This window comes from Lemur catta, chromosome 22 (assembly GCF_020740605.2).
Source record: "Lemur catta isolate mLemCat1 chromosome 22, mLemCat1.pri, whole genome shotgun sequence".
Taxonomy (NCBI): domain Eukaryota; kingdom Metazoa; phylum Chordata; class Mammalia; order Primates; family Lemuridae; genus Lemur; species Lemur catta.
Window position 1 is genome coordinate 5,151,476 of NC_059149.1, and position 286,939 is coordinate 5,438,414.

General features: G+C 47.0%; 6 protein-coding genes and 2 pseudogenes across 14 annotated transcripts; 4 read left to right on the forward strand and 4 right to left on the reverse strand.

Annotated features, from left to right (window-relative positions):
- The first annotated feature begins 13,076 nt into the window (after nucleotides 1–13,076).
- Nucleotides 13,077–24,001, forward strand: LOC123626340 (annotated as a pseudogene).
- Nucleotides 24,002–24,540: 539 nt separating this feature from the next.
- On the forward strand, nucleotides 24,541–26,224 carry LOC123626605 (annotated as a pseudogene).
- An 18,290-nt stretch (nucleotides 26,225–44,514) lies between these two features.
- CHRNB3 (cholinergic receptor nicotinic beta 3 subunit) lies at nucleotides 44,515–70,068 on the forward strand. The gene is made up of 6 exons (XM_045535240.1): nucleotides 44,515–44,560; nucleotides 44,655–44,806; nucleotides 45,796–45,840; nucleotides 66,201–66,310; nucleotides 66,549–66,729; nucleotides 69,934–70,068. The coding sequence occupies exons 1-6, from the start codon at nucleotides 44,515–44,517 to the stop codon at nucleotides 70,066–70,068; spliced, it is 669 nt and encodes a 222-aa protein (XP_045391196.1).
- An 11,385-nt stretch (nucleotides 70,069–81,453) lies between these two features.
- Nucleotides 81,454–91,726, reverse strand: CHRNA6 (cholinergic receptor nicotinic alpha 6 subunit). The gene is made up of 6 exons (XM_045535242.1): nucleotides 91,669–91,726; nucleotides 90,018–90,157; nucleotides 85,444–85,488; nucleotides 84,587–84,696; nucleotides 83,526–84,504; nucleotides 81,454–82,399 (listed from the first exon to the last, which is right to left on the reverse strand). Exons 1-6 carry the CDS (start codon nucleotides 91,724–91,726, stop codon nucleotides 82,268–82,270), a joined length of 1,464 nt encoding a protein of 487 aa, XP_045391198.1. The 3' UTR covers nucleotides 81,454–82,267.
- A 27,435-nt stretch (nucleotides 91,727–119,161) lies between these two features.
- Nucleotides 119,162–131,672, reverse strand: VDAC3 (voltage dependent anion channel 3). 2 transcript variants are annotated; one of them, XM_045535715.1, is made up of 10 exons: nucleotides 131,564–131,672; nucleotides 129,222–129,290; nucleotides 128,351–128,400; nucleotides 126,753–126,755; nucleotides 124,924–125,076; nucleotides 124,052–124,104; nucleotides 122,455–122,682; nucleotides 121,017–121,167; nucleotides 120,116–120,173; nucleotides 119,162–119,691 (listed from the first exon to the last, which is right to left on the reverse strand). In XM_045535715.1, exons 2-10 carry the CDS (start codon nucleotides 129,286–129,288, stop codon nucleotides 119,600–119,602), a joined length of 855 nt encoding a protein of 284 aa, XP_045391671.1. In that variant the 5' UTR covers nucleotides 129,289–129,290; nucleotides 131,564–131,672; the 3' UTR covers nucleotides 119,162–119,599. The 2 variants fall into 2 exon arrangements, with proteins under 2 accessions (XP_045391671.1, XP_045391672.1); XM_045535716.1 differs by lacking the exon at nucleotides 126,753–126,755.
- A 228-nt stretch (nucleotides 131,673–131,900) lies between these two features.
- Nucleotides 131,901–145,094, forward strand: DKK4 (dickkopf WNT signaling pathway inhibitor 4). 4 transcript variants are annotated; one of them, XM_045535717.1, is made up of 7 exons: nucleotides 131,901–132,057; nucleotides 133,611–133,648; nucleotides 136,069–138,905; nucleotides 140,287–142,107; nucleotides 143,255–143,405; nucleotides 143,858–144,010; nucleotides 144,419–145,094. In XM_045535717.1, exons 4-7 carry the CDS (start codon nucleotides 141,997–141,999, stop codon nucleotides 144,667–144,669), a joined length of 666 nt encoding a protein of 221 aa, XP_045391673.1. In that variant the 5' UTR covers nucleotides 131,901–132,057; nucleotides 133,611–133,648; nucleotides 136,069–138,905; nucleotides 140,287–141,996; the 3' UTR covers nucleotides 144,670–145,094. The 4 variants fall into 4 exon arrangements, with proteins under 4 accessions (XP_045391673.1, XP_045391675.1, XP_045391676.1 ...); XM_045535719.1 differs by lacking the exon at nucleotides 136,069–138,905; XM_045535720.1 differs by lacking the exons at nucleotides 131,901–132,057; nucleotides 133,611–133,648 and adding an exon at nucleotides 135,809–135,823.
- A 1,125-nt stretch (nucleotides 145,095–146,219) lies between these two features.
- On the reverse strand, nucleotides 146,220–172,324 carry POLB (DNA polymerase beta). Its single transcript, XM_045535721.1, has 14 exons — nucleotides 172,084–172,324; nucleotides 171,719–171,776; nucleotides 168,898–168,964; nucleotides 165,456–165,530; nucleotides 164,802–164,860; nucleotides 162,194–162,243; nucleotides 159,565–159,616; nucleotides 157,605–157,659; nucleotides 157,435–157,507; nucleotides 156,107–156,177; nucleotides 154,335–154,421; nucleotides 148,390–148,454; nucleotides 147,748–147,887; nucleotides 146,220–146,460 (listed from the first exon to the last, which is right to left on the reverse strand). Exons 1-14 carry the CDS (start codon nucleotides 172,142–172,144, stop codon nucleotides 146,366–146,368), a joined length of 1,008 nt encoding a protein of 335 aa, XP_045391677.1. The 5' UTR covers nucleotides 172,145–172,324; the 3' UTR covers nucleotides 146,220–146,365.
- Nucleotides 172,325–183,538: 11,214 nt separating this feature from the next.
- IKBKB (inhibitor of nuclear factor kappa B kinase subunit beta) lies at nucleotides 183,539–238,293 on the reverse strand. Of its 5 annotated transcripts, XM_045535726.1 has the most exons (22): nucleotides 237,902–238,029; nucleotides 237,164–237,286; nucleotides 222,961–223,055; nucleotides 221,825–221,942; nucleotides 219,162–219,231; nucleotides 208,843–208,931; nucleotides 207,724–207,813; nucleotides 205,477–205,601; nucleotides 200,617–200,724; nucleotides 198,923–199,052; nucleotides 198,380–198,574; nucleotides 197,558–197,672; nucleotides 195,624–195,747; nucleotides 194,916–195,067; nucleotides 194,720–194,781; nucleotides 193,520–193,629; nucleotides 192,459–192,508; nucleotides 192,262–192,361; nucleotides 191,929–192,076; nucleotides 188,556–188,683; nucleotides 185,865–185,955; nucleotides 183,539–184,844 (listed from the first exon to the last, which is right to left on the reverse strand). In XM_045535726.1, the coding sequence occupies exons 2-22, from the start codon at nucleotides 237,266–237,268 to the stop codon at nucleotides 184,770–184,772; spliced, it is 2,280 nt and encodes a 759-aa protein (XP_045391682.1). In that variant the 5' UTR covers nucleotides 237,269–237,286; nucleotides 237,902–238,029; the 3' UTR covers nucleotides 183,539–184,769. The 5 variants fall into 5 exon arrangements, with proteins under 5 accessions (XP_045391682.1, XP_045391680.1, XP_045391681.1 ...); XM_045535724.1 differs by lacking the exons at nucleotides 183,539–184,844; nucleotides 237,902–238,029 and adding an exon at nucleotides 238,202–238,293 and having other exon boundaries at nucleotides 184,853–185,955; XM_045535725.1 differs by lacking the exon at nucleotides 183,539–184,844 and having other exon boundaries at nucleotides 184,853–185,955; nucleotides 194,940–195,067.
- Nucleotides 238,294–286,939: the final 48,646 nt, after the last annotated feature.

The following is a 286,939-nucleotide window of genomic DNA, read 5'->3' on the forward strand; positions in this document are numbered from 1 at the left end:
AATGGCACTTGGGCCCAGCATCCTTCTTGGTGTAGACTGAGCTGTTGTTGTACCTCCATGTGTCTGGGCTGCCTGATACTCACCTGAGAAGGAAGAAAAATGATCAGGAACCCTGGAATCAATCCCCACGGTGGAGGAACGCACCCCCCGTCCCATGCTGTGGTAGCAGCTCCCACCAGGCCCCCTGGCCCCACGCTGACTCCACGCTAACAGAATTACTCCCATTTTAAAAAACACCTGACGCTTTCCTCTTGCACACAGAAAAGTGAGTCCAAACTCCTCGGCCTGTTCTCCAGCGCTGCGGTTCCTCTCTCACCTCCACAACACCCTCCACCTAAAAAACATTCCAGCAACGTCTACATATTCACAATTTCCTACATTTTCCCTCCTTGAATCTTGGCTTTAGCTTGAAGACCCCTCCTGCTCCTGTGGTCACTTGCTGAGATCCTACTTTCCTTCAAGGGCAGCCCAAGCCCAGCCTGTGTCAAGCTCCCTCTCTGGATTCTCCCAGGAGGAAAAAGAATCCCTTTTTGTCTTTCATGTTCTAATATGACTGTTGCCTGCCTGATGCTTGTAATTTATGTACGTGTTTGTCTCCTTTACAGATCACAGCCATCACCAAAATAATTTTCATTTCTGAATCTTTTTCATGGTGCTTTTTCATTTCTGAATCTTTAGTGTGGCGTTTTGCATGCAGTAGATACTTACTATATATTTGTGTGATTGGAGAAAATCCATTTTGAATCTTTTTGAAAAGTATGCTAACAAAAAAGACCCAAGATCTGTTAAATAATTTAAAGAGGTTTATTCTGAGCTGAATGCGAGTGACCAATGGCCTGGGGAATCCACAAACCCAAAGGCCTTGAATAAGTAAAGTGGTCCCAAGGCTGCTGGGTTACAGTCTGGTTTTACACATTTTAGGGAGACAGGAATTACAGGTAAAAATCATAAATCAATGTATAGAAGGCATACATTGGTTTGCTCCCCAAACGTGGGACATCTCAAAGTGGGGGTGGGGGTGGTTACAGGTGATAGGTGGGTCCAAAGATCCTTTGGTTTGTAACTGATTAAAGAAATAAAGCTTTGTCTAAGGGCTTGGAATGTCTTAAGACACAGAAGTCTGTCAGAGACAAGCCACAGTGCACAGACTCACTCAAGTCATGTGTTAAGCACACTGATGGCCTGCAGGTGTGACTGAAGCTTTGCCCTGCACGGCCTTAGGTCCTGTTGATAATTTGGTATCTTATTGCCACGAGGAGTCTGTTCTTGTGATTTCTGTTTTAACATTTAACGCTGGTCAATTGTTGTCTGAACTCCGAAAGGGTGGGAGTATAATGAGTTGTGTCATGGCTGGGAACTTAGTTTTAAGGTTTTTCTGGGGTCCCCTTGGCCAAGGTGGGGGGTGAATTTAGTCATTAGGGGACCTAGAATTTTATTTTTAGTTTACAAATACCTCTCATAAAACTTGGGAAAAGGGAAGGCTCCATTGCTCAGTTTTTTATTTAGAGAAATCAATATATGGAAGGTATAATTGGTATACCTCTGTTTTTAAATCTCCAAACTTCAAACTTCTCCCAGTAGAGGGATATGGAGCCCCAGGGGACATCACCTGGGATTCAGGGTTTGGCACGGGAGGCAGGTGGGCTTTCTCCCTGCTCTGCATGAGTCGTGGTTCAAGGGAGGCGAAGCGGGCGGGCTGGGCCTGCAGCGGGGGCCGGGCTCCCAGAGGCGGCCCTGCCTTTTGCGTTGCACAGCAAAGCCAACAGACTCCGGGGCTTGCTGAAGGCTCCGTGACCTCCCATGTCAAAGTCAGCATGGGGTGTGGAGACTGAGGGTCTGGCCCTCGCTAAGGTGCCTGTCGAGAGGGACAGGAAGAGATTCTCCCCAGGACGTTCGCGTACACAGAACTCCCAGCAGGAGAAGGGGAGATGCCAGGATCCCCGCTCCCCTCCCGTGAGCCTTCTAGTCAAAAATTTATTTGCAAAAATGTCTTCATCTTTGTTACTGAATTACTTAGGAGGCTTTGCTTCCCTCCAGCCTAATCTGGAAAATGTGGGCCACCGCCTTCCCCGGGCTCGGCTTCAAAGCCTCGGCCCCCCACCGCACTGCTCTCTCAAGTGCTCTGGGAGATTCGGGCTATTTCCTGCTCCTCTGACCCGCTCCCTGCTGCTGCCCCAGAGCACTGGGAGACCGCTCCTCCTCGTCTCTCCCTTCTCTAGGCAGCAGCTCAGAAACAATATCCTGTGTTTGTGTAGCGTGTTCCAGCAAGACTTCCAAACGCCCTTTGCAAACGTCAGCCCCTCATTTCTGCACGCTCCCTTCTCTCACCGTGTCGTGGCAAGGAGGTGGTAGAGAGAGTGCAATGTTTGGAGGAGTGGGGGAAATTGCATTTGGAATATAAAATGGTTGAAGCATGGGAAAGGTCAGAAAGCCTAAGCTCTTCGTTTCAGAATCAAGTTCCCTCTGGGATTTTCCCATCATTTAGGTTCTGGCCACCTGGCTGCTTTCTCGGCAGCGTTCGAGATGGGGCGACTGCTTCGGAACAGTGTGGGGAGGGCAGGCTCACTGTGTTTTGCCAGCCTAGTGAAGGCCCAACCTTCAGTCTCCCTAATCTGAAAATCCAAACTCCAAAATGCTCCAAAATCCAAAATGTTTTGAGCGCCACCAAGATGCCACAAGTAGAAAATTCCACACCTGACCTCACGCGAGGGACCACAGTCAGAACGCAGGCACACAACACACAGCTCATTCAGCGCCCCCAAGGGCAAAGAGAGGCTTACAGCCCCCTTCAGCTGTCATGTGTCTTTCCCGCACATGCCCAGATTCCCTCGAGGGTAACAGATGGCCTTAGTGCAGGCCGGACGTGCCAACAGCAGGGTCCCCACAACGCCCCACATAGGGCAGAGACCTGTGTGCATTAGTCACTGTGGTTTTTTGCTTATTCTGTGCTCTGTGGTGCAAAGATATTGTTTAAAATGTCGAAAAGGTCAGGTACCCCATGGGTGGTAGTGATAAGAAAAGAGGGCGCATGTATGTTTCTCTACAGCACAGAAAGTCAAGCTGCCGGAGAAACTGCACAGCAGTGTGAGTGTGAAGGGTCTTACAGAAGAGCACATGGTGTTGGAATGACCACTCCACATGACGGCAAGACACAGAAGTATGAGCTGTTCAAGATCTGTGCTAAAGGTTATGAACAGAAGTTAATGAAAAATAGAAAACACTGCAGAAGGGTAAAAATGAAGATTTTTTTTTTTTTTTTTTTTTTGACAGAGTCTCTCTGTGTTGCCCGGGCTAGAGTGAGTGCCGTGGCGTCAGCCTAGCTCACAGCAACCTCAGACTCCTGGGCTTAAGCAATCCTCCTGCCTCAGCCTCCCCAGTAGCTGGGACTACAGGCATGCGCCACCATGCCCGGCTAATTTTTTCTATATATATTTTTAGTTGTCCAGATAATTTATTTCTATTTTTAGTAGAGACAGGGTCTCGCTCTTGCTCAGGCTGGATGAAGATCTTGATCGTGTGTTGAAAGAGTGGATCCTTCACTGTCTCAGTGAACACGTGCCACTTTATAGTACGCTGACCGTGAAACAAGGAAAGATCCATCACCATGAACTGAAAATGAAAGGGAACTGTGAATATTCAACAGACTGGTTGGAGCAGTTTAAGGAAAGACAGAACATTCAATTTTTAAAGATTCGTGGTGAAGAATCATCACAGAGCAGCAGAGAAATTCATTGACAAGTTTCCCAAGGTAATTGCTGATGAAAATCTGATTCCAGAACAACCTAAAATGCTGCGAAAAAATCACCATGTTGGAGTTACTGCCCCAGAAAGACACCGAGCACAGCCGATGAGACAGCTTCCATGGGAACTGAGGATGCCAAGGACGGAATGGCTGTGCCGGGACGTGCCGCCGCCGCGGGCGCGCCAGAGCCGCTGTGCCGGGCACAGCCTGCCGTCCTCACTGCTTCCAAGGAGCGAGCTTCTCGCCAGCCCGTTACTGCGTTGACAAAAAGGCGCGTATCACCACGGACACCTTTTCTGATTGGTTTCACAGATGTTTCGTGCCAGCAGCTCATGCTCTCTGCAGGACAGCAAGACTGGATGACATCAGAAAAGATGTCCCTGTCTCAGTCCAGAGGTTGTCCAGTCAGCACAACTGTGTGTCTGGTCACTGTGTTCCGAGTGTTGGCAACAGCACACGTGGCATCCCTCATGCCAACTCCTTTTGAAACCTTCCACACCCAAGCCTCTGTTTGCTGCTGTCAGCTTGCTGTTCAACAAAGTGTACATGAACGTTTAAATAAATAAAAGCAAATATAAATATTTACTCTTCATTGATCTAAGGATATCCTGGTCACATGGCTGAATTAATGAAGTCACATTTAAGGGAAAGTACGTGACATAAATACTATTTTTGATGAGAATTTTAGCTGCAGAATGAACGGAACAATTGTCAAGGAATAAGAAAAGCCATTGCTACTGCGCTACTTAGTAGCCCTGAACACATTATTCTTTCACTATGTTAATGGTTTGTCGTATTTTTTATAGTTAAGTACTTATCAGTAGCGTAAAAATTCAGAGTCAGGAAGGATGGTGATGTCAAATAAAATTGTCCACATTGGTGGCTGAAATAGTGACACTTTTGCTTTCTCATGGTTCAATGTATACAAACTCTGTTTCACACACAAAATTGTTAAAAATATTGTATAAAATTACTTTTAGGCTATGTTTATATATTTTATATAATATGTACATTTCTAATATATTTATATATCATATATTTTATATAAATTTTATGTTATAATATATATTTTTTGTTATATTTTGTTATATGTAACATATATTTTATGTTATATATTTTATATATATTTTATGTTATAATATAATATATTAATATTTTATATAATATTATGTAAAATTATCTTTATTTATGTTTCATATGCACATATGAAACATAAACTTTGTGTTTAGACTTGGGTCCTATTCCCAAGATGTCTCATTATGTATATGCAAATATTTCAAAATCTGAAATGCTTCCGGTCCCAAGCAGCTTGGATAACGCATACTCAACCTGTATCATTGAAAATACGACTTTAGTTTATGTAGAACAGACTGCATGCATTTAGGAAGCCTGCTATAATTCCGACTTCGCTCGAGGAAGTAAGCACCTGCTAGCTTAAACACATTAACTCATGGATCTTCCTTATAAACTCCCCATTTTGTAGATGGAAAACTGAGGTCTCAGAGATGAACCAGACGCCCAAGTCCACAGCTCTTTCCACTGGACTGTGGCTACATGTTCTGCTGCATTTGACAGGACAGGTGAGGTTTAGGCTTGAAGACACAAAGCTGCCTGTGTGCCCTCTACCCCGACTGCTTGTTCCTGGGCCTGGGAATAGCTACGTGGATGTGTCCAGCTTCCAGCTGCTTGGCCTTCTGCCTTGGCCCTGCCACTCTGAGCGTCTCTAAAGATCAATCCTGGACCTTCGTGCTCTCCCCTCGGCCTTCACCCCTCTAGGCTTAAATCTTAGAACTTAGACCTAGCAGGTCACGTGGCTCCTGTCTCAAACTGCAACCTGCTCTGTTCAGCAGAGCCAGATGAGTATCGTTAGGGCTAAGTGCAGATCACCACGCACACCTGCTCAAAGCAGCGGACTGGCGCCCTTCTAATATTGCCAAAATAAGGAGACTCTTGAGCCTTCAGCGCTGCGTAGTACAGCCTCGATCTACCCGAAGTTTAATCCCCACCCGTGCTCTACGCACGGCCTATGCTCATGTTCCAACCCGGGCTCGTGCTGGTAGTTTGGAACGCTGCAAACCTTCCCCCTCCATGTGTCCGTGTTCTCCGGCACTGCTTCCCGTCCCTGGAACGCCCCGCCCAGGCCCCATACCACCAGGTGAGCACTATTCTTGCTTCAGCACCTCCTTCAAATGCCACTTGCTTCATGAAGACTCCCTGTTGGCTCCATCCTAGACACACCCTCCAAGACCCCCAATCACAGCGTTTCTCTTGCAGAATTCACGTGATGCCATCCTGTAGCAAAACTCTTTGTCCTATCTAAATGCTACTTATAAATTCCTGAAAAACAAGCCTGTGCCTCCTTTTACAAATATGTGTTTCCACAGTGCATATTGTGGGGCCTGGTGCACAGTAGCTGCTGAATAGGTGTCAGTTACATGGAGGAACGTTTGCACTATTCGGTGCTCAGGAAATGTCCGCCGAAGCTGAGTTGTCAACCAGCCCCCAGCGCTACTGCTCCAGTGCGACTTCATCTGACCTCCAGTATTGTACCCCAGATGCCTCCAAGAACGCACACGGTGCTGCCTTACCTTCCCTGGGAAGACACCAGGTCAGAAACGGAACTAATACTCCCCAACCCTAGGCAGCGTCCTTAGGTCTGTCTGTGCCTCGCAAACCCTCCCAGCCCGTACTTCTGTAAGAATGACTTCATGTGGGGTTTGAGGGTCATCAGAAACTTGCACGGCAGCCCCGTTCCCAGCACCTGACATGCACTGATCAATCAGCACCACGAAATTACAGCCTGTCGGAGCCAGGCGCGACCGCGCCCAAGCCCTTCATTAGGGAAGCCCAGCTCCCACCGGGATTAGCTCGGAGCCCGGGGCGCAGCCATCACAGGACTCCAGTCTCCTCACTCTTGGCCGAGGCGCCTCTGTCCCCCGTAGATGTGACGTGACCTTTTTCAGCTCCCTTGTTTTTCCAGGTGCTTCAGGTGGTTACTTTGCCGGCTGCTGCGCTGCAGCGACTCCTTCCCTGCGCCTCCCTGCGGCGGCCGGAGCAGGTCCCGAGAACCGGCGGCACAGGGCTCAGGACAAGCCGTGCCTTTTCCAGAGCAGTCTGCCAGCATGTAAACCGCATTTGCCCCCATGTCTGATGAGCCTGTTTCTCTAGAAACTTCTAGCAATTTGCTGGTATGAACATTCCATTCTAACCAAGCAGCAAATTAAAATTCTCTTCATCTTCTCTAATGTGCCCCACAAAGCTAAAGACAACCTAGGATACTTTGGGGCTTTGAATAGTTAATCAATTCCTAAAGGGTCACTTAGGGCAGGATTAGAAATAAGCGAAAGTCCAGGGAACGTGGTTTGAACCACACGATACGCACTTGGGCCCGATCGTCGAGGCTCCCAGGCAGCTCCCAGAGCTGCAGGCCCGGGAGTCGCTTGCGTGCGTCTTGCCTGCTGAGCCGCACAGGGCCGGGGACCCTCCCGGCCAGCCCTTCTCTCTCCCAGGCAGGGGATGGGCGAAAAAGACCATTTTTGAGCACTTGCTATACACTTGACATATTTGAGCTCACTGGAGTTAATCCTCTCAATAACCCCGTGTGGGAGTATCCTCATTTTACAACCAGAGAACTGACACATAAAAAAGTGTTGCTGTTCATTCGGGCTGCTGGAACAAGAAGCAGAGCCAGGCTGCAAGGCCAGCTCTGTCTCTGGCTCCAAAGTCTAAGGTTTTTCTATTTCACCAGTGGTTTTCTTCCTGCCTGTGGCCTTTTCTCCTTCCTTCCTCTTTCCTTCCTTCCTTTCTTCTTCCCTTTTTGAGAAGCCAAATGCTTTAACTGAAATGATATTCCAACCTGAATATATAAGACATATAAGTGCAGAACTGCTTTGCTTATTTATAATAGACAAAAATGGGAAAGACTGATAAACAGTGGTGTGTTCGTGCAGTGGGATTCAACTCAGCAATAAGGAAGCACGCAGGGCATGGGAGGATCTAACATCAGCATGCCAGGAGAAGGAAGCCAGACACGAAAGAGTACATACTGTGTGGTTCCCTTCACATGAGAGTTCAGAAAAGACAAGCCCAAGCCGTGGTGACAGAGGTGGACCCTGGGGGCCGGGGCAAGGGTGCTTATTGCACAGAGACACAGGGGACTTGGGGAGCCGTGGACATGGCTCTCCATGTTGACTGTGATGGTGACAGCTACATTTGGCAAAACTCATTGAACTGCACACTTAAAATGAGTGCACTTTGTGTGTGTAAATTACACCTCAGTAACTTTTTTTTTAAGCACAGCTACTTTCATTGAGGAAGGGGTACCCCAACTCACCCTGACCCTGTAATGATATTTTTACCCCCAAAAGGACCCTGGGACTGCTCTGTGGAAATTTAAGCAACCTGTTTGGCCACACCAGGCTGCCTTACGCAGCCATAAATATCACCCAGGCGGTTCAGGCGTTGCAAAGGACACACGATCTGTGCAAGTCACAGCAAACTGCTGCCAGATGTGCTTTCTAGTCTCGCCCTGTGGCCCAGGCTGCAGTGCAGTGGTGTGCTCGTGCCTCACTGTGACCTCGAACTCCTGGGCTCAAGGGATCCTCCTGCCTCAGTCTCCCGAAGTGCTGGGATCACAGGTGTGCGCCACTGCCCAGCCCACATTCTCAGGGGGTGTGTACTTTCAACTAGAGCAGCCCTGCTGTGAACGAGAAGAGGCTTCCGGTCTGGTTTCATTCTCTGTGCCAAGAATGGTGAAGTAGAGTTAGGAGCTGATACGTGAAACTCAGGAATTTTGTGAGTGTGTGTGTGACAGGTACACATTTGCTTCACAACACTTGGATGCAGGAAACGTTCATGTTTTGTCTTCCTAAATCAGACAGCATCCAGCTCCCAGCCTGCACTGGCAGAGCAGTGGGACAGCCGGGTTACTGTAGCCAGGGACCTGCAGGAGTCCTGGGGACTTGAGGAAGTGCCTCCGAGCCGCCTGCTCACGGTGGGGCCTCGCGGCCCATTTCCAAGTTCTGCCGCCCTGCTCCCTGCTGGGCAGGGGCACCCTGAGCCAAGGCCCCCCCCCCCACCTAGCACGCTGCCACCTCCAGCAGCCTGAATCCGTCTCCACCCCAGCTCCCACCCAGGAGTGCTGGCTGCGGGGGCTTGGTCTCTGTCCCCCAGGGGCCCCCGACATCCTGCCTCCTCTCAGCATTGAGGAATCTCACTTCTCTACTTCCCACCCTCCCCATCGCCCTCCCTGACCAGGCTGCTTGTGTCTCCTCTGACCCTTCTCCAGGGCAACCACCTTAATCCCCTCCATGGGCCTGAAACACCAGCGCTGGCGGTGGCTGGGGCAGGGGTGGGGTGGAGTAGAGGGGTGGGGGGAGGGGACAGCGCAGCTCAGTCCTGGCCCCAGTGGGAGTGGGGAACGGAGACTTTTTTTCACCCTTCCCTGGTTAATCCACAGCAGGAACAGAAGGCCAAGCCAGGAGTTAGTTTCTCTCAAGCAATTGTGCGTGAGAGTTTGTATGTACATTTATGTAAGATCCATGAAGAACTGTGTTTTTCTCATGCACAATCATATCCCCTGCATTCAACTGGGAACAATATACGCGACTGATTAAATACTGGATGAGTGAATTGTGTTGTTTTCAGAGCTGGGGTCCCGCCGTGCTGCCCTGGCTCGGGCAGGGACTGTCCACAGCCTTGACCCTCCTGGCCTGAAGCCATCCTCCCGCCTTAGCCTCCTGAGTGGCTGGAACTACAGGTATGGGCCACCTCACCCAGCAAGAAAATGTGAAGATAAACAATATTAGGCCAAATACAGAAAGGTCAGAGTGGTTACAAGCCCCTGGATGTGTGGCGGACTGCAAGTGGGTGACTGGTTTCTCAGGATACGTCTTTCTAAGTCTAATGGGGGAATTTCCTAAACATTTCATCAGGAATAAATGATATTCCCACAAGGAGATGTGAATTACATCAAGCAAAAAAGTTCTGTCTCAGACCAGGTTGAGAACAATTTTTCTTTTACGTTTTCGAGGTTTTCCTCACCATCCAGGAGTTCAGGGAAGGAGGAAAAGAATATGCACAGATCACAGGTGCTCCCTGGAAGCTAGGGGTGCTCAGAACAGCATTTTCTTGAAAGCAATTTGTTTCCTTTTCATTCATTAAACTGTTAAAGGAAGATCTCCGGTTCCTCTGCAGGAAACAGCACCAGGGCGAGTGAAGCCGACCCGGGAAGACGCCGGTCAAAGCAGCCACGGCAGGAGCAGGCCGCCCCGCGAGTCCTCAGGGGAACGGCCTGGAGAACTTCCTAAGTGTGTGCACGCCAGGACCTGCCTCAGACCTGGGAGATCAGAGTCTCTGGGGGTGGATCCCAGCATCCTTGCATCTTTCTCTTAAGTTCTAGGTGCGTAGTTCTCAAACGTGAGTGTGCAACAGCACGATCCCCTGGGGGCTTTGCAAACACGGACTGCTGGGCCCACTCCCAGAGTTTCTGGTTCAGCAGGCCCAGAGGAGGCCCGAGAACTCCCATTTCTAACGAGTTCCTGGGTGATGGGCCTCTACTCTAGTTCGAATGCTGGAACCACTTGGGTACTTGTTAAAACTATAGACCCTGACTTATAACTATAATTTGAAATGAGAAATGCAACATTGTTTGCTCCCTGCACAGCTTTCACTGAAATTGAACGATCAAAGAACAAAACAGAAGAAAGAAAAGCTTACCCTATTGTTGCTCATGCTGGAAGATGCCACACAGGATGTTGACGGAAAGGGAAAGGGCCGGGTAGGAGAGGAGGAAGGTCCTGCAGGGACAGAATTGGCAGGGAAGTCTGGACAGGCGGATGGACGGGTGTGTGGACCACAGTGGCCATGACCGGCCCAGAGGCAAAGCTCCGGCATCTGTGAGTTCACAGCGAAATGGGCGTCTTGGTCCCCCTTATTTGAAGGCAGCGGTTAGGTAGAACACGCTGGACCTCGGCTAGTGGAGGTGAGACAGACGCGCACCTCAGGCCCAAATTTGGGACCCCCAAATTCAGTATAAAAAGAATGTATTTTTAAAATTTTAATTTTTAAGTAATTATACAGTTATAGGAAGGTGCGACATTGGTACGGCCAACTGTCCCCAGTGGTGTCACCTTATAATCCTATAGTACAATATCGAAACCAGGAAATTGACGTCAGAACATTATACTAACTGGGCTGCGGATCTCCATTTCTAAACCTGTATTCATTTGTGTACATGCATATGTATATAGGTGACTGCAGTTGAAGATGATAATATTTTAATGTGATAATTTTAAAAATTGAAATTAATGCAGAAAATCCTTGATGGAAAAAAATACCAAAATTTAAAATAAAGACAGACTCCGTAAAAGCTCTGTGTTAACCACGTTGGGGCCTGAGGCAAAAGGAAATATCAGTAACATTTTGTTCATCCTGGATTATTTTAATTTTGATTTTCGGAAATATTGCACTAAAGGCTGATTTATCTTGACAGCTGAGTTTCTGAGCCGCGTAGGTTTTGTGTGCAGATGGGCGCCTTGCCGGCTGCACCCTGGCCTTGGCCGCCCGGCCCCGCGACGAGGGCGCGGCGACTGCCAGTCTCCGTGTGGCACCTGCCCGGAGGCAGAGAGGGGGGCGCCGGCTCACTGCGAGCCACAGGGCTTCCTTCCGGACGCAGGCGGGTGACCGCAGTCAGCTTCTCCGTCGCCTGCCTCGACTGCCCGGCCCCTCCGGAGTGGAGCTCGCACGGAGCGGGACGTCACCCAGCGGATCGCCCCACCTGTGTGCCAGGGACTTGGAAATGACAGTGACTCAGCTGCGTTCTCCTTTCCTGGAGACGTGAGTTCAATACTAGGGCTTCATCCCGTCTCTCTGGGTTTGCCAGGGCTGCCGTGACAACGTGCCGCAGGCCTCAGGGAACAAGTCCCAGATCCAGGTGTCTGCGGGGCGGGTCCCTCCGAGGCCCCGTCTGGCTTGCAGGTGGCCGTCTCCTCCCCGTGTCCTCACGCGGCCTCTCCTCGGCCGTGTCGTGTCCTGCTCTCCTCTTAGGAGGACACCGGACCCGCGGGCTAGGGCCCCCCAACGACCTCGCCTTAATCAGCTCTTTAAAGGCCCTGTCGCCAAAGACAGCCACAGTCTGAGGTCCTGGGGGGTGAGGACCTCAACAGGAATTGGGGTGGGGACGCAGTGCGTGGCGGTCACTTTCTGGCACAGAAGCCCGCTGTGGGAAGCGAAATGAAGGGCGCACGCGACCGAAACGTCGTGCCGTCGCAGTGAATCGGCTGCTCACAGATTTCTTCTCTTCCGGCGGCGCCGGGATCCGAGGCGGGGCCGCCCTGCCGGTTCCTCCCGCTCCTCTCTCCACGCCCGACCCCCGCAAAGCCGCAGGGGCTCCTCCAGGACCCTCTCCCGGCGCCGCAGGGGAAGGTGGCCTCGTGCTTCCGGAGCGACAGTGCTCGAAGGGCGTGCTCTGGGGCCGTCAGGCCCCCGTCCCCAGCACATGGAAGACGTCCATCCGCAGCCCAAGGGACACCCAGAGGGGACCGAGGGCTGCGGGATCCAGCGAGCCTATCACGAGGCCCCGCATTCCCACGTCCACGTGCAAGAGTCTTGTTTTGGCTCCGGTGAACTCAGGGTATGTTTCTGTCGTTGGCAGCATGAAGAGTCTTGACTGATCTGGTTCCTAAAGTGGTGGGAACCCTTGAGCCAGAGCCTGTTGTTTCTTGTCTGCCGAGGTCCTGGAGAATTACCTCGTTTCTGAAGATTTCAGACAGCGTCTTGGCACGACAGCTTCCTTGTCTGCACTTGAGTTAAACTGCTTACGAAATTCAAACGAATATAAAACAGCAGTGCAGTATGGCCTGAGAATTGAGACAAGAAATATTCTGAAGCTAATAAAAAACCAAGCAGTACTGTCATGGTTAAGTTGATTTCATTCATTTTGTTTACTTTTTGGTAACAATGAAATCAGCATGTAGACGCGAGTCACTGTGGCCACAGACATCACCTCTGGGCCTCAGGGTCCTTTAGGGAGAACCTGGTTGTGTTCACCACATTGTACCCAGCAGAACCGACAAGAAGGAAGTCAGGACAGGTCCTCGTCTCCAGGAAGTTCATGTTCTTGTGAAGATGAAGATGTTCTGGCCGGGGCACGGTGGCATGTTCCTGTAGTCCCAAATACTTGGGAGCCTCAGGCAGGAGGATTGCCTGAGCTGAGGAGTTCCAGTCCAACATGGGCAACATAGCCAGACCCTATCCCTAATTTTTTTTTAAAGATAAAGATGCACGTAAAATTTGTACAATCTGACATAGTCTTAAGCTTTTTATCAAAATCCTAATGCAGTATATACCTGACACCAAGGTAAGCATGATGGACAGCCCCACGTACCATATTTGGGAAGGAAATGTTGAAAATTGGTTCCATGACTCTCGAAGCCCTCAGTCAGATGGGGGATATAAAATGCAGTCAGAGGATGGCAGAAGGGTGGATGGGCGTGGTGGGCAGGTGTGATCTCCTTTACCTCAAGCCTAGGGCAGGGACTTTCATGGCACCACTTAGAGGGCTCTGAATGAGTTTTGCATCTGGGTGACCCAGAGGGACGCTTACGCACACCTGAGAAGACCAGAGTGGCCTGTGACCAAGGGCTGCTGTGAGGGCACTGGGAGCTGCCCCGCATGTGGCGGTTGGTGGAGTCAGGCACACAGACGTCCCGGGGCCCCAGTGGGGACGGGGTCCTGCCAACTAGCCCAGCCAGAGGGACGGTGGAACTGAGTGGGAGGTGACACCAAGTTCCAAGCGTTGAGGAAGGAAGTACAAGAAAGCTCCGGGCGGGAGACACTTCCTCCCGGCGAGGGGACGCAGAGGAGAAGGTGACCAGCATCTCTGAAGAGCCTGACAGGGAGCCCCGAGACAGAGCGTCCCCCTCACGTCTGCCCAGGTAAGGACAGCCCTGAACTCTCTCCTCTCCTCCGTCCCTCCTCCTCTCCCCTGGGGGTGACCGAATGGCAGAAGTGGCAGGGAGGAGGTGAGAAGACACCTTCCTCCAGGCAGGCTGCCCGTCTACCTCAGCACGGGTTGGGGGTGACGGAGGGACTCTTTCCTTGCAGTGAGGGCGGGAGCGTCTGATTAGTACCTTAGACTACAGTTCCCACCTCTGAGAATGTGTGGTGCCCGCAGGGCTGCTTTAGCTAAGAGTGACAGAGAAGTCGGGGTTCTGCCCAATTTTCCATCCAAGGTGTTAGAAACGACCCGCGGTGCCGTTCAGAAAACAGCCAGACGCTGCGAACCGGGCAAGGCGAGTCCTTTACTTCTGGTCGGAAGGGCGGCCAGCGCTCCAGGGGGCCCCTCACCTTCGTCCCTGACGCAGGCCTGTGGCCGCCCCTCGTCCCACCCGCCGGGTGTCCACCCACAGCCTTGTGCTTGCCCGGCGGGCTGCGGGTGCTGTTAAGACACAAAGCGAGGCCGGGCGCGGTGGCTCACACCTGTAATCCTGGCACTCTGGGAGGCCAAGGCGGGAGGATCGCTCGAGGTCAGGAGTTCGAGACCAGTCTGAGCGAGACCCCGTCTCTACTAAAAATAGAAAGAAATTATATGGACAACTAAAAATATATATAGAAAACATTAGCCGGGCATGGTGGCACACGCCTGTAGTCCCAGCTACTCGGGAGGCTGAGGCAGGAGGATCGCTTAAGCCCAGGAGTCTGAGGTTGCTGTGAGCTAGGCTGATGCCGCAGCACTCACTCTAGCCCGGGCAACAGAGTGAGACTCTGTCTCAAATAAAAAAAAAAAAAAGACACAAAGTGAGAGGAGGTGGGGCTCTTAGTGTAGGACAGGTGTGACGTTGGGTGACGTTGGCGGCTCGCCAGGCACACTGTGCTTGCTGTATGTTGATGGCTAAATCTAGGGCTGCTCAGATTCGGGTTTGAACATTCTGGCAAAGAGATACATAGTGTTTGGGTGTCTCTCTGGCGGTGATGTTAGCAGCTCTTCGTGGCCATTACCTAGAACCACAAATTAGGCCTTGCAAAATTATGACGTTCTCATCCCTTCCTCATTAGTTAGCTGGACTATTTCTTTCAAGAGAAACTTCCTCTTATCAGCTATTTGGTTGTGGTGAGGTACAATTTGATTACAAAAACCAGGTACATGAACTCCCCCCCTGCTTCCTTTCAGTAGGAGATGATATTTAAATACCGCAGTCTGGGAGCCAGGAGTGGTCAGTCTTAGGGAATTGTCATGGCCTGTAGGGCTTGTCCGAGGATGGAAGTAAGAATTACGTTTTTCAAAAATAAGATACATGATGAATTAATTCATGTATGTACTCAAACACATTCAAATTAGGACTGCATTGTGTTTTTTAGACTTGTCAACTTTACATCTGTATGTTCTCTCTCCCCGTCGGAATCCTGGCTCTCAACGACTCCACTGTAATTACTGGTTTGCTTCATCTCGCAGTCCATGCACGACAATCTCGGAATGACAATACAAGAGTCATCAACAATGTGAGTATTGAAAACAGACTTTTTCTTTCTGGTAATTTCTTTTGTCCTTAGGATTTATCTCACTGTGCATAAACAGTCAAATCACTGTGAACTAAGATCCCTTGAAATATCTGACCTCCGCGGGTTATGCCACCAATACACAGCTCATTTGTTTCATTGCTTACCATTTTTAGGAATTGCCTTTTTTCCTTTCTAAATTTAATTTTCTTTTATTATTGTGCAAAATATTTACCTGGTTTCCAAAATCAAGTTTACTAGACAAAGTGGTGGTCGGAGAAGTCCAGCCTTCACACCTATTCTCACAACTCTATTTTTTGTTTTTTTGAGACAAAGTGTCATCCTGTTGCCCAGGCTAGAGTGCTGTGGTGTCAGCCTAGCTCACAGCACCCTCAAACTCCTGGGCTCAACCGATCCTCCTGCCTTGGCCTCCCAGAGTGCTGGGACCACAGGCGTGAGCCACTGCCCGGCCCTCACAACTCCATTCTCATTTTCTCCCTATGGGCAAACTTTTTTCCTCTTTGTGGTTTATCTTCCCATTTTAAAAAGCACAATTTTAGGTATATTTATGGAAAAACATATATGTGTGTATGTGCATATTAATAGTTCTCTTTGCAACATAAGTCACATAAATTTATCACGTAAATAGTGTATTATGCTACACCATTGACATGCTATATACATTTCTCCACTTGCTTTTTCCATTTATCAATATAACCCAGAAATAACTATGTAATAGTAATATATAGAAATGTATCTTTTTTTCAGTTGAATACCTCTCCCTTTTGTAAGTGTGCTGGTAAATAAGGTATGAACCAGACCCCTGTTGCTGGACAGTGGGGACACCATCTACCATAGCCCTCTGCCTGCATCTTGTCATATTTTGCCACAGTACCTTTGGGATAAATACCTAAAATTGAGAAAGCCAGCTCAGTGAATAAATGCATATGTAATTTTGCCAGATATTGCTAAATTCCCCTAACTAGGAATTCTACCATTCTGCAGTCCCCCCAGCAATGTGTAAGGATGCCCACTTCCCCACAGCTTGGTCAACAGAATATGTTGTCAAGCATTTTGACGTTTGCCAGTCTGCTAGGTGAGAAATGATACCTTGATGACTGTTAATTTCCATTGTTCTTATTGTAGGCAAGGTTGAGAATCTTTTCATGTGGTTAAGGGCCATTTGGATTTCATTCCAATGACTTGCTGGTTCATTTTTCTGGTCTGAGTTTCCATCGATTTCTTGGCCTTTTTTCTTCGATTTGGAATCTGTGTATTAGGGATAATAACTCTTTGTCTATAATATGTTTTCCAGTTTGCTATAATTTGCTTATGGTATTTTTTTCCAGGCAAATTTTCATGTAATCAAATGTACCAGTCTTTCCTCTCATTACTTCCAGATTTTAAGCCTTAGGAAATGTTTCTCTGTGCAAAGGTTACAAAGGAACTCACCCATGTTTTCTTCTAGTAGTTGTAGGGCTCAATTTTTCACATTTAAGTCTCTGATTTATTTGGAATTTATCCCAGTGTACCATGTGAAGAATGGACCCAATTTTATCTTTTTCAACAGGACTATCCAGGTATCCTAAAACCACTGTTTAAAATGGCTTTCTTTCCCCACTGATTTGAGATGCCTCCTTTATTATACTAAGTTTCCATAAGCACTCGCATCTTTTTCTGCATTTTCCAGTCTGGTTCTTGGTCCGTGTGTATCTGTGTGTCAGTAGCGCGCTGATTTCACAGCGGAAACTCCGTAACGCTTTCCTGTTTCCCCCACTCCTGTTACTCCTCTGTATCAGGGGCTTCCCGGCTGTCCTCGCTTTTATGTTCCTCCAAATGAACAAACCACTCTTGATAATTTATACAATTATAAACTTTATAATCAACTTTACCTCCATGAGGTCATCAAGAGCCCAGGGGACGCAGCCAGTCTAACCCCCCACAGCGGATGCCTCTTGGAGAGAGGAGGTGGCTGCGGGAGCTGGGGTGGAGACTGACCAAACATCCAAAGAGATGCCAGTCTTTGGCAAGCTGAAAGTTCAAGTTTACTTTCTTGTTACCCAGAAAATAGGGTCTCACTTGAAAGCGTGGGTTGGTTATGAAGAAGTAAAGAGATTACATTTTGTTTACATATTAGCATAGGAGAGAGAGTATGTTTGTGGTGCTGCTGCTCTTTCTATGGATTTCCTTGTTTCTCCTAATAGCTTGGCCATCGTCCTTGTCATCCAGATGAGAAATCTCAGGGCCTCTGTGCACCTTCTCCGTCACACTCCTCCCCCAGTCAGTCATCAAGGCCTGTGGGTTCCGCGTCCACAAGGTCTTCATGTTTTCCAGGGTCACACATCAGCAGGACTTCGAGGCTCTAACCGTCCTGTTTCCCTGGCAGCTGTAATTTTAAAAAGAAACTCATTCTTTCCAGAGCCAACTCCACGCATACATACACATATACTCTTCTAACCAATTAATTTTAATCAGTTAACTTTAAGGAGCAGCGTACACCAAACTCCCTGTATGGTCTCATCTGTCCGCTAGGCAGCCTACGTGTTGATGTTGCCCATTGTGTGACTTTAGAGCAAAGCAGCACGCCTTCTCCACACTGGAGCCAGTGATAATCAAAAATTCATTTTCTGTGGGTTGCAGATAGATCTCTCTTTAACGAATATCTGTAAACACATTTAGGGATAAAAACTAATGTATCTTACCTAGGAACAAAGGTGTTAAAAACTAAAAATACTATCAGATTCTACTCCTAGGTAAATAACAACAGTAATAAGCAACATGTCCACCAAAAGACATGTAGAAGAATGTTCATAGCAGCTTTAGCCATAATAGCCCCAAATTGCAAACCCAAATGTCCATCAGCAAGATAATGGATAAATAAATTGGAATTTTTCCCTTTATTGGAATGATACACAGTAATAAAAGGAACAGACAGCTGTTAAATGAATGGATACAGTGACTCACAGACATAGCAGGGGCAAAAGCAGCAGACCAGAGGGAGCGTACATACCACACAGTGCCATTTTTATGAAGTTCAAGACTGGTAAAACCAACCTACGATGATCAAGTCAGAATTATGGCTATGGGAGTGGGTATAGTCTGGGAAGTGGCATTCTGGGAGGTTGGAGATGTTCTATGACTTCATCTGGAGGGGCAGTACATGAGTATGTAGCTATGAAAATTCACTGAGTCATACATTTAAGATTTGTGCACCTTCCTCAAGGTATGTTATACTTAAATCGTAAAAAATGCAATCTCAGATAACCTACCCTCCTGAATATGCAAATATAGAGAACTTCTCTAAAATCCCTTATCCCCAAATATCTGGCCCACTAAGGGCACTGTTGCTGCATAAAGCCAAAGTCACAGACCTCAGCGTCTTCTATGTAATGGTGCCCCCTGGAGCGCAAAGAGATCCATGTTTCATGTTCCAGTTGAAACGGAATTTCTCAGCCTCTCATTTCCCACCTACTCCCATCACCACATGAGCGGGGCAAATTTGGCTCAATTTATGGATCAGGAATATGACAGAGTGAGATTGGAATTCCCATAAAAAAATAGAAATTCTCATGCAAGCACATAGCTGGCTTCACAGGCAATTGTAGATTCCTTGAGGTTGCAGAGCCATCATCCTACTCATTGTGCTATCCTTTGAGCCGTTGGCACTGTGCCTTTCCTGAACAGCGTGGAAAATCAGAATGAATGGAGGGATGGATGGGTGAGGCACGGATGGGTGGATGGGGAGGCGAGTCCTCCTCAGTGCTTCATCATTAGGACAGGCCTCCCTCATATCCTCCCCTTCAATTCTACTGTGATTTTGATGAAATCAACAATCCCCATATCTCCAGCCGATGCTCATGCAAATTCCTTAAAATCTCTAGCCCCGAACTCCTCCCACCTCCTCCTTTGGCTGTAGCTCTTGTGAGTAAACCTCTTTCTCTGCTGCAACTTGGTGTCTTGTCGGATTAATGTGCTGCACAATCCTGGTACAGTTGCACTAGGAGGGCCCTTTCAGCTGTCTCTTTCCCTGGTCCTCCCAGGAAAACTTCCTGCTGGTCTGCTGTTTCACTTCCTCTTACTCGCTCACCATCCAAATCCCTATTGTCTGTGACAATGCTCTGAGGTGCAAACCTGTGCAAGCTCTGTTCCAAGTACAGGCAGTCTCCTTAGGAAGAGCTGCATAGCTCTCTGTTATGGCCTGCCCCTCCTCCTGGGCAAAACCTGCACCAAAGCAGTAGAGCTGGGAGCAGGGACCATGGCCTGGTCTCCCAGTGTGACTCCCCTGCCCCATAAGTGGGCATTAGGTGGGGTGGTAGCCCCTGGTCAGCTTGGTTTGACTGTCATGGAACCTCTCCTCTACAAGCAAACCGGGATAGGAGTGATGGGAATACAGCGAGCTCAGCCACCACAGCTGGAGTAGAGCTTCTGCCCTATGAGTGATGTGAACTACAATAAAATCCTAAACCCCTTGCTCAGTGAGTGGATCCCTTCGTGGCCAAGGGGACCCCAGAGAAACCTTAAAACTGAGTTTCCAGCCCTGACAGATTGGAGGTCAGATGTGCCTCATTATACCCTCTCCCTTGCTAATGGCCACTGAGCTTTTTCCTAAGGGCTAAACAGAAACCAATCTCATGGTCCAGACCAGCATTCTTTCCTGACAAGGGGCCACCAACCATGCAGTGTTTTCACCAGTCTGCAGAGCATGCACAGAGAGGGGTTGTGTGTCCTTGCTTCACCTTTTTGACATAAAAGGGTGGCCGTTTCTGAACATGGACCCCATAAAAGGGGACAAAATTTGATTTGTGCAGGCACGTGTTTCTCTTTCATAAATATTCATGACTCCTCCTATAGCTTGTTGTATATGTGTATCTGGCGATCCCACTCAGCATAAATTCCTGTTCCCTTTGTCCCTGCCTCAAACGTGTTCCTGGCATCTGGCTGGGGCCCCGTTTTCCAGTCTGCTGGAATTGCCACCTGGATGCTGCAGCCCTTTCTGAGAAAGAAAGCTCTCCTTTCCAAATTATGAACCTCATTGTCTCTTCACTCAGTGCTGGGGGCCTAGTGATGAGAAGGAAGCCGGGTTTGCTCAGCCACTCCTGCCTGGAATCGTGCTTCTGCGACACAGAGCTGGGCTGGCAACAGACGCTGCTGTCCTGCCCCTCACAGGGTGAAAGCACAGCCCCAGACCAGGAGCTGTGGGAAAGCGAGCCCTGTCTTCTCGGCCCAAGCCTTGCGGAGCAGATCTTCTCTTGCACCGAGCTGGGTGAGCAGGACGGAAGCAGATCACGGCTCAAATGCCACAAACTCTCTGCTTTGAACAAGAGTTTCTTCATTTCGTGTGTGCACTTAGGAAATTTCTGGGGGCCATAACTGGTTTGTTGTCTTTTTTTTTTTAATTTCACCAATTAAATTATGGTTCCACTGGGAGGAGAAGGGTGCAGGAAGGCCTTAGGAGAGAAAGAGCTTCAGTTGAATGAGATGAAGCAAAGGGAGCATTTCAGGCAGGGGGAATAAGCCAACCACATCAGTGAGGAAGTGGGGACCTTGGAGATGACACCTGGACTGACTCGGCTACTGCACTGGGAAGTGGAGGTGCCATTGCATGGACGGCTCAGAGGCAGGTTTTGGAGGACCCTCAGCATCAGCCTAACAGAGCTGGTCTTTGGATAACAGGGAACCCCTGAAAGCTTTGAGTGAGGGAATAACATCGTGGAAACTATTTTAAGAACAAAAACCTCCACCTTATGCTGTGTTTGCTTTGATGTATCGATTTTTTGTTTTTGATAATTTATTTTATATGTATTTTCTCTAGAATATTTTGAAGAATTCAACTGAATTAAATTGCAGTAAGTTAATTTTTTGCTTTGATTAATGTTTTTAATTGATGCTTAATAATTGTACATATTGATGGGGTACAGTGAGATATTTTGACCCCTGTATACAATGTCTAATGAGCAAAGCAGTCTAATTAGCATATCCATCCCCTCTAATAGTTATCATTTCTTTGTGTTGGGACCACTTCAAAATCCAGGCTTCTAACTCTTTCAAAATATACCATAAACTATTAATCCTGGTCACCCTACCGCGCTACAGGCCGCTGCGCTCCCAGGCAGGGCCCGCCGTGGGTGGGAGCCCCGCCCCGCCCCGCCGGCGTTGCCTAGCAACCCGCACCGTGTCGGCACGTCCCGAGCGACTCAGTCTCCCGGAGACCGCGGTCAGAGGACACTTGGCGGCGTCCTCCGACGGCCACGGGCGCCTTTCTCGGAGCGACGCCGTCCCGGCCTGGGGGCCTCGGCGCCGGCCGGGCCGGACTCTGGGCCCCGCGAGGCGCAGCCCGGCCTCCCTCCCGGCCGCGTCGCAGACTCCACCCGGGACGCGCCGAGGGCGGGCGGGGGGACGCGGGGGCGGGGCGACCTCCCGCCGGGAGAAAGGACCCGGAGCCCCCGCGCCGCCTCGGGAGGGGAGCGGGGGAGACTCGGGAGACCCGCCCTGGTCTGGGAGAGCAGCAGGGGGCGCCCCGGCTTCGAGTGAAGCAGCACAAGTTGCCGACATCGGCCGGCACAGAGCGAGGGAGGGACCCGCCGCCCGTCCGCGCGCTCGGGCCGCCCCAGCCACCGCCGCGCCGGCGTCCCTGGGTCGTGGCCCGGTCGTGGGACCTCAGCCCTCCGCGACGGCGGCACGGACTCTGCTGACGTAATGTCGTCACAGCAAGAAATGAGCAGATCGTCAAGTGAAGTTTCAAGACTCGAGTCCGCAGTTGGCCACGGGGGGCATATTGCTCAGACTTCTAAAGCACAGGGAACAGTGCTGTGATCAAAATGAAATCTGTGAATGCAAAATATCATTAAGGAACTTAAAACGGAAGGCAAGACATTGATGACCATTAACACGAAATGTCAGTGTTGCAGAACGCGCACATCAACAGAAGTTGACAGACTTAAGTCGTCGGCATCAAAAGGAATTTAATGACTTTGGAGAACGAACTGAAGAACTAAAAACCTGTTACACAGCAAGGTGGCTCTGGAGTCACAGAAACTGATCACTTTAAAATCCATGAGATGCGAAAAAATATTCAAGTTCTACAAACTGAAAAAGTAGAGTCTACAAAGCAATTGAAGAACTTGAGGATGAAATAAAAGACAAATAAAAAGTTCTCTTCTGTAGCAAATGACAGACGTGTTTTGAGGAGAGAACGAGAACAGATAAGTGTGGAGAAGAGACAATTGTAGGATGTGAAAGCTGAAATTGGAATGAAGGAAATTGCAGCGCAGTGACACTGTGACACAAAAGGAAAGGATTCGTGTGCACAGAGCACATCAGTGGAGAAAGTGTTCAGACTGCGCCAAGCGCTGTCTGATGTGGAAAACAGTCTCACTGAAGACAATCTGAAACTTAAAATCCAAGTCCAAGTTTTACAAGAAGAGAAGTCATTATTAAGTCAAGAAAAGGAAGAACTTCAGGCATCACTTTTAACATGGAACAATGAGTATGATGTAATCAAAAGTACAGCTATGAGAGACATGAGTTTGGATTCAGAATTACCTGACTTAAGACTTAATTTGGAGGCAAAGGAACAAGAACGTCATCAGAGTATTAATGAAAAGGAAACACTGACAGCTGAGTTGGAGGAATTGGACAAACAGAACCAAGTAGCTGGAAAGGACATGATTTTGATGAAAGATCAGCTATCGAAACAACAAAATGAAGGAGACAGCATCATCAGTAAACTGAAACAAGATTTAGATGATGAAAGACAGTTCATCAACTGGAAGATGCTAAAATGAACATTACCAAAAAGTTAGATGTGCAGAAAGAAAAGTTAATTCAAAGGGAACTGGTCCTAAATGATTTACATTTAACCAAGCAAAGCCTGACGATAAAGTAGGAGATTTTGTAGACCAGCCAAATAAATCACAAAAAAATAATTTAAACAGCCAGAAGGAGAACTTAGAACTAAGAGAACATATGAGACAAAATGAGGAGGTTTCTAGAGTCTGAAATGAGTTAACTCAGTCCCTTAAGACTCTGGTAGTCATGTTAAGGAAAACTTACTTAAAGAGAAGCCAAAGTTAGAAACTTACAGCAAAATGCTTCAGAATTAGAACAGCTCAGTGAAAATTTGCAGAAAGTTGCTTTTGATCTCAAAAAGGAAAATGAAACATTGCTTTGAGTAAGTGAAGACATAAGACATTAGTTGGAAGAATATATTGCTGGTAACAGATTCTTCTGGAGAAAAATACTATTTTGGAGACTCTAACAATGGAAAAAGGACAGATAGCAGCAGAGTTGTGTTGGGCTGAAAAGAGACTGTTGGAAGAAGCAAACAAGTATGAAGAAATCACTGAAGAACTGTCAAATGCACATCATTTGGATACCTCTGCCTTAGAGCTAGAACATGAACGTTTAATTAAACTCAATCAAGACAGAGACTCTGAAATAGCAGAACTCACAAGGAATATTGAGAATGGAGACTGATCATAAAGGAATGAAGGAAATAATGTCACCTAGTTTAGATGAAAAGAAGCAATTGACACAGTTCATACATGAGAAAGAAATATTTATTGAAAAACTTGAAGAAAGGAGTTTAGAGCTGCAAGAGGATTTAGATAAATATTCTCACACTAGAATGTCATCAGCTTCCTATACCCAGGATGCTGTTTACCTTCAACAGTAACTGCAGGCCCCTGCTGTGGAAGGAAAACAAGTATCAGCTGTTTTGCGTGAGAAGACAAGGGAAAATAGCCATTTCCACAGAGAATATAATAAAATGATGGATATAGTTGCTGCCAAAGAAGCAGCCCTCATTGAGCTCCAAGACGAAAATAAAAAATTGTCCACTATATGTGAAAGCAGTGGCCAAGATATGTTTAGAGAAACTGTAAAGAATTTATCATGTATCATTTGAAATAGATGCCTTAAGTCAGAAATGTCAGAGTTTGTTGGCAGATTTACAATCATCTAGCTCTGGTAAGGAGGTTGGAGGTGTCAACAGTAATCAGTTCAAGGAGCTCCTACAGGAACATGATGAATTAAATCAGAAAGTAAAGAAAATGGAAGAGTGGACACAGCAGGTTATGACCACAGTACAAAATACACAGCATGAGTCGGCCCAACTTCAGGAAGAACATCAACTTCAGGCACAAGTTTTGGTTGAGAGTGATGATAATTACAGATTACAAGTGGACTATGCTGGTCTGATCCAAAATTTGCGAGCAGAATAAAACCAAACTAAAAATTTTTGTTCAGGAATTAGCACAAGTTCAACACAGGGCAGCTTTGTGATACCAAGAATCTTCTTTTAGGAAAACTGGGCTCTCTTTTGGATCATTGCTTACTCCCCAGTCAGCAGAGTGTCTTGGAGCAAGTAGGTCTGATGTCTCAATTGAGTCTTCTCAGTTTCTTCAGCAAGAGATAGAGGAACTCAGGGAATCACTCCAAGAAAAAGACGCAACAACTAGAACTCTTCAGAAAATAATGTCAGATTGTCCAACTCGATTGCTGCCACCACAGAGCTGGAATGAAAAAAATATGAGCAAACCGATGCAGACATTAAGCAACTAAAGGACAAAGAAGATATTTTACAAAGATTACTAAGGAAAAAGACCTCTTAATCAAAGCCAAAAGTGATCAGTTACTTTCTTCAAATGCAAATTTCACTAAACAATTAAATGCAAATGAACTTTTGAGGCAGGAAGTAACAAACCTCAAGGAGAGAATATTATTTTTAGGAACGGACATTAGTAAACTAGAAGTGGACAATGCAATGGAAAATTCAGGCCATCAAGCCAGTGTGCAGGTGCAGTCACTGCAAGAACAACTGAATGTAGTCTCCAAGCAAAGGGATGAAATTGCACTGCAGTTTTCTGTCTCTCAGGACCAAGCAAAGCAGCATGCTCTGTCACCAGCCAACCTGCAGATCGTATTAGAGCATTTCCAACAAGAGGAAAAAGCTATGCACAGCTGAATGGGAGAAAAAGGCAGAAAATCTGGAGGGAAAAGTGACATCATTGCAGGAACGTTTGGATGAAGCAAACGCTGCACTGGATTCAGCATCACGACTTACAGGAAAGTTAGAGCTAAAGGAAGAACTTAAACAACAAAATGAGCTCCAAGAAGAAGGGCTGGATGATCTACAAGAGAAGCTGACGAAGTGAGTAAACAGCACAGACGGCAAAGTGGACAAAGTTCTAATGAGAAACCTCCTCATCGGACATTTCCACACACCAAAAATCTGTCATGAATGCTGCGACTGATGGGAGCGTCCTGGGTGTCAGAGGGGAGGAAATGGAGCAGTTGTTTGAGGAAGATCGAGGCGGTATTACCAGATAGCTGACTGGGTGGCTTGGAGGAGTATCAAAGTGTCCCCAACATACGGTTGAGGCCAAATCAGCAATCTGTGCTTAATAGTTCTTTTTCAGAACTTTTTGCTAAATTTCTGGAAACAGAATCTCATCCAACTGTTCCACCACCAAAGCTTTCCGTCCATGACCTGAAACCACTAGATTCGCCAGGAAGGAGAAAACTAGATACAAACGTGCCAGGAACTTTTAAAGATACAACTGAATCCAGGTGTGGGAGGAAAGTGGATGTACATCCATTCTTGGCTCCCCGCTCCGCAGCTGTGTCCCTTAGTAACCTGTCTGGACTGGGACCTGGTGGCCCGGGTGTCTTCCTTTGAAAGCCATCCCAGATGTTTGGCCACGTTTACCCCCTTGCCAGTGTCACCTGACAACAGCACTGGAGTTGTGTTGAAAGACACAGGCAGTTCGCAAGCCAGAGGTGAGACAGCACTTTAACGAAACCATATGTGTATGTACTTTATCACAAAGTGTCCAGTCAAAGAGGATAATATTTGAAACATGGAAAGACTGTTCTATCATGTGCGTATGTTTTGTCTGGAGTAACTTGCTAGACCCTTATGTTAGATGGATAATAGTGTCATTTTAACACCTATATTAGTATTTAATTAACAGTTAATAAACGCGTGTATACACACAGAATTGTGTCAGTAGATGGCATTAGAAATGCAGAACTCATTCCATGCTCCTCAAATTCCTGTTATTTCAATGTTCTTTGTATCACTGATGGAGGCCAGAAGGCGGGTGTGGGGGTCTCCGTGGCCCGGCCTCCTCGTGTGCGCGGGTCTGCGGATTGGCCGCCTCTCTGATCCTTTTCCCCATGTTGTGAACTTTGCCTCCAGCCCTTCAGGGACAGAAAACTCAACATTCCCAGGTTCATTCTCCGTGGTTGATTGGGTCCTTGGAATATCTCTAAAACCCACAACCCACAAAACCCTACATTACCTCTGAGGAGGAAGGAGGACAGACTCAAATTCCTTCTTCCTGGGCCACCATGTTTGTTTTTCTGATATTTACGTCTTGCCCTGGTCTGGCTGGCCACGGAGGAGGAGCAGCTAGGCTGCCTGTGCCCCTAGCTGTCCCTCCAGCCCTGGCCTGCGGCCCCCTGTCTCCTGCGCTGCTCCCTCGGCCTCCCTTCTCTGACAGGGCCCAGGGGCCCGTCGCTGCGGTTTGCTGCGGTTGGCACCCCTGCCACGCCCTGGCATCTCAATCCATAGGACGCTGACTCCGTGCTCCTCCTTTGTCACAGCCCTGGGCTGAATCCCAGTGACCCCTGCCAGCGTCTGTCCAGTGAGCCCTTCTCCATTTGGTTGGGGATTCATGTCCAACTTCTAGGCCTGTAGTTTCTAGACTATGTCTGTTCTTCCTAGGGAGTTTGGAACCATTTGCCAGAGCCCTGCGCTCCCACAGACTGGCATTCGTTAAGGTCGCGCATTAGCTGAAAGGTTAATTACTTGCTTTTCAATAGACTTTCTGTGGCTCCAGTCACGGCCAACGAGAAATAGCAAGTCTGTCCCTATCGGATTGATTGCTCTTGTGTCATCTTCCCCGAGAAAACCCCTTTCCTCAGCCCTCGCACGCGAACATCACACTTGCCAGCTTCGTGTTGCTGCAGGTGGAGCTCGCAGATCAGAAGGAACTGGAAATACAGCTCAGCGCCAGCTGAACAGGCGGCCACTTCAGCAACAAAGAGACAGAGCGAGTTACTGTCCCGTCCGGAGTGCTGAAAACCATCTCCAGTAGGTCTGCTGAGCTGAGCAACGTACCTCACTGCAGTTCATAAGCCCTAAAAGCTACTTTCCTTAATACAGGGAGTTAACTGAAGGCCAGGAAGAAAGGCAGGAAGAAGGAAGGCCTTCAGCAATCCTCCGGGGATCTCTGTTTCCTTCCAGGATCAAATCCAACAATCCCTATTCCCCTAGTGATGTTTTATTTTATTTTATTTTTTTACTTTAGAGACAGGGTCTTGCTCTGCTAACCAGGCTGCTCACTGGCGATCTCTTTTTTTTTATTCAGGGTGTCATTCTGTCACCCAGGCTGCAGCATAGTGGCATTGTCACAGCTCACTGCAACCTCAGACTCCTGGGCTCCAGTGATCCTCCTGCCTAAGCCTCTTAAGTAGCTGGGACCATAGGTGGGCACCACCAGGCCCAGCTATTTTTTTTAATTTTTTGTAAAGAAGAGGTCTCACTATGTTGCCCAGGCTGGTCTCTAACTCCTGGGCTCAAGTGATCCTCCCACCTCGGCCTCCCAAAGTGCTGGGATTTCAGGCGTGAGCCCTAGTGCCGGCCTCCCAGTGCCGGTTTAAGGGTAGCGCAGAAAGTCTGGAGTTGGGCACGAGACCCAGCGAGCTGAAACTGAGGGGAGCTGAGGGCCAGCGAAGGCCGGTTCCCCCCTCACTTCACTCTGGTGTCCCCCCGGGCAGGGACAGGGAAACCACAGGGGCACGCTGTGTACTCTTCCCAGCTGTTAAAGAGGAAGAATGACATAAAAAGTCCGCAGTCATCTTTGTCTCAATCTACTGGACCATAAACCTGGGTAAAGGGCACTTTGTTCCTGGAACGGACTCAGGACAGGGTAGTTATTATCGTATCGGGGTATTAATTTCTTTTAGGTAACTCCTGTCAATAAAAAGATAACCACATCCCTGGGCACCTACAAAGGTGACTAACCTGGTGAGCAGATACACAGCAGGCTTGCCTCATCCTCATCCCACACAATGTTTAAGAGCTTTCCATGAGCCAGACACGCTGCTTCCGGGAGAAACACGCCGCAGCCTTCGGGGCGCTCCCAGTGTACCAGGAACGGCACGTCCGCTACAAGTCAGGGAGCAAGATGGACACAGCTCAACACAGAGTGCCCCAGCGCATTGTCACAGCTGCTCTCGCAGCCCATGGGGACCCAGAGCGCTGGCTGAGATGGGGCGCGCATGCAGGGTGCGTGTGCAGTGACAGATGGCAGCATCACACCGTTGACAGGACCATGTCGAAGGCATCGAGGGTGGGCTCAGCGCTGTTCTAACTCAAGGCTTACGGTTTGCTGCTCACAGGCCTCTGCCCATTTAGGGAAATAACCACCAAATAAAGAAACACTGGGAGTTTACGCTAGTGGCAAAAAAACACAAAAGCTAAGAAAAACTGTTACGTTACAACTGTATTCAAACAACAGCTCTGCAGGTAAAAGTAATTATTCAGATAGTTTTCTGCAGTAGCACAGAAAAAAAGTCACTCTTTAGAGCCCATGTTATCATGCCTTATTGCTCCTTAAACCAAAGGAACTTCACTCTGTCATTCTGGAAAAAGATGGGTGTGATTTAAAAAGCACCTAAGAACTCATTCAAACTTCCACTCTTCAAAACCTAGTTAAGGTTAGTTGTGGTGGCTCACATCTGTAATCCCAGCACTTTAGGAGGCTGAGGTGACAAGATCACTTGAGTTGAAGACCAGCATGGGCAACATAGTAAGACCCCATTTCTACAAAACTTAAAATAAAAATATTAGCTGGGCATGGTGGTGTGCATGCTTGTAGTACCAGCTAGTCGGGAGGCTGAGGCTGGGGGATCGCTGGAGCCCAGGATTTGGAGGTTGCAGTGAGCTGTGACAATGCCACTACACTGTAGCCTGGGTGACAGAGTAAGACCCTGAACAACAACAACAAAAAAACCTGATTGAGAATTTAGTTCATTCTGGTTCTTGGCTCAAGAAGGAACCAGCCGCCCACGTGGCTAAGGCGACTGTTCTACAGGACAAGGGGTTGAATAAGAGCTAATGAGTAATGCACCGAGCTGGGAACTAGGTAGAAGAAGGTGGAGACGGATAATGAAGGTGAAATGGGGATGAGAGAAGTCTCCGCAGAGCAGAGGTCAAACGTTTCCCCTTCAAAGTGCATTTACCTCCTCTCCACCACTGAGTTCCCATTAAGGCCTTTTAAAAACTGCAATTGCACAAATTTCCTTAATCATGTAGCTTAAGACTCCATTGCCTAGGATGGCTACTATCAAAAAAATAGCACTCTGGGAGGCCGAGGTGGGCGGATCGTCTGAGCTTAGGAGTTCAAGACCAGCCTGAGCAAGAGAAAGACCCCGTCTCTACTAAAAATAGAGAGAAATTATCTGGACAACTAAAAATATATAGAAAAGAAATTAGCCAGGCATGGTGGCGCATGCCTGTAGTCCCAGCTACTTGGGAGGCTGAGGCAGGAGGATCGCTTAAGCCCAGGAGTTGGAGGTTGCTGTGAGCTAGGCTGACGCCACGGCACTCTAACCTGGGCAACAGAGTGAGACTATGTCTCAAAAAACAAACAAACAAACAAAAAAATGGAAACTAACAGGCGTTGGTGAGGATGTGGAGAAACTGGAACCCTTGTGCACTGCTGGCAGGAACAGGAAGTGGTGCAGCCACTTGCAACATAGTACGGTGAGTCCTCACAAAATTAAAAATAGAATTGCCATATGATATGATCCAGCAATTGCCCTTCTGAATATAGAAAAGAAACAAAGGCAGAGATATTTGAACATTCATGTTCATAGCAACATTGTTCCCAATAGTCAAAATATGGAAGCAACCCAAGTGTCCATCTGCGGATGAATGGATAGACGTCATGTGGTGTAGGCATACAAGGGAATGTCATTCAGCCTTGCGAAAGAAGGACATTCTGACACATGCTACAAACTGAATGGACCTTGAGGACATTTTGCTAAGTGAAATAAGCCAATCACAAAAAGAAACGCATTGTATGGTTCCACCTCTATGAGGTCCCTAGAGTGGTCGCATTCATAGAGACAGAAAGTAGAAGGTGTTCGCCCCGGGCTGGGGAAGGGCAAAGTGGGGAATTATTGTTTAATAGTTTCAGTTTTGCAAGATGAAAGCAGTTATGGAGATGGACTGTGGTGGAGGTTGAACAGCAGTGTGACTGTATTTAACGCCCTGGAACTGTACATTTAAAAATGGTTAAGATGGTCAGTTTTATTCTATTTATTTTGCCACAATTAGAAAGCCCCATAGCCCACAGGGCAGGTCCTCTCCTGGAGTCCAGCGTTCCAGGCCACCGTACCTCTCATGCCATTGCCCTGGAATATGATGAGTGACACCCTGGAGCCTGCTGGGAACACGCATTGTCTGTCCCACCCAGACACCCTCAGTCAGAAACTCTGGCCCAGGAATTAGGATGTTAACAAGCGACTCTGAAGTCCCTCAAGTCCAAGAAGCACTGCACTAGGGTGATAGAAGTGGGACAGGGAGAAGGGGTGTGTTTTGGGGACAGAGGACGTGTGCCTTGGTGGTGGGTGGGATGTGCTTTGGCCAGCGAGGGGATCGACGGGTAGAGGCTGGATAGACACTTGTTGGATGAGTGAATGTCTTTTACAACGGTTCTGCTCTTAATTTTTCCTTGTTTTACTTTTGAGTCAGGAAAAAAACAAAACACACGCTTTCTCCAAGCATCAGGTTGGAGAATAGGACGGAGGCTGCGACGACTGATCTTCAGGAATCTGGGCGAGGTCGGCTTTACTCAAATGTGTGCTTTAAAGGCAGCCGCTGTACCGCAGTGAGCGGCGGCGTCTTGCATTTGCTGACTCCCGGGCTGGTGGTCACACGGCACCCACACGCGTAGACACACCCCAGAGAGTTCTAAGCAAACCCCTTCTTTCTTTTTGTCATGCAGGAATGATGCGGAAAGTGGCCAGAGACTGAGGGGTTTCCTGGAACAGAGGACTTTCCTTTCAAAACTGGGACAGTCCTGGGCAGCTGGGATGGTTGGTCACCCGAGGTATAACACAGACTCAGAATTCTCAAACCCACACTGGGCAGAAAGCTCACCCGCTCTGTGGTTCGCCATTCTGGCTACGATTAGAATTACCTGAGGAGCTTTAAAAACACTCCAATTCCTGGGCCTCACACTAGACGGATTAAATCAGCACGGCTGGGTGGAAACCCAGGTGTCCGGGTGTTCTAAATGCTCCCCAGCGCGTTCTAACGGGTAGTCCCTGTGAAGAGCAACGGATCCAATCCATCTGCTTTTCCCGGTAGACGAGGAATCTGATGCCACAGGAGTTAGCTGTCCTCGGTTGCACAATTATTAAGGGGCAAAATTCAGAGTTCCTGATTCTTGGGCCAGTGCTCTTTCCAAACAACATGATCCTTTCATAGACAGTGATTACCAGTGAGCTGCTGCCATCGACCCCTGCCCAGTGCCACCAATCCGGGCAATTCACGCCCGCGCCAGCTGCGTGGCCCCCGGCGAAGCAGACCTTGCTCTCCCGGGGTGTCTCTTTCCTTCCTCCTCCTGACTGTCCTCCTAACGCCCTGCTCTAAGCCCCCGCAGGCCCTGATTGCCGCCCTCATTCTTTGCCCAGGGACCCCTTTGCTCCCTTGTACGGATTTGACCCCAGGACTTTGTCGTGTCCGTCTGCCGTGGACACCTGGGGCGGCTTGCCTGGCCGAGGCCCTTGCACGGCAGCCGGGCCGACACCCGTGGGAGGAGCTGCTGTGAGCGGAGCTGTCGCCGGAAACTGCCCGCGAGCGCGGGGCCGCCGCCCTGAGCAGGTGGAGGTCCTGAGCAAGGAGGGTGGCGCCCACGCCGCCGTGTCGCCCGCACAGGACGGAGGAAAGACTCCGGAGAGAAACGGACAGAGAACCACCGAGCGAAAGGAAGACGGTGGGAAACCCTCCTCATCCTCGACCAGGGGGTCCCATGGCTGGACTCCGTGCGCCCTCCCATGTCCCGATGTCTCCCCGGCGACACTGTGGCTCCAGCGCCTTCTGGGGCACTAGCTCCCGTGGTCGCAAGGGCACCCTCGTGACCCCTGCCCCTTCGTGGCGCTCTGATGTGTTTTTGTTCCTCCGCCATCAGGCGCTTTCTCCTGGTCCTCGCGGCGGTTCCATTTGGAAGAGGTGTCAGCCGGCGGGCAGTGGCTGTGACCCTGGCTTCTCCTCAGAGGCCCGCGGGGCCCATTCCAGGGCCGAGTCAGAATTCCTGGGGAAGCACCCCGGAATGCGTGTCCCAGGCGATTGGGAAGCACAGGCAGTTTGGGAAATGCTGCTGTTTATGGCACATTAAATAGGCCGTTTCTTCCGTGCAGACCTTCTCCCCGCAGCGCCGTGGGTCCTGGGCCCTGGTGAGGTGGCGGGGTGGCCGGGTGACGGGGGTGACGGGCTGGCGGGGTGACGGGCTGGCGGGGTGGCCGGGTGGCGGGCTGGCGGGGTGCGGGGGTGGCGGGGTGGAGGAGTGGCCGGGTGGCGGGGTGGCCGGGTGGCGGGGTGGCCGGGTGGCCGGGTGACGGGGTGGCCGGGGTGGCGGGCGGGGTGGCGGGATGGCGGGATGGCCGGGGTGGCGGGCTTGCGGGGTGGCCGGGTGACGGGGGTGGCGGGGTGACCGGGGTGGCGGGGTGGCGGGCTGGCGGGGTGGCGGGGTGGCGGGGTGGCGGGGGTGGCGGGCTGGCCGGGTGGCCGGGTGGCGGGGTGGCCGGGTGGCGGGCTTGCGGGGTGACGGGGTGGCGGGGTGGCGGGCTGGCGGGGTGGCGGGGTGGCGCCGCGCTGGGCACGGGGCTCATCGCTCTTGAGAAGCGCTCCGGGCCTGGAGAGGAGCTCCCGGGTTCCCACTCCGCTCCTGTGTGCAGAAGGCAGAGCTGTTAGGTCAACAACCCATTACCTTCCGGTGCGTAGTTTCGGATTCAGGCAGGCCGTTAGTATTATTTTTTATTTAACATTTCAGGAACAAGTACCCTCTAAAGCACACGTCCCATAACAGTATGCCCTGTTCGCCACCAGAGGGCGCGCGCACCCCATCCCGCGAGGTCACCGCCGCGGGGTCACCGCCACCGGCTCCAGCGCGACTCCCTGAGACGCCAACGGGGAGGCTGAACGGCACTTCTAGGGGCCCTGGCCCCTCTGGGTCCCTCTCAGGAAGGAATTTGACCAGTATTGAAAAGCCAGGACTTTCCAGTCTGTACTGATCACGAGGAATGTGACTGTTGAGACAATGTCACACCTGTGGATCAGGCAGAGGAAGAAAAAGGGTTGGGGCTGGAATCGTTATAGTGCTACCCCAACCCAGGGTCTTTGGATTCAATAAATTTTAAACCAAAAGGATTATCTTTACAGTGAAATTTTAGGCATCACAGGATGGGAGGTTATTTTGGAGGTCGGTGAGAATTTCAGTTCAGACACTATGAACTTCTAGACCTTCTGACTCCTCTGAATACCAGCGGCCTCACTAATCCCTCCACAAAGCCATGCCACCAGGCATGAGCAGAGGGTCTGAGTATGTGAAACTCTAGTTATGTTGGGTAGCTGTATGTGGGGTAGTTGTATGTTGTTGGGTAGTTATATGTTGTTGGTTAGCTGTATGTTGTTGGGTAGCTATATGGTATTGGGTACCTGTATGATACTGGGTAGCTGTATGTTGGGTAGCTGTATGGTGTTGGGTAGCTGTATGTTAGGTAGCTGTATGTTGGGTAGCTGTATGTTGTTGGGTAGCTGTATGTTGGGTAGCTGTATGTTGTTGGGTAGCTGTATGTTGTTGGTAGCTGCATGTGGGGTAGCTGTGGAGCAGACAGACCACAGCGAGAAGGACGGAGGTTAGACAAGGGAGGTCCCAATGAGAGGAGAGTTTGTAAACCCTCAGGGAGGGCTGAGGAAGGGTGGAGTTTATGGGCCTGCAGGAGACAGGGCATGTGTTCTCTCTGCTGTAAGGTGGTACTCTTGGGTTAACGGGATTGTTACCAAGCAACGGGCTCACTTCCCAATGTGAATAGAAGCCAATTCTATGGCACTGACTTTTGAGAAAAGAAAAGGCTTTATTGAGAGTTGATTGGCAAGGAGACAGGAGCCAACACTCAAGTCTGTCTCCCCAGTCTGGGGGTGGGCTGAGGTCTTGGCTTTCCTGACTAGTCCCTGGTGATGCCCGTGTGGCCAGTGTGCCAGCCTGCGGGTGGTAGCAGTTGGGAGGTTAAAGCTTTTGCCCACTGCACGTGCCTGAGCTACGTGACTTGCGATTTTGGCTCTGTGCCAAAGTTGGGAACAACCTAAGCAATGGTTAACTGGTTTGAGCTGGTTCCAAGGTTACAGGACAACTTACTATGTGTCAGGGTACAAACCTTGTGAGAGCATGGGGCTATGGGAGATGTGGTCTAGGTTCTGCCACCATCTCACTGTGTGACACCGTATGATGACTCCACCTCTCTGGGCTTCAGAGTCCTCACTTGTAAAATGGTGTTGGTGTGGAGGGAGTAACTGTCACATCTAAGCTTTGCATAGCAACAAGACAGTTCCCTTAGACTTCTTGTTTCTAATCGAAACTCTTTGCTCTTTAATCATTTCTTGTAAGTCTTCTTTTCTAGATCCCGAGTCTCTTGATGTCCCCTGGACAAACATATTTAACTTTCTTAAACTATGTTGCCCTAGAGAAAAGTTGCAGATGGCTCCCACAAGGCCAACTTGCTGCTTGGGGGCCCCTTCATGGGGTGACCAAGGCACTCCCAGTGTCGGGTAACTGTATTCTCTACGATTAACGTCATTAAATAGATGAACACCTCAGTGTGATTTAGTTTCTTTAAGTCCGTGAGAAGTTTTTGTAGAACTAAAATCATAAATCAGAAAGATGTTTTGTCCCAGTGCACGCACATGCGGCTGCTCACTAAGCGAATGACCTTGCTATGGCAGGATGGGCCCGGCCTCCGGCCTTCGGAGCTTGTCTGGTGTCTTGATTCTGTCCGCACAGTGCAGGTGCGGTTGTCGTGCTGGAAGGGACCTTGGTGGTCAGGCGGCCCTCTTATGTTTGTGTTATTTGCAAGTCCGATAAGCGCATCTGCTGTGCCCTCAAGATGTTGACTGTGTCAGAGCTGTGCAGCCCACCACTAGAGACCCCTTTCCAGGTTAACATCATTTGCTAATCAACACCCTTGTTCGGGCTTGCTCAGCTACCACCTACTCTCACTGTGGACCAACCGCAGTTCTCCTGAGAGATCATGAGAAAGTTCTCAAAGTTTCTCCTTTTCTCAACACTGACACCAAAACAAGCTCCCCCTTAATGGTGTCAAGTTTCATATTATAGATAGTAACGGTTCGGCTGAAGGATGTAAACTTGTATGTTAACTAGAGAACCACTGTGCAAGTGTGCGTATGCGCACGCATGAATGTGTGCACTGGAAGGAAATTTTGATGGTGGTTAGATTATGAAAATGGATTATGAGTGTTCTTAAAAGTGAGTATTGGGATTACACTACTTTCACAATTTTAAAAAATACTGATCATAACTTACATCTTCAACTGAAAGTACATCTGTTTTTTCTCACCGTCAGTCTCGTTTTTGTGGCCATTCTGAGCACATGTCTTACAGAAGTAGTTGGGGACCGACCGCCCCGGGTGCGCGAGTGAGGCAGGAGCCTCTGGCCAGTGCCGACTCGGAGGTTTTGTCTCAGGGGCCTGGAATGCGAACTTGCCCTTCCTTGACAGTGGAGGAATCCTGATTATTTCTGCCTGATGGGTACAGAAACCACGCCCGGGAGCCACCCAGCTCTGCTTACTGTGGCTGCAGAACAGGGCAGGGAGGTGACACACGCCGGCCCGGAGCAGAGCAGCTGTTTGAGATGTGAATGTGTGTTCTGTTCACTGTTCTTCCCGAACGTTTGCCAAGAAGGGAGCGAGGCGAGTTGTGGCCGTGGAGCCCCCAAAGCAGAAGCTGCGTAAAGACGGCCTCTCTACTCGTGCTGCTTGACACAAAATGCACCGAAGCGATTCCCTGCGGTTTCCACAGCAGGATGGAGCACAGGCGAGTGTCTTTTCGGGGAGAAAGGTGACTGTGAACGGAGATAGAAGACAATTTCCTAAGACTTAGGACAGGGCTAGGGCCCAACAGCCGGGCCTTGCCCTCTGCCCCCTGAGGAGGTGCAGTCCCCGGAGGCTGCGGCTGTGTGGGGGTCAGGGAGGCAGGGTCGCACCACCGAGGCTTCCAGTCCTGGCCGAGTCCTGGGCGTCAGGCCAGGCCAGGCGCGGCAGAGCTGCCGATTCCACGGGACCAGGTAGGCTGGCCACGATGCACCTGCTGTGGTCAAGACAGTGGAGGCTACAGGGCCTGCCCTGTATTTGGGGGACCACAAAAGCCTTCTGGATTCTCCTGCTGCCCTAGGGAAGGGGCTGGAGCCCCTGCAAGGGCTGGGATGGAATTCCCGGCCAGCGCAGTGGAATAGTGAGCTTCATTTCATTTGATTTTTTGAAAACAAATGCAACACTTCCTGCACACCTGGGTTAGTGGTGGCTGATTTACTCCTAAGACAAAGTTCACCGCAGGCCTGGAGCAGGGTCGGGTGGGTGGGGAATCAACTCGAGATTCTTCCCCTCCTCCCCCGGGTCTAGCAAGGTGCTCGAGCACTTGCATGTGACGGCACCGGATACGGGTGCCCCAGGGGTGGAAAGACACAGCTGCCTCGGGAGCTCCTGGTGCAGAGGGAGCGGGCAGGTGGCAACAGCTGGAGTGAGGGGCCCTCCCGGGCAGAGGACCAAGCAGTGCCACACAAGGAGGGGACACGATGGCTCCTTACTGGGCACCATCTGGGTGTCTCCAGGTGGCTAAAGGCACACAGTGTAGGGTTAATGAGACTAAATCAGTGCCACTGAAATCGAATTCCTCGGTGCCCTGGACTGTGCTGCCCCGGTGCTCCGCCCCCATCCGGGTAGCGCCCCAGCCTGGCCCTCTCGCCCGTCTGCCCCGACTTTGCACTCGCCCACTCTCTGGTTTGCATTTATGAAGGGCCGTTGGGCTGCACAGCCCTGAGACGGGTGAGATCGATCAACCCTGAAGAAGGTGCGACAAGGAGAGGACAGCATCGGCCGTCTCCAAATCTCAGGACTCAGAACCGGACGAAACGGCCGCACACGTCCATGGGGGCCAGGACAAGGTGGGCCAGGGTGCTCAAGGCACCGCAGAGAAAGGCAGCTCCGGGACACAGCCATCACGCCGAGCTCCAGGCCCCAGCTGGGAAGGTAACAGGAACCAGGGCATGCGACGCTTCTCCTGACTCCACGGGGCGTGAGGAACAGCAGCTTTTCTCCCTGGCACAGGTCTCCAGCCGTGAGAGAAAAACCACGGAACATTCAGAAGTTGTCTGGCTTCGTCCCTTCTCTGCTGCCCGCGTCCCTTTGCCAGGGAGTGAATTAACAAGTCAGGAGTTAGGACCCAGAGATACGTCTTAGGCTCACAGGACCTGCCAGCGGCTGGAAAGCCAAGTGCACTTTGAGAAACAGCACAGCCGGCGGCGGTGGCTGCAGACCTCCGTCCCACCTCGGTGCTGGCTTCCCCTGGGGTCCACTGCGCACTTTGAGCCACTGTATTTTCTTTTCAAAGCCCCGTTCTCCAGTGGACTTGCTCTGCTGTTAAAGAGGAAGGAATTTTCTCTCTAAGGCTGCACCATGACGCTGACAGGTCCGATGCTGGTGCTCATCCTCCTCGGCTCCTGGCCCTCAGGTAAGCACGAGTGACACCAAATTAGTGACAGCTGCAGAATTCTGTAGGCAAGGGAGGCACAACCATGGTGTTGGTGATGTTAGAATTACAAGATGTACTACCTGGATACGTTTAGGAAAACCTTTAAAATGTGGCCGTAATGAGTAATTCTGTGAAATCTGTTTTATCCTAAAGAAATCATATCTATGAATTTTGTACTGTTTATGTTTTGTTATTTGCTGTGTTACTCCCTCTGAACCATCATGAGCTTGGTAGGAGGACGTAAAAGCAGGAAAGATGTTATGGAAGGCACTGAACGTTACTCAGAGAATTGTTTCAATATTTGGCACAGTTTACTATCATAGTTACTAATAATTACTATATCTGTGTGCAGATATTTAATTTTCTCCAATATATTCTGTAGATCTATATAAATATTTTAATAAATTTGTGTATGTAGGTAGATTTAAAATGTTTATATATCACAATTAAACAAAAAATGTATTAATGTCTACGAATATGTGTATGTTTTCTGTGAGTCTTATCCAACTGAAAATAGAGGAATTCTTGATAAGGAAAGAGGACAAATAAAAGGAGAGAGAGACAGAGACAGAGAGGCAGAGACAGAGACAGACACAGAGACAGAGACAGAGACAGAGACACAGAGAGAGAGAGAGAGAACAAAGGAAGAAAGGAACAAGGAAGAAAATGCTGCAGAGTTTAGGGGACAGTGGTCACTTGCACCTGCCAGTTTTTTGGGTTTTGGAATCATTTCACTTTTTGTGTAATTTAGGAACAGAAAGCTCTTCCCATGGAACCAGAAACCATCTGCAGCCAGGAGCCAGCGGGTGCGAAAAGTGCTGTTCCCTTAGCAATTTGTATATATTTCTTAGCAGTATTTTTTGCCACATTTGATTATTGCAATTTTCAGACCGAGAACTGGAGGCACTCGGAGAGAGCTGTGCCCAAGTCCAGAAATAAGTCCTGGATTTAAGGGTGCGAGGGCTGTGGGGCACACCTGACCATCATCATGTCTTCAAAAACAGCCTTTCCTCAGACCAGGGACTCAGACTTTTGCTGAAAGTGGGTGTTGACACGAGGGTGGGAAGAGAACAGGAAACATGACCAGGAATAAAGAGACCAGAAGGCCAAGTCTTAGGTTCCAAAGGACTCTTTGTCTCACCCTGGTACTGGTCACGGCATCCACACCTCGTGATTTCTGTCACTCCAGTCCCCTGGTAGCTGTAGTCACTCCTGCCTGGGTCCTCCCTCTCTCTGCTGAGAGGACGGGCAGCCGTGAGTGGAGGGCTGTTCCCCAATTAACGGCACATCTTATCTTTTGTGTCTTGGAACAGCAAATATCAGGCATTAACAGGGCACATTTTGTGGCTGTTTCATGAACTCAAAGATCCTAAAAGCACAGAACAGGCGAGGTGCTGGGCCTCCGCCCCTGTGCTTACGGGGACATTAAACGCTCGGAATCAGGCCCAGAACTCACGTCTCCAAATCCCAGGCTCGTGCTCCCCAGTGTTCAGTAAACACTGTGGGATTCTCCTCCGAGCTCTCCGGGCCGCTGAGCCAGCCCCGCGGGGGCCACAGCGCCGGGCGTGCGCACACACACACATGCACACACACACACGCGCGTACGCACACGTGCTCGCACACACATGCACATGCACACACGCACACACGCGTACGCACACGTGCTCGCACACACACATGCACACACATGCACATGCACACACGCGCGCACGCACACACACACGCACACGCACACCCGTCCCCGTCCGGGTCGCGCCCGCCGCACGTGGCCCCTGGCGCTCGGCCCTGCCCCGCCTGTGGCGTTACCTGTGTGGCCCCAAAGGAAATATTTTGACAAAGAAAAGTGGAATGGCGAGTAAGCAGGGGGAAGAGGGAGGGGAGAGAAAAGGGGGCGTAGTGGATTTAGGGGAACAACAAAATTCCTTTCTTTAACCAAAAGAGATGGCGGAGGCTGCCGCAGGCAACGGCGGGCTCCGAAGGCGCAGCGCTGGGCCGTGCGGGGAGCCAGACGCTGCCCTCCCGCCAGTCCCCACGTGGCCTTTCCTTGGTGCCCCCGCCTCGGAAGCTCTGCCTCCAAATACGGTCAGGTTGGGGGTCGGGGCTTCAACATGTGACTTTTGGGGCGACATGAGCATGGAGTCCCTAACAGCCGGCACGAGGCCGTGCTCGTCCATCCTTGGTGCGGCCGTAAAGCTCGCGGGAGGGCAGGGCCACTCGCTCCCCGCGGGACCCCGGTGAGGGGCAGGGCGCCCGCGTCCTCGTGCGGCACGGCCGTGTGACGGCCAACGCTGGGCCGCCAAGGTCATGGTGTTAGATTTTCCCTCCCAACATGCAGCTCCACCTCCCTTCAAAATGACTGTACGGTTTTCCTGCCAGGGAAGGAAGTTCCAGTTATGGTCCTTGTTCTTCCTCAGGAATCCTTTCTCGTGACCAAAATCCTCGGGTTGTCCAAGCTCACCTGAGTGTGCGTGTGTGTGTGCGTGTGTGTGTGCATGTGCATGCGTGCACATGTGCGTGTGTGTGGGTGTGTGTGTGCATGTGTGTGCGTGTATGTGTGCATGCACGTGTGTGTGTGCACATGCATGTGTGTGTGCATGCATGTGTGCACGTGCGTGTGTGCATGCACACGTGTGTGCGTGTGTGCATGTGTGCGTGTGTGTGCATGTGTGTGTGCATGCGTGTGTGCGTGTGTGCATGTGTGTGTGCACACGCACGTGTGTGCATGTGTGTGCGTGTACACACATGTGTGTGCATGTGTGCGTGCGCGTGTGCGTGTGTGTGCATGCCTGTGTGTGTGCATGTGTGCGTGTGCGTGTGTGTGTGTGTGTGCGTGTGTGTGTTACTCATCTGTTCTCGGCCTCCGCAGCGTGCCTGCACCCACTGGGAGACGGTGTCCTAAGTACTTTGTGCCAATTGGGCTGGACCGGAAGTCAGGCACCCTGAAGCAGGGTCTGCACTCTGCCACCCTCAGCAGCTCATCAGGTGGTGCCAGCCTCGGTCAGGACCATGTTCAGATGCGTGTCACAGTGGCTACAGTGGCTGAACCAAACCGAGGGTTGTTTTTCTCACGTACCAAGAAATTTAGAGGTGGGCAGTCCAGGGCGACAGGCACCCAGGCTCTGTCTGTGTTTCTATTCTGCCACCACATGTGTGTGGTTTTCATCAGCCTTGCAGGATGTGTGGGAGGCCTGGTCTGTGGACAGGTGTCCCACTTCCAGGCAGGAAGGAGGGGCAGGTGCACCAGGTGGAGTCCATCATCTTTAGCAACCTCTCCTGTAAACGCCACCCAGTGCCTTCCATTGGGGCCATATGTGTCATGGGCCAGCCCTTGCTGCAAGGGCGCCAGGAACAGAGCATTCAAGCTGGCACCATGCAGCCCTGAGTACAATTGGCATCTGTTACCAGGGGGAAAGGCAGAACGGCTGCGGGGCCGGGGACTGGCAGTGTCTGCCACAGTGCTATTGTGGTTTGCGGGTCCCCCAAAGTCAGGGAGGAGTTCTTATAAAAGGATGCGTTTGGCCCTCTTTGTCTCTCTGTTGCCCTCTCCTTGCCCTTCCGCCATGGGATGATGCAGCAAGAGGCCCTTGCCAGATGCCAGCTCCTCCATCTTGGACTTCTTGGCTTCCAGAACCGTGAGCCAGTGCATCCCGAGGAACCGCAAATGACCCAGGCTGTGTGTTCTGCTACAGCAGCACAAGATGGAAGGGGACAAAGGGCTTTCAAGCAATATTCTCCACCTTAGGGGAGGGGCTGCCTGCTGCAAGGGACAGCTGGAAGAGGAGGACAGCTGTGTCCTGTGTGCTCACAGTTTCCCTCTTCTGTGCAATTCAGCTCTGGCCCAAACTCTCCAAACACCACTCAGCAAAACAAGCCGAGAAGCTGACTGAATTGTCAGCTGAATTGTCAAGTGTTTGTTCACTCAACAACTATTTGCTGGGCAGCTGCTCTGTGCCAGTCACTGTTCTGGGGGCTGGGGTATAGTGGTGACGACAGGCCCCGGCTTCCTGGAGCGGCATCATGTAGGGGCAGACAGACAGCAGAAAGGGAGACGTGTGATGTGATTAAGTGCTCCCGTGGAAGACAAAGTACCCTACAGGGATTGAAAGGGGAAGGGTCTTTAAATAGCATAACCTGGAATGACTTCCTCAAGGAAATGACATTCAAACGGAGACAGGAAAAAGTGACGGAATGCCTGTGGGGCTGTTTAGGGTGGGGCCTTCCCTGAGCAGAATGTGAACTCAAATAAAATCCTGAGCCCCCCACTTACTGAGCGGACCCCCTCTTGGCCAAGAGGACCCCAGAGAAACCTTAAAACTCAGTTTCCAGCCAAGACGGGCTGGGAGGTCAGACATGCCTCATTACACCCTCTCCCTTGCTAGTGACCATCAGGCTTTTTTCCTAAGGGCCAAGCAGAAACCATTCTCATGACCCAGACCAGCGTTCTTTCCTGGTACGAGACCACAGCCATGCAGTGGTTTTAACTAGTCTACGGGACTTCATATCCTTGCTTTTAACATCACAGAGCCACAATTTCTGAACATGGACCCCATAATGGGGCACAAGGCTCCAAGGCTCAGGCGCTTATTTCTCCTTTCATAAATATTCATGACTCCTCCTACAGCTTGTTAAATATTTATATCTGGCCATCCCTGTCAACATAAATTCCTGTTCCCCTTGTCCCTTCCTCAAAGTACATTTCTGGCCCCTGCCCAGGGCTCTGCTTTCTAGCCTGCTGGGATGGCCACCCCAGGCTGCAACCGTTTATGAGAAATAAAGCTCTCCTTTCCAAATTATGAACCTTGTCATTTTCTTCAGTTAACTAGAAGCATCCTGGCAGTTCTGGGAAGAGAATTCAGGCTCAAGGGGCTGGGGGCAGGGTGGGGCAGCGTGGGAGAGGGCAGGGGGCACAGGCAGCACCATGTGGGGTCTGGGAGGCCATGGTGAGGACTTGGGGTGTCTCTTTCCACGTTTGATGGGAAACCATGTGGAGAGTTTAGCAGGGAACTGACATAACACTCTTCTGGTTTTAAAAGATCATTCTAGCTAGTGGAAAGGGGACTGTTAAAAGGGTGAGAGCGGAAACCATTAGGAAGCAGCACAGAAGTCAGAGAGAGAGAGAGACAGGGAGAGAGAGAGAGAGAGAGAACAGAGTTCGTTCGTCCTAAGGGCGGTGCCCGTGGAATGGCAGGAAGCGGTCAGGGCTGGGACGTGCTGTGAAGGGTGTTAAGGCCAGATGTGGGGTAGGAAAGAAAGAGAGGACCCAAGGATGCCTCCAGGGATCTCCGCAGGGCAAGTGGACACGTGGTCCCTTAGAAGGCATTGCCAGTAAGGTTTTAGGGCATTTTGCAGACCTCTGCCCTGGCAGCTGCCCAGCTATCTTCTCCTAATGCCGTTCTTGGTACTAATAGTAGCTGTCATGGTTCGAGATCAGTTAACTTTTTAAATAAATAAGCACAAATGTAAGGTTACACCTCTCCCTACCACTTGTTTGCATTTTAATATTCCTTCTGGAGTGGAAGAGAAGGGCGGGTCCCCCCAGAGCGCACAGCCCCTCCCTCACGCGACGCTCCTGTGCCCAGGCGGGGTGAGCCGTTTCGCTTTTCTTCCTAACAGGAATCTTTGGGTTTTGACTGCATGAACCTGGGGCTACGCCTCCCATGAGATCATTGCCACATGTGCGTCTCAGTGGGAAAAAAAGGCTATGATAGACGAACGGTTCAGGATGAGTTCCTGTGGTGCAGGTAACAGAGTGCTGAATATATAAAAAGGGGCCATACACACACACACATATATATGCGTATATACACACAGACATACACACACGCGTATATATTTATTTAAACTTGATAGCATGGCACTGAAAAGAAACAAAACATACTCCTGGGCTGCATTCCTAAGCCATTTCCCCAACTTCAAATTAGAGTGTTTTTCGGCTCTCGCACGCGGAGGGGCTGAGAGGAGTGTCACATACAAGCAAGGACAACTTCATGAGGAAGGACGTCTCAGGAGAGGGCAGGAGAACCGTGGGGCACCTGCTCGGTGCCCAGTGGCTGCGCTTACGCGTGGACATCACCAGCCGTTCATCCAGTGTGTATTAGAACGAGCCCCTGCTGTGGGCCGGGCGCTATTCTTGGTGCTGGGTGAACATGACCAGATAAAACGGACACTGTGCCACTATCACGGAGCTCAAGGGAAGGCAGACACGACAAACATAGAACAGAGTGTGATGAGGGACGTGCAGGAGAGAAATGAGATTCAGGACAGAGAACAGCTCGTGGGCAGAGGCCATGTCTGCAGGGAGGTGGGGCAGGGGGTGGCTGTACATGATCCTTTTGGTGCACATGACCCCGATGGCAGCGTCGTGAGAGATCGGAGTCCCAGGGCAGGTGGAGTCTGTCTCCAGCTGTGTTTGGAGGAAGCTGGGCGTGGGCGCAGGGAATGGGCTCCCGAGGAGCCTTGTGCTCCCGGAGCCGCCTGCGCTCAAGTGGGCTGCTTGGAAACATGACGGCTAAGGCCACAGGATGCTCACCAGGGTCGTGCCTCTCCCATCAATTCGGCCCCTCGTGATTCTTTTGCAGCCGCTGCAGGACTGAGTTCAATGGCCGAAAATGAAGACGCCCTCCTCAGACATTTATTCCAAGGCTATCAGAAATGGGTGCGCCCCGTGTTACATTCCAATGACACCATAAAAGTGCATTTTGGATTGAAAATATCTCAACTCGTAGACGTGGTGAGTAATCCTTGGCACTTAGCTAAAAAAAAAAAAAAAAAAAGCATGCATTCTTTAACCTGTTTGTGAGTCTAAGATATTTTTTCTTTCCTTGTGTCTAACTTTCAATTTTTAAAATAATTCACTGTGAGAAAAAAAATCTGCCCCCAAGAAGCCAGTGAGATGACCTGAAGGAAGAATGAGGAGTTGTCATGGTGTAAATTTTCATTGTGACACTGTTGGTGTGGGGCCTTTTTGCTGGGGGTGGGCACGGTCACTAGGATGGTTGTTGCTGAGCACCGAGGAGGGGACCGGGGAGCTGCAGAGGGGGCTGAGCCCAGGCTGACCCAGTGTGATCCTGGCTCCTCCCAAGCTGTGCCGTGGGATGGCGGGGCGCCTTCAGGGAGACAGGGCCGTGACAGCAGTGCCCAGGGCAAGGGCCATCCTTGCCGTCACCTTTCCTGAACTCACCCCTACCTTAACATTGTCTGCTGGTTTCCTGCTGGGCTTGCATTTCTGCCACGATTGTGTCCCTGGGGGAGGTCATTGACCTATAGCGCCCCAAATGCAGCACAATTGTCCTGCTCTGGTCCCCACAGCCCCAGAATAATCCTTCCACGCTGCCCAAATTCATTGTCCCACCACACACACGTCACACGCACCCACCCTGGCTGGCATGATGCCCTGGCATTCGTCTAGAAAATCACCCAACAGTCGCCTCCTGTTTAGCTGACATTTCCTTCTACCCTTAAAGTGCCCTCTGGGTCGTTGCCACAGTGGCCTGCTACTTGTTTTAGTTATTATTTTTCATTTTAAGCAAAATAGCCGTACTCTGTCAGGATCACGTGCCACTTAACTGTTAAGTTGACAATCTTTTGCACTTCGAACACCTCAAATATAAGACTCATATAGGTTTTTCTGATAAAAAGCAAAAAAAAAAAAAAAACCTCCAAAAACACAACTTTCTTTAATTTCATTTTACAACATTTTCTTAATTGTCATTTCCCTAGGATGAAAAGAACCAGCTGATGACGACCAACGTGTGGCTCAAACAGGTACATTTCCATGCAAGGGCTGTGTCTGGCGACCCAGCCACTGCAGCTCTTTGCTCCTGAGACGGGCTCCCGTCCCAAATGGCTATTTTAGGGGGCACGACGCGCGCCGCGGGGGAGGTGTGAGGGCGCTGGGAAGGAAGGGTGCGTCGTTCTTGGTTCTCTGTGAGCGTCAGGGACCAGGCCCGGCGGCCCCGGGGAGCCGGGCTCCGCGTCGGGGACCAGGACGGGGCGGCCCCGGGGAGCCGGGCTCCGCGTCGGGGACCGGGACGGGGCGGCCCCGGGGAGCCGGGCCCCGCGTCGGGGACCGGGACGGGGCGGTCCCGGGGAGCCGGGCTCCGCGTCGGGGACCGGGGCGGGGCGGCCCCGGGAGCCGGGCTCCGCGTCGGGGACCGGGGCGGGGCGGCCCCGGGGAGCCGGGCTCCGCGTCGGGGACCGGGACGGGGCGGCCCCGGGGAGCCGAGCTCCGCGTCGGGGACCGGGACGGGGCGGTCCCGGGGAGCCGGGCTCCGCGTCGGGGACCAGGCCCGGCGGCCCCGGGGAGCCGAGCTCCGCGTCGGGGACCGGGGCCCGGCGGCCCCGGGGAGCCGGGCTCCGCGTCGGGGACCGGGACGGGGCGGCCCCGGGGAGCCGGGCTCCGCGTCGGGGACCGGGACGGGGCGGCCCCGGGGAGCCGGGCTCCGCGTCGGGGACCGGGGCGGGGCGGCCCCGGGGAGCCGAGCTCCGCGTCGGGGACCGGGACGGGGCGGTCCCGGGGAGCCGGGCTCCGCGTCGGGGACCAGGCCCGGCGGCCCCGGGGAGCCGAGCTCCGCGTCGGGGACCGGGACGGGGCGGCCCCGGGGAGCCGGGCTCCGCGTCGGGGACCGGGACGGGGCGGCCCCGGGGAGCCGGGCTCCGGGTCGGGGACCAGGCCCGGCGGCCCCGGGGAGCCGGGCTCCGCGCGGCCGCTGCGGGGGCGGAAGTGCTGCGCGGGGCGGGGCCCTCGCGGGGTGGAAGTCGCCGCTCGGCGACAGTGAGGCCGGGCCGTGCTCTGGGGCACCTGAAGAGGAGAAAAAGGAGACCCCAAGAGGCAACTCTCGCCCCCATTTGGGGTTCGGGTGCGGCAGCTGGGGAAGGAGATCAGCGACGCTGAACTGCCCCTCCCCAGGCAGACCCGCTCCGAGGCGCTTGTCCCGCCTGAGGCAGAGCCGGGTCCACAGCCAGACGGGGACAGAAGCCGCCCCCCGTCACTTTCGGGACAAAGTGAAGCCCAGAACAGAATAATGAAACGCATTTTGAATGGTGTTTCCAGCTTCGCAGAGACAGCCTTGAGCCGGCAGCGCCTGCCTTCCCGCCGGGGGCGCCCGCCAGACGGGCTTGCTGTCAGGAAATAATTCCCGTGCAAACCCGATTTCACATATGCTGTGTGCCAGGAGAAAATATTTTTTAATTTTTAATTGATAAATAATAATTGAACATGTTCATGGGGTACACAGCGATGTTTCGTACATACTGAGACTAGGGTGAGAAGATACTGATGCTTGCTAATAGGTGAGAAGTTGGTTTAATTGCTTATGTTTTGTTTTTGTTTGGTCTGCAATTACTTGTTTTGTAATGAATGTCCAGCTATTGCCTAATCTGTCCATAGATTTAAAATATTCCTGCTAGGGTTATTTTAAATATCTCACTTAATTGTGACACACGCACATGACGCCTTTCATTTGTTTATGTCGGAGTACGTGCGTCATCTATTCGGGTTTTGTAGACGTTGTTCAGTCCTTTCTGCTAACGGTTTGTCAGGAACAATGAATAAAAGAAACTGAGGCGGCTCCTATGCTTTAGTTGTGTCATCGAATTTCTGCCACCCAAAAACTTTAATCAGAGTTAGAGGATTATTATAACTTTTATTACTTTCTATTGCTCTGGTTCTTTAATTGGTAGATGTGTTAGCAAGTTGTGAAGTGGATCTGCATATTGTTTACCTGCAAATAAAAATATCCAGGAGAGAATATTAATAATAAGCTGAGAATGTATATATAAAAATACAATTTAAATAAACATACCTTGTTATAGACCTGTCTATTCCTCAGTGCCTCATCCTACTCTGGCATTTAGAACGTTGAGTTGGTAGAGCCCAGTAAGAAGTCCTCCATTTGAGCTGGCAGGGAGAGAAGAACCTGCACTTTTCTCTTAAACTGTAAACAGGTTTAGGAAGTTAACAAAAATAAAACAAATAAACAAAAAAATCTCTTCCTTCCTCACACACATGTCCTTCCCCAACTGTTCCTGGAGATCAAGCTTTTATTAATCTCTGACATACAACAGTGGTCCACGGACTCTTGGTCTTAATATTGAGACAGTAGGTGCTTCTCACTTGTCTTGTGATTTTGAAAGCAAGGGGCATTTCGGCCACAGAGAACAACATTAGACATGAGGGGTAGAAGCCACTGGTTCCCTGGGCCTCAGCCACGGCTCTGGAAAGGACTTCCGGCAAAGCTGTGCCACCAGAATCCCAGTACCCTGGTTGGTGAATGCCCACGGATCAAGACTGAAACCAATCCTAAAAATCCAGTACACCCAAAACAGAGCAAAGGAAATCTGTAGGAGTGCAGCAAGGTGACATCTGCAACGGTCAGCCTGCTGACAAGTTCCTACTTAATAGAAGTGATGAGAATGATAGACTTTAATTGCACTGGATTCACAAGGGGCTGTCATGTCTCTTACCTTGTTTAAACCTCTCAACCGCCTGCATTAGGAAAGGGGACACCGTTGCCCCGTTTTACAGAGATGAGCAGTCTAGTAACTCATCTGGCTGGACTCTGGGCCTCCTGACTCCTGGCTGGGGCCTTTCCTCACTACACACTAAGCTGAGCTCTAAATCACAGGAGCAGCCGCAGCAGCTGCACGTTCCGTAGAGATGCAGAGAACATTGCCAGAGTGACTGAGTCAGGAGCAGGAGATGCTACAGGGGATGTTAGTTAGCAAGTCTGTGTAATGGTGCAAACAATTTGGGACAGAGCAAGGTGGATTCTATGGCATTGGGCGTCAAGCAGGGAAGGCTGCATGGAAGAGGAGGCATTTGAGCTTGGCCATGATGTTACTTTTATACTTTTTAAAGCTTTTTAAAGCTAAAAGGATAAAAGAAAAGGGATGGAAAAGGCAATATAAAAATGATGTTTATAAAACTTACTGGAGTTTTACACAGATCTTAGTTCCAGAACAGCTAATAATAATACTACCTAAGATTTATTGAGCATTTATTAAGTGCCCAGGCACTGTGCTGAGTGTACAATGGGAATGATTTCATTTAATTCTCACGGCCACCCTATAAGGTAAGTTCTATTATTATTCCAACTTTGCAGATGAGGAAACTGAGGACTGGAGAATTGAAGGCCTTGTCTGAGGTTCCACACTGTTAAGTGAAGTTGGGCTTATACAGCAGAGTCATTCTCTTGCCTGAGCCCAGAGGGAGCTGACAGGGGTGTCCTGGTCCCCTCTGGGTAACTGTTTCTGTATAGTCTATGTCTTCACCCCAGTCTTCTGAGGCTTTGATTCCTCAGCCTCTGGGACATTGCACGGAATTGGCATAGAAAGATAGGAGAGAATGAAGTTAGGGTTCACTTCATCTTCCCATTCAATTTCCTGAGAGCCTAAGTGCCAGGCACTTTGCTAGATCCTGGATCTATTAATATAAAGATGAGTCAGACACAGCCCTGCCTTCAGAGAGAGGACAAGAGTTAGTTATGTAAAAAGTAATTCCTGTGATAGGATAAACACCATGATGCACGTACACAAGACAGGGAGAAAGTCAGTGAAAGCTTCCAAGGGGAAGAGGTGTCTGATTCAGGTCTCACAGGACAAAGGAACACGAACAACTGAGACGCTTCTTTTCCACCTGACTCTCCTGCCTTGTCCTCTGTTTCCAGAGTTCTCTGGCATATTTAGACCTTCCTCTCTGTCTTCCCAAGCAAAGACCTTTCCAAAGCACAAATCTAGCGACACCCAGAGAAAGGCTTCTGCATGGATCTATTTTTATTTTATTGATTTTGTTTGGCAAACTCCTTTGCCTTCCTCCTTTGTACTTCCAAAGAGTAATCAAAACCCTATAAACCATAAATATATTATTAACATTGACTCACTCACTGAAACTAGGTGAGGAAGTACTCAATGCCCCAGCCCCTCGGATTCTGCAGGGTCATATCCAAGGTCAGGAAAACTGCGTCACGAGCACCTTAGAGGAAACAGAAAATGCAGCTGACCTTTTTATTAATGACACTAGGGTGGGCCCTTTACCTAGATGTTACCATATGAATAATCACTATGACAACCAATGCAAATTCACTCAGCAGGCATTTCCTGAGAGCCTGCTCTGCCCAGGGTACCACCTTAGGCCCCAGCTGGGCTCTGTGGAAACAAACTCCAGTAAGACAATGAGGCCATTAAGGGACCTGGCTTCACTGCGGCTGACACAGTCTGCCCTCCTATCCCAATGACCATCCTGAGGAAAGTAAAACTGCAGAATGTCCGCCAAGCCCGACATCTTAAACTAGTGGCATTTCTCCAACAGCTGATTTCTGTTTTAGATCAACAGAAAGTTCAGCAAACATGATGGAGGCCTCGTGGGATAGCCCCCTGGAGCTGGTCTGTGAGGAGAAGTAAGAAACAAACCGCTGTGGAAGGGTCAGGCCAGCCCTCAGGGTCTGGGAGACGGCCCCAAAGGTCTCACTCTCATCCACAACCTGGAAGGCATTTATAAATTTATGCATTGAATTTATAACGATGATGCATCTTACTCTCCTTGCTTCGCTGTAGCCTCACTCAGACCTTAGCCAGGCAGGCCAAGCTTGGAGCTTTTATTCAAGTGAACCCTGGGTAAGAATTGAATAGGGGTCAAAGGCCTACTATGTAAACATGGGCAAGTCATTTCACCTCTCTGGCCCTCAGTCTCTTTACCTATAAAATAGAGGCAATGCCTACTCAGCAGTGTCACTAGGAATGTGACAAGCTCAATAAATGTCACTCCCTCTAGCCACTTTTGTGAGCTTTTTCATCCTTAATGACAAACCATACTTCTTGGCCTTAAGAACTTATGGATTTAATGGACATGTGAGACATATAATATGTTATGTTGCTGTCTTTAAAATAAATGAATCAACACTGATTTGGCTTTAAGAATCTCACATCTGACTAGGATAATTGGAGCTCTCAGGGACGTCCTTGCAGCTGCAAATCAAGGCAATAGCAAGGCCTTACTATCTTTTATCTCATTATCTTTTGGTCTTAGTATTAAAGTAAAAATAATTCGAGGATTTTATTTACAGGAAAACAAAAAGTCTTATGATTTAGGTTTAACATTTGGCTCTGGGTTGTGGTTTAGCTAGACATTCATTAGTGATAGTTCAAGTAATATATGTAAGAAAAGATAATTTTAAGGGAATATGTATGTAAGGTTTTTGGATAGACCGGCGCCAGAGAAAGAAAGACGAGCACAATTGAAAGGGGTAAGCAATGAGGCTTTATTGGGGCACTCCCAGGTGAGGTTCATGGGCCCCAAGAGAGAGACCCGGGAAGTCGCATTGCCCAGAAGTTTTGAGTGGGCTTATATATGTTTTTAGGGTTGGGGAATGGGGGTTTCTTCGGCAGGAAGATTTTGGCGCAAAGAGTGAGGAATTTCTTTGTTGCAGTTTTAGGGTGGGTATTGAGAAATAGGAGGGGCTGGTGGTGTGTGTGGACTCCAGGAACCGAGACTCTTAGCGTAACCATCCAGGTGTGGCTATGCTTTAACTTAGCTGGGCCTTGCAGGCATTGTTTTTGGCAGGTCTCGTGGGCTTCTTTTTCCATTAGGGAGGGGAAGGGTGCCCGCCACCAGCCTTACATTCTGGCCTTTTAGTGATAATAGGGCGCCGTGGTCTTTCTGGCTACTTCCTGCTTTTGAGAGGCGTAGTGGGGGCTATGGGCCGGAGTCGGCTGGTGGAGGGGTGACTGGAAGGGGAGAGTAAGGGTGAAGAAGCATCTGATTTACTGTCACTCTGGATAATTCCTGCAGGCGGCATTGGAGAAACTGTAAAAGACGGGGCAAAGAGAAAGATTAGGCAAATGGTGACAATGGCTCCTATTAAGGGTAACAGCCAGGTGGCTAGTGGGGACTGTATCCATCTGCGGGGGGATGTATTCTGCCAGTGGCAGTGGTGCAGTTCTTTGCTCAGGGTGTCGAATATCTATGTTTTGCTCTATAAGGCCCGACTCATTGATGTAGTAGCAGCATTCCTCGAGGAAGAAAATGCAGGTTCCTCCTTTTTCAGCCGTTAATAGGTCCAGGGCCCTCCAGTTTTGGAGAGCTACCTGAGCCAGAGAAGTCAGTTGTCTCTGCAGGGAAGCTAGTGACATGGACGTGGTTTCCAGGGATAGCTGTAGGTGATCTGCAAAGTCTTGGGCAGAAATGACACTGTGGCCCAGAGTGCCTCCCGCAAGCCCTGAGGCTGCGATGGAGGAGACCAAGCTGAGACCCACCATGACAGGCAAGAAGATGGCTCGTTTTGAGCGGGGTCCCGGGAGAAGCCACCCGAATTCAGGCTCGCCGTATAGAGTTAATTGAGGGACCACCATGACAGGGAAACAAGGACCTGGGGTGGATGTATTGACGCAGCGGGTAAGTGTTCCGTTGCACCAGAAGAACTGTCCTGGAACAGAAGAGGTGGTCGTGGTTACAGTATGGTTGGTGAGGCAGCATCCATGAAGTTGTAGGTTGGGGTCAGCGTGGGAGGTATGAAAGCATATGTGATCCGCGTAAGGCTGGCCTGTGGGCTCAGGTTCCCAAAGGGGAACACAAGTGAGCGGAGTGGAGCACGAGGGAGCCAATGAGGGAGTCGTCTGGGGGTTAGAAAAGTTTAGGGGGACAGCAGCCAGTAGGGGTCGCTAAAGTGAGGCGCAGAGGAAACCATGGGAGACATCAGAGATTATTTCAGAGGAGTTTAGGAAGGCAAGGGTATGTTGAATAATATTTAGCCAGGAGGTAAGAGGGGGATGTTTAGGGCGGGAGGAAAGTTGTCCTGCTAGAGTTTGTTCCGCCTCCAGAATGTTGATAGATATTTGAACCTGTGTCTGGTGGGCCAGGACGTATTCACGGCTGACGTGAATAGTCGCTGAAGGGTAATAGTCGTGCATTTTCCAGTATACTTTGCCTGTGACTCCAATTTCCCAATGCTGGTCCCAAGGGTCAAGGATATCTAGTTGAAGTTTATTTTTGTCTGAGAAATAGAATGTGCTAGGCCCCCACCCATATGTCCTATAATTATAACCCCGCCATCCCTTTGGATTTTTAGTATTATGGAAGTGGCATGACAATTTAAGGCACCCCCCATATACGTCGGCCTCCTCCTGACAATAGTGAAAAGTTTGGTCTTATAGGTAGTATAGAGCCGGGAGTCGGGCACCGTCAATGGATGTCAGGGACAAGGGAATGGTAAGGGCCATTTGACAGCCTTTTGGAGAGCAGTCAGCAGAGCCGGCCACACGGGTGCCTCCCGGGGGAAGGGTTTCGCGTACCTGAAATCTCCAGACATATATTGGATCAGGAGCAGCTGTTGGAAGGGCCAGGAAGCCTAGATGCCCGCATAAAACGGAGTTTAGTGGGACCCACCTGGTGGCAGGAGTAGGACGGGGAAGCATCTTGAGATGAGGACCTTTTGATGCGTGAGATGTGATGTCAACAACCGGTAGGGTCGTTTTGGAGTTTTACAGCCGTAGGTGTTGTCAAAACGACTGTGTGGGGCCCCGTCCACTGGGGCTCAAGGGGCTTAGGGTGAAGGGTTTTAAGAAATACCGAGTCACCAGGCTGTATACCCGTGTGAGAGATATCAGAGTTGGTCTCTGGAGGCTGAGGTAGATATCTGTCCGGGTGGCCCCGGAGAAGTTGCCTGAAGAGAGAGAGAGATGGGAGATAGGAGGCCAAAGGAGGGGGCTGGGCTGGAAGATGGTGGTTAATGAGAAAAGGCCGGCCGTACATCAGTTCGAAAGGGCTAAGGTAGGTAGGATGCCGAGGGGCTGCCCTGATCTGGGTGAGAGCTAAGGGCAAAAGGTCAAGCCATGATTGGCAGGTCTCCACAATGAGTTTGGTGAGGTAGTCTTTGATTACTCTGTTCACCCTTTCAACCTTCCCTGAGGACTGGGGCCTGTAGGGAACATGAAGTTTCCACTCAATATCGAGAGCCTCACAGACATGGTGAACTACCTTAGAAATGAAAGCAGGGCCATTGTCAGACTGAATGGAGGAAGCAAGGCCAAAGTGAGGAATAATTTCCTCGATGAGAGTGGAGGCCACAACTCTAGCAGTTCTGTTGGCAGTGGGGAAAGCTTCAACCCAACCCCTGAATGTATCTACCAGTGTTTAAAAGATATTTAAAGTGTTTGTGAGGCGGCATATGAGTGAAATGAACCTGCCAGTCTTGTCCGGGGAGGTGACCATGCATCTGGTGGGTGGACACAGGGGGTTTGAGGCCCCCTTGAGGGTTAACAGAGACACAAATGTCACAGTCCAAGCAAACAGTTTTGATGAGAGAATACAGGGAAGGGTGTGAAAATAGAGGCTGTAAGAAGTGGGAGAGACCCTTAGTGCTGATATGAAGTGAGGAGTGAACCTGGCCAACGAGTTCCAGGGCCTGTGCCTTAGGGAGAGCCAGCTTGCTGTCCTTAAGAAGGACCCACCCTTCGGTGGTGGTTGATCTCCCTTGGGTGAGAGGGCTGTCGCGCTCCTCTGGAGTGTAGCGAGGTTGGAGGGAAGGAATGGGAAGGAAAAGAAGAGGAGCCGGACTAGGGTGTTTTGGGGATGTTAGGCTGCAGGCAACAGTGTCAGCATAGTTGTCTCCCTTAGTGACAGGGGACCAGTCCATCTGGTGTCCCTTGCAGTGTATGATAGCTAATTGGGTGGTTAACTGAAGGGCCTAAAGCAGACGGGAGATAAGGGTGGTGTTAATAACAGGGGAGCCCTTGGTGGAGAGAAAGCCCCGTTCTCCCCATATGGCAGCATGGCAGTGAGTTATCATAAACACATACTTGGAGTCTGTGTAAATATTTACAATCCTGCCTTGGGCTAGGTGTAAGGCTCTAGTGAGAGCAGTGAGTTCTGCCTTTTGCGAGGTGGTGCCCTCTGGAAGACAGGAGGCTTGTTACCTGAGAGGCAGAGACAATGGCATAGGCTGCCCGGCGTTTGCCATCTTCACCTGTGACAGAGCTGCCATCAACAAAGAAAGTTAAGTCCGCTGTAGGAAGGGGCTTGTCTGACACATCAGGTCTAGGGGTAGTGGAGGCTTCAGCCATTTCTGAGCAGGAGTGTGAGGACAGGGTTAGGGAGGGAATGGGGAGCAGAGTGGCAGAGTTTAGAGTTGGGGATTGAGATAAAGTAATGGTAGGATTTTCTATAAACAAGAGATGGAGGCCGGGCGTGGTGGCTCACGCCTGTAATCCTAGCACTCTGGGAGGCCGAGGCGGGTGGATTGCTTGAGGTCAGGAGTTTGAGACCGGCCTGAGCAAGAGCGAGACCCCATCTCTACTAAAAATAGAAAGAAATTAGCTGGACAACTAAAAATATATACAGAAAAAAATTAGCCGGGCATGGTGGCGCATGCCTGTAGTCCCAGCTACTCAGGAGGCTGAGGCAGGAGGATTGCTTGAGCCCAGGAGTTTGAGGTTGCTGTGAGCTAGGCTGGCACCATAGCACTCACTCTAGCCTGGGCAACAAAGTGAGACTCTGTCTCAAAAACAAACAAACAAACAAAAAAAGAGAGATGGAATTCCTGTAGTCCAGACGGACTGAGGAGGGCTACAGAGCGGTGAGTTAGAAGGTCCTGTAAACGGTGGGTGGAGAAGGCATGTAAGTCCTGTCCCAGGGAGAGTTTCAGGGCCTCCCTGGTGAGAGTAGTGGCCGCAGCTAAGGCGCGGAGACAGGGGGGCCAGCCATGGACCGTGGTGTCCAGCTGTTTGGATAAGTAGGCCACTGGGGTGGAAATGGGAGCAGGTCCCAGAGTTGGGCGAGGACGCCGAGGGGCAGGCCCTGGCGCTCATCCATGCAGACATAAAAGGGTTTTTCAGGATGAGGGAGTCTTAGAAGGGATATTTGTAGGAGAGAGTCGCGAAGTTTTAGGAATGTGCAGCAGACAGCCTGAGGGTTTCACAGAGGGCCAGCAGAGGCATCATGTGCTGCCTCACAGAGGGGTTTGGCCAGGAGAGAAAAGTTGGGGATCCAGTGTCGGAAGAAACTAATGAACCCGAGGAAGGATAGAATTTGTTCTGCAGTGGTGGGAGGGTGGAGGTCGCGGAGGGCCTGCTGGCGATCAACAGTGAGATGACAGGAAGTGGGGGTGAGACTAAGTCCAAGGTAAGTGACAGTAGGCTTGGACAGCTGGACTTTGGAGGGGGACACCCGGTAGCCCTTAGAGGCTAGGAAGTTGAGTACAGAGGCAGTGTGTGTGCGGCTGTCGGAGTATGAGGGGCTGCAGAGTAATAAATTGTCCACATATTGGAGGACAGTGCTTGGTTGTAAAGGGCATTGAAGAAGATCTTGGGCGACAGCCTGACCAAAGAGGTGGGGGCTGTCCCTGAACCCCTGGGGCAGGAGAGTCCAAGTGAGTTGTCGAGACGTTTGTGTCGGGACCTTCCCATGTAAAGGCAAAGCAATTGTAGCTGGCTGGGTCTAGAGGAATGGTAAAGAAAGCGTCCTTGAGGTCCAGGACAGAAAAGTGGGTGGTGGAGGGTGGAATATGAGAGAGTAAAGTGTAGGGATTAGGCACTACAGGGTGTATGGGGACAACTGCGTCATTAATGAGTCTGAGGTCCTGGACTAGCTGGTAGGAGCCATTTGGCTTTTTTATCGGGAGAATGGGTGTGTCATAGGGAGAGTCGGTCGGAATTAAGTTTTTCGCGCAGAAGACGTTCTGTGATGGGTTTTAGACCTCTGCGGTGGGTTGGTGAAGTAGGGAACTGTGGCCGGGAAGGGAAGGATGAGGGGTCTTTGAGTCGAATGAGGACGGGGGTGTGGTGTGTGGCCACCACTGGGGTGAAGGTGTCCCAAACCTGGGGGTCTATGAGTTCTGGTGGGAGGGGGTACGTAGGACTCGGTAAAGCTGGAGAGGTTGTGGGCGGGGCTGAGGAATCTGGAGAGAGAGAGAGAGAAGAAGGAGGGTGGAAGTTCCGGAGAAAAAGTGGAGGGCTGTGCCCAGCTTGGTTAGTAAGTCCCTTTCCAATAGTGGAGTGGGACAGGAGGGCATGATAAGGAAGGAATGGGTGATGGGACGGTCATCTATTAGACAGGTTAGGGGACTGGTGGTGGGGGGTTGAGAGGGATTGCCGTCAATACCCACGACCGACACCTGGGAAGGATAAGTAGGGCCTGAAAAGGAAGGCAGGACAGAGTAGGTAGCCCCCGTGTCAACCAGAAAGGACACTGCCTTACCCGCTACCTTGATTGTTACCCTGGGCTCGGCGAGGGTTATCGGGGTCACTGAGTCGGGGCCTCTTCAGTCTTCGGCAGCCAGACCCAAAGCTGCCATTGCAGGCCTAGAAGTCTCTGGACTTCTGTCCCAAGGGGCAGTCACTTTTCCAGTGTCCCTCTTAACCACATGCCGGGCAAGGCTTGGTGGGTGGACGTGGCTGTGGGCACCGCTTGGCCCAGTGACCTTCCTTACCGCACTTGAAGCAGGTGCCTGGTGGAGCACGGCTGGTCGCCTTAGACGAGGTCGATGGTTTCGCGAGTCCCGCCGGCCTCAGGGCTGCAGCCAAGGCTCGGGCCTGCAGATGTGCCTTTGGCGGACACAGGCCTCCCTTTGGGCCTCTGCCTGCTCATCTCGGGAACTGAAGACTTTAAATGCCATGTTCACCAGGTCTCGGATAGGGGTCTGAGGGCCCTCCTCTGCCTTTTTGAGTTTCTTTCTGATGTCAGGGGAGGACTGAGTAATAAAGTGAGTTGCAAGGACAGCAGTCCCCATGGGGGAGGTAGGATCTCGGCGGGTATATTGGATAAGGGCGTCTGTAAGGCAGCTGAGAAAGGCCGGGGGGGTTTCGTCTGCCCTTTGAGTGATTTCCCTGAGTTTGTCATAATTTACAGCATGGTGGGCAGGAGCCTGGAGGTGGGCAGCGGCCTGGAGGCCGGCAAGGACACACTGCAACATGCAGTCCCGCCATTTCCTGCCCTCCTGGCTGGCTGGGGAGTCGAGTTGGTATTCCCACTCCGGCTCTTTGCGAGGGAAAGCCTCGGCCCCCACTGGCATAGAGCAGTCTGTAAGATGGACTTGGTCAGCATGTCCCTGAGCCGCTGCCCAGACACGCTCCCTTTCATCAGTAGTAAGGGTAGAGGACAGTATAACAAAAATGTCATGCCAGGTAAGGTCATATGCCTGTGGCAAGTAGCGGAACTCTTTGGTGTAGGCTACAGGGTCATTAGAAAAGTAACCTAGGCTTTTTCAATCTGGGAGAGGTCAGAAAGGGAGAAGGGAACATGCACCCGTACGACCCCTCGGCGCCCGCCACCTCCCGTAACGGACAGAGGAGGGACTGGTCTGAGCGATTTGCGTGGGAGCGAGTGTGATGGCTGACGGGAGACGTCAGTTGCGAGCAGTGGGATGGTGTGGGAGGGTGAGGGGGTGCACCCGGGTATGGTGGGGGGTCAGGTGGGGGGAGGGCTGAGAGAGTCAGGTGGATCGGAGAAAGCAGAAGGGGCATCTGAGGAGACGCCTGGTGGAGAGTTAGAGGGAGAAGAGCCAGAGGGGGTTGGGGGATCCCGCACAAGGAGGACTTCTGTGGGGTGGCAGGTCAGACAGAGAGAAGGACGGGAGTGCAAACAGAAAAAGGCTTGGACATATGGGATCTCCAACCATTTGCTGTTCCTGTGACAAAAATTATCAAGGTCTTGCAGAACATTGAAATCGAAAGTCCCATTTTCAGGCCATTGGGAGCCATTGTCCAATTTATACATTGGCCAGGCAGTGTTGCAGTAAAGACTGAGGTGCTTGGGCCGGATGTCTAAATCCAGGGCCTTCAGATTGGCCAGCAGACACCCCAGGGGCATCTCACGGGGAATTTTAGAGGATTGGCTACCCATGTTGTCTCAACCCGAATGGGGAAACAGCCAGGAACAGTTTCCTGGCTATGGAGGCAGCAAAAGTCTGGGGGGACATCTCCACCCGAGACTAGTGTGCTCACACGGAAAGGGGTGAGAGGAATTCAGGCGTCCCCGAATAGCCTCTTCCCCTGGAACGGGGACGCCTCTGATGTGGGCCCATGGTTTAACAGACAGGGAACAGTTTCCTGGAGGGAACGGAGGCTCCCGGTGGGGGATCTGGGTTGGGATAACATGGGGTGACTCACGCAGGCCGAGATCATCAATCAGGGACTCGAAGGCAGTCAGTGGAGGTCCCAGTCCAGAATGCGAGAGTTTTTGGAAGGGGGTGGCGCAGCCAAACGCCCCTCCCGGGTTTCGGCACCAAATGTAAGGTTTTTGGATAGGCTGGTGCCAGAGAAAGTAAACCGAGCAGAGTTGAAAGGGGTAAGCAATGAGGCTTTATTTGGGCGCTCCCAAGCAAGATTCACGGGCCCCAAGAGTTGCATCGCCCAGAAGTTCTGAGTGGGCTTACATATGTTTTTAGGGCTGAGGAATGGGGTATCTCTGGCGGGAAGATTTTGGTGCGAAGAGTGAGGAATTTCTTTGTTGCACTTTTAGGGTGGGTATTGAGAAATAGGAGGGGCCGGTGGTATGTGTGGACTCCAGGAACCGAGACTCTTATCAGGGTAACCATCCAGGTGTGGCTATTCTTTAACTTAGCTGGGCCTTGCAGGCATTGTCCTTGGCAGGTCTCGGGGGCTTCTTCTTTTTCCATTAGAGAGGGGAGGGGTGCCTGCCACCAGCTTTACAATGTATATTTGACATGGATTTGAAATTGCACTTTTCTGAATTAAGAAACCTAGACTTGGAGTATTTTTCCATTTTTTTCTTAGTCATAGATCAACTTTGATATTTGGCTCTAACAAATCCTGTGCTGTCCTGTTTCCTGAAAAAACACGGCTCTCAAACCAGGAACTGCTGTGATATGGAGGTGATGTTTGTGGAGGGCTTTGCGAGGCTTGGCTAAAACACACTACACGAACATGAGATATCATTTCTAATCCCTTACTCTAAGATGGGAGAAACAGCAGGTTAATCTCCAGGTGCCACCAGGGTTTCAGAGAGCACAGGGAAGTGACCAGAACATCTCACAGCCCCTTAGAGAACACAGAGAATTTGAGCTTCGCATCACCAGGGGGACAGTGCCAACTGTGCCCCTTGCACATGTCGTTGAGTTTGTGCCATTCCACACCCATGGCCATCCTGGGTCACGGGGCCCAGCCAGCACTGTGGTGGGCTCACGTCCTGCTAGGAATTGGGTGAGCTCTCTGCTTGGTGCCTCAGGGAAAACAAACTCTGTGGCCCCCAGGTCTGGTAGCAGAAGGACACCAGGACTAGGGGGAGTGACTCTCTCAGCCCTGCAAGTGAATGTCAGTGGCTTGTCTAAGTGGTGCGACTAGTAAAGGACAGCCAGTGTGAGCTCAGGGCTTCTGACCCTGAGCCAGGTGCCTCCTCTCTTGGGTGCGCTGGAGTAAGCAGCCCTGGCCAAAGTCCCACCCAGCCGGGTCAGGACGCAATCTGCGTCCACTCTGGCTCCCTCATGTCCTCCTCAGGGATTCCAGGGGAAAGCATCCCTCAGTTATCCATCCTCCGGTTCCTGCCCCAATGCCTTCCCTCAGGCTGTCCCCCTGCCCACACCACCCCCGCTGCTCTGACGCCTCCCCCTGCACGTCTCAGTGTAAATGTCACCCCTTCGGAAAGCCCTCCGCTGTGTACTCTGCTGAGTGTGTCATATGTGCAAACCGGGTACTTGCTGGCTGACTTATCCGAGTCAGCCCCAGGCGAGGAGGACCGGGCAGCCGTGCCCAGGGCCAGCACGTGCCTCGCAGGTTTGTCGAGTGAATGACTGCTCAAACACTGTGGGCCGAGGAGCCACTCCCTCTGCGACCTCTCCGGCCACAGCTGCTGGTGCTGCTGTCGGAGGTCAGGTGAGCAAGACTAATCTTTCTGACGTAAAAACCCCTCCCCTGGGCTTGCCCCAGTTCCCCGAGAACAATTTGTGAAAGGGCTGACCTTCCCGGCAGCTCGCGCCACGCTCCCGGGCCGGGCTCCTCCCCGGCGCCTCCGGGCTCCCGTCCTCCCCGGGCCTCGGCGAGCGGAGGCGGGAGGCCGCGGCCGCAGGCTCGGACGCCCCCGGGGTGCCGGCTCCGGCAGGGGCGGCCTGCCCCTTTCCGGCGGTCTCGGAAGTCCCGGTCACCCTCTCGGACGCGGCTGCCCGCCGCCTGCGGCCGCCGGACGGGCGGGCCGGGGAGGCAGCGCCGCTTCCGCTTCCGGAGCAGAAGCAGCGTCCGCTGCACCCGGGGTCGCGGGTGGAGGGCAGAGTGAGGGGTTCCCCGACCGGAGGCCGCGATCCCCCACCCGGAGACGGGCGGCCAAGGTTGAGGCCGCAGACGCAGCCACGGCCAGTGTGTTGCCGCATCGAGTTTCCTCCTCTCCGGAAAGCTCTGCGCACGCGCCGCCTCCGCGCCCGGCCTGGCCCGCCGCCCCTCCCGCGCCCACGCGGGGCGGCTGCTTGTCCGACCGCCTCCTTTACACAGAGCTTTCAGCAGTCAGGCCAGCTCATTAAAACTGTATTGTTGTTTTCTTTCTTTGACAGGGAGGAAATGGAATTAGCTACAGCTTTAGCTGAGCACATAGTTGATAGGCTTTATGGCTGTGAGCCCCGTAATCCAGAGAGGGTTGAGCCACAGAGAGATGGATGGAAACTGTTGAAGCATGTTGGGCCGTGGGGACAGGTAAAAGCGGGCAGGATCTGGCTCTGGACACACCTCTAGGAGGCGCCCTCCACATCAGATCCGGTGTGCACGGCGCCTCTGCAGTTGTGACTGCACAAACCACGCTCCCCATTCAGCAGCCTTGAATCCCGTTTCCCTTCCTGACTGCCCACGCGGCCTTGCACAGGTACTAGAACTCTCTGCCTGTGGTTGCCTCATCTAATGTAGCAATAATAATAGGCAATTCAGAGGTTATTGAGAAAAGTGGCATTAATAAATATAAAGCACTTGGACCAACACCTGGCATGTCATCAACACATCATCTTTATCAATAAGTGTCACTTTAAAAATTATTATTAGCATTATTATTAGTAACAAAAATGATGTTTTTAAGTGTACCACAGTTTTATTAAATAATTACTTAAACATCTTCCCAAAGCAGAGGTAAAAAGCATTTCACAGTTGTAAAAGGGAAATATGTGGTTTGTTCTCCTCTTTGTTGTATCATTACTAGGATGTATTTTCACTCCTATAAAAAAAAAAGATTTGAAAATGCTTTATTAGGAGCAAAAGCACAAAGGTACACACCACCAATTTCATTGCCTTCATCTTTTCTCAAGGAAACCTCACCTGTATTTTGACTTTAATTCAAACAAAATCAGGAAAAACATTAGAGCAGCACTCTTCTTGCCAACACATCCTTATTGTCCATGAGGCTGAGGTCGACCTATTTTTTTCTTCCACAAAAAGAGAAAATATTATATTTTCTTATATTCATAGTTTAAAATATTAAACCGTAATACATCATGACTATGTGGGGTTGATCACAGGAAAGCAAGGCTGGTTCAACATTTTAAAAAATGCATGACATTCATCACATTAAAAGACTGAAGAAGAAAAACCATGTGATAAAAGGAAAAAAAACATATTAAAAGACTAAATAAACCTCAACAGGTGCTGAAAAGCTTTTAACAAAACCCAGGATTTGTTCATGATTTAAAAAGAAAAATCTCAACCAACTAGAAATAGAAGGATTCTTTCCTAATCTAATAAAAGGCATTTATAAAAACACAATATCTAATTTATGTTAATACTTAATGATGAGCAAGTAAATGCTCCCCCTCAAAATCAAGAGCCAGGCAAGGATATCCACTCTCACTCTTCCTGCCTACTGCCGTCTGGAGGTCCCACCCGGTGAATCAAGGCGAGGAAAAACAACAAGAGACATTCAGATTAGAAAGGAAGAAACAAAACTCTCTATCTGCAAATGACACAATTTTCTATGTCAAAAATCTACCAAAAAGCTCCTAAAAATAAATGAGCTAAGCAATATACAAAAGTTGATTGTATATTTATACACTAGCAATGAACAACTGGAAATTTTTTTTTAATTAAGCGCCGATAAACCATGAACTACTTATGATATAAATCTAACCAAGTACGTACAGGGTCAGTAAGCTGAAAACTACAAAACACTGACTAAAAAAAGAAAAAATCAAAGAAGACATAAATAAACAGAGATAAATGATATTGCTGGGTCAGAAGACTCTCAATATCATGATGCTAGTTCTCTCCAGACTTATCTATATATTCAAATCAATCATAATTAAAATCTCAACAAGATATTTTATAAGAAGCAACAAGCAGATTCAAAAAGTCATGTGAAAATGCTAAGGAACTAGAATGGCCAAAACAACTCTGAGAAAGAACACAGTTGGAAGATTCACATTACCTGATTTCAAAACTTGACATAAAGCTGTGGCAACCAGGACGTGTGATACTGGAGCAAAGACAGACACGTAGACCAGAGAAACAGAACAGAGAGCCCGGAGTAGCCCCACACACGTGGGTCATGGGTCTTTGACAGATGTACAAAGGCAATTCCACGGAGAATGTTCCGTCCTTTCTACAAAAGGCGATGGAACAATTGGACATCTATATGCAAAAGAAAATGAGCCTCACTCAACCCATACTTGTACTTTAATAAAAAAAATAACTGAAAATGGAGCTTAGATCTAAATGTAAATATTAAATCTACAGCATTTCTAGAAGAGAGCATATGAGAAAATCTTTGTGACCTTGGGTTAGGCAAAGATTTTTTAGGTAAGACACAATCCATGAAATATAAAATTGACAATGAACTTTTAGAACTTCGGTTTGTGAAAGACACTCTTAAGAGAAAAAATCTGGGAGAAAATATTTGTAAATCAAATATTTGACAAAAGACTTTTATCCAGAATGTATAAAGAACTAAAAACTCAGTAAAAAAAACGAAGAACCCATTAAAAAATATGCAAAGAGTTTAACAGACATTTCACCAAATAAGATATATGGATGGCAGATAAGCACATGAAGACAGGCATGATTAGCCATTAGGAAAATGCATGTTAAAAACCACAGTGAGATACTACTTCACATCTATTATAATATAGTTAAAATGTTAAATGTGACAATGCCAAATGCTATAGAAGATGAAAAACAGCTGGAACTCCCATACCCTGCTGAGGGGAGTGCAAAGTGATTCAGCCACGCTGGAGGACTGTCTGGAAGTTTTGTACAAAGTTAAACATATGCTTAGTATATAACCCAGCTGTCTCTCTCCTATTTACCCAAGAAAAATAAAGAATTTATTTCATGCCAAAAACTATATAAAATGTTTACAGTGGCTTCATCAAAAACTTGAAAGAATTCAAATATCCTAACTGGTGAATGGAAAAACTGTGGTACATCATACAATGTAAAACCCCCCACTAATAAAAATGAACAAACTACTGATGCAACAACACAGAAGAATTTAGATGCATTGCTAAGTCAATAAGTCACAATCTATGATTCCACCTATATGAAATTCTGGGAAAGGCAAAATTATTGGAACAGAAAAATCAGGGATTGCCAAGGGCTAGAAACTTGGAATGGGTTGATTACAAAGGGGCAGCACAGGGGGAATTTTGGGGCCAACAAACTGTTTTGGTGTCTTATTGGTGGTAGCGGTTAAACAACTGCATTTAGAACTGTACACAAAAAGAGAGAATTTTATTGTAAGTAAAGTTTTAAAAGGTGAATAAAGTGGAAGTGAAACAAACAAAAAATGCCACCATGGGTTCGTTCCCTCCAGCATCTCTGAGATTCAGACCTGGGACAATGGTAAGAGTCTCCTAGCAGGAGGCACATTATTCGTAGGGAGGAAATTATATTTGTTCTTCAAAATGGGCAGAGGGGGAAGAAAAAATGAAGCCTGTGGGTACCAAGTGAACATAGTAAATACTTTATTAGATTGGGCTCTTAAATTGGCAGTCTTCATATGCAAGATTTTATGTAAATAGTCATGTGATTTTTATACTTTAGATTCTAGCTTTTTAAAAGCCAATATTTTTTAAAATTTGCTCTTTAAAAGTCAAGTCTCAAAAATACTGTTTAAGATAATGTCTTATCTGGGGTGTATAGTTCCGTCATTTTTAGGGCATCATACATGTTTCAGTATTTTGCCATCCACTTAAGTCTTCCATCTGCTGACTCCTGATTTTTTAATGACAAAGTTGGCATCGCCGAGCTCCAGGAAGCCTCACACTGGGCATGCACACCTAACTCTCTGAAATGTCATTTAACATTATCCTGTATAATTACTCAACTATCCACTTGAAGGACAGTGGAATAGAAGAATTTAATTTTCAGGTCAGATTTCATAAGATTCTGTATCCAAAATCTTTTTAATTAAGTCCACTCATTCCTTGTTTATCTCAATGTCAGTAAATAAATCAATAAAGGCCACTGTGCTGTGATTGGGTCACCCACACATCACCTGCTTGACCTTCCTAATCCGATCGATGGATGGTCAGGTTTATCTATATGGATTCATCAGCCCCCATAAAACATGCAAAGTGACTTCATCCTTATGAAGAAAAATATGTAAGCATCTGGAGGCTAACAATATTAGGAGTATAATTTAAAATTGTAATAGAGAGCTCAAAAAATAAATTGATTAAAAATTAAGGGAAAATTCTTGGGAAATTTTTTTTATTGGATAAAAGTTATCATGTTATCAAGAACAGTCAGTGGATACTGGATGTTTCATATTAACATCCTGAGTGGATGTTTGTCTAAGACACTTGAGTGATGTTCAAAATCATCTGTAGCCATTATGATGACATTAAAAACATCACTGGACCAGCCCTCCTAGAATAAACCGGGTTAGAGTCTTCATTGCTCTTCTTTTGTTTCTTCAGAGAAAACAGGCTGAAAAGACAGATTATGAATCAGTGGCAGTTGCCGAGCCTCTTCGTTGTGAGGTAGATGTGGCGATTTTGGAAATATTAACACCAAACAGGCAAGGAGTGTGGGCCTGGGCTGGGTCAGACCCCACGTGCTGTGCGGAATCCCAGACAGGGTCACAAGGTCTAACCCGGACATGTTTCCCTTTAATTTTAAAACAATGCATTGGCAAACTAACAGAAACTTGAAGAACCCAAGGTCTAATACCTTGAATTTTCTTCATGAAATTACAGTATACTAATTTCATGCAGGAGTGGACAGACCACAAATTACGCTGGAATCCTGATGAATATGGAGGAATTAACTCAATCAAAGTTCCATCAGAGTCTCTCTGGCTTCCTGACATCGTTCTCTTTGAAAAGTAAGTATCACAGAAGAAACTATACTGGTCAGATTAACACTAGGAATAGAAAAGTCTGATTTGGGCAAAATAATTAGGAAAAACATTCAATGTTAAGCAACAAAAAACTGTTTCTTTTTAAACTATTGTTTGACCTGTAGTAGAAAAGTAATAAAATACAGGCAGTACAGTGCTGGGGAAAAAACCCAAACTAGTGAGCGCTCAGCTAAGCCTGACAGTGAAACTGCTTTGATTGCAGTGCAGACGGACGTTTTGAAGGCTCCCTCATGACCAAGGTCGTAGTGAAATCCAATGGAACTGTCATTTGGACTCCGCCTGCCAGTTATAAAAGCTCCTGCACCATGGATGTCACATTTTTCCCGTTTGACCAACAGAACTGCTCCATGAAGTTTGGATCCTGGACGTACGATGGTACCATGGTCAACCTCATTTTGATAGATGAAAATGTTGACAGAAAAGACTTTTTTGATAATGGAGAATGGGAAATACTCCATGCAAAAGGGATGAGGGGAGACAGGAGAGATGGTTTCTATTCGTATCCATTCGTCACTTACTCTTTCGTTCTCAGGCGCCTGCCTCTGTTTTACACTCTCTTCCTGATCATACCCTGCCTGGGACTGTCTTTTCTAACAGTTCTCGTGTTCTATTTACCTTCTGACGAAGGAGAAAAACTTTCATTGTCAACGTCTGTCTTAGTTTCTCTGACAGTTTTTCTGTTGGTGATTGAAGAAATAATCCCATCTTCTTCCAAAGTCATTCCTCTCATTGGAGAGTACCTGCTGTTCATTATGATTTTCGTGACCTTGTCAATCATTGTTACTGTTTTTGTAATTAACGTTCACCATAGATCTTCCTCAACATACCATCCCATGGCTCCCTGGGTGAAGAGGCTCTTTCTGCAAAAACTGCCCAAATTACTTTGCATGAAAGACCACGTGGATCACTACTCTCTCCTAGATAAAGATGAGCGTAAACCAGTAGTGAAAGGTAAAGTTCTAGAAAAAAAGAAACAGAAACAGACAAATGATGGGGAAAAAGTTCTGGTTGCTGTCTTGGAAAAGGCTGCGGACTCCATTAGATACATTTCCAGCCACGTGAGGAAAGAACATTTCATCCGCCAGGTGAGTAAACTGATATTCACAGTAACGCGCCATTGAGCTCTGCCGCAGACTAATATTTTGCCATCTATTTTCAATAAAATGCTGTCATTGTTTGAAATGTGACATTATTAGATATCCTCTTTACACAGATACAATTTAAAACAAACCCAGACATAAAATAAGAATTTTAGCATAAATTTTTAGGAATTAGTTCATAAAAACATTATGGAGCAAAAGTAAGCAACTGTACATTCAGCACTTTCCCTTATAATTAGCCCCAATTCTATTTTAAATAATTCAGTTGTACATAGTTGGTTATCCTGGTCTCCGATGATTTATCTTTCATTTTTCATGGGACGATAGATATTTTCATCCATGGTATTTGGAAATAAAAAAAACCAGAAAGAATCCTATCTTTAAATTAATATAAAATGTAGTGTTACAACAGATATTTTAGTGAGGTTAGAGAATGCGGCCATTTAGTTTACAGATTAAAACAAATGTGGGAGAGAGTGTGGATTTCAGACTTAAAACAGTTCTGGGCTCAGCTCCCACTCTGAGTCCATTCTTGAGACAAGTTACTTAACCTGAGCTTCTGTTTTCTAAAACCTATCTTGAAAGGTTACTGTGAGGAATAAAATACATGTCATAAAATATAAAACACGCACAGTGTGCCTGGCACACGTGGACTGGCCTCGTGATTATGAAAGAAGTTCATAAAGGTTGATTATCATCTTTATTCTTCTCATCTTTATCCTTCTTTTAAATGGTCCTTCTCCAATGGAATGGAAATATTATTTGACATACAAATATATTCAGTACAAAAACTGGTCTGTTGTTTAAAACAAGTTATACATTTTCACCAATTTGTAGGGTTCAATTATTCTACCTTAAAATTGATGTAAATGAGTGCCAAGAGCTTGGTCACGTAAACAAACTGATGAATTTTATTTTTAGAAATATCCTTCTACATTTTATCTTGCCTTCACAAATACTGCTAGTTTATCCTCTCTCTTAACAATTTGTCATGGTTTTTCCCCTCTCAAAAATTTTTTTTAAAGCACTAGAAAAGTAAAACTGCCGCTGTAAAACAAGCATTTCAGCTATTAAATTATAGTTCCTTTTCCATTTGTTTTTTTTTGTTTGTTTGTTTTTTGGTTTTTTTGAGACAGAGTCTCGCTCTGTTGCCTGGGCTAGAGTGAGTGCCATGGCATCAGCCTAGCTCACAGCAACCTCAGACTCCTGGGCTTAAGCGATCCTCCTGCCTCAGCCTCCCAAGTAGCTGGGACTACAGGCATGCGCCACCATGCCCGGCTCATTTTTTCTATATATATTTTTAGTTGGCCAGATAATTTCTTTCTATTTTTTAGTAGAGATGGGGTCTCACTCTTGCTCAGGCTGGTCTCGAACTCCTGACCTTGAGCGATCCACCCGCCTTGGCCTCCCAGAGTGCTAGGATTACAGGCGTGAGCCACCACGCCCGACCTCTATTTGTTTCTTTACATCTTTTAAAAATACTAATACGGAGATTGAAATAATTTTTTTAATTATAAAAGTAAAAAAATTAAAAATTATAAAAGTAACACAGGATCAGTGATCAACATAGGGAATGTAGAAAACACAGAAAAATCTAAATAAGAAGATAACAATTATCAATAATCCCACAATTTAAGGTTGACATTTTTAACATTTTAATCTATCTTCTTTGTGCCCCCCCACAAGTTTTATTTCTGACCCTCTGTGAGTACGGAATACACCCAGGTTCTGTTCCCGCAGCTTCCTGTGGCAGTGACCTCTCCTGTAACCCCCTGCCCCGGGCGGGGGGCTCCTGTGCTGTTCCATTCCTACAAAATCCCATAAAATAGAAATAGGACCTTCATTTGCCCTTGAAACATGAGGACTCACCCCTCTCCTTCAGACTTCCCCAGCCTACTCGGACCTTGCCCTCACTGGCCCATGGCCACTGTCCCCAAACTCCCCTTCCTAACAGGGGCGACTTGGGCTCTCCCAGATGACTTCCTGTCTTCTGGGCAGCTCTCCTACCAGACAGTGTCCCTCATTCTGCAGCTCCAGCAGCCGGACCTACATGTGGAGTGGAAGAAAAGAAAACCCCTGACACTTGGCCACAAAAATTCTTACGTTATAAACTTTGATTCATGTCATAGGGATAGCAGGAAGCATCCCAGTAGAGTATACTGGCTTTTTATTAGCGTAAAAATCAGGCTTTTCCCATTTGGATCAGTAAAGTTTACAAATGCTTAAATAATTCTGTTGTTTCTATTTTACCTCTTCAATGTTGATGAAAGTGTTTCTATAAACTCAATTTACAAGTGGTTTTCTTGGGGACTATTGGTGAAGTCACTGGGAAGAATGTGAGGCTGCATTGTGGGCGATGTGTTAGGTACATTTTGAAAACGTAAGTAAGTGCTGTAAATCTGAATATTGCTCTTTTTAAATGCCTTGAGAGGAATTCAGAACCGTTGCCCAGCATGTTGAATGAAAGGCGTCTTCTCTCTCTTGCAGGTGGTACAAGACTGGAAACGCGTAGCGCAAGTCCTTGACCGAATCTTCCTGGGGCTCTTTCTGGTAGTGTCGGTCACCGGCTCGGTTCTGATTTTCACCCCTGCTCTGAGGATGTGGCTACATAGTTACCCTTAGGAACAAGTCTCCAGAGCAATTTAAGAGACAAAATCACACCTTAGGGTTGATGTCTGGCTGGCACCGACACAGAATCCAACATGCACATGTTTCTCCTAAGAGCCCCGACTGTACCGTCTTCATGGAAATTGAACCTCTCTTGATAAGAGGATCCTTGGTAAACGTGGGATTGCCCGAGTTGGTCTGTGGGTGCTACTGGAGTGAGTTGTTTTTAAAGAAAGAAGAACCTCCTTGGGCCACTTCCTTGGCTCCCTGGGACCTTCAGGGCGGGGTCACAGGTCCAGGCTGGGTCCACAGGCCGGGACGCAGGAGTGGTCACCGTGCGGTGGGCCCAGGCCCCGTGTGTCCCCGTTAGGAATCAGTGTTTGCAACCCGCACTTGGCACAAAACTCTTCTCTCACCTTCGCTTCACTTTTCTCACCTTCTGCATTTTGTCTAAATCGTCCAGAATTTTAGTTCCAGATTTTTAATTCTTGTATTACATGTTCCTTTCCCTAAGAATCATTTATTGACAATACATTTTGTCCACAATTTCATTTCTTTGTTCACCACTTTTGTCCATTTTCCTCTCTCTCTGCGTCTGTTTCATCATCTCAGAGGAATGTGGAGTAGTATGTCCTCAAGTAATTCCCTTAGGAAGTTTTCCAGTGTGGTAACCTTTCTGAATCCTTGCATTTCTGAAAGTTTGATTTATTTTGCCCTCACACTTGAACAACAGATTGGCTGTGCATGGAACTCCAGTTCAAAATCATTTGCCTTCAGGACTCTGAAGACATTATTTTATAACATCCTGTGTTGTAGATAAGAAGTGTGGTGACAGCTGACTCTTACTCCTGATTCCTGTTGGTCACTGTTTGTTCCTTCCTAAAAGTCTTAGACTTTTCCTTTTCCTTTTGGACTTTAGAAATGTCGCTTGTCTTTGTCTAAGTGCAGGGCTCTCGCTCTGGCTTGGCACCTGATGACTGATGTCTTTCTTCAACTCATGCAAGTTTTCTTCTCTTATTTGTGTTATTATTTCCTTTGTTCCATTCTCTCTCCTTTCCTTTTGAAATTTCTAATAGAGGCTCTTGGTATTCCAGGATCTGTCTTTCACGATTATTAATTTATTAACTTTTTTCTCACGAGAATAGACTCTTTTTGTTGTCAGGCTGAGATTACCCCTAACAAATTTGATTTTCAGCCATTGTCTATTCTGCTGTCCAGACCCCCTACTGAGGGGAGGTTTTTGTCCATTTGTTTGTGGATCAATGATATATAGTCATGTGCCCCATAATGACATTTTGGTTAATGACAGCCCTCATATATGACAGTGGTCTCATAAGATTATAATAACATTATCTTTATGGTACATTTTCTATGTTTAGATACACAAATACTTATCACCGTGTGACAGTTGCCTGCAGTAGTCAGCACAGTAACTGCTGTGCAGGTGTGAAGCCTGGGAGCACTAGGCGACCACACAGGTGGGCTGCGCCCCCTACGGCTGTGTAGCGCACTCTGTGACGTCCACACAGCGCAGTGACAAAATCACCTATCAACGTGTTTCTCAGAATGTGTTTCCATTGTTAAGTGATGCAAACCTGTGTTTGATTTCTAAGAACTCTGATTGCTGTTTATGGACATCGTACCCTCTGGAATGTTTTGGGGAAGTATTAATCACAGTTACTTTAAAGTCTTCTGTTTTCCACGTTACAATTTTTCTTCAGGTGTTAATTCTCTTTTGGATGCTTTTTCTGGTCATTTTACTCAAATATTTGGTGATTTTTTTGATATTGTTTATTGACCTGAAAGTGACACCTGTTCCTAATGACAGGAAACCTGGCTTCATCGTGGTGTGGGGAAGGCTGTCCCTTCCTGCATGTGTCCAGACCAGCACTTCTCTAGGGTGTGTGAGTAGCTCACCTTCCACATTAGGGGACACCCTGCCTTGGTGGCAGCTCTTTGACTCCAGTGTCCTCGCTGGTTTCTCATGTGTCAGAATGACCACATTAGTGGGGACACACTGCAAAAGCCACTATGAAAATAGGGAAGTGCCGCTGCCGTTCCTTAGTCCTCCACCTGATTACAACTAATTACACTTCCTTTTCAGGACTCCCTGCCTTTACTCTTAGGATTATTGCGGGGTGGGGGGTGCTAGAAAACATAATTTCTTCGACAGCCCCACCTTTCCTACACGGGGACACAAATTCCACCGCTCTATTAGGTTTAACCGCGAATCTGATCTCCACAGCCCTGCGCATTTCAAACCTCGCCCTCCGCCCCGGACTACGCAGGTGCCCCAGCCAACGTCCCTGGCTGTTAGGCATTCCTAACAGTGTTCATCGTTCTTTTACATTTCTTCTGAAATATCAGTGGGATTTGGAGAACAACAAAAACAACAACAACAAAAGGAAACACATCTTTCCAGCCGGCCATCCTGTGCAGGAAATCTCTTCTGAGTTCATCCCCGCAGACCGGTCCAATCACACGTGCCGCTGAGCACCGGGAGATCTCCGGGGGCGTCGGTCTGACTCCGAGTAACCTGCACTTTGCAGACTGATGCATCCTGGACATAGGTGGGGACCAGAAAGATGATTGTGTCGGGAACAGAATTTATTGGCCAAAAAACCCCGAGGCGTGGCTTGAAGTCAGTGATCCACAAGTGCTGCTAGACTTTGAGGCTGATGTGCACTTGCCACCTGGCTGTTCGCAGCCTCCTGGACGTTGGCAGCGTCCTCCTGCGGACCCCTCCTGCTTCTAGTCTGCTCTTCGCCACACTAACCGGCCCTTCCCCTTTTCACACCTGAGCTCTCCTTCCCCGTGCCCTTGGGCTCCTCCTCCTGCAAATTGTCCCTTTAATTACTCTTTCTCTCCTTTGGCTCCTTTTCCTAGACCTACAAAATGCCCAGATGTGCCCTATTCTTAGAACAAACACAGAAGATAGGGAACAGAAATAATGAAATTTTTTCAAATAACCTGGACTGCTTTTTTAGAGAGATTCATGCCATTCAAGTCACCCTCAAAAGTATCAATGTATTTGTGTTCAATAGATAACAAATTCTGCACCCTAGAACTGTACTTTTATGTACTGTGTGCAAACATGATAGAACATAGGGCTCTGTGTAGGGTGCACAGATCCATTATGTTTATGCACATTTTTCTGAATTTTTTAAAGGGAGGTGATGTGATGGAGTGAAAACCAGGGCACTAGGACTCTTGGGTTCTAGACCAGCCATTAACTAGCTGTGTGAGCCGTGAGGCCATCGGCGAGTTACTCACCCTCTCTGTTTTAGTTTCCTGGTCAGTAGTACGAGGTTATGACTCATGACCTTTGAAGCTCTCTCCTGCTCTTAAATTCCAGACTTTGGAGATTTAAACTGGAGGTTTCACAGTTTTTAGACTACACAACTTCTAATTGTAACTTTGTTCCTTTAGGAAAATACAGTCTGCTTTATCACTACTTTAGGGCGGGTTGTGCAGGGTACGTTGTGCTGAAAATCAAAGGCTCCCTGCCTTACCTCCTTGATGGGATTGTGGATTCCAAGGGCAAATCACTCTTCTCTCTTTTAGTGAGAATTCTATTGACTTTAATTCATCACTTAATTTTAACTCATTTGTTTGCTAGATAAATGACAATGCTAATTTTAGAAAAATATGTTTAGATCTGAATTCTGCTTTACATTTTGAAAAATGCCAAAATGAAACACTTTCGGAAGCAAGCCTCTACCTGATCAGACGCAATACAGAGCAGATCAAGCCCTTGCACGCACGCCGGCAGCCAAGGTGGGGGATGACCCCAGCTTCACTCACAGAAAAGGTTAAATACTTACGTACCGTGAGAACCCTAAGGAAGTGACTACAAAGGTAACTTTAAAGCAAAGGAATTTTAATTTCAAATGTATTGGAAGAAAAATCTGTGGGCAAAATTTGCCAGCTAATTCCAACAAGTGGATGATGTCACAAGATCTATTCCACTCTGTATCACACGTGCGAGTGTGGGGACACACACGTGCTTGGACACACACATGGGAAGCCCACAAAGGGGTGTCCTATATTGTTCTTATCCTTCAGATTTCTGCCCACACCCCAGTCCTGCAGCCGTCACGGAACACACGGCCCCTCTGCACTGCCTGTCTGCAGCATTGTGGGTCTATGCTGCAGGGTTTAGAATGTCACTGGTCTCTATTTTATTTCATGAACTTTGTTTCCTTAGCTATACCAGCATATCTAATTATATCCCCAGCAGTATCTAATAGAGCTGAGCACATAGTCAAGGTGTAACTAATATTTGTGAATTAATTAAACCAGATGCCAGAAACTTTGGATTGGGTTGTTTGTTTAAAATGGGGCAGACTTGTGCTCTTGCTTAGCCCCTCCCAATACTTTTAGCTCTGTGTGTGTGACTGTCTGTGTATAATTTTCAATATGCATCTCAAAAAAACATTTTCTCATATTAAAAAAAATTTCTAAAATAATATTATCATACTTAGAAAAATTAATAATTTCACATTCAAGTTTTCCTAACTGTCCCAAAGTATTCTAATTTGATAATTAGACTGTCTAAAATAGGATTCAGCCCAGGACTGTATTGTTATGCCTCTTAAATTTATTTTAATCTCTTTCTTGGCACTGATTTGTTGAAAGGACTAGATCAGTTTTCCCCAAGAATGTCTCACTTTTGGATCTTGTCTGGTTGCTTGCTTCTCATGTCACGCAGCTCACTCCACTGTCTTCTGCATTTCCTATAAATTGAAAGTTACAGATGTGACCCTGTGACTCTGACTCAATATTTTTGGCAGGAACACATCATAGATGATAATGTGGAGTTCATGTTGTAGCATGATGAGGAGAGATCCTCTCTGGGTATTTTATCATTAGTGTTAAAACTAATCCCTGGATTATGGTATTGACAATCCGATCTCTCACCTGGATCCACTGGTAAATTGTGTGGTGTAGCCTGTAATCTTGATCCCTTTGGAGATGGTGTCTAACCAGCCGCAATGGCACACCGAAATTTCCAGAAAGTAATATTTTTAAGTTGGAATGGACCTTTTGGTGGTATAAAAACTCTTTCTCTGAAGCACCTACTATTTTCTATTGTGAACTAAAATAAAATTTTAAGGGTCACCCCGCCCCCCCCCCCGCAACTAGCTGACTGAATGGACCCCCTCGTGGCCAAAGGAATATTGCAAAACTAAATTGCCTTCCAGGAGGAAGCCAGTCAGACATGCCTCATAATGCCCCTCCCCTTCTTGGGGACATCCTCTGTAACCCATTAACAGGCCTAAGGGTGTGCAAGACACACCTGCAGGCCCTCCCTTTACACAACAAATGTATGTCCCTTGGCTTATCTCTGATACAAACAGCTCCTGTGTTAAAACATTCCAGGCCTTTAAACAAAGCTTCGTGTCTTTTCTTCGTGACCAATTACAAGACAAAGAATCTTTAAACCTACCTATCTATCACCTGTAAGTCCCCCTCCACCTGCCGCACTTCGAGATGGCCCACCTTTTTGGGCCAAACCAATGTATGCCTCCCACGTATTGATTTAGGACTTTACCTGTAACCCCTGCCTCCATGAAATGTATAAAACCAAACTATAACCCAGCCACAGCGAGTCCACTTACTCAAGGCCTCTTGGGCGTGGCTCTGGGTCATGATCCTCAAATTTGGCTCAAGTAAATCTTTTTTTTTTCTTTTTGAGACAGAGTCTCACTTTGTTGCCCGTGCTAGAGTGAGTGCCGTGGCATCAGCCTAGCTCACAGCAACCTCAAACTCCTAAGCTTAAGCGATCCTACTGCCTCAGCCTCCTGAGGAGCTGGGACTATAGGCATGTGCCACCCTGCCCGGCTAATTTTTTCTATATATATTTTTAGTTGACCAGATAATTTCTTTCTATTTTTAGTAGAGACGGGGGTCTCGCTCTTGCTCAGGCTGGTCCCGAACTGCTGACCTCGAGCAATCCACCCACCTCGGCCTCCCAGAGTGCTAGGATTACAGGCGTGAGCCACCACACCCAGCCTCAAGTAAATCTTTCTAAAATTACAGAGTTTGGCTTTTTTTCCGTTAACACTATTAAAGTTAATTCATGTAATTAACAGCCATGGTGACAACCATTTATGTCTAATCTGACATGTATTTCTTCTTTGTATTAAGGATTCTTGTTCAGTATGTCAATAAAATAATAGTGAAAATAAAAGCAGCATTGTGGCTTTGGCTCGTGGACATAATCTTAGGTTTGGGAAAACAAGGCGAGAGCAGCAAACTGTCCACCGATAGGTCGTAGATCGTCACACCCCAGGCAGGGTTACCCGCCGCAGCGCGGGGCAGCCTGGCCTGTGTGGGGTTAGACGTGCCCACCTGAATGCTCAGGGGCCGGCTCAACTTCGGGCCACACGAAGAGATCCAGCCTGCCCAGATCCCAAAGGGAAATAATAGAAAGAAGAGTGACATTGTGAAGATTAACTCTGGCAACCTTCTAAAAACAGCACTGTTAGCAGGAAGCACTCTTACAGCTGAAGGTCCTCTTCACCTGCAGACTTCCACCCTCAGGGGACAAAAGAGTGGGGAAAGATTCACCCTACTTCATTTGGCAGGATGGGTGCTCCGGCCCCCAAGAAGCACCCAGCGGGGTGTGGTGGCCACCCCTCAAGGTGCCCTCGCAGGCCCTGCCCTGGAGGGTTCCAATCTCTCACAGGGGATCTTACGGGCATTCTGGCAGGGAAGATTCTACATTGGCCTGTCCCACATACTGCAGGGTGCTTAGCACCCCAGCCCCCACACCCTAAGTGATAATAGCATTGTCATTGTAACATCCAAAATGCCATTTCAGACATTTTCAGACATCACTGGGAAATAGTGTGCATGCGTGTGCATGAGTGTGCAGGTGTGGACTGTGTGTAAAATGGGTGCAATAGCATCTCTGTTGGAAACAGGGCTAAGAGACATGTAAGGTTTTAGGGGTTTTGCAGGGCTTTGCTTTGAAGGAATCTGTGAGCGTGTGAGTTCACAGACCAGAAGCTGCCTAGCAACAGGGGGGCATCTCACCGGTCAGAGGTGAATGCAAGGCCACACCTGTCTTGAGACCTGCAAGCCAGTGCCTGATGCTTGTGCAAGGCAGAGCTCGGTATGGGGTCACAGGTTAAGGACTGATCAAAGAATGCCAGCCTGGCAGACACCTGCAGCTAAAACCAATTAGCCTCAAGGACAGTTTCTGCTTCACTCCTGACCACATGTCTCAGTTAATGAGAAACTAGATGAAGAAATATATAGCCTCTATATTTCTGTTTAGCTTTTCTGCTAATTGGCAGTTTTATCTTTAACTTGTATCTTAATCCATTCAGGGTGCTATAATGAAAGTACTAGAGACTGGGTGGCTTGTTAACAACAGAGGTTTATTTCTTAAGTTCTGGAGGCTGGGAAGTCCAAGAACAAGATGCCACAGCTCTGGTGTCTGCTAAGGGCTGCTTCCTGGTGTGTGGGTGGCCGCCTTCTCCCTGGGTCTTCACATGGTGGCAGGGGTGAGGGAGCTCTCTAGAGCCTCTTTCACAAGGGCACTAATCCCGTTCATGAGGGCGCCATCTTCATGACCTAATCAATTCCCAAAGGCCCCACCTCGGCTTTAACATATGCGTTTGGGGAAGACACACACGTTCAGTCCACAGCAGCTGGATGCTGTGACAGTGCTGAGATGGCAGTTCCAAAGTGGGAGGTGGGAAAGAGAAGGTTCTCAGATGTGCCCCTGTTCTTACTGCCCTGCCCCCTCCTAACACACCAGAGCCAGGGGGAGGCTTGGGCTGGGTGGGGACGTCCCAGAAAGTTTCTCTCTACCCCTTCAGGTGGAGCCTCCCTGGTTCTCATCTCCCGCCTCCTCTCCCACTTCCCATGATCTTGTTCTTTGTCTGTTCCCCAGCTGGCCCCCCTTCAGTCCGACTTGGCCCTTCTTGTGTGATCTCATCCAACAGAAGGAATCAAGCCCCCGTTTGTTTAGTGGAAGACTGTGACCTCATGCCCCTGCACATATGTTTTGTTAGGCTAACTTGGAGACCTGATTTGTTTTGGGTTTTTTTGTAGAGACAGGGTCTCACTATGCTGTCTAGGCTGGTCTCAAACTCCTGGTCTCAAGCAATCCTTCTACCTAGGCCTCCCAAAGCAGGTTACAAGCATGAACCACCACACTCAGCTTGTTTCTTAATTTAGTTGCCACATTTTAAAACCACGAGGTTTTTACACTATAAGCTCAAGCCCCTGAGCCCACATTCCAACATGATGGTGCAGGGTGGAGCTCAGAGAGGGGCAAGTGGGTCTTTCCGTGAGCACACGGCTCCTGGCTGGTTCCTGCAAGCCCCTGGGCCTCACCTCTCCGCACTTCAGCACCTGCTGATGGCAACGGTTTTTCCTCTCTGCCCACTTCCTGCTGTCTCTGCCAAGAGAAGTGTGACCAGGGGCTGGGGTGGGAGTGGGGGGAAGAAACCCAGGCTGCGTCCATTCTGGCCCATGCCTTGTCCTGCCCCAGATGTCTGTGTTCAACTCAGCTTGTTACCTCCACGACTGGCCTCATGTTGAAGACTTGTATATGCTCTTCATGAAATGTTTTTATCCTCTACCCCCATTAAAATAAACTTTGGCTTTTTTTTTTTTTTTTTTTTGCCAACTAATAGTTCTGACTTTCCTAAAATAAGAGCATTTGCTCCTGCATCTTCCTAAGGTGGTTTACATTTCGAAGCTTTCTTCCTTCTGCCGGCTACTGCCGGGGAAAGACACCCCCGAACCACTCTTGGTATTCAGGTGTTTTGCCCTGGCCTGGGGTGGGGAGTGGGGCACTGGGAGGAGAGAAGAGGGGCACCCTGATTAATTTACTGTCTTCTTCTGGTCTCATCTCATGGGAGAGAATGAATGGTCCAGGAGCTAGAGAAGTGGCTTCAGAGTCAGGAGATCTGGGCCCTGGTGTTGGATTTGCATGAAGTATGAAATCAGGGACAAGCCACTCTGCCTTTTGAAATAAAATAAAGCAGTTAGTTGGGTTAAGTAATCTATGAGTTCCATTCTGAGTCTAAGTCACTGATTCTACAGTTCAGATACACAGACACCCCCCATGCGTGTGCACATGTGTGGACACACACTCATGGATATTTATGATTCCATCATAATCAAGAGAATTTCAGGTCAATTCTAAAAGTTAAAATTGCCATTCACAGGGAGATTTATAAATTTTCAATCCATGCCTTCCTTTGTTCTTCTGAAAAAATGCAGTTACTATCTTTTCTTCAAATGCTCATTTCATTTCTGTTTATTTGTATGCTGCTAGTTTGTTTACACGTATATACAAGACCCTCTCTCTCCTAAGGGTCACGGAGGAACTCCCGGAAGACGAGGCTGGACAGTCAGAGGCGCACTCCAGTAGGAAGGAGAGTGATGAGGAATAGGATGGGGCTCCTTGTCTCGGGTGGGAGCACTCTCCTCCCAGTTCCTGTGATGCATGTCTTAAAAGTCTTATTTTTGTATCTTACGGGGATCAATATATAGAATATATAAAGAACTCCTGCAACTCAACAACTGAAAAATAAATGACCCAATTTAAAAATGAGCTCAGGACTTAAATAGACATTTCTCCAAAGAAGACATACAAATGCCGATAAGTACATGACAAGATGGTCAGCATCGCTAATAATCAGGGAAATGCAAATCACAGTCACGGGCAGATGTCACCTCCCGCCTGTGAGACGGCTGCCACCAAAACCCTGGGGAACAGCAAGTGTGGGCGAGACGTGGAGGGGACATGAAACGGTACAGCCGCTGTGGAAAATAGAATAGCAGTTTCTCAAAAAATTAAAATTAGAATAACCATATGATCCAACAATTCCACTCTGGGTATATACCCAAATTAATTGAAAGCAGGGACTCAGATATTGGTAAGCCCATGTTCATGGCAGAATTATTCACAGTAGTCACAGTGTGGAAGCAACCCGAGTTCCACTGATGGGTAATTGGACCCATAAAGTGCGGGCTGACCCAGCCGGTGTCATCAGCCTTACCAAGGAAGGACATTCTGGCACATCTGCAACAAGGATGCACCTTGAGAACATTAAGCTAAATGAAAGAAGCCAGTCGCAAAAATACAAACACTGTGCAATGCCACTTGTACGAGGTACCTAGAGTCAAATTCGTAGAGACAGAAAGTAGAACAGCCGTTGCCAGCGGCTGGGGGTCTGGGAGGAGGAGTTACTGTCCCATGGGTACAGTTTCAGCTCTGTAAGACACAGACAGTCGTGGAGATGGCTGCTGGCGAAGGTAGCACAGTAACGCGACCGGAGTGTGTTTAACACCACTGAGCTTCGTGCTTAAAAATGGTCAATTTTCTGTCATGTGCATGTTACCACAATTAAGACTTATTTTAAAAATGAAAGTAAACATTGATTGGGATTAATAGTAAAAAATAAAATACTGAGTAACAACCTACCCTCTGTAAAGAAAGGAAGATAAAATATAGGTGCCATAATCATGAATACTACAGGGAGTAAAAACACTCTAAACTAGAGCGATTCGAACCCAAGGCCTCTGCCCAGGGCACTACAGAGTGCCTTCTGCCCCACTGGCAAAGAAACAAGGAAGAGTTCACACTTTGGTAATAAAAATTACAATTTCCCCTGGAGTCTTGTGTCCTCAGAGAGCCCTGAACCCCCTGGGCAGCAGCTGAGAGGCCTGAGGCTCGGCGATGTGACCCCTCAGCCCCAGGGAGTGGCCGGCAGAGTCCCCTCCCAGCTGGGCAGCTCAGAACGGTGATGCTGCTGGCAAAGCCGCTAGGCGGGACCCCGGCCCTCCAACTGCCCGTGCCCAGCCAGTGCGCAGCACGGTGGCCCGCATCTGACAGTTCTGCCCAGGACACAGCTCACTGCCACGTCCGTGGTTTTGTTCACCAGGCCAGCAATCCTCAGAAGCAGGTAGAGTAGCTACTGCCTTAACCTCATTTTTTTAGGATCAAGAAATTCTCAGCAAGCTTCATCGATGTGCCCAGAGTTACACAAAGGTTGAAAAACAAAACGAAACTCAGAACCTGGTCTTAGGACCCTACAGATGCCAAGAGAATGGAAACCATGCCGTCGTAACAACTCTACTTAAGGCTGTCACAGGAGAAATGTCCTGACATTACCGCAGGCACAGCCGAAGCATGAGCACAGAGACAAAGACCAGAAGAGAAAAGGCACAAATGAAAGGATTTCCTTTGTGGAGATTTCTTGTTTCCTGCTTTAAAACACATCTTTGGAAGCACGGTGCTCACGCCAGTGAGAGGATCACCAGAGCGGAGTGGAACAGTTCCCAAGCCCCTCTCAGAAAAGGGATTGCTCCGGAAGGGCCAAGACTGAAATTTCTTATAGAAGAAATACAATAACTTTATTTTCAGTCTGGTACAATGAACAGGGGAACACTACTGACGAGAAAAGACTAGAAGGACGTCTTTCTTCAACAGCAAAGGACGGCTCGGGTCCCCCCGGCCGCACCCCGTCCGCTCTCCCACTTGCGTCGCTCTGGCGACAGTCCCCGCGGACGCGGGGTCCTGCAGATCTTCCCACCTATGGCCTTTCCCGGGAGGCCGCGAGCACGTGGGGAGGGAACCCGCGTCTGCTCCGCCTGCAGCGCCTCGCACAGCGCTGGGTCCCCCACGGTCCCGCGGGCTGAGTGCCACTAAACACGGGCTGCCAAGGTAGACGCTGACCGTGTGGGATTCTTTTGAACCAATTAATGCGTCAGCGCCGGGGAGGGTGAGTGACGCCACAGACACGTGCAGGAGAGAGCAAGGCCGCCGTGGTCCACGGTGCCGCCAATGCCAGCAGGGTCCGACCGGCAGAGCCCCCCCTGCGTCACTGGGCTGACAGGCAGCACACGGGCCTCGCTCAGCACAGCCTGAAGCTCGTTGCACCGTAAGGCTGCGTGACAAGCCACTCGTGTCCCAGGAAGCCAGGCATGGACAGACAAGAGGAGCCTGACCTGGCACTCGGCCTGTGGCGCCGGCTCTGGGCTCCGGCGTCCCACAACATCCTGGCGTCCTCCCCCTGCTGCGCAGGACACTGAGCCCCTCACTGCCAGTAAAGTGCTCTTCGTCCACCCAGCTGAGAGTTTGGACGGGGGCTCGGGTGGGAAGCTTTGAGCCCCTCTCCTGCGGCAGGGAACACAGAACAGACACGGTGTCCACAAATGTCTGGACAGAAAAGGGAAATTCAGCTTAAGGTCTCCCTGTGTCCCCGAGCAGCGGCTGTGCGAAGAGCCCTACGGTCCCACACACACAGACAGCCACAAACGCCCAGAGGAGCACTCTGTCCACCACCATGGCCACGTACTTCCAGTCGTCTTCCACCTGAAACACAAACAAAAAATCAAAGCTAGTTTTAAAAATCAAGGCCACAGGAAACGTTCTCTGTCTCATAAAAAGCTTCTTCTTTTTCAAAGGTTTCCCTGGCACTTTCTAAAGCAAACGCTGGCACCGCCTGGGTGGCCCTGTGTCTGGGTCTTTGCTCCGTCTGAACAGGCCGAGAGCCCGTCGCGGGCCGGGCGTCCCGGCAGGCGGGAAGGAGTCTGAGGCAGGGCTGGGTGTGACCAAGGACCTCTCCATAGGGACGGCCAGCCCTCCGGCCAGCACAGGGACGCTGGCTGGGCTGACGGCCGCGTTGCTCCGTCCTTCCAGTCCCGGAGCCCCGACCTTCTGCCACAGTCTCCATGGTTGTGTCTTGAGAGTCAACAGCAACCCTCTCTGTCCCAGTGTATGACGATGGCACCATGAAGGTCAGTTTCCCGGTCTTTCTTGTCCTGTGACGCAGCCCCGCCCCTGCGGGACGAGCACTCACAGTGTCCCCTGAGCCGACTGCCGCAGCTGCGGTCTGAGGCCAGGCCCAGACAGGTGCCCTCAGCTGTGGAAAATGGACGTGATTCTCCCGAGCTCTCTCTTTGGAGGATGAGGGAGGCGCGTGCTGCTATAGTTAGATTCTGGCAGCAGGAGCAGAGTGTGCAGATGCTAAAAATATCCCTGCGGCTCTTTCCAGAAGCACCTAAATCCCTCCCGAGTAGGACAGGTGGGACTGGAGCTGCCGGAGGGCACGAACACTCCCGCCCACGCCCCCCGCGCCCCCCACGCCCCGGCTGCAGCTTCCCTGCCTCATTTCTCCTTCCCCTCTGGGGCAGCCGCTCCTCCCCGCCCTTCTGTTTGCCACTGTTTCTCCTGCAGGGGCTCTTGGTTTCATCAACCAAGTTTGTCCTGAGTGTTTACTTTGACCAAATTTCACTTGTGTTCACGTTTCCGGAGGTGAAGATGTGCTCTGGGGCCACACTTGACCCCGCCCCACTGGTGGGCCCGTGCCTGCCCAGCACCCGGCACTGCTGGGCTCAGAGTCAGGCCGCGGACCCCCTTGTGAACAAACTCTCTGAAGATCTGACTGTGTCCCCAGAGTGGCTCTAGGCCTGCAGGTGGAGGAGACACACAAATTTACCTCCTTTGTTTCGTTGTGGCTCTTCATGTTTTCTGCTATGAACTGAACACTGTTAACCACATCTTCAACCTCAGGCCAGTGCTCTGAATTTTCAGCCACCCTCTGTAAAGGCTGATGACTTAATCTTCTCCTGCTGGTGGCCGGCTCTCTTGATTTGTGACAGTGGCAGCATTCTTTGAGGGGGTTGGGGTCTCCACGGCTGGCAAATTTGACTCTGGCAGGCCTCCTAGAAACGCCTCTGGGGACTGTGCCCGAGCCCGTCGCCCTGGTCCTGGCCAGGGGCTTCCTCATCATCAGGAGCTGCGGCAACAGCCGGAGGAAAACCTTCTGCACCCAGCCGGGCATGGCGTGCGTGGCTGGGGTGCGATAGTGTATGTTCAGCACAAACACTGTCACCACGATGGACAGGGTGACAAAGACCATGGTGAACAGCAGGTACTCTCCCACCAGCGGGACCACGAGCGATGTGGACGGGATGGTTTCTGTGATGACCAGCAGAAACACCGTCAGGGAAAGCAGGACTGAAATGCAAAGGGTCACTTTCTCGCCGCAGTCCGAAGGAAGATAAAAAACCAACACGGTTAGAAACGAAATGAATAGACAGGGGAGGATCAGGTTAACGGTGTAAAACATCGGCAGTCTTCTAAGGTAAAAAGAGTAAGTTATGTCTGTGTATATCTCTTCGCAACAGTTGTATTTTATGTCATGCTTGTAGCCAGAAGCATCAACTATTTCCCACTCGCTGTTTTCCCAAAAATCTTTCATATCCACTTTAGATCCAATGATTAGAAGATCAATTTCAGCTTTGTCATATGTCCAGGAACCAAATTTTAGGGAACAATTTTGATGGTCAAAAGGGAAAAAGGTGATATCCATAGGACAGGAACTCTTAAAAATCGCTGGTGGGGTCCAGGTTATCGTGCCATTGTATTTAAGAAGAGCTTTTGTCTTGCCTTCGACTTGGAAGTCACCAACAGCACTGCAAAGTAAACGGGACAGCGTTAGTGACGCTCCCTTTGCCACGGGTCGGCGCCCCCCAGAGGCCAGTCGGGAAGGCATACTTGTTATAGAGAACGATGTCGGGCTTCCAGATCTTCTCCGCAGGAACACGCAGCGTCTCAATGCCGTCATATTCCATTGGATCCCAGCGCAATTTATAATCATTCCAAATCTAAAAGAAATAGAGATCAGTTTTTAAAATTACTTAATAATGTTCCCCCAATGTTAAATTTCTGTTGGTTCAACAGTTTTTCTTTTTTTGAAAAAAAAATAAATTCTTATTTCAAGAATACACTGGTTTCTATCAAAATTTGGGAAATCATATCCAGGGGAATAAATAGCAGAGCTGACTTTGGCAAATACTTAATTAGGTAATTATCTATTGATTATTAGTTAGCTGGCCAAGGTTATAGGACTTCCACGTTCCAGGGACTATACTCAAACTGGAGCAGCAACCCACTTCTAATATTAACAAAATAGTTCAAGTGTATGATGGTGAGTTTGATACAAAATCTGTGTAAAAGATTAAGACTCTCTTAAGGAGGAAAGGGATGGTATAGCTGATAAAACCAGCTGGAGTGAATCTCAGCCCCGTGCTCTTGAACTCAGCTACTGCTGTCTCCAGTCCTGGTCCGGCAGGGACCCACGCCCGGCAAGTGCAGCTTGGAGCTCACGCTGCAGATAACAGCGGGAGATTTGAGTGCAGCAACCAGGAAAAGCAGAAGTCTCTACGTCAGGTGACCTGCGTCACTAGGTTTGTGCACTGTGACGCTTGCCTCGAGTCAGCTATTACCAGAGCTGAACTTCAGGCTTTGGGGGGGCGGGGCAGGTAATACTAATATTTTGTGTTCTGTCACAAGTTGGAGGTGGAAGGAGGCAGTGGATTTTATCCAGTCCACATTGTGAAGCTGACACATACGTGACGCAGCCACAAGTTGGTTTCCATGATCTGGTTTACTTCATCCTGGGAGGAAGAAACAATATTTTTAGCTTCAGTTGTGCTGCTATAGAGGTTAGTCTTACAGCAAGAATTATAACTAAAAAGAGCCAAGTCTGAGTTTTTTGTGCTCACGGAGGAAAGCAGGAGGGCTGAGAGGGCAACGTAGAAAGTGCGTTCAGGAAGCAGCCGGCAATGCAGCTTCTCCATGTCTGGTCCCAGCCCTGTGGACGTGCAAGGGAAAGGTGGCTTTAAAGTGTCTTTCAACGCTGATCTAAGCCCCACCTCTCCTCCGAAGGCTTTCTGATCACGCAGTCCAGACAGATTTCTCACTCCACGAAAGGAAAGAAGGAAGAGAAGAGAGGGGATGGGAAGGAGAGAGGGGACACTGCAGATGGCGACAGGTTTCCCAACCGGCTCGTTGCTTTTGCCCAGGCCCCATAAACCTCCCTTCCTCCGCAGCAACTCACGACTCTCCGCACAGAGTCCCAAGTCCCCCCGCCCGGGCCCTGCCCTGGACTGTCAGCCTCGGCTCAGCCTGGAGACTCCCGCTGGCATCTGCCCTCACCGGCACAAGCCCACCCCCACCCACCCACTGCTTCAGTCACTCACACACGGATCTGTATGCAGGGACCACTGTGTGCCCTGCGGACAAGGGAGGACAGCAGTAACAGGGTGGAGAAAGGTCCTGCCTCCTGTGTCTCAGCTGTCAGTTAAGGAGACACAGAGGAATAATAGATATATAATGTGAGATAGCAGTAAGGCCTATGAAGAAAACAAAGAGGGATGGCATGGCCCTCGTGCGCACGCACTCACACACATGCATCTTAGACAGGAGGGTCACAGAAGGCTTCTCCGAGGAGGTCATGTTTAAGCAGACGCTTAAATCACCGGCAGAGCTGGGGGGGCAACGTGGAGGAAGAGCGTTCCAGGCGACATCCCAAATATAACCAGTCCCTGATCCGCCAGCCAGTGAGAAGGGGACCAGACACAGCGTGGACCTTCAGCAGACTCACGGCACACAGCCTAGGGCTTTGGGCAGGTCCCCGGGGGCCAGGAGTGGGTTCCCAAAACTTACTCGCCAGTCTTGCCCCCAGGACACCTGAACACCCTGCAGAGCACACGCGCTCAGCGGCGGGTGGAGGGAGCCGGCGGTGGGACGCCGCGTGCCTTGGGACGATGGGCCCCCCTCACCCCCCGCGGCTGCCCCGCGGCACAGAGGCTGCCACGCCGCCTCCTTCACGGGTCTGCGTGGAGCCAGGGCAGCCCCGGGGCTTACAGAGGTGAGCACAAGGAGTTGCCTTCCTGACTCCCATGCATCCTGGGAAGCAAAGAAAGGGACTACACGTGTCCACTGCCCAAACAATTCCTGGCTTTGCAATTACCGAAGGGCAGGGCCCTGTGCTCATGGGACAGTCACGCTGCAATGTGCAGAGTCCCGTGGGGCCATGGCAGCAAATCAACTCTCTGGGGGTCAGGAATGACGAGCTCTGCAGTCTCGGTTCCGGGAAGGTCTCGGGGGTGACTGGCATAAGCCCCAACCACCTTCCAAAGCCTGCTTCCTCTCTGAGCTAGGAGGCTGTGTCCAGAGAGCTGAAATCAGCCGGCAATACCACTCCACGATAGGCCTGTCTCCTCAGCCACACCTGCACGGGCTGCGGAAGCTCTCTGGGGCAGGACCCAGCCCACGGAGTTGGGGACACCTGGAAGGCATCAGCGGCTTTATGGACCAGGGTCTGGTCTAGCAAGCTGTGCTCTCCGGCCGATTCCACACCACACCAACAGACGTGAGCTCAGCCATCAGCCCAGCGGAGGACGCCAGGGACCCACAGTAGTGCCCCACATGCCCGGGACCGTCAGTCTACCTCTTTCTTGGGAAAATCAATTCTTTGACATGCCAGTTACATTAAAGGCTTTGATTTCTAATTTCAGGTGGACTCGTTTCTGGAGCAATAGACCCAGAGACTCAGATCAGAAAGGCCATGAGGGCTGCATTTTACAAGGGCTTTAAGTTTGACGTTTCAGTTCTGCCAGGCCAGCAAAACCCCTGGCAGGGGCTTTGTCCTGGACCCCTGTGAGGGGCGTGGATGTGCTCCTCCACTGAAAGACACCAGCAAACTCGGAGGCCGCGTCCTCTTGCTGCAGCAGACACGGGTCCACGAAGAGCCCTTGGGAGCTGCAAGGCCACACCGGGCTCAGACAGCAGCAGAGGGGCCGGGACCTTCTCGAAGGGAGTCTCAACCAAGCATCCTGGCTGTGCTGACCACAGAGCCACCTGAGCTCACCTGAGGACACCCAGCAACCGCACTCCGGGGCATCTATCTCAGAGTCATGAAGATTTATGTTTACACAAAACCCTGTGCAAAGGTGTGCACAGACGCTTTGTTTGTACTAGACCAAAACTGGAATCAGCCCAGATGTTCTTCAGAAAGTAAATGGTAGAACAGATGTGGTCCACATGCCAGGGAATGTCACTCAGCAACAAGGAGGCAGGAACTACCGACACGCTCGGGTGCGGATGACTGAGGCTTTACACTGAGTGGAAGACCCAACTCTGCAAGTTTACACACTGATTCCATTTTTATATAACATTGTTGAAATGAGAACATTTTAGAAATGGAGGAAGCTGAATGGGAGAAGCTGGGCAAAGTGTACAGGGATCTCACCGTTACCTTTACAATGCGTGTGAGTCCCCGGTGACCTCGATTTAAACCCTTCCCAAGCCTCCCTTGCAGCTCGAGGGCGTCAGTGGGAAGGAGAGCAGCAGCCGCCAGGACTTCCTAGAAAGCTCCTTGAGAAAGTCGCAGATGTCCTACACATCCCCCTTCTGCCCCTTCCCCACTCTCTCCTGCTTCTTGCCAAGAATGGGAACATGACGAGTGGAAATGCAAGTTATCTTGGACTGCGAGGCCACACTGAGGGCAGAAACCACAAGCAGAGTATGGTGAACTAGGGAGGCAGAAGGAACCTTGGTCACTGTTGCCATGTCTGCTTTATACTTTTAGAGTCAGCCCATGGCAGTGACAGCCCCTGGAGTTGTGCAATGCACAACGTGGGCAACTGAACCTAGTGGTGCAACCACTGATACCACGAAGCCACCTGCTATTAACCTCCTGGATGGAGGTTTTAGATTTCCACCACATAAGAAAGGAATAAACTTGTTTCCTCTCCCCGCCCCACCCCCGGTCAAGTGAAGCAGTGGGAGTGGAGAAGGATAAACTTATTTTATTAAAGCTGTTTTTTAAAAATCTCCGATACTGGTAACCAAATGTAAATGTCAAAATCTGCATTTAGCAGTCCCCTACCCACCAGCTTCAGGACAAGGTCCTGAAGGGGCGGATCAAGCAGGGGTTGAAGTGATGCTGTGTGGGGAGGTGGCTTTCACAGACTTGGGAGGAAACTCAGGTCAGGGCTCGCTCCCAGCAACCCCAGCCGTGGCAAGGATGGCCTCCAGCCCGGGACGACACCAGCAACCAGTACCAAGCTACTGGGGGTGGGAAGGGGGTCAGAAGAGATAATAAATATTTATTAAAAGAGTGAGTGGGCCCCTCTAAGTGAGAGGAAACATCTAGCTTTTCTTTTTTAAATCAGTATAGACCAGTATATGCACCTTTCCACTTCTAGCCTGGGGCAGAAGCCAGAGGACCCAGCCAGGGCCAGCCTCGTCCACTGGGAAGCATGAACTGGACAACATGGGGGCCCTGACTCACCCGTAATTGGGGTCTTTCCCCAGGGACACCTAGAGGAGCCACCGCTGCCTCACCCAGAGAGCAGCCTGGCAGGAGGAGGGCTCCTTCCCACACATGGCTGGGCTGCCATGGCGGAAGGGCCCCTCCTTCTGTGCACTGTGGCCTCGGGGGCACCGTCCAGCACCCCCCTCTGGAGCTCCCTCAGGGGCCCCTGCTTGCCCGGCCCGCCTGCTCCCGCAACGCAGCCCGAGCCCGGCACCCAGCTGGGCCCTGGAGCCCAGACCTGGGTCCACCTGAGCAAACGGGCTCCCACCTCCTCCCCAGCGAGGATGAGCAAAGGGCATCCAAACAAAGAGCTCTAGTTCTAGATCTCTCCAAGATCTCCAAATTCCCATCCTTCCCCCCCCCCATGGAATCTCTTATGAAAGGCACTAAATTTTTTCTTTCTTATGTAACACAGCAGACTTAAAGCAATTCTTCAACTGTGGAGCAAAAAGGGCACAAGCCTGGGAGTTAAATCCCAGTCTTACCCTCTTGTGATCGCATGACCTTGGGACACTCAGCTGGGCTTGCACGCCCTCCGCAGTGAGAGGAAGATGACGGCCACAAAGTGTGAGCCCGGCGTCTGGTGCACGACAGGTACACGGTAGGGTTGGCCCCCGGCACCTTTCCTTCTCACCCTTCTTTCACTTCCAGAAACACCTGCCCAGCGGGAGCTCGGACAGCCCGTCGGGAAAGGGTCTCCCGCCCATGGGCCGGCCCTCGTGTAGGGGTGTGTGTATCTGTGTTACTAAAATTCCCTTGTTCTCCACGTGTGGACGGTGCGGCCACGCTGGGGAAGGGCTCTCCAGGGAGCCGGGCACTCACCACGTCGGCCAGCTGCGTGATGGCCACTTCGAAGTGCACCGTGACAGGGTCAGAGACGTTCTCCACGGGCCTGATGAGCCGGTTGTAGTGGGCGAAGAGTCTGCGAAACAGCCTCTCCTCAGCGGCGCAGCCCGAGCAGCCTGCGTGAAGCAGAGCGAGAGTCGGGGTCGGCCGGGGTGGCAGCAGGACCGTCGCGTCCGCGCTGCCTCCACCTGCGCTGCGTCTCAGCACCAGAGCGACAGCAAGGCAACAGTGTTTCCAAAGCCGGAGCCACCACAGACGTAGAGGAGTAGCCTCGAGGCTTGGAATCTTCGCCCATGTCACACTCATTGATGGAACGGGAAGCTCGCCAGTATTTTGGGAAAGTCCCGCCCTTTCTTGTCGCAATGCTGCTCCAACGGACGCCGCCGGGGTCTACACCTGCAAGGTGTTTCGCTGGGGAACCTTCACCAAGCAAAAACTGAAATAGCTAGTAATTTCATTAAGGTCTTCACAAGCCATGCTCTTTTAAAATCAACTTTGCAATTCAATTAGTTTGGAGATTTGTGAGAATGCAAGGTTTTTAAGACAAATTTACTTAAAGTATTTTGAAAAGAATTCAAAATAAGTTCTTAAAAAATAGCACTTTCAGTCATTAAAATCTAGACAATTATTAATATTTCACGCATATCTCTTTGTATTTTTCCAGGAACACATGAGAGGTAAGTTACTGGTCTTCATTTGTCATAATTCATTTCATTAATACTCCCACTACATTTTCCTTTATAGAAATTCAAATTTGACACCTGAAATATTATTCCACAAATGCCCCGAAGGGATTTATACCTTGAAAGAAAACAAGTCAGTCAGTGAGAAGCTGACCAGGTGACATGAGTGTCACCAATGGAAAAGAGTTTCCACAAATGCCTTCAGAGCCCTGAAACCGTGGGATTTTAATAAGAATGAAAAATTTTAAATGTAAAATACTATTCTTGCCATAATGATAATATTTCTTCATAAAACAGACCAAAACATCCTCCTGATTATTCATTTTCCCCTTGAGACATTTTAGAGAAGCCCTCCCAGGTCTCGACAATCGGTCCCCCGCAAGCGGAACAGCACGTGGAAATGCGATTTGTTCAGCAGAGCAGCACCTGTCCACTTCTCAGTCTTAACTTTTAAAACAAACGATCATACTCTTGGGAAACATTTCGGCATAGTACAATGACATGTTTCCAGAAACCAGAGCTGATCACCTGCACAATGGAAGGGTTTGTGGACTGTGCAATAGTGTCAGCTAACAAATAAATCACCATCTTGAAAAAATATGAAATACAACTAAAAATAAATAAGTTGAATACATCCATAGCAGAGATGAATAGAAAGCTACATCATTCTTACTTTGTATTTCAATTGGGAAAATAAAATAAATACGGTTCACAATATGTTTCATTGCCCTCCTCACCCCACCCTACCCCCAAAATCTCATCTCACGTGTCAAACGTAACTAATAAAAACCAAAGAGCTTAGTGAACAGCTGTAACAGCGGTGGGTCCTGTGCAGACACGTTATTTTCCCACAGGACCTGTCACATCTGCGCGAGCACAACTAGAACAGAGTAAACACATGCAGCTAAGAAGGGAACAGAAGATAAAGCAGAAATAAAACCTACCTTTAAAGAAAGGTACAAACACACAGAACCAGAGACACAAACGCTTGCTGGGCAGCATGGTTAAAACCCACTGTGCCTCCTATTTCCCAGGCGCTGGCAGCAGGAGACCAGGCGCTCCAGGTCAGCTGCCTGCACCCGACCTGCACAGCGCCAGAAGCCCACTGCGACCCACGTGTGTCTTCCGAGAAATCAGACAGTCACGAGACATCACATGGATGCTCCCAGGACCGGAGACTGAGGCAGACGTGAAGAGCGCATAAAAGGATTCGACCTGATATGGGATGAGTCATCACGTTTGCTGTCAGCCTAGACCTCCTTTCCTGCACGGAAGGGGAAGGAAAGCACAGAGGGAGTGTCAGGGCGACAGGGTGGGAGGCGAGACCTCCCTGCAGCACAGCCCCAGCCCCGGGGCAGCGGCGCATCCGCCGAGCTCCAGCTGCAGGCCCAGCACCTGCCGGCGTTGCCCAAACCGCGAGGGGCTTTCGGTCAAGGTCCAGTTGCTCGTCCCACAAGGACGCAATTATTGAGACAGTGAGGATACCAGGGAAGAAGGGAATGTTCAGCGTTAGGGATGTTTAGCTCTCTCTGGCTAGGAGACAACATAGGCTTTTAAAGGAGGGGCCGCGTGCCTTGGGGCAGGTCCTGGTGTGGCATAAGGGGCTGCATGCCCTGGGGGCAGGCGGTGGGGGGGTGGTGAATCTTGCTCAGCAAGTCCGCCCAGCGGCCTTCAGAATCTCAGCTCCTTTCTCTTGTAGAAAATCCACCATTTCTGGAACCTGACTCGAAGGTCAAGTAGTTAGTTAAGGGAGAGGAATTGAAATTTGTTCATTGGGCACCCCGGCTCCTTATACTCGGTGCTAATGAGTGTGCTGATTCACTGAGTTCTCCGTGAACCGGGTCTTAACCTTGCTAGGAAACGTTCTAGAATACACGCGCTGTTGCGGAGGAGTCGGAACACAAGAGGATCTCCGGGACTGCCCCGTCCAAACACTCCGTGACATCATCACTGACACAGCACACTTCCGCACGTGTGGGTTCAGACTAATAGGCGCCCTCAAGATCCTGTCCACCTCACCTCTCTTGAAGGAACAAAAGAGGAAATGACATTTATTTGGCACCAAACTTCAGCCAGGCACTGGGCTGGGTGCTTCAGGTAGGTCCCCCGAGATGTCGCTCAAGTTGTCCCCTCAGCAGTTGGCCTTTTGTCCTTTGCCGAACTGCTGCGTGGAGTTTGCTGAGAACCTAAGGTGAAGAAAAGAAGTCTAGCCAGGCACAGTGGCATGCCTGTGTCCCCGCCACTCAGGAGGCTGAGGCAGGAGGATCCCTTGAGCCCAGGAGTCTGAGGCCAGCCTGGGCAACATAGCAAGGTTCTGTCTCTAAAAAACAAAAAGAAAAGAAAAGAAAAAATCAGAGCAACATCTCACTATGCTGCGTAAAATGCCACCTGACACAAAACAGGATGCTGCTTCACTCGTTTTCAGAGTAAGACCGCAAATCAGGTGGGCTGTTTTCAAAGCTCAGGTTTTAATGGGACTACTCTTCATTCTTTCTGGTGGATACACACTGAAGTCTCAAGAAAACTTTGTTTCACATCTTTTGTTCCATCCCATGTCCAACAGTTCTCCGCAGCTTGTCACCTGTCAGCCTAAGGAGCCACTCGGGAGGAAGGGTCTTTTGGAACGTGCCAGAAGTCGGCCCTGCTGTGTTCCAGGGCAAGCTGACTCTGTCCCACTGTGCACGGTGCGGAGTGGGAGGAGGGGGACTTCACGAGTGAAGGTCACAGAGGTGAAGAACACAAGGACAAGAATACAGGCTCTGGAGTCAGACAGACCTGGATTTGGACTATGGTCCTGATGCTCACCTGGGGGACATTGGCAAGTCACTCAAGCTACCTCAGCCTTGTCCTCATCAGAAACATGGGATTAAATTCAGTAACATGAATCATTCCCTCTCTCCATACCCAATTCTGTGTGTGATTTTCTCTCACTCCCTTACCAGTACAAATAGGTAACACAATCAAGTAACTCTTGGGGCCTGAACTTGTAAGAAGGATATATTTGAAATGCTTATAAAGAAAAATGCATTCTCCACTGAAACAAAACACTTAAACTATGCCCCCGTCACCAGAAAAATGCTTGAGATTGGTGATTGAATTACGGGTTTATATCCTGCTTCAAACTCTTTTTGAAAATTGCAGAAATAGAAGTTAAAAGAAGGGGGGGCATGGGCAATATACATAATCTAAACTTTTGTACCCCATAATATGCTGAAATAAAAAAAAAGAATAATTCAGCAGCTAATACAAAAAAAAAAAAAGAAGTTAAAAGAAAATATATAGTGGAGGCCTCATGTGGTGGCTCACGTCTGCAATCTCAGAACTTTGGGAGCCCAAAACCAGAGGATTGCTTGAGGCCAAGAGTTCAAGACCAGCCTGGACAACATAAGGACACCCTGTCTCTACAAAAAGATCTTTTAAAAAGTTAGCCGGGGCCTGGCACGGTGGCTCACACCTGTAATCCTAGCAGTCTGGGATGCCGAGGCGGGTGGAGTGCTCGAGGTCAGGAGTTCAAGACCAGCCTGAGTGAGACCCCCGTCTCTACTAAAAATAGAAATAAATTATCTGGACAACTGTTGGGAGCCAGCTTAGCCTTATGCAAAACGCCATCTTATACAAAGCGCCATCTTAAGCTTACATACTTCTTCTTCCTCCCTCTTGCACAAAGAAAGCGCGCGCAAAGCCTGTAACACCCCTCCCACTCCCTCGTCTCATATCACATCACCGCCCTTCCTCCTATCAGAAGCTGCCACGTGTTCTTATTCCTGCCCTCCCCCGTTACAGTGCATATAAGCAGCCACCCAGCAATAAAATTTTGAGGCTTGATCAGAATTTTGTCTTGCCTCCATTTTGTGTGTCTCTTGTCTCTTTTCTTTCACCAGCAGCAGGTAGTCCTCCTCGCACCCCTGTGTTGTATGCCCCGCTGGTCGGGACAGACAACTAAAAATATATATGGAAAAAATTAGCCAGGCATGGTGGCACATGCCTGTAGTCCCAGCTACTCGGAAGGCTGAGGCAGTAGGATTGCTTAAGCCCAGAAGTTTGAGGTTGCTGGGAGCTAGGCTGATGCCACGGCACTCACTCTAGCCCAGGCAATAAAGTGAGACTCTGTCTCAAAAAAAAAAAAAACCAGAGGAGGTTTGCTTTCTGCCCCGCCCTTCTATTTCCCACCCGCATTACCTCTTACCTCTCATTCCTCTTCGACAGGTCTGAATGGCAACAGGAAGAAGCAGCACGTCTTAGCTCTTTCAAGGCTGTAGATCTGCTGAAAACTACAGGTCCTGTACCTCTGCCCCATGCACACATGCATATCAAACAAAATTGTGCGTATAATTTCTGGGGACTCATAGACCCATAAATGGCCAACTGCAGGCAGAGGGTAACCCCAGCTGGTTTCACAGGTGTCCCCAGTGTCTGTCCCCAATCCCTCTACACCATCCCTTTCTGAAATAATGCATTCTAAAAAGCTAATGTGTTAGGAAATCAACAGGCTTCAGAGAATAATTATTGGGTTTCTTTTTTGGCTTTATCCATAAAAGCTAATTTTAATTTGGAGTTTTTTTCATATTGTTTAATATGAAACTTTTACTTTAAAAATTATTTCATGCTTTTCTCCCTCCCTCCCCCATTTGCTAAATTAAATCCACTGCCTGAAAATAAAGGAGACTATTTGATATGGTTACATAAAATTGGTTGTGTTCGTATTTGAAGTTTGAGGGGGTTTTGTCCTAGAAACTGCACAAGTGAACATTTTGTTGACCTTTCTCCGACTGTCAGTTCTCTTTAAACTCAAAGTGAGAACACTGTCTAGTTGTCCATGAAGAAATATAAAGGAAATAACCCTTTAAACATGTATTATTTATAAATCCACTGCAGCAAAACATCATCAATAATTTATTGATCCCATATGCTAGTTTTTTAATGCCCACTATCCTTAACTCTCTCATGACCGTTATCCCTGACTGCTAGTATTGCACTTGGCATTTCCAAATCACACAGGGAAAGCAAAACAGCAGTAGGGTAAGTATTCAAATTAAATGCTGATTTTAGACCACAAAGAAATATTTAATAAATTGCTAATCATAAGAGAAGCTCAAATTGACCCTTCGGGGCTCACCTTTTGTCCAACTAAATTTTGAGAAAAAGGGAGAGCCGGGGCCAGCGTGGGGTCGAGCAGGGTGGGAGAGCCAGACTAAGACAAATGATGCCCGCAGCTCCCTCGGAGCGGGCCCCGGCGCCAGTCGCCATGCCACCGTGATTGCCATTTCGTAAGGTCGGCTATTGCCACTCGAGGAGGTTAAGGAACTCGTTCCAAGGCCCATCCCAGCTGATGAAAGTCTGAGTTAAAATTCCAGTCTAGGCCCGTCTGAATCTGAAGCCGATGCCTTAGCCTCAAAGCCACCCTGAAGTGCTCGCAGATCTGCGCAGACTTTGTAAGTTCGATGCAGTTGAAGACAGCTGCCGGGCGCGGGCGGAGGTGAGCGCCGCTCTTGCCACCCTTCACCAGGGACCCCCGTCCCCCCACAGGTGCGGAGGAAGCTGAGGCTGAGCAGTAAAAGGGCTGCGGCAGGGACATGGCGCTGGACAGACGCGGGAGCCCAGGGACGCCCGGCCCGGCAACTCCGGCTCCTCGGCCAGGCCCGGGCGTCCGTGGCTCCCGAGGGCCTTTCACTCCACCGTGTGGGCGGCGATCACCCTGGGCCTTCAAGGTGGAGGGAAATGTGCTTAAACTTTAAGTCCCTTAAAAGGAAGAATCGATTCAATCATCACTGTCCTAGAGCCCAGCAGTCACTGTAATGAAAGTCACCGGGCGGCAGCGGCCCCAGCTGCGGTTGCGCAGGAGGGTAACCCTGCCAATCATTTCCCAGGGCCAGGCGACAAATTGCCACAAACTCTGGGGGCCAATAGAGCAAAAAGTTATTCTGTGGAAGTTCTGAGGCCAGAAGTCTGAGGTCAAGGGCTGGCAAGGCCCTGCTGCCTGTGGAGGCTGGAGGCGACGCTCCCTCCCTGCCTCCTCCAGCTTCTGGGGGCTGGGGTTGTTCCTTGGCTTGTGGCAGCGTCACTGCAGTCTCTGCCTGTGTGGTCACTCGGCTCTCTCTGTGCCCCTGCCTGCTCCACTTCCGCCTCTTACCAGCAGGCTGGTCATTGGATTTAGGGCCTACTGGGTAATTCAGGATGATCTCATCTCTAGATTCTTAATTACATCTGCAAAGACCCTTTTTCCAAAGAAGGGAACACTCACAGGTACCAGGGGTTAAGACATGGACGTGTCTTTTGGGGGCACCATTCAACCCACGGCAGCATGACACGGGACTGTGTAGTGAGGATGTAACTAGAAAGGGATATAATAGCAGCTGCTGAAATACACAGGGGCAGCGTACACTAATTTTCTTCCAGACAGCAGCATTTCGATGTGTGCAACAGACATTTGGAGACAGTGGGGAGGCCCAGAAAGTATGACTGATTTTGCAGAAAATGATACTGATTTCTCAGTCTTCTGAAGGAAACAACAAGTGAAACGCTGTTTATATGATGGTTCCTGATTAGTAGTTCTGAGGTTTCAATGAGCCTCTGAGTCAAGCATGGGGGCATCTTAGACGATCAGATCCGCAGGCCCCAGGCTCAGAGATTCTGATTCAGTGGGTCTGGGTGGCACCCGGGAAACTGCGTTTTTAAAAAGCGTCAGTGTTGACCGTGTTGCCCGTGGCCAGCGCCACACAGCTGAGGAGCACTTCTCCGGGGAGTTGCAGGAAGATTTCCACTCGGTCCGTTTACAGTGTGGCTCCGTCATATTATAGAGTTAGACGTTTCGGGGACATTTGTATCCCTGTAAATTTGCATCTCAAAAGCCAAGAATGTCACAGCGCAGAAACTGTGCCGCATGCAGGACTCACGCGCCACCAGGCTGAGTCCTGCTACATTCTGGGCACCGTGATAGAGGCCAAAATACAGTTATAGAAGATGCATATTTATTTTTAAAGTGTTCAAGGAACATTTATAAAAATTGACCTCTTATTGACACACAAAAAGTCTTGACAACTAACAAAGAATCTACTCCATCCAGAACATGCTCTGTCCACAAAAAAGCAAAATTAAATAAAATGCCAAGATAATAACCCAAACTTCCCTTTCTTGGAGATATTAAAACGTTATATCAAGTCCTCTATGTTTGAAGAGGGGGCAGTTAAGTTAATAAAGCATAGAACTTACATGACTCAGGTCTCCCCAGTCAGTGAATACGAGTGAGGTAATATCGATATTAATCATGAGGTCCTAACTGCTCCAGGTCTAACCCCTACAGTCACACGGCAGCCCCCGCCCAATCCTTCCTTGTTGTGTAGGCTTCCTTGCTACTTCACTGAGCACGTTCATCTTCCCAAATGCCGAAGCCACCCTGGAGTCTGAGACAATGGGAAAGGCATGAGGAATGGGGCAGAGATAGGGTCTGAGCAGGGAGTACAATAAAGAACTCTGCCCAGCTAGAAGATGATGGGGCAATATCTGTAAAGCAATGAAAAAGAAATTACTGTCAACATAGAATTCTATTCCCAGCATAAATATACTTTACAACAAAGGTGAAATAAATATTTTTGTAGACATATAAAAATAGGAAAACTGTCATCAGCAGCAAACCTATGCTACAAGAAGTGTTGAGAAAAAAAAAGTCCCATCTACTTGGGAGACTGAGGCAGGAGGATCGCTTGAGCCCAGGAATTTGACACTGCAGTGAGCTATGATGATACCACTGCACTGCACTGCATCACTGTAGCCCAAGTGACACAGTGAGACCCTGTCTCAAAAAATAAAAAAATAGTAAGTTAGGCTAGGCACAGTGGCTCACCCCTGTAATCCCAGCACTTTGTGGAGGCTGAGGTGGGAGGACTGCTTGAGCCCAGGAGTTCAAGGTTGTGGTGAGCTATTATTACACCACTGCACTCCTGCCCAGGCAACAGAGGGAAACCCTTCCTCTAACAAAACAAAAAACAACAACAACAACAAAAAAAAAAAACAGAAAAGAAAAGAAGAAAGAAAAACATTTTTAAAAAGGAAAAAAAGTTATTCAAACAGAAGAGAAATAATATCAGATACAAATCTGGATCTACATAAATGAAATAAATAAAGAGCTTGGTAATTGGTATACACATGCATAAATAGAGAAGATATTTTTCTTAGTTTAAAAATTCTTTTAAAAGATAATCACTTTTGAAAAAAAGTTAAAAGCAGTGTATTCTGGGGATTATTAAGTATGTGAAAGTAAAATGTATGAAAACAACAAAGGAAAGAAAAATGGAAATACATTGTCATAATGTTCTTATACTATATGCAAAATGGTATAATATTATTTGAAGATAGAATGACAAGTTAAAGATGTATACTATAAAACCAAAGCAACCACTAGAATAGTATAACAAAAAAGGCATAGCTAATAAGCCAAGAAAAGAGAAAAAATGGAATAATAAAACATTTAATTAATACAAAACAAGAGTGAAAAAGATAAGAAAGTGAACAAATAAAAATAGGACAAATAGAAAACAAATAGTAGGGGTGGTAGATTTAAACACAACCATATCAAAAAACACATTAAATGTAAATGGTCAAAATACACTGATTAATAGGCAGAGATTGACCATCTAGATTAAAAAAAAAAAAAAGCAAGACCCAATTTGTACCTACAAAAATTCTGGCATTTCTGGGATAAATCCTGTTTTATCATACTGTATAATCCTTTTTGTATGTTTACATATTTTGCTGCTAGTATCTTGTTGAGGATTTTTACATCTACATTTATAAGAGATATTGGCCTTTAGTTTTCTTGTGATTTATTTATCTGGTTTTAGAATTAGGGAAATACTGATGTCAGAGAATAATTGATTAAGTGTGCCCTCTTCTATTTCTTGAAAGAATTGTTGAAGGATTGGATTACTTCTTTAAATACTTGGTAGAATTAACCAATGAGGCTATCTGATCCTAGTCTTTTCTTCATTGGAAGCTTTTTGATTATTAATGGTCTTAGTTCATTTTTTGTTGCTATAGTAGAATATCACAGACTGGGTAATTTATTCAAAAAACTTTTATTCTTACAGTTCTAGAGGCTGGTAAGTCCAAGGATGAAGGGCCTGCAACTGGCAAGGGTTTTCACGCTGTGTCTTCCCATGGTGGAAGGCAGAAGGGCTAGAGAGTCTGAAAGAGAGAGCAAGAGTAGGCCAAACTTGCTTTTACAACAAATCCACCCTTCCAACAACTAACCTACTCCTGTAATAATGATATCAATCCATTCTTGAAGCCTCTGCCCTAATGACCTAATCACCCTTTAATAACAGGCTCCATATCCCAACACTGCTGCATTGGGGATTAACTTTCCAACACATTAGGGGAACACATTCAAACCATAGCACTAACTCAATCTCTTTACTTCCTATAGGTCTCTTTGTGTCTTCCTAGGAAGTTACCATTTCATCTAAGTCGTCTAAATTTTGGCACACAGCTGTTCAAAATATTCTCTTAAAATCATTTTTATTTATGTAAGACCAGTAGAGATTGCTTTCCTCTTTCATTCCTGGTTTTAGTAATTTCATTCTTCTTTTTTTCTTAGTCTAGCTAAAAGTTAAACAATTTTGTTGTTTTCTCAAAGCCCTAACTTTGGTTCCATCAGTTTCATCCCCCTTTTTTCCTATTCTATATTTTGTTAATTTCCATCCACAGTCTTATCATTTCCTTCCTTTTGTTAGCTTTGGGTTTGGACAGTTTCTAAAGTACAAGATTAGGTTGTTAGTTTCAGGTATTTTCTCTTTTTTAAATATAGGTGCTCACAGAGCTATAAATTTCCTCTATGCACTGCTTTAACTGCATTCCATGAATTTTCATAAGTTGCAGTTTTGTTTTATTTTATCTCCCAGTATTTTCTAATTTCCCTTGTGATTTCTTCTTTGACCCATTGGTTATGTAGGAGTGTGTTGTTTAATTTACACATATTTGTGAACTTTGCAGATTATCCTCTGTTATTCATTTCTAATTTAATTCCATAGCAATCAGAGAATATACATTGTATGACTTCAACCTTTTTAAATTTATTGAGACTTTATGGTAGCCTAGTATATTGTCTGTCTTGGAGAATATTCCATGTCCACTTGAGAAAAATATGTACTCTGCTGCTTTGGGGTGGAAAGTTCTATAGATGTCTGTTAAGTCTAGTGATTTATAGTGTAGTTGAAGTTTTTATTTCCTTATCTTCCTTATCTTCTCCTGCCTGTGGTTCTAGCCATTGTTTAGTGTGGGGAATTGAAGTCTCCAACTATGAGGGCATTCAACTATTGTTGAATTGTCTATTTCTTCCTTCATTTCTGACAGCATTTGCTTCATGGAGTTTGGTGCTCTGTTATTAGTTGTATATATGTTTATAACTATTATAAAATGCCCCTCTTTATTTGTAGTAACATTTTTGTTTTGAAGGCTATTTTGTCTGATATTAGCATAGCCACTCCAGCTCTGTTTTGATTGATTGTTCCTTTCATAGTATACCTTTTCCATCCTTTCACTTTCAATTTATTTATGTCTTTAAATCTAAAGCATTTCCTGTAGAGAACATATACTTGTATCACTTTTTTATATGCAGCCTGACAATATCTGCCTTTTATTAGATTATTTAACCTATTCATGTTTACTGTTATTGTTGACATAGCTGGTTGAAAGTCTGCCATTTGCTTTTTGTTGTCTGAATGTTTTGTGTCCCTTTTGTGCCTCTCTTTCTCCTTTACTATACTTTTTTTTGTTTGGGTTTTTTTTGTTATTTTTCATTTTTTGTTTCTTTTTTTTAAATTGCTGTACTATTTTTAAGCTATGTTCTTTTACTTATATTCTTTATAGTTGATTTAGGGCTCACGATATATTTCTTAACTTGTAATCTACTTCAGATTTTTACTAATTTACTTCCCATGAGACATAGAAAATTTAGTCCTATATAACTCTGTTTTATCTATGCCTCACACACTCTTTTTAAAACAGGTTTATTGAAGTATAATTTATATTTTCAAAATGCACATCTTTGCTGTATACACTGTGATAAGTTTGACCATATACATACACCCAAGAGACCATCACCACAATCAAGGAAATAAACATGCCAGTCCCCTCCAAAAGTTCCCTTGTGTCCTTTTCTGGGGTTTTTATCTTTGTTATGTTGGGGAGAGGGATGTACAAAGAATATTTGGCACAAGATCTATCCTCCCAGTAAATTTTTAAGTGCACAATGCCGTGTTTTTAACTATCGACTGTACGGCAGATATCCACAACACCCTCCCTCCCTTTTTGTGTGCTATTACTGTTATGCATATTATGTCTGTATATGTTACAAACCATCATAATAATATTGCCTCATATAATTTTGTGTCTTTCACAGAAACGGAGAGAAGAAGGGAAAGCACGTGTTTGTAGTTTGTTACATCAACCTTATGCACCGTCTCCGCTCCTGTCCATTTGCTCCTGTGTGCTCCAGTTATCACCTGGTGTCATGTCCTGATGTCAGCACACCTTTGTACGCACGAACCTCTTTGAGCCATTGTAAAATACTTTGTATTTCTATCTGGCATAGGCCCAACAGTGCAGTTATGTATGTAAGTTTTTCAGTCGCCTTTAAAATCAGTTGAGAAAAGGAAAAAGGAGAAAGGACTGACCTCACAGTTAAGCTCTGGCTGGTCACTCAGCCAGAATCACACTCAGCTGTTGCCACCCACTAGCTGCTGGCTGGCTCCTCTGCTGGTTTGGACAGTACCCTGGGGCCGAGCTTGCTCTATGGTATCACGTAATTTCGCTAAAGCCATGCTGACGCCATCACTGGCAGCTGTTTGGACCCTGGTGAAACCATCATCACAGGGTTAACAAGAATTCCACGCCGAGCCCTGACAGAAATGTAGCTAGAACTGAGCACATTCAGGCTGCACTCGGGCCACTGCCTTGTACCTGCTCACGGCCCGAGAGCCATGTAGCACTAGGCCCCGACCACTTGCCCCCCTGCTCCTACAGGTAGGATCCCTGACTTCAGAGCCACAGGCTTTCGTTTAAGAGTCGCTTCAGTGCTTTTCAGATGCTGAAATCCAGGGGAACGGCTGAGGGAGGCCGACTACTGTGAAGGCCCCACAGAGCAAACGATTCAGCCTGAGAATGCAGTTTCCTTGTCTCCCTGCCCCAGGACGTGCCCTGCTCTCTCTGACCAATCAACAGTCTCCATACCCTGGGCCACTGCTCATCCAAATCCCTCAAAATGCCTGTCCCCAAACTCCTCAGGGAGGCAGATCTGAGTTTTCCTCCCACCTCCTCATTTGGCTGTAGGTCTTGTGAATAAGCCTCTTTCCCTGCTGCTGCTTGGGGTCTTGGCGGATTAATACACTGCACATCAGGCAACAGTCCTGGTACAGTTGCACTAGGAGGACCCTTTCAGCTGTCTCTTTCCCTGGTCCTCCCAGGAAAACTTCCTGCTGGTCTGCTGTTTCACTTCCTCTTACTCGCTCACCATCCAAATCCCTATTGTCTGTGACAATGCTCTGAGGTGCAAACCTGTGCAAGCTCTGTTCCAAGTACAGGCAGTCTCCTTAGGAAGAGCTGCATAGCTCTCTGTTATGGCCTGCCCCTCCTCCTGGGCAAAACCTGCACCAAAGCAGTAGAGCTGGGAGCAGGGACCATGGCCTGGTCTCCCAGTGTGACTCCCCTGCCCCATAAGTGGGCATTAGGTGGGGTGGTAGCCCCTGGTCAGCTTGGTTTGACTGTCATGGAACCTCTCCTCTACAAGCAAACCGGGATAGGAGTGATGGGAATACAGCGAGCTCAGCCACCACAGCTGGAGTAGAGCTTCTGCCCTATGAGTGATGTGAACTACAATAAAATCCTAAACCCCTTGCTCAGTGAGTGGATCCCTTCGTGGCCAAGGGGACCCCAGAGAAACCTTAAAACTGAGTTTCCAGCCCTGACAGATTGGAGGTCAGATGTGCCTCATTATACCCTCTCCCTTGCTAATGGCCACTGAGCTTTTTCCTAAGGGCTAAACAGAAACCAATCTCATGGTCCAGACCAGCATTCTTTCCTGACAAGGGGCCACCAACCATGCAGTGTTTTCACCAGTCTGCAGAGCATGCACAGAGAGGGGTTGTGTGTCCTTGCTTCACCTTTTTGACATAAAAGGGTGGCCGTTTCTGAACATGGACCCCATAAAAGGGGACAAAATTTGATTTGTGCAGGCACGTGTTTCTCTTTCATAAATATTCATGACTCCTCCTATAGCTTGTTGTATATGTGTATCTGGCGATCCCACTCAGCATAAATTCCTGTTCCCTTTGTCCCTGCCTCAAACGTGTTCCTGGCATCTGGCTGGGGCCCCGTTTTCCAGTCTGCTGGAATTGCCACCTGGATGCTGCAGCCCTTTCTGAGAAAGAAAGCTCTCCTTTCCAAATTATGAACCTCATTGTCTCTTCACTCAGTGCTGGGGGCCTAGTGATGAGAAGGAAGCCGGGTTTGCTCAGCCACTCCTGCCTGGAATCGTGCTTCTGCGACACAGAGCTGGGCTGGCAACAGACGCTGCTGTCCTGCCCCTCACAGGGTGAAAGCACAGCCCCAGACCAGGAGCTGTGGGAAAGCGAGCCCTGTCTTCTCGGCCCAAGCCTTGCGGAGCAGATCTTCTCTTGCACCGAGCTGGGTGAGCAGGACGGAAGCAGATCACGGCTCAAATGCCACAAACTCTCTGCTTTGAACAAGAGTTTCTTCATTTCGTGTGTGCACTTAGGAAATTTCTGGGGGCCATAACTGGTTTGTTGTCTTTTTTTTTTTAATTTCACCAATTAAATTATGGTTCCACTGGGAGGAGAAGGGTGCAGGAAGGCCTTAGGAGAGAAAGAGCTTCAGTTGAATGAGATGAAGCAAAGGGAGCATTTCAGGCAGGGGGAATAAGCCAACCACAGCAGTGAGGAAGTGGGGACCTTGGAGATGACACCTGGACTGATTCGGCTGCTGCACTGGGAAGTGGAGGTGCCACTGCATGGACGGCTCAGAGGCAGGTTTTGGAGGACCCTCAGCGTCAGCCTAACAGAGCTGGTCTTTGGATAACGGGGAACCCCTGAAGCTTTGAGTGAGGGAATAACATGGTGGAAACTATTTTAAGGACAAAAACCTCCACCTTATGCTGTGTTTGCTTAGATGTATCAATTTTTGGTTTTAAATAATTTATAAGTATTTTCTCTAGAATATTTTGAAGAATTCAGCAGAATTAAATTCCAGTTAGTTGATTCACTTCAGACCTCCCATGTTTTTTTTTTTTGCTTTCATTAATGTTTTTAATTGACACTCACTTGTACATATTGATGGGGTACAGTGTGATATTTTGACACATGTACACAATGTCTAATGAGCAAATCAGCGTAATTAGCATATCCGTCGCCTCAAACATTATTTCTTTGTGTTGGGACCATTTCAAAATCCAGACTTATAAGTCTTGCAAAATATACCATAAACTATTAATCCTGGTCACCCTACAGCGCTACAGGCCGCTGCGCTCCCAGGCAGGGCCCGCCATGGGTGGGAGCCCCGCCCCGCCGGCGTTGCCTAGCAACCCGCACTGTGTCGGCAGGTCCCGAGCGACTCAGTCTCCCGGAGACCGCGGTCAGAGGACACTTGGCGGCGTCCTCCGACAGCCACGGGCGCCTTTCTCGGAGCAACCAGGCCGCGCTCCGGCCGCGTCGCAGACTCCACCCGGGACGTGCCGAGGGCGGGCGGGGGGACGCGGGGGCGGAGCGACGTCCCGCCGGGAGAAAGGACCCGGAGCCCCCGCGCCGCCTCGGGAGGGGAGCGGGGGAGACTCGGGAGACCCGCCCTGGTCTGGGAGAGCAGCAGGGGGCGCCCCGGCTTCGAGTGAAGCAGCCGTCTGCAGGTTACCTGGCTGTGACTCCAGCTAGAGGGAAACCACAGTCTGGGTGCCCTCAGCCAGGGCCGCCTCTGCGCCGCCTTCTCTGGTTTTCTCTCTTCTAGTTGTTCGTAGCTTGGAAATGAGACATACGCTTTTATTATCTGTTGCCTATAATCCTAATAGTTCCTTACTTACACATGGTAAATTTACTGGTACTTATTGGTACTGTGAATTGCATATAATTTTTTACAAATTTGAACTGAATGTTGAAAATTTTTTCTTTGTAAAACATCTGCAAAATTTTCACTGTGTGCTCTGCAAATTAATTTATTTTCTTAATAGAAAAATAACTTTCACCTCCTCCAAACTAACATACCTGTTGTCTGTTTTTCTTCTTCCTACTTTGCCCATTTCTTCATAGCATTTCTAAGGCTGGAATAGCTGTTCTTGTCAAGGGCTGTTACAGGGAACCATTTTTACTTTTAAAGGTGACTGTGCTGCCTTCTAAAGTTGATGGAAACAACCCAACGTCCGTTGGTAGTTGAATGAGTAAGTTGTAACACAGTCCCCGGGGGGCACTGTCCCGCAGTCACGATACAGCTGCGGCCCGCAGCAAGATGGGCAATTCCTACACACAGTGCTGAAGAAGTCAGACGCAAAAGAAAACGTGCTATAGGATTCATTTTGTAAAGTTAGAAAAGTAAAACTAAAGTCAGGAGAGGTTACTTTTGGGGAAAGAGGCAATGAAAGGGGTGACGGCAGACAGTTGGAGCCGGCATTTGGCCCCAGGTGGCATCTGTCGATCACTGGTCCCAGAGTAGAGGAGACCAGAAAGTCCTCAGAAAGTTCCCACAGATAAAATTCTAAGTAATATAAAGAATTAGTTTTAAAAGTCGCAGACATTCAAGAAAATAATCCACCATAAATAAGAATCAAACAATTAGCTACAGAATAAAACTTACAAACTTCTACGTATTAGGATATTTATTAGATACAGAGTCTGAAATATATTTTACATGGTTAAAGAGAAACCAAAGACGTTCCTTATAAGTATGCTGAAGGGACAAGAGACTCTCAAAATGACCAGACACATGAAAAATGATCAAGTAGAACTTTAAAAATAATAATCAAAATTAGAAACTAAATGGATGGTTTAGACTGGAATGAGACATAATGAAAGGATGATTTGAAAAATCATTTAGCATGTAGCACAGAGAGACAAAGATATAGAAAATGTGAGAAATATTAAGAGACATGAAGGAAAGAAAAGGTTTAAAATACATCTTATTTGTATTCCAAAAGGAGAGAATAGAAAGAAGACAGTTGGCCGGGTGCAGTGCTCAAGGTCAGGAGTTCAAGTCCATCTTGAACAAGAGTGAGACCCTGTCTCTACTAAAAATAGAAAGAGATTAGCTGGACAACTAAAAATATATAGAAAACATTACCCGGGCATGGTGGTGCATACCTGTAGTCCCAGCTACCGGGGAGGCTGAGGAGGAGGATCGCCTGAGCCCAGGAGTGTGAGGTTGCTGTGAGCTAGGCTGACGCCACGGCACTCACTCTAGCCCAGGCAACAGAGCCAGACTCTGTCTCAAAAAAAAAAAAGAAGACAGTTGATGTGATGTGTGAAGAGACAGTGGCTGAGAACTTTCTAGAATTTATGAAAGACAATGGATTCAGATTACTATAAATGCCAAATTAAGAAGAAATCCATGCCACAGTGAACGTGCACAGCACCAAAGGAAAAAACAAATCTCAAAAGCAAGCAAGGAGAAAGATCACAAACAAAGAAATGACATTTAGACTGAATGCCGACTTATCTACAGCAACAATGGAAGTCAGTCGATGGTGGAATAGTGTCTTCAAAGTACTTAGAGAAAATAATAGTCAACCTAGAATTGTGAACCCAGCAAAACTGTCTTCCAAAAACAGGATAAAATAAAGACTTTTCCACAAAGAGATAACAAAACCTGAGTTCACTAACCGGCCCTCACTGCAATAACTTCTAAATGATGAACTTGAGAAAGAAAAAAGTGATCACATACGGTAGATCCGAGAAGAAAGAAGACGCACGACCAAAGAAAACAGAAAACATGCATACTGATGTAAACAAATGGTATTTGCTGGATTATTGTGTTTTAGGTGCTCCCAGAAATTTTGTGCCCATGGCAAGTACCTCACTATCTTTACCACACCCTGGGGAGGGTCTCACTGTTGTATGTGGAGAGTGTCACTTGCTGTCTCTAGTTTCAGCATGGCACCCTTCTCTTGTCCCATCCTCAGCTGGGCTGGAATCCCCTGGCTCAGTCTCTGGAGAGAACGAATGACCCTCTAGTCTTTTGCTTTGAGGAAGAAAGGAGAGCTGGGGTCCAGTGCGTGTTGTCCAGACACTCAGAGCATCCCCTCGTGTTACCCTCACATGCACCCATTCCATAACTACCCCCCCGCCTCCACGGCATCCACGGACCTCCTTTAGGGCATTCTCTGCTGCTGCCTTACGTTTCTGCTTTCTTGGGTCACTCAACTCAATCATCACTCATCCGCTTCTCCTAGCTTCTAGAATTTTGTCCTTTTCTTCCGTTTTCTTTGCCCTTGTGAACTTATACTCTTTCAAATCCCTTTTCTGGCATTTTAATGGAGTTTCAGTTCAGTGAGAGGCATTTTTCCAGCCCACCAGATTTAACTACAAGTCTCTCTCCTGCGATTGTCTCCTAGGAGAGAACTTGCCCAGAGACTCTCACAGCTGACATCCCCCTTCATCTTGACTGTCAGATCTAAGTGGAGCTCCCGATTCTAAACTGACCCGCCCAGGCCTGATCCACTGACATGCTGATCTCTAGAGCCTCATCATCGGGGGTGAAATGGACGTTTGAGAGCAATCACAATGTCATCTTCAAGAACCTTGATTAGGGTTTGGAATTTAAACTCCAAACCACTACCCAAATCAGAAGGTAATGTCTTAAAGGCAGTGCTCATATTTTATAAAGTCTTTGTGTTTTTAGCAGTGAGTATGGGTGTTTGACCGAGGGAATAATCTGTTACATAAATACAGCGTGTGGAGCCCGTATTTATGCATAAAATGGAGAGCTGGCGAAGGCTACATGATAGAGAAGGTTGAATAAGTCAGACAAGACCTGGAATCACAGGAGGAAAACTTTCAATCTTGTGGTTACGATGCCTAAGCCCTTCACGGCTAACCAGCATCAGTGACTCTCACTGTGTGAAGAGGCATTTTAAATGTCAAGGAACTAAAAGACAGGATTATGGTAGCTCTCAAGCTAAACACTGAATCAAATTACTTCCAGGGCTCTAGTCTTAAGGTCATATTTATACAGCAATGGCCCAATTGGACTGGACTGAAAAGTCGGGGCTGTTTTGTTTACTGTGGCTTATATATACATCAGAGACTCACATTTCGAAAGTCCAGTTCTATCCTGCAAGGTGTTAAGAAAGCTTCTGACAAATTTAATCAAGTGAAATTTGGGTCTGAAATTAAAATTGGTCAGAATCATAAGGCTTGGGCTTAATATGAGATATTAAAGAGAAAGTCAATTTACTAAACAGAATAAAAGACATGATCATATTGAATGCCTAAAAAATAAGCAAAGAAAAAACACAGAAGGCCATGTTTTCTCATACAGGTAGTTCTAAATTGTCCGCTACAAAAATCTTGTGTTTAAGAAAGAATTCATAAGATTAAAGGGGTACCTTTTGTTTCTCTCCTTCTGAATGCCTTCTTAAGAGCAGGGTAAGTGTGGTTTTAAAGGCATGTTTTGGCATAAATTTGGAGGGATAAACTGGAAAAGAATCTGGGTATGTGAGAGCAGTATTTATCTAAAACCGTAAGTGGAGCTTGTTGCTAGTGCCGAAATGCAGTCACTGGCCACTTTTGACATCCAAAGCTGCTGAGCTCTAATTTTTTGAAAACTGAAGATACATGAAAATTTATGGACTGCTTTGAAAGAAGAGTGAACAATGGGCTACTTTAAAATTACACAAAAATAAGTTGTACATAGTTTATGAAAGGACAGCCTTGCTAATGAAATGACAGAAAAAAATTATCTAAGCCACAGTCTCACAGTAAGGGCTAAGATCAATCACATGGGCTCGCCTGCTAATTGGCACCCTGCAGAACGGAAATATGAATCCTTCTCTTTTGCATTTTCCAGACCTCTAGATTAAACTGCTTTTTAGAGCCTGCTTAACAGCCCTGAAGAGTTCTGGAGCAGACGGGGGATGGGAGCTTCGGGCCTCAGCTCCTGCCCAAACCGCATCTCAAGGCGAGGTCCCTGACAAGGGCACATGCCTAGCGATAAGCCCATCTCCACGGTTAGGAAAAGGGGAGAGGCCGACCCTCTGACATCTCACAGCTGCTCCTGTCGCCAGGCGGCGGCTGAGAGCAGGGCGGATGCAGCAGTTCTGCAGCAGCGCCCGCCGGCTGGACGTGGCCCTAAATCCTCTTCACCTGCCATACAACCCCGAGTGAAAATCCTGACAACCGGTTTTCTAGGCCAGCACTCTCTCCCTCTTTCACTTCCGGGCCCTTTTTCCATCTGGGAACAATTAAATCAACTTTTCCTTCTTTCTATCCTAACATTTGTTGGAGAAATCTTCCTCAAAAGCTGTGTTCACTAGCTCATGCTGTTGCCGCCCACCCAGGTTCACTGCCCGCTGCCCGAGAAGCCGATACACTGAGACAGCAGGGGTTCCAGCAGAGAAAGGGTTAACAGTGCAGGCGCCATCTGAGGACACAGGGGTGATTTCTCAAATCCATCTCTTGGAAAATTTGGGAGAAAAGGTTTTTAACAGTTTGGCAGGCAAAAGGCTAGGCAGTTGGGTCTGCTGATTGGCTGGGCTCAGGGCGGAACCACAGAGGAGCAGAATTTGTCTTCTTTGTTGAGTGGGTTCTTGGGTGGGTGTCACGTTCCAAGTTAAGTTGGTTTATTAGTATGGGCCGCCTGTCGGGGCGGGTGAGCCCGGAGGATACCTCAGAAACCACCTTGAGGTTTGGAAAGGTGCTGTTGTCTGAGGAGAAAGCTAAGAGTATTGGTGACCGCAGCCGTGTGGTTCCAGGCAGCAATTACAGAGAAGCAAAGGGGGAAGTGGCTGGTCCCACCGGCTAGGCCTGTGCCTTAGTCTTAGGCCCTTCCCACGGCTCTCGCCTCGCACCCCTTGTCCATTTGGAAAGGGCGGTCCCCCAGCACTCAGAAAGCCCCACTGCTCCCACCACACACAGTGATCCCCGTGGAGTGAAGTGTCTGGCGGGAGGGCCTGTCCCCGGATCAGAGAGTCACAGAGTCTCAGAGTTTCACACCCCTGTGCTAAGCCTTCCCCACTTCACGCGGACTGCAGAGGGTAGGTGAGCAGTCAGTTCAGATGTTCAGGGCTAAGGACCTAGGAGGAAAGTGCAGACCCCATCTGTCTTCTTGGCTGAAGCAGCCAAAAAAAAGCAAAAAAACAAGACATGGAGCTTTGGAGGGAAACACCTTCGCCCTCTGCAGGAGTTGGCACCAGCTCTGTTTCCCTTAGAGCCCAGAAGGTAACAGGGCTGAGCACATCTGCCCAGTGTAAGATTCATCTCCACAAAGAAATGGCACCTTAAGCCTTTCATTTTCTCACTTTTAATAACAATTTAAGAAAAAGTTCATTTTCCTCCGAAATTTATTTATGAGAAAAGTAACAGCACACTGGCCCCGGGCGGAGGCCCCAGCTTGCAGCCCCTGTCCTGGGAGAAGGGCCGCCACCTCCGAGTCCCACAGCCCCTGCAGGCAGGATGGCAGAGGCAGAGTCTCAGGAAGTGAAATGGGGACAAAGACCACACCCACGGTGAGTGTCCCAGGACTCAGCACAGCACTCAGCTGCGGTTTTGAGCGACACCTGCCCGCCGCGCCTCTCCCAGCTTTTCTGTGATTGGACAAATGGAGGGACCACTGGGCAGATGGTCCCCTGGGGAGGGAGGAATCCACTCCAGCTGGGCCTCCTCCCCCTGGGGTGAGGCTCCTGTGGGTGGCAAAGGGGGACTGTCAGGCTGAGCATGGCCCATCTCCAGGTGAGGGGACACTGGTGGAGGGCTCCCTTGTCCTGGCCCACCAGCCAGCCCACAACCCTACCCTGAGAATCTTTCCTCAGTTTGTTGTGCTTTTCCTCCAATAATGCAAACAGACCTCAGCAGCGGCAGCCCCTAAGTCCCTGGCTTCCCTGGTCTTGTTTGTTCATCGGTCACTTGACTGCACACAGCAGGGCGGTTCCTCAGGAAGGTGCCCGCGTCTGGCAGAACTGGGCTCAGAGCTTAGCTCCTGCTCGAGTGGCGTCGGGCAACTTCCGAACCCTGCTAGCCCCGGTTTCCTCGTGTACAACATGGGGGCAGGGGGACCATCTCACAGGAGCGTGAGTTCAGGGAGCACGGGGACTAGGAAGGGCCACTCCAGGGCCTGGCCCAGAGCACGGGCTCCCGAGCAGGAGTTTGTCCTTCCCTGGTGGGTGGAGCACGCAGTCACCGCTCACTTTCCCACGGCCGATGCCCGCGGGAGGACCGCTCTGGGGAGAGCCGTAAATTGGGTGATGACGAAAAAGAACAGCAAATAAACGCGCTGCCTGAACACGCGACACAGCCGGAGCGGGGCGGAGCGGAGGTGTGTCTGCATGCTGCGCGGGGGAAGCTGGGCAGTGTAGCTCTGCTCTTGGACTGTCAGCCTCTTATATTTTTATAGTGTGCCACCCTTCATTGTTGAAAAAAGTAATAGAACAACCCTGAAGCATATTATGAAAAAAGAAAAACGTCACCTATATCTCAACATCCCACCACCATCCTTTGGGAAATCTTCATTTCTCTCATTTGATTTGCTCTTTGAAGCCCTTGGCCGGGCGCTGGGGCCGAGTGGGGCACGGGGAGGCAGCCGGTGGCCCAGGGCCAGCGGGGCCCAGGCTTGTGCGGCCTGCAGGGCCAGCCGTGGTCCCCACGGACAGCTGGCAGGAAGCTTCGGCCGGGAACCTGTGCCGGGGGAGCAGCGCCTGCCGGGGGGCCCATTCTGGCTGTTTCTAGAGAGGAAACATACGCGGAATTCAGGAGGATTTGAGTGAAGCGTTTCAGACCCAATGAGGAAGCCCAGCTGGCCCCCCTGTGGCTAGAGCAAAACCTCCTTTTAAGCACGAGGGAGTTTGGCCAGAATGGGATGGGGAATTTCCTTGCCTTTCTCAAGACCTTCCATTTAAAGGTTAAACCAAACCCTGAATTTAGAAATTCCAAACTATGAGTCAGTAGGGCAGGGGACAAGGTCAAAATCAGGAAGGACCGAACGACCTTGCAGTGGCCGCGCCCTCAGCTTGGTGGCAGCGGCAACAGCGGCACCTAGTGCGGGCGAGTGTCACTGCGGCGACGGCTGTCTTCAGCCCCGTTTGAAATGCAGCAGGGAAGCCACCTCTCTGGGTGTTAGCTATGTCACAGTCTGAGTTTCAGGGGGTGCCCAGGAACGCCGGGAATGACCTGTGCCGCTCCTGCCGAAGGACACGCTCCCCCCGGCCGGGCCCTGCTGGACGGAGCTGCCCGTCCCCCCAGCAGACACCCGGGAGCGCCCGCGGCGCCACTGGAGGCAGCAAGACAGACAGGCAGGCTTCTAGGAGCTCAGAGGCAGGAGAGGGGACAGACAGGCACGCTGCAGCACAGCAGGGCCACGTTCGTGGGCAGCAGGAGCCCAGGGACGGCCACTAAGCGCCTTGGGGCAGTCGGGGCAATTTTCGGAGAAGAGGTGGGAATTTGCTGAGCGTCCAAGTGCAAAGGGGAGGCCCAGGTTCCGGTTGGGGAACTGTGAGTCCTGGATGCTGGCAAAGTACCCCAGGGGAGATGGCCGACAGGCAGTTCGAAATAAAGGTGTGGCATCCAGGCAGGAGTTCTGCGCTGGAGATGAGCTTGGGAAGCGGCTGGCTCTCGGAGGCAGATGGAGTCGTCATGTTCAAGGGCAGCAGAGCAGAGGCATCAGAACCCCCAGGAAGACGTGTCAGTCCCTACTCCACTCACCCAGCACCTGGGGATTGGACACATTCCCTAGGCGGACAAGCCAGGCCTCGGGGACAAAGAAGGGGGTGACTGTGGCTTAAAAAGCACACAGTGAATAGTGTGCCCCTTCTTAACATTCCCTTCCATGTGACTGGGCCACATGTGCCACCCACTCCTGCCTCTCCACCCGCTTTGTTCACGCCCAGCGGGAAGGAGTGTACTTCACTGGTACATTCGGGAAGGAAGAACTGGGCCTGCTGGAGTCAGTCCCTCCCGTCTTCCTCTCGGGAGGGAGACTGACCTCAGAGCACAGAACCGCCCCTCGTCCATGCCACCGACCTGGGTGGAGGGAGGCCTGCCCCGGTCCAACACCGCCCTCACCCCAAGCCGCGGCATCCCTCAGCCTCTATCGGTGGTAAGGACGATGTGTTTGGCCTTGTCTTAACTTACAATTTGTATGAAAGCTGGAGGGGGCAGGATGGTGCTAGCATCAGAACTTATTCTAGAAGGCCCCTGAGGCACAGCAGAGTCTACCAGGGAGGGCAGATGTGACCTGGACAAGCTCCTGACTCGAACGTAACACACATGTATCAAGAACAGGCTGCAGAACAGAGAAAGTTGAGGATGGAACCTGAATGCCGACATTTAAGTGGAGGGCAAGAGAAAGGCAGGATTTGTTTCTAGAGGCAAACAAGCAGAAGAAACCAAATCAAGGAGTTCCGCGCACACAAGCGGAGGCTGCAGTCTCAAACAGGACGGTCTTAATGAGTAGACGACACAGCAGTCTCCACACACGTGTTTATGGGTAACAACACAGGCTGGCACAGAAGTGGCTTCAGCTCTTTCTTGATCTCATCCTATGCAAGGTTCTAGAACCTAATGCCCAGACAGGGAACAGTGAGCCTCCAAGGACATTTAGAAGCCAAATGAAATTTTAGGACATTTGTCGTCCTCCTCTGTCCGTTGAGCAAAGATACTCAGAGTATGACGATGGATTAGCAATGGACCGCGACATCTTCCCAGTCACTTACAGAAGTCATTAATATGTAAAATATGCTGTGTTAACTCATGCCTGTTAGTTTGTTATCAAAAGCAACACCAATACTTTGCTGGATCTCTCCATTTGGGTCACTGTCCTAAGGGTGGCAAGTAGGGACAGGGGTGTTTCTTGCCGATACCTGGGGAGCTGGACGGAGCTTACCCCCCACCTGCTAGACGTGTTACCTGCAGGGCCTCTGCCTTTCTTAGGCAATACTATTCAGTAGAGGTTTTTCCTAATTACAGAAGAAATTTGCTGCAGAAAACTGGAAAAATATAGTAAGTAGAAAGTAAATAAAAATCACTTATAATTCCGCCTTCCTGAGACAGTGAGTATTAACATTTTGGAGCATTTTCTCCTATATTATATATACATTTTTTAAAAAATTGAGATTAGTTTACTCTGGTTTTTCTATTTGACATTATCTTGTGAACACTTCCTTATGCTTTCTTCAAAAACATGATTTTAGCCGGGCATGGTGACACACACCTGTGGTCCCAGCGACTTGGGAGGCTAAAGCAAGAGGATCAGTTGGGCCCAGGAGGTCAAGACCAGCCTGGACAACAGACCTGTCTCTTAAAAAAAATTTTTTTAACTATGATTTTTCAGGACTGAATAATATTCCATTTAACAAATATACCATAATTTATCGAATCATTGCCTTGCTGTGCATTTGGATGGCTCTCAGGTTTGCACTGTTTTAAGAGCACTGCAATGACAAACCTTGCAGGTAAGATGATCTCCTGAAGGTGAAGTCCCGAGAGTGAAGGTGCTGCATCAAAGAACCCGCGGGGACGGAGTCGTGTCCCTCAGAACGTTAGCCGTCTGCTCCCAGGGCAAAGCCCAGGGTTGTGGGGACGCTACATGAGGCATCTTGAGGGTGAGGCTCAAAGGGAGATGGGATCCTGCAGTGTCCCGAATGAATGGACTTGAAACACAAAGACAAATGAATGAGTGGCCAGGGAGTTAGGAGGCCGCAGTGGGGCGGGGGAGGGGAGGCAGGCAGGCAGCAGGAGCGGCTCTCCCCGACAGGTCTCGCCTCGGGCCTGCCTTCCTGCGGGCGCCGTCCCTGCTGCGAGGACCAGGCGGGCTGGCACGGTGCCTGCTGCCTCGGCTCACGCGCCTTCCCTTCTCCACAGCCCCAGGACTCCCGCGCAGCCCAGTCTGCCGTTCGGGCGACTGCTGCGTGAAGGCTGACCTTCGGCCACCTACGTCCGTGTTTGTGTTACTGCCTCAGCACACAGCATCTGGCTCTTCAGCTCCACAATATAAATTAAATAATCTAAAAGGGGTAGCACAAGGGGGAAAAATATAAACATAATAAACCCTATGCATCCAATTCAGGCCATAAATACCTGGCCCCACAGGTAAATGCCTAAGAAGCAACCAGGTGCACCTCCTCAGCCCTTCCCTCACCCTGACACCAGCAGACTGAGAAGTGCCCTGTAGATCTGCGGTCCCCAGTGCCCGGCCACGGTCCCCGGTGCGTGGGCTGTTCCGCAGAGCAGGAGGTGAGCAGCGGGCGGGCCAGCGAGCTTCATCTGCATTCACAGCCGCTCCCCAGCGCTCGTCCCCAGCGCCCGTCCCCGCCTGGGCTCCGCCTCCTGGCAGGTCAGCGGGGGCATTAGATGCCCACAGGAGCGAGACCCATACTGTAAACTGGGCATGGAGGGATCCAGGCTGCGCCTCCTTATGAGAATCCAATGCCTGATGGTCTGGGGTGGAGCTGATTATCATCAGCCGAGAGGTTCGACAGCACAATAATTGTAATGCACTTCAATCATCCCCAAACTTCCGCCCCACCCCCAACCCCGTCTGTGGAAAAACTGTCTTCCATGAAACCAGCCCCTGGTGTCACAAAGGTTGGGGACAGCTGCCGCAGAGCAGTCCTGGGACATGGCGTGCTCATTCCTCCCCTACCCCACAGTGGACTCTTGTGCGCGGCACCGGTTGGCCTGTCCCACACCCCGTGCACTCCTGCTGCAGAGAGGAAGAACTTGCCAGTGAGGTACAGGGTCAGACTCAAGCGTTAACCAGACAGACTGAGTTATGGTTTACCCCTTTTCATTTCCTGTTTCACTTTCCCCCTTGTAATGGTAGTTCATCCCACAAAAATATTAGAGAAAATAAAATTATATGATGTGGTCGGTATCATATTCTCCAACATAAGTGATGTCCAGTTATTAACTATATTTGAGTAAAGAATATTGTCTAGTCAAGATCATCTTTGGTGGTGGTAAACACCTTGCACTGAAACTTTTTGAAGAAGCAAATATGTCTATTCATAGTTGTTTTTAAGACAACCCATCTGCAAACTAACCAAGCAATTTCTTCATATTCTGTAACTTTTCACTTTTCATTTCAGTGTTAAAACTTGGTGTGATCTTTTATGTTTTAGAGACAGGTCTCACTCTTTCCCCCAGGCTGGTGTGCAGTGGTGTGATCACAGCCTCCAACTCTGGGGCTCAAGTGATCCTCCTCCCAAAGTGCTGGGATTACGGTGTGAGCCACCGCAGAGCCCGAGCAAGCAATCCGAACAGGCAAATCAGAATGATACGTAATCAGTAAACATAAAAATAGTTCCATTTCACTGGCCATTAGGGAGATGCAAAATAAAACAAGTTATCATTTTCATCTATAAAACTGGTAACAATTTGAAAGTTGGGTGATATTATTACTGAGGATGTGGCAAAATGGGCACACACTCTTGGGAGAAATATAAATTAGTACAAAATTTTGAAGGACAAGTGTGTACTACTTACCAAATGCATGTGCCCTAGGACTCAGCAATCTCACTTCTAGAAACCTATCCTATAGCACTACACTGGCCAACAGCCACTAGCCACATGTGGCTATTTAAAGTAATTAAAATTAAAAATTTAGTTCTTCAGTTGTCTAGCTGCATTTCAAGTGTTCCATAGTCATGTGGCCAGTGCCCACCACACAGGACAGTGCAGACATAGACCATGTTCATCGTCACAGAGTCCTACTGGGCAGTGCTGCTACAGGAACGTTCATGGAAGTGGACATTCAGTGCAGCATTGTCTGCCAATCAAAAACCAAATACAGCAAAAAAGGGGAATAAATTACATTTATGCTAAGCATGTGAGTGAAAACATGAAGCAGACCTGAACAAACAGAAAGAGGACTCTGATACGTTAAATTTAAAAGTATATTGCAAAACAAGATAAACATTTTAACATTTTATGTATATAAACAGATATTTTATGTAATTTCTAAAGACACTGAAAAATATCTGCAAGGATATATCAAAATGTCACTGGTAGTTGAAGAAACAGTGATTGGAAAGAATGGAAATTTTCAACTGGGCTTGGTGGCTCACGCCTGTCATCCTAGCACTCTGGGAGGCCGAGGCAGGATCGTTTGAGCTCAGGAGTTCGAGACCAGCCTGAGCAAGAGTGAGACCCCATCTCTACTAAAAATAGAAAGAAATTAGCTAAACAACTAAAATATATACAAAAAATTAGCCGGGTGTGGTGGTGCATGCCTGTAGTCCCAGCTACTCGGGAGGCTGAGGGAGAAGGATCACTTGAGCCCAGGAGTTTGAGGTTGCTGTGAGCTAGGCTGACGCCACGGCACTCTACCCAGGGTCACAGAGTGAGACTCTGTCTCAAAAAAAAAAAAACAGAAATTTTCACTTGTTTTTGAGACAGGGTCTCACTCTGTCACCCCAGCTAGAGTGCTGTGGTGTGATCACAGCTCACTGCAACCCCAAACTCCTAGGCTCAAGCCATCCTCCTGCCTCAGCCTCCCAAGTAGCTGGGACTACAGGCGTGCGCCACCATGCCCGGCTCATTTTTCTATTTTTTGGTACAGATGGGGTCTCGCTCTTGCCTGGCCTCAAGTGATCCTGCTGCTTTGGTCTCCTGGGATTACAGATGTGAATCACCACGCCCAGTGGAATTTTCACTTTTAATTACTTCTAAGATCACTGAAGTTGTTGCTAACAGCATATATTACTTTTGTAGTTAAAAAAAAAGAGCATGAGTTCTACTTTTAGAAAGATGATTTAGCCCTGAGGACATTATCATCTACTCATTTCTAAACTGGTACTTACATGCTTTGGTTATCGTTTTTTTAGAGCTAGTGATCATAAAAGTCTCTGACACCAGGAGGAGCTGCAGATGCGTGTCCCCCAGCTCCAGCCCCGCCCTCCACCTCTCTTCCCCACCACACCCCCAGCTGCACTCTTTCCTTGCTGGGTCGGTCGTTTCACCCCTCACTCTCGCATCCTTTCTCAGCAGCTTCACACAGCTGCCCGGGGACACTACCCACTCACACAGCAAGAGGTGTGACAAGTGCGCTGCTCCCCAGCTGAGCCAAATTCACTTCTCCTCCCTCAGCCTGACCCATGAGAGCAACGAGCGAGGCCACCAGAGCTGAAGGGACACACAACAGCATGGACACTTCAGAGACAAACCCCAACCCCACCTGCTCATGTATTTTTCAAAACAAATCACATCAAACAAGAAAACCACCACTAGCAAGTCAGATGAGCAGTTATGTTCCAAATGTGATGGGTTTATTTTATTTTACTCTGATGCAAAACCAAAGATTGCACTACAGCACAGAGACCAATATATTAAAAGGTCATGAAAAAGTGGTGTGGGACATGCAGGACGTGATGTACAAACTGGAGGGTTGGGTCATTTCCTTTAACATGACACTACACTGTCGCTGAGGAACACATTTAAATTAACACTGCAGAACTGAACTGAAATGTGGCACAAACATGACAACTTCCAGGCATGCCTTCAAGCACCTCCCGCAGGATGGACCTGCAATCTCTAGACTTCCGTGTGGGGAGGATTACAATTCTTTGGAAGAATAAAAAGTTCATTCACACTTTTGAAATTTCACAGAATTTTAAGGCCAAAACATAGTGGGTTCATTTCTCTTCACTTCCAGGGACAAATCTGATGCTCCACTCAAACCACATTAAGCTTCCAGTTCAAATCCCAGCCCAACCTTGTGACCTCCTGCATTGAAGTTCTTTCCATCAATTAAAGCTGATAGGGTCAGTTTGACGCCTAGGAAGAAAAAAACACCACAATCACTTGTAACAGGTATTACAATCAGACCTGAATTTTCTAGAAACAACAGTTGGAAGCTATGGATTATAAGCACACAGCCATTAGTACTAAACTGGCCCCGGCTTATAATCATCTGATCTGTAATGAGCACAGCACGATCATGGCAAACGTTTGGAGTTCAGGGTTAAGGGCAATGAGTGATCAACCAAACTCAAAGGTCAGAGTGACCAAATCACAGTTAGAAATATATAATTTACTTTAAGCAGAAGTACTTGATCTGTTTTACTTTCTGTCTGGACATCAAATGTCACAAAATGGTCTCAATCAACCTACAGCGATTACAGGTTGTTTTGTAGGTTATTTTTATTATTCCTCTATCACTTTCTACCCCAACTCCACTGTTACTACTTCCTTTACTTACCTGGTCGGAGGGTCTGAGTGTAACCCAGTCCAATCAAGCTGGCATTGTTTACTTTAGCCTAAGATTAAGAGACGGAACAGCACATTAGGGAACAAGCACTTTCACAGTATGTCAGCCAGCACAACCACCACTTCATGCCTCAGGCTTCCAAAGCTAAAAGCACCATAGGGCCAATCTAGAATTACTGAAACAGAAAATTTAATAAACAAAAAGATAATTCTTTTAAAAAGTCAATAGGACCGACAGGAATGGTGGGGACATGAGACTGCATGCTTCGAGGCCTCAAGCAAATTTTTAAAAGATACTGTGCAGCGAAACACCCCTGTGTAGTGAACTCTTTGAGATTCCAGTTGACAACCTGACAGTGGTTACACCATGAACTCTGGTGACAGAAAAATGGGACTCCGTTCAAATCTTGGCACTGCCACCAACTGTGTGATCTCGGGCAAGTTACCTGACCTTTCTAAGGCTCAGTTTGCTCACCTGTAAAATGGAGATGAGGATAACACTACTCACTACATGGAGCAAGCCTGAGGATTAAATGAGATGATATACCTAAAGTCCGTAGCACAGTATCTGGAGCATAAGAGCTCAATTAGCGTTATTATTAATAACAATTACTAACAGCAACAGGTCTAGTCATCTAGTCCCCTGAATTTATCGATAAGAAAATTCTGAGGCCAAAGAGATAAAATGACTTAAGAAGGTCAGAGAACAGCCAAATACAGGAAGAGCTGGGACTAGAACCCCCATTTCCTAACTTCAGGCAAAATACAATTTGCACAATGAGCTAGCTCACTCAAGTTAATAAAGAACACGCAAACTATAGCCACATCACACCATTCATTTACAACTGAGACGGAAACCTAAGAGCAGATCCACTCTGGCAGCACATTCTTACAGATAGAGAAGTCCTACAGTCCAGCTTGTATTTAGCAGCAATGCCAAAACGGGTGTTGTTACTGCCAGCCGTCCAAGCAAGGTTTATCGACGTTTCGATCTTCTCATTAACCTTCTGGTAGATAGAACCTCCAAATTCAGTGCCATCGTTCCTGTTTTAATCGTATAAGAAAGAGTCGCAAACATCTAGTTTGTATCATTGTTATGGTATGGAAACAAATTCTACGACTATCTAAACAAGGATCCCATTTTGCAACTACGGATTTCAGCAATTTCTAGCATAAATGACTACTAAACAAGGAACTAAATCCAGTTATAGGATGTGTAGCTGCTTAATTAAAACATAGTAACTCTTGGTCCATTTACTTCGCTCCTCCACATGATGTAAATTTCTTAGACACAATTCAATTATGCACCAAGGCAGCCACCTCAGGTAAATATAATCTACAGATCTCTTTGGGATGTTCATAGAACTTAGAAACTTCAAGTAGAGGTCAATAAAGAGTCTGTAAAAAAAATATACAGAGGTAGAAGTACAGGAATAAAACCAATTCCGGATTTCATTTAAAACACAATCCTAGAGTTACAATGCACCCTCCCTACAGTATCTAGGACACAATGCTCCAGAGAAGTACCTAAATTATTGCTTCAAAGCATCCCAGAGGTAAGCCCTTGGGTTTTCAGGATTTTCCTGAGAATACTGTTTCATCAATTTCAATAACTCTGTCTATACCATTACTTGATTTTGTTTTAGCCATCATAAGTGGATTAGAGTACCTAGCAGAGAGCCATCTGCGACACTTCAAAAACACATGGCTTTTTCTTCCTAGTATAGTAACAGTGTCCAATAAGCCAAGACATAAAATACAACTTAGAAGTTCAGATTCATTCAGCCAACAGGGTGCAGCCTACATAACAGAATCCCAGGACAGCTCGGAGGACTCTGGTTACTTCTGAATGCAATAGGGGTAGCTGGGTTCCAAGCAAGATACCTGAAAACCTCCACAGAATTACTATGGATGCTCAAATCAATCGGGTGGTTGTTCTTGTGATCCAAACAGACCTGCTTCCAGATACTGCCAAGATGAGAGGGCACCAGAGGAAGCATGAACACCTCCAAGGGATCCCTTTACCAGGAGGTAAACCATGCTCTGGGATCTCTCCATCCCAGTGGTTCTACAGATTCTAGGCCTTCCTGATGTTTGGGGTAAAGGCTGAAGGCCAGGAACTGCCAGCAGCACAGCACTGCAGGACACATGCACTGGCCTCCAGGCAAGGTTTTGCTAACCATGGAAACACTACAGCAAGGCTGGGTGTTCACCAAGGCATACTGGACACAGTACTATCACTGCTATCCTTCTCAGCATACAAATGCAAATGGCTATCATTTTTTGGGTGACTGCACTGACACTAAAAGGGAATAAACTATAAACACTCACACATGAGTGTGCAGCTGGAAGTCTGCAGCCTTGTAACCCAGGGCAAAATTATTCTGTGACAGTTTGGATTTGGCTGTGTCAAAACTCATCTGATAGCCAGCAAGCCAACCTTCCAAGGCCAACACAGCCCAGCCATAGATGGTTGGTCCAGAAAAATCTATATCAACATTACTGCCAAGACTGAAACAATCTCGTTTATAGGAGGCCTTCAATTTCCCACTCTTCTTTCTGTAGAAAACAAAAACAACACAATGAAAACAACATGAGTTTTTACTACTGTCCAGGAATTTTTAGAGTAAGATCCTTTCTCTCCCCCAGCGTCAATATTTTTTTTTTTTTGAGACAGGGTGTCGCTCTGTCGCCTGGGCAGAGTGCAGTGGCGTGATCATAGCTCACTGCAACCTCAAACTCCTGGGCTCAAGCGATCCTCCTGCCTCAGCCTCCTGAGTAGCTGGTACTACAGGCACATGCCACTGTGTCCTGCTAATTTTTGTATTTTTTGTAGAAACAGGTCTCACTCTTGCTCAGGCTGGTCTCGAACTCCTGGCCTCAAGCAATCCTCCCACCTTGGCCTCCCAAAGTGCTACGATTATAGGTGTGAACTGTAAATATTACTTTGGTGGATGACATACATATAGTAAAAATGTTTCGAATCACTTAGTTCTACAAAGATAATTTTGTTAGGATTAGAAATGTATACACTATTATTATTTATTCCTCATTATGAGATCAAATAATAGGGTATTTCACGATTAACTGCATAGAGGCACAAACAAAAGTATAAGAAGAAATGAGTATCTCAGTGCCAAATTAATAATTGGAATAATCTAGTACACAGACACACAAGAAGCCAAATCTCAAATGCCACAAAAGTAACACTCAACTCAAATTATTAACCAATAGTGGAGAATCGTGGTACTTTTTTTGAAGGAAGATACTAAATACATGAAATTAGTTCTTAATAGTTCTTGTCTTATTCCAATTCAGCCTCTTATAAGAATATTTGCCCTAAAGATAATTAAAAGTGTGTGGCAGAAGAACACATCTGTTGATACAGCTGAGGAGAAATGTCACTTTGCATTTATCTAGCACCTTGTCCTTCAGGCTCCATGTTAAGCAGATAGGAAATGATGCAATCCCCATTTTTTACATGAGGAAATTGAGGCCAAGAAGTTGGGGAATTTACAGAAGCTAAGAAATCAAGTCGGTAGCAGACCTACTAGTTACAAAGTTCTAGAGTCAGGAGATTCCCTCTTAAGAAATTAACTTTCTCAGCAAAATACCACATTCATCAAACTTTAGAACAGCTTAAGATTTGTCTACAGTCTCAAGACCCTTCTAGCTCCTAAACTTTTTCTGCTATGTGTCTGTCTCTTTGGGATAGATTTACAAATTCTTGTTCATCTATTCAATTTTCAAATCAAAATTTTATCCTGCCTCAAGGAGGGGTCTTCCTTCATCTTTACCACGTAAGAGAGGTCTCCAGTGTTCCCAAGAGGAAGTCCTGCTTCTAAACTGCACTGCATCTTCCTAGTCTAAAGCTCTCTATCCGTTCAGGCTTCAAAAACATTTCAGAAAATAGGGTTTGGATAATTACCCTGTGTTCGGTACAAATATGGTATCAAGAGTCAGTTTCAACCCTTCAGCCAACTGAAAAACAAAGATTTAAAATTAACAATTAGTAATTTTCAATTCTTCATCCAACTCAAGAAACCAATTCTAAAGTTTCCTCCAACTTCCTCTTTAATGAAAAAAGGAAGTCATTACTGAGAGCCAAGTATTAAATTATGCAATAAGTTAGCTCCCCATCCTTCTGTCTCCCCAACTCCTCTCCTCTCACCCCAGAATTCACCATGGTTCTCCTACCAAAAGGGGGGGCAAATCCTATTTCAGCATGTAACATAAATTACAGTTCAAAACCAACAGAATTCCTGAACAAGATAGTCTTGACAGTCTTTTGAAATTGTGGTAATAAGATAACGTGACATTTAACAGGCCAACCTAAGTAACTTACTCAGCTACACATGTACATTACCTATATATGGAAATATCATACAGACGTACCTCAAAAGACAGTGCTCTGTGCACAGTGGGCCCCCAACAAATAGCTGCTAACCGGTTTTCTCCTCGAAAACATTAGAGAATCTTAGAAAAATTTCCCTGTCAAGCCAATTTTGTGATGATTATTAAACTAAACCACATTACTGTAAATAGTTTGTTCTAACCAGTAGAGGCTCAGCTGTTTAAGAGAGACTTGGTCAGAACAAAGATGTAATGTAATGATTAGAGTAATCACAAACAGCCTTATTTTTAGAAACATAAGACATCCCCAAAAAGGCCATATGCTGAGGAAAACTATGGCTACTTGACAGGTTGTAAGATCTTGTTTAGATTACACTAGGGATTTGTTCATCACACAATCGGCAAGATAAAGTGAACTTACAAATAACTTCTAATGCTTTCTCTTACCTTATTCTCCCAAGAGATTTCTGTCCCAAGAGTATTGTCTGTGTTCCATTTTTGGGTGAAGGTAAGTCCATAGTTACAGACCTTATATTTGGTCTCTAGGTTGCCTGACGCTTTCCCTGTATCAGTGTAAGCATGACCAGAAGTAGAAAATTCCTAGTAAGCAAGAAAGAATAATTACTTTAAAATTAGCTCATGGAACAGAAGACGTTCCCTTCAGAAAGCAGGGCTCAGTGGTCACAGACCGGCACGGCTCACTGTCTGCCACAGCCTACCTACAGCAACTCACTTCCTGCTCCCCTGTCTCTCCAGTCGCTAAATCCCGCAACCAGCTTAGATCCTCCCATCACTCTACTCCTCTTAACTGATGTTCCCTGTTCCATATGCTCTCTCACTAACTGGGAATCTTAAATTCTCTCCTTTAAAAGAGAAGTATCTTTACTGAAATTAAATGCCTTTACCAAAAAACCAAAAATATTGACTCTTAAACATTTTAACTTCATGACCTAAAAAGATTATCAGTTCTCTGTTATACCTTTCAACTATTAGTTAATTTAAAGGTCCTTAAAAATCCCAAAACACTGCCCTCCCCCCTTTTAATAGCGTCAACACTGTACTATTTTTTTAAATTATTTTTATGGTGGTAAAACACATTTGACATAAAATTTACTGTTTTAACAATTTTTAAGTATACAGTGAAGTGGCATTAGGTACATTCACGGTGTTGTAAAAACTATATTGCCTTTGTCCACAAAACTATCCCCAGAAATTTAAGCATAAAAAATTAACATTTGAAAGTATCAATCCATTTTTCACAATCAAATGGAATGTCATAATTTATCCCTGTTTCCCCTTCTCCATCCTGTCTACCTTTTAAAGTGCTTTCTATCAAATAGTTACTACAAATGACTTAAAATATATCCTCCCTAGGTAGGTGTCCTTTCAGTCATATGACAATAAGAAGTTAGAAACAGGCCTCCGTCCAGGGGGAAGCAAACAGTCAACACCTGTCACTGACAATCTATGAACTGTCAAGAAAAAAACCATTCTGATTGGCCCGTTTTTAAAGAGCATTTCTGAAATACTGCCAGCAGTAACGAAACGCTGCCAACCCCGACCATTTCTGTTTCACAGCCTGCAACATGAACCCTCCCTTTAACAAACACCGGCTCCCTAACCCTGCTTCCACAGGCAGATGAGACAACTGGGAAACTATGATCTGTTTATCAGCACCACCCAAGAGCTTTCAAAGAGAATATCATGCTGCACATTTAGGGCAAGGCCTTAGTAAAAAAACAATAAAATGTTAGTCACGTTTAACAGTTCACATAATTCTTTAATGTGACAATCTGCCTTTTGGTAGAGCCAACGACCCAGTGTTTCATTTTCTACATTTACCTTTCACAAACTTGGCAAGTATAGCAAATGCAAAGCTGTATTTTGGTGTCAGGGAGAGTTTATGCACAAAATTAAGGTAGAGGGATAGTCTACCTTTCTTCCTTTTTATCATTGTTTCTTACACAGATACAAATCTCTAAAAGAAGGCTAGAATTGTTTTAAGTAGAGTTCCTGGCTCACAATTCACAATTCAGTTTTTGTCTAAATTCATAATTAGGTCAAACAATGCAAAATACATTTATAACATGCATATAACATCCGCAAATCTACATTAAGTGCTAGTAAGCAAAATACTGCTAAATATATGTCATAAGACAAAAATAACAAGACAAAAATCTAAGAATTTGAAACAATGAATGAAATATATTCTAGGTCAATACCACAAACCAAAAGCAGCCCTAAAAACAAGCACATAAACAAGCTTTTCTCCTTACCATCTGAATGAATGTTGCCACACAACAGCAGCATGAGAGGGAGATAAAATTTTAGTTGATTTTTGTAACAAAAACCTAACTTGAGCAAATTCTGGAACCTACTCAAAATGAGTATAATTTTTCTATTTTAACGGAACCATACACATAATACATCCATCTTAGTAAGGTAGGTGCATATATATATATGTGTGTGTGTGCATATATGTATATATGTTTTTATACACACACACACACATACTCTAGAGACCCCAGAGAAAGAATGATAGTGACAAACCAGGACTATACTGAGTACATGACAAAGTATCACAGAAATTCATGGACATGTCTTTGTCCTTCTAATTAAATCATTATATCCAGAAATAAAATTTGCATGAATTTGGATGGGTAAATACCAAAAAAGGATTCAGCCACTGAGGAGAAATCAGAAAATAAGATGAGTGAAGGCCGGGTGCGGTGGCTCATGCCTGTAATCCGAGCACTCTGGGAGGCTGAGGCGGGTGGATCGCTCGAGGTCAGGAGTTCGAGACCAGCCTGAGCAAGAGTGAGACCCCCGTCTCTACCAAAAATAGAAAGAAATGATATGGACAGCTAAAAATCTATATAGAAAAAATTAGCCGGGCATGGTGGCGCATGCCTGTAGTCCCAGCTACTCGGGAGGCTGAGGCAGGAGGATCATTTAAGCCCAGGAGTTTGAGGTTGCTGTGAGCTAGGCTGATGCCACGGCACTCACTCTAGCCCGGGCAACAAAGCGAGACTCTGTCTCAAAAAAAAAAAAAAAGATGAGTGAAAAGTTAACCTATTTGACCTATTTGCTGAGATTCATTGAATAAAAGCTATTGTCAATGATGCTCTGAAAATACAGCTGGGTGCAGTGGCACACGCCTGTAATCTCAACTGTTCAGGTGGCTAAGGTGGAAGGATTACTTGAGCCCAGAAGTTCAAGGCCGCAAGTGAGCTATAACCGTACCACTGCACTCCAACCTGGGCGACAGAGTGAGACCCCCATCTCTTACAAAAAAGAAAAAGAAAAGAAAAGAAAGAAAATATACCAACATATCTTTTATTATATATTCTTAACTTATAGTAAAAAAGACTTTATGAACATCAGTTATTAATAAAAACTGTAGAATAATCTTCGACATGAATACATACAGAAATACATTTTATTTCTACATTTTGTTTCAACTAATCATGAAGAGACAGGGAGTAAAATTTTTTTTTAAAAGGGGTTAATAAAACTTCCATGAACCCATTATAAAGTAAATAAAGTTTTCAGTACCCATATACATATTCATGACAGTATAATATAAAGGTATGACATGGGTCAAAAAATATATATTCTATATCTTCTGAGAGTAAGATGCAGTATACTCTTATTATGACAAACACAAAGGGTCTCCTCAAAAATTCAACTTGTGTGCGGGTTTAACTGGCTGGGTGGGGAAGCTCACTGGAATGCGAGAGCAGGACAAAGCTGCAGGCAAGACAGCAGCGTGCCAAAAGTATGCTGTTTCACACAACTACCCTAGACAATGGTTTTTCACAGGTTCCTTTAAGTGAATTATGCTATATCTATTTAAAATAAATTAGATACTCACCACTCCACTACAAGACTTGGTTTTCAGATCTATTTTGACCATGCCAAACCCTAGACACACACACAAAAACACAGTAATGTATAAAACATGACAATCACTCCAGTTTTTGTAACTCAAATTATGAAATAGTCCATAGTACCTTCCATATGTAAAACACATAGCATTTTCATCAGGAGAGAGTTCCATAAGAAACTGAATTATAGCAAAATATCTTAAGTATAATTTTTGAGCCCCTCAAAATGAATAAAGATATATTTTTAAATTAAGTTGAAAAACAAATGAAAGTAATATGCGCTATTCCAAGAATCAAAATTACTAGAAAATATTACACTGATATATATATAAGCTTAGAATATATAATTAACATTACTACAGATAAATAAAATTAAAAAATCAAATGTGTACAGCACAAAAATTTTTAAATTTAAAGATTAAATTTTAAAACCTAAAAAGAAATGTCTATTCAGGATCAGAGAATATATATTACTCCAAAGAACTCAAAGTTGTGTCTTCACTTTCTTAAAAACAATGCCATTATTTGGAGGGGGAAAAAGTACTCCCTACTTTAACTGTCCCCAGAGCTAGCCAAAGCAGGCATAAATATTATAGATATATATTATTTTACATTATAGATAACATTAAATATGTACATGTGTATGCAGGTACGTATGTACAAAATTGCTTTTAATGCTTATAAGGGATTCCACCTCTGAATAAAGAAGTCTAATAGCCTGTTAACAGTTATCTCCTTAAATCTTGTAAAGTAGATTAATGTTGACTTACCTGTATTTCACCAGCACAGTGGCTTACACACAGCAGCCACTCAACATGAACTTTCCCCCAAACTGGAGACCTACAATAGCATACTTACCATACCCTTTGTTGAAGACATCCTTGGCAGCCTTTCCTAGGTCACAGTAAGTCGGTGTGTTACACATATCTTGTAAAGAAAAATGGGGACAAAGAAATAAAAATAACCACTTAGTATTTATTCACCCCTACTTCTTCCACAGTTTTGTCCCGTGAAAAGAGGTATACAGTTTCCTCTTCCTTTGCATCTTAATGCTTATACCCTAATGCAATCGAAGTTAAGAGAAGGAATTCTTCCTCCTTAAAAAAAGAGAATAAAAGGAAAATAAAAGAGTTTTCCCATGAGATTCACAAAGGTCACCTTTCTGACTGCATTTCAAAGAAAAAAATCTCACAGCCTGAAAAAGATGCTTTACTAAACTGGGCTTCTTTTGAAAATACATGCAAAATTTACCTTAGAAAAATCTTTCTAGGGCTGTTATGAAACCAAACAGCTATATAAAGCAACAAGGTAAATTTTTAAGGAACTGTTAAGAATAGATGCAATCAAAATCCTCAGGGTTAACATTTTGCTACTCTGGAATTTAGTTCTTAAAATAAGAATTATCATACTAATTGAAATGTATTCATCCAGAATATGTCCTCTCTTGAAGCTCTTCTTAAAGTGCTATAATTTTACCCATTAACCAGAAATAAGATAGATTCTACCTGCAACGATGTGCTTACCAAAAAGAAGTATAAACTGTGAAATTAAAGCCTTCAAAAACTCAAGGTGTCTTGACTTTCATCTTGCCTACTTAATGTTTACCCAGCTTTTCTACTGCCAATATGACCCTCATATCAAATTCTCAGAAGCATTCCTTTGCCCTCTTTGTATAACAGGAAATCTTTTCCTGGAGCAGGTTCTGTTGTGTCTCTCTTGCAGACTCAAAAACCATGTCTAACCAATTACAGAACCACCTCCACCAGTACCATTAGCCTGACTACTATACCAGAAAAATGCAGACACTATTATGTCTGCACTATCTACACATTCAAACCAGTATTTATATTTATCCCAGCTCTTAATCTGGACTTCTGCTAAGCTTCTGCCTATATTATCATACCTGAACATATATGGATGATATACTTCTTAATTGGGAATTGGTATGTGTTCCTTAACCCAAAACTGTCAAATATGATAGACAAATATTATGTGTATATGTGTGTGTATACATATATATATATGATATAAAGTTAAGAGGAAAGAGAATAGTATTAAAATCACATAAAAAAGAAAGAGTAATATAAATGTACTGACTCATACCATAATAAAACTTTGCAGGAACCTATAGAGGGTTTCATAGTTCACTTCGAGAGGAATTATTTTACAATTCAATCCCTTGTATTCAAATAATCAATTCTAGACTTTTAAAATGTCCCCAATTCTAATTTGATATTATTCTTTACGATTACAACTGATGTTGGTATGTCGAAATTTTGCCAGAAGTCTATCATTTGGGAGGTAAGTATAGAAACGCAGGCACTATATATTCAAATAGAAATGTTAGAGCTTTACAGTCTGGTTTTTCACACCGACAAGAGAAAACATAAACTTAAATGTTCAGAAGCATCATATATACATCTAGGGACCAATTACAATCTGTTAGCATTCTGCTTAGCTATTTTTCAAAACTACTACCAGATACTACGCAATAGTCCTGTAGCTGGTTTAGTTTCCTAACTGATCTTAATTCTGCCTAGCTCAAGCTTACTTTTTCAGACTCATGACTGCGATGGGAAATGCACTGCTGGTATGATCATGCAAAAATCGAGAAGACTCAGAGACGTCGAGAGTAAAGCTATAATCACACATTTCTAAAATGCACTTGTTTTTCGTGGCTATGCCACCATGTACCGAGGTTGCATTAGACGCAGAGCGAGGGAAAAGGCGTTAACTAGCAAATACTGCTTTATACAATTACTAACTTGACAATAAAGAGCCCCTTTTGTTCCTCGTCTCTCCTTTTTAAGTTGCTCGCACAGCATCCTCCCTTTGCCATAGGCAGCGGAGGACTCGCCCGATGCTCGATAACAACCCCAGAGAGGAAGGTGAGGGCGGGGCATGAGTCTGGGGTTCGAGGATCCAACTTCCCCGCAAACCGACCTCCTTCCTAGCCTGACACCTGACGGAAGGGCCTGTCCGCACAGCCGGTGGTGGGACAGTCGGGCTCGGCGCCCAGCTCCATGCCCCGAGGCGGCCGGGGAGCCAGGTGCCCGGGGCCAGGTGCCCTGCCCTGCGCGCCCCGCTAGACCGCGCCCTCGCGATCGAGCGCTCCGTTAGCGGCCCGTGGGGCCCTGCGCGGCCGCGGCCCACCGCCACCCCGGCCCTCCGCCGGTCGCCGGCCGCGGCCTCGCCCTCACCTCCGGCCAGAGGTCCAGTCTCCGCTCCGCCAGGGCAACGCTGAAGGTCTCCTCCGCACCAACGCCGTCCGCGCCTGCGCGGCCTCACGCTCCCAGCGGCGCCTGCGCGCCCTGCCCCGCCCGCGTTTGCGCCGTCGCGTCGCGCCGCGGTCGCGCGCCGGGGGCGGGGCGCGCCGGGGAGCGACGGGGACGCGCCGGCCCCGCCAACTGCCGGGCTGCGCGTGCGCAGAAGGGCCCGGCGCGCGGGGCGAGGCGTGACAGGACGGAGCCGAGGTCGGGGCACTGCACCTTGTCCGCACAGAGCTCGTTCTCGCGAGAGCGCCCGCCGGGAGCGAGTTACTCTAGCCGCGGGGCGGGCGCGGGAGGAGACGAGGACCCTCCGCGGGGCGCGGTGCAGTCCCGGGCTCTGGCGGATGTCTTGCGCAGCTTTGGGAATTTTGGCCCACACTGCCCAAAATTCAAGGGTCACCCTTAGGAAACACAGGTTCCCGGGGGTGAGTGATCTACTCGGTTATCATTCAAAGGGGGACAGGAGATGGAAGGGAAAACTTCCTTACAGAACACCAACTAATTAATTAATGTAGCAGAAATTATAGAAATAGAAAATCATCACTTTGGAACCAACATAGCAATAAGTGATTCATGCAAAAATTAACAGTGGACGGTTGAGGGTTTCCATGTGGCTTCAGATACCACCCCATGGCTTACTTACCAAGAGAAAAGGGCACCTTCACATCAAAGCCTCACCCCTGCCCACGTGCTCGGCCTGAGCATCGCCAGGATGGGCCGCACTGACCTCGTATGCCCCCTGGTGTGATGCACGGAGGACGCAAAAGTAATATTCTTGCCAAAAGTTTGCAGTTTGTCTCCATTCGTGAGTAAATAATCAGACAAAATCAAATTGAAGGACTTGCAAAATAATGCCCAGTCACTTCAAAAATGTTAATTTCATGAAAGATCAAGAAAAAGGCTAGTGAACTGTTCTAGATTAGAGACAAAAGAAAGATATGATACTAAAAGCAATGTGTGATCCTAAGTTGGACCCTGGATCAAAACCAAACAAAAACAGCTATTGAGGAACATTATCAGGACAATTGGGGAAATTTGAAAATAGACCATAGTAGTACACTAGCAATGTAAAGTTTTCTGAGAGTAATGTATCTTGGTTATGCAGAAATGGGCTTGTTTTTAGGAGATACATGCTAAAGTATTTAGAATTGAAATGTGTGTCTGCAATTAACTCTAAAATGGTCCAAAACAAACAGAGAAAAAACAAATATGACAAAATGTCAACAATTTGGGAAGCTAGGTGGAAGATACATGTGTGTTCATTGCACTATTCTTGAAACTTTCCAGTAAGTTTTAAATTTTTCAAAATAAAAAGTTAGGGCAAGAAGAACCCGCAAAGTCTGTGATGCTCAGTACACAATACCAGGTTGCTGCTTGAATCAATAGGCGAGTACTATTATTTGCCCGCTGTGTGTAAAGCATTTCAAGTTAATAAGAAATAAGTAAGATAAAAGCCGCTGAGAGACTCATAATGTAAAACTTGTAAATATATCTGCTGAATGAGGCAGAATATGATAAATGCCATAAGCAAAGCCATACAACCTAGTGGCCTAAATAAAATGAGCTTTGCAGTCCAAAGAGGCTGGGTTTGTGTCTCAGCTCTGCCAACCCTGTGGTCTTAGGTAAGCAGTTTAACTCCTCTGTGCCTCAGTTTCCACATCTGTGAAACAGAACTAAATAATATTTAACTCGGAGGATTGTGGATATTAAATAATGTATCCATAGCATATAATCTACCTGGTATATGGAAAATGTTCATTAGTTAATAACACAGGTTAAAATTAATATGCTATAGGAGTTTAAAAGCTATGCAGGCAAAACCCATATTCATACACATATGAATATGAGAGCCACAATTCAGCCTATACTTTGGCTCAGACCTGACCTTTGTTAGGTACCGCAGGCCACTAAAGGCTGTAGAGAGCACTTTGAATGGAAATTTGACAACGTTCTTTTCTTCCTCTCCTGTTATCCACAGGTCTTTCTTCTGAAGGGACCTAACAACACCTGTCCCAGGTAATCCAGAGACCTGCTGTCTCCCCTAACACCTGAAGCAGGAAGGCAATGAAAAAAGCTATTAAGGATTGCAGCTGCTACAGGAAGGGATCCTCCCTTTGCTTGTTGTCCCTCTGTCCTGTGAAGTGAGCTGGGTCCAGATTAACACTTAGTGTCCATACCAAGACTCTGGCCTTCGCCACCCCAGAACTGCAGCCAGTTCTCACTCCCCCACCCACACTGGATGCAAACTCTTGAGAAGTGTGGAAAGCATTTTCTCAATCCAAATCCTGAGAACATGGCATTCTGCCCCTATCAAATTGATAGAATCATAGAATTTTAGAGCAGGAAAGGGACTTTCACCTCCTTCCTTTGAGAGACACTTGCTAAGTCCTTACTATGTACGAGGCATGATGCTCAGAGCTGATGGGAAGGAAACACCCCAAAGTGTCAGAGCCATGTGGGTCCAGAGGCCCATGGAGACCCTATAGCAGGTTCCCACTACAGGTCACCCACTCGAGTCAAGATAACCTGCTGAGGCCAGGCGCGGTGGCTCACGCCTGTAACCCTGACACTCTGGGAGGCTGAAGCAGGAGGATCGCTTGAGCTCAGGAGTTTGAGATCACCCTGAGCAAGAGTGAGACACCATCTCTACTAAAAATAGAAAAATTGGCTGGGCATGGTTGCATGCAACTATAGTCCCAGCTACTCAGGAGACTGAGGCAGGAGGATCACTTGAGCCCAGGAGTTTGAGGTTGCTGTGAGCTACAATGTGACACTGCACTCTACCCAGGCCGACAGAGCAAGACTGTGTCCCAAGGGAAAAAAAAAAAAGAACAAGCAAGGAAATAATAAACATATACATCAAGCTGAATATGGTGGCTGGCACCTGTAGTCCCAGCTACTAGGGAGGTGGAGGCAAGAGGATCGTTGCAGTGTAGGAGTTTGAGGCTTCAGGTGCTATGTTCACACCTGTGAATAGCCACTGCACTCCAGCCTGGGCAACATAGTGAGACCCCGTCTCTAATAAAAACACCAAAGCAGCATCAGTGTGTACCTCTGATGGGGAGACAGACATGTTGGGTGGAGAAAGTGCACGTTGAGGACATGTAGGCATTAGTAATGGCTAGTTCTGGAGCTGGTGATAGATTAATGATATCACATATTAAATAAATAAATGCTGCATGTATATGTGTATATGTACCTGCATAGACAAAAAATTGGGAAAATTTTACCAAAATTTGACAGTGACTGTTTTCTTCTTCCCTCTTTTATGTATTTTCCAAAATTTCTAAAATTTGGAAACATGTATTTCTTTTATAATTAGAAAAGTTATACTCACTTTCATAGGGTGGGGAAGTCCCTAGATTTATGAGAAAGGGAGTGCTGTTCCATGGGGAATTTCCACCAGAAATTGGGAAATGTTTCCGAGATCAGGTACCCGGCCTTGACGTTGGGCCTTTTGGGTGCTCACCTCACTCCGGGCCACAAGGGGGAGCGAGGACACAAGGCAGCGCCAAGGCTGAGCCTGCGGCCCGCGGCTGCTGCGCCTGCCCGTCCCCAGAGCCCAACCCCGGTCCTCGTGAGGTTGTGAACACAGTTATGAGCTAGGATTGGATGGTGTGTCGGGGGCTTTCTACCATAGTCAGAGTCTAATTTGAATGTCAAAAGGGCAGCAAATATTTATGAGATTGTTTTTATGGGGAAACCAATTTTGTCACCATAGGTTAGATCACAGCCCGGCTGACACAGCCTACAAGTCATTTAGTCTTTAGCCACTTCCCAGTGACACGCTAGACTCCCGTTTACATACAGAACTGTTCAGGAAAGAAGGCGACGTCCTCCCATGGCTGTGGGTGATCCAAAACAGCCCCAGGGGCACTCGCTGGGATTTCGTTTTCTGGTAAACGTAGAGCTGCTGTTTCAAGCCGCTGGGTGTTTGGGAAGGGACTGCTGTTGGTGAGCTGGATAGCATGGGACAGAGAGAAGAATAAACTTTGGAACCAGGAAGCTTAAGGTCAAGTCCCAGGTCTGCCCCTCCCTAGCCCGCCGGGGGCAGACGCTTGGCCCGTGAGCCCCACTGACTTCACCCCTAACATGCAGAGCCCAGAAGTCACCACCTGGCCCCCAGAGCGAGGCTTCAGCCACAGCTAGTTTTCTTTGACCAAAGTCCTGGGGAGGCTTGGACTCACTCAGGTAAGAGCCTGGGACAGAAGGGCAAGGTCACACCCCCACAAATCAGCACACCCAGCACCAGGCGGGCAGAGGACCCAGGTGGGACTCTGACGGGGAGTGGGGGGCGCAGGGACACTGAGGGAGGGCGACTGAGGAACCGGGCAGTGCCCCGGAGGCGCCCAGAATGCAAGGCACCTGCTTTGTCCCCACAGCTCCTGTGTGCAGAGCTCACGGGTAGCCACTAATTCTTAAGTTTGCTTCTTCAGAACTGGGACTCCAGGCAGTGTGGACTGAAGTTTCCTCAAGCAATGGGGTTCATCCCTGACTTCCAAGGAAAAGAATCTACCAGTTCTGTCTACGTTGGGTCCAGATTCGCAGATGGCAGAACCTGTTTCGTGTCTGGGAAAGAAGCTCCCTGCAGAGTGCAGGATTCCTCTCCGTGGCTCCTTTCCTGGAGCCTGTGGACCACCCGGGAATGCCCATTCTCTGTCCCGCAACGTCACACCCAGTGTGGCAGTGGAGCCTGCACTCCCTGCCCTCCCTCAACAACCCTTCCTGCCTCGATTAGCAGACAGCACAGACCAGCCCCGCATGGGGTCCCAGACACACTTCTGATCACACACCTACATGGACGAGGCCACCACCCAACATGGAGAGCTGCCCCCGGGTGACAGGCAGGGAAGCCACCAGCTCACCCTTCCCTCTGGCTTGAAATGCCAGCAGCCCACCATCAAATCTGAGAGGACATTTGGATTAAAAGAAAAGAAAAAGGATAAGTGGAGTTAGTTGTGGAGACACAAAGGGAAGAGGAAAAGAATGACAAGAATGAAGAGAAATGAGGCAAAAGAGCAAGACTCAAATGGTGGAAAGAACATGGAGGTGAAGGTGTGAACGAACGGCAGCTGGTGACTTTCACGGAAAGAGCAGCTCGGGCTCCCTGGGCTGCAGGCTCGTCCACTGCGGTCAGCGAAGAGGATGGAGCAGGTGGCATCTGCGATGCCGGCTCTCCAAGCCGTGCCTCTGTGCCAGGCAGGTTCATGGCACCGGAAGGCTGAAGGGGCCACAAGAGGTCAGTCGTAAACTACCTTGGGGCAGAAATATAATTCAGGGTTTTTGTTTTTGTTTTTTTTTAAACCACCAAAATTTTACATACGTGGTCCATAGAACACTGCTGGCACACGTGAGGCACCGCGGGCACGGCCAGAGCCAGGGCGGCGCGAGCGCACTCGGATGGATGCCCGGCGGCCTCTCCTCGCCCGGGCGCCTTCGCTGCCCCACCCAGGGCTCTGACAAGACGCAGGCAGCTTCTTGTTTCTCTTTTCTTGCCCTTCCACGGCAGCATCTGTCGTCCCCCCTGCCGTTCTGTGTCTCGAGGATCTCGGGACAACATGGCACAGACGCAGAAGAGTGGAGGGTGTCCAGGAACAGGGCGGGGCAGGCGAGGCATTTAGGACTTAGGCAGTCACAGACCACAGCATCTGACTTTTTTTAAAAGAAAAAGACGGCAGAACCTGTCTGCTGGCAGGAAGGTGGGAAAACCTGGTGCCGCTCCCAGCCAGATGCCTGGCGTGCGGTCAGGAGACCCCCGGGGCTCTCGCTGCTGGAGAGCGGGTCCCCGCCCCACCTCTGCGCCCAGCTCCAAAGTTGCGCCACATTCACAGGGACAGCCTGAGTGGTGCCCCCTGGGGACAAGCAACTTGGGGTTCCGGAAGCCTGGTCTGTAAGAGGCTCCCAAGATCGTGAGGTACTGAGGCCGAGAGTGGCCTGACCCCAAGGCCACACCGGCAGCGAGAGACCCAGAACCTGCTTCCCTGGCCCTGCCCGGATTCGCTGTGAACGTGAGACTCGCCGCTTCCTGGCATTGCGGATGGCCGGTGTTGCTGTCCCACCTCGGGGAACCCAATGGCCACGTTTTGGTGGCCTCTGCGATTATACCCTGCAACCCTGTCTGTCCCCATCAATGTGCCGCATCTCATCTCTTATTTTATTGAACATTTCCTGTGAGATTCTGCCAAACGCCTGCTTGTTTCAGTTACTTTGATTTTCTTTTAAGAAAAGCAAAATTTATGGAAATCAAACTGGTTTTGACCCAGGAGCCATAACAAATAAGAATTTGCATTCCTGCGTGAATATAAATCATGGCCCTGACGCCCTGCCTTCCGCGGCAGCTGCAGCCCCCGCCGCGGGCAGCGCCAGACACGAGCCTGCCGGTGCTCCCGGCCCGAGTCACCCGGACGGCGGGACTCGGACCCCCGTGCCGGAACCGCAACCCTTGGGAACTCCTTGGGGGGAATTTCGTTTCCCCGAGGCTGGATTTTTGTGTTCCTTTGCCGGGTGCTCACAGCAAAACCAAGAGATCAGCCTGACGTTTTCAGTCATGCTCGCCCGGGGCAACATTCGGCCCAGACGGCCGCCCCGGTCGCGCGGCCGCAGGAGGGTCTGGTGACACCGCGCGGGCCGCCCCGGTCGCGCGGCCGCAGGACCCGGTGTCCCCTCAGAAGAGCCGCAGCGCAGGGTGCTGCTCGGGGCCGGGCGCGTTGCGGCTGCAGCCGCGGTGAGAGCCTCGGCGGGCTGACCTCGGAGCAGAGAGAAGCCTCTTGCGCAGAACGTTCTGGAAGCTTGCCTCTGCCCCCGCTCCTCCCTGTCCTCCTCTCCCCCTGCCCCATCATGTCCCCACCCCAAATAATGGCGACGCAGGCTCAGGCGGCAGACGCTGCCACAGGGCCGGCGCCGCTCATCACCCGGCAGGCAGCCTTGGCAGATTTAAAAATGCACCGACAGTGGCTTTCCGGGGAGGACTTCACGGACGTCCTTCCTCAGAATCGGCGTCTCGTCTCGCAGGCGACGCCTCGGGGCAGGGGCGCGTTTCTCCAACGAGACGTCCGGCCCCCCCGGGGCGCGGGGCGCGGGGCGCTTTGCGGGGAGGCGGCCTGGGAAGGCGAGCCGACTTGCCCACAGGCAGAAAGTCGCTGTAAATCCGTCCATTGCTGCCTTCATCCATCACATAAAATAATCCGTGGAGGAGCTTTTGTCACGTGCGGGCTCACAAAGGTGAGGGTGCGAACAGCGCGGCCCGCGCCTTCCGGTCTGGCTGAGGAGCCGAGTAAGTAGCAGCTGCCGTGGAGGGTTCTTGGTTTTGTTTCTATTGTTCTGCTCTATCTTTTTGAGGCCGGGTCTCGCTCTGTCGCCCGGGCTGGAGCGCCGCGGCGCAGTCACAGCTCACTGCGGCCCGAACCCCTGGCTCAGCGTCCGCCCCCGGCGCAGACCACGCCTGGCCAATTTTCGGTCTTTGTAGAGACGGGGCCTCGCCGTGTCGCCCAGGCTGGTCACGGGCAGTGCAGTTTGACAAGTGCCACGACAGGCGGTGAACGCTCGGGCCGGGCAGCCTGGGGCCGGGCAGGGGCCAGAGCGCGCGCCCTTTCAGCGGACAGAGAGTGACAAAGAAACAGACTGGCGCGGAGACAGAGGAGTGGCACTGCGGTGTTGTCCACCCTGTTTGTCACGCCCTGGTGCTGCGCCCACTCCTCCCCCGGCTCCGGAGGGCAAAACAGAAAGCGTGGTTCGTGGGAGATGCGGTGGCTACTCCTGCTGCTCCCTGCCAGTCACCCAGCAATGCTGATTGTTCGGGTGGCTTTTCTCACGCCGCTCTCGTCCTGCCGCTCAGCCTGCCTTCCTCCCGACTCCCTTCTCTCCGGGGCCCTCACCGTCCACCTGGCCAAGTCGGAGAGGCCGGAAGCATCCTCGGCCCTCCCGCCCACTCCACCCCACGCCTGCAGCCAGTGATGCAGATTCAACCTCAGAATCCCACCCTTCTGGTTCTCCTTGTCACTGAGTCACTGCCTTAGATGGGACCTCTTCATTGTCCTTCGGGCCATGACTAGTCCCAAATGATCTCCCGCATCCACTCACTCCCACTTCTCACTGCCACCAGCGCTGTCTTCTTGAAAAGCAAATTAGATCATGCCATTTCTGAGCTCAAATATCTCCAATGACTTTTTATTGCATAGAGAGTAAAATCCAATTTTCTTAGCATGGCATATCAAGTTCTTCAGTCTAGTTTCATCTATTTTTCCACCATCTGCCCGAGCCACACAGAATCTTTTACTAGAACCTAGATGCACCTCCCTGCTCTTGTACACACTTCTACCTCTGAGCCTGGGTGAGACCATTGCCTGCTTCTCAACCTAGGGAACTCCTATGCATCCCACAATACCCAGTTCAAATATTACCCTCTCTGTAAACGCATTCCTTTATTTCTCCGGAAGGTCTAAATCATGCCCTTCTGTTTTTGTTCCTTTATAAATCCTCCAGCCCTGCATTTTAACCTTTATTTTAGTGCTTGCCATGATATATTAAAATCATCTCTACCTATATGTCTTCTGTCTGGACTTCAGATCTTCAGAGTTTAATATTTTATTCCCAACCTCTAACCACAGGTTCTGCTACATACTAAGTGCTCAATGACTGTTTATGCTGTGTTTCAGGATTTCCCACCAGTCCTTTTGTCTGTGTACATTGCCGGAGGCCTTTGGTACCCTGAAATCCTTCCTACAGTTAAGCAACAGGAAGCAGAGAAACCCGACAGAGATGGAAGCCTGGGGCGCTCTCCTTTATCCTTGGTCATAATTGTCCAACTTCAAAATAAATTCTCTAACACCCCTAGTCATCAGACTTATCATTACTATCAAAGGGTGTTTGATGTTTTCGGTTTAAGTGATAAAAAGTAATACTTGAGGAGGAAGCAACTCCCGTGGCACCATGAGCAGCAGACAGGTGGCAGCAGCCCCAGCGCCACAGCCGAGTAGGGGAGCCTCGGCTCACCTGCGTCTGCCTCCGAATGGCACCTGCATCATCAAAATTGAGAATGTTCTGGGTGCACGTCCGTGGGCCGATGTCGGGTTGGTCCATGCGAAGACCCAGTGACACTGAGATTGCCACATGTGGCACAGCAGAGATGCACTTTGAGCTTTAACAGCGCTCCGCACCTGCGGCACTCGGGCGGGTCTACACTGAGAACGAATGAAGAAAAGAAAAAGGATTTTTAGAACCCAGATCTAGATTGTTCTATCCTTAAAGTACCTAAGGCCCTGATAAACACATATCTAAATTACCTGACTTCTCTAACAGTCTATATGGAAAAAAAAAAATCAGACAAGAAAGGGATGGAGAAGTTTTAAAAAATTCAAATTAAGAAAACTGAAAGTGCATGAAATCCCATCTGAAATCAGCTAGAGACTTGGCACCTGCTCTGCTTCAGTCAATTTGATGTAACGCAACACAAATGAGATGCGTTGCTCATAAAGCGGATATAAAGCTTCCCACTATATCGTACAAATCTGTACAAAATGGGCTTTCTGCATTGTCCCTGTTGTCAAAAACATGAGGTTTCTATAAATGCCATTATTTTCCTAATTAAATAACCCTAATTTCAAACAGTTCCATTTTCATTTAAAGGAGAGTAATTTCCCAGATGACATTTAGTCAGAGCAGGTGCCATTATGCTCACAATGTTTAGCCGTTGGGGTTTTTACGTCTGATGCAGAGCTGCTCAGAAGGCGTCTTCCCTCTTTCCTACCTGTGCTCACTATCGGAATCCCGTGTAACGCTTCGGTATATTTTATGACTCATTAGCTGTTGGCATCCTCTACGGCATACTGGCCAGAACGATTCGTTCTTTCTTTGAGCACAATTAGCTGTGAAAACAGATCTTAGGACCAACTCCCTCCATCCCCCAGAGGATTATGGAAGGTAGGAAATGCAGGTGATTATCGGAGTTTGCCTTTGATACAGACATCCTGCTCTGCTGCCGGCCCTTTGAACTAACTTTGATATGCAATAATTAAGAGGGATTCAACCCCTGGAGGAGAAGTCGTGGCCCTCCCCCTTCTCTCCTTCTATTGAGCGCTTGTTTTGAACTATTGATCAAACAGATTTGCAGGGATTTGTTGAAGCCTGTGTGGGGTAAGGAGGAAGGAAAGGAGGGAGGGAGGGGAGAGCTGAGGGCACATCTGCCTATAAACAGTTTCAGACCCGACTCCCGAGCACCTTTCTCAGACTAAGATTTGCTTCTCTTTCAGAAAAAGCCAGTTGCAAAGGACTTGCTGGGTGGCCAGCGTGGCAGGAGATCTGCTGTGGGTTTAGAGCAGCCCCCGTCGGGACACAGCGTGTGGGGTCCTGGAGACCGCAGTCGAAGGATGGTGGTGGCGGTCCTGTTGGGGCTCGGCTGGTTCTGCTCCCCGCTGGGTGCCCTGGTCCTGGACTTCAACAGCATCAGGAGCCCTGCCGGCCTGCGCGGGGCTCGGAAGGTAGGGTCTCAGGGAGGGGACCGGTGGCAGCCAGTGGGTGCTGTGTTTAGGGTTAACGAAGTCATTCAAGTTAATGTGTGGGATCGTATCTGGCGGGTAAATTGAATTGATTAAGGAGTCGGGAAAGCACCCTGGCAGAGCCCAGTTCCCTGGCAGTGGCACGTTAAACAGTACAGTGGCTTTTCAGGTCACCCAGCTATAAATTCACCTGTCAATCAGGGAGTGAACTAACATGTGCCAGGCCATTTATCTGCGCAAATACCTCATTTAATCTTTCTTACAACTTGAGATAGGCAGTGCACCCCCTAATCCAGAGGAAGAAGACGCTGAGGAACTGCACGAAGGCCACACAGCCAGTACACACGGGCGTGCCATGTGCAGTGTCATTGTCACTGTCACACTTCACAGAATCGTTAGGGATCATTTTATACATATGTATATTATAATATATTTGACATATATCTACCATATGTAATATACATATATTTAATACATAAGAAAAAGCATCAACTGTGGATGAGAAAAATTGATCTGTGGTATCTTTTTCTCTGTGTGAACAAGGCATGATTAAAAATCAAAGGACAGCCCTGACTTCTGCAATATGTTAATGTAACAAAATTGCACTTGTACTCCATGAATATACACAAATAAAAAATAAATGGGAAAAAAGTACATAAATAAAAATCCAAGGATAGTTCACTTGGGCAAGGCTTCTCCAGCTAACTGGAGCGGCAGTGACGTGGCTTGCTGGAGTGAAACATCAGTCGGGAATGCCACCAACACCATATTGCATGTGATTAAACTGTAGCATGGCTTCTGCAGTCAACACATGTTGAAAATCTCGTAATCATCTGTGAGACACACTTAAGAAAGCATTTTCTCCTGTTTTCACAGAGAATAAGAAGTTTAAATTCTGAGTCTTACGACAATTTTTCAAACGCAAGCTTTGCAGCAGCCAGGTGCAGACACAGGTGACGGGACCTCCCCTTGGTGGGAGAAAACTGATCACCCTGAAAAATGAAGGTGCTGCCTGGAGTTTGGCAAAGTGCCACTCTGCTTTGGCTTCCTCCACCTCCCGCCTCCGCTAGAAAGTCACTTTACGTCTTGTTGGATTCCCTGGCCTTCTGACACCAGTTTCCCTCTGCAGGGTTCACAGTGCTTGTCTGACAGAGACTGCAGTACTGGCAAATTCTGCCTCAACACCCAAGATGAGAAGCCATTCTGCGCTACGTGCCGGGGGTTGCGGAGGAGGTGCCAGCGCAGCGCCATGTGCTGCCCGGGGACGCTCTGCGTGAATGGTGAGCCACCCTGCACCCTCGCAGGACTGCTTTGCTCCCACCAATGGTGGTTTTTAAACTGAAGGCAGCACTTGAATCTCATAGACTAGAATATTCCAAGACAGGCACTCTCAAGCGGCGTCTTGGATTCATGCTGCAAGTAAATGTATGCAGCTGCCTTTTCCTGATGAAACAAATCATTTCCTGGCAAGAACTCTTGCCAATGACTTGAAGATAAAGATTCAAGTTGGAATCATTCAAATCTTCTGTTTTCACTTGGATTCCATTCATTCCTTAACCACTGTCTTTGCTGTATATGTGAGCATGTAATATTCAGTGCGTGTCCCAGAATTTGGAGAGTCAGGTCTAAGCCAAGGGCAAAGGTGCTGCCAGACTAAACAACTGTGATAATCCCAGTGTCTGCGGCTCTGGTCCCTGGTTAGTAACTCTGGTCACACCTGGCTGTCCCTCAGATGTCTGCACCACGATGGAAGGTACAAGCCCCACATGGGAACCACCAACCGATGACCAAGATGGTACACAGACAAAAGGAACAACTGATCACCCCATCCAGGAAAACAAACCCAGGAGGAAGCCAAACATTAAGAAATCACAAGGAAGTAAGGGTAAGAGCAGCATTTTGAGAACATTTTATTTAAGAAAAACATCTCCTCCTAGCCTCTTAAGGACGGGCCGAAACTGACTTTAGTCTTCCCCACCCAGAAACACACAGGGTGCACGTCCTTTTGTAATCTCTTTCATAAGAAGCTGCAGAGACGGCGCAGGGAGCAGCCTCAGGTAGTCAGCAGACGGGCTAGCCCAGGACGACAGTCCCCGTCAGGCAGGGCTGGAATTGCCGCTGCGTCCTTGCCGCTGGCGTGAGGCCTGGCTCTGAGCATGCTGGTCTAGCCTCACTTTGTGGCCTTAGGACCTAGGCCCTTAGAAGGGCCAAGTTTCTAGCCCTTATCCCGGTGGCAGCCCCCATGGGACACTTCTCCCACCCATCACTGATGCCCATGTTAATCTTGTTACAGGACAAGAGGGAGAAAGCTGTCTTAGAACTTTCGACTGTGGCCCTGGACTTTGCTGTGCTCGTCATTTTTGGACTAAAATTTGTAAGCCAGTCCTCTTGGAGGGGCAGGTCTGCTCCAGGAGAGGGCATAAAGACACCGCTCAAGCTCCGGAAATCTTCCAGCGCTGTGACTGTGGCCCTGGCCTGTTATGTCGAAGCCAAGTGACCGGCAACAGACAACATGCTCGGTTAAGAGTATGCCAGAAAATATGAAAAGCTAAATACTTTGGAATAAAAGATCCTCACTGTATTCAAGGAGAATCCAACATTAGTTGTAAAATACTTCCTTACAGGTATCTCTTAAAATCAAATCTTGTAGCAACAGAAATAGAATGAAACTGGAGGCTTGTGAAGTGCTGCCTTGTGAATGGGAAGTAGCATCCACTTTTTGTCTGTTTGGACAAAACTGACCTATGATTCTATAACAAAAAACTTAATTCTGATCTAGTGACTTAATTAGTACAAATAAGTTTTTTGAAATTGTATATGCTTAAAGTGTACAGTGTGATGTTTTGATAGACACGTAGTGAACAGATTGCTACAGTCAAGCTGACAAATATCTCTGTCTCCAAATAAATCTTTGATTTCTGGTGAAGGGCTGGTACCTGACAGTATCTTTGGGGGAAAAAAAGTGATGGTATCTGAAGTTAAAAGTAAATTAATTCTTATATCTTACCAGGGAAAATTATCACGGCAAATGCTGTATTTTTCCTTAAAAATGCTATGATTTCCTTTCATTTTTAAGAAGGGAAATGACATTTCACTACAAAATAATTTGGCTAACAAAGAAATAAGATTCAAAAGGTAATCTTATGTTTGTATAGTCCTTTGCAAGTCACAAAGCATTTGCACATACTTTGTTTTCAATAGCTTTACTTAGCATTTGATAACTTTTTACATTTTATAATTTTTATAGCCTTTCAAGGAGTGTTTTTACTTATATATTTTGACCATTTGTACTTAAAAGTTTCCTTGGAGGAGAAAAAAAAAATTTTTGTTTATTTGAAGTTTAAAAGGCCATATTTTGTGCATGTTAGAAGTAGTTTTGCTTAGGGAAGCTCTAATAAGAGTACAACCAATTGCTACAGATTTCATTTCAGAGATAAACTATACATCTGTTCTATTTAAGTTATAAATATGTATTACAAAATCAGGCTGGGCGTGGTGGCTCACACCTGTAATCCTAGCACTCTGGGAGGCCGAGGTGGGAGGATCTCTTGAGCTCAGGAGTTCGAGACCAACCTGAGTAAGAGCAAGACCCCGTCTCAACTAAAAAATAGAAAGAAAGTAACCGGACAACTAAAAATATATAGAAAAAATTGCCGGGCATGGTGGCACATGCCTGTAGTCTCAGCTACTTGGGAGGCTGAGGCAGGAGGATTGCTTGAGCCCAGGAGTTTGAGGTTGCTGTGAGCTAGGCTGACGCCATGGCACTCTAGCCTGGGCAACAGAGTGAGACTCTGTCTCAAAAAAAAAAAAAAAAAATCAAATATGGGCCCATCAAAAAATTAAATTTATGAAGGTCCCTAGTTTCATCTTGCAGAGGGCATACCTTAATTGACTAATTTATCATCAATAAATAGGAGGAAAGGCTAATGTAGTTTATAGCACAGAACAGAATAAAATAAAATTTCCCACTAAAGATGTGTTATCATCTCATCTCTCACTTTTCTCTACTAAACCCATAGCAAAGTACGATCATGAAAGTAATATGTAAATTTAAACCAAACACACTTGGTAAGAAGGTAAGAACACCATCCAGGAACAGTGCAAGAGGTTTTATTGACTACAATGCAAGCTAAAGCATGAAGAAGAAATAATTATTTAAAAACACCCAAGACCCTTACACAACAAAGGTTAAGAAATAAATTAAGACTCCCAGTGGGCAGCGTGGGAGGAAGGGCAGGCCTCATTCGCTTCGGTCCTTGGGCTCTCGGTATTTCCACTGGATGTACTCGAAGACGTCCTTCTCACTGTCCACTGGCAGGGGCTCTCCAGCAACTCCTGTAAGTAGAGAGAGAAAAGAAACTTATTTTAAGGCTGGGCCCGGTGGCTCACGCCTGTAATCCTAGCACTCTGGGAGGCTGAGGCGGGTGGATTGCTTGAGCTCAGGAGTTCGAGACCAGCCTGAGCAAGAGCGAGACCTCGTCTCTACTAAAAATAGAAAGAAATTATCTGGCCAACTAAAAATATATATAGAAAAAATAGCCGGGCATGGTGGCGCATGCCTGTAGTCCCAGCTACTCGGGAGGCTGAGGCAGGAGGATCGCTTGAGCCCAGGAGTCTGAGGTTGCTGTGAGCTAGGCTGACACCACGGCACTCACTCTAGCCCGGGCAACAAAGTGAGACTCTGTCTCAAAAAAAAAAAAAAAAAGAAAAGAAACTTATTTTAAGAACCAGTTTGGGAATTTAGTTAAGAGTTCAGGATTGAGAGGTGGGTGGGACTCGCTTTCAGAAGAAAACGATAACCAAGTCACTAAAAAAAAGATAATGACCACTTCCATCCTCTCACATGCGCTCGTGTTTGAACTTTGTCACATGTATTATCAGTGCTACAAGAGGAGCCTTGTATCCCAACTATGGCCATTAAAGGGACTCGAATTTATGATTTTCCTGTCTGTTGGATCTCCACTGTAGCCATCATGTATTATATAAAATACTCCAGTTAGTTCCTTCGCAAGTCACAACGCGCTGCTTGGACTAGCAGCACAGGCCCTACCTGGAAGCTACTGGAAATGCAGAGTTCTGAGCCCCACTGTGAGCCCACGGAATCAGAATCTGAATTTAATGAGGTCCCCAGTGGTTTGTATGCACACTGGTATCTGGGAAGCACTGCCCTAGTCTACCAGAGTAAAAGCCCTATTTTACACTTACAGGGCAAAATGACAAAAAGGCATCCTCCCAGTAGAAAACAGTAAACACAGAATACGTTGTGAAATGTTAACAAGACCCATAAGGCACAGATTAAGCAATTCTTATTCTTTACACTTTAAAAACATGGGGCCAAAGCTATCCAGTTTTGTGTGGCACTAAAAGCAACAATACCTGAGTTCTTCAGAAGTCTTAGAGATACACTTTTTAAAAAATCCTTTATGGCCTTCAATTGAGGGTCTGGGAACACCTTATGGATTAAAGCCCCTCTTACAGCCTGGGGACCAACAACACAAAGAAACTACACTAACGGGCATAGTTACTAGAAGGCTTAGAAATAAATTGCTAAACCAAAACATCTTTGAAAATAACTTTCTCCAGATGACAGGGATTATATCCGATGCAGACGTAAATACTCACCAGTGACTCCCAAGGGCCGGATGGTGTATTCATTGATTGTGAAGCCCTTTTCTAGGGCATGAGCTCTCATGTTCTTATTGAAAATATCACTCCCAGTAAAATAGAGAACACCACAGTAATACTGATCTTTGGGTATCAACCTAAAAAAAGGAACAGTAGATAAATTTTTGCTACACATTTCAAATTTAGCAAACATAGGACTCCTAAAATCAATAAGGAACAAAATACCTAAAATAAGCCTCTGTGGTCTGAGAACTTGAAGAGGAGACTACTGTTAGGCAGACCATTCAAATCACCCCCCGCAAGATCTGCTTAGGTTTCAGCGAACTGTGCTCCACGAGGTGTGGAGAAACGGGGAGAGATGCAAAGCACATCACTTGGCACAACCAGCCCCCCAGGCAGGAAACTACTTCTGAGCTGTGAAAGGTGCCATGAGCTGCGAATCTGGGGAAAATAGAGTCTAGAGAGAATCATTATTCTTTGTACGGCTTCAAGCTAAACACTGTATTTTGCAAGCACATATGGCCCTTTAGGATAAAAGGGGGCTCTAGACATTCATGTCACATCCAAGATCCAAAGAGGGAGGGAGAAAAGGAGACAAGAAGGGAATGTTACAGGCCAGCAAGGAAGTCTGGGTAATACCTGATATCGATTCTTCTGTGCGGATACTCCTTTTCCTCATTTTTACTGGGAAGCTGGCAAACACCCTAAAATGGATATGTTAAAGAATGTTTAAAGATGTTTTTAAACTTACGGCTTAATTTTAATAAAATGTTAAACATGAGGCTATTTTTGCTTTTAACGGCGGCAGTTCTAAAAGCCTGAGCACTTTTTAGCAGCTTCTCTAAGCTTCATATTATCACCACCTTTCTATTATATTCATCATGATTAGAGAGCCACAGAGAATAAAGATTCTAGCTATGAGCAACTAATCAGAAGAAGACCAAAACAGAAAAGAGCAACTTGGAAGAAACAATGATGATGCAGGAAAAAGAAAATAAACAAGCTGCCAGTAATATTCTCAGAAAACAGAAGATATTTCACCCACGAAATAAGGGCAGAAGACTACAGAAAAAGAACCTTCAGGGGAAAGGTTTAAATCAAAATAAAAAATATTCTGAAGAAGTAGAAGAGTTTGAAACTGAGGAAATCTCTTAGAAATTAGGAAAGACAGAAAATAAGAAAAATTTAAAAGAAAATTAGGGAGTCATTTTCTTCCTCCTCTACAGGTGAGTTTTCATTGTACTTCTACAGTTTTCAAACAAAATTTATCCAAGTCTGTTTTTGTCATCTTTTACCTTTCCAGAGAAAGGGCAAAAATTCTGGCAGTAACCCATACATATGTAAAACAAGACATAAATACCACCAAATTTCAAATTAAAAGTGTCAAATACCACATTCTAAGCCAAATACACAAGTGACAGGCTTCTGGTCCTAAAGAGTAGCCAACTTAATACACGTGTCACTAAAAGCCATACTTTTTCACTCAGCAAAATAGAAAAATTAAAATCATTTTTAGGTATTTTCTTTAGCTGTTCCTATGGGTGAAAGATTAATGAAATATGTTTACCTTCAAAATATGAAGCCTAACTTCTTAGGCATTAACAAGTTCCAACTCAACTTCCACCTTCAAATGGATCAGAAATTACTTCCATCTGGATTTACCAGTAGGTATTACCTTGCGGATATGGATGTCTGGATGCCACAGGCAATGACCTAGCTGTTTGTCGCATCAGTGATAGGATTTCATCTAATGGCTTTGTTCGTTTCCTCAAGGCTAATTTTATTTCCTGCACTTTTTCTGAAGTGCTAATGTTAAGGAATTTCTCTGTATTACTGTAAATTCTTCATTAGACTGAGTGGATTAGTTTTGTTTGGCATTTCAGTTAGGTAGCTGCATGCTGAGCGTCTGAGATAAAGCTGCTTTCATTTCCTCAGAGTAGCCCCAGTATCCACTATTGCTCCTTAAATTCTTCCTGTAGATGTTTCACAGAAAATCACCCAAGGCCAAACTTACACTAAATACTAAAATTTGAATGGCACTCATCATATATACAACTAATAGAAAGTTGAATGCAGAAGCTGGTTTTTCTTCCAAATGTTATATTCACAGGAAGAACAGTTCAACTAGTTAAAGACCATGATTTTATCAGCTGATCTGGGATAACCCTGGCTTTCCTAAGGTCTGATTACTACTAGTTTAAAGGGATTCGTGTTTTGAAGGTAACTTGAAAAACATATGGATACGTATACCTTTAAGATTAGTCAGTGGTTATAGCAACAAGAGGTTTTGGAATCACGTGGATGTGGAATGAGAATGTTTTATTCCACTTTTTAAGTTGAATTCATTTTGTAGCCAATTTCCTTCCAGAAACCTAGAGATTTTATTAATAGCTTCTTTGGGCTGGACACAGTGGCTCACGCCTGTAATCCCAGCACTCTGGGAGGCCGAGGTGGGCAGATCGTTTGAGCTCAGGAGTTCGAGACCAGCCCTGAGCAAGAGCAAGACCCCATCTCTACTAAAAATAGAAAGAAATTAGCTGGACAACTAAAAATATATAGAAAAATTAGCCGGGCATGGTGGCGCATGCCTGTAGTCCCAGCTACTCGGGAGGCTGAGGCAGGAGGATCGCTTGAGCCCAGGAGTTTGAGGTTGCTGTGAGCGAGGCTGACGCCATGGCACTCTAGGCCAGGCCACAGAGTGAGACTCTGTCTCAAAAAAAAAAAAAAAAAAGCTTCTTTGGCTATCTCTGCTTAACGCTCACTCACTTGGGGTCACTACCCTGACTCCTGCCTGGCCACCGGTCCCCAGACACCTGCTTAGCTAATTCCCCTCCTCAGGTCTTTCCCTAAGTCTCATTTTCTCAAGGAGGCCGCCTCCGACCACCCCGTGCAACACTGCCTCCTCCACTCCCCTGGCCCATACACTGCTCTCCCTTTTTAAAACAGCACTGACTATCTTAGCCTAATATACTACATAATTCACCAATTTGTTTCGTTCATTGCTAACTATCAGTCCCTTCCCACAGAACTCAGTGTAAGTTCTACTTAAATTAACGGATACAACCCAAGCTTCTATAACAGTGCCTGGGACGTACAGGTGCTTAACACACATATATCGCATTGACTGGGTACGTCTTCCCCTCCTACAGGTACTCATTGTCTCCATTCTGTTCTCCTTTTATTTCACCACCCTCTCACACCTTCTGTCCCCTCTTTTGTTCCCCAACTGAATCCTTACCAGGTCACCTTCCTTTCTGATCTATTTCCAGACAGATGATACCTTAGATTTGTGCAGTACTCTCTGTACAACTCTGGAAGATTCAAAATCTCTGAAGTCATACAAACTCTAATTTGTACAATTGTACAAACTCTTCAGTGTTTCCATGTATATTATTTAATTTGACCTGCATAACAGTCCTCTGACATAGGGCAAATATCACTTTTCTTATCACAGTAAGAAAATTAAGGCCTTATTGAAGTAAATCAACTTGCCTAATGCCATACAATTAGTAATGGAGCCAGAATAAGATCCTGGATCTTCTGCATCCAAGTCTATTCTTCTACAATGCACACACCAACACCCGCCCCCCTTCCTTTGCAACGACATACAAATCCCCTCTTATTGTCTCCAAAACTGATGCAAGAGTTGACCTGGAGGGCTTCTCTTCCTAACAAATAAAATGCTGATTATAAATGTCAGAACAGCAGGCTGAAACATGACATTTTTTTAAATTTCAAGGACTAAGAACCACATGTACAATATCCAAACTTTATCAAAAACCACCCACTGGGATGGATTCCTAGGTCACAATATAAAGGCCTTAGTTTCTTGGTCTTATTGTCATCAGAGTCTTCTATACTTTAAAAACAAATACGCCAGCTTTCTTTTTTTTGTTTTGAGACAGAGTCTCGCTCTGTTGCCTGGGCTAGAGTGAGTGCCGTGGCTTCAGGCTCACAGCAACCTCAAACTCTTGGGCTTAAGCAATCCTTCTGCCTCAGCCTCCCGAGTAGCTGGGACTACAGGCATGCGCCACCATGCCCGGCTAATTTTTTTCTATATATATTTTTAGCTGTCCAGATCATTTCTTTCTATTTTTAGAGACAGGGTCTCGCTCTTGCTCAGGCTGATCTCGAACTCCTGACATCGAGCCATCCTCCTGCCTGGGCCTCCCAGAGTGCTAGGATTACAGGCGTGAGCCACCGCACCTGGCCTACACCAGCTTTCTTATTCTTTAACCTGTTTTCTTCTGAAAATAGGTCAGGGGATTCCCTTTCTTGCAGTACCTGCAGACGTGCTGCCAGGTGCACGGCCCACAGCACGCAAAGGCAGAGTAGGGCAGTTTCCTGCAAGCCCAGCTCTACCCAGGACGGGTGAGTGGCCTTAGTCCTTCACAGAGTAGTCACCAGGATTCGGCTGCCCACGCACTTACTAGGCAAAGGGCTCTTCTTTCTTTGATTGAGTAGCTACTAGGATAACCCAATCCTGCCACTATCAGCGACGTTTATGCTCAGGTATACTTGGCTACCCGCCTTTCCTTTCCAGGTTGCACACTGCCCGCTAGCTTGTAATTTTCCCTGTATTCTTGCTAGCTGGATCTCTACAGCCACTGTTGGTTTTTCTTCTGGATCTCTCTTTGAACACAGCAAAACACTGTTAAGACTATTAAAAAATGCTTCTGCCAGTGTGCTGCAGAAATACCTTCCTGGTCGCTAACTGAAGACAGCTGGTATACTTCCCCAGTAAAGAGGTTCCAGTGACTGTCACAGAGATTACCGTCAGAGGAAGAGATTTTGGCTAGAGGGGTCCCCAGGCTATGCCCAGGCAGACCAAGAAACTTTTCCACTATGCAAAAAATCCAACTTGTCTAGCACATATTTTTAGGATTTTACTTGACTGAATGTTTCTTAAATGTAAGATTCATGCACATTCATTTTGAGTGAAGTAAAACCAATCTAAATTTTAAAAAGATGTTCAAGGAGCAAATACAAACCCTCTTTTTAATACCATTTCATGTGTATAATATACACTTCTGGGCACAGAGTAAGGCTTCCAAACCTGACAGATTCAAGAGAACATACATTTATTCCCCAAAGACTGACAAGAACTTGTATTTTTATCTTTCCCCAAATTCATTTGAAAACATTGGTGAAGTGTGATCAACTTAGGCAATACACTTTCACAGCCCATTAAAATCACCATGCTGAACTTAATGACATGGTTTTGTGAGTGTGTGTGGTGAAATATACACAACATGAAATCTGCCATCTTAACCACTTTTAAGTGTACTGTTCTGTGGCGTTACGTACATTCACATTGCTGCACAACCATCACCACCATGTGTCTCCAGAACGCTTTCATCTTCCCCAACTGAAGCTCTGCACCCACTAAACACTAACTGCCCAGTCTCCCCTCCCCCAGCCCTGGCAAACACGATTCTGCTTTCTGAACAACATGATATTTTAATTATCTTTCTCAACCATCTTCTACTTTTGGCTAAAACTCCTATCAAATCTATGCGCTGAGACTCTTACTAATTTTAACAAGTCCACTCTCCGAAAGCATGATCTCTTTCCTTTCAGTCATATAACTTGGAAAAGTGGGGCATAGAGAAAAAAGATCCAAGTGATGTATTTAAGTGACCAGAACAAAGGTAAACGTAAGAAAGAAATGAGAATCTTGATTCTGGATTTCTATTTGCCTTCCTGTTGATTTTTTATATGGGGCCATTTATTAATCTGTTTGTAATCCATTTGCCATTTGTCTTGAATCTTAAAGTATTAAATCCCTAGGAAAGCTGCAGGGTTGCAGTTCCTCATGACGGGCCTCACGGTGCCAGTGTCCCCTCCATCACCCTCCCTGGCTGTATTCCACACGTTTCTTCCCTGCAGTTCTACTACATACCCTGATTCCTTTACTTTCTTTGGTGCTGTAATAGATTACTACTCTTCAATCAATTCTAACCTCACTTACTGAAAAATTCTGAGTCAGAGAATATGAGAACCACTTGCTGTTTTAGGGAAAAACTCACCGTGTGTCAATATCATTACTGATTTTTTGGGGGGGGAGTGGGGGACACAGGGTCTCATTCTGTCATATGGGCTAGAGAGCAGTGGCGCCACCACATCTTACTGCAACCTCCAACTATGGGCTCAAGTGATCCTCCTGCCTCAGCCTCCCAAATAACTAAGACTACAGGCATGCACCATGATGCCTGGCTAATTCTATTTTTTGTAGAGACGGGGGTCTCACTCTTGCTCAGGCTGGTCTTGAACTCTGGGCCTCAAGTGATCCTCCCACCTTGGCCTCCCAATCATTATTGATATTTTTAAAAAGCAGATTATGACTAATTACTCTGATGGCATAGATTACTTGTAAGTGGGAAATTTAAAAGAAAATACTAAAATCTTCTGAGAGTACCTATGAGAATCAGGCATTCTGCTAATTATTTTTCTCTAAGGTCTCACAGATATCCTACTTGTTGACTGTAATACAAAGCTACAATGAAGTCACACACCCAGAATGGTTACTGAATAGTGTCCAAGGTTTTTTTCAGATGTGCTAAATAAATCAAATGAGTACTTACCATGAACTTTGTTTCACCCTTTGACAGAGTATCTGTAATAAAATGGACCTTCTGTAACTGTTCCACAACACGATGTAACAGCTTTGGCTGTAGAATCATAATTAGGGAATAAGAAAAAGAACAATTACTCTGTTGTGGCAAGAAAACATTTTTTTTTTTTAAGAGACAGGGTCTCACCACATTGCCCAGGTTGTAGTGCAGTGGTACAATCATAGCTCATAGCAACCTCAAACTTCTGGGCTCAAGTGATCCCCCTGCCTCAGCTTCCCATGTAGCTAGGACTACAGGCATGTGCCACCACACCTGGCTAATTTTTTTTTTTTTTTTTTGAGACAGAGTCTCACTTTGTTGCCCAGGATACAGTGAGTGCCGTGGCGTCAGCCTAGCTCACAGCAACCTCAAACTCCTGGGCTCAAGTGATCCTCCTGCCTCAGCCTCCCAAGTAGCTGGGACAACAGGCATGTGCCACCATGCCCGGCTAATTTTTTCTATATATATTTTTAGTTGGCCAGATAATTTTTATTTCTATTTTTAGTAGAGCCGGGGTCTCGCTCAGGCTGGCCTCCAACTCCTGACCTCGAGTGATCCACCTCCCTCGGCCTCCCAGAGGGCTAGGATTACAGGCGTGAGCCACCACGCCCGCCCCACCTGGCTAATTTTTAATTTTTTTTTTTTTTTTAGAGATGGGGTCTGGCTATGTTGCCCAGACTGGTCTTGAACTCAAGCGATCCTCCCACCTAGGCCTCCCAAAGTGCAGTGCTAAGATTATAGGCATGAGTCACCACATCCAGCCCTAAGAAAACATTTTAAGATGAGTTTTCTGATTATCTATGGAGAAATCCCTATTTTTTTTAATGTTCTGAGTAAGTACCTTTTCCTTCTAACAGAAAATTCATCATCTTATCAAACAAAACATATTTTTAGAAACTACTGTTGTTACCAGTAACATGATACCCTAAAACAAACATTATTTATTTCACTAAATAAAAGAATTAGCTGCTTCGTCTTTAAAAGGCATATATTCCAAAATCAAAAATATTTTGCCTTGGCTGGGCGAGGTGGCTCATGCCTGTAATCCTAGCACTATGGGAGGCCGGGGCAGGGCGGATCGTTTGAGCTCAGGGGTTTGAGACCAGCCTGAGCAAGAGTGAGACCCTGTCTCTACTAAAAATAGAAAGAAATTATATGGACAGCTAAAAATATATATAGAAAAAATTAGCCGGGCATGGTGGCACATGCCTGTAGTCCCAGCTACTCGGGAGGCTGAGGCAGGAGGATCACTTGAGCCCAGGAGTGTGAGGTTGCTGTGAGCTAGGCTGACACCACAGCACTCACTGTATCCCGGGCAACAAAGTGAGACTCTGTCTCAAAAAGAAAAAAATATTTTGCCTTTATGGGTTTTCTAATAGACGGAAGGTCTCTTGATATTTTATTTTTTAATAGAAAAATATTTGTTTAATGAAAACCTGAATATTAAGCTGAGTATTTCTAAAATATCTATGATAGTAAATAATTCTGAAAATATTTTATTAAATTTCACCTCTTTCAAATGCTAGACTGTCCTCCCAATTCCTCAAGGAAAAACAATGTGTATCCCTTCCAACAACTTACTCTGCTTTACACAGAATTCAGTCAATACAAAATACTGCAGCTGACTTTTTAGAAACATTAAAACAAAACTTATTCTCGACACATCCGACTGTCATTTAGAAAATGACAGTCACTGCTGTATAAGACTGATCACATTTGCTTATGTACGAATTCTGAGGTACTTGTTTGGCTGATTCCGAAGTGAAGCTTGGATGGGTGAGAAGAACATCCATGTCGCCGCTGGACTCTGCACCTGCGACAGCAAAAGAATCCATGTGGAATTCTCCATGTCAATGCATCAGTTAGGCCAACAGGACCAAGCTGATGACACACACAGAAGAGCCTTACTTCTTATATCCTAACTTTCTATTTCACTGTGCTTCATATTCAGAATTAGTTAAAGATTTCAATTTTCTGTCCAACTATTCAGGTGTATTGGTATAGACAGCAGAATCTGGGATAACAACAGTAATTGGCATTAGAAATAAATTGCATACAATTGGTTAATTTAATGTGTTCAAAATGCACCTAAATAACTACTCAATAATGAATACAAACAATATTTTAAAATAGCTTTAAAATACACCTATGAACAACTCTATATCTCAAATTAAATACTATACTCTTAACTCCATAAAGGTTAATCAGAAAACTCATTTCAATTCTTGTGATTGAACTTAATTAATACATAGTAATAAAAATCACTATTATGGTACCATGGATGAGAACATAGCACTTTATAATGACTTAGACTTTGGTTTGGATCTATATTCAACAACCACATAGCTTCTGGCAAGTTATATACAGCTGTTTAAACCTTTCTTTTACTATATTCCACGAAATTCTGTCTCCACTTAGATGAATTTTTTTTTCACTTTAACTGACCTTTTTTCAGTATTGCAAATTAGGACTGACTCTACATTCCTCTAGACTTCAGCTTTCTTGTCTGCAAACTACTAAAAGCCACTTTATAAGCTATTGTGCAACTAAATAAGAACATATGTAAAAGCATTGGCTATATTGCCTGATACACAGCTAGCACAAAATAATTCCATCTATCTCTTCGCTTTCCTTCTTGATAAATACAATATAGGCCAAACATACTTATGGTGACTGAAGATCTTGCAGTGTCTTTGTATCTTTATCCTATACAACAATGATCATTAACCAGATATTTAAATATAAAGAAGACTATATTTGAATGTTTACTGATCCCAGGACATCTATGAAAGCTATTTTAATAAAGAAAATTCTATTGTCTTTTTTTCTTCTCATTTCTTTCTCCTAAAAGCTGGATGTCTTTCACTACTCACCCACCACCAAAAATGTTTTACTCTATTTAAAAAGCAAAAATGAAAAAAAATGAGCAAAAAAGAGAAACAAACCAAGGGTCCGTTAATAGGGGACTGGATAAAATATGGCACATCCACACGACTGAATGTTCTGCAGCTATAAAAAAGAATAAGGAAGTTCTCTATATACTGATATGGAAAGATCTCCAGTATGTTACCTCTTCTGAAACTGCCACAGACCGTAGCAATGTATTCAGAATCCACTTTTTTAACTTCATTTAGTACAATATCCTAATAGAAGAAAAATTAAGTCAGTATTCCAAACATGGCTTCTCACCAGGTGACATTCTCAAGTCTAATCAAAGAATACAATTCAGCCCACTCTTACTTGCATTTGTAACATCTCTTCACGAGGGATTCTTTTCTCAAAGTCTTCAAAATACCTATAAACACAGAGTAAGTAAACAAAAGATTCTGTAAAATTTAAATCTCCTTAAAAAGTAAATTGCCTACCATAACAAGTATCCTCATACCAGCAGATCATTCTGACAAATCAAGACTAGAATTATTTTAGTAAGGGGAGGTTTATTCCTTAATTAGATTGAAATCCTTAAGTGTTATCTCTTGTAATATTCCACTGACTCCATCTAAACTTATGTGTAAATAAGCTTCATATTCACATAACAAGAATAAATAAATATATTTAAGTTAGTGTACGTTTTCAAAGTAGACTGCTCTCTACTGGCAAGTCAAGGGGTTACAGTTTACTGCTCTTAAATCTTGCAAAATTATCATATGTTAAAACATTATCCTGCAACAGGGATGAACCCTGAATACATTATGCTAAGTGAAAGAAGCCAGTCACAAAAGACCACATATTGTATGATTTCATTTATGGGAAATCAGTGGCTGCCTGGGGTTGAGGAAGCTGGTGCCATACAGTGGTGGCACTGGGGAGCAAAGGGGAATGACCGCCAATGGGTATGCGGTTCTTTTTGAGATAACAAAAATGTCCTAAAATTGACTGTAGTGACAGGTTGCACAACTCTGTGAATATACAAGTCACTGAATTGTACACTTTAAATTTTTTTTTCTTTTTTTTGAGACAGAGTCTCGCTCTGTTGCCTGAGCTAGAGTGAGTGCTGTGGCGTCAGCCTAGCTCACAGCAACCTCAAACTCCTGGGCTTAAGCTGATCCTACTGCCTCAGCTTCCCCAGTAGCTGGGACTACAGGCATGTGCCACCATGCCTGGCTAATTTTTTCTATATATATTTTTAGTTGGCCAGATAATTTCTTTCTATTTTTAGTAGAGACGGGGGTCTCGCTCCCGCTCAGGCTGGTCTCGAACTCCTGACCTCGAGAGATCCACCCGCCTCGGCCTCCCAGAGTGCTAGGATTACAGGCGTGAGCCACCGCGCCTGGCCCACTTTAAATATTTTAATTGGATGATATATGAATTATATCTCGATAAGGCCATTACGAAAATATTATCTGAATAGGAAATAATGTCTAAGCATATGTATAAGAACAATGACGAACCTGTTCAAAACCAATTCTCACAACAACCAGGTTCTTCTGAAGACTTCCATTTACTATGCAAATGCAAGGGAAGTGGGAATCCCACCATCTTGGTCTCTTACTGGCTCAAAATTTTGGAATAGTAGTATAAGTTTTAAAATATTATGGTAAGGCATCAATAGGAAAATTCAGAAGGTTATTAGGACTGAATCATCAACAAGACTATATAACACCATAGAAGATATATATAGCACTTATGTTCTGTAATTGTAAATAATCAATTAGAAGGGGGCTTCCCAGATTATATGTGGCACATGAAATAATTATTGATGCTGACACAGATATATGCCTATTAGTTATTCCTATACTGTTATTTAGGTGTGGGGTTTTTCCTTTTATTAAACTTAGTTTTTCATGTTTATGTCCTATCTTCTCAGGTAGACTATAAATTCCTTAAGAGCTACACTGAATACATCTACATTTTTACCCCACACCTAGTGCAGTGCTTTGTACAATGTAAGCATGAAATAAACACCCGCTGGCTGCCTGATACACTCAGTTCTATGTATTTTAAGAGGAAGTTCCCTGCTAAAGTCAAGAGAATGAGGGAAATCCTCAAAATAAGTAAAAAACCTAGAAAGCAAAAACAAAGGCTTTATTATGTGAACACAGGCATACACTCATAGGAGTCCACAACAAATCTTAGTATTTCTGAATAGAAAAGTGGTTGTGTTTAGCTAAGTTTGAAGAGTCATTACGGTGTATGAAAGAATGTCTATAAAATTTCTACTTTTACATCTCAAGTGTCAAAAGAAAATTTGCTATCATACCTCAGCCCAATTCGCTGATGATGATTCAATTTATCTTCATTTTTTCTGAGATCTGTATAGAAGATAAATAAAGTTGAGGTATTAATTTAAACATTTTTTGGGGGAAAAAATGCTAACCTCAATGACCCTTTTTGCAAAAAACTACCTGGGGAAAAATACATTAAAATGACTTTGAAAACACAATGAGAAAAAAAAATTTCAGATATTAAGAACTAGACAAAAGTGACTCTTCAAATCAATGTAGTAAAAGCTAACAGCTGATTTCATGATTTTTATTTACTGAATCAAAATTTCAATTACATTTGTATGAAACAGTAGATAAAACATACAAGGATCATACCAAATTTTACTGGCTATAACAAAAAGCAACCTTGTAAGAACCAATATTGCTTCATTTACTGTTTGTTTTTGTTTTTGTTTTGTTTTGTTTTTTTGAGACAGTCTCACTCTGTTGCTCAGACTAGAGTGCCGTGGCATTAGCCTCGCTCACAGCAACCTCAAACTCCTTAACTGATCCTCCTGCCTCAGCCTCCCGAGTAGCTGGGACTACAGGCATGCACCACCATGCTTGGCTAATTTTTTCTACATATTTTTAGCTGGCCCGCTAATTTCTTTCTATATTTTTTAGTAGAGACGGGGTCTCGCTCTTGCTCAGGCTGGTATGGAACTCCTGACCTCGAGTGATCCACCTGCCTTGGCCTCCCAGAGTGCTAGGATTACAGGCATGAGCCACCTCGCCCAGCCCATTTACTGTTAATAGCAGCAGTAGTAACCACAACTTCTGGATGTTTTATGATTAATTAGGTTTATTCGTATCACTCATTTGTTCAATCACTCCTATATTCAATTAGTACTGAGTGCCAATTTGTGTAGGGATTGTGCTAAAAGGCCTATTTAAAGGAAAGGTATTACTGTTCCTTCATTTTTTTTTTTTTTTTTTTTTTGTTGAGACAGAGTCTCACTCTGTTGCCTGGGTAGAGTGCCGTGGCGTCAGCCTAGCTCACAGCAACCTCAAACTCCTGGGCTCAAGCAATCCTACTGCCTCAGCCTCCTGAGTAGCTGGGACTACAAGTGTGTGCCACCATATCCTGCTAATTTTTCCATTTTTAGTAGAGACGGGGTCTCACTCTTGCTCAGGCTGCCCTCAAACTCCTGGCCTGAAGCAATCCTCCTGCCTCGGCCTCCCAGAGTGCTAGGATTACAGGCATGAGCCACCATGCCCAGCCTGCATCTTCATTTTTTAATTTAAAAAACTGTTGCAACATCCTATCTTAAGTCTAAAAATGATTTAGTTCCACCTCGTTGGGCATGAGTACAGTGGTGAGCCTCGTTAAAAGAACAGCAAGAAAAGTATGCTTCAAAAGCAATTCCAATAATCACCCTTATATTCACAATATATAAATTCCCTTGAGGATATAAAATGGAAAAAAATAAGCATCTTCAGGATACATGGATCACTTAATACTTCCCACAGTTGTGTGCCCACAGAAAACACTAAAGTATATGACTGAAAATGAAATGGAAATCTTGAGTTTGTTATACAGATATATGTAGTTATAGATATTAACAGTTTTATTACATATCTGTGAATTGTAAAATATTACAAAAACCAGAGCAGCAGATCCTCGATACTATCAAGAAACAGAACTGACCACCTCTGAGAAACCCACAAATTCCTGACCGCTTTTACCAACCGTTTCCCTCAGATAAACGGTGCACGCTATAAGCACAGAAGCAGATGCCCCTCCGAGATGCACATGTAGAGCTCATTCTCCAGCTACGTGACTCACACAAATTCTGAACTTGGTAATATGACTAATTAATCACGCCTTATAACAGTCAGTTACCATTTTTAAGTAGTACTTACTATGTGCCAAACACTCTGCTAAGTGCTTTACATACATTATTGCATTTAATCAAACGAGAGAGGTATACCCATTTTGTAGTTGAGAAACTAAAGCACTAAGTTTGCTCATTCTAATAAAGTGGTAGAGGTGGGATTCAAACCCAGGGCAGTCTCCAAAACCTGTTCACCTAAATATTTGGGTTGCCTTCGAATAGCTGAACTCACAAATACTAAATCCCAAATGCCACGGATGAACTTTAATGAATCCATATATATACAGCTTATACCCTTGAAAAGTATGAAGAGAGAAATTATATTTAAAGGAGTGTTAGATTTAAGGAAAATGTTTTATAATTACTTGACTTAGGCTCTATTTTTATCACTTCTTTGAAAGTAAAAACTTCTTTAATAAGCATTGCAAATCTCTTACAGAATCTTTCCCAACATGTAACTTAGCTTTCAGTCTTTTTCTAAAATTTTATTCAAGAAACAAAGGTAATTTAAATATTCTAAAAATCTACAAATGATAATTATTTCATTGCCTTTAAACCAAGAAGCCACTTCTTGCTCTTCTTGCTTTTCTGAGTTACAAACCTAAAAATCTTTAAGATGGTAATGCAAACTATACCCTGTGTCTACTCCCTACTGCACAGTTAAAAAGAAAATCTTGTCATTTGTGTCTACTGATTAAGAAGAGGTTTTTTAAGTTCAGGTTTGTTGGAACATTCATGGTCTTTCAGGACAATATTTAACCTGGAATTACTGACCTATGGTCATACACACCTTCTAGTGTCTTAATACCTTCGTCTACGAACTTCCTCGCCGCAGACGGCCTACAGAGAAAGAAAAGCACCGTCTCAGTGTCAGGTGGAACTTGGGATCCTCCTAACAACCATGTCTTCTCTCCTCAAACAATAAGAGTTGCTACTAAGCAAATAAGACCTGCTAAAATGTTGCACGATCACTTTGGTAATGTTCAATTTTATCCAAAGTAAAAATTATTGAAGTTTCAATCGTTAGGAAGACAACCATGAACTTGGACATGATAAAGATGTCTAAGCAGCTAGCTGTCATAATGCCCACATACAGACACATGGGCACTTGAGAACTGTTCATTTATTGTTACTGAGGGCCTATGATGTGACACACACCCTCCTGGGTGCTGAAAATACAGCAGGAATAGAAGTGGGAGTAGAGAGATAACAGACACATATATAAACAAGGCCAGGCGCGGTGGCTTATGCCTATAATCCTAGCTCTCTGGGAGGCTGAGGCAGGACAATCGCTTGAGCTAGGGAGTTCGAGACCAGCCTGAGGAAGAACAAGACCCCGTCTCTTTAAAAAAATAAAAAAAAAAAGACATATATACAAACAAGAAAAATATCAGGTAGAGAAATTAAAATAGGGTGATATGACAGAGTAGCTGGGTCCTAGTTTAGGTTGAGTGCTGAGCAAAGGCCTCTGAGATAATATTTAAGCTGAGATTTGAACAGCAAAGAGCCAGCTACCTGGGGCATCACGGGGCAAAAAGCATTTCAGGCAAAGTAAACAATTAGTGCAAACGCCCTAAGGCTGGCATGAGCTTGGCTTGTTCAAGAGAAAAACCAGTATGGCTAGAGTAAAGTAGGTGGTGGTATTAACTGCCTCTGGGCAATATGCAGGGGTCACACTCTATTGTGCTTTTTGAGCCACAGTAGTAAGTTTGGATTTTATTCTGAATGCAATGGGAAGCTACTAGAGGGTAACATGCAAAGCAGTGAAAAAATATGATTTAGGTTTCTAAAACATCACTGTGATTGCTGTGTTCATATGAATAAATCAGGACATCAGAAATGACTGAAAATGCTTTTATACAATGGCAGGGAAAGAAAAAACCTTAGAGATTAACCCAACCTCCCTCTCATTTTACAGGGAAGGACACTGAAACCTAGAAAGCTGAAGTGACTTGCTAAGGTTACAAATCTAGCTGGTGGTCGCACTGGGACCAGTGCCCAGATTTCCTCACTCTCTTCCCACTGTACCAGTTATAGCATAATCAAGTAGGAACAGGGATCAGGAAGAAACACATACACACATGTGTACACACACAAAAGCACAACATTCTGGGGCCACAGTGTCTGGGGACAGATAACCCTGACAATTCAGTAACCTGTGCAAATGTCACGGTACTATAGTGTGGCACGGAAACTGATACTGGTGTTCGGAAGGCAGTGTAGCACAGAAGAAACACAACCGAACTGCGAGTCCGAAGACATGGGCTCTAAACCTGGCTCTGCCACGGTCAGCCACTTTCTGTATTCAAGTTTCGGTGTTCTTGCCTGGAAAAGAGGGTAATATAACAGATGCACTCTCAAACACCTTCTAATGAAAATTTTATAATGGTCTTTGGTCCCCAAAACCCCATGCTCATTTTCAGTGTGCTAAGTTTAAGTATTTAATATATTTTAAAATAATCTTCATAGAAAATACTGCCATTTAAGGGGACAGTCATCATATATTTGAAGGAATGCCTTGTTCCATAAAGATGAGAGATAAACAAAGCATTACAGCCTTTATCTTTTTTTTTTTTTTTTTTTTTAGACAGGGCCTCACTCTGTTGCCTGGGCTAGAGTGCAGTGGTGTCACCATAGCTCGCTGCAACCTCAAACTCCTGGGCTCAAGTGATTCTCCTGCCTCAGCCTCCTGAGTAGCTGGGACTACAGGCATGCACCACCATACCTGGCTAATTTTTAAATTTTTTTTTTTTTTTTGTAGAGACAGGGTCTTGCAAACCTCAAGTTTGAGGCTGGTGTTGAACTCCTGGACTGAAGTAATCCTCCCACCTCGGCCTTCCAAAGTGCTAGGATTACAGGCATGAGCCACAGCACTTGGCCTTTTTTCGGGGGAGTTATGGGAAGGAGCCTTAATATCTTTACTTTGTCCAGTGTCAAAGAAGCCTCCTTTGGTGCTAGCTCAAATATTAAGGTAAAGATTCCTTCATTAAAAAATGCCTAAAGGATTGTTCCAAAATTCATAAGGTAGTACAGAAAAAGGTTTCAATGCTTAAGATAAGTATCATGCTCAGAGAAGCAAACGAGGCAGTAAGATGTACACAGAGCAAGTGCAGTGGAGGGGAGAGGAAGGAGGGATTATTTCTGGCTGGGGAATCAAACTGGTTTCATGAAAGAGGTTAGCATTCACTTTGGATGGGGATTCCACCAATCCAGCATCTGGAGGGAGCATCCGAAGAAACCGGCTTCAGGTACAGAAACTATGGAAGGGTGAACTGTACGGGCTAAGGCACAGAGGTGGAAAAGTACAGTTGTGAAGAGAAACAGCATGTAATTTAGTTTGGCTGACATGAGAAATAAAACCAACCTACTACTGTGTCTGCTTAAAAATTTGTTCTTACCCAATGCCACTAACTCGAGTCAGGAAATTGATGGATGAACTCGTATCATCCTGTCGAATCTTTAAGGGAAAAAAAAAAAAGTCTAACGATAATTTAGGAATGCTTTGAGGACCTAAGTGTTCTCATTGGAAATATATCAGTCTGCTAAGAGAGCCATTTACATTTGCCTGGATGACCCACAAGAAAGTATTCATGTATAACCGAGGTGATTAGAGGTGAATAACAGAGTAGCTGAAGATGTCTCATCTCTAAGTGACCCAATATTTTTAAAAGGCCTATTCATAAAAGACCAGAAGTGATACAATTCCTATCTTAGGGTGAAATAAAACCATAAAAATGCCTGGGAGAGTTTAAGCATAGAAATTCTAAAAGATAATGATTTTTTAGTCAAAGCCTATAATCTCTTTTCTGAAAGGTACTGAAAATGAGGAGCTAACTCTGTCACTGATGCTAAGTTGCTTAAATGTCACATAAAATAAGTGAACATTTTATAGGAACAATATTCAAATTTTTAAAAATAAAGCCATCAACCTCACTGATCTTCCCTATGAGTCTCTCACCAGTGTGGCATCAGTCACCCTGCAGTGATGCTCCACGACAGCTGCCATAAAGGCAGACACTAAAATCAAAGAAGTAAACAAGTTAAAATTTTACCTTTTCCAGTTTACGTAACTTTCCAGTTGCTAAAAACTCATCAATCTTTTCGGCAATTTTTGTTCCCACTCCAGGCTACGTGGAAAATTAAAAATATAAAAGTCATATAAATATAATGCTTACCAAATCACTAAAAGATAAAGAAGTAGTAAATGAAAAACAAGTTAATACCACATGACAAGGTTTAAAACAAAGGATACAGAAAATTGAACCCCAGTAAAAAATTCTCCCAGAGGCAAAATGCTTAAATGATTGACAAAAGGGAAAGCCTAGTAAAATAACTGTAAATATCTCATTTACTTAAAATTAACTTTTGTTATAGAAAAATTAGAAAACATAGAGCTGCATAAAGAATACAAAAAAATCCCTCATCAATGGCATTACCCTGAAAATTAAAATGACCTATAACCTCATCCCCTAACATCTGGTATATATTACTTGACTTCTTTTCTGCTCATAAATATAAGCAGAATTATGTGTGTGTATATATATGCTTTTTACTAAAAAAACATGAACAAATTTCCATATCAATAAATAAACACAATTATGGGATGTGTAATGGCTGCACAGCACATCATTGTATGAATGTGTAATAATTTACTTAACAAATATCCTATAGGTGAACATTTAAATGGTTTCCAATTATTTGATAATATACCAATGCTTTCATAAATTTCCTTTAGAACAGAAGTTCTCAAGCCTTTGTACACATCAGTATCACCTGGGGGACTTGTTAAAACGCAGAATGCCAAGTCCCACCCTAGAGTTTCTGACTCACTACATTTGGAGCGGCGTCAAAAACAGTGGTGTCTGTTTTTCTAAGTTGCCAGGTGAAGCCGATGCAGCTGGTCTAAGCACCACACTCTGGAATCACTGACATTTCCACCTGGTACACCCACCACATGTGACAATTTAAGTTTAAATTAATTAAAATTAAAAATTCCATTCTTTGGTCACACTAGCCACATTTCAAGAACTCAATAGCCAAATGTGGCTCGTGGTTGCCATACTGGACAGCACTGCTCTAGAATAGGAGCTCTTGGAGAGCACAGATCCTGTCTTTTCATTGCTTTATCCCTAGTACCTGGCATGTAGGTGCTTAAAAATTATGAACTAATGAACCCATGTATACACATATCTTTACTGGTTTCCTTAGGACAAATTCCTCAAAGTGAAATTAATAGGTCACAGGATATATACATTCTACCAAGTTATCCTTCAGAAAGGCTGTAACAACCAACACTTTCATTAGCAGTAAATGAGTGTCCTTTTTTTTCACATCTTTATCCACGTTGCATATATTTGATAATTTCATAGGCACTATATTCTATTTTGTTTTAATTTGCATCTTTGACTATTACTGAAGTTGAACTTTCTAATGTTTACTGGTCCTTTTTAAACATTCAGTATGCATAATAATATGTGTCTCTTAGCCCTAAGTTCACTCATCTATATTCTTGATTTATCTAATATTTAATAAGTGTGCCTAAACTATTGAATGCATTTTCAAGTTCTGAAAATAGCAATTATCAGATAGAAATGAAAAGATTTAGAAGGCAGAATAGATTAGAAAAGGGAAACTGCTCAGATTTCTCATTTCCTATACCAGAAGATAAAAAGAAAGGTAATTATTTTTTCCTTTACAGATATTTTGAGTATTAAATTTATTAAAAATTTAAAATTTATTACAATTATTTTACTTAATAACATACTGACCTCAAGCAATTTAGACCCAGGCTTTTTCTATATGTAACATTAAGGAATGAAAGGCAAATTAAATTATTCATTCTGGAAATGAATGAATAATTCATTTCAAATGTGCTACATAGTAGGTCTGTGATTTTTAAAATAATAGTGAAAAGGAATAATGATGAGATTTTTATATTAAGTTCAGTCTTAAGCAAAATAAATTTTGGCTACTTTTGTGTTCTTTTTAGGGATATAGCATAAGCTCAGATTTGGGATGAATGTTCCAGAACTTTTCAGTTTTTCTCTAACAAATGAGCAGGTTATTTATAATAAACATAAAAAAGAAGTACTGTACAGTGTTGATAAAAGGGGAACAGAACGGAAGCAGGAGAGGTTCCTGAGGTCAACAATGGGTCAGTTCACCAAGACAGAAACTCAGAATTAGAATTAAGTCTAATGTATTTATCACTTACTTGCCTAGTCTGTCTGAGGAGGATATACTGATGATGGGAACTATTTATGCCATAGAGGATTTAAAACCTGTATACCAGAGCATGATTTGGATTGAATAACAAATTCAAGGTTAAGATGTGGCACATGATTAATGTGGATAATTTGCTACTCCATCATAAGATGTACAAGATTTCTGGTAATGTTAGGACTTTGAAGGGTGAAAATATAAGGACAGTTATGGTTCATGCTCTCAAGACTCTTATGAGAAAGTTAAAAACAAGCAAATATTAATACTTAAATTCCAGAGGACTTTTATGAAACATAAACAGGTGAAGAACAACAGAAGGCATGATAACTATCAGGACCTGAACTAATCAAAATCCATAGCAGTTTGGTATCTTTAACAAAAGATGAGTAACACATGGTCCTTAAATTTGTGGCACTTTGAATTTTAGTGAGATATAGATGAGAGACAGCAATCGGACTATCAATAGGTAGACCTTCCCAGGATATTCTTAGTGATATTACAGGTTGAGTAGTCCTAACTTGAAAATTTGAAATCTGAAATGTCCAAAATCTGAAACGTTTTGAGCACTGAAATGACACTCAAAGGAAACTGCTCACTAGAGCATTTGGGACTTCAGATTCTTGGATTGGAGATACTCAACCAAATACAAATATGCCAAAGTATGAAAAAATCCAAAATCCAAAACACTTCTAGTCCCAGGCATTTCAGATAAGGGATGCTCAACTTGTATTACACATCATCAAGAAACATGACCCTCTAGAAATATGATATACTACTAGTGTAAACAGGGCTTCATGGAAACTACTTAATAGAGAACAAGGCTAAACCCATAATATAAAAGGAGCTTAATCACGTGATTATTAGCAGGCATGATCTCTTTGGGGAACACTCACTCTCACTAACTCACACAGGTTCCTACACCTGGGGACCAGATGTGCTAGCACCAGCTTGTCACTACACTCTCCTTAAGCACCAACACTCAAGCTGAAATTCGATGTGAGAATGAGTACATGTATATATGGGAATGCAGAGAAAGAAAATTCTAATTACATATATTTTAAAAAATTTAAGTCCACCCTCCCCCAAATAAAAGAATTCTGAGTTTAAAAAAGTATGCTTGAAACAGCATTAAATATTATTCCAAGAAATCAGGAGCAGTGAAATCTGCCTGTGTGGGTCAAGGCAGCTTCACACAGGTGAGTTTAATTTTATGGGAACCCACTAAATTTGTACTCATGTGAACTCTTCAATCAACTTGCTCACTAAACTTACCAACTTCTTAGCTTCTGCTCCACTCTTTATTTTGTGTGGGTATTTTGCTATAACAGACGCTGCTTTTCTATAAGGAAAGAAAAAATGAAAACCAATTAGAAATCCAGTAAGAACTTAATATTTCTTAATGGAATACATAGGCAAGCAAATAACCACCTCATACTCTCACCAAGATAACTAATTTTCCACCTTCATTTAAAACTCAGATGAGCTGACAGACCACCTACTATATCTTTAACTTAAAAAGTATCTTAAAAATCCTCACATTTGAAGACAATATGATTTTAACTGTATATGTAACATTAGAGAGATTCAGGAGACCAGCAGTCTTTCTTTTTCTTGGGAATAAGTGGAAAATATCGTTACTCCCCCTTTCTTTAAGCCAGTAAAATTTCGAAGTGGGGGGCCTTTTTAATAACTAGTTTTTAGAAATTGTTCATTATGCCCTCATAAAAATTTGCCACTGTATTTGAATTATTAGGTAGCAAATCTCCTTATGGATGTCTATTTTAAAACTCATGGTTTCAAACTGCATTCCCCTAGGACCTCTTATCAGTTTTTTAAGAATCTGTTCCCATTTCAGTTGAACATAAAGCAGCAACCTGTGATTCTTGCCCACCTCCACACATATCGAGCTCAGTGATCTGGTGATAGCCTGGCTACACCCTGGGAGCTCACTGGTGGTATCCTGTCTATAATTTCAATGCTAAATGTAGTTTAGAGTTGATGTTGATAAAAAGCAATAGTATAGCTAAGTCTAAAGCATAAATTTTGAATAGTCCTTGGAACCTTGGATTTTCATTCTAGTCTAGCATGTGAACTTTTAGATTTGAATTTCAACTTCTCTATAAGCATATGACTGATGATGACTCTGGAAAGGACATATTTATAAGCTAACGATTGGGCTGAGGGCAAGTTATGGAGGCAATTATTTCAGGAAAGGCAAGTAGTTCAGACGTGGGGCAAAGCCTGAAAGGGAAGAATTAGATCATGAAAGGTCTTTTGTATGGCATAATGTATTTGGGCTTTAACAAAGAGAAAATTGTATTTAATTATTTCATATACCAGAATGACAAGATCAGATAACTATTCTCAAAAGAATACTTTGGCCATGATCAAGAGAACTGTATATTGGGGAGGGGAGGAGTATGCAAGGTGGTAGGGAATCACCTGCTTTTCCAGACTTTCTACTTGATCTTATCATTTAAGCAAACTGAATTATGACTTCTAGAAAATGCTATACACCCCTTCATATCTCAAAGCCTTGGCACATGTTGTTTCCTTTGTCTAGATGACTCTCCCTCTCACTTATCCCCTGATAAGCTTCTTCAAGACTAAATACCTGCTCTCTGAAGACTGCTGAAACCCAGATAGAAGACAGGGTTGAATATCTCTGTTTCTAGATCAGATGTGTGGATAATAGTACAATTACTTTACATAGGAAGTCACAGGAAGGAAGGAAAGGAGGGGGCATAATCAGTTTTAAATTATGTTGAGTGGGAAGGGAAGAAGGGAGTTGAGTTGAGATAAAGGGAATATAGGGCTAAAATGTGGAGAAAAACCCAGTGAGACACAGATTTGGAGTCACTGACATTAAGTGGTATTCAAAGCCAAGAATGGCAGGATTGCCAGGAATAGCATCGAAGTGAGAAAAGAAGGCTAAGGGCAAACTTCTGGGAACTACAGGTTGAGTATCCCTTATCCAAAATGCTTGGGACCAGAAGTGTTTCAGATTTTTTCAGATTTTGGAATATTTGCATATACATAATAACATATCTTGGGGATGGGACCCACATCTGAACACAAAATTCATTTGCAGTTCAAATATACCTTATACACATAGCCTGAAGGTAATTTTATACAATATTTTTAATAATTTTGTGCATGAAACAAAGTTTTGATGGTGTTTTGACCACAACTTGTCACATGAGGTCAGATGTGGACTCTTCCACTTGTGGCACCACATTGGTGCTCAAATAGCTTTAGATTTCGAATTTTCAGATTAGGGATGCTCAACCTCTACCAACATCAAAACGTAAGACAGAAGGAGAAATGAAAGAACAGAAGGGAGTGCCATCACAGAAGTCAAGGGACTTTCATGCAGTAAGCTAGTGGTGAATGCCACTGAGAGTCCAATAAGAGGAGATATAGGTGAGGGCATTTTCAGAGGACTAGCAGGATGGAAATTACACTCAATGAGACAAGGAATGACTAGGGATGAAGAAGTCTAGGCAAGGAATGCAGATTATTCAAGAAGACTAAATGTAAAGTGAGAAAAGAGACAAGGTGCTAGCTAGAGGGAAGTTAAGATTGTTTTGGTTTCGTTTTAAGAGCTGAAGGACTTGGATATGTCTACAGGACAAGGAGCAGAAGCAGGTGGGAATAACGGATAGGATAAGGCTTCTGGTGAGATAGACAAGGAGAGGATCCCATGAAGGTGTCAGGATCAGCCACAGCCCATCAGATGGAAAATGTGGTTCCTTGAACACGTCTATTTCCCAGTACAGACCTGAACACTGTCTTTCACTGTGGCTTAAAATTACACATCTCCAGTAATTCACCGGTGATGATGGGAAAAATACGTATCTGGCTACAACTATTTTCAACCAGCACTGGGGACTTCTGTGAATGGATCCTACAGAGCTCTGCCTCTGTCCCAAATTCTTCCAGAAATATTGTGTAAGGAACCACCCTCGGTTCTTGCTTTTTTCCCCTCTTGCAGATGGACCAAATATCCACCGGACCCTCAGTCCTGTTAATGGCCACACTATACAAGGGCACCCCCAAACGCATGCTACCAGAGAACACTGCACTGTCTCACCTGTAAGCATTGTACTTGTGGATAGCCTGGCTCACGTTCTTCTCAAAGTTTGCGAGTTCTGAAACGGCAACAACAGGCTCGGGTGAACAAGAACCACGAGTAAACAAATGAGAACTGTGTTTCCTGGAGGAGGGCGTGGCAGCCTCTGAGGGACAGCGACCACCCGATTCCCCGCGGGCCAGACCAAAGGCAGCCCCTGAGTGATGACTAACAGTCACGGGCGCCGAAGCAAGATCCCCACGGAAGACGACCCGCCGCAAGGGGCCGACCCCACCCACCGGACTGTCGGGGCGGGAGAGAAGGAAGGGAAGGCCATGGGTCGAGGGGAAAAGGAGAAAGCCCCCGGGGCCCGGCCCGGTGCTAACCCGTGAGCATGTCGGTGATTCCCCCGTTGAGAGTCTCCTGCGGCGCCTTCCGCTTGCTCATGGTGGCCTGCACCCGAGGACCCCGCAGTGTTCAGGACCGGGGGCCGGCGCCCTCCCAGCTTTAAGGAGGGAGGAGGACTTGGAGACCGGGCACGAGCGACCCAGACCCGGGGCGACCGGCGCGACCCGCACGCCCGGCGGAACAATGGCTGCCTCTGACAGGGGGCGCGGCGCGCGGCGCGCGCGGTGACGTCACGCTCCGGGGCGGGGCCCGGCTGGGGAGGGCCGGCGGCCGCGGGAGGCGGGCTTGCTGTGCGAGGCCCTGCTCTCTTGACGGTTCGGCGGGTGGGACGGCGGGAGACAGCCCTGCCCGCGCGCGAATGCGTGTGCGCAGTGAGTTCCCGAGGCGGGACGCGCTCCGCACGCGGTAACCGGCGGCTCCGGTGCGAGCGACGCCCGCCGGCCAGGCTCCCTGCGGGGCGCGCTCTGCCAGCACGGAACAGCTCGCCAAGAGCAGGAGCCGCCCACACGAATCGTTTTAGCACGTCTGCCAACCAGTGCCAAAAGATATTTCCTGCTATTTACAAAAGCGTAAAAAACTACAAGGTGCCTAGGAATAAATCTAAGAGTTATGCAAGATTTTTATGGAAAAAATTACAAAACTTTATTGATGGTCATTCACGAAACCCAGATAAATGGAGAGATATAACCTGATGGTAGAAAAGACTCAACTGTAAAGATGCCAGTTCTCCTCAAATTAATCTATACATTTATTTCAATTTCAATAAAGGGTTAAACAAACAAACAAAGATATTTCGCGTTCACCTGCCTGGTGGTAGGGACAAAGTGATGAAGACCACGAGAAAGGGAGCAGTGTTTCACCTAGATCATGAGTGATGACCCTTATTACAACATGATGACCTGTATCTGAGAAATTTACAATCTGCTTGACAAATGCAAAGGTGACATCAGCAATATTTTATTTCACAAACGTAACCCCAGGTTCATACTGCAGTTCCAGGCAATTGCTTTGTGCATAAATAAAATCTTATTACAAAATGATACATAGTTACTGTACAACAAACTGAAAAGTGTATAAAAAGAGAAAAGAAAATCAGTGATCTCACCATCCAGCTTAACCACTATTAATATTTTATACACTAATACTCTTCCAGTCCTTTTAACATTCCCATCATGTTTCAATAATGAAATAAATGCCTTAGATATAGTTTCTCTGATTAGCAAAGTTGTGGTGGTTGTGTTTTTTTACAATATTAATAACATCTTAATGTGATGGTTATTGAACATTTGTATTTCCTCTCTTGTGAATTTCCTATTTAGATCATTTGCTCATTTTTCTAATGGAGGTAGTTGTCTGTTACTAATTTGGTAGATCTTTTATATATTACTATTTACCCTTTTTTGTATATTTTTCGTAAAAATTTTGTAAATATCTGTGTTTTCCCCAATTTATTCCTTGCCTCTTTATTCCTGCAGCTTCTTAACACCTTGAGTCCCACTGTCATTTAGATATATGACTTGTCCTAGTTTTATTCTGTTCACATTTTTTTATGCAATCTGTATTCCAGGCTACATACATATTATTTTGTTCTGCAGAATGATCACTCCTCATTAACTAAAAACGTGTTTGTTCATCTCTGAATTTTGAAAGTTATGAATGTAGGGAATTGTGGGATCATTTTTTATATGAATATTAATGACAACCTTTTAAAAGTTACTGTCAGAATCCCAGGAAAATGATCAATTCTCTATCCTTATATTCTTAGAACATTTGACCCACTTAGTCACTCTTGCAATAATTTGTTTTCAGTTAGCTTCTACGATACCACATGCTTGGGGTTTTCCTTTTTCCTGGCCAATCCTCAGGGCTGGGTGCACGTGCAGGCGTGCGTGTCTGTGTGTCCGTGTGTGCCGGTTCCCAGCTCCTTCACTTTCCAGGGTTTCTGGGAAATTGCTTCCCATATCCACCTTCCAGCCAGCTATTCCACCCTGTCCAGTTTCATCTGTTTAAATCCCATGTCTAGGCTTGAAGACTCCTGAATTCCTATTTCCAGCCTTGAGCTCCAGCCTCACACATCAGATTGTCGACTGGGTACCTCTAGTTGTTATAATAAGGTGTCCCAAAGATAAAATGTCCTAAATATTCTTGCCCCACGAGCTTCTCTTTAACTTTTCCCCACCTCAGTTAACAGCATTTTAATCCACTTGCCCTCAGGCCGAAACCCTAGGGGTCATTCTTAATTGCTTTCTGTTCACACCCCACATCAGCATAGCAGCAACTCTCATCTCATCTGCTCTGTCTCCAGCATACGTGTTCTGAATTGGGTGACCTGTCACCACCCCAGCTGCCCCTGCCCTCCTTCAGTCTCCCCTGATCTCCCGGACTACTACCATGGCCTCCTCAGCCGGCCTCCTACTTCTGCTCCTGTCGCCTCCAACAGTCCCCAACCTTTTTGGCACCAGGGACCAGTTTCATGGAAGACAATTTTTCCACGGCCAGGGTGGAGGCAGGGAGGTGGAGCTCAGGTGGTGATGCAAGCAATGGGGAGTGGCTGCATAGATGAAGCTTCACTGGCTCACCCGCTACTCACCTTCTGCTTTGTGTCCCCCTTCCTAAGTTTCATGGAAGACAATTTTTCCACGGAGGCAGGGTGGGGGGAGGAGGGGATGGCAGAGCTCTACAGCCCAGTCCCTAACAAGCCATAGACCAGTACTGGTCCCTTGCCCAAGGGTTAGGGACCACAGCCCTATAAAACAGGACAAGTGTGATCTTGTCATACATGATCTCAACATACATTACCCATTTAAATACTCTCTCACTGCACTTAGAATAAAATCCCAGCTCCTTTCCAAGGCCACAAGGCCGACTGTGATCCATCTCAGGCCTACTCTCCTGTTTCATTTCTTGCCACTTGCCATTTTGTTGTGTAGGGCACACGTTACGTGGGGCTGTATCTGGATTCTCTATTCTGTTCCTTTGATTTATGTGTCTGTATCTCCACCCATACCACAGTCTTGACCACTGTGTCTCTATAAGTTGTGAAATTAGGTAAAGTGGTTACTCCCAGTTTATTTTTTCCAGAATTATCTTAGCTTTTTTAGGTCTGTTGTCTTTCCATGTAAGTTTCAGGCTAATCTTGTCTGTACATACAAAAAGATTGCTTAAAATTTTATAGAAACTGTGTTACACTTGTTTAACAATTTGGGGAGAACTGACACCTTTAATATGTTGGGTCATCCAATCCAAGAACATGGCATGTCTCTCCATTTATTAGGTCATTAAATATGAAATGGCCAATTTGAATCAAAAGTTTAATTTATCATATCTCAAACAAGAAGCAGTAGAGTTCATCAAAGTGTGCGCCTAAACTATCGACACAGTTTTGCCATGTTAACAGTGGCTTGTTTATGCCAGCAGCAAAGAAGTCTGGAGAGTGAGTGGCAATACAATTGCAAAAGGCGTTTTCCACAGTTTGTTGAGAATTGAGTATTTTTCCTTGCAAGAAGTGGTCCAAAGCCTGGAAGAAGTGGTAATCATTTGGTGCATGGTCTCCTAAATATGGTGGATGACAGAGAGTTTCCGAGTCCAGCTTCTGTAGTTTGAGCAACATTTTTTGTCTGACATTTGGTCAAGTGTTGTCTTGCAAGAGGATTGACCTGTCTCTATTGACCAATCTCGGCTGCTTAATTGCAAGCATCCTCATCATTTCATCCAGTTGGGTGCAGGAGACATCCACTGTAACTGACTGACCAGGTTTCATGAAGCTGTAGTGGATAATACCGGTGCTGGACCACCAAACGGACACCATTAGCTTTCTTTGATGAATATTTGGTTTTGGACTGTGTTTGTTCACTTCATCTTTATCCAACCATTGTGCCAAGCACCTGCGATTGTCAAAAACAATCCGTTTTTCATCACATGTAACAATACGGTGTAAAAATGGTTCACCTTTATGTCATGACAGCAAAGAAAGGCAAGCTTTGAGACGATTTCTCTTCTGACACTGGTTTAATTCATGCAGTACTCATCTATCCAGCTTCTTTACCCTGCCCATTTGTTTCAAATGGTCCAATATTGTTGGACTAGTAATGTCGAATTTTGCTGCTAACTCATGTGTAGGTTGAGATAGATTTACTTCCACTACAGTTTTCAGCTCATCATTATCCACCTTGGTCTCAGGTCGTCCACGTGGCTCATGGTCAAGATCACCAGAATGGAACTTCTCAAACCACCGACTGGGTGTTCATTAGCCACATCCTTCCCAAACACTTTGTTGATATTTCGAGCTGTCTGCGCAGCATTGGTTCCACGACAGAACTCATATTCGAAAGTAACATGAATTTTTTACTTATCCATGGTTTCACAAAAATTGCTCTAAAAAAATTTGAAAGATAATAAGCCAAACCATTTGTTTGCAAGAATGAGGATGTACCTTCACAACAAAAATAAAACAAGAAGTGTCAAAGTGAAATGTTAGACATAGCAACTGTCAAACTTAGTACTTAAGGAAATCAGACATTTCATGCTTAACAACCTTAATAGCTCTTTGAATTCTGCCATCAGTGTAATTTTCAGCATGAAAGTATTGTACTTGTTTTGTGAGATTTACACCTAAGTATTTCATTTTGTTTCCAGTGATTGAAAATACTATTGTATTTTTAAATTTTGGTTTTCAAGTGTTTGTTGCTAGTATGCATTTTTGCTTATCTTGTGATCTCATTGAACTCATTTTTTTAGTCCTAGGAGAAGTGTTTTTGTGTATTTTTGTGGATATTCTAAATAAACCATTATGTTATCTGCAAATATGGATGGTTTTATTTCTTCCTTTCCAATCTCTTTGTCTTTTATTTCCCTTTCTTGCACTGGCTAGAACTTCTAGAACTATGTTGAATAGCAGAAGTGAGACTAGACATGCTTGGTTTCCAATGTAAGGGGAAAAGATTTTTTTTCTTTTTTTTTTTAAGAGACAAGGTCTTGCCATGTTGCCCGGGCTGGACTTAAAACTCAAGCGATCCTATTGCCTCAGCCTCCCAAGTAGGTGGGACTATGGGTGCAAGACATCAAACGCAGCTTTTTTTTTTTTATACAGGAGAAAAGGCATACAAAATTTAACATGCATATCACGGGGACATCACAGAATGATAACCCAATAACCAACCTAGTGCTGTACAGAAGCTTATATACCCTTTTTCATAGGGGAGAGGAGGAGATGGGGAATGTTGGCAATTGTTTTGAGGGGCAGCAAATAATTAGGGAGAATGAATGGACCTGGGAGGTGGGAGGCAGACATTACAGGAAGGTGAGAAGCAGAGAGGCACAAGAACAAAGGTGGTCTTATTATGCAGAAAAAGTCCCCCAGGTAATCTCTAAAGCCGCCCTCAGAAGAACAGATGAAAAGTTTGTCTGTGAGTGGTGATGACTCGCAGTCTCTCCTGTCTGGTGGTTGATCTTTCCTGGTTATTTGATAAGATCCCTAGAGAGGGGGTTTAAGACAATTGCACTTCTTTTAGAAAAAAGCTTTCTTGGTCAGATAAGGAAATTCCAGAGAGAGTCTCTCCCTGCACTTGTGGGGTGAACAAGACAGTTTAGAGGGAACTTGGTTCTGAGACACCTTCTAAGGCCTCTCAGCATGTCAAAGCTACAGTTTTTGTGGTTATTCTTTGAGCACCAACATTCCCATTTGAAACTCCCTAGAAGTTTCATACATTAAAAGCTGAGTTGGCAGCTGTGGAGAGAGAAATCGAGTTAATAGATGAGTGGCAAAGGATCCCATTAAAGCAGGCTCCCATTTCTGTGAATGGGCCAGTACAATTAAACAGTTCTGTCTCATTTCAGGAAATGGCACTGTATTAATAGATGGACCCTCAAAGCAGGACCTCTATATGATGCAGGCAAACAGATCTTTTAAAAAAATATATATGGATACATAATAGTCATGCATATTTATGGGGTACACGTGATATTTTGATACAAGCATACAATGTGTAATGATTAAATCTGATTACTGATGTTGATCACTTTTTCATATATCTGTTGGACATTTATACGTCTTCTTTCAAGAATGTCTATTCAGATCTTTTGTCTATTTTTAAATCAGATTTTTTTGGCTACTGAATTGAGTTCCTTATATATTCTGGATATTAACTTACTGCCAGATGAATAGTTTACAAATATTTCCTCCCATTCTGTATGTTGTCTCCTCGCTGTGTTGATTGTTTCCTTTGCTGTGAAAACTTTTTAGCTTGATGTGATCTCACTTGTCAATTTTTGCTTTGGTTGACTGTGCTTTTAACATCTTACTCAACAAATCGTTGCTCAACCAATGTCCTGAAGCACTTCCCTGTTTTCTACTAGTAGTTTCATAGCTTCAGGTTTTACATCTAAATCTTTAATCCATTTTGATTTGATTTTTGTATATGGTAAGAGGTAGGGCTCTAGTTTTATCCTTCTGCAAACGAACATCCAGTTTTCCTGGTACCACTTACTGAAGAGACTGTTCTCTCCCCAATGTATGTTCTTGGTGCCTTTGTCAAAAATCAAGTGGCTGTAAATAATGTGGATTTACTTCTGCATTCTCTAGCCTGTTCCACTGATCTGTGTGTCTGTTTTTATGCCAGTAAGTACCATGCTGTTTTGGTTACTACAACTTTGCAGTATGTTTTGCAGTCAGATAATGCGATGCCTCCAGCTTTGTTCTTTTTGCTCAGAATTGTTCTTTGTGGTCTTGTGGTTCCATATGAATTTTAGAATTGTTTTTTTCTATTTCTGTGAAGAATGTCACTCTTATTTTGAAGGAGATTGCATTGAATCTGTAGATCACTTTGGGTAGTATGGGCGTTTAAACAGTATTAATTCTTCTAATTCATGAACCTATCTTTTTCATATTTTGTGTCTTCTTCAATTTCTTTCATGTTTTATAATTGTTCTTGTAGAGATCTTTCACTTCTTTGGTTGTTTACTCATAGGTATTTTATTTTATTTAGCTATTGTAAAAGGGATGGCTTTCTTCATTTCTTTTTCAGAGTTTTGCTGCAGAATATAGAAATGTTATTAATTTATTTAAGTTGAAATTTTGTATCTTGCTACTTCAGTGAATTTATTTACCAGTTCTAACAGTTTTTTGGCAGAGTCTTTAGGTTTTTCTAAATATAACTTCTTATCATCTGCAAACAAGGACAATTTGACTTCCTCCTTTCTAATTTGGATGCCCTTTATTTCTTTCTGTTGTCTAACTGCTCTTGCTAGGACTTCTAGTATTATGTTGAATTTAAAATGGTGCATCCTTGCCTTGTTCCAGATCTTAAGGCTTTCAATTTTTCCCCATTCAGTATGATGTGGGTTTGTCATATATGGCCTTTACTGTTTTGAGGTATGGTATGTTCTTTCTATACCCAGTTTGTTGAGAGTTTAATATCATGAAGGGATGTGGAATTTTATCAAATGCTTTTCAGCATCTATTGAAATGATCATATGATTTTTGGTCTTGGTTCTATTAATATGATGTATCACATTTATTGCTTTGCTTATGTTGAACCATCCTTGCATCCTGGGATGAATCCCATTTGATCATGGTAAATGATTTTTTATTTTTATTTACTTTTTTGAGACAGAATCTTGCTCTGTTGCCTGGGCTAGAGTGTCATGGCGTCAGCCCAGCTCATAGCAACCTCAAAATCCTGGGCTCAAGCAATCCTACTGCCTCAGCCTCCCGAGTAGTTGGGACTACAGGCATGCGCCACCATGCCTGGCTAATTTTTTCTATATATATTTTTAGCTGTCCAAATCATTTCTTTCTGTTTTTTAGTAGACAGGGTCTCGCTCTTGCTCAGGCTGGCCTCAAACTCCTGACCTCAAGCAATCCTCCTGCCTCGGCCTCCCAGAGTGCTAGGATTACAGGTGTGAGCCACTGTGCCTGGCCTAAATGATCTTTTTAATGTGTTGTTGAACATTGGCCTGCAGTTGCTTTTTTCTGTTTTGTTTTTTTTTTGGGTTTTTGGTGTCTTTGTCTGGTTTTGATATCAGGGTAATGCTGGCCTTATAGAGTGAGTTTGAACATATTCCCTCCTCAATTTTTTTTTTGAATAGTTTGAGTAGAATTGATATTAGTTTTTCTTTAAATGTTTGGCAGAATCCAGCAGTGAAGCCATCAGGTCCTGGGCTTTTCTTGCGGGGAGTCTTTTTATTATTGCCTCTATCTTGTTACTTGTTATTGGCCCATTCATATTTTCTCTTTCTTCATGGCTTTATCTTAGAAGTTGTCTGTGTCTAGGAATTTATCCATTTCATCTAGGTTTTCCAATTTATTGGCATTTGGTTGCTCATAATAGTCCTTAATGATCCTTTGAATTTCTGTGGTGTCAGTTACAATGTCTCCTTTTTTCTCTCTGATTTTATCTATTTGGGTCTTCTTTTTTTCTGAGACTAACTAAAGGTTTGTTAATTTTACCTTTTCAAAAAACCAACTTTTTATTTCATTAATCTTTTGTGGGTTTTTTGGTCTCAATTTCATTTATTTCTGCTCTGATATTTATTCTTTCTTTCCAAGTTGGGTTTGGTTTATTCTTGCTTTTCCAGTTTTTTAAAGTGTATTATTAGGTTGTTTATTTGAAGTCTTGCCACTACTCTGATGTAGGCACTTATTACTATAAAAACCTAGTAGTACTGCTTTTACTATATCCCATAGGTTTTGGTATATTGTTTCCATTTTTGTTTCAAAACATTTTTAAATTTCCTTCTTAATTTCTTCATTGCCCATTGAACATTTGGGAGCATGTTGTCTAATTTCCATGTATTTGTATAGTTTCCAAAGTTCCTCATTATTTCCAGTTTCATTCCATTATAATCAGAAAAGATACCTCACATGACTTCAATTTTTTTGAATTTGTTAAGACTTGTTTTGTGGCCTAACATATGGTCTTATCCTTGAGAATGTTCCATGTGCTGATGAGGAATAATGTGTATTGTATAGCAAGTCAATGAAATGTTCCGTAAATATTAGTTAGGTCCATTTGGTCTATAATGTAGTTTAATTCTTATGTTTCTTTGTTGATTTTCAGTCTGGATCATCTGTCCATTATTGAAAGTGGGGTGTTGAAGTCGCCTACTATTATTGTATTACAGTCTACCTCTGCACTTAGATTAATATTTTCTTTATATGTTTGGGTGCTCTGATGTTGGTTGCATATATAATTATTATTAATATATCCTCTTGATGAATTGACCTCTTTGTCTTTATATTAAGATCTTCTCTTTTTAGAGTTTTTGACTTGAAATCCATTTCATTTGATATATTAATTACTGCTTTTTTTTCTTGTTTTCATTTGCATAGAATATGTTTTTCCTTTCAGTCTGTGTCTTTATAGGTGAAGTGAGTTTCCTGTACGCAGCATATAGTTGTGTGCTTGTGTGTGTTTTAATCTATCTAGCTATTCTATGTCTTTAATCAGAGAATTCTGCCCATTTACATTCCATGTTATCATTGATAGGTGAAGACTTACTACTGCCATTTTGTTGTTTTCTGGTTGCTTTGAAAGTCCTCTCTTCCTTTTTTACTGTCTTCCTTTGTTCATAAGTGATTTTATCTGATAGTATGTTTTAATTTCTTGATCTTTATTTTTAGTGTATCTATTATAGGTTTTTGTTTTTGTGGTTACCATGAGGCTTGCAAAAAAAAAAAAAAACTCTTATAACAAGTTATTTTAAACTGATGACAACTTTGATCACAAAGAAAAAACTTTAAAACTCCACATATTAACTCTATCCACCCCACTTTTTGACTTTTTATTGTCTCTATTTGTATCTTTTTATGTTGCCTCTTAACAAATGGCTGTCATTATTTTTGATAGATTTGTCTTTTAGTCTTCATGCTAAAGATATGAGTGGTTTATGTAAGACAGAAAGTATCAGAATATTCTGAATGTATCTGTGTGCTTACTTTTATCAGTGAATTTTATATCTTCAGATGATTTTTTGTTGCATGTTAGCATCCTTTTCCTTCAGACTGACAACCTCCCTTTAGCATTTCTCATAAGACAGGTCTGGTGGTGATGAATTCCTCAAGGGTGTTTTTTTTGGTTTTGGTCTGAGATAAACAATTCATTCGTAAGAGGCATTTCTATGGAATCAGAAGAAAAATAAAGATTAATGTCTACAGTAGTCTATAAACTAGTTTCTCTAGAGTCTGGAGGGCAATGAGGTGAGAAGATTCTAGATTTGGGTTTGAAGCATCTTTAATTGTAGGAGACAAAGGCAATGTGACATATTTTCCTGGACTGTAGTTGGAATCAGGTGTCCCAGTGAACTTTGAGTAGTTTATACATCAACGGGCGTTTATATATCAAAACTATTTATATATAAGTTGCTGTAATAATTTCTCCCAATTTTTTTCCTTTTTTCATCTGGGCTGGCTGTTTCTGGTCCCTTGGCTAGTGCAGTGGGTTGAATGGCAGTACCCAAGAAGGTATGTTCACATCTTAATCCCTAGAACCTGTGAATATTACCTCATATGGCAAAATAGGTGATTACACTAAAAATCCTGAGTGGAAATGCTTTTTCTGGAATTTCTGCATTGATCCTAAATCCAGTGGTGAGTGTTCTTATGAGACACACACAACATCTGACAGAGAGCTGCAGTGACGTGACCCTGCAGCAGACACGCAGCCACAAGGCAAGGGTTGTCTGAAGTCACCCGAAGCTGGAAGAGGCAAGGAACAGAATCTTCCCTGGAGCCTTCGGAGAAGGTGCCGTCCTGATGACGTCTTGATCTTGGACTTCTGGCCTCCAGAACTGTCAGACAATAAATTCTGTCACGGTAATCTGCTACAGTAGGCCGAGGAAAGTAACAGCTAGAGAGAGCAGGCTTTTCTTGATGCTCTTCTGTCTGCCCATTGGTCAACCCTTCCAGTAGCCCATCTAGGGTACATGAGACAGAAAGAAAACCCAGGGAGCTCACTGCCAATGCCATTCCCCAGATAACCACTGTCCCTGGACAGTCTCTACCTTTTGGTCTTCTTGTATTTGCTTATAAGTCCAAGGACTTTAGCTGTACTCAGTGAGAGGAAAAAGTGCATCTATTTCATCTTTTTGGAAGCAGAATTCCTAACTCTAGGGTTTTCACTTTTTCAATCAATGAGAATGTCCCAGCCATAAATTTCTTAAACCATTGCTTCAGCTGTGTCATTTCTTTGATCAAAATTCTTCTGTGACTCCCAACTGCCTACAAAAGAAGTCCATGGCCCTCAGCCCAGCATCCATCCCCTCCCCAACCTACCCCATCCCAGCCTTTGGGGTCTTATTTCCTACTATGTCCTTTACCAGGGTTTCTAAAACCAGGCTTTATCAAACTCTAGTTCCTTGGGATGTTAATAAATGTTACGTACACACATTGGGTGCGGGGGAAGGATCCATAGCCAAATGACAATGGTAAACTGCAGATTTATACAAAGTTAAGCCAGTTTCTTTATTATAAGACTTTTCAGATATTTTACCAGTGTACAATGTAAGTCTCCAAAAAGCAGTTAAAACATGAACTGCTTCTTAAATTTACTTGACCATGGAATGCATCACAGTATCTCCATGGAAACCACTTGGTGAGATTCCCCAACTTTCTTTTTCAATGAAACTCACTGTGTGTGATCACCTGAACTCCTTTCACACTCTTGCTTTTATATAAAAGAGGTGCTGCAAAATGTTGAAGAAGCAGCACTCCTGCACTGTTGATCCAGGCACTATATAATTTTATAAAATTTCCCATTACTTTAGTTCAGAAGTCCTACCCACAGGCATGGTAAAAGTGGACTGGGGAACCCAGTATAAGTGTTTGAGTCATGTTACAAAATATAGAAACTTTTTAAAATAAATCCATTTACTAATACTACTAGATGAGGGAGCGACAGGACAGCCCATCGCCCCACCCCCACGCAGATGTGTCTGGGCAAGAACTGTGAGCACAGTGGTCCGCAGCCAGTCACTGGCAGACCCCCTTTCCTTCCTGCCTTCTTCCCCATGACGATGTGCTCCCAGCTAATCTTTGGGACTAAAAAGAAGACAGCTGCTCTTCCATCTGGGCTACAGCGAGTCACTCTGTGGCTGAAAGGACCATGGACAGGCTGGGCATTCACTACGATTTTGCTACAAGGACAACCACCAAAGTAGTAGGTAAAAATAACACATGAGCAGCAGTGAAATGAAAACAGGAAGAGAGGATGGGGCCAGGCCAAGGCTGTAATTAAAATGTCTGTTTAGGAGAAGCTGAATCCAGATGAAACGCTAGCTGCAAGGTGAGAGGTGGTACGGGGATCAGGGTCTCTGGAGACCAGGAGAGGACAGGCTGGCACCAACTTTAGACTCTGTCCTCAATGACTTGAGTGAGACATCTGTCCAGTAATCCGTGTGGCAAATCGTACTGTGAGCACTTTGTCACAGCAGAGGAAGTAGCTGCAGTGGCTGTTCCCTGAGTGCTCGTGACCAGCACCACCCATCACTGTGTGCTGGGCCTCTGGGACAGAGACTTCCAGTGTGCAGACTAGGTGGCAGCGGCCGAGGGCCACGCCCTGAGTCCAGGGTGGAGGTCCCAGCTGCTGGAGAAGTGAGAGCTCTGTCTAGGTGCCGGAGACTGCTAGGACATCTCTGCAACAGGAGCCACCGTCAGCCCCACGAAGAAGGGTCAAGGCCCCCCCACGTCACAAGGCCGCTCCAGGCTACTCTGCTCTTCTTCCTCCAACCAGCTCCAGTCGAGAGTCTGAAAGTCGACAGCAAGTTAAAAAGACAGCGGCCACCGATATACTGCAGGCTGTTTTTCCTCTTCAGGAAGCAACCAGCATAATTTAGAAGTAAATTCAAACCCTTTTGTTAGTAACAGATTTGTTATTGCAGGACACCCTGGAGCTAAGCTACATGTTCAAAACTGTACAGAATCTTTTCTTTGGACTAGCTCAGAGGCTCTGAGATTTCAGTAGCCCTTGTGGCTCCCAGCACTTACTTATATGCTCAGGGCAGGCAGGTGGTACCAAGAGCTCATTTCGGCTATTGGTTTCCAGCCTCACCACGTGAAATGGCCCGAGGAGACCTCCTTTTCCTCTGGCAGAAGTGCAGGCAAGCAGTGAAAGGATCAAAATGTGTGGTGCCAGAAGAGCAGCGAGAGATGCAGAAAGCCCACAAGCCGGGGACACTCGACTACGTCAGAGGTGACAGAAATCAGCAGTGGTATCCCCTCCAATGCTTCCGAAAACCCGGGACTTAGGGGAGGTTAGCAGGTGACTGCATTAGCAGGAAAAGGCCATTTGCAGATGTAAAGGAATGGTTTAGGGTCCTCTCAGCAATTTGAGCTTTGTGTTAATGTACCTGTGTCTTGGCTAGGTTTTCTTTGGGTTAGTTTCCCCATAACTAGTACTGCCTACTGCGAAGCTGAGTCCCCAAGGCACAGGGCCTTGTCCTGCTTTGTCACCAGAGACCAGCCCAGCACTCAGCACACACAGACACTTGGCAGTGGCACAGAAGGTGCAGGTAGTGAAAGGCCTGGGGACAACATCACCTTCCCCATCAGGATTAAGTATTGTCAGGATTAAATAAGACAGTGCAATAACATACTTGTAAGTATTCAATAATACTAGCATTATTATACAAATGATAAAAAATATGTGCTAGAAAATCCCAAGTATATACTGAGATTGTGGGTAACACTGGGTTGCCTTTCCATTTCTTTCCTCTTTTGCTGCAGAAAGAAAGGACATGGAATAGCCGGGTCCACAAAGGCTGTTACCGTGAAACTCTGGTCCTGCCCTCTCACGGTGTCTTGCATGGCACTTTCTAGCTGGGTGCAGAGGGTGTGAGCTTCAGCAACCAGCTCCTCACTAAAGAAAATGATCAAACTATTAGAAAATGGTCATTGTTACTTATCAGAGCTGAACCACTGCTTCAAAATATGCTAAACAGCTTTTGACAACATTTTAAAAATGAAGTAACAATTATTTTCATGCTGAGTGTCTTAAAATACCATGTCACTGACCAGTGATTTCATTCACCTAGTTAATAAGCTCCTCCAGGCAGGACTACTGCTGTCCAAAATGGGAAAGAGCAAAAAGATCTCTGTTTAATAAAAAAGTTAGAAGTAAAATGGGCTCTTTCTGACTTATTAGATAGCTGAATTTAATTCTCTCCAAAGTGCCAAAATCCAATGATATCCCCAAATCCCGTTTTCCAATTTTTGCAATGGGAAAGAATACACCAAGCAATTTACCAGGTTTCCATAGTCCCCTGAGATCTGCTGAAAAGCCAGTTCTGGGAATTGTTTTACTCTAATCCTGATCTCTTTCTTTTCTACAATAAGAAGTGTGTGTTTCCTGCCAGGAATGGGTGACAGTGAGCAAAGGGACCATATAGTAATAATAAACCATCATCCTTCTCTGACCTCAGTTCTGTGACGTGAGAGACAAGACACCTGTACCCCTAAGTCTACTTCTCTAGAGCTTTGAGGATGTCATGGGAGGGACGATGCCAAACATGGGAAGATGGCACCCTGGAACTCCTCTCACCCTGCAAACGTGACATTCTGATGGAATGAACTCAGAGCACGTTTCTGCTCAGCCTCATCTACGGGGCTTCTAGCTAAGTCAACGGCTCAGTGCCAGCCCTAGAGAGAATGAAACAGGCACCAGGCCTCCAGGACAGCAAAAGAGGTTGGGAGACGCTAAGAATCTAAGGTCACACATGATTAAATACCAAAACAGGCTACAAACTCCCCAAGGCAAGAACAGGATTTTTTTTAAGAGACAGGGTCTCTCTCTGCTGCCCACTGGAGTTCCGTAGCAGGATCACAGCTCACTGCAGCCTCCAACTCCTGTGCTCAAGCGATCCTCCCACCTCAGCCTCTCGAATAGCTGGGATTACAGGCATGTGCCACCATGTCTGGCTTTTTTTTTTTTTTGTATAGATAGGGTCTTGCTATGCTGCCTAGGCTATTCTCCAACTCCTGGCCTCAAGCAATCCTCCCACCTCAGCCTCCCAAAATGCTGGGATTATAGGGTGAGGCACTGTGTCCAGCCCAAGAACAGGATTTTTAGAAGAGCTTTACTAGCCACGTGTGGTGGCACTTGCCTGTGGTCCTAGCTATTTGGGAGGCTGAGGTGGAAGGATCCCTTGAGCCGAGAAGTCTGAGGCTGCAGTGAGACATAACTGTGCCACTGCACTCCAGCCTGGGCAATAGAGCAAGACCCTAACTCTTAAAAAAAAAAAGATACTAATATAATTTACACACCTTAAAGTTCACCCATTTAAAGTGTACAATTCAAGGGTTTTAGCATATTTAACAGTTGTGCATCCATCACCATACCTAGTTTCAGAACATTTTCATCATCCCCAAAGAAACCTCATCCCCATCATCAGTCACCCCCATCCCGCTGCCGCCCCAGGCAGTCATCAATCCATTGCTGCACCTAGGGATTTGCCTGCAGGACCCCATAGAGCCCGGCACACAGAAGGCACCTGTGGAAATGAACTGGACACTAAACAAACCACAGGAAGAGAGCGGCCAGCGTGTATGGATCGCTGAGCCGTAAAGGAGGTAGGAGCAGAGGGGCCCCACAGGTGGGAGACCCCCCAGGGAGGACGCCCGGGGAGCCAGGGCGCGGCCAGCGCAGGGCTTCCCAGCCACTGCCCATGGCAGAGTGGCGCAGGGCTCGTTAGGCACAGACTGCTGGGCACCACCTCTGCGCTTCCAGTTTAGGAGGTCGTGGGTGGGACCCGAGAACTCGCTGCTGATCTGGGTGAGACTCTGGAACTGGGTTAGAGCAAGTGGTTTGTAAGAAAGTGGGCCAGCCTGGACAGGCCCGTGAGGTGGTCACAAATGCCTGAAAAAGCTCAGGCCTGACCCTCTGTAACGCAGGAAGCCACTATTCGTTACTGACCAACAAACAACCGGGTCTCTGATCCAGTACTTTGTGAAGGTTAATTGGCCCAGAGAGGGCCTGGCGGCAGGGAGGGCCAGGAGGTGGAGAAAAAGGCAGAAGCCCTGCCAGGGAAGGCTGCGCCGTCCTGCCCGCCGCCTGCCGCGGTCCAGGCAAGGGCGGGGGATGAGCAGGCGGCACTGAGAGGCGCCGGGAGGGTGGGTGACTCGGGCTGCTGGTGGCGGCAGCCCGAGGGAGCCTGGTTTGGGTGCCCCACGGACTATCACGGCACGGCACTGACCAGCACGCCCCAGGGTGCCATCAGCAATCAGCAGCCGGTAATCCAACGCTTGGATAAGAAAACTGTCCAGTTAGTGAGTTACAAGGGACCGTGAGAGCAGAATGTTAAGTCACTTTTGTCCCCACAGGGCCCTGCAGATGTGACAGACACAAAGAGAAGCATGTACAAATGTGTCAGATACTTGTCCACGACAAACACGCATTTCCATCCCTGGGACCTCCTGACCGGCCCCTGGACGCCACGCCTGGTGCTGCTGACCATGACTCACCTTTTCTTGGCTGACTCAGGTAAACTGCTGGGGGCTGCAGAGGGCTGAGACATCAGCTGACCAGGGTGACTCAGTCGAGAAGCATTCATGCTGTCCGGGCTGCCACTGACAGGACCTCGGACCTTGCTCTTAAGGACAAAACCAAACAGAAAGTTGACAAAATTTTGGAGCCAAGTGATGAATCAAATTTTGCAGTCACTCCACAGCAAATCCTCATGAGACCACCAGTCGCAAGACACTTCTGCTAACCCGCGAAACCACCAGTGTCCCCATGCGAGACAACGGCCAGCACGTTTCATCTCAGCCTCAAACGCGTTTCTGTGTCAGTACGTGAAAAGACTCCAAACGTAAGCAGGCTAGAGTGACTGCAGGTGTCTGTAGGCTTTATTTCATTAGTCTGATTCCTTTTCATTAGTTGATGAACTTTTACCAGTTAAGGAAAGGAAGGCGTTTTTACTTTTTTCCAAGGAGACTGAGACACACGAAAAGGGTATGAGACTTTCTGTGAATCACAGCCTCTGGGATACAGCTGGCAAGAAAACCAAGATGTCCTGACTCTGTCCTGGAGGTGCAGCCACTCCACCCCCAAGCCCAGAAGACCACCCCGGGCTGCTGCCTCGCCCGCGCCCCGCCTCTCCTCCCCTCCCCTGGCCTTCGTGGCAGCCCGCAGTCCTTCAGCCCCTCTCGGGCCCTCCCTCCTCGCTCCAGCTGTGGGACTGTCCTGGCTCCGTGCCAACCAGCCATCCTGGCACCCAGCTGTGCCTTCCCTGATTGTCCCCCCCACCCCCTGCAGAGATGCAGAGACGGGATGTCTGCCGCCTGCACTCCTGTGCCCCAGGCTCCCTCATGGCCAGGGACCCCGCCCCAGCCCTCCCTGTCCTGTGCACCCTGGGGCTGCTCAGCTCCCACCCCATTCCAAGGGGCCCTCACTGCCAGTGCAGAGGTCCCCCAAGGGCAGAAATCCACCCTCCAGCTGCCACTAGAGTGATCTCTCCAAAACCCAAATCACTGGGTGTGATCGCATCATTCCCACACGTAAGTCCTTTGGTATGACAAGAAAAGACAAATCCAACAAGGTTTCACTTCGGAAGCAGAGTGGCCAGCGCGGCCAGCCCTAGCCTGCCTTGCAGTGTCACCCTCCGTGACGCCCTCCAACGCCACGTCAGCCTGCAGATGGCTCCCAGAACACACCACACTCTGCCAGGCCTCCCTGCCCGCGACGCAGCAACATCTCTGTCCCAGACTGTCCTCGTCGCCACCCACCCCCACCTGACTCACTCACTGTTCAGCGGACGCCCCCCTGTGAATGTTCCTGTTGCTGCCGGACAGTCTGGATGTTTGACCCCCAAACCTCATGTTGACAACTGATCCCCGTGTTGGAGGTGCAGCTCCCCCGTGAACAGAGTAAGGCCCTCCCTGGGCAGGGGGTGAGGGGCTCTCACCCTGTTAGCGCCCGCAAGAGCTGGTTGCTAGAAGGAGCCTGGCACCTCCCCTCGCGCTGCCTCTCCCTGCGCACAGCGGCTCCCCTGCGTCCACCATGAGTGCAGCAGCCTGAAGCCCCCACCAGAAGCTGAGCAGGTGCTGACGCCTCACTTCCTGTCCCACCTGCAGAACCGGAGCCAAATAAACCTCTTTTTGAATAAGTTACCCAGCCTCAGGTGTCCCTTCACAGCAACCCTGCGTGGATGGAGCCACACCCTCGCCTCTAAGGCTGCAGCGAGTGTCCTCTGCTGCATTCCGACAGCCATGCTTACTACAGCCACTTCGTGGCACTTCCTGCCCCACACCGTGCTCACGCGTGTCCGTCTGTGCCCCTCACCAGATCAGGAACTCCGTGCCGTCGGCACACAATAAATGTCGAACGAATGCAGGCGGCGGATCAGGCCTCCACTTCCCTGCCCTTCTGGGATCTTTTCCACTTGGGCACCCTCCTCTCTCCCTCTCCTCCTCCTCCTCTCTCACAGGAGGCTGCATCACTCACCCTCCCAAGGCAAGTCCCTCACTCAAGCTGGTGGTCCCAGCTTTCCTGTTCCCAGAACCGTGTGCACTGACTGTCCCCCTGCCCTCGACACTGTGAATCTCCTGGCACACTGTCTCCTCCTGCTTGACCTACGGATACGCTCCAGGCTCCAGGAACTTTAAACAACACAACCCTGTGTCCTGCTCCCACCATGAGCAACCATATCCCCACTCTCCCCCCCTTTGCCCCTAAAGGCTGCTGATGACTCAGTGGCTCTCTTCCCATCCCCGTCAACCTCTCTGCAGCTTTTCACAACGGGGCTCACTGTCCCAGCAGCTCTGGCTTTCATGACAGTTTTCACCTGGCTCCTTTCTCTGCCCTTACATTCTCTCCCTTGGCATTCAGTGGAAGCACCACCACGTCAAGATGGTGTGCACAGGCTGGGCGCGGTGGCTCACAACTGTAATCCCAGCACTCTGGGAGGCCGAGGCGGGAGGATCGTTTGAGCTCAGGAGTTCGAGACCAGCCTGGGCAAGAGTGAGACCCCGTCTCTACTAAAAATAGAAAGAAATTAGCCAGACAACTAAAAATAGAAAAAATTAGCCAGACATGGTGGCTCATGCCTGTAGTCCCAGCTACCCGGAAGGCTGAGGCAGGAGGATTGCTTGAGGCCAGGAGTTTGAGGTTGCTGTGAGCTAGGCTGACGCCACGGCACTCACTCTAGCCCGGGCAACAAAGCGAGACTCTGTCTCAAAGGAAAAGATGGTGCGCACAGCAGTAGGGGTTACCACGCTGGGAGCAGCAGGCGCAGGTGAGGGTCCACAGGCTGCGCTGACACGCACTACACTGGGCTGACCTGGGGGCCCCAAAAAGGGTGTGTCCATATCCCAATTCCTGGAACCTGGGAATGTGACCTTATTTGGGAAAGGGGTCTTCAGATATGTAATTAAGGATCCCAAGATGAGATCAAGTGGGACCCAAACCCAATGTCAAGTGCTCTAATATCAGACCCCCGATGAGAGACACAAAGGTCACGGGAAGACAGAGATTGGAGTGACGAAGCCGCATGCCCTGGAATGCTTGGAGCCACAGAAGCTGAAAGAGGTCAGGAAGGATCCTCCCCTGCCAACACCTGGATTTTGACCTTCTGGCCTCTAGAATTCAGAGAATAAATTTCTGTTGTTTTAGGACACTGGGTTTGTGGTAATTTTTCACAGCAGCCACAGGAGAAGTGATACACGAATAAATACACACAAGCAGCACAAGCCCTTGCTCTGCCCTCCTGCTCACAGGACACAGAAGGCAAAACCGAGTGGCAGCAGCTGAGTGGCTCCGGGCTCGGTGGCCTCCCCGTGGGATGGTGACAGCAGTGCAGAGGCGGAAAGGCCCGAGGGGCCGGCGGGGCACACTCACGCAGGCGATCTTTAGGAGGTTCCAGAGCTCCTTCTGCCGCTTCTCCTGGAGCCGAACAACGGTCTTCTCATCCTCGTTCATTAAGTTCACCACCTCGTCCACCTTGGGCAGCAATTCCAGAGCCTTCTGCTTGCAGACCACGGTTTTGCTGTAAGGAATAAACACGACAAAGCCAATGGCATCTGGGCTATAGAAAACAGAACATGAGCTCTGGCAGCTGCGGGCGAGAGAGCAGCTGCAGGGAAAGTTCCTGCAGGCGGCTCAGTGAACCAGCAGGGAAGAAGGGCTCACACACCTGCGCTTCTCCCCAGAGCAGGAAAGGAGGGCTCATACCTGAGCTGCGTGTAGATCACTCGCACTTTCTTCTCGAAGCCCTGAATGGCCTGCAGCAGCAGCCGCACCATCTCCTGACTGTCCCCATCAGTGCGCTGGTCTGCGGGGAGGGGGAGTGGCAGTCCCTCAGGGCAGAGAGGACCAAGCCTCGCCCACGAGAGGAAGAGGGACCGAAGGAGACGCAGAACCGCACTTACCCCGTGGTTTCTCCCTCAGTCTCCTGTACAGCTCTCTGGCTTGCTCTTCTCTGAAACACACATAGAGGGTCCAGATTCAAGGTCAAATCAGCGCATCTGAAGCACCAGCTAATTCCCGCCAGCAGAATCACCGACCCTGAGTTGAGACCAGCAACACGTCTTTCCTGACTGGGGGAGACCAGTGTTTCTGATGACGTTTTAGGTGATACCTATAGTAGGCAAACGATTGCCTTCATTACAAAATCCACACTTCCAGGGTTTAATGCCAGAAAATCTTAAGGAAAGGAGACATCCCTCTCTCCTTCTGAATTCCTCCTCCGCTTGGCTTCTACAGCACGGATTCCAGGTGCCGTCACTGGCCCTGAGCCCTGAGAACAGGACCCTGCCTCGGAAACTCACGCGCTAAGGGGACACAAACTCCTACCCTTTTTCCCCACAGGGGAGACTGGCTCATATTCTCTAAAGAAGAAAAACTAGAGGAGAATAAAGGCTCAAATGATTAGAGAAAATATAGAATCACATTTCTGACACTCAGATTTCTTGTGCTCCGAGTCCTAGACTAGTCCTAGACCACCTCACGCTCACAGCCACGCGTCCTCAGCAGCCAACGAGGCCTGCCAGGTTCCCTCCCGTCTGCGGCCAGGGCCCTCGCGCTATTTCCTCAGGGTGGGACTGGTCTGCCCGACGCCTCGTGCCCACTGGAGCCAGCGCCAAGCACCTGACCAGACGCGAATGCACAGGTCCCTCGGCCCGGCTGCCCACAGCCTCGCAGCGCCCGGGTTGGGGTAGGCGCACGCCCGATGCTAATGGTAAAGGCTACTTGCACCTCACAGCCTTCATGGGTTACGAGCTACGTATCAAACGCACGACCCGAACTGACCCTCACAACTTCGTAGGCTCAGACGGCTTTTCCTCCCACTGGATAGATGTGGAGATCGAGGCTGGCGGTGATTTGCCGAGATGGCCCCAAGGGTGGCTTATGAGGGTGATCTAACACACACGCGGACGCTCCAGGGGGTGGCTGAGGGTGCCAGGCAGAGCGCTGCCCCAGCGGTACTCACAGGTCGTCCAGCGTCCCCCCGGGCTTCCGGCCCATCGGGCTGCGCTGCAAGTCCACGATGTCAGTCTGCAGCGCCATCATCCGCTCCACCAGGTGCTTCACTTCGTTCTCCTGATGGAAAAGCCGTGCTCATGTCCACTGATGTAGCAAAAGAACTCCGAGACGTAGGCTCTGCTGGGGGCGGGGACCCTGCACACTCACTGAGGACTCCCAGTGGACTGGCCAGAGGCACTCGGACTCTGGAGTCAGAATGGCTTTGGTGAGAATCTCGGCTCTACCGCTTTCTAGCTGTGTGGCCCTTGGGCAAGTTACTCAACCCCTGAGCTGGTTTCCTTTTCCATGAATAGGCTTCTAACAGGGCCCGCTGAGCAGCCAGATCTGGGAAAGGACGTGCAGCAGCTGGCACGGCGCCTGCCACCCCAGATGCCACTGCACGTTCCTCTGTCTCTTGGAATTCGTCCATGCAACGCCGTGCCACGTGCAATGCCTAGACCCCTGACGTCTAACAGCTGGGGAGACCTCTCTATGGTTAAATAAGGTATTGTCTACAAAATATGTACCTTTCAGCACACATAGACCCCATCAATACTGATTTATAAGAACAGACATTAAAAAAAAAAACAAGCATTAAGACATGGAGGTAAAAATCCATACGCATGTGCATCGAGGAAAATAGGAAAAGAGCCCAGAAAAAAACAGCCCTGGAGCCCAAGGTCTTCCATCTGTGCGAGTTCACTAGGCCACACCTACTTGTCTTCGTCACCGACATTTTTCACTGGCAACTGATGCGCACTGTGCTGAGACTTTCTGCTAGGCCTTTTGTTTCTTACAGATTTAGTGTCCCAACAAAATTAGGTAAAAACCTTTGACAAGATGGTGTGTTGGTCATTCACCTGATGCCCTTCCTGACAGGAGGAGGTCAGAGACTCCAGGCTTTTCCCCGGGGCATTTAGCATTCTGCTGCCTGTTTAAATTCAGACCACCTCTGTCCTCGGTACAACTCGGGTGCGGCCACAGAAGGGCTCCCTCTACTGGCTGCTCTCTCGGCCTCTTTCCAGAAAGTCTAGTTAAGGTCAGAGCAAGGCCAGGTAACTTCATTTCTGATGCAGAAGATTGACCCAGGGTTTGAAGAAAAAGTGAGAAACGGCAGCATGAAATCTCACCCCCTCAGTAAGGACAAAACCCCACGCGAGTATCCTACCCGCCCACACAGCTCCACAGCCTGTTCCATCTCCCTCCAGGCCAGCAGCAGTTTATCTGAAGCTGAAACAACAATTGGGAAAAAAAAAGCTGAAAAACAAAACAAAAACACCACAAAACTAAAACACAAACAGCAACCCAACTGCAAGAGGACAAAAGAAAAGGGTCTCTTTGAGCTCACTGCAAAGACCACTCACTGATCCCAAACTCGGTTTGCTCACTGTACTTCTCCAGGTCGATCTGGATGCTGGTTTTGAAAAAATCCAGCTTGGCCTTGAGCTGCTGAGACATGGACGCCATGGAATTCTTCATCTTGGACAGGGAGCTGTTGCTCCGGAGGAGATTCATCCTGCGGGGCCACAGCAAACCACCTTGGAGCATCTTTGGGATCCAAATATTATTCCTGTGCAGTAATAAAACCCCCTCAACTGCCAGGGGAGGCCCCCGCTATGATTATTATTATTATAATAACACCAGCCACTTATAACCAATGGATAATTTCCTCTGTCAGAAATGCATGTGGTTCTGCACCAAAACTGGAATTAGGCAGGTACCACACTATATACAGGGCCAAGAAGCTAAACTAGTCATAACTGGGGAAAGATTTTAAGTCCCCAGCATAATAATCAGGGCAGTTTGGCTAATCCAAATTGCAGTGGGCTCCTCTGGGCTCCCAATTCTGCCCTGGCTCAGCCAGCCCAGCCCCCAGGCCTGCCCTCCTCTCCCTGTGCCAACCACACTCACCTTCCCAGCCCAGCCCACCCAGACACTTCCCGCCGGCCAAACCAATGTCTCCCTTTTGTCTCTTAACAGTTGCTTCTGGGTCCCTGCCTCAGCCACTTCCCTGTGGCCAAAGCCACCAAGCAATTTTAAATCAATTAAGTTAAAACTGCCTGGCACAATACATGGCGGCGCGCTGTCCCTGCTGCAGCCGGTTGCAATCCTCCTTCAGGGTCTGGATGCTGTGCCAGACCTGGCCCCACACCTTCCTCAGCTGGAAGAAAGAGAGATTCCTCTTGGGCTCTTGAACTGGAAACAGAGACACAAGCAACTGTCAGAGAGTAACTCTCCTACCATTAGCCACACCCTGCCTTGGGACACCACTGGTACTTTTACATTTTTAAAAATTATATAACTAGGACGCTATTACATAACTTTTTGGGGTATTATGCCTAGTTACTATCACATATATTTTTAATACTCCATTACAGTGTAAGCATGGCCAATAAATGGCTACTGATTTGATCGGAAGAAACACTTTATGAATCATTTGGAGACGTATCCACATGTATTCTGGCTCACATACTGTCAACAGAAACTCTTCTGTTCACAACATTTAAAGTTGTATGAAGTCTTATTAAAAATCACCTTCAACCAGCAGTATTGGAGATGATGAAATAAGCAAGAAGCCTGGAGATCTCTAAGACCCTGGACCTCGCCTCTGTGCATTCTCGGTGTGGAGGTGGGGGACGGTGGCAGGCAGACATGGAAGACACATTAAAATGTCCACCAGACACGGGAATGTCCACCACACACTGGAATATTATACAGATATTAAAAAGTAAGGCAGCTACTTATGTACCAAAAGGAGAAAAATCTCCAAAATATATTGTTAAGTGAAAAAGGCAGGTACAGAATGGTCCATATTATATGCTATTTGCTTGGGGAAAAAAATACCCCTGGAAGGATACCCAAAAATATGACAGCTGCAGTTTTCCTGGACGGGGAACTCACTACCTAGGGAACTGGGGAGAGACTGCGGCTTATTGTTCACTGTAATTCAGTCTTTTGTATCTTTTGATTTTTTTTTTGGTATCCCGTATATACATTAATTATTAAAATATAAATGAGTCCTGTAGAAGAAAGGGCTCAGTATATATATATATATATTTTTTTTTTTTTTTTTGACACAGAGTCTCACTCTGTTGCCCGGGCTAGAGTGCCATGGCGTCAGCCTAGCTCACAGCAACCTCAAACTCCTGGGCTCAAGCAATCCTTCTGTCTCAGCCTCCAGAGTAGCTGGGACTACAGGCATGCGCCACCATGCCCGGCTAATTTTTTCTATATATATTTTAGTTGTCCAGCTAATTTCTTTCTATTCTTTTAGTAGAGATGGGGTCTCGCTCTTGCTCAGGCTGGTCTCAAACTCCTGAGCTCAAACGATCCTCCCACCTCGGCCTCCCAGAGTGCTAGGATTACAGGCATGAGCCACCATGCCCAGCCTGGGCTCAGTATAAATTTAAGAAAACAAACAAACAAATATAAATGAGGCCAGGTGTAGTGACTCACACCTGAAATCTCAGTACTTCGGGAGGCTGAGGTGGGTAGATCTCTTGAGGCCAGGAGTTTGAGACCAGCCTGGGCAACGTAGCAAGACCCTGTGTCTAAAAAAAATTTAAAAATTAGCCAGGCGGGTGGAGCACACCTGTAGTCTCAGCTACCAGAGGGGCTGAGGCAGGAGAATAGTCTGAGCTCAGGAGCTTGAGGCTGCAGCGAGCTAGGATGATCCACGGCACTCTAGCCCCAGTGACAGAGCGAGAACCTACCTCAAATAAATAAAGAAAAAATATATATATAAATGAAACTTCAAAAATAAGCAAAATGGCTTGTGGGCAGTATTCTCTGTCCGCTGTCTGAAGTTCTATTTAGGAGGCTCAAATGAACTCACAATTTCCTCTGCCCTTTTTCCGGGCTGCTCCTCGCGTGTCCTAAGGAAAGGAGGCTGCCCCAAGGACCAGGCACGCTCATTTCCTGCACGTGGCCCCTCCCTGGCCCGTGTCTCTCCCTCCTGCCTTGTCCCACACATTATAATTGATTTTTTTTTTACTAATGTTCTTACGGATACAGCTGACACTCTCAGGCTGGGGCCGTGGGGAGATCTGAGTCTCGTAGGTGGTTTTACTGTTGTCAAAGAGAAAAACAAGATCCATGTCCAGCGTGCGGCCCTCATTTAACTGCAAAGGGAAAGAACAAAACGCATCTCGTGGATCCAACCCCTCTCTTTTCCCACCAATAACGAAGAGGTGTCAGAGCGTTTCCCACTGTTCACCGAGAGCATCCTCTTCAGCCACCCAGCGCTAAGCACCCATGAAGCCTTTCTCAACCACTCCAGCCTACACTTATTTTTCCTGTTCCTTCTAACCTGCCTGAACATACACCTCATTGACAACATGTTATGTGCTATTTTATTCTGTCTTTCCTGTGCAGTTTAGAAATTCACTATATATTGCCCTATGCAACGATTATTTCTCCTGTGATAACTTTACCTCCGTGAGTTAGCTTATAAGTTCTTCCTGGGCAGGGACCATGTCTCACATTGCTGTGGTTAACACGGGGCCTAACCCTGTTCTGTACACAGAGGTGATCGCCAGTAGTTCAGGTTGACTCAGGAGAGTCAGGCATCACTTTGGCAGTCAAGGCCAGAGAAAGGCACCTTAAGCGGTCTGCATAAGGACTCAAGCATGGAGTGAGGGACTCCTGTCTCCTATTACACCACATGGGATCCGACGGGGGACCCTGCTATAACTTACAGAAACAGGCAGGTGTCTGCATCAAGAGCAATAGATGACTTGTCAAAATAGAGTTGAAATCTGAGGGTGTGATTAGCGTCCTAGGCGGCACAGTCAGGGAAAATCAGGGTACGCAAGTCGGCAGGGCTCACCTTGCTGTCTGAAATGCACTGCGTGGCCGGCTTGTCCGGGATCAAAGCCAGACCCGCCTCCTGCAGCAGCTCCTGGTCCTCCTCTGGGATCCCCGTGTCCTGCTGGATTCTGGCCTTTAAGCTCTGCAGACTCTCATCCTCCGTCACTGGGTAGGTGTGAATGGTGCCCGTGACCATGTTCAAGATATGAACCAGCTGCAACACAACCCAGGTGTTACTGGGAAAAAACGGCTTCTTTAAAGAGATGCCCATCTGTTTGCCCAGACCCTCTGCTTCCCCAACATTTCCTGGCCACACACAGCAGGGCCTAGCTTGAGGAAGGGAGCCCAGACGCCAAGTTTCACATACTGCAGTCTCTCACATTGCTGTCTGCCCACAGCTATGACTCACTCCTGAAGAAAGGCTCTCCCAGGAGCCCAAACTTCCTCCCAAGGTCGCTGGCCCTCGACCTGCTCTTCCCTGGCGTTGCTTTCTCATGAGAACAACCCTGTCCCAGCAGGGACCCTCGCTGCTGCCTCGGGGCTAACTCGGCTCCCTGCTCACCTTCAGGTTTAAGATGTCATCTAGGGCCTTAAAGCAGCCATTGGGCCCATACGTGGGGTCTGTGCCCCGTTGTCGGGGGTGCCACATCAGCATCAGCTGCAGCCACTTCTCCAGCCGCTGCGCCAGGACGCTGGGGAGAGGAGCAGAGTGCAGGTGGAGACACCTCCAGCCGTGCCGGCCCCTGTGCGTGCCTGTCAGAAGCACCAGCCCCCTGGGCTGCTCGCCATCACACACAGCAGCCAACCAACCATTATTGAAAATGAAAACGGATTAATCGGACAGAAAAAGCATAAACATTTCCAACCAATTTAATTCTTCAAGTGCTTATCCCCTCTCTCCTGACCTGCGAAAACAGCCCCCCAGATCAGAGATTTCCCAACCCATGGGTCCGCACGCCATTTCCACTGGTTGGGTAAGACCGGTCTCTGAGGCCTGAAGATGCACTTTACAGGCACGTCCTCCCTCCAGGCAATCCCCACACACAATCTAGACCCCACTGAGTTAAACGGGGACATGAATAAAAAAAACAGACCCCGTGCTGCCAGATGGGCTAATGCCCCCCAAAGCAGTAGCTGGGTTCACATGACAAAGTCCAACTGCCTCCCCCTGGTCCCCAGAGCCTGCTTCCTGTGCGTACTCAAACTCTCCCTGCAGCCAGCACAGCTATTCTCTGCCTCCCACATGCCCTGCTCACCCCAGTCTCTCCCCTTTCAACTTCCTTCATCTGTCCACGTCCTGTACATCCTTCCAGACCCTTCCACAAAGTTAAAACTCATCCCAGGTCATTCCGTAACTATCTAGTCCACACAATCCTTTCTCCCCACCCTTAAACACTCACGGTAATCATTATCCACACACTCAGTTATGTGTGACCACCTCGTAGCTTTCTTTTTTTTTGAGACAGAGTCTCACTCTGTTGCCCGGGTAGAGTGCCATGGCATCAACCCAGCTCACAGCAACCTTAAACTCCTGGGCTCAAGCAATCCTCCTGCCTCAGCCTCCCGAGTCGCTGGGACTACAGGCATGTGCCACCACGCCTGGCTAATTTTATATATATATGTATATTTTTAGTTGTCCAGCTAATTTCTATTTTTTTTTTTTAGTAGAGATGGGCTCTCACTCTTGCTCAGGCTGGTCTCGAACTCCTGAGCTCAAATGATCCACTCGCCTCGGTCTCCCAGAGAGCTAGGATTATAGGTGTGAGCCACCATGCCCGGCTTACCCTGTAGCTTGCTTTCGTACCATCACCCAGTTATGATATTGTTAGTTAACCGCTGCTAGTGTGGCTCTGAGACTAGGATTGCAAAGCCATGCCGACCACAAGGATTTGTTTGTTGACAATAAGATAGCATTAGGCCACATGAGGAGTGCAAAGAGGTAAGGTATAGTTCCCTATCCTTAAAAGGCTTTCCATGGGATAGGAGATAAACCCTATGCAAAACCAAATGCAATACAAGGTAGAGGCTACTAAGGGTAAAAAGAGAGACAGATAAATTGTGACGTGAACTTAGATGATTTCTAGGGAGACGAGCATGGGAACCTACTCTAAGTTTCAGACTGGGAAGGACTCTGCCAAGTTCTTAGTCACCAGACGATATCCTGATAACCTATTTAAGTTCTCAGGTATCACCTCAGACTTGTATTTCTAAAAAAGGAAGAAAAACATGCACAAGAGTGATGCCACTGTGCCTTACCCATTAAGATTATTGGGGTATGGTAGAGAGCTTGAAAACTTCACTGTTCCATTCAAGTCTTCACTAACAACAATGTCCATCTCACTCTTCTGCCGGACTTTCGAGTGCCTGCAAATGTGATCTTGTTAAGTGCTGTCACACATCACTTGACAGGGATACGTTCAGAGAAACGCGTAGCTGGGCGATTTCATTGTCGTGAGAACATCACAGAGTGCAGTTACACAAACCCGCACAGCACAGCCTACAACACACCAGGCTGCACGGTGTTGCCTGTCGCTCCCAGGCCACACTCCTGTGCAGCACGTTACTGAATACGGTAGGCAACTGTAACAAGACGCTAAGTATTTACCTAACTTAGAACTTCAATGCAATATACAGTCATGCATGTCCCTCGTGTCCCTCAGCACTGTGAGGCCACTTTACATTTGTAACATCACTCTACAACTGTGCAGGAGACTTACATCCCCAAGCTTTTGGAATAACAGTTAATTCATACCATGATGGAACAGTTTCTGTGAGAGTTTAAGAATGGTCAGTTCTGCCTGAATGAGCTTTTGAAGAGAAAAAGCCCTTAGCAGAGTCACCGACCGTCCTGTGCCCAGAATTCTGCAGACAATACTCTTGTTTCTTTTTATCTAATACAAACTCCCATGTTTTGATAGAGGATAAAATTAGGACTTCCAAACCAAGATTATTGCATACATATGATATTTACATGAAATATGCACAAACACGCACGTACATACATACTTCATTCTAAATGTGCATGGCTAAGTACTATTACTAAGGGTAGCTTTTACAATTCCCAACATAGGGAACTTCTTGGGGTATTTGAAGTAGCATTTGAAGGGAAAAAAAATTTAAACCCAATTGGCTTCAAATCTCCTTGGTAAAAAGGATAATAACTTGAACAACGCTTCATAGGTAACCAAGTACTTCGACACACAGCATTCACTTATTGCCAACACTGCCCCACGTGGAAGACATTTTTTGCCCCTCACTTAACGGTAAGGAAGTGAAGACCAGGTGATGTGTCCAAGGTCACACAACTGGAATATGGCAGAATCCAGGACTCTACTCCGAAGTCTGGTATTCTTTCTACTCTGTCTCAATGTCCAAACACATCTCTTCCCAAAACACCTGAGAAGTTCCAATAAAAAATGGTTCAGCTCCCAACAATTCTCACTGGCAAGTGGTGAACTGGCCCCTCTGGAGCACACAGGAAACCCGAGGGCTGGCGCGTGGCCAGGCTGGTGGCCTACAGCTCTGGCTGAACCTGTGACAGCGGTAAAGTCAGGAGCACTAAGACTTTCTAATTACAAACATGTGGGACGATCCTCTACTAGAAAACTTAGTTTCTCAATGGGAAATATGGAAAGACACATAAAATAAATGCTTATTACTTAGGCTGGTCCTAAAATGTACTAATATTTCAAAGAACTTTATAATAGAATTACAAAGCCCAAACTGCATTTGTTCTGAAATTATTTACCTGGCATCCAAGATGAAATAGTGAAATTTTTAAAAAGTTGTCTAAGCCATTAAAAAGCAGATGAGACACAAATTAGTCCACACAACAGCTCCTTGCTGGGTTTCAGAGAAGTCTACTTGAAAGTGGCCACCAGCCTCCCAGCACTGCCAAGGGAGGTTCTAGGAAGGTGATTCTGCAGATGGATTTACTATGAAGATGCCAGGCCCTTGGGGCTATATGTTCAAAGTGCACCCGTTCTTCCAGTTCTAATGCATTGTAACTCACCTTGCTATAAATAATGGAAAAGGTCAGTATGTGACATGAACTAAAGAAATTCCTTAATGAGTTAAAACCACAATAGATGTACACATAATTTAAAGCTATTTTTATGATGGTTATAAAGTGTGACTATAAATTAATGAGCTAGGGCCGGGCGCAGTGGCTCACGCCTGTAATCCTAGCACTCTGGGAGGCTGAGGCGGAAGGATCGTTTGAGCTCAGGAGTTTGAGGTTGCTGTGAGCTAGGCTGATGCCATGGCACTCTAGCCCGGGCAACAAAGTGAGACTGTCTCAAAAAATAAATAAATTAATTAATTAATTAATTAATGAACTAATTCCTCAATATTCTAGAACCTATGCAGCCAAAGGAGCAATGCCTGTTTTAAATTAAGCTGCCACAGGAGGGCATACTTAGCTATTTCCACCACAGTCCTAGGGCAGACGCCTCACCTCAATACCATCTCACCTCAATACAATCTTTGGGGCATAAACATGGAACTGAACCGGACTTTTCTGGAATCAATTTCAAAGGCTATGCTTTATTCTACATTCTTGTGATGCAAATATCTGTCCCCTAAAAACATTAATGTTTTTATTACTTTCAGAAAGGCATTTGGGATAACAACACAACCAGAGTTGGCAATGGTGTAGAGAGAGGGGTAGCATCACATGCTCCTGGTGGAACTGTAGATTTATACAACCTTCTGGTGAACAGTCACTGACACATATCAGAAACCTTTAAAAGGTGCATACGTGGCCAGGCACAGTGGCTCATGCTTGTAATCCCAACACTCTGGGAGGCTGAGGTGGGAGGATCACTAGAGCTTAGGAGTTTGAGACCAGCCTGAGCCCTGAGCAAGAGCAAGACCCCATTTCTACAAAAAAAATAAAAGTTAGCTGGGTGTGGTGGCACACGCATATAGTCCCAACTACTCAGAAGGCTGAGGCAGGAGGTTTCGCTTGAGCCCAGGAGTTTGAGGCTGCAGTGAGCTATGATGATACCACTGCACTCCAGCCTGGGTGACAGAGCAAGACCCTGTCTCAAACAAAAAAAAAAAAAACCCACAAAAAACCATGCATACTCTTTGATCTGTTAATCTCTTTTCTAGGAATTCATCCTCAGGAAATAACTGTGTATGTACAAGGATTTCCTTACAAGGATGTTATTCATGGTGTTAAGTGAACTATAGTATAGCTACTCAATGGAACAGACATTACGAACAATATGGAAAAACATAATGTATTTTCAATATTAAGTTTGAAAGGTAAGCTATATGAGAATACACATAGCAACTTATTTTGATTTTTTGGTTTTTGTGGTTTTTCTGAGACAGAGTCTGACTCTGTTGCCCCGGCTAGAGTGCCGTGGCGTCAGCCTAGCTCACAGCAACCTCGAACTCCTGGGCTCAATTAATCTTCCTGCCTCAGCCTCCCGAGTAGCTGGGACTACAGGCACAAACCACCACACCTGGCTAATTTCTTCTATTTTTAGTAGATAAGGGGTCTCGCTCTTGCACAGGGCTCCGGCTGGTCTTGAACTCATAAGCTAAAGAGATCCTCCTGCTGCAGCCTCCTGGAGTGCTGGGATTACAGGCGTCAGCCACCAAACCTGGCCTTGTTTTTTTTTTTAAAGTAGAAAATACCACATGCTGAAGAGCCTGGAGACACACAAAAATGTTCATGGTGATTGTTTCCCGGTTGTGTGATTATAGTTGATTCCTCTTTCTTTACTGTTTTCATATTTTCCAAAACAAAAAGCGAAAACAAAGTTAATATTATGGTCAACATGAGGGGTACTCAAACCATGCAGGACTGTTTAGGCTCGAGACAGGCACTTTCTGTGTGGCAGTAAATTGGCTCTGGGAGGAAATTCTCACGGTGTAAAACGCACGTGCAGGAGACTGTTCCCATTATGCTCCCCTGGTGTGAACATCAATGTACCAGTAAGCAAGTACAGGCCAATGGCTCGAGTGTGCGCAGACCCTCGGAAGCACACGGAACCACGGACGTCAGGCGCCGGCGGGGAGGGACGCGGGCTGGGAAATGGGTGTGAGGTGACTTTTCACTGTACTCTCTCACGCGGTTTGAGATTTGCATTATGTGAACTTATTACTGCTCCAAAAAAATAAAAAGTTGAAATAAAGACATTTTAGAGCAAAAGTAGTATCATTTAAATTAACGTGTGGCCTCTCAAGGAACAATTTTTTTTTTTCAGCATATTACGGGGTACAAATGCTTAGGTTGCTTATATTGCCTCTGCCCCACCAGAGGCCAGGAACAATCTTGAATGAATCCTAACTCATTTGGGGGAATGTTAATTTTTAAATTACGTATTTCAGTAATTACTAACTTTGTTCCCCTGTACTTTATTTTACCTGATAAATTGTAATATTTATCATGTACAAAATGACGTTTTGAAACGTGTGCGCATCGTGGAATGGCTAAAGCAAGCTAACTGCCACCTGCATCGGCCTCACGTACTTTTTGTGGTGACTGACTCCATATAAATATTTCATGAACAATGCATTATTTTTATAATCAGTAAAAAAAAAAATAGAATACAGAGCAATTTTTAAAAATCTAATTGTATCCTTTGATTTTTTTATTAGAAAATTGTTTTTTGATAATTTATTAAGTTCACATTTTAAACTACTTTCTTATGCTTTTAAAACAAAAATTTATATACGGGTATAGTAAAATCTGCCAACAATAAATCGTCATGTAAATGTTTCCTCACGACTTGTCATGTGTTCCTGTCCTGTATTTCTGTTTGCTAACACACAGCGTCTTCAGTCACGGTGCACGTCACACCATGGTCTGGAAATGTACTCCCCTGTTACTGCTGGACACAGGACAAACGGCATTTACATAGTATAACACTTAAAGATGTTAAGGTTCAGAATCCGTATGAATATTCAAAAACTGCTCCATCTGTCTAGGATTCGGGAGCCCAGGCCGCCCCGTGCTGGGCCCTGACAGGCCTTCCTCTGGGGAGAGCCCCCACCTCGCAGGCCCAGCGTGGTGTGGGCACCCAGTGAAACAGACGCAAGAGGAGCAGAGACAGAGCTCACTCCTTCCTCCAAGCAGCCCTCCAGCCCCGCCCTGCTCACCACTGCACGGGCTGCCAGTTGGGAAGGAAGGGCCGGAAGCCCGTGATGCACTCGAAGGCCAAGGTGCCAAAGCTCCAGTAGTCAACAGTCACCGTGTACTTCTGCTGCTCCAGCAGCTCCGGGGCCTACAGCGACACAGGGGACATGCCTGAGCCGCTCTGTCTTGCCAGGGCCGCGGCAGGAGGGAACAACAAGCTCACACTCCACCCTCACCTCTCCTGGCTCCATCCCAGGGGGCATGGGTTCATCCACTCAAGGGTGAGGCGGGGACCCCTGAGTGTGGTTAGGGGTGCACCTACGATGTTCTTGTTCCCCTCACTCCCACTGAGTACTGAAGGAAGGGCTGAGGAGTCGGGGCCAGAGCACATCATGTACCCTTTGTGGTGCTTTAATCTCTCCCCTTTAGAAATGAGGGCTGCAGCATTTCAGGCACTTACTGAAAACTAACTCAATGCAGGGCACAGCCAACGGTGCTGTGCAGAGATGGGGAGACAGATAACACATGACAAAGGGAGAAGCGGCCAGGCTGTACGCACCAAATGCCTCTCACGCGCATTAAATGCTAACACAATCTCTGGAACCAAGTAACATGCAGTCACACCAAGGGATGGGATATTTAGAATCAGCAGGAAAAAGCCAGATGCATGGCTGCTGCCGAAGCAGAGGGAGCCCGAGTGACCGAAGAAGGAGACGTAACACAGATGGGACCACACTGGGCTCAGAAGAAGGCTCCTCACATCAGCAGGTGGGAGGAAACATTCCAGAAAGGACCATCACAGGCAGAAGCATGGAGACAGGGCTGTGCGCCGTCTGGTTGGAAATGTGACACTTATAAGCAAGGGCCAGGGAATCCAAACCAAGAGGAGAAATGAGGGGATGGTGGGGTTCATCCCTACCGCTCTGAAGCCTCTACTCCACAGAGCAGGTGTTCACCTGGCAGAGCCCCTGACCCCAGTGGGCAGGACAGGCAGGAAATACAATACACTCAAAAGGACTTCAGATCATTTCTTTTTCTTTTTTAAAAAAACTGATCAGAGATTTCAGCTCATCCAACCCCGTGGCTTTTAATCTTTTTTGTTTTTTTCAAACTGGACTCCCTTATTCAATCAAAATCTCTGGTTGTGGCCATCAGTGAGCAATCTACGACAGGCTGCTGAGCGTGCCTGCCAAGCCCTTCTAGAGTCCAACGGTCCCTCCGTCCACACGGCCACCCCCAGCCCTGGCCTGGCCTGGCGCGACGGCCCCATGACGCTTGCCCACTGTTCACTCCTGTTTGCTGCAATTCACTCTCCGCGCCATGAAAACTTGCTCCTTCTCCAACTTAAAACTCTTCAATGTCTCACCAGAGGTTTTATGATAAAGTCTAAAATCTTTAACCCAGCCAACATGGCCTTCACAATCTGTCCCTACCTCACTCCCCGGCTGCAACCCGAGACACTCTTCCTTCTTCACTAGCTTGCGGCCACGCTTGCGGGTCTTCCCACGTGCCACCCCTTTGCCCAGGATCCCCCCGCTCTGCTCCCTCTCCCTCCCCCACCTCCAGCCCCCTTCTCCTACTCACCCTTAGGGTCTTAGACTAGGTGGGTGCCTCCCAATGTATATTCTTAACCCCCTGCACTTTTCCTGTGTAGCTGCCACCACTCTGTAACTTCCTAGTTATCTGCATAAGCATCGTGCTGACGCCTGCCTCCTGCTAAACTCTGAGCTCTGACGGCAGGGAAACGCTTGACTTCCTCTTCACTGCATCGCCAGCTCTGAGCACAGCACCTGGAAACAGACTACACCTGACCAACATTCTTAAATGAATGACAGACTCAAACGGAACCCAACATGCAGCCCAAGTAACATAAAGAAAGATTAGGAAGCTGAGAGCTCTGACTCGTCCTCAGTGGCCCCTGAGATATGGTAGAGCAACTGCGGCCTCTACAGATCAGCATGAATCCTGTTAAAATCCTTTATTTTCAGATAAAATACTGAAGCACAGAGAAGTTACAGGATTTGAGTAAGGGCGCACTAGCAGAGCTCTTTGGATGTCAGAGAAGACGGCTGTATCCTTCCATTGGGCACTTGTTGGTAAAAACTGCTGACTTGAACAGACTATGGGTCTGACCTCACGCAAGGATTTCCGTGCATCTGAGAAACATCCTGAGAGCTGGCAGGACGCAGGTGCTGAGGGCGAGGACAGAGAGGAGCCCAGACACGCTGGCAAAGAGAGACTGACACAAACATGCAAGTCCCAGTTCTTACCAGGTACTGCAGGGTCCCCACAAAGGAAGTACACAGGCTGCCCTGATCCAGTTCCTTGGCATATCCCAGGTCAATAATTTTGTGTATTAACTGAAAAAAAAGAGGAAGAGGAGAAATCTGAAGGTTTTAAGAATACACTGTCCTTCTACAAGGATTCTGATTATTTCCCCTTAGAACAGAGATATTTCTGAATTCCCAGGTGGTATTACATCCTGAATTCCTAAGAGCCACCAAATACACAGGAGAACGCCCCTGACATGGTGGATTTAGGGCAAAAGAAAACATACGCTGTAAAAATGCGAGCTAGCCACGCGTTCTCCCATGCTCTGCCACCAACCGTCAGAGGGGGCCGAAACGAACAGACCAGGCACCAGCCCTCAAGATCGCTAAACCTGGACTTCATATGCGGAGGATGAGGCCAGCCTCTTCTCAGTAAATGCCTTTAGCTCTCACATCCTAGAAGCACTGGCAGGAGTGAGTGTGAACCGGAACAAAGGTGAACACCGTGGGAGTCACGGGTCAGGCCTCAGATGTGAAGGAAGCCGTATCAGAAGGGATTGGGGGACCCAGCAGCTGAGCGACAACAAACAGGTGGTGAAGAACGCAGCGTCCAGCCCCGCGGGAGGCAACCTCCACCCAAGCAGGGCGGCCACAGGAGGGTTGCCCAGAGCTCTGGGGTGGCTGCAGGCTGGACCAGTCCCGGCAGGCAGGTGCCAGCTGCAAACGCCTCTTCCCAGACGCATGCAGGCCCACTGACAGTTGGTTTCCATCTAGCACGGAAACATGAGGGTCTCAAAACAAATAGAAAACAAAAAGCCTATTTCCAAGTGCTAGTCCCAAAGGCTGGGGGTGGAGGTAGGAAGACAAACATTATTTTCCTTATCAGATTCCTGCAACTTGGGCAAGGAACAATATGATCCATTCAAACTTGCCTCAATGCCCAAGCAGGAACTTTTTGCTGAATTCTATCTCAAATCAAAAAGCATTCCCAGAGAATCAAAGCGTCACACCAGGAAATGCAAATAGTAATACAAACACACACACCCAGCAGCCTTCTTTAGCCGAGCAGCTTCCCTGGGGCAGCCCCCAAGACTTTCTATGCCCCAGAGGGCCACTCACTCTCTGCTCTCCTTGCTGCAGAACGATGTTCTCCGGCTTGAGGTCCCGGTGGATGATTCTGTTTTCATGCAGGTATCTAAGTGCAGAGGCTGGGAGGATGGAAAGGGGAGTGAGTTTTTATTAAACCTTCTCATCTCAGAATCTCCTATCCTGTGAAAGATAAATACCGTGTGCCCCCGAAACATGCCCTGTGACTCTCAGCACACAAACTCACGGTGGGGGAAACGGGCCCCGGGCAGACACCCCTCACGTGGAGCTACGGGGGTCTGCTGTGTGAGCAGAACTTCACTACCACGAGGATCTGGCTTATTCATGCAAGGAATTCCCCGCCTTGCATCGCCGCAGCCACCACCTGCCATCCAGAGCAGCAGTTCTCAAACTCCAGTGCCCAAAAACAGCAGCAACCAAACTTGTTAGAAATGCAAAATTCTCAGGCCCCACCCCAGACCGACTGAATTAGAAACTGGGGGTGACCCCACAGTCTGCGTTTAACAAGCTCTCAGGTGATGCTGATGGCAGTAAAGTTTGAGAAGGGGAACTTCTCTGGTCTGGTGGTGGAAAAATCAAAATTCTACCATGTGGGAAAGGGAGACAGGCCCTTTGGGGAGAGAGTATGATGGTCACATGATCTACAGTCCAGTGAGGTCAGAGCTGGCGTCGGAAGTGGGGAAGCACAAAATGAAGAAAACAGGACACCTCGGCCAGGTGCGGTGGCTCACGCCTGTAATCCTAGCACCCTGGGAGGCCGAGGCGGGAGGATCACTCGAGGCCAGGAGTTCAAGACCAGCCTGAGCAAAAGCAAGACCCCATCTCTATTAAAAATAGAGAGAAATGGTTTGGACAATTAAAAATATATGTAGAAAAAATAATTAGCTGGGCATGGTGGCACATGCCTGTAGTCCCAGCTACTTGGGAGGCTGAGGCAGGAGGATCACTTGAGCCCAGGAGTTTGAGGTTGCTGTGAGCTAGGCTGACGCCATGGCACTCACTCTAACCTGGGTGACAAAGTAAGACTCTGTCTCAAAAAAACAAAAACAAAAAATAAAGAAACAGGACACCTCCAACACATTCCCAAAGCTCAGCACGCACTCGCCACGGCCCTCCTGCAGGTCCTGAGAGAGACAGAACATCAGAGACGTGGTCCCCAAAGACAAAGCACTCGGAACCTGGTTGGGAAAGATGCAGCCCATGCAACTCTGGCTGCGAAGTCATCCGACACCCACAGCCTCTGCTGTGAAGAGGAAGGTGCTGACTCACACGAGGAGGGGATGACATCACACGAGGAGGGGATGACATCACACGAGGAGGGGATGACATCACACAAGAAAGGCTGTAGCATAGCAGTGAGGGACCCATCTGCAGCTCAAACTCCAAGGACGTGATTTTCATCCATAAGAGAGGTTTAATAACTTTAACAGAAATCTAGCCAAAAGATTACAAAAGAAAAAAATGGAGTAAGTAGTACTGGAAGGAGATAAAATTATATTTGGAGATGGTATGACCATCTGCCTAGAGAACTCAATAGACTAAAAACTAGAAAGAATTTAGTAAGTCATCTGGAAGCAATGAGTACACACAAATCAATAGCTTTTCTCTATGTCAGCTACATCCAGTTGAAATGGAAAAGAAAAAATCCCACTCACATTAGCAACTCTATAAAACACCATGGGATAAATTTAGCAAAAACGTAGTATCATGTGAGGAAAACTATATGGCACAAAGAAAAACAAATACAAATAACATAAAAAGGTTTTAAAAGTTTATGGCGAAAGATGCTACAAACAAAGCCAAAAGACAAGGAGCTAGGAAAACAGTGTCTGCAACATCTACCAGAGAGTAAACATGCCCAAATGGACAAAAAGCTCTCACAAGTCAGTGAGAAAAAAACCCAGTAGAAAAATGGGCAAAGAACATGAAGTGCCAATTTGCAGAAGAAGAAATACAAATGGTGAATAATTACATGAAAAGTTGCTCAAGCTCACTGATAGCCAAAAACGCAAACCAAAGCAACACTAAAATACCTTTTCACTTCCAAGAAGCAAGACTTTTTGATGAGAAATAAAGAGCTCCTCTACATTCCTGAAGGAGTGAACGTTGGTGGGCATTTTAGGGAAAGGAATATGGCAACATCTATTAATTAATTAATTTATTTATTTTTTAGAGACAAGCATCTCACTATGTTGCCCAGGCTGAACTTGAACTCCTGGGTTCAAGCAATCCTCCCACCTCAGCCTCCCGATTGACTGGGAATTAAAGGCCCATGCCACCGCGTCCCGGCCATCGGTTAAATTTTAAAATACATTGGTTGAGCCATTGTTTCCACCTCTGGGAATCTAGCTTATAAAATCAAAAGCATCACGACACACACATGAGTATACTTCCTGCACAGCTTGGAGTGAAACAGAAATAAACTGAAAGTCAACAACGAGGAAATGGTTGAACAAACTATGGGAGATATGCGTTGTAGCAGTGTGCCCTTAGGGTTACACTGTGTAGCTCAGCGGCGTGTCAACGAGGCACTGCCAAGTTAATGGTGTGACCTGTTTTCTGTTTAAACACTAAGAGATTTAACATGGAGCCCTCTCTGTGACACACACACACACACACACACACACACACACACACACACACACACGTTCTCTCTCTCTCATACAGTGGGGGCTCCGTGCAGAGCAGGGGAAAGACGTCTACAGAAACTGTATCATCAAACACACTCTGAAAAGACTCTCAGCTGAACATTTCCTGAAGACACATCTGAAAGTCAAACTGAGAGAGCACACTACTGACTTCCACCTTATCAGGGGAGTTCCAGATGAGAACAGTAAGCTAAACAGATTGAGTATCACCTATCTGAAATGCTTGGGACCAGAAGTGTTTTGGATTTGGGTTTGTTTTGGATTTTGGAATATGTGCATGTTCATAATGAAATATCTTGGGGACGGGACCCAAGTATACACACGAGATTCATTTATGTTTCATATACACCTTATACTCATAGCCTGATGGTAATTTTTTACAATATTTTTAATAATTTTGTGCATGAAACAAAGTTTGTGTTAAGTACTTCGGTGTAGAGTTTTCCACTTGTGGCATTATATCAATGCTCAAAAAAGCTTCAGATTTTAGAATATTTCGGATTGGGGTGCTCAATCTGTATCACAAAACTTCTAATTACATCCGTCCTTTTAAACCCAGACTTTGATCATGTAGTTCCAACATTTTATACTTGTTCTTTTATTTTTCTTTTCTTTCATAAGTACACAGTAGATTGGCTTAGGTCCAACTAATGTTCAAATGAACTGAAAAACTCAATGCTTTCATGTGCCTGAAAAATTCCACTCCATCTCGTTCTCAATTGTATTAACATTCAAAGACCAATGCTTCTTATCAGGGCTTTCATTTTTGTTTTACTGTTTTTTATAGTATTAAAAAACAATCAAAACAAAGGACACTCTAAGAACTGTGCCAACGTGACGTTGCAGACAGGGACGGCATGACCGCTGAATCTGAACTTTCGGGCGGCAGGCAGCAAGGCCACACGGTAAGTGGGAATGTTTGCTCACTGATGTTTTCACCGATGACGCATTTTGGTACAGGACACACTAAAGAGTATCAAGGCATAACATATAAAATTGTAGGCTGGCTTGTTCCAAAGCAGAATATATGGACGCTGAGACTGTAATTTGAGGGGTGCGTGTGCCCAGACTGAGACAAGGCCCCTGAAGCTGAAGTGTCACGTCTTAGGGCAAAGAACACGGGGCATGAGCAGGCGAGACGGCCCGAGGAGCCCCCCCCCCCCCCCCCCCGAGCCCAGCCTGAGAGCTCTTCCACACCACACGTCTCTACGCCACAGACTGACAGCTGCCACCTGTGAGAAGGGACGGCACGTCAGTAACTGAACCTAGTGATTACTATTAATACTATCTATTTTTATGCTTAAGCAACTGCACATGGCAAACTTTCATCCTGATTTTGAGGTATGCATTCATTCTCAAATACTATGGTCAACTTAACAAAGTCTGGAATTACAGAACTAGGAAGGCATTGTTACACATAGTTTCTTGGACTGAGTGACCTCATGTGACTGAAATAGTAAAAATTCCGCCAGGTAAGAGCTCTCAGATGCTCCCCTCATAGAATGAGCCTTCAAAAAGCTTGATTCCGTCTGTGCTACATTTGACAAAACAGTACCTAAAAAGCAGTGTCATGAAATGCAGCAAAATTGTCTCAAGCCAAGAGAGTCTGACTTGATTTACACTCGAGGAACATGCGATACTGAGATTAAGAAAAATACTCTTGCACCTGGAAGCTTATAAAAAAATCTAAATCCCCGGCAATAGCAATAATACCATTTATAAAAACTGAAAACCACACCACGAAGCCTAAAAGCCTAAGAGTTAATTCCTCACGTTCCAGTTACAGAAAAGAGCCATAGGAAGCACCCACCCTGTGGGAACTTTTACACGACATAGTGGCATCTCCCAGGACAGACACTCCACAGAGAGGGGCCAAGGGACGGACACGCTACAGGGAGATAAGAGCCTCTTTCCGTTACCCATGTGGACACCCCAGCTCCCCCTTAACTCGTGAGGACACAAATGTTTACCTGAAGAAAGTGACAATCCTGTAGCTCTTACTGATGAACCCGGATTCTGAGTCACAACCCTTGAATATTATCCAGATCATTAACCACAAAACAGAGAACAGACAAGAGTAGCCAGACTTCCATGCAAAAGAGCAGGTTTATAGGGGTCAGGTCCACATGCTCACCACACCACAACTTTAATGGGATTACTAAGCTCCCTTGAGAACACTTTTGTTTGAGATACTTTCTGTAGCGAAGAAATAGAAAGATAAGTGGGCCAAAAAGTTGAGACAGAGGTTAGAAGAGAAAAAAAGGCAGTCACCAATGGGTGGTCCAAGTCACCACTGAGTAGGAAGGAACAGGATGTCCGTTCACTCGATAAAAATGGACGAGGTGCCTGTGATGTGACAGCCACTTGGACACCACTGGGCTTTCCAAACAAAACAGCCTGGCAGGCCAACTCTGGACAAGTGGAGAAAGGTTTACTATGGCTAAAGCCTTCTTGGCTGAAACAGCCCCTGACTAATCAGCAAGGCTGGCAAGGCAGGAACGCCGAGTGCAGGATCATTCTCTCATTCACTCGATGGGACCCTTATCAAGGGTCTTCTATACGTGCACTGTGGGAAATGTGTCACTGAATCAAAGCACTTTCTTTCCTCACTGCACAAATAGTTGGGTCAACTGGCCCCCAACCCAGAATTCAGCCTTCACTGCCAAGGTACAGCCAGAGACCATGTAACAGTAATGGCAACAGCAAGTATCAGAGGCGTGCAGGGGCCAACACAGGTAGGAGAATCCCACCAGAGTCACCGTGAGTGACAGGTCAGGGCAGTCCCTGCAGGGGGGCAGGTCAAAAGCCACGCCTCAAAAGACAGGAAAGCGTGGGGTCCTCGGGAGGTGCAGCAGCAGCACTCCAGCAAGGAGCGGGCAGGGAAACTGACAAGTGGGTGCTGAGAGTCACGCACTCCGGAGGTTGGCCACAGTGGCCGGGAGAAATGCGCACTTATGAGGCTTGGCCTCTACCTAGTAGTGGATTGTGATGAAAGTGTCCTCTCAAAGGCATGAAGATGGATTAGCACAACAGGGAGAAGAGGAGGCCAGGGAGCATGCACGGTAGGGACCTGCTCTGACACGCATCAGTGGAGGTAGAGGGGCCAGATGGGGGAAATGGGACGCATGAAACGCAGGAAGGTTTGACAGGGTCTGGAGACTCCTTAAATGGGAGGGTGTGGGGCGTAGGGCAGATTCTGAGAGACCAGATTCAAAACTGACACCCGTGCTCGGGCAGCTGGCAGGAGGATGGGCTAGTGACACAGAAAGAAGTCCGAAAGGGACCTGGTTAAGGAACAAGTCCAGGACCTGGATTTGGAAGTGACTTTGGGAGAAACATCCTGTGGACATAGGCAGGAGTTTGGGAAGGGGATCAGGGTTGAATATGCAGATTTGGGGAAGGACAGGGGTGATCAGGGTGCCCTGGGAATGGCCTGGCACACAGATTACTGGAAGGCAGCGGGGGCTGGCTGGGTGCAGAGAGGGATGAACGGGACAGCATGGAGTGAGCACAGGCAGGAAGACAAAGCTCCCGGCAGGACAGGACACGAGGGTGCCTGTGGGGAACAGTCAGGCTGGGACAGCTGCAGGGTGCCAGAGACATTCTCGGGCCACCATTCTGAAAATCACTGCCTGGACAAGAAAACCACACAATTACAGGGAGACGGGGCCTTAGGGGCCACTCAGACGCCCAAACCCTCATCCCAAAGCTAAGGACACTTAGGCCCAGAATGTTCAGTGCCAGCACTGAAAGGCAGCTGTCTGCTCTCCCCTCATCACTCTATCTATTAACCTGGTCACCTCTGCTTTCCAACACCGAGGTCAGGTCATGTCTTTGGCTACCCGCGGCAGCGCAGTCAACAGGACAGACAAGGCGCACTCTGCGGAGTCCGGTCTTCTCATTCCTGGGATGCAGCTCCCTTCCCTAAAGCCACATGTTCTCTCTGAGATCCTCCCTGCTCCTGAACGCTGACGTCCTGGCCGCCTGCTAGAAACAGCTCCAGTAGGAGCAGCGGTGGTGGCTCCGAGAATGAAGCGCAGACAGAAACGGGGGTGGGGTTCCAGCAAACCGGCCACCTACAGAACCAAGGAAGACTGATTCCAATCTAAGGTGCGACAAGGCTGTGGCTCGCACAGCTGGGCTCCGGCCTGCCCAGCTGGCGGTGGCTCAGGCAGGGCCACACCCCCAGGCAGCAGGGAGTGCCACAGTCTGCCCTTAACCTTGAGTGCTCAGGCGTTTGCTCCTCTGTTGGCAGAAGACAACATACGCCGATATTTTCCAAAAGATAATGAGCAAGCCTGTTTAAATAGAGTCCATTTACATATAACTTTCTCGAGCTATTTTAGGGCCACATTACTTGGAAGTTCAAGTCATCTCCAGCTGCCTCTGCACCTGCGCCCAGATCGCTCATCAGCATAAAGGCAAAGGTCTACCCGGCTTGCCCTGGCACAGGGGGCCCGCCCACGCGCTTCCCGATGTCTGCTCACTTTCTCACACGTACTCTGCAGGATCTTGGGCAATTTACAGTTCGCTGGAAAAGCCCTACCTACACCTGCTATCTTGATGCTGTCCTGCGTAGGCATCTCTGGGAGGTCAGTGGCACAGGAGAGATTAGAGGCTGGCAGGTTTAACCCAGAAGAGAAGGCCATGAATCCGGGCCCAGTGGTCAGGGGTGTGGCTCTGCCACTTATCTGAAGTCGACCTGGCAGAGAGCAGCAGTGGCAACGGCAACAAAGGAAACACGGGGCTGACACTTGGAACAAACTGGAACAAAATATGCCCAGGAAATGTTTCAAAATACAAAACAGTTATGTTAGATGAGCTCCAAGAAAAGCTTTTGAACTCTGGCTCAGTCATGAGAAATAAATTTGATGGATTTTGCACACAAATCAGGATGGGAATGAAAGTAAAACCCAAGCTTACCGGCAAGCTCGACTCCAACCACAAAATCAGGGGATGTGACTGCATCACAGGGTGACTGAGATAGAGGGTTTGAGGATGATTAACCATTTCCAGGAAGGGGAATCTCAAAAGGCAACCACCTGTCTGGCTCACTGGATCCAACCTCAGGTCACAACCGCAGTAAGGGGCTAGGGCTTTTCCAAAGGGATGCTAAAAGTCCAAGTCCAGAGGGAGAAGGAAATGAGAAAGGAACTCACATTTGCTGACTGCACACTACGCTAGGAACAGAGCACTGTGCTAAGGGCTTTATGAATAAATATCATCTCATTTTATTCTTGAAACGTTCTAATGAAGTGAGTACTGTCCCCATTTTACAGCTAATAAAACAGCTAATAAAAAAAATTAAGTAACATGCCCAAGGTAACACTGCTAATATGGAGAAGCCAGCATTTGACTTGGAAGTGTTAATTTCATGTGGACATCTGATTTTTTAAAAAGTAGGTCCTTGGCCAGGCGAGGTGGCTCACGCCTGTAATCCTGTAGAGGATCCCTTGAGCTCAGGAGTTCAAGACAAGCCTGAGCAAGAACAAGACCCCCTCTCTACTAAAATAGAAAAAAAAAATTAGCTGGGCAACTGAAAATAGAAAAAATTAGCTGGGTGTGGTGGTATATGCCTGTAGTTCCAGCTACTCAGGAGGCTGAGGCAGGAGGATCACCTGAGCCCAGGAGTTTGAGGCTGCCATGAGCTAGGCTGATGCCACAACACCCTTCCCTGGGCAACAGAGCAGCACTGTCTCAAAAAAAAAGAAATAAACAAAAATAAAAAATAGGTCCTTATTTTAATTTCCTTTGGGATTTATTTCACTCATTTGACAAATATTTATACAGAAGCTGCTATATACTAGGTACGACTGTTCTAAATGCTGGAGATAGAGCTGTGACTACAGTTTGTGCCCTTAAACTTGGGGTCACAGAGAGGAAAGATGAGAATCAGTAACCTAAGGAATTAAACATTCGCCTACCCACAGGAGAGCCTGCCTGTCCTGTCATTTCAATTTATGTGTAACTTACGCACACACACACAATTTGAATAAATAATACAAAAGCTACCATACAACTCCTCAGGAACTGAATGCAAAATGTACCTAGACCAAAAGAACATGTAACAAGCAGCAGCTCTGGTAACGTCAGTAGAGAATCACCTGAGTTAGCAGACAGGTGTACTTGAGCCAACCATTCAAAGGCTTTCTTAACAACTATTTGCTCAATGCATAAATAACCTAATGAGTGAAAGAAAAATATTTGAGAGAGTAACATTAAAGAAAATTAACTTGATGAAGCTCTAAACAGAGAAAGACAAAATAAAAGCTCCCATAAAGAGCAAAAGAACATGCCTTCAACCCAATCCAACAGAGAACAAATTAAGAAGGTGGCCACTGAGGCACAGAAGACACGACCAAGGGAAACGCGGGACGACCCGTGGGTGGGCAGGCCGTGTGGCAGGCATGGCGAAAACGAGCTGGATCCCTGACTTCCGCGTCAGAACGTCGGATCCTCCAGGCAGACAGAGAAGGTCCTTCCGGAGACCCGCGTGGGCCAGCAGTGGACACCCCCTCAAGTGGGATAAAACTGGTGTAACGTCGGCTTCCCTCAGCGCGAACCCACCCAAAGGGCAGAAACACAGGAGACAGAGCGAGATGGAACTGGTGTCAGACTGTTTGGATCTCAACCCTCAATGTCCCTGCTGGACTCCTCCCGTTCATTTCCTTCTCGCCCCCCTCTGTCGAGGCTGCCAGCCGGAAGAGGCAGACCCACAGCAAGGCCAAGTGCTCTCTGCACACTGACGACCACCTGCCCTTCCAGGCCAAGGGCAGAGAGCATAGCTTTCTAACGGGGCCAGGGGGTCTAGGTGAAGGGGATGTGGGTTTCACTGTCCTGCTCTTTTAACTTTTCTATATGTTTGACAATTTTCAAAAGAAAAAGTTTGAGCAAACATTAAGCATATACAGCTTCAAAAGGCTGAGGTAGGAGAGGAATGAAAATGGGATCATTCCCCAAATCTGAGAGCAAATAGTCAAAGATAAACTCTGAATAACTCTAAACCGTACATCCCGAACTATCAACTCGGACCAATAACCTTGGAGATTATTTTTTCCAAAAGGCCTGGGCAAGTCTCTCTCACTTCTGATGTCTGCACCCGGCCCGAGCCAGGTGCGGACTCATCCTCTAAGTCCCCTGCGGGAGCAGGCACTCTGCAGGACAAGTTATTTACTCTTCTCCTCCCGGGCCAGCGTGGCCTTCTCAGGAGGACTGCAGAGGGTCTCTGCAGAGACTCTCCTCTGAGGACTCCAACAGCATGAAAGGACTAAACAAGGGCAGCTTTCCCTATGACAGTGGTTGGCAGAGAACTGCCAGTGTGGGAGTGGAAAAATTCATTGCCAAGGGATGAAAAGCATTCAGATGACAACCTGTTCCATCACTGGCCATTCCAGGAAAGCAGGGAGTGGAGCTTTTTAATGGGAAAGGAAAGCGGTTACTCTGTAGACATAATTCACTCGATGACTTAGCCAGGAAGGAAGGGGAACCTACCGGAGCTCAGCGCCTGCCTGACTAGCCCTTGCTGACCTCCCCGTTCCATGGGCCCTTCCCGGCTCCCCCATCCCACCCTCCGTAAAGATCAAAGGACCAACATGTCTCCACTCTTGCTCCGCAAGGACTCACACACGGGCACCACACACTCCCCCTGAAGGGCACAGCCTGACGCCCGGGGCTGGGATTTACCAATGTCACTCAGCAAGGTGAGGATGGCTCCTTCCCGCAGGCCGCAGCAGTTCTCAAACTGGTTCAGGTACTGTCGGGAAGTGGAGAAGAAGATCAGAACAAGTGGTCACAAAGCAGGTAGGTTCACATGTGTCTCTCACCAGCTAAAGCCACCGGAGCGCTGACCCCAGGCCCTGGCCTTGGGGGGACCTGCTTCTGAGGACACCTGGGCCACTGGGCTACCAGGAACTGGCTGGAGGAGGAGGAAGAAGTGGAAGAGGAGGAGGTGGCGGCGGCAGTTCTGAGAACGCCTGGCAGCCCTCGTGTACTCACAGCGACGGCCCTGGCTGCAGGTGTCTGGGTCATGCTAAGGTGGGGGACCTGCACGTTGCACCTGCTGCTGCAGCTCTGAATTAGGTGGGCCAGAGTCTACACTTGGCCACAGCAGCGTCACTGCTCCTGCACGTCCCACAGGTACTCACCGGAAACACCCTTTGACCTCTTCCCTGACACTGCCTTGCTACGTGGGGTGATGATGGTGGCTCAGAATACTCAGTGATCACTGACTACACACCTGGCGCAGGGTTGCACTCTGCGTGATTAGCTCCATCAAGCTTTGCCGGCATTACCCCATTTAACCCTCACCACCACCACCAAGGGGCCTACGGCTGGAATCTCCACTTCAGACGTGCGGAAAGTGGCAAGCGGCCTCCATGCTTGTTGCGCCACATGGGAGAGCGAAGCCCAGTCCAGATGACACTCGAGCCCAACTCGGCCCTGTGCCCTCCCAGCCTGCCCACCATCGACAGGCCCCACGTGCTGCTGGAAGGTGGCCTCTGAGGAGGACAACAGGGAAAGTCCCTTCCCAACTGAGGCTTCCAGTCATTCGTTGACATCTATGTTCACGAATGTTCGAGAATCTGCTCACCTGCGTGGCACACAGACTTTTAAAATCAATTCTGACTTTTACTTTCGCTCACGTGCCAGCCCAGCTTGTCTCTCCACACGCACAGGCATAAGGGAGGACAGGCCAACTCATTTGGAGCACAAAGGAAACAACAGGTCACAAGAGCTCTGGGCAGCAGTGCCCTCCCCAGCGCCCCTCTGGATGGCAGGACAGAGGCCCTCAGGACGCAATCCGCACCCCCACACCCCTCGGCCACCCTGCAACCCACGCCAGGCCGTCATGTTGAAATTCTCATCTTCCTCTTCACCACCTAGGACCAAGTCTGAAACCCTCTGCCCTGCCCAGAGCCCTGTGGTCTGGCCACCTCCCCTCTACTCCCACGGCAGCCGGGCTGCATCTCTGCGCAGCTGCAGTTAGTCACCGGCGGCTCGTCGGAGGGCAGGAAACAAAGGGGAAAATCGAAGCACCCTCAAGTTCCCCATTTCTCATCCGTGGGTCACGCCAGCGACTGTGTTCACATCCTGCTGTGACACCACCCCAGGACACGCCCACCTCCCACAGCAGGAGGTCACTGGGCGGGTCAACCTTCATGGAAAGTTTCCTTTTAAAAAAAGAAGGCACAACTCTAGCCCAGGCAACAGAGCCAGACTTTATCTCAAAAAAAAAAAAAAATGGGCACAAGGGCCCAGAGGAGTAACAGAACGCACACGACGTGCGTCCGGGACTGCCAGGGAAAGACAGAACAGAGGCCTGGGCATGCCCCACTCCCCTTCGTGGGCCTTCCAGAGTGAAGAGCTGAAGGGAGCTGACTCACCAGCAACCTCTTTTTCAATTAAAAAAATAATAAATAACAGTAACTCTTTTGTTCAGAGCTTTCATTTTTCATAACGTCCCATGGCACCGCCCAGTCTCACAGATGGACGGGTGGCCTGCAGGTGGGTGCGCAGGGACTGTGACCCCAGCTCTGGTGACCACCCCAACCAACCTCTCTGGGCCATGACGTCCACCTGAAATGTGGGGATCTTATCTGTCCACCAACATCACAGGGTTGTTGGAAATCAAATGAGGTAGCGCGTGCGAACAGGTTGTATGATGCTGTTTTAGGGAGCACCTAGGAGGCGGGCACCCAGAACCTTCCCCGAGATCTGCGAGGGCTGCCATCTCCCCACCCCAACCCCCAAGCATGCGTCCAAGGAAAGAGCAGTCGCTGTGCTGAGGGAAGAAAGCACAGCCCCGCAGGGGAGCCGGGGCGGACCTGGAACCCCAGCCCAGGCCCCGAGCACTAAGCTGGCCCTGCTTGCTCCACCCCGGTCCTGCCTGTGGTGCTGCCACACATGCGGAGAAAATCCCTCCTGGTAAGCGCAGCAGCGGAACAAATGGCCCTGACGTGCAGAGGAGGAAAAGTTTGTTTTGGACTCGCCCAGTCTCCCCACGGCCCAGGCCTGGTGATGACATTTTCCTTGTCACTTCAGTAATCGCAGAACAGAATGTACAGAAAGCCCTTCCCTCCGTTTCTCATAAGCACTTCTGATTCAGTCTCTTGATTCACACACACACCACCCCAGAGTGGGCACTGAAGAGGGGGACCGACAAGGAAAAGCAACCCCCAAAGCCACTGTGGCTCCTCGAGCTTCCTGAGGTCAGTGGTGAAAGGTCTCCCCACTTCCCCTTCCTGGTGCCCTGCCCTGCCCCGACAGGCTGTGTCCCCTGCCCTGACAGCCTGTGTCCCCTGCCCAGACAGGCTGTGCCCCTGCCCCTAACAGCCCAGAAGCCTCACCTTTCGGAGGTCCCCTCCTTGGCAGTACTCCATGGCCAGCAGGGGCAAGTCATTGGGGGCCAAGTTCTGCATCCCCTCGGGGACATCCCGGGCGGCGACCACATTGGGGTGGCTCAGCCTAGAAGGAGGAAAAGCCTATGAGGGTAGAACACAAGCTCTGCTCAAACGCACGTCCCTCTCTCTGTGGCTGAGCCAAGCTCACCTCCCAACGAAGGCTGGAATAACCCAGGACCGTGGACGTGAACCGAGAAAGGCGGGGTCCTGGGCGGGCCTTGGTGCCGGGCCAGTCAGCGCTCCCCAGCCCCACTTTCAGCTCTGTGCACTCAGGGACCCTGTGAGCGCATCCTGCATAACTTAACTGTCTTTAGGGTGCCCAGCCTGCTGCACTGCGAAATTGCTTCTAGAAGCAGAGAAGGCAGAGGGATTTCCAATCTCATGCCATTCCAGTGGGTAGGTATGTGCATGCACGTGCACAAAGGTGATGCCGCCTCTGTTTAAGAGGCTAGCCTAGCCAGGCATGCTCACGCACACCTGCAATCTCAGCACTGTGGGAGGCCGAGGCAGGAGGACCCCTTGAGCCCTGGAGTGTGAGGTTGCACGGAGCTATGACTGCACCACTGCATTCCAGCCTGGGCAACAGAGCGAGACTCTATCTCTTTAAGTCTTCCCAGCTGACAGCTGACTCTCAGGCGCTCCCCTAAGTGCCTCGCCGGCCAGGAGGACACCATCTGTCTGGCAGTGACGGGCCCTGTCTCCACACTGGAGGGGTACACATCGGCAACAGCGTGACAGCACTGGAGAGTCACATGCCACCTCGGAATCTGAAGTATTAAGGGAAAAGGATTTTTTTGCTGACAAACGAAAATTGCCATGATGACTATTTTACATTATTTAATATCACAAATAACACTGACCAAAAGCCCTTGACAGGGCCCAGTGCAGGCATTAAATGCTGCTCCTCCAGAAGTCCTCAGAAGCAGGAAAGAGTCACCTCTCTGGACATTCTGGATGGTGTCCTGACAGAGGGACCGAGATCTAAGACTCCCCGTCCTACAGGCAGGGGGCTGGCGGCTCCCCCAGGTCTCACTGCAGCCCCCCAGGAGCCCGCGGCCCCACTGGCCCCGCCAGGCCCTCACCTCCTCATGATCTGGATCTCCAGGCACCAGCGCTCGCGGTTCCGGGGGCTGAGCTCCTGCCGGCACTGCTTGATGGCGATCTGCTCACCTGTTTCCTGCGGAGAGAGCGCGCAGTCAGCAGGGAGAGGCCCCATCTGGGGCGCAGCAGCGGTGCCCTGGGGCCTAAGCGTCGCCTGCCATCACCTCCTGCCCTTGGAGGCCACGTCTGCACCCCCGAAGGATGGCCCAGGCACCTGCCCCATCGGGCTATGTCCCCACCACCCCCACCCCGCACCGCCCTCTCCTGCCTCATTTCTCTCTGTCCAGGGTCTATAGATCCTCCGAGGCCTCGCTCCACTCCTGGCCCCACCATGATCTCTGCTGACCATTCCTGCCAAGGGAGATTTCTCGCTCCAAATCCTGGCTGCTGTTGCATTGGCTGAACTGTATGTCATCACCAATACTTGACCACTTTGACCTACAAAAATGGCACTTGCATATGGTTCAACCTAATAGTTAATGGCACCTGAACTCCGTGTAGGAATTTTTTCTCTTCAAAGACAATGCAAAGACAGCACAGGAGACAGAACACAGGCTGATCGAAATTCCTACTCCGCCATTTACAGTGTGACTTTTGGCAAACTGCCTGGTCTGACTCAGTCTCTTCATCTGTAAAATGGGAACACTGACATCCCCTTCTCTCGGCTGTCACGAAGATGAGCACCCAGCAGTCTGGCCCTTGGCAGGTGTTCAGCGACCCACTGAGGGGAGCCGGGTCGGGCAGGTACTCCTGTCACTTACAGCCCTCCAGAGCTCGGCTCCCCCTTCCTTTCCAGCTGCCCTCCCAGGACACTGTAGCCAGGTGAGCCGGCACAGGTATCCGAGCACCACCAGCTTGAGAAGAGTTTGCTCTGCTCTACGTTCCTGTAACCTTCACTGCCCACGCCGAACAGTTACTTTCTGCAGGGTGACAGGACTTCCTCTCTCTTCTTTGTTGAACTATACACTTGCCCATTGTCCTGGCTTTACCCTCTACGCTAGTGACCAGCACAGCACTCTCAAGGTGGCTTCTTGAACCGAACAGATGGCAGTCATCACTTTTTGTGAATAATCCGCTGAGTGACTGGTTCCTGAGGGTCAACACCGCTCTGTTCAGGGACGTGCCGGGAGCTGTGAGGACACCCTAGGCGGGGAAGGCTCCGAATCTGTGGTGCCAGAGGCAGCAGGGAGGCCAGCTCTGGCCTCAGGCGCTCCAGCCGCCACTCGAGGAGCCCCCACCGCACCGCTGCCACCTGCTGGGTCCGCGGGGGCTTCCAGCATGGCTGGGGGACGGCAGCTGCCCCTGGCTGCAGCTCCGGTGGCACCGGCCTGGGAGCAGACCCCAGCACCGGAAAACAGGCTGACCTGTGCCAGGGTAGTGAGTCTCCTGTGCACCTGCAGCAAGAACCCCCACAGCTCCACACACCTGGGAGGAGCGCGGCCTGCAGGAGGGCACAGTGAATCCAACAACAGGGAAGATCTCAAAACTGTACTACTGTTGCTCACTCCAAGGCTATCCTGGAGGCCCTGTCGACCACTTTCTCCGTTTTCTCATTTTATGAAAATGCATACTGAAAAGAATCATCGGTCTTGTACGTGAACAATTCACACGGCACTGAATGGGATGCGCAGAGCACTGGGGCAGGGCCTCCCAGTGCGCACGTGGCTGTCTTTACGGCACACGAACCACATCGCAGCCTCACGGTCGCTGAACTGGCCGGGACCCCTGCAGGAACAAGGATCCACCTAGCAAGAGAAGGAAAAAGGGAAACCTCCAAACACACCACAAGTTGTCTACTGAGACCACTGAGTCACTGATTGATAAACCAATCTGTAACACTGATATTTAAGTACCGAAAGCTTCAGAAAGAAGGCGGAAGCGGAACAGTCTCTTGACCGTCACAGCTCCCATGTAGAACAGACACTACAATGCCCCAAAATACTCTCAGAAGCTGCTCCCACCACAGCCCAATACTGTCGTGACCAAGCCATCAGGCAGTGACCTCATACGCCTACTTTTTAAAAAATAGCTCTATTGAGATGTAATTCACACACCATATAATTCATCTGTTTAAACCACACAATTCAATGCTTTCTGGTATAGTCAAGAGTTGTGTAACCAAAACCAAAACAATGATGACTTTTAGAACATATTCACCGTTTCCCAAGGAAACTCCACACCCACTAGCAGTCCATCCCCATCCCCCAGCCCTCCTGTCCTGCACAGCCACCGATCTGCTTTCTGTCTCGATGGATTTGCCTCTTCTGGACGTTTCACATAAATGGGATCATCCAAAGTGCGGCCTTTGTGACCGGCTTCTGTCACTTAGCACAATGTTTCCAAGGTGCACCCACAGTGCAGCCTCAAGCCTACAACTGTGACTAAGGCAGACGGTCAGCCACGTTCTGCCCTAAGCACCATTCTCTTCCTTTCTTTGTCTATTAGGACCCTGATCTTTGGCCTAGATTCTGAGGCTCTCTCTGAAGAAGAGCTGACCTCTTTCAAAAACTGTAAATCCTGGCCAGACACAGTGGCTCAAATCGGTAATCCTAGCACTCTGGGAGGCAGAGGTGGGAGGATGATTTGAGGCCAGGAGTTCCAGGTTACTACAGTGAGCTATGATTACGCCACTGTACTCCAGCCTAGGCGACAGAGCAAGACCCCATCTCTAAACAATAAAAATAAAGAAAAAAATCGTGAATCCTGGTGCTTTTGAACTGATTAGTACAGTAGTACAAGTGACCATGGGCAGAAGTCCACCTAATGCTTTTCGAGAATTAGGGAATGTGTCAAAGGAATAACATTCCATCAGGCGTGGTGGCTCGCGCTGTAGTCCCAGCTCCTCGGGAGGCTGAGGCAAGAGGATCGCCTGAGCCCAGGAGTTCCAGGCTGCAGCGAGCTGTGATTGTGCCTGCGAACGGCCACTGCAGTCCCGCCTGGGCAACATAGCAAGACTCAGTCTCTTAAACAAAGGAAAAGAATACCACTTCTTCAGTCAACGTACGGACTGTGCAACACCTCCCTGCACACCGTGAGCTTCCCGATTCCTCATCTGCTCTCACATTTGAATTTGGTTTCAAGTTTCACTTCTCATTAGTGTTCGGACTCAGACATTTTCACCCAGTTCCATGGCAGCTTCACCAACAGAAGCTCTGCCTGATGCTATTTGCTACAGTTTGAATGCTTGCCTGCTCCAAAATTCATGTTGATGTTTAATTCCCCCTGTGACAGTATAAGAGGAGGAGCCTTTAAGAAGTGATCAGGTCACAAGGGCTCCTCCCTCAAGGGTGGGATTAGTGCCCTGGCAAATGCCCTTCTTTGCCTCTTTGCCCGTCCACTCTGTCATGCACGGACGCGGCAGGAGGCCCTCGCCGATGCCAGCACCTTGATCTCAGACTTCCCAGCCTCCAAAACTCTGAGAAAATAAATTTTTATTCATTATTAATTCCCCAGTCTCAGCTACTCCGTATGGCAGCACAGAATGAACGAGACACTGTTACAGACACTCCCAGTCTGGGGCACTCTCCAGAGGAACCAAGACTTGTGGGATGGATGGGCCAAGCCACAGCCCGTGGTACTGCCGCCCTCCGAGCGCCCGCTCATCGCGAGACTGTCCACGGACAGTATCACAAGCAGCAGTTCGGCTGAGATACTGTAACTCATGGCTTCTTACCTCAGAATGACTCTGAGACTTTAAATCAAGATATTGAAAAATCTGTACCTATTTAACTTCAATAAACAGAATAGGATATTAGCTTTCTATCGCTGCTATAACAAATTACCACAAACTCAGTGACTTAAAATAACACAGACTTATTCCCTTACAGTTCTGCATGTCAGAAATCTGCCATGGGTCTCACGGGGCTACAGCCAAGACAACGGCAGGTCTGCACCCTTCCTGGAGACTGAGGAGACTGTTCCGTGTTTTTTCCAGCTCCCAGGAGCTGCCCACAGTCCTTGGCTTATGGCTCCGTCCTCACAGCCAGCAATGGTCCTCTGAGTCCGCCGCTCCTGCCTCCCTCTTCCACTTTTACAGACCCTCGCGATGACACTGGGCCCACCAGATAATCCAGGACAATTTCCCTTTCTAAGGGCAACTGATTGGCAACTTCATCATCTGCAACCTGAATTTCCCTTTGTCACGAAATCTCACATATTCATAAGTTTAGGGGATTAGGCTACAGATCTCTTTGGGGAGGGGGTGTTATTCTGCCTGTCACAAACAGAATGCTCCCTTCACAAAACACGACAAGCAATCAGATCCAAAAGGTGGATTCATTAAGTGATTCAGTCACTTAATTTATTACGCGATTTAGCTAATCTGCCTGGCTACAAATTGGATAACTGCAGTCTTTTGCACGACACAAATACTGGATCTAACGTACAGCTATCACCTGGCCCAACCCAGAACCCAGGAACAGATTTTGATGTTGAAGATTGATACCGAAGACTGAAGATTTGACATTGGCCTTAAATATCCAAACTGAAACTCAAAAGACCGAACTCAGCAGTGTGAACACTGAACAAGTCCTGGAACAGGTGGCAGAGACCCAAACTGACTTTCTGCTCTGGGCAGCTCAGCCCGGTCCTACAGCTGCAGGGGACCCTAACCTCCCAGGCCTAGGAATGGCTGACTCAGGTACAGACGTGCTCAAACTTTTCCTTACCCGGTGGCCCTCACCCATCTCCAGGAAGTATTCTAAGCTACTCCAGTTTTTCCATGAGTAATGTTTCATTTGAAACAGAAACCCAAACAAAATGACTTTCTCTAGCTAAAAACATACCTGCTCTAGAAAGCAAAATTCAATTAGGCATTACAGAAACGGACTATGAATACTGGTTTTGAAACCCCGGGGAGTCTGTTCTGGGCTAGCAGTGACACTCAAACAGCAGGGCTTTCTTGACCCCACCTGGAAGCCCCCGAGTCTTAGCTCAGTTCCGTGGAAACCCAGACGTGGCCTGAACTCTCGAGTACCCAACGTCTAGCAAGTGGACCTACTCATGTGGAGCAAAATTTAAAATTGTATTGTATCTTGAGTAAAGGGAGAAAGGGCCAACAATATTATCTCTATTGAATATAGTTGATTGTGAAGGTCCCTAGAGTTTGCAGTTCTTTGCCTTTTATACACGAAGACATGAAACTCGTGTCAGTGTGAGCATGTTAAAAAGTGTAAAAACGGCAGGCGGAGACGTGTCTCCAGCCTTCTGACTGCCACCAAAAGGCACCTCAGCAGAAGTGAGCCGGAGACCAGGCTGTGTGGGGAACAAAAGGGATGAGCCCACTTCCCAAAGTGGGCTCTTTTGACAACTCAGGGGATCTCAGGAGAAAGCAAGAGCTACATTCACACCCTCAGCTCAGAAAGCCCAGCCTCCTGCTGTCACGGCAACCACCAGCCAGGCCACCGTAGCACTCAGGGCGATTGGCTATAACCTCCTCCCCTCCTTCCAGACCCTGCACCCTGCAATGAGTGTTTCAGAAAGTGCACAGCCGGGCCCAGAGAGACGCTGCGGACCGGACCGGGCCCGGAAGTCAAAAGGCCCAGGGTCTGGCTGCAGCTTCACCTGACTCAACAGGTGACTGGGCACACCCTTTCCTTCAGCATCGACTGTCTACGCTGAGAGGGCTGTGACTTCTCCAACCCCGCTCCCCACAGCACAGACCCCCACGGGAGCCAGCGCACGGGCCCACGACACAAGCAGGTCAGGGTGGGGCTGCTCCTTCCCCCAGTAAACGTGTGACGTGCAGCCCACGACCTAAGCCTCTGGGTCCTTACCCATAGGATGGAGGTGATGCTACCCGCTCCAATGATGCCAGTCAAAAGGAAATGCGGTGTCGGACCCTCAGTGAGCCCTGAATAAATGACAGCAGTACCATTTCATTCTCTGGCCCCACGCGGATGTTGCTCTACCCACTTGAATTGCCTTTTCCCAGTCAGGCTCTCCGGAGCCTGGGGTGTCTTGCAAGTCCCTGCTGAAGTTCCCTCTCCTCCGAGCGTTCGAGAGAGAATGTGGCTGAGCACCCAGCACAGAGGCCCACGAAGCGCTCGACGGTGGCAGCCATTATTATTTCCGCACAACCTGGCGCTTATCTTTAGACTGACTGAACGTGTTCCTAAGAACTCACTCTGTCGCCTTGATTAGAGCGTAAGCACACGAAGGACAGAGTTCCTCTGTCGAGCTCAGGCCCGTGCTCGATAAATTCCTAGTGAACTGACTGGATCAGGCTCTTTCAGACGTGGAAAGACACAGGTAGGCTTGTCCAGCGAAGGGACAGGTAAGGGCGAGCGCTACTTCACAGGAAGGACAGTTAACAGCCAGTGCACACATCCTCTCCTTCACAAGGCCCACAGGGCCCGAGGCAGCACTTTCCAGTCTCTTTCACACAAACTGCACGGACAATGCGATAATATTTGCAAGGCATCCCTGGGGCGCTTCCCCAGGCTTCCAGAGGGCAGCTGACCCACGTCCTGCCCAGCCACGCTGGGGATCCAGAGCTGAGGGGTTCAATGCCTTAGAATCCCCACAATCCATGTGGGAAGCTGTGACCCAAGGCCAAGAACCTAATAAGTGACAGAAGCAGGATCTGAACCCAAGGCTGTGAGTCGCAGGTTTCCCCCTCACTCCCCAGAGGTGCTGCAGGCTAAGGGCACTTGCGGCACCACCTTCTCCTCTTCCTCCGTATTTAATTTAGCAAAGGTCTTACTGCAAACACCAGCCCTTCCAGACCGTGCTGACAAACGGTTAGAGTGACCCGAGGTTTCAGGGAGTGCCCACTCTGCATGGTGACGCTTGGTAGGACCACAGAATGGAAAACCGGGAGAGGCGCATTTGCTAATGGCCCTTCCCACCGGGAAATGTGAAATGCACATGCTGGAGAGCTCCCTTTAACAAGGAAGACTTAGGAGTTTTGTCCCCTTAGTGCTTCAAAATAGTTTAGGCCTACCGTGGAGGACAAAGGAGAGCCAAGGAATACTGAGAATGTCCTGAAGGCTGTACCTGCCCTGGGTTTAAAGGGAGGCAGGCTCAGATCCTGGCTTTGTTATCACCATCTCAGCCTCTGTGGGTGAGTCACTCTACCTCTCTGTGCTTAAGTCTCCCAGCTATAAAATGGGAACAAAAACAACAGCACTCCCTCCTGGAGTTACGGTGAGGATGGGACATACAGTATGTAAAATACTAGCCGAGCGCTGGCACGTGGGTTCTCAGTAAGTGACGGCTCCGAGTGTTAGGCACCCCTTCTCAGAGAATACCAACACCTGGGGGCTCTTTCACGTAATTTCTCTTGTGATAACTAAACATATTCCCTTTTGTAGACAAGTATATGGAGTATTGAGAAAACTCCACAGCGCACTGTTAAGTACCAGCACTATACTGCACCAGGCCGAGTCACCACCACCACCTGACCCCAGCCGCTTTCTTCCAGAGACTTTGAACAGAGGAGCATCCAACAGAGAACACTGCTCACCTTCTGATCTTGAACACTGACTGAAGCCCTCCCCAGGCACCCACAGCAGCCCAAGGGAATCCCAAAGGGAGGAATGACCCAGGAAGACGGCAGAGAGCTTCCTGCCTGAGCCAGGCCTGTCAGCAGGCATTCATTCACTACGTATTTGTACACATTGGACTCCTCCCTCTCCCTCACCACCCCCACTTTCTTTCTTTCTTTCTTTTTTTTTTTTTGAGAGACAGTGTCTCTTCTGTTACCCAGGCTGGAGTGCAGGGCCATAATCATAGCTCACCAACAGCCTCAAACTCCTGGGCTCAAGCAATCCTCCTGCCTCAGCCTCCCAAGTGGATGAACTACAGGCACGTGCCACCACGCCCAGCTAATTTTTCTTATTTTTTACAGAGATGGGGTCTTGCTACGTGGCCCAAGCTGGTCTTGAACTCCTGGGCCCAAATGATCCTCGTTGGCCTCCTAAAGCACTGAGATTACAAGTATGAACCCCATGCTTGGCCCCTCCGCTTTCTATTCCACCACTGACCTGTTAGTTTTGTCCTGAAATATCTGTTAAATCTGCCCACTTCTCCCTATGGCTCACTTGGGTATAAAGCAAAAGCTTCACACCTGGTCTCCCCACATCACCAGGGCAATGCCAACGGTGTCCTTCCTAGTAGCAGCCTGAGAGCTGGCTGTTAAATATTCGGGAATTCCACAAGAGCTGGTTGTTCAACTGTTGGTGGCTTGAAATCAACCCTGGGGGGAGCAGTGAAAAAGGTGGGTTGGGGTGTTCTTCCCAGAGAGTTGGTTTCCCAGCAACCCACTCCCACCTAGACCCATCCAGTGTGTCCCTGCGGTCAGAGTGCACCTGCCTCCAACAGCTTCCCCGGGCGCCTCCATCAGAACACGACGGCCTCAGTGGAGACTGCCCGTGCAAGCCTGCAGGGCCTGCCTCGCCTGCCTCTCGCCTTCCCCCAGCCGCCCCCGCACGTATTCCCCGTCCTCCCAGCCCCACTGGCCTTCAGTCCTGCTACCCACAGGGACCTCTCAGCAGGCCGCTGTCTCCATCTGGAACTTCTTCCCACCTTCTGCCCAGCTACCTTCTACCAATCCCTCAGTTCTCAGCTCAAGCGCCTCCTCCTTGGGGAAGCTCTCGACCCTGACTGACCCCACCCCTGGCATGAGGTCTCCATGCACTGGGTCCCTCTCCCAGTGGCACTGACCATTGCTAGAAATTGACATTTATAGCTAGTTGATTAACAGCTGTTCCCTTCTCCAAAAAAGGTCTGTTTTAACCACCATCCTAGCCATAACAGACATTCAATAAATATTCATGGGTTGACAGAGTGAATGATTTTGTGCACCTAACACACACAGCATCAGGTATCTGCTATGGGAGAGTGGAAGGCACTCCAAAGCCAGACGCAGCCTGCGTAAGCAGGAACGCAGAGCCTCACCAGACGCATCCTGCACACAGACGGAGAGGCAGCGTCCCCGGCAGGCCACGGGAGCCTCACTGAGGGAATGCATGGAGGAACCAGTTCCCACGGAACGAGGCCATCCGAGACAGGTTTGCGGAGGAGGTGGCCCAGAGCAGGTCCTGGAGGAATGTGCAGGACTTATGTACAGGTGGGGAGGTGGGGCCGTCCCGGACAGAGCGCTCAGCAGAGCAACCCCCTGGCAGCAGACCGAGAGGCGCTGATGGAAAGACAGGCCTGGACAGGCTGGGAGGGGCTCAAATGGCAGGAAGAGGGGTCTGGCTTTTGGCTTTTTTAAAACTAAAGGATTAATGTTTTTGAACAGGGTAAGGAACCAGAAAGCCGCTATTGCAAAACTAATCAATACGTACACACATTCTTGGGCCTGTATCTATAAAGCCAGAAATAAATTCCATCTGGCAACAGCTCTGCAAGCCCAGTGAGCAGATGAAGGCCACGTGGAGCCCAGGATGACAGACGCACATGGGGATGAAACTTCTTTTTGAAGGAAACCAGGATGTCTCTAGCTAAGCTGACTCAAAAGGCACTAGCCTGGCTAGAAGCAGCCCAGCCCAATATATATACAGCCATAGAATTATCTGGCCCTTCTGCTTTAATGCCAGACCCCAGACTATACTCTGACCAGAACAAATTTGAGACAATTTACTGCTCAGGCCCCCTCAGCTGCAGGGTTTGCTGGAATGCTGGTTTCCAAGCTGGGTGTGAGACTGTTACCCTGGCTCCCACGTTCCTTCGGGGACTGTTCCATCCACTCAGAGCTGACAGGGCTCAGGGAAGGGCCTAAGGTGTCTTTTAACTAAATGACACAGGAGGATGACTATCTGGAATGACCCTCTGACCTCGCTGGCCTGCAGCCACAATGACCCTCTCTCCTCACTGCAGCCAGGTTCACAATTTGCCATCCCTTTAATCCAGAGAGATGCTCAACAGGCCTTGACTAAAAAACAGGTGCCTCCCAGGGTACACAAAAAATTGGAAAGATATCCCATGTTCAAGGATTGGAATTAATATTGTTAAAATGTCCCTATTGGCCAGGTGCAGTGGCTCACACCTGTAATCCTAGCACTCTGGGAGGCCGAGGCGGGAGGATTGTTTGAGCTCAGGAGTTCGAGACCAGCCTGAGCAAGAGTGAGACTCCCGTCTCTATTAAAAATAGAAAGAAATTATATGGACAGCTAAAAATATATATAGAAAAATTAGCTGGGCATGGTGGCGCATGCCTGTAGTCCCAGCTACTTGGGAGGCTGAGGCAGGAGGATTGCTTGAGCCCAGGAGTTTGAGGTTGCTGTAAGCTGGGCTGATGCCACGGCACTCCAGCTCGGGCAACAGAGTGAGATTCTGTCTCAAAAAAAAAAAAAAAGTCCCTACTACCCAAGTGATCTACAGATTCAACGCAATTCCCATCAAAATAACAATGACATTCTTTTTTCTTTTTCTTCTTTTGGGAGAGGGGAAGAGAGGGAGGGAGAAGAAGAGGGAGAGGGAGATCAACAATGACATTCTTAAGGGAAAAAGGAAAAGCAATCCCAAAATTCTTATGAAACCACAAAATACCCCTAATAGCCAAAGCAATCCTCAGCAAAAAGAACAAAGATGGAGGCAACATACTACCTGACTTTAAAATATACTACAAAGCTATAGTAACAAAAACAGCGTGGTATTTGCATAAAAACAGACATAGAGACCAATGGAACAGAACAGAGAACCCAAAAGAAAATCCACACATTTACAGCCAACTCATTTTCAACAAAAGTGCCAAGAACATATAATCGGGAGAGGATGGTCTGTTCAATCCATGGTGCTGGGAAAACTGGATGTCCATACACAGAAGAATGAAACTAGATCCCTATCTCTCACTAGATATAAAGATCAACTCAAAATGGGCTGAAGACTTAAATGTAAGACCCAAACCTATGATACTACTATAAGAAACACGGGGGAAATGTTTCAGGACATTAGTCTGGAAAAAAATTTAATGGATAAGACCTTAAAAGTATCGGTAACAAAAGCAAAACTAGACAAATGGGATTATATCAAACTAAAAAGCTTCTCCCCAGCAAGGGAAACAATCAACACAGTGAAGAGAAAATCTACAGAATGGGAGAATTTGCTAACTATCCATCCAATAAGGGATTAATACCCAGAATATATAAGGAACTCAAACAACTCAGCAGAAAAAAAAAAAACCTCAAATAATCGAATTTTTTAAAATAGGCAAATGATCTCAAAAGACATACAAATGACCAACAAGTATATGAAAAAATGATCAACTTTACTAATCATCAGGAAAATGCAAATCAAAACCACAATGAGATATCGTCGTCTCCCCCCAGGTAAAATGGCTATTATCAAAAAGACAAAAAATAACAAATGCTGGGGAGGATGCAGAGAAAGGGGAATTATTCTACACCCTTGGTGGGAATGTAAATTAGTGCAGCCATTATGGAACACAGTGCGGAGGTTCCACAAACAACTAAACATAGAAATACCGTATGACCTAGCAGTCCCACTACTGGGTCCGTATCTAAAGGAAAGGAAATCAGTGTATTGAAGAGATATCTGAACTCTCATGTTTATTGCAGCACTATTCACAATGGCCAAGTTATGGAATCAAACCTAAGTGTCCACTAACAAATGAATGGATAAAGAAAATATGATATATATACAGAATGGAGTATTATTCAGCCATAAAAAGAATGAAATCTTGCCCTTTGCAGCAACATGGATAAGCCTGGAGGACATCAGGTTAAGTGAAATAAGCATAAAAAGATAAAGACCGCATGTTCTCAGCCAAAACAATTGATCTCACAGAAGTAGAGGGTAGAACAGGGGTTACCAGGGGCTGGGAAGGGGGGAGGGATGAAGAAATGTTGGTTACTGGGTACAAAATCACAGATAGAATAAATTCTAGTCTTCTATAGAACAGCAGGGTGACTACAGTTAACAATAATTTATTGTATATTTCAAAATAGCTAGGGAAGGATTTTGAATATTCACAGCACATTCGAAATGATAAACGGGTATGCCAAGTACCCTGAGTTGATGGTGTAATGCCAAGTACCCATTACGCATCGTGTATGTGTATCCAAATAGTACATGTACCCCATAAATATGCACAATTACGGTCAATTAAAAATAAAAAACAAAAAAAGTGCCATTCTTCAAGGACTTCAGAGGGTCTGAATTTTGGGCAGGAAGTTAATTTTGATCTATTTAGTGAGTAAGGATTCCCCAGAGCAATAGTCTCCAAATTGGATGTATGTACCCCAGGTGCTACCCAAGACTAGAATCCAAAACAACGAAAAAGAAATTAAGCTTTTCTACTATTAACTGTACAGTATTCTCCTTAGATCATTTTTCAGGTCACATGCCATGTCTGGTACTTGAAGTATCTCGGGGAAAGTAGGCATTCCACACGGCAAGCAGTGGACAGGAGTCTACAGAAACATGTTGTAGGTTAAGTGTGCCCCACTTAAGCAGAGATATGGATTGTATTACCCAACTGTAGTAACAAAAATTTGTAAAATGAGTAAGTAACTTAAAGAGATTCCCGCAGAGAATTTTAGCACATATAACACCTGCATAGCAAACATGAATACGGGAGAATTAGGCACTTCTGGTGTGAGAAACTAAAGTTGGACACATAAGGTATAGGCCGGGCGCGGTGGCTTACACCTGTAATCCTAGCACTCTGGGAGGCCGAGGCGGGTGGATCGCTCGAGGTCAGGAGTTCGAGACCAGCCTGAGCAACAGTGAGACCCCGTCTCTACTAAACAATAGAAAGAAATTATCTGGCCAACTAAAAATATACATACAAAAAATTAGCCGGGCATGGTGGCGCATGCCTGTAGTCCCAGCTACTCGGGAGGCTGAGGCAGTAGGATCGCTTAAGCCCAGGAGTTTGAGGTTGCTGTGAGCCAGGATAATGCCACAGCACTCACTCTAGCCCAGGCAACAGAGCGAGACTCTGTCTCAAAAAAAAAAATAAATAAATAAGGTATAAAAACAAGGATATAGTCAGATTGAAAAAATTCAAAGTAATTCAAAGTTATAAAAATTATTTTAGAAATATGGATTTTCATCAACACCCTTAATGGTAATTCTCACTTTCATGTGGATCTGTGTATTTCATGCTGCGTGGTATTGCAAACAATGTGGGGAAGACACCATGATTAGCAAATATTTAAAAATATTGTAATTTTTTTTTTTTTTTTGAGACAGAGTCTTGCTCTGTTGCCCAGGCTAGAGTGCCATGGCATCAGCCTAGCTCACAGCAACCTCAAATTCCTGGGCTTAAGCAATCCTTCTGCCTCAGCCTCCCGAGTAGCTGGGACTACAGGCATGTGCTACCATGCCTGGCTAGTCTTTTTTCTATATATATTTTTAGCTGTCCAGATAATTTCTTTCTATTTTTAGTAGAGACGGGGGTCTCGCTCTTGCTCAGGCTGGTCTCGAACTCCTGACCTCGAGCGATCCTCTTGCCTCGGCCTCCCAGAGTGCTAGAATTACAGGCATGAGCCACCACATCCAGCCATAAGTAAATTTTTTAGATATTTTTAAATATTATTCTGATCTTTTAATTTTGTTTTCTATTTTTGTATGTTTTATAACATGTATCAGTACATATTAGTACGTGACATTCTATTGTTACCATAGATAACATAATTTAAAACATATACATAACTGGAGTTGAGAGCTTAACATTTTCTTTTTTGTTTTATTTTGGTTGTTTTTTGAGAAAGGGTATCACTTTGTTGCCAGGACATGAGGGCAGGGGCGTGATCATAGCTCACTGCAGCCTTAAACTCCTGGGCTCAAGTGATCCTCCTGCCTAAGCCTCCCGAGGAGGTGAGACTACAGGCACACACCACCACACCTGGCTAATTTTTCTATTTTTTGTAGAAATGGAGTCTGCCTATGTTGCTCACGCAGGTAGGTCTTGAACTCCTGACCTCAAGTGATCCTCCCATGTTGGCCTACCAGAGTGCTAGGATTACAAGTGTGGGCCACCACGTGTTTTTACTATTTATTTAGGGGCGTACTCAGTAGAGCGTGGGAACCACTAACCTGCAGAGTCAGCTTAGCAGTCCTGAAGCCTCTTCCCAGTCCTCCTGCTCACTCTCTCCCGAGACCAAGGCTTAAGGGGAGCCCCGCCACACATTGGGCACAGCTGGGTGGACGTGCAGAGGAGTCTGCCTTCCCACCCCACCTCTCCCCAGGCTGCACGCACCATGGAGCCCCTACCTGATTGTGCCATCGGATGACATTTCCAAATCCCCCTGTCCCAAGTCGTTCTTTCATTTCCCAGGCCCCACATGTCTGGGTTGGCAGGGAAGGTGACCAGCTCATACTGATGCCGTGCTAACTCTGCAAGCAATTTGGGGTGGGGGACAAAGGGTTAAACAATTTAAAAGTGCACTTTTAAATAACTAAAAAAATATGAACGTTCCTAACACAAAGAAATGTTAAATGCCTGAGGAGAGTGGATACTCCAATTACCCTGATTTGATTTATATTCTATGTATCGAAACATCACATTGTACCCTATAAAGATATACAACTAGCATGTACCCATAACTAAAAATTGAAGTTGTTAAAATGAAATTGTAACTGATTTAAAAAAATAATTTTAAAAAATGCTGATGCACATAAAGTACTGGGAATAGTTCCTGGCACACAGAAAACTGTAGTGAACATCAGCCCTAAAAAAAACACCTTTATCCGTTTAAAAACAAAAAGTTAGGATTAAGGAAAAACGGAGCTCAACGGGCTGGAAAGGCTAAGAAATACCACTGCTCTTAGACGCGAGAGAAGAAAAAGCAACCGGTTTTCATTTTGTAACTAAATCCCCACCGCAGGCGCCGAGCGCCCCGCGGCCGCGTCTTTGCAGTCGCCGTGGAGCACGGCCCTGCGGAGGCCCCGGCCGGGCGGGCGCGCGGCGCGGGCGGGGCGGCGGCTCCGGGCCGGCCGCGCGGGGCTCACCTGCGGCGGGGACGCGGGCGGGCGCGGGCGCGAGACTGGGGGCTCCGGCGCCCCCCGCACACAGGAGGACGCGGGAGTCGCCACCCAGCCGGCCCCGCGCGACTTCCTCGCGCACTTCCTGCCCCGGCGTCACGGGGCACGTGGGCCACGGCCGGCTCTTAAAGGGGCCGCGCCAGCCTCGGTCCGGCCGCGCCAGCCGCACGTGCTCCCGGGGCCGCGCAGTGGCTGCCGAGGTGGCGGGGCGGGGGGACCCCGCGTGGCTGCGGCCCAGTCTGGTGGGGAAGGGAAGACTGTGCTCACCGAGAGACAAGAGCAGCCCTAGAATGAGCCCTAACGCGCGCGTTCTCTTCAGACTAGTGGCTCGGCCGCAGCGGCCTCTGGGACCCGGTTGCGGCTTTCCTTGCCCGCCCCCCGCGGCCCTCCGGGTGGGAGGTCCGGCGCCGCCCCAGGACTGATTTAGGGACTGTTTTCCGGAATGGCCCTTGCCTGCTGTCCTGCGGCGCTCTCCTGGTCCCTGGGCGCCTTGGCCCCGTGCGGAGAAGGACAAATCTGTGAACTAAAATAAAATCTTAAGCACCACCCCCCAACAGCTGACTGTGGACCCCTTCCTGGCCAAAGGAATATCCTAAAACTAAATTGCCTGCCAGGAGGAGGGAGGTCAGACATGCCTCATCATGCCCCCTCCCTTCTTGGGGACACCCTCCGTAACCCATTAACAGGCCTAAGGGTGTGCAAGACACACCTGCAGGTCCTCCCTTTACACAACAAATCTATGTCCCTTGGCTTATCTCTGATACAAACAGCTCCTGTGTTAAAACATTCCAGGCCTTTAAACAAAGCTTCATGTCTTTAACCAATTACAAGACAAAGAATCTTTAAATCTACCTATCTATCAGCTGTAAGCCCCCCCCCCCTTCGAGGTGGCCCACCTTTTGGGGCCAAACCAACGTATGTCTCCCACGTCTTGATTTATGACTTTACCTGTAACCCGTCTCCCTGAAATGTATGAAACCAAACTGTAACCTGGGAACACTGAGTCCACTTACTCAAGGCTTCTTGGACATGGCTCGTTATGGACCAGAGCGAGAAAGTCAGCCACGAAAGACTGATTGAAATTTAGTGAGTCTTTATCAGCTGGCCAGCCGCACGCTCTCCGGCAGGGAATCCCACCGAGCTCGGAGTGCGGCCCTGAGCACGGGTTTTGTGACACTTACATATTTTTTATCATTATACCATGTGGAACATTAAACGTATATACCTTGGGACATCTTAGAACAATTTCCAGCTTTAAGGTTATGAGATTAATATTTAAAGACCCTCCGGTCCTATTTGATTAACTATTTTAAACAATTGAGTAAAAAGCAAGCAGGTTTACAGAAGAAGATAGCATCAGTTAGAACAAAGTATAATTTCCTACAACCTAAATAAGCATTGTAAAATTTAACTGCATATAGCTGGGCAGTATTTCTTAAATTGACTCCCCCTTCCCTTGGACCTAGGACCTGCCTTAGGTCCCTTTGATTATTCACCCATTGTACTGTGTTAGCAGATAATCACCAACACAGTTAATAATCATGAGACCTTCTTTCTTTCCTCTGCATCTGGAGTGGACTCTGGCCTTCCGCCTGACCGGAGAGACCAGAATTTATGTTTGCTTATCACATTCCCCACTGGTTTTTGTTCTGAATTAAATTCTTGATTCTCTATCACACATATGATGGTAGTGTGTGTGTGTAACACCATTAATTTAACACTCTGAATACACTTTTGTGTGTATGATAAGAGACAGTTTAAAATACATAGCCCTATTAACAAAGTGAGTAGGAGAAGTACCAGTGGCCCTGCGAGAGAGGATAATAGTGTGGTCAGCCAGGGAGACCACAAAAAAAGCCCCTCATACCAGTTGGTGTTCTTTTGTTTTGTTTTGTTTTGTTTCCTTTCTCTTACAGAGTCTTTTATGTACTTGGGTTAAACTTTTTTTAACGACTCCTGAATGGTTTACATAGAAGTAGTAGGTTTTCCCTAGGGCCACAAATAATTTTCTTTGTTTAAAGAACAGGAGATCCAGTCTTCGTCTATTTTGTAATATTACTTTAGTTAAGGAGTTTAATGATTGTTTTAATTGACTAACAGATTTTTTTAATTTACTTAAATTTAAATTTATTTGTTGGCTTAAGGTTTTAAAATTTTGGTTATTCATAATAAGGGCAGTAGTTTTTATTGCCGCTGATCCAGCAATATCTAATTTCATCAGCAATGGAATTAGTACAGGGGTGGCTCGTTTTACTCACCACGATGCTGTTACATATAGGTGTTTTTTCCTGCTATTTCCTGTATAAAAATACACCTGCGGTATTATATGAGCCAATATGTAGAGGTCATGATCTTGAAAGATTATAGAGGGGCGTATACATGGTGTTATCCCTGTAGTACATGTAAATTAAGTTCCATTTGGGGCTACTAGTAGCTGTGGGCTAGTTTATTAGTAGGAGTATTTATAGTAATACTAACTTGGCAAGAGTTTCTATAGGGTGATTTATTTAGTGGATATGTTGAGGGATGGAAACAAGTGTCCTGATCTTGTAGATTATTTAGAGTTAATTTTGGTTTTTGTCTCCATTTACATAAATGTATTTTATGTATTTTTTCTGCTGTCATTTTTCAAATTTCTGATTCGTCTGTCCCCAAGCTTGTATTCGTACCAATACCTACATAGTAAGGGGGTGCAGGGTTGAGACATAACCAACAGTCTTGGGTAATGTTCGGATTAGTTTGACTAATAAATTTATATACCGAATCCAATAAGTTCAACAAAGGTTGTTTACGTACAGGATTTACTTTGTCGGGAACCGTCAAAGCCGTGGCTCCCATAGTGGGCAAATGTGGCACATTTGTAGTGGGAGGGGTTAGGGGACTGGGACCAGGACCATAGTAGATTTTTCTATTTGGTCCAATTGGATTTAGTGGCTTAACAGGGGTAAGTTTCTGGATGGTAAAATACACTCCAGGGTCCTAATGTCCCCCAGTGGTAGCATGTATTTTAATTTCCCATGTTTTTCCAGATGCCAAACTTATTTTTGTCACTTAATAACCTTTATGATTATGGGTTGCATGTCCCCAACCGATCACATCCTGGCTGTGTCGTTATTAACTGAATATCTGAGTCTCTATTGTTCCAGGAAGATAAAGTTTTGCAACCCCACTTGGCACAGTAGTACTGCCGTCCAGCATGGCAGTAGGAAGGGCCAGTAGAGGGGCATGCATAGTATTGTAAGTCTCGGAGACCTCGCTCCATTGATACATGACTACATCCGTAGGCTGATCGGGGGGCCAGCTCACTGGTATCTAATATTAACATCCTTACCCTTTTACCTGGGGTGGGGTTATTATAATTTTTCCCAAACAACTGACACAAATTAAACCTTACTTCCGGTTGACTGATAGCGGTGTTTTCAGTCACCACGTGTCCATTACAGTCCGAGTCAGCATCTATGTGAAGTTCATCGGCTGGTGTGGTGTTCCTTGTGTTCCCCAGATGCGGGTAATAAGGAGGATGGCAAGGATAGCCCAGGTACATGGCTTATTTTTACCTTCAGGGGCCCATCTGTAGATTGGACCTGCCATGTTTCATCCTTGTTTGATTTTTCTCAGGCTTTTTTTATATGAGAATGATGGATCCAGTGTTTCTTTCTCTCGACCTTCACGGCTGTTGGGGTGGTGAGGATAACAGGAAAATGTCCTTCCCACCTGGGTTCCAAAGTAGCGGGGTGTAGCTTGTTTATCCACACGAGGTCCCCAGGCTGCACCTGGAACATATTTGTTTTAGGGCCAAATTTATTAGAGTTTTTATGTACTTCCCTGACCAAGTTATGGTTTTTTTTGCATACAATGTTGCAATGTCTGTAAAGACTTTACAAGTGTCAAGTCATTTAATTTAGCCAGTATTTTTTTTTAATTTAGGAATGAGGGGCGGGGGTCTTTCAAACATTATTTCATATGGGGTCAAACCCTTCACGTAGGGTATACATCGTGTTTTTAAAAGAGCAAAGAGTAGGAGGCTCGCACAATTTTTGCCAGTCTGTAGCTTTAGTTTAGTTAAAGCTTTTTTTATAGTCCAATTTATTTCTTTTACCTGCCCTGAACTCTGTGGCCTATATACATGATGTAACTTCCAATTGATTTTTAGCCCCTGAGGTAATAACTGAGTTGTTTTGGCGATAAACGCCGGGCCATTGTCGGACCCCAATGCTAAGGGGAGGCCAAATCTGGGAATAATTTTAGTTACTAGTTTTTTTACAACTACTTGTGCTGTCTCTGATTTCATAGGAAAAGCTTCTGCCCATCCAGAGAAAGTGTCAACACAAGTAAATACTGGTATCCATAGTTACCTGGCTTTACTTCAGTGAAATCCATTTCCCATTGTTCTCCTGGAGCCTGTCCTCACATTCTGGTTCCCTGAGGAAGGTTACTGCCCTTACCTGAATTTACTTGAGTGTAAGTAAGGCATCTTGTAGTGATTTGCCGGTGTTACGGTCTGAGACGCGAGAAATGACCAACTAAAGACCGAATTGAGCCAAATCAGGAGTCTGTATTAGCTGGCCAGTGACTACTCTGCACCGCCCAAAGGCGGCACAGAAAGCAGCAGTGAGCCTTTGAAACACAAAGTTTTTATATTGTAAGTTTGTGGGTGGACAATTACTAAGACAGAGCAAGCATGTGTACAAAAAGCCTTGAGTAAGCATTACATCATTTTCTTATCTTTGGTGTAACAGGATCTGGGCAGTTTGGGCTCTAGGCCATATCTTGTTCATGCAAAACATGAGTGTTGTAATAGCTTCACGCAAAACGTGGGGGCTGTAATCATTTTACGTAGAACATGGGTGTTGTAGTCACTTAGGAATTTCTGTGTTGGGGGTACTATCTTGAGTAAGCAGGAGCAAGCAGGTTTACAGAAGCAGAATGGCACATTACTGATTTTTCGGTGCGAAACTCAGACTGTAACAGCCAGACCACTTGATGAAGCTGAGGGATACAATAATCCCTTTGGAGAAGTTCAATTAGCTTGGTGCTTCCAAAGTGGGCACTGTGATGAATCTGTGTAATTAGTTTTTGTGCCAGATGTTTAGGCACTAGAACTCGATTATCCGGAAGATGTTTCCAGTCATCTGGGTTTTTTTTTTACCTTTAAAGTTTTTCCCAATTTAATTTCTTCCTTCGTATAATTGTGGGACCTAGGCAAGAGCCACTCAGGCAGAACAGGGAGGATTTGAAGTGGCCCTACTGGTTTTTGTGCGACTTTTTTAGTTGTCACATCTGCAAAGGCATTTTCTCTTGCTACTGGGGAATTAGTAGTTTGGTGTCCTTTACAGTGAATGATGGCCACCTTTTTTGGTAGCCAAAGGGTGTCCAGTAGAGCCAGTATTTTAAGCTTATTTTTTATCTTTTTGCCTTTTGAGGTTACGAGGCCCCACTCTTGATAGAGCACTCCATGTATGTGTGTTGTTGTAAATGTATACCTGTTATCTGTGTAGATGTTAACAGTTTTGTCCTTTCCCCATCTTAAAGCTTGTGTTAGGGTTACGAGTTCTGCCTTTTGGGCTGAGGTCCCACGTCCCACATCCTGTGCCCAGATAACCCGGTCAGCAGTCACCACAGCTGCCCCTGCATACCTGACTCCTTTAGCCATATAGCTGCTTCCACCCGTGTATAATTCTTCATCAGGGTCTGGCCATGGCTGATCGGTGAGATCTGCCCTCAGATTGGCCAATGACTCCAGTATCTTGTGGCAGTTATGCAGCGGCTCTGCTGGCTCATCATCCGACAGCAGAGTGGCAGGGTTAAGGGCAGTTGTCTTCAGGAAGTGAATCCTGGGGGGATGTAGCAACAGCACTTGGTACTGGGTTATGCATGAGTTGGAAAGTCATCTTTTAGGTGGGCTTTTTAGTAGGGCCTCTACCAAGTGAGGGGCTATTATACACAAGTCCTGCCCCAGAGTGAGTTTAGAGGCTTTTTTCGCCAGGATAGCTGTAGTGGTGATGGCCCGCACGCATCCCGGCCAGCCGGAGGCGACCGGGTCTAGCCTCTTAGACAAGTATGCAACTGGTCTATTTCATGGCCCTAACTTTTGGGTCAGGACCCCCTTTGCTATTCCTCGGGCTTCGGCAACATATAACTGGAAAGGCTTGGTTAGGTCGGGCAGTTCCAGTGTAGGGGCGTTTACAAGCGCCTGCTTGAGATTCTCAAAAGCTTTAGACTCAATTTTAGTCCAGACTAGGGTGTCCCCTTTCCACTCCCCTCCCCCCCGTTGGCATACAGGGGTTTCACTGTCTCAGCGAACTTGGGGATCCAGAGCCTACAGTACCCCATTGCCCCCAGAAACTCACGCACTTGTCTCTTAGTTTGGGGTTGTGGGATCTTTAGAATAGCTTCAATCCTACTGGTAGAGAGAGTTCTCTTTTCTTTTTTTAGCTCATAATCCAGATAAGTTGCAGTCTGGCTGCACCTCTGGGCCTTTTTAGCTGAAACCTGGTATCCCAATTGGGCCAATTCTAACAATAAGTCCTCAGTTGCCCTTCTGCACGTGGCATAGTCCTCCGTGGCTTGGAGGAGATCATCCATGTACTGCAGGAGAGTTACTCCTGAGTGCTTCTATCTAAAATGAGCTAGGTCCTGACTTAGAGCCTTGTCAAACAGGGTGGGTGAGTTTTTGAAGTCTTGCGGCAATCTTGTCCAAGTCAACTGTCCAGAATACCCTTCCTCTGGGTCAGTCCATTTAAAAGCAAAAATGGGTTGACTTACTGTGATAGAGGAAGTGAGAAGAAGGCATCTTTCAGATCCGATACAGTGTAGACACAATGGCCTGGGGGCAACAGGCTCAGAAGTATATACAGGTTAGGCACAGTCGGATGAATGGTCTCAATCTTTTGGTTAACTTCCCAGAGGTCCTGTACGGGCTGATAGTCATCAGTCCCAGGCTTCTGGACCAGGAGCAGGGGAGTATTCCAAGCCAACTGGCAAGGAACCAAAATACCCACCTCATCAAGTCTCTGAATGTGGACTGCAATTTCTTTTTGAGCCTTCAGGCTTATGGGGTATTGTCTTACCCGAACAGGGCTGGCAGAACTAGTTAGTTGTACCACCATAGGAGGCCTGTGTCTCACCAGTCCAGGTAGATTGGTTTCTGCCCATACCCCAGGAATTTTGAATTGTAGTTCCTGTAACAATGGGGTAGTCTCGCGAGGAGACATCCCAGTTTCCATCAACATATACTCTTCTGACAGTGGGTACGTTAGTAAAATCTCCCCTGGGCATGTTGGAAACTGCTGATTAAAGGAAAGTTTAACCCCATCATCTTGGAAAGAAATAGTGGCTTTTAGCTTCTGCAACAAGCCCCTGCCCATCGGCGGATAGGCGCAGTCAGGCATTACTAAAAAAGAATGAGTGATTGTTCCTGCCCCTAAGTTAGTGATTTTCATTTGAGTCCATGGGTAGGCTTTTGTTTTTCCTGTTGCCCCCTGTATCATCATGGTATCCTTCGAAAGAGGGCCTTCCTCCTCTTGTAGTACAGAAAAAGTTGTCCCTGTATCTACCAGGAACTCAATGGGTTTGCCCCCGATCTGTAATGTCACCTTGGGCTCCCGGGGGCTCATGAAGACGGAGGCCCGGCCTCCTTATGTACTATCCTCTAATAGGACAGCTGCAGACTGTTTCCTCCCCTCTGCCTTAATTCTCTGGGGGCATCCACGTTTCCAATGCCCGAATTCTCTGCAGTATGCACATTGGCGGGGATCCAAGGTGCTCCTTCCCTTTCCTCTGGGTCTCCTCCATCCTCCCTCTTCCTTAGTTTCTACTGTTTGGTTTCCTGACATTGCAGTTACCAACATTTTTGTCATTTTTTTAGTTTGTACTGCTCCAGGATCCTCCTGGTTATTGTAAATCTTCTGGGCAATCTCCACTAATTCAGACAGCAACTTTCCCTCGAACCCGTCTAGCCTTTATGGCTTTTTCCTAATGTCTGGGGCTGACTGGGTAGCAAAAGCAATATTAACGGCCCACCTATTGTCAGGTGCTTCAGGATTTATAGGGGTATGCAAACAATATGCCTCGGAAAGGCATTCAAGGAAAGTAGCCGGGGCCTCTGTGGGCCCCTGTACAGTCTCACTGACCTTTGATAGGTTAGTGGGCCTTTTTGCTGCTGCTCGTATACCCCGGAGCAGAGTCTGGCGATATTGGTCTAGAGCCGTCCTACCTTCATCCTCATTAGGATCCCAGTCAGGTCGAACAGAGGAGAATTGGGCCTGGATGCAAGTAGGGTCGGTGGTGGGCTGGCCGTCGGGGCCCAGGACAGCTTTGATTGCTTCTCTCTGGATCCGCTCCCTTTCCTCCGATGTGAAGAGAGCCTGCAATAGCTGTTGACAATCATCCCAACGGGGTTGATGAGTGAAAAAGATTATCTCCAAGAGAGATATAAGTCCCTGAGGTTTTTCAGAAAAAGAAGGATTTTGATTTTTTCCAATTGTGCAAATCACTAGTAGAAAACGGCACATATATCATGAAGGGTGGCCTGTCAAATACTGGGGGAACAGGAGCTTGCCTTAAAGGGAGGATTGGGGCCCCAGGTTGGTGCTGAAACCCACTCCGAGTATGGGGAGGACTTGCCAAGCTGTTGGGACTCCTTGGTTCCTCCCCTCATCCTGGTGAAGACTCCATCTCACCTTTGAATTCAGAAACGGGTTGGGAACTGGGGTCTGAGGCCGGGTGGGGTATATAAGGGGGAGGCTCACTCAGCAAAGGGTCCTCAGTTGGTCCTGATAAAACCGGGTACAATGATTTCGACTTTTTTTTTCCTTTTTTCCTGGCCCCACAGGCTTAGATAGCAAAATAGTTCAGACCTTTCCAGGATGTTTTTTATACAATTGAAGCCACCTGGGGTTATCAAACAGGCCATCGCTCCAGATTTGAAGGTAAGGTACTTGGTCTGTTTGCCTAGGTTGTCTGAAGACTATAGCCTGTACCCGGTTAGCTATGGCTCTCTGGGTAGTTCCCTGAGGGGGCCATCCAACCCCAAAGGTGGGCCATTCTTATTCACAGAATTTTTGTAAATCAAAAGGATTTACAGTATACCCATAGGGCTTGGCCCTCTTCTTAAAATTTTGGAAATTTGAAAGGAAACACTCAAGAGAGGTACAAATTTCACATGACCCAGCTTGGCCCATGGTACCAGGTGTAGCAACTTTAACACGAATAGCAGTTTTTGTAGAAGTTTCTGAAGACACAGTACCAACTGTAACCAGAAGGCCTGTAAAAGACAGTCAGACAAACAGAAATTAGTAAGTCATTTCTAGATGGGAGCCCAGTGTGTGTGTAGACACAGAAGAGTTCCCAGTATAAACCCTAGTAAGAGAGTTTGCGTAGTGACAGTCGGAAGGTTCGTGACCTGTCCTTCTTCCCCATATAATGCAATGAAGGCTTCCCAGCCACCACTCTCTGCCAGCCAGGGAGTTCGTCAAACTTTTTAAAAGTCCAGCATCCATCCCTGTATGAATTCTCTGCCAAAGTTTTGTCCTCCATCAGCATACTGGATGCATAATGTTGTTCCTAGAACAAAGAAGCCCACCACTCTACCCCAGTTTACCTTATCCCTGAAAAGTTCCTCGGCTATGCGGGTAAATCATGGCCGTGTCACGACTGGTGAAGTATGTAGTCTTATCAGCAGGTCTCTTAAAACAGGCCAACACTGTGACTCGAGCACGTCCCCCGCCGTTTGCATTGCCCTCAGCAGGGGAGTATCAGAGTGAGGTCCTAATGGGACAGCATATTCCACCTGTCTCATGTTGTAGTCCAGGAAGCTCTTTACTAGGTCATACATTTGGTTTCTTTGATTAGCCATTTCCTACTCCTGTGGTGGCAATTTCACTAGAAGAGGTACCCCCTTGCGTTCATGAATCCACTGAAGATGATACATAAGTCCTTCTGCCAAAAGCCATCTTTGGCAAGGCCGGCATCAATCACAACTAACAGACCCCGGGCTGGGTTCAGTTGGCTGCCCTCTCTGGACATAAGGTCTCAGATCATTAGCTGGATCCCGGCCAGGTTCTACAGTTAATTCCTCAAAACCTATGATGGAAGGGAAAGAAATCTAGGAAAAATATCTTCCTGGAAAGGAAAAATACATTAAAAACAACGTCTGATTGGAACAGTCACTTTGAAAGAGAAAAAGAACACTGGCCCAGTTATAATTTAAAATATATACACAGGCAGGACCTTCGGGCAGTTTGCACAGTGAATTTTTATAACCCATAAGTAACAGACTGGAACGGCGACAGAGAAAAATTAGTGGATTTACTGACTAGGAGGAGAAGGAGACAAATGAGAGTTGTTGCTAGGTGAAATAGGTGCCAACGAGGCAGCAACCAGCAAAAATTTGTTTTCCACAGTTGCTTCTTGTTACAATAAGGGCAACACTTTTTATCAGATTCCAATTTAAACTTCCCCAGCACAGAGATTTTGGGCATGATTTGGTGTACACTCCTTCATGCCATAACGTTTTCTTACAATGACAAGACACAGAGACACAGGGACACAGATTTTTCACATAGGGTGGGATGGATCGGACCCGCAGAAACACTAGAGATATCCATAGGAATGACAAGAATTATGAAGAATTCACAGGGGAATTCACAGGGGAAGTCAAACAAACAATCCAGTGCGCTCCAATGCGCACCCAGCCACAATGACCTGTAACCCTTGCTGGGGTATTAGGAGCGGTACTCCCACACTCAAGAAGCTTGATGAGATTTCTCGGCCTTCCTTGGAGTGTAACAAATGTAACTGGCAGTCAGGACAATAGGCCGGCCTAAAGGAATACCAGTGACTCACTGTCGGAGTCTGCCATGGTCCTTCGTTAAAAACAATCTCTGTGGGCAGTTGCTTTTTTTTAATTTTTATTTTTACTTATTTTTTCTTTTTTTGAGACAGAGTCTCGCTCTGTTGCCCAGGCTAGAGTGCCATGGCGTCAAGCTCACAGCAACCTCAAACTCCTGGGCTCAAGCAATCCTTCTGCCTCAGTCTCCTGAGTAGCTGGGACTACAGGCATGCGCCACCATGCCCAGCTAATTTTTTTCTATATATATATAATTTTAGCTGTCCAGATCATTTCTTTCTATTTTTAGTAGAGATGCGGTCTCGCTCTTGCTCAGGCTGGTCTCGAACTCCTGACCTCAAGCGATCCACCCACCTCGGCCTCCCAGAGTGCTAGGATTACAGGCGTGAGCCACCACGCCCGGCCTCTGTGGGCAGTTCCTTATAGCCCGTGGGTAACAGATCAAGACACACTCAAATAGACAACATGTGGCCGCACAGCCATCACAGACGTACAAACACCAAACACACAGACATACAACACTACAAAGACGAAGGTGGGGTATGCTTTCAGATGTCCGCCTGGCTGCTCCCCTCGCGGAGATTTAGGGCGTCTTGGCTAAGGTGTACCCGTATAACCCCCGGGCTCGGTCCCCCTCTCGCTGACGAGGAGAGACGGAATCACCGTTATGCCGTATGATGTCGCCACAGAACTGCAGGTGAGGGCTCATTCACGTTCCGTGGCCTTTTTGGCCATGGAGCGGCCATTCACACATACATTCGGTTCCTCATTTACACCACGATACATAAAACGAAAAACACAACCCTCCCAGGTGCAGATATTTCTGCTTTCCTGAACTCCAGATGACGTCTCATTGGAGTTAATTCCTGGGAGTTAGGCTACGTCCAGCTTTCACAGGAATTTCAGACTATCGGGCCCTCCAGACAGACAGACAAGACAAGGTGACTCACCTTTCGCCAACTGTTGACTAATTTGAGGTGTCTGTGGGCCTTGCAGGAGCCAGCAATGCCCTGGAGCTGAGGCGGGTCTGTCAGGAGCTCCCTTCTAGGGCAGGCTCAGCCTCTGCGATCCCACCAGACACCAGTGGTTGAAATCTCGCTGGGGCCTCCAAACGTTATGGACCAGAGCGAGAAAGTCAGCCACGAAAGACTGATTGAAATTTAGTGAGTCTTTATCAGCTGGCCAGCCGCACGCTCTCCGGCAGGGAATCCCACCGAGCTCGGAGTGCGGCCCTGAGCACAGGTTTTGTGACACTTACATATTTTTTACCATTATACCATACGGAACATTAAACATATATACCTTGGGACATCTTAGGCAACAATTTTCAGCTTCAAGATTATGAGATCATTTAAAGGCCCTCTGGTCCTATTTGATTAACTATTTTAAACAATCGAGTAAAAAGTAAGCAGGTTTACAGAAGCAGATAGCATCAGTTAGAACAAAGTATAATTTCCTACAACCTAAATAAGCATTGTAAAATTTAACTGCATATAGCTGGGCAGTATTTGCTAAATCGACTCCCCCTTCCCTTGGACCTAGGACCTGCCTTAAGTCACTGTGATTATTCACCCATTGTACTATGCTAGCAGATAATCACCAACACAATCAATAATCATGAGACCTTCTTTCTTTCCTCTGCATCTGGGGTGGACTCTGGCCTTCCGCCTGACTGGAGAGACCAGAATTTATGTCTGCTTATCACAGGCTCCGGGTCATGATCCTCAAATTTGACTCAGAGTAAAAACTCTTTAAAATTATTTTACAGTTTGGCTTTTTTTTCTGTTGACAAATCACAGCTGGCCCCCCAGAAGTGACAGCTCTCCATGCCTGTAAAGACAAGAAAAACTAGTAATGTAAAACTAAACTGAAGTTTCAGCCCCCGTGATTGGAGAACTTGAGAGATATGCTCTAAGCCCCGAGGTTAATTGTTCACCTCCTACCTACCTGGTGTTATGATGCCTTCTATCATTGAGTTTCTCAGGTCTGGGGAATTATATTAGCAGACAAAGGAGGTATGTGTTAGTATATTTTACTCAAGCAGGAAAAAAGTATTAAAGGAAATCCGAAGACGATCATAATCGCTCACATATATAGAGTTGCTTACTGAGTGCCAGGCACTGCCCTAAGCTCTGTCCTTAGATTTCCTTATGCAATACTCCGGGCAACCCCACAAATTAAACAAGACCATGTTGTTATTATCCCCATTTTGCAAATGGGGAAACTGAAGCACAGAGAGGAAAACCCTTTACCCTAAAATCACAGACCTGCTAAGCAAAAGAGCTGATGCTCAAACCCTAGCAGCTGGTGCCTGCACCCACATTCTTAACATGCGGTTTACAAGAAGCATGTTAAGAGGTTCAGAAGGAGGCAAACTGGATTTTGAATGCAGGTACTGCTATTGACTACCTCTGAGGCAACAGGGCCAGTTACTCAACCACTTCAAGCATCCATTTCCTCTTTTTGAAATGTAGGCAATATTAGGTAAATTGCATGAAATTGTCATATTCTAGAAATCAAAAACCGTCAGAACATCGGTGACAAAGATCCGATTTCCTCTGGTTCAGCCTAACAGCAGGAGGGCAGGAGGGCACACACGTCACAGAAAGGAGCCGTCCCAGAGTTGTTGGGAGGGGCAAATGGGGCTATGACAGGAGCAGTGCCTGACTGGTGACAATCCTGTCTGAACAGAGCCCAGGTGATGAAGTTAACTCTTAGGAACATCTGTCCACCCAAACATCTGGGTCAGTGGTGCCCAGGGCTGTGCTGGGCACTCATGCTCCTTTGTATTTCTCTCGTGACAGCTAAATAGCACACTCAGTCTTAAAGCCGGAAGAAAAGGGAACATGAGTAAATATAATAGTTGTAAAGCTTAGAATAGTGCCCGGCATAGTCTAAGCACCATTTAAATGTTTAATAAATAAATTTTATTTTATTTTATTTTATTTTAGATAGTCTTGCTCTGTTGCCCTGGCTAAAGTGCACTGGTGTCATCATAGCTCACAGCAACCTCAAACTCCTGGGCTCAAGCAATCCTCTTGCCTCAGCCTCCCAAGTAGCTGGGACTACAGGTGCGCACCACCACACCTGGCTGATATTTCCATTTTTAGTAGAGACGGGGTCTCAGTCTTGCTCAGGCTGGCTCAAATTCCTGAACTCAAGGGATCCTCCCACCTGGGCCTCCCAGAGTCCTGGGATTACAGGCGTGACCTGTAAGAGCAAAGGTAACTCCATGACAGGCTAGGCTTCCTGGAATAGGCCTAAGTTTCAGTTTCCCCAGCACGGGCCCTCCCCTTCCCTGAAATTACGCCAATGACCACCGGAGGATCTCGAGAGTTGGAGCTGACCAATCAGGAGTTAATGCGACCATGGAACTGACCAATCAGGAGCTGACACGGTCAGCCAGTCTTGAAGGAACAAATGAACTGACGGAGGGAGGGGGCATGGTGAGCCCAGCGTATGTAGCCCACTGGAAAGTATAAAAGCTTAGTTTTACCCCAGGGCGGGGTCCTAGTTCGTGGAGAAGCCACTGCGTTGGTGCTCTGGGACTTGGACCCTAGCTCGAGCTAGCCAGTAAACTCCTTTGCCTTTTGCAGCCTCGGTGACTCTGCCTCTCTGTTTCTGGGGCTGAGGGAAACCGGTTGTAACATTTTGGTGGCTCATCCAGGATCCCAAAACCCCCGGAACGGAATCCAGACCCGAGGAGGAGTTGGAACTCTGAAAATCCATACGGTGCAGGTAACTAGGCCCTGGGAAGTGACTGGCAGAAGGCCTAGGCGGACGCGCTGCCGGGTCGCTGGTCGGGAGCAGAGGGAGACGTCCCTCGCCCCCTCGATAGGTTTCCGGCGCGGGCCCGATAGAGTCTGTTTGGGAGGGAAACCAAGTTGGCCACAGGGCCAAGAATCAGGGATTTGTGAAACGTCTTGTCGTCATTGATCCGTTTTATTGTCTTGTTGCCATCTTCGTTCCGTATTTGAGTTTTTGGTGTCAGTTTGTCACTCACCTCGTCGCTTTTGTCCGTGTTTTATGTTTCTTCTTCATTCATAGGACTGCGAACTTGATCCGATGTGCAGAGAGATGATTCCGGGTCCCGAAAATTCCTTGATTAATGACAGGGTTAGATGTCCAATATTCTAACTCTTTTTACATTCGCGGGAATGGGACAGACTCAGATGACGCCTCTGTCTATTCTCATAGATCATTTTAAAGAAGTCAGGGATCGGGCTCATAACCTCTCTGTAGAAATCAAGAAAGGCAAATTTATTAAGTTTTGTGAGTCCGAGTGGCCAACCATCGGGGTTGGGTGGCCCTGGGATGGAACATTCGATCTTAATATTATTTGTAAGGTGAAAAAATTTGTTTTCAATAAAGGGTCCCATGGCCGCCCTGACGAGATCCTGTACATCATTGTCTCGCAGGACTTAGTCCAGGATCCCCCCACCCTGGTTGAGGAAGATCCTGCCCCCAACAGGACACAGCAAGATCATGGTAGCGAAGGGGGCCAGGAAAGAAGGAGAGTCCAAATCGGGGCCCACAAATGGCGCTCCTTTGGGCCCGCCCCCTGTTCTTCCGGATTCCACTCCATATCCTGACCTAATAGATCAGGAATGAAATCCGCCCTCTCCTTATAACACCACTGCATCCCCAGCCCCAGCTGCTGCAGCTCCTCGGGTGGATGGCCTGGCGTACGGGACCCAGCAAGCGGGCCACTAGGACACCAGACCCAGAACCAGTAATGGCTCTCCCCCTGCATGCAATAGGGCCCCCGCGAGCAGATGGGGAGCAGGCTTACCAATATTGGCCATTCTCGACTAGTGATCTCTATAACTGGAAGTCTCAAAACACTAACTTCTCGGAGAACCCTAAAGATCTGATTAACCTCTTAGATTCTGTTCTGTTTACTCACCAGCCCACCTGGGACGATTGTCAGCAACTACTAAAAGTTCTCTCCACCACTGAAGAGAGGGAAAGAATACAGGGGGAAGCACGGAAACTGGTTCCAGGAGACGACGGCAGACCCACCGCTAACCCAGGGATCACAGACCGAGCGTTTCCACTCGAACGACCCCCCTGGGACTACAACGAGGCTGAAGGTGGGGAGCGTCTCCGGGTCTACCGCCAGGCTCTAATGGCAGGTCTCTGAGCGGCGGCACGAAAGCCGACGAATTTGGCTAAGGTAGGAAATGTTCACCAGGGGCCGGAGGAGAGCCCAGCGGCCTATTTAGAAAGGCTAATGGAAGCTTTTAGGCAGTATACGCCTATGGATCCCACTGTGGATGAGAGCAAGGCGGCAGTAATGATGGCCTTTGTAAACCAGGCAGCCCCCGATATAAGGAGGAAAGTACAGAAGATAGATAGGTTATGTGAGAAGCCACTGCAGGATCTATTAGAGGTGGCTGAGAAGGTCTACAATAATAGGGAGACCCCGGAAGAAAGGCTAGAAAGAATTAGACAAGAGGCTGACGGTGTATACCGACAGCCGCTATGCCTTCGGGACAGTGCATATACACGGAGCCCTCTATAAGGAAAGGGGCTTCATCACGGCAGAGGGCAAAGAAATCAAGCATAAGCCTGAATACTTCAATTGCTAGAAGCCATCCTGTTACCCAAGGCAGTGGCTTTAGCCCACACTCCGGGACACCAGAAGGGGGACTCCCTAGAAGCTCGAGGCAACCGGGCCGCGGACACTGAGGCCAAGAGGGCGGCAGAAGGACCTACACTGACAGATGTCCTGCACTTGAGCCTGCCACCCCCAGGGATGGGAGAGATACCCCCTCAACCGGACTATTCCAGTACGGACATGAACTGGGCCAGAGAAAAACTGCAGGTGACACAGGGTAAGGATGGCTGGTTCCGGGATGGAGAGCACAGCCTAGTAGTTCCCGAAGCCTTGGGGAACCACCTGCTAGGACACTTGCACCAGACAATGCATCTCAGCAAGAAGAAGATGTTACAGCTGCTGGACACTGCACAACTCCGGTTCAAATCACAAGGAAAGATAGCAGAAAGCATCGCCAAGAACTGGCGTGTCTGCCAGGTTATGCAGCCGAGGAAGATCAGAGGGACCCATGCAGGTACCAGGGAACGGGGGAGGTGGCCAGGATTGTTTTGGAAAATAGATTTTACGGAGGTAAGACCAGGGAAATATGGGTACAAGTACTTGCTGGTCATGGTAGACACCTTCTCAGGGTGGGTAGGGGCTTTTCCTACTAAAGGAGAAACTGCTTTAATAGCGGAAAAAGAAAATGTTAGAAGAAATAGTTCCCAGGTACGGGCTGCTGAAGAGCATAGGGTCTGACAATGGGCCAGCCTTCACAAGTCAAGTTAGTCAGGGGCTAGCCCAGACTCTGGGGACAGATTGGAAATTACATTGTGCATATAATCCCCAGAGCTCGGGGCAGGTAGAATGAACAGAACCCTAAAGGAGACTTTGACTAAATTGGTTCTGGAGACTGGCGGGGACTGGGTGTGTAGAGTAGGACTAAAACAATATTTTAGTTTGTTTGATGGTGACTTGTTTTTTTGCTCTTAGCTAACAGCCAAATTCCGCTTCTGTACACAAAGCTTGCTTGCTTATTGCTTGATTATGATAAAGAGCTAAAACCATGCTCAAATGCAGTTAAAAAAGAAAAAACCGCACCGCAGGTGGCTTCCTGATAGGGAGGCCGGCTGTGCAGGGCGAGTGTCCTTGGGGAGAGAATCTCCTGGGAGGGAATCTCTTGGGAAAGAGTCTCTTATCGGAAATAACTAGCAACAGACTCCAGCAAAAAAAAGTATAAAAGCTTTGTTTTTACCCCAGGGCGGGGTCCTGGTTCGTAAAGAGACCACTGCATTGGTGCTCTGGGACCTGGACCCTAGCTCGAGCTAGTCAAAATAAAACTCCTTTGCCTTTGCAGCCTCAGTGACTCTGTCTTTCTGTTCCCGGGGCCGAGGGGAACCGGCTCTAACATTTTGGGGGCTCGTCCGGGATCCCAAAACCCCCGGAACAGAATCCGGATCCGAGGAGGAGTTAAAGCGCTGAAAATCCATACGGTGTAGGTGATTGGGCCCTGGAAAGAGACCGGCAGAAGACTTAGGCGGATGCGCTGGTGGGTCGCCGGTCGGGAGTGACAGGAGACGTCCGTCACCCCCACGGTTGGTTTCGCTTCTTTTTGTTTCCAGTCAGTGGGAGGCACTTATCCCGTGAGGGGAGATAAGTCCGGGGCCATTCGGTGGAAACAGTGTTTGGAAAGGCGAAACCAGGTGGATCCGTTTGACGAGGAATCCAAACGGTAGCCGGCTAAGTTGTCTGTTGCGGGAGGCCCCCCGAGCGGGGATAAGTCCGGGGCCACTGTCTGTCATTCTGTCTTTTGTTTGTTCCCTGTTGTCGTTACTTTGTCGTCTCGTCTGTGTTTTTCGCTTCTATGACGCGCCTGGTCTTGGAAGGTGCAGTATTCTGGGTGCAGCTCTTCCTCCTCTGTTCACTAGCCCTGGTGTTTGGTGTCAGTCTATACACTGTAGCACCCCAGTCTTGGAGTACTCCACAGAAGTGTGCATTTACATTCTTCTACTGGGTCGTAGTGGGAGTCCTAGCGTGGCTCCGGATCGACCCTCCCTTCTAAGAGGTAAAGTCTGTCTGTCTGACTGAGTGAATGAAGTGTGACTGTATGAGGTTCCACGGCTACGGCTACGGAATCTGAGTGGGTCCTAACCTGTGTTTCTGTGGTGACGTCGTACGGCGTAATGGTGATTCACTTCCCTAAAAAGGAGTGACTGGGCCCGGGCTCTATACGGGTACACCTTAGCCAAGATGCGCCTAAGTTCCTGCGAGGCACGCAGCCAGGCGGACACCTGAGTGGACTCCCTTCCCCAATACCCTTGTGAGCATGGGTCAGACTCAGACAACACCTCTGTCTATCCTCATTGATCGTTTCAAAGATGCTAAGGAAAGGGCACACAGCCTTTCCTTGGATGTAAAGAAAAAGAAATTTATCACCTAGTGTGAGACAGAGTGGCCGGCCTTCGGGGTAGGATGGCCACAGGAAAAAACATTTGATGCTGAGATTATTGAAAAGGTAAAAGGGATAGTCTATGGCCATCATGGCCATCCAGACCAAGTCCTCTATATTACAGTCTGGCAGGATTTGGTCCAGAATCCGCCACCTGGGCTAAGGGCCCTCCTGCCAGCATCAAGGGAGAAGACACAAGCCTTAGTTACCAAGGAGGTGGGGAAGAGTGGGGAACAGGATCCTCAGCCCACAGGGCCTGTACTAGCAGACTCTAACCTGTATCCAGATTTAATGGATTTAGAGTAGCATACACCCCCACCCTATAATCCCAGAGTGGCTCAGGTGGCTCCTGCGGCTCCCGCAGCCCAAAAGAGAACAGGACCTCCGACAGGGGGGCAGGCGTATGGCACTAGACAACGGACTGGACAAACTCCAGATCCTGAACCAGTGAGAGCGCTTCCCTTGAGGGCTGTGGGACCCCCGGGAATGGACGGAGAACAGGTGCATCAGTACTGGCCCTTCTCTACCAGTGATCTTTATAATTGGAAATCTCAAAATGCGAATTCTCTGATAATCCAAGAGATCTAGTTAACCTTTTAGATTCTGTCCTTTTCACTCATCAGCCCACATGGGACGACTGCCAACAGTTACTTAAGGTTCTCTTTACCACGGAGGAGAGGGAGCGAATCCAGGGGGAGGCTCAAAAGTTAGTTCCTGGAGAGGACAGCAGGCCTACTGTCAACCCTCGGGTCATCGACCAGACCTTTCCCCTTGAACGGCCGCCATGGGACTACAATGAGGCTGAAGGTAGGGAGCGTCTCCGGGTCTACCGCCAGACTCTGATGGCCGGTCTCCGGGCAGCGGCACAAAAGCCGATCAATTTGGCTAAGGTAGGGGATGTTTGACAGGGGCCCGAGGAGAGTCCAGTGGCTTATCTAGAGAGGATTATAGAGGCTTTCAGACAGTACACTCCCATAGATCCTACTACAGAAGAGAGCAAGGAAACAGTAAGGATGGCTTGCATTAACCAGGCAGCCCCGACATTAGGCATAAAGAGCAGAAAATAGAGAGGTTAAGAGAGAAAACTTTGAGGGATCTGCTAAAAGTGGCAAAAAAAAAAAGTCTATAACAATAGGGAGACGCCAAAAGAGAAGCTAAAAAAAAAAAATGAGACTGAAAGATAAAAAGTTCCAGGCGGGTGAGGCACAAAAGGCAAATAGGGAGATGGCTAAGATCCTACTTACAGCCATGAAAAGGAGACAGTCAGGGGCAGATGGCAAAGGACGACCCCGGAGGGAAAGACTAGGCAAGGATCAATGCGCCCACTGCAAGGAGCACGGACATTGAGCTAGAAAATGTCCCAAGAAAAAGGGGGGGGGGCAGGAAGAAAAGCATTGCTTAAGAGAGTCTTACTAGCGGGGCAAGAGGAAGATAATAAATAAAAAGGACGGGGTTCGGACCCCTTCCCCGAGCCCAGAGTAACCTTAAATATAGAGGAAAGCCCAGTCAGTTTCCTGATAGACACAGGGGGTGCTTACGCAGACACTAGGACCTTGGAGGCGGCCAGTAGCGTACCTGTCCAAAAAGCTGGACCTGGTAACAGCAGGATGGCCCGCGTGCCTGCGAATCATTGCAGCTACTGCTTTGCTGGTCAAAGACGCCGACAAGCTCACCCTGGGCCAGCGTCTGCACATCACCACCCCTCACGCCATGGAGGGGATCCTAAAACAGCCGCCAGGACGATGGATCACAAACGCGAGGCTGACTCACTACCAGGGACTTCTATTGGACGCCCCTCACATTGAGTTCTGGACTCCTGCCATCCTGAACCCAGCCACGCTTCTGCCGGATCCTGAGCCAGCAACGCCTGAACACAGCTGCCTTGAGATCCTGGCCGAGACCCAGATGGCCCGGAGTGACCTGCAAGACCGCCCCCTCGCAAACAGCGACCTGACCTGGTTCACTGATGGGAGCAGCTTCGTCCAGGACGGACACAGGTACGCAGGGGTGGCCATAGTAGATGAGCAAGGCAGGCTTATCTGGGCCACGCGCCTTCCACAGGGGACCTCGGCCCAGAAGGCTGAACTGGTCACATTGACAGAAGCCCTTCACCGGGCCCAGGGGAAGAGGCTGACGGTGTATACTGTACTGACAGCCGCTGTGCCTTCGGGACAGTACATATACACGGAGCCCTCTATAGGGAAAGGGGCTTCGTTACAGCTGAAGGCAAAGAGATTAAGCACCAGCCAGAGATACTCCAACTACTAGAAGCCATCCTGTTACCCAAGGCAGTGGCTGTAGTCCATACCCCGGGACATCAGAGGAGGGACTCCCTTGAGACCAGGGGCAACCGGGCCACGGACATTGAGACAAGAAGGGCTGTGGAAGGGCCGGTACTAACAGATGTTTTGCATCTGAGCTTGCCGCCCCCTGGGTTGGGGAAGATGCCCCCCCAACCAGACTATTCCAGCACGGACATAAGGTGGGCCACAGAGAAGCTGCAGGCGATGCCGAACAAGGACGGCTGGTTCCAAGACGGAGAACATCGCCTGATAGTCCCTGAGGCCTTAGGGAATCACCTACTAGGGCACTTGCACCAGACAACGCATCTTGGCAAAAAAAAGATGTTACAGCTGCTGGCCACGGCACGACTCAGATTCAAATCACAAGAGAAGACGGCAGAGGACATTGTCAAAAACTGCCGTGTCTGCCAGGTTATGCAGCCGGAGAAAGTCAGAGGGACCCATGCAGGTACCAGGGAACGAGGGAGGCAACCTGGGTTGTTTTGGAAAATAGATTTTACAGAGGTAAGACCAGAAAAATATAGGTACAAATACTTACTGGTCATGATAGATACCTTCTCAGGGTGGGTAGAGGCCTTTCCTACTAAAGGAAAAACTGCTTTAATAGTGGCAAAGAAATATTAAAAGAAATAGTTCCCAGGTATGGGCTGCCAGAGAGCATAGGATCTGACAATGGACCAGCCTTCACAAGTCAAGTTAGTCAGGGACTAGCCCGGGCACTGGGGACAGATTGAAAATTACATTGTGCATATAATCCCCAGAGCTCAGGGCAGATTAAAAAAAAATGAACAGAACCCTAAAGGAGACTTTGACTAAATTGGTCCTAGAAACTGGCAGAGACTGGGTGACCCTCCTTCCCTTCGCCCTGTTCCGAGCTCGGAACACCCCCTATCATCTAGGAACCCCCTTTGAGATTATATATGGTGCTCCTCCACCTGTAATACCAAAGATGAGATCTGAGGCTTTGCCTAAAAACCCTAAAGAAGTGCTGCAGGCTGTACAGGCCCTACAACGGGTTCAGAGCCAGATCTGGCCTGCCCTCTGAGCCATTTATCAGGCCACCCGACAGGAGAGAGAAAAGGCTGACGGACATCCCTACCAGCCGGGAGATTGGATATGGGTAAAGCGACATAATAGCAAAACCCTGGAGCCCAGGTGAAAGGGACCTTTTCAGATTATCCTTGTTACCCCCACTGCCCTAAAGGTTGACAGACTGGTGGCCTGGATACACCACTCCCACGTGAGACCTGCGGACAAGGACAAACAGGAGCAGCAGCAAGTTCAGGGGAAAACCTCGGTGGATCCAAAAAACCCACTGAGGACCAGGTTGTCTCGCGTGACAACCGGACTGCAGCAGGACCAATAAAAAGGACACACGGACTAAAATTGCTTATGGTGACTGTTATACTCATAACCCTTATAAAAAAACAGTGACTAATGCTAATTCTAACCGCCACGTGCCTTATAACCTCACGTGAGAGATAACTAACTTAAAAACTCATAAAGTCTATAATACAACGGACGGGGGGGCGTGGGCTATGTGCAGCCCTGAGAGAAGAATGCTGCTTCTGTGCAGACCATACTGGGGTGGTTAGGGAATCTATGGCTAAAGTCAGAAAAGGACTGACAAAGCAAAAACAAAAGCGTAAACAAAAAAAAGGATGATTTGAGTCATGGTTCAATAGCTCCCCTTGGCTGACTACTTTGCTCTCCACCTTGTTAGGGCCTTTGCTTGTGCTCTTACTCATTCTCACATTTGGACCATGTGTTTTAAATAAGCTGGTTAACTTTGTCAGAGACCGAGTCAGTGCCCTGCAATTACTGGTCTTACGACAGCAGTACTACGGCTTAAAAACGAGGGACATAAAGGCTCATAAAATAGGAGACCCCATGCACGAGCAAGAATGCTCGTAAAAACAAAAAAAAAGGGGGGGGGGAATGTAGAGTAGGACTAAAACAATATTTTAGTTTGTTTGATGGTGACTTGTTTTTTTGCTCTTAGCTAACAGCCAAATTCCGCTTCTGTACACAAAGCTTGCTTGCTTAGTGCTTGATTACGATAAAGAGCTAAAACCATGCTCAAATGCAGTTAAAAAAGAAAAAACCGCACCGCAGGTGGCTTCCTGATAGGGGGCCGGCTGTGCAGGGCGAGTGTCCTTGGGGAGAGAATCTCCTGGGAGGGAATCTCTTGGGAAAGAGTCTTGTCAGGAGCCAGCTCAGCCTTATGTAGGCGCCATTTTAGGCTTAAGCGCCATCTTAAGCTTGTATACTTCTTCTTCCTCCCTCTTGCACAAAGAAAGCGCGCGCAAAGCCTGTAACACCCCTCCCACTCCCTCGTCTCATATCACATCACCGCCCTTCCTCCTATCAGAAGCTGCCACGTGTTCTTATTCCTGCCCTCCCCCGCTACAGTGCATATAAGCAGCCACCCAGCAATAAAATTTTGGGGCTTGATCAGAATCTTGTCTTGCCTCCATTTTGTGTGTCTCTTGTCTCTTTCACCAGCAGCAGGTAGTCCTCCTCGCACCCCTGCGTTGTATGCCCCGCTGGTCGGGACAGAGTCTCTTATCAGAAATAACTAGCAACAGACTCCAGCAAAAAAAAAAGTATAAAAGCTTTGTTTTTACCCCAGAGCGGGGTCCTGGTTCGTAAAGAGACCACTGCATTGGTGCTCTGGGACCTGGACCCTAGTTCGAGCTAGTCAAAATAAAACTCCTTTGCCTTTGCAGCCTCAGTGACTCTGTCTTTCTGTTCCCGGGGCCGAGGAGAACCGGCTCTAACAGGTGGCCCTCCTTCCCTTCGCCTTGTTTCGAGCCCGGAACACCCCCTACCATTTAGGCCTAACCCCCTTTGAGATAGTATACGGTGCTTCTCCACCTGTAATACCAAAAGTGAAATCTGGAGCTCTGCCTGAAAACCCATGAAGTTTATAACAGAACCTTTGGAACTGCCCCTCTTAACACCTGGTGGCCAGACCTGTACTTCAATTTAGAACAAATAGCCCCGATTCCCCAAGACCATGAATTCATGGGACCGGGGCAGGACTGGTGGAATAATAACTCATATGGGGGAGGTGGCAGTGATATGAGGGAACGGAGAGTATCCATGAGTAGAAATGGGTTTTATGCATGTCCTGGGTTTAGGACAGGGAAAATGAGACGCACATGCGGGGGAATTGAGTCTCTCTACTGTGCAGCCTGGAGGTGTGTGACCACCAATGACGGGGAATGGAGATGGCAGGTACCGCCTCTTTTTATCGAAATGTCTTTTGTCCGGCCATGCTCACAAACCAGGTATGCCTCTGACTGTAACCTGATACGTGTAAGGTTCACAGATGAAGGAAAACGGGACAGACGGTGGGTCTCAGGACTATCCTGGGGAGGTTTACTCTATCAGTGCCCATATTTTGGCACTGTGATACAGCCTGAACTAAGGGTCACTCCCATCTCAAGCGTTGTGGGACCCAATCTGGTGCTGGGGCAGACGCTAGGGGCCAAAAAAACAGCCCCCGCCTGACTGTCGCCCCACTTTCACTTTCAACAACCCTCGATGACAGAGGTGGAAGCTCAAGTAGTCCCCAGAGCAGATGAGGCGGGAGATCCTCTATGGAAAATGCTGACAGCAGCTTATGAGGCATTAAATCAATCCGACCCCAACGCTACGGAAGCCTGTTGGTTATGCTATGCTATCAGACCCCCTTTCTATGAAGCAGTAGGAGTGGATGCCCCTTTCCACTGTTTGGGAGAAGAGGTCCTTGGGTCCTGTGTGTGGGATCACGAAGGCCCGGAGCTGACACTTCACGCAGTCACAGGGAACAGAACCTGCGTAGAAAAGGTGCCCCCTAGCCATGCACAGTTCTGTAGACTGGACTGGAGGAACAAAATGGGTGGTTCCAGCGCTCAGTGGATGGTGGATTTGTTCTAAAACAGGTCTGACTCCATTCCTCAGCCTGTTTGTCTTTGAGGAGTTAGAGGAATTCTGCATCATGATGCCAGTATTCCCTAAGGTTATTTACCACCAAGAAAATATAATATATGATGCATGGACAAAGGACACAGAAGGTGCCGGGTTGGCTAGAAAAAAAAAAAGAGAGCGTGAACAAAGAAAAGGATGGTTTGAGTCATGGTTCAATAGCTCCCCTTGGCTGACTACTTTGCTTTCCACTTTATTAGTCCCCCTAATTGTACTTCTGCTCATCCTCACTTTCGGACCGTGTATTCTGAATAGATTAGTGACCTTTGTAAAAGAGCGAGTCAATACCGTACAATTGATGGTACTGCAGCAACAGTACCAACAGCTGAGTCGTGACTCCTGCCTAGAAATGGGGGAAATACAGGACCCCATGTACGAGCAAGAATGCTCGTAGGAACAAGAAAAAGGGGGAAATGTAAGAGCAAAGGTAACTCCATGGCAGGCTAGGCTTCCTGGAATAGGCCTAAGTTTCGGTTTCCCCGGTGAGGGCCCTCCCCTTCCCCGAAATGACACCTATGACCACCAGAGGATCCCGAGACTTGGAGCCGACCAATCAGGAGTTAACGCGACCATGGAACCAACCAATCAGGAGCTGACACGGTCAGCCAGTCTTGAAGGAACAAATGAACTGACGGAGGGAGGGGGCATGGTGAGCACGGCGTATGTACCCACTGGAAAGTATAAAAGCTTAGTTTTACCCCAGGGCGGGGGTCCTAGTTCATGGAGAGGCCACTGCGTTGGTGCTCTGGGACGTGGACCCTAGCTCGAGCTAGCCAGTAAACTCCTTTGCCTTTTGCAGCCTCGGTGACTCTGCCTCTCTGTTCCTGGGGCCGAGGGAAACCGGTTCTAACAGACCAGACCCACCTTGCCTGGCCTGTTTAATAAATAAGTTTTTAAAATACAACATTTATTGAGCACCTATATGTGCTGGGCACTATGGAGAGCCTATTTCCTACATGATGTCATTTTCTCTGAAATCCTGCCATCTCTGAAATTCACTGTCCCTGAGAAACCTATTGAGACAGCCACTGATATGCCAAAGGTTTACTCTGTGCCTCTATAATTTAAAAGTTCACATTTTGCTCAGCTCAAAATAACTTGGTTTTCAGATGAACATAAATCTCTCTGATAAGGTCACATGTTAATGGGTTTTTTTTGTTGTTGTTGTTTAATTAATGATGGCCCAGGAAGGGGCCTCTGGATTTCATAATGTTCCAAGTTGTTTATTATCTTAAGCCCCGTTTTCTCTCCAGATAAGACATGTCCAGCCCACTGCCTGCATCTGGTCTCTGTCCTTCTCTGGAGATGTGAGCAGACTGTTTACAAAAGATATTTTCAGATGCAGCAGAAAAATGTTCCTTTTCTCTTCCTGCGTTGCGGCTGAGTGTGCTAGTGGGCTGTGCTACAGGGTGATCAAGGAACACCGAGCAGCAGGGTGCCGAGCACAGTTCCAGGTGTCAGGGACCCCAGAGGATCCAAAAAATGAGACTTCTGTCACAGGCACCTGGAATCTTACTGGATTTGTAAGACCCGCAGAGAGCCATCGAGCAAGGGCCACAAGGACCGGGCAGGATAAAATCAAGCACTAACTTGTCCTGCAGTACAGAACCAGTGATGAGGATAAACTTTCTGAGCATCATTAATTTTAAAACACACCTCGTGCCCAGAGTAAGTCAGAGGTAACTATCCTCTTACTCTGTCGTTTTGTGTCATCCATCGATTAAACTCTGCTCTCCCCTAATAGCAGCCGAGCAAAGCAGCACGGAGCTATTTGAATGAGGAAAGACTTGTTTCTGCCCAATCTGGGAGCTGAGTCATAGAAGGAGAAGAGAGCTTGAAAGATAAGAAGGCAATAAAACAGACTGCTCAGGGCGGGGAGGATTTCTCCAGCTCCACCACCCCACCTCGGCCCCCAGAGAGTCAGCTCCGCTTCAGGGGTTTCGGCAACTCTGCCCTTATCCTTCCAATTTTGTTTTCTCCCAGCCCTGCAGAGACAGGACTCTGCAGGTCAGGACTTCCTCCCTCAACAAACAAAAGCTCCTCTGCCAGAAAAGTTCGAAAAACTAGTTTAGTTGGAGGACATGAAGAAGTCTGCCTTTGTTCTGGGGGGTTGCTGGGAGGAAGGGGTGGGCTGGTGGAGACTGTGCATCGTAGAGCTGGCTGCAGAGGAGGAAGGAAAGAAAAATGCAGCCGTCTGTCTCTGTGACCTGGGCCACTGGTCAAACTTCTACAGGAGCAGGGCCCGCCAGGCCATCGTGCCTGGTGCTTTGGCTGGCGGAAACACTGACAGCCGAGGATTTGAGGCTCTGAGTCACTCTCCCTGGAGGAATGAGAGCCTGGGGCAGGAAATCACTTTACAAGTGCCCTTTACTTTTACACACACATTTGTATTCCAGTAAATTCAAATTAAAGAGGAAGAAGTCGCTGAAGGGCAGCTATCCCCCGCAGGGCTTGGTGAAGGTCCAGATAGGGGCTTGGTGTTTCCCAGGTCACCTTAGCTCTGAGCTCCTGCTTTTGCTCCCTAGGAACAAAGCTTTTGTTCACCGTGGCATCCCCAGTGCCTGGTACATTGCCGGTGCTCAGTAGGAGTCTTACCACGTGGATGAGGGAATTGGCTGGCACAGACTGGCCATACTGCACTCGTCAGCACCGGGTTCGATATATCGTCTCTGGAGTCTGAGAGATACGGGTTCCGATCCTGGCTCTGCCTTTTCTTGGCTTTTTAAACTCAGGCAGTTTACTGAACCTCCCTGAGCCTCAGTTTTCTCTCCTGTGAAGTGGGGGTGAATACAGCCTCCTCCTCATGGTTATATGGTATAAGTGAGATAACACATATACAAGTGGAGAGAGCCTGTTGCTTATTAAACCCTCTTTGAATAGGAGTTACTAATGCTGGGTTTTTTTTTAATGCAGTAACCCAAAAGTCAGCTGAGCTCCCTATCCTTTGTGATTCAAGAGAAATGAGCTCAAGGCTCCAAGCCCACCCCCTTGCAGCACAAGGCTCCTGTCCTTTCATCTTCCCTGTCTCCCCAAGACCTTGGTGTCAGAAGGGGTGGTGAGCGAAGGTGGTGAGGCAGGCGGGATGTTTCTTGGCTGCCTGACTCTGACCTCCTTTTGCTAAATTCTCCTCCCTACTCCAACTGGTCACTTTGCCACTGCACTCTGTTCTAATCACGCGTAGCATTTGTCAGCAATTCAATATAATATTTGCTTATAGTTTACTGCCTGCCTGCCTCCCCCCTCCTGGCAGCTCCCCACCGGTGTTTTGTACCCTGTCCAAGCATGACCTCACACTGGCCACAACCAAGTAGTAACCACAGCAGCAAATATTTATCAGCCACACACCGGGTGTTCTGTAATGATCCATCAGGGGGATTTGACCAGTTTACAGATCATTTTGCCCTCCTGGGCTTGTCAATCCTGTTCCTTAGCCAGACACGGGAATCAGTCCTTTCCCTTGATTTTCTCCAGTGATCATTCCTAGAAGAATGTGGTGTTTGACAGATTTCACCAAAGATTTGGAGAGGGAGAAGATTTAGTGCCGCAAAACATTTAAAAGTAAACATCAGGGCAGTGCGGTGGCTCACACCTGTGATCCTAGCATTCCAGGAGGCTGAGGCGGGAGGATTGCTTGAGGACAGGAATTCAGCAACCAGCCTGACCAAGGGCGAGACCCCTCTACAAAAAATAGAAATAATTAGCCAGGTGTAGTGGTACCTGTCCGTAGTCCCAGCCACTCAAGAGGCAGAAGAATTACTTGTGCCCAGAAGTTGGAGGCTGCAGGGAGCTGTGATGACGCCACTGCACTCCAGCTCGAGCGACAGAGCAAGACTCTGTCTCAAAAAAAAGAGAAGTGAAAATCACACAACTTCTCTTCCAAAGTCCCTGTCTCCATGAGCCAGGCCCACCCCCGTCCCAGCCCTCAGCTCTCCTGCTCCTGAACAAACCAGAGCCCTCCCAGATCCCGTGCAGGGCAGCCACGAAGGCCAACCTCACCTAGAGCTAGGATGTGAGCTTGCACCCAGGGTGTCTAACATGGCCAGGGCAGCCGCTGAACTTAGATTTGGCTGCCGGGCTATGTGCCCAAAGCCGGTCCTGTCTACGAGCTGACTGCCCCATGCTCTGGGCAAGGCTGCTGCTCCAGTTGACGTTCCCTACCCCAGGCCCTGCAGACCAAAGTCCTGGGCTGAGCAAGGGCCACCTCCACAACATCTAGCTTCTTTCTCTGTCTCTGCCCTAGCCACCACCCTCTGCAAGAAAAAGGGACCCGTAGCGACATGATTCGAATTATGCCTCTCCTTGGAAGGCAGAAACATCAGACAGTTGGTTTTTGCTACTGAATAACATTTTTTTCCTCTCTGCTCCTGCTACTTCCAACCACTAACTGCCAATTGGTGTTGATTTGTACTGGTCCAGTGGATGTGTCAGCAAAGCAGACAGAATATGGCAGGACCCAGAGGGATAATTCTTAGGGGGAAAAATTATAGACCCCTACTCATGTTATTACTTGAGGATGTTAGATAATTGAAATACATAGATAATCTCTCTACTTCATTTTGGTCATTTTTAAAAATCCGATTTGTAGAGGAATAGTTTGCATGTCATAAAATTTACCAATGTTAAGTGTACAATTTAATAGTTTTTTTACAACTTCACACAGCCTTGTAACTGTCACAAGAATCGATGTGTAGAATATTACGCCAAAAAGTTCCTTCCCGCCTCTTTGCCACCTAAACCCCAGCCCCTGGCAACCCTGGATCTCCAGTCACTATAGTTTTGCACTTTGGCCGACTTTTCTTTTGTAGTGCAAACTCAGTCCCCACCCCCACAGATTGCGGGGTCCCACCACCACAGATTGCGGGGGTCCCCACCACCACAGATTGCGGGGTCCCACCACCACAGATTGCGGGGTCCCCACCACCACAGATTGCGGGGTCCCCATCCTCACAGATTGTGGGGTCCCCACCACCACAGATTGTGGGGTCCCCACCCCCACAGATTGCACAGTCCCACCACCACAGATTGTGGGGTCCCCACCACCACAGATTACGGGGTCCCCACCACCACAGACTGCACGGTCCCTCTACCCTAGACTGCACGGTCCCCACCCCCACAGATTGCGGGGTCCCCACCACCACAGACTGGAAGGTCCCCACCACGACAGATTGTGGGGTCCCCACCACCACAGACTGCACGGTCCCCACCACCACAGATTGCAAAGTCCCACGTTTCAGGAAGTCGCAGGGGTTAGCATATCGAGAGCACCTCACCTTGGGAAAACCACCTTCGTGAAAAAAACCACCTTTGGAAAAACCCTGCAGGTAGGGTAAAGGCCAATTTTAATTTACCTTCTTACTACAATTTCTAAAGAACTTCTAAGGTGTGGCCAGACTGCTGGGTTAGGCTGGATTTCTCATACCAAGGAGTCAGAGGCCAGAGATGACCAAATGACTGACCTGGCTGGGAAAAGCCTGGATCAGTGTCCTGCATTACTCTGCGGGGGCCTCGGGAAAGGACTGCTAATCACTGAGATGGCAGAGCCCACGCCAAGAATGAGGAAGAAACGGCACAAAAAAAAAGGCTGGGCTTGGAGGGAGGAGGTTCCGTTTGTAGAAAAGGCCACAAAGCCGGCAGAGTTGGGAACTGTATTTGAAGGCCTGAGCTCTGTGTCGCAATTCAACTGTCAGACCCAAATCCCTCCTGAGCCCAGGCTTCTCTCAGCACTTCCCTTTGTCAGTGGTGTCTGTCCCTCCTACCTGCCAGTCCCAACTTCTCCTTTCTGCAGGAGGCTGCTGGTGACTCTCAGGGAGGCCGGATCACCCCAAAATATGCCTCTTTGCCATGGGGATTATTTTGAAAAACAGCAGCCAAAGAAGCTCTTAAAACAAAGTAGAAGGTAACTTCTTGTAAGGGAAATTTACATCTATTAAAAAATCCCTCAAAAAGATGAGAGGGTTGAAAAGGAAATAAAAATAAGAAAAAGCAAATAGTATGAAGAAAGAAAAATACGCAAAAAAGGCCAAGCTCGGTGGCTCACATTTATAATCCCAACACTGTGGGAGGCTGAGGCAGGAGGATCGCTTGAGGCCAGGAGTTCTAGACCAGCCTGGGCAACATAGGGATACCCCATCTCTACAAAAAGTAAGAAAAATTAGCCAGGTGGGGTGGTGTGCACCTGTAGTCCCAGCTACTTGGGAGATGGAGTGTGGGGAGTTAGCTACACTCCCCACAAAGAGGTTTTTTTCCAGTTGGGTCTCTCAGCCGGGGGTCATCACAAAGGATGAAAAAATAGTAGGAAACAGAAATAAAAAATAATAATACACAGAGCCAAAGATATAATTTATAAAGTAAAGGTTTATGAAGATAGACAAAGGGAGGGTGTCCGGAAGGTATATATTTCTTCCGCAGAAATATAACAAAGACTGAACTTTTTACACGGGTATTTATAGGGCAGATACATGCTTAGGTTGCCAAGGGCAATGGGATTTACATAATAACAAGCAGTTTGGTTTAGGGTCAAAGTCTTCTAAAAGGCTACTACAGATCCTTTAACTAACTCTAGGTGAACAATGAGTTACAAAATCTTTTTAGGGCAAACTTCTAAGTTTTATGATAAGGCTATTACTTTAGCAAAAAACAGAGACACCTTGGCTCCAGTGATTGTGCTCTTGGAGACAGAGATGATCTCAGAAGTCAACATGAGCTGTGCCTTGTGCTAATTGCTTTAACTGCATGGTTCCGTCTGGGCCCAGCTTGGGCATTAGCATATCTATCTGATCAGCTCTCATCTCCGGTGGCCTTTGTTGACCAGCTTCTGGCAACCTATGGCTCTAGGTAAGACCTGTCTTGTCTTTCAAAATAGGTGAGAACCATAGGCCCAGCTTGCAGCTGTCTCTTTGAAATGCAGCTGCTACTGACCAATGAGATGCCCTCCTGAGGTGAGGCAGCTTTTGAACTAGCACATTTATTTTTTCTTTACGGCAAAGCCTTATTTGACTTCTGAAATCAAATCTTGTCTCCAAAAATACAGGGGGCATTTCTATGACTCAGTATTCTTAGGCTCAACAGCGGAGGAGGATAGTTTGAACTCAAGATTTGGAGGCTGCAGTGAGCTATGATGGCACCACTGTGCTCCAGCCTGGGCGATAGAGCAAGACCCTGTCTCTAAAAAAATATATACACATACATCACAAAAAAAAAAAAAAAGGAAGAAACAATCTCCATCTGCAAGGGTGTGTCCTCTCTACATCAGGAAGAGGAGTAATACTGGACACGCTAACAAATGGAGAAGACACTGACACACACGTGCACTGCACACCTTACCCTCACTTCCAAGCCTTGCCCAGACAACTCCCCACGCTGCCCACCTGACACCCTTCTGTCTTTGTCTCAACTGGAGGTAGTATTTAAGCCCGAATTCTAAGCCTCCTCTCTAGAATTTACTCACTCACTGGTTGTCTCCTATGTATACATGTGATTAAACTTGTTTGTTTTTCTCTTATTAATCTGTCTTTGCCAGGAACACAAAAAGGATAGAGAGAAAATTATTTTTCTGCCCCTACACTTCTGGCCATCCATATGGGACCTCTAGAACACCCCACTTGCTTTGGAGCCTGCGAGTAGAACCCCGAGAAAGCTGGCAGAATCTGGTGAAAGGTAAGAGTGCATAGCGGGCTCAGCTCTCCTGAATCTCTGTCTGTTAGTGCCCTGTCAAGAGAGGAGGTAAAAATTTCTCCTTGCCTCTTCCATTTCAAATCCACATTAGCAACAGAAAAACATTTGTAAGAATCAGTTTTTTGGACTGTGACTCTGGTTAAATTTGGTTTGGGGGTAACCATTGGTTATTGCCCCTTTTATTCCCAGGAGTGGCTATTGCATTCCTGGTTTTCTCCGTTGCGACCTAAATACTTAGTTTGGCTTTCAGACTGTTGGGCTGCCCAGGTAGCTGACCTCCCTGTGCAGACATCCCACTGTTAGCTTGGGGACGCCCAAGAGCACGGTGACAGAAATGTGGGCTGCACCCCATTTGTGACCAGCGTCTGTCAACCTAAAATAATTAAAAAGGTCAGAATGTAGTTTAAAGAGTTAATTCATGCCCAAAGGCTGTGGACTTCAGCCCGAGGACACACTTCCAGGCTGCCTGGCTGGCTCCAGAGAACAACAGAGAGGCTCAGCTTTTTGTTTATTTATTTATTTATTTATTTTAAGGTTGTTTTTTTTTTTTTTTGAGACAGAGTCTCACTCTGTTGCCCGGGCTGGAGTGCCATGGCGTCAGCAACCTCACAGCAACCTCAGACTCCTGGGCTCAAGCGATCCTCCTGCCTCAGCCTCCTGAGTAGCTGGGACTACAGGCATGCGCCACCATGCCCAGCTAATTTTTTCTGTATATATTTTTATTTGTCCAGCTAATTTCTTTCTATTTTTAGTAGAGACGGGGTCTCACTCTTGCTCAGGCTGGTCTCGAACTCCTGAGCTCGAACGATCCTCCCGCCTCGGCCTCCCAGAGTGCTAGGATTACAGGCGTGAGCCACCGCGCCTGGCCGAGGCTCAGCTTTTTAAAGCAGAAAAAGGACAAATCAAGAGAATGGTGATGACAAAAGTTGTTCCTCAAGAATTCTCATTGTTTGCAGAAATAATGTAGGTCGGTGATCGGCCATACACTGCTGGACTATGGGTCTGTGGCATTGTGTGGCTTCCTGGCCTCCGTCCAAAGCCCACGCTGCAAATGGCTCCAAGAGGTAAGTGTTTAGCTCTGGGGAGTGAGCCCTGATGGCTGGTACGTTTTAAATGCCTTTCTGGGCCTGATGATTTAAAGGGGCTCACATTCCTTAGATAAAATGTTTTGCTCTTTCTCAGGGCGTTGAGACCTCCTTCCTTCTGGCTGCGGGGGGTGGGGCTCTGAGTCTTCGAGGTCGTACCTTTGCGTCGTCCGTGGGGACGCCTCTTGTGTCTGCGGTTAAGCCACAAAAGGCTTATTGGTTTTAAGGCATCTGAAGCTTATTGTTTTTGGTCTTCATTTGGTAAGTATACCTTTGGCGTAAAACTAAAAGGAGAACAAAACAAAACAAAACACTTAAAAGAAGTTCAATACTGCCAGGAATATTTACTGTTTGTCCCAGCTGAACTTGATACTAAGATTTTTTACAGGAGCTCCACGATCAGAAGTTGGTCTGACTGGAAGCCAACATGCAGACCCTGGCAGGAGTTAGTGTCGTCCTAAGGCCTCTCTGTTCTCTGTGTCTGATCCTGCTGCTCCCGTGGGAGCCTCCCAGTCACCCGAAACCCTCTTCTTGAGCCCCTGCGGACTGTGCTCTGCCTGCTCTTCCCTTGCTGCTGGCCTGCATTGCGGGGGACGATGTGCAACTTCCCTGGCTCCTCCGGGGACTCTCCCCACACTGTCTCCGCTAGAAGCTCTTCCTTCCATTGCTCCGGCTTCTCCCTCCTCCTTTGGCACCCTCCCTCCTCACTCCTGTTCTCTGGAATCTCGACATGTCCCCTGCAAACCCCTCCTCCTCCAGTCCTCTGTCCGCCCCGCGGGTCTCTCCCTCACGTGAACATGAGGCCCCTGCTATCAAGGGTCTCAGGGTCTCCCAAAAGCAGCCACCTGAGGCCGAAAACGAAAGAGTAATTGGAAACAGACTGGCTCTTTTATCCACTCAGATGGGCTCTGGAAACGCTCACATGGCGGCTGGATGTCTCCTCAGGCACTCGCCTAAAATTTAGTCGACAGCTTCCACAGACTGACCTCAGATCACAGCAAATATGCCCCCAAGCCCTTTCCGGGGGTAAGTGTACACCCGTTCTCGGTGCCTGCAAGATGTACGTTTTCTACCCTGCCTTCTCCAGGACCTGAGAGCCATCTCTTTGCAAGGCAAACTTCAAGGGATGACTTTCTACAGAAAGAATAAAGAGCTATTTGAAAACAAATAGCGGCCGGGCGCGGTGGCTCACGCCTGTAATCCCAGCACTCTGGGAGGCCGAGGCGGGAGGATTGTTTGAGCTCAGGAGTTCGAGACCAGCCTGAGCAAGAGCGAGACCCCGTCTCTACTAAAAATGGAAAGAAATCATCTGGACAGCTAAAATTATATATAGAGAAAAAAATTAGCCGGGCATGGTGGCGCATGCCTGTAGTCCCAGCTACTCGGGAGGCTGAGGCAGGAGGACCACTTGAGCCCAGGAGTTTGAGGTTGCTGTGAGCTAGGCTGATGCCGCGGCACTCTATCTAGCCCGGGCAACAGAGTGAGACTGTGTCTCAAAAAAAAAAAAAAAAAAATCTTTGAGAAACAATTTGAATCCAGCCATTCTTTCATAAATTAGTGAGTTTTGTATTATCATGCCTGGCCCATGGCTAAAATTTCAAAACAACAGCAAGAGGATCTGTTTCTCTGTATGTTTAGGTTACCAAAGAGATTTGGGAAACTGTTTTTAAGTAGACATAAATAATAATCACTGTTGAAAAATTCATTTATAAACATAAAACATGTTTATGTCTATCTATGTATGTTATGGATATGTAATGTTTTTTGACCTCTGGATGCTATTGCTAAAATTAATTCATAAAAGAGCTCTATTTAATTGGATTAAAGAATAATCAAGTGTTCATATAAATTATTCTCTCAGACCAGTAGGAATGGCCCCAAATGCTTTACAAATCACATGACTTGAGTAACCTTTGGTAAATGAGAATAATATTGGTTTAGTGAAATGGATATGCTTTCAGAGTGGTAAGTATCAAATATAATGAAGACATACAACTTTTATTCTACCTAGGTTTACTAGTCAAATAAGCTCATGTTATGTCTATGTTAAAAAATTTGTCAACAAGAAAAATAACTTAATATTATGGGTAGGTGTTTAATGTGTCATGAAATCTTCATAAGTAATCCACACATAATTGTTAAGAGCAAATGAACTGATATAATAGGATAAAAGTTTATAAATGAATTTTTCAACAGTTATTATTTATAATATGTCTTCTTAAAAATAGTTTCCCAAATCTCTTTGGTAACCTAAACTCTTAGAGTTGTGCTAAGTTGAGTTAAATTATGGTATTTATTGGATATCTAGATCTTTTCCAAATGAGATAAATTACTGAACCATGAATTGCTGAACGTAAGTTTATCTACTTTGGGCTTCCTAGTACAGAGGAGCCAAAGATATTTGAGTCTGTCAGTAAGCGTGTCCCATGCTGTCATTTAAAAATTATGCTATGAAGAAAATGTTTCTATAAATTATGAAATGGTAAATTCATACATTTGCCAGTCTATAGAATGCTGCTGCGACAGACAACCATGGTTATTTAATTTCTAGTTTTTACTAGAAATGAAAGTTAGTAAGAGTTAAGGCCAGGTGCAGTTCTCACGCCTATAATCCCAGTACTGTGGGGGCTGAGGCAGGAGAAAAAAAAAAAGAGGAAGGAAATTCTGACACACGCTACAATGTGGATGAACCTTAAGAACTTCGTGTTCTGTGGTTCACCTTTTGAGGTAAAGAGTCAGTTTTCACTACATTTTAATGCTAAAGCCCCACCCCAAAGTGAACATGAGATGTATGTTACACGTTTACCCACTGTGCATGCACTCAACTTTCCTCATAAATATGCATTGCTTTCTCCCCAAACCTGCTGAATACATATGATTCTATTGTGTGAGGTGTAAAACCCAACCTGTCCTGTCCCTCTTCAGAAAGAAAGCACCTTCAGTACAGGCCAGAGACTGCCTCTTCCTGGTTTGCAAGCTGATGTCACCAATAGAGCTCCCCTTTCTACTATTTAGCCACCCTGGTGGCTTGTGGGCTACACTTACATGCTAGAACTGCTCCTCCTACTGCTCAGGAAGAAGCCATTCGTGATTTTTTGGTCTCGTTATAAATATAGCCCACACAGGCAGTATTAAAAATGGGTAGATTCTTCTGCTTTCGGGAAGATGGAATAGATGCGCTTTTCCCCATTTCTCCTCCCAAGTAGAACCAGAAACCCTGGACATTTTATAAAACACAAACATAAAGACTCTGAAAAGTGGATGGAAGGAGACCAATTGGCCAGGGACCTCAAGCCCAGGGAACAACATGGTGGTGAGTTCCCTGAGTTTTCTTTCTGGAGTTAAGAAGTGAACCACTCAGAAATGCCAGTGGGCACAGACAAAACAAAAACAAAACAAAAACCATCTTGCTTTCTCTAGCCGAAGGACGAGGGAAGGGGCAGCCCAGCAAGACACTATTGCTCTTCCCTAGCCAGACATCACAGAGAAAACTCTGGACTAACACCCACTACTCCAGTAAAGGCCAAGGGGGAGCCCAGACTTCTGCCCTCCCCAGGCTATGACGAGGTTCACCTGCTCTTGTCTTCCAGGGGCTGTCAGAAGAGTCCAGTGAAGGCCGGGCACGGTGGCTCACGCCTGTAATCCTAGCTCTGGGAGGCCGAGGCGGGTGGATTGCTCGAGGTCAGGAGTTCGAGACCAGCCTGAGCAAGAGTGAGACCCCGTCTCTACTAAAAATAGAAAGAAATTATCTGGCCAACTAAAAATATATATACAAAAAATTAGCCGGGCATGGTGGCTCATGCCTGTAGTCCCAGCTACTCGGGAGGCTGAGGCAGTAGGATCGCTTAAGCCCAGGAGTCTGAGGTTGCTGTGAGCCAGGCTGATGCCACGGCACTCACTCTAGCCCGGGCAACAGAGCGAGACTCTGTCTCAAAAAAAAAAAAAAGAAGAGTCCAGTGAAGAATAAGGGCTTTTATCACCACCAGGTGACAAGGCCACCCTCCAACTCAGTGTTGGATGAAACCAACCGGGGAGCAACAACTAGGAATCCCTACCCCTGCCAGCCAGAGAGTATCTGTCAGTGGACAGCACTGACCCCTCAGCAGTAATGAAACCCACCCTTGGGTAGCGACAGTGGTCTACATTGTTCCCACCCAGCTGTAATGAGGCTGCTCCCTCCTCCATCGGAGTGGTCAGAGGAAGCAAGCCAGAGTACAAGGTTTAAATAAGACGCAGTGGCTGCTGGCAGTGGCTCACGTCTGTAATTCTGGCACGCTGGGAGGCCGAGGTGGGAGGATTGCTTCAGGTCAGGAGTTCGAGACCAGCCTGAGCAAGAGCGAGACCCCATCTCTATTAAAAATAGAAAAAATTAGCCAGGCGTGGTGGTGCATGCCTGTAGTCCCAGCTACTCGGGAGGCTGAGGCAGGAGGATCGCTTGAGCTCAGGAGTTTGAGGTTGCTGTGAGCGAGGCTGATGCCACGGCACTGTAGCCCAGGCAACAGAGTGAGACTCTGTCTCAAAAAATTTTAAAAAAATAAAATAATAAAATAATAAGACCCAGAGACTCATAATATAATGCCAAAATGTCCAGGTCTCAATAAAAGAATCACGAAAAGCTCAAACTGCATGAAAAAGATGACATCTAGATGCCAGCACAGGCAGATATTAGACTTATCTGATAAAGATTTTAAAGTAGCCATCGTAAAAATGCTGCCCGGAGCAATTCCAGACACACCAGAAACAAAAGAAGAAACAGGTCTCGGCCCTTCGCGGTAGAACACGGTGGGATCAACAGGGAACTGTTAGCTCAGGTGCTTATGAGAGGTGGTGCAAGTGGCGCCGCGCACACTGGGGCAGGAGGAGGACTGGCCCACTGCGCGGCGTGGCGCGCAACCTCCGTCAGAGCCGGGGAGAAAGGCCACCTTTGCACAGCGACGCCCCCATTCTGCCTGGTCACTGGTCAGCGACCTCACTCCCTTCCATGGCCTCTACCTTGTAAAGCCAGGACCTCATCTGCTGAGGGTGTCCTTTCATCCATGGTGGGACACTCCTGCCAGTGCTCTGAGCCGCTCCCAGTCCCTTCTGAGGGACACTGGCTATGGACACACCCAATTACCACTTCCACGTGGCTGCCACGGAGCCAGTTTGCCGGCAACAAGCAGGTCACTCGGGACAAAGGCACACGTCTTCTTCGCTCTCAGAACGTCCCTGGGGGTTTTTATGTCCCACCACTTCCCTGAATTGTGGTTACGATAAATAATAATGACTTTTTTCTTTTTTCTTTAAAAAAAATAAACATTTTTTTTTTTCTAGAAGCAGGGTCTTGCTGTATTGCCCAGGCCGGACCCAAACTCCTGGGTTCAAGTGATCTTTCTGCCTCAACCTCCTGAGTAGCTGGGTCTGCAGGTGTACGACACCACACCTGGCTAATAATGACTATTGATAACCACCACAGACAAGAGAAGAAGGTAGCACAGCTGGTGCTACTGCTTGTAGCACTCCATAAGGCCACTTCAGTTTGATCAGTAAGATCATAAAATGGAGTTTAACTTAGGCAGACAGTACTTGCAGGAACCCAGTTTGTGACTGCACATGAGTAAGGTGATGGTGTTCAGAACATCAAAATAAGAATAAACAGTCCTGGAATTTTGGCTAATAATTTTAAAAGCCTCTGCATTTGGACAGAGGGCCACATGATATTTGAGCTTTTAGAATTGCATGTGGTCTAGAATTTTGTTCATACTGGAAAAATCAGAATATAGGTGGAAACTGGGCTGAACTCAGATGATATAGGATCATCTGAATAAATGTGGACTTATTCCCATTAGGGAATTCTAATCTGACTTGAAGCCTGTGTGTCCAATTGTTTACATAAACTCCAAAGCAGTTCCCTGTTATCCTTGGGGTAACTGTTTCTGGAAATCAAGCTTTGGTTCCCTTGATTGTATTTATGAAAACTTTTCACAAAATGTATCCATTTTCTTTGGAAGTTTTGTCATGCTTCGAGGTCATCCAACCAAAATGTGAAAAGCCAGGCCCATGCATTTGTCACGAGTTGGGTAATTTTATTCGAAAGGATTAATCATTTTTATAGTATCTTCAGAGTCTTCTAGTCTTACCCCCATTTGGCACAAGGTAGTCGATTTCCCTGATTGTCAGAAGAAGAGAGTAAAACAGCCCATTCTGTTTCCTTTTTGGACAGTAGGAGAGGAAGCTTCCGGGACAGTCCCAGCCCCGTGCTGTGGCTGGGTGGGCACGGATGGCGCGCTGGTTTCGCTTGGGTAGACGGCCTCATTTCAGCTTGCCACGTCCCCTCTAACTTCTCGCAGCGTTCTTTAACGTCCTGCTGTGCTGATGAGCAACGGTCTGAAACAGGAATTTATAACTGAACTTTTTTGTTGTTAGCTATGCCACACCGGGTCGCTTCCTGCGATCAGGTCGGGGCTGGAAGACCGGAAGTGCAGACTGAGGACAGGAAGTGAGGACGGTCCCCGGCGCTGGCTTTGCCGTGGTCGCACCCTGCGGAAGGTTCCCGCGGATCCGAGGGCGGGTCTGGTGTGCTGTTGCCACGGTGATGTGCTTTCCAAGTTCTGAGATAATGACTTTTATTTACATGCTACCTTCAAACAGTTCGTATGTGTTTCTTGTTCCATCCTCACGCCAAACTGGTGGGGCAGCTCTTACTTCCCCCGTTCGTGGGCGCGGAGGGGCCGAGCTCCCGCCAGAGCCGGGGCTGGGCCTCGGGGCGAGGCCGGCAGGGAGGACGCCGCGGGCGGCTGCGGGCAGGAGCTTCCTGCCACCACGTGCCGCGGGGCCAAGCGGGGGTGCCCGTGCTCGCCCTGTTTCAAAGCCCTGGGTTTGCCGGTGCGGACGGGAGCGTGGCGGAAAGCCTCTGTGCTCCCCACGTTGTTCGCGGGGTTCTCGAGAACAGGCCCTCAAACGCCGGTGGGGCCGGGCGCGGTGGCTCACGCCTGTTGTCCCAGCTCTCTGGGAGGCCGAGGCGGGAGGATCGCTCGAGGTCAGGACTTCGAGACCAGCCTGAACAAGAGCGAGACCCCGTCTCTACTAAAAAAAATAGAAAGAAATTATCTGGACAGCTAAAAAAATATATATAGAAAAAAAATTAGCTGGACATGGTGGTGCATGCCTGTAGTCCCAGCTACTGGGGAGGCTGAGGCAGGAGGATCGCTTGAGCCCAGGAGTTTGAGGTTGCTGTGAGCGAGGCTGACGCCACGGCACTCTGGCCCCAGAGACAGAGTGAGACTCTGTATCAAAAAAGAAAAAAACTCTGGTGGGCTCAGGAATCATCTGGATGTGTTAAAAGGCAAATACTGGGCACCCCTTCTTGATTCTGACTCCACGGCTTGGGGTGAGGCCCATGAATCTGAGCTTTTAAGAAACTGATGGTCTGTGGGGCACACTATTGAAAAACAATGTAGACCCTACCTTGTAGGGGAACTCACATAGGCTTTTTAAAAGAAATTCAATTGTGGTGAAATACATAATATAAAACTTACCATCTTAGCCATTTTTAAGTGTGCAGCTTAGTGGCATTAAGTACATTCACATTTCCATCTTTCCAAACTGAAACTCTATAGTTGTTCAACCATAACTTTCCATTTCTTCCTCCCCCGCGCCCCTGCAGCCTTTATTCTACTCTTTGTCTTTATGGGTTTGACTACTCTGGGTACGTCATACGTCACCGCTCTCTTGCTCCTCTCTCGCCATGTGAGCTCTGCACCCCAGCTCCCTTCACCTTCCGCCAGGAATGGGAGCAGCCTGGGGCCCTCCCCAGAGGCAGATGCCCAGCCTGCAACTTTCCAGCCATCAGAATTGTGAGCCAAAGAAACCTTTTATCTTTATAAATTACCAACTCTCAAGTCATTCCTTTATAGCAGCACAAAACAAAATAAGACAGGGGAAAAATGATTTTCGGTCTTACCAAAATAATTTCCTGTTTCATGTTGTATTTATCAAGTCTGTGATTTTTTTAATAAAACTATGTAACTTTCTATATTTGCCTTTGAAATCTTTTATCATTTTGGTTAAACAGATAACTAAGTATTGTTCCATAGTGATCTGTGACTTTTTTAATTAAGAGTTTTAAACCTTTTGACAGTTTTGACAACTTTCCCAAATCAAAATCTGAATGAATTTTTTTTTACCTCAAACTAACTTTGAGATTATCCAGAGATGTTAAACTAATTAGGCTTATTTGATATGTTAAATTACATGGGGAAGCATTGTCCAAAAAAAGTTTAACCTTTTAAAAGTTATATTTGTGTGGATACATGTTATTAATATAAATGTTCTAGAAATTATATGACATTCCTAGAGATCTGATATGTCCTGGTATAGTGCTATCAGCCATAATTCTAGTTATTGTCTTAAAATATTGTATGTCACCAAAATAATCAAATTTCCTTGTCGATGACACTATAATGACCTCTCATCAGATCTTTAACCATGGCTATTTTAAGCCTTTTAACATCCAGTTAATTGCTTTACTCTGGTGCTTTCATGAAAGCTTTCATAAGCAGCTATAATCTGAAATTGATTTGTCTTCGGGGAGATTCATGGAAGTTACTCTGACAAATGCAGCTTTCTGATAACTTTAAGATCATATTATTGGATTGCGTAAAAATTTCCAGACCTCTAATGAAGAAACTGGTGGGTTCTTAAAGCTGCTACCCAAGGTCAAGCGGAACAAGAATTAATTACAGAGGACTCAATAAACCAATGAGGGTGATTATAGTTTTTATGACTTCTGGTTTGAAACATTGCTTGGTTTTTTAATGTTTTGTTTTTCTGGATTTAAGGGAACTTTTTTTTCTCTTTTTTTCTTGAGCTAGCTGTAACTTGCAGCAATCTGGTAAATTATACCTTTGCAAACAGAATTGAAGGTTTTATCTTTTCCTCCCTGCTTGATCCCTCTAGAATTCAGAAGTCTTGTTGAGCATTCTTATTTTCATGGCAATATAGTTATTTGCATAGTTCAATTAGCATCTGTTCTCTTTGTGACAGAACACAACGGGAAATGTGGGTTATATTACCAAGTCTTTGGCTGGAGTCACATTTGAGAACAATGTGCATAGAATCAGATATGACCTAACAGTCCTTTAAGGAACTGAGGTTGACTTTATGGACCCAATAAAGCCCTTTGGAAAAACTGCCCTGGTACCTAGCTTGAAAGGGTTTTACAAGCCTTACAGGTGAGTAAGGAATGTCATTTCCTGGTAGGCTCAGGACCCTCAGGATATCTTGGGGAATTTGAGAAGACAAAAATTCACCCAAATCTATAGGTATTACAGGCAAAGTCTGACAGCAAGTCCTTGGCTTCCTAGCCTGCAAATGCTGTAAAAGTCTAATCTGAGATTCCTTATTAAAAGTTCCAGCAAAGCTGACTTAAAAAGAGCCTGTATGATTAATCACTATTCTTGTTTCACTTATGTAAATAACCAGGCCATGTTTAATAAGACTAGATTTATTTTGAAAACAAATTTTGTTGTATTGTAATTTTCATTGGTAGAAATGGAGGCTATTCCAGAGAGAAAAATTATGTTTCAGGAGAAAACTACAGTGCACATGTTCTTAGTTTCTAGTTTTGTTCATTGTCTTGGAGGTTTTGTTATCTAACTGCAAACTGGACTGGACCCTGAAGTCTAGTTATCTCCAGTATCTGGCCACAGCTTATCAAACTAACATTTCAATGTTTTTCCCCACCCTTCTGACTTAGAATCACTACGAACTAAAACTACTCTTTCCCCAAAGCCTTGTAAGCTGAAGCTGGAAGACTTGATGTAAACTTCAGAGGAATGACCACAATAGCTCGTGAATGGACAACCTTCCTGTCTGTTGCTGTGGGGCTGCCTGGAAAGTTCACCATGACTCCCAGTGACATCACCAAAGATGTTCAAACTGGAAAAGACACTTCAGGCCCAACATCTGGAAATCTTCTCAACTGGCTGCCATCTGGACTCAGAAACTAGGGTTATAGTCAGCTCCAACTATGACTCTTTGTCTTTCTTTTGTTTCCACAGAAATGCCTCTTGTGAAACACGTGATTGCTCCAGACAGAGGCCTAACTTAGGTAGAAGCCCACCTGTGACACCTCTCCTCAAATGAGACTTTGATTGTTTAACAGAACGGGTCTCCCGACAGTCCTGCTTTGAGGTGCACAGTCTGGTCTCCTGCACTGGAACACACAGGAGACCTGCACTGCCACCCCAAAAGATGCATCTTTACCATAAGGGTTATTTTGAGCTGATTATTTTGAGAAACTGCTCTAACAGGAGAAGCTCTGAAAATAGTAGAAATTATCCTTTTGTGAGGGTGTCTCCCTTCGTACCAGGAAGAGAAGGATGGCTTTCAATTGCTAAAAACTCTTATCAGTAGAGAAGACACAGACTTCAGTCTCCACCATAAACCTTCCCCTTGTGTCCTGGGCTTTTCCCGGTCACCTCCCCACTGCTGGTCCCCTCAACACCCTTCTTTCTTCACTCTGGCTGAAGGTGATGAGGAACCTGATCTCAAGATCCCTCTTTGCAATCTACTCATTTCTCTAGACACCTCCTGTGTGTACATGAGGTGTATGTGTAATCAAACTTGTTTCTTTTTCTCTGGTTAATCTGTCTTTTGTTACAAGGGTCTACCCCAGCTAATACCTTTGAAAAATAGAGAGAAAAAATTATTTTTCCTGTTCTATGTAAGCATTACTGCTTTATTGATAGGTCTTAAGTAATTACAGCTCATTCTAATAATATAGAATCATTATAAGAGAATGTAGCAAATGCATACATCATCTTAATTGCATTAAACCATCTTTTATATATAAACATACCCACATAAATTTATATGTAATCTCTCTTCCGCTTCTGTTATTTAACCCTAAAATTTCCTTAGGTTCAAATACTGTAAATACAATTTAAATTTAAACCTTAGATTGTGATTCTACTAAGAGAAGCTAATTACTTATATACTAAGAAACATTTTAAGAACTTTTTTTTTTTTTTTTTTTTTTGAGATGGGGTTTCTGCTATCACGGAAGCAGGTCTTGAACTCCTGGCTCACGTGATCCTCCCACCACAGCCTCTGAGTGGCTGGGACTACAGGAGAGAGCCACATGCATGGCAAGATTTTAAGAACTCTTAATTCCTGTTCCTTTATGTGACAGTGTAGCTTTTTTAGCTAATGGTAGTTATTTTTCAGTCTTTGGAGCCAAAAACTGGGTGATGCTCCAAGTTAAAATTATTAGTATAGTTAACACTTTAATACTTGTGATGATCCCTTTTCCTACATTATTCACACATTCACACATGTCATATCAATATTCAAATTATCTTAAAATAGATATTCTACATGTCTGTATTACCAGTCTTGTCTCTGGTCTTAGATTTACTACTGCAGATCCGGTGACTGCATTATAAGACTTCATTGATCAATAATATAAATATTTATGCTAATCACAAATGTTTGAAGGAAACCAAAATATTTCTCTCCAATATATCGAGGATTGTTAAGTTAAAGACACTGAAGATGCAGGGGAGACTCTGCCGCAGCTCTGTCTGCCCGCCGGCGGGACAGAAATCCTTCTTCTCTGGAGCCAGCACTTGCCCATCCGCCCAGGGAGGGCACCAGCAGGAACCAGAGGAATCTGGGAACGGATTTTACTACCTTCCCACATTTTTCGGCCTTTTAAAAGACTAGAACTGCTCTCTCCTTTGTCTTGTCACTATGTAGGATTTGTGGGTCTTTGTTACAATACTATTAATATTTAAGCAAAGCTCCTAAGCCATTGCCTTGAGAGAGATATATTAATACTTTTGAAATGAGCCCCCCCTCACGTGTGTTAATAAACTTCTGCTTGTTTTTCTTTTGTTAATCACACTTTTGTTTTCAAGACAGTGTCTCAACTAAGAACCTAAAAAGGGGGGAAAATTATTTTCTCCCATACATGTTAAACTTGCTTATATTTCAGTAATCTTTATTCTTATTGCCTTTTTAATAACATGGTCAATTCTGAAATCCTCAAAAATTTAAAAAATGAGTGCATGCTTACTCAAATATTGATCAGTTACTTAAAAAAATGTATCCTCACTTATGCTCACACTATTACATTACCCCAGCAATATCGTCAAGGTTTTTATTGGGTCAGAAGCAAATAAAGCATAGAAATCATGTCATATGATTAATTAATTAATGATATGGCCAAACAGATGCAGATAGCACCCCCTTGTAAGCAGTTCTCTGTCATGGCGTTGAAAAAATCAGCTTTGAATTGTGTTTGAAAAATTTATAATTAACTCTAATTCATAAGTTTTTAGCTAATTTTTATAATCAACCCAACTTGGCTACCCATCTTAGGATTACTCACAGCACCTGGGAAGTCACCCCAGGTGGCCTCTGGCCACGACTGCCTTGTTTGTACAGCAGAAGCCTTCCATACCTGCCTGACCTCCAGGAAAGGGTAGGAACAGGGCTTGTTTACACTAATCTGAATCTGCTGTCTCCTAAAGAAAACAAACCAAAATGAAACAACATACTTAAACCCTAAACCTCTGTTCAGGAGCCCAGACAATACTATTTATGGCAATCTAAGCCTATGAAAAAATTATATTTTAAAAATTGTTATTTTTTTCAGTGTTCAATCTACTAGGAGTAATAAAAGTACCAATTGGAATTAATCAAACCTACTTAAGAAATATACAAAGAACTCTTAAAATTCCACAATAAGAAAACAAACAGCCCAAATAAAACATGGGCCAAATACTTGAATGGACACTCATCAAAGAAGACAAAGAAGCACATGAAGGATGCTTAACGTGTCATCAGGGAAAAGCAAAGTAAAACAATAATGAGATGCCCCTGCACTCCTATTGGAGTGCCCAAAATCCGAGATACGATGCCACCAAGTGCTGACAAGCACATGGAGCAACTGAACTCTCCCCGACTATAGTCTTATCACATGGTCCAGCAATCGTGCTCCATGGTATTTCTCCAAATGAGTTTAAAACTTATGTCCATACAAAAACCTACACATAGATGTTTATAGCAGGTTTATTCGTAATTTCCAGAACTTGGAAGCAACCAAGGAACCAACACGTCCTTCAGTAGGTGAACGATAAACTGTGATACATCCAGACTGTGGAAATCTATTCAGCACTAAAAAGAAATGAGCTATCAAGTTCATTCCTCCATGAAAAGGTATGGAGATAGCTTAAATGCATATTACTAAGTGAAAGAAGCCAATCTGAGAAGGCTACATAGTGTATGATTCTAACTAGAAGACAATCTGGAAAAGGCAAAACTGTGGAGACAGTAAAAATATCGGTGGTGGCTTAGGATTAGGGCAGTGAGGGATGAACAGGTGGAGCACAGTGGATTTTTAGGGCAGGGAAACTCTTCTGCGTGACAGAGTGATGGTGGATGCATCTGTCTGAACCCATGGGATGTGCAGCACCAAGAGTGAACCCTCATGTAAACCGTGGACTTTAGGCAATAATGATGTGTCACTGTGGGTTCATCAATTGTAACACGTGTGCCGTTCTGTGGGGGGGACACCGGTAGTGGGGGAGGCTGTGTGGGCAGGGGAAGGGCATATGTGGGAACTCTGCCCCTTCTCAACTTTGCTTTGAGCCTAAAACTGTTCAAAAAAATAAAGTCTGTTTTTAAAAAAATTTTTAATTGTTGTTTTTTCAACTTCTGACCTACTAGGAGTAATAATACCAATTGGAATTTTACTCAAAAATCTTTTACCTCTAAACACATAATTTTTTCAAAGCAACTTTTTTCATGTGCTTTGGTTCTACTAATCCCAGCTTTAACAACAAACAAGGTATTTGTAAAACGGCATATTTTCATCCTTCCCTTTTACTCTGTCATCTTTAGTAACTGAAAGCCTCTCTTTAGTTGAATGCTCCTCCTAATATATTTTAAGAACTTTTAGGCCGGGCGCGGTGGCTCACGCCTGTAATCCTAGCACTCTGGGAGGCCGAGGCAGGTGGATCGCTCGAGGTCAGGAGTTCGAGACCAGCCTGAGCGAGACCCCGTCTCTACTAAAAATGGAAAGAAATTAACTGGCCAACTAAAAAAAATATATATAGAAAAAAATTAGCTGGGCATAGTGGCGCATGCCTGTAGTCCCAGCTACTCAGGAGGCTGAGGCAGGAGGATCGCTTAAGCCCAGGAGTTTGAGGTCGCTGTGAGCTAGGCTGACGCCACGGCAGTCACTCTAGCCTGGGCAACAGAGTGAGACTCTGTCTCAGGGGGCGGATTAGTATATACAACACCAATGGCTATTATCCTGTATCAAAAGACTAATTGTTAAGTATAAATAATGTTAAAATTAATAATGTATCCTGTAAAACTGAACTTGGATTTACACTTATGTAAATTAAGATGTTGTGCTTTGACACAGACACAGCACGCAAAGCCCCCTGAGTTAGTCTGGCTCACGTGGAAGCTGGGCCCGGCTGGCGGCCGCAGGGCTGGCGACCCGTGAGCACACCGTGCGAAGGGCCCCTTGCTCCCCAGAAGCTGAAAGGCCCCAGCGCTGAGCATACCACGTCTTGTCTGATCGTGGCCCCACAGAGTCAGTGAGATTTTTAAAAATCAAGCAAGAAACGAGGGTTTGACTAAGCTGCCTCCAGAACAGTAAATCTCCTCTTAGCAACTGAGTTCATATCATTGGCTTAAACCAATACTCCCCAATGTAAAGTATGTCTAGGGTTTAAAAGTGAAGTTAAGTTTCAACTAAATTGTGGCTAGCCCCAGCTGAAATAAAAATGAAGATAAAAACTGTTTTTCCATTTTTGGAGGGGGTGGTTTCAAACACACATAAAAGTTGAAAGAATGGTGCAAGGAAAAGCCATACACCTTCCACCGAGATTAGATAATTGCTGGCATTTTGCCATATTTGTGCATGCTCTCTCTTTCTCTCTCAATCTCTTTCTGTCTCTGTTGAACAGATAGATGATAGATAGATAGATAGATAGATAGATAGATGGATGTAGATGGATACAAAATTTATGTTTATATTTATGTCATTTGAAAATAAGTTGTAGATGTTATAACAGATGACAGGGTGTCCCTAAATATTCCAGCATGAGTCTTGTAAGAATAAGGACAATCTCCTA

Excerpts from the sequence above, each read along its gene's own strand:
- CHRNB3 (XM_045535240.1), top strand. The coding sequence starts at position 44,515 with ATGGGCTCCCGAGGAGCCTTGTGCTCCCGGAGCCGCCTGCGCTCAA. Across the intron at positions 44,807-45,795 it reads TATCTCAACTCGTAGACGTG|GATGAAAAGAACCAGCTGAT; the intron begins GTGAGTAATCCT and ends TCATTTCCCTAG. Across the intron at positions 66,311-66,548 it reads GACATCGTTCTCTTTGAAAA|TGCAGACGGACGTTTTGAAG; the intron begins GTAAGTATCACA and ends CTTTGATTGCAG.
- CHRNA6 (XM_045535242.1), bottom strand. The coding sequence starts at position 91,726 with ATGCTGCCCAGCAAGCGTTTGTGTCTCTGGTTCTGTGTGTTTGTACCT. Across the intron at positions 90,158-91,668 it reads GTTTGTACCTTTCTTTAAAG|GCTGCTCGGGCTGCGCCGCT; the intron begins GTAGGTTTTATT and ends TGCTTCACGCAG. Across the intron at positions 82,400-83,525 it reads GCCACAACGAAACAAAGGAG|GTGGAAGACGACTGGAAGTA; the intron begins GTAAATTTGTGT and ends TTTGTGTTTCAG.
- VDAC3 (XM_045535715.1), bottom strand. The coding sequence starts at position 129,288 with ATGTGTAACACACCGACTTACTGTGACCTAGGAAAGGCTGCCAAGGAT. Across the intron at positions 121,168-122,454 it reads TTCCAGCTGCACACTCATGT|GAACGATGGCACTGAATTTG; the intron begins GTGAGTGTTTAT and ends CGATTAAAACAG. Across the intron at positions 120,174-121,016 it reads ACTGTAGGACTTCTCTATCT|GCTAAAGTAAACAATGCCAG; the intron begins GTAAGAATGTGC and ends TCTTAATCTTAG.
- DKK4 (XM_045535717.1), top strand. The coding sequence starts at position 141,997 with ATGGTGGTGGCGGTCCTGTTGGGGCTCGGCTGGTTCTGCTCCCCGCTG. Across the intron at positions 142,108-143,254 it reads GCCTGCGCGGGGCTCGGAAG|GGTTCACAGTGCTTGTCTGA; the intron begins GTAGGGTCTCAG and ends TTCCCTCTGCAG. Across the intron at positions 143,406-143,857 it reads GGGGACGCTCTGCGTGAATG|ATGTCTGCACCACGATGGAA; the intron begins GTGAGCCACCCT and ends GCTGTCCCTCAG.
- POLB (XM_045535721.1), bottom strand. The coding sequence starts at position 172,144 with ATGAGCAAGCGGAAGGCGCCGCAGGAGACTCTCAACGGGGGAATCACC. Across the intron at positions 157,508-157,604 it reads AAGAGATGTTACAAATGCAA|GATATTGTACTAAATGAAGT; the intron begins GTAAGAGTGGGC and ends TTCTTCTATTAG. Across the intron at positions 148,455-154,334 it reads AGGGTGAAACAAAGTTCATG|GGTGTTTGCCAGCTTCCCAG; the intron begins GTAAGTACTCAT and ends TATCCATTTTAG.
- IKBKB (XM_045535724.1), bottom strand. The coding sequence starts at position 237,268 with ATGAGCTGGTCACCTTCCCTGCCAACCCAGACATGTGGGGCCTGGGAA. Across the intron at positions 221,943-222,960 it reads GAGATCCAGATCATGAGGAG|GCTGAGCCACCCCAATGTGG; the intron begins GTGAGGGCCTGG and ends TCCTCCTTCTAG. Across the intron at positions 195,748-197,557 it reads TGAGAGTGTCAGCTGTATCC|TTCAAGAGCCCAAGAGGAAT; the intron begins GTAAGAACATTA and ends CTCTGTTTCCAG.